The sequence below is a fragment of the Bufo gargarizans genome, chromosome 5, assembly GCF_014858855.1.
Source record: "Bufo gargarizans isolate SCDJY-AF-19 chromosome 5, ASM1485885v1, whole genome shotgun sequence".
In the NCBI taxonomy this organism is placed as follows: domain Eukaryota; kingdom Metazoa; phylum Chordata; class Amphibia; order Anura; family Bufonidae; genus Bufo; species Bufo gargarizans.
In genome coordinates, this window is record NC_058084.1 from 30,393,274 (window position 1) to 30,675,756 (window position 282,483).

At 45.0% G+C, this 282,483-nt stretch overlaps 2 protein-coding genes across 4 annotated transcripts; both read right to left on the reverse strand.

Moving 5' to 3' along the window:
- Positions 1-391: 391 nt before the first annotated feature.
- Positions 392-38,204, reverse strand: TP53INP1 (tumor protein p53 inducible nuclear protein 1). 3 transcript variants are annotated; one of them, XM_044294509.1, is made up of 4 exons: positions 38,069-38,204; positions 12,233-12,494; positions 9,208-9,553; positions 392-2,765 (listed from the first exon to the last, which is right to left on the reverse strand). In XM_044294509.1, the coding sequence occupies exons 2-4, from the start codon at positions 12,342-12,344 to the stop codon at positions 2,513-2,515; spliced, it is 711 nt and encodes a 236-aa protein (XP_044150444.1). In that variant the 5' UTR covers positions 12,345-12,494; positions 38,069-38,204; the 3' UTR covers positions 392-2,512. The 3 variants fall into 3 exon arrangements, with proteins under 3 accessions (XP_044150444.1, XP_044150445.1, XP_044150446.1); XM_044294510.1 differs by having other exon boundaries at positions 38,056-38,204; XM_044294511.1 differs by lacking the exon at positions 38,069-38,204 and adding an exon at positions 18,436-18,517.
- Positions 38,205-65,359: 27,155 nt separating this feature from the next.
- Positions 65,360-209,305, reverse strand: LOC122939290 (neural-cadherin-like). The gene is made up of 34 exons (XM_044295363.1): positions 208,717-209,305; positions 192,944-193,138; positions 192,558-192,783; positions 186,301-186,505; positions 184,393-184,504; positions 183,923-184,172; positions 172,933-173,075; positions 172,667-172,839; positions 170,319-170,487; positions 170,013-170,183; positions 169,752-169,924; positions 169,474-169,641; positions 168,618-168,867; positions 168,141-168,268; positions 167,791-167,977; positions 158,846-158,989; positions 148,800-149,083; positions 147,071-148,688; positions 144,684-144,774; positions 142,483-142,667; positions 140,765-140,991; positions 139,978-140,255; positions 139,096-139,310; positions 136,755-136,882; positions 135,199-135,323; positions 132,101-132,224; positions 111,577-111,757; positions 111,334-111,500; positions 94,915-95,179; positions 82,611-82,788; positions 76,854-77,107; positions 72,527-72,678; positions 70,208-70,267; positions 65,360-65,779 (listed from the first exon to the last, which is right to left on the reverse strand). The coding sequence occupies exons 1-34, from the start codon at positions 209,303-209,305 to the stop codon at positions 65,360-65,362; spliced, it is 8,235 nt and encodes a 2,744-aa protein (XP_044151298.1).
- Between the last annotated feature and the right edge of the window lie 73,178 nt (positions 209,306-282,483).

The window sequence follows — 282,483 nt, forward strand, 5'->3', positions numbered from 1 at the left end:
CAAGAGATACGGTCCGGCAAACCGTTACAAGAAGTGTGACCCATGGTGACGGCAAGGCCACGGCTGTCAGACGTTGCACACTAGTCTGAGTAACTGCACTCCGATAGAAGAAGTCAGCGTGAATCTCATGAAACACTCATACTGGTTTCTACTGGGGTGTGATGCCCTCTTGCACTGGTCATTATACTCCACAAGTTACCATGCAGAATGAAGGTCTCTCATAGAATGGCTTTAAAGCAGGGATGCCCAACCTGCAGCCCTCCAGCTTTTGCAAAACTACAACTCCCAGCACGCCTCGACTCCATACGGCATAGGCATGGTGGGAGTTGTAGTTTTGAAACAGCTGGAGGGCTGCAGGTTGGGCATCCCTGCTTTAAAGAATACTATAAAACTGCGAGCATGTACCAAGTACTGTAAATCAGGTCATAGTCCCTTTAAATTATTCACATAGGTCCTGTTAACACTTAAATAGCATGGCCTTATGTGCACCCATCATAAGACTGGTTCACTTTAAAGGGACGCTGCCATCGACTATTCAACTTATTTTTTTTTGTTTGTTTTTTAAATGGGTGGAAGGTTTTCATATTTTTTTTTTAAAGGGGGTGTCCAGGACTAGATAAAGATAGCTGCCTTGTTCCAAAAACAGCACCACACCCATCAACAGGTTGTGTGTGGTATTACAGCTCACCCCCATTCACAATGGAGCCAGGCTACACCAGCAGGCACAACCCCTGGACAGGAGTGGGGCTGTATTTAACCCTTAGCATAGCAGAGAGTCTCACTTGCCGTTCTCCGTCAGACCAGGGAGGAGTGAGAGAGCACCACACCTCCCCCCATGTTATCCCAGTCATGGATTATACTGATCGATGCATTACTCCTGTTTCCATGTTCATTAAGTCCTAGCAATAGAAGCAGTCATTCTGCCAGCCATTCCACTCCTCCACCTACTAACTACGAGGATTACCGTGCAGATACCCATCTCTGCAAAACTAACATTATTCTGTTCCCTGCAGGACTTTAAGCTCTGTGCTGACTGCTACAGGAGGACAGTATTTTGTATTTAATTTTCAAATGGCACAGTAGTGGCAAAAAATAAAATGTAGCCACATTTTTGTATGACTATTCAGATAAATAAACAAAAAAACAAAAAACACTATCTTATGGAAGTGTCCCTTTAAACAAGTGCATGTACAATATGCTCATGAAGAGTTAATAAGAATAGTGGGGCACAACAAGCCTTGTCTGCCAGCAGTTCCTGGACAATCTGCATCAATATGGGGGCGGGGGGGGGGGGGGAATTTATCACACACCCCTTATGCCAGTTTTATGGTTAAAAACAAAACACAAAAAAAAATTATTTGCAACTTTTTAAATGTCACTGCACGGGGCATGGCGGGAGTGGCATGTGGTGCATGGCGCCAGCACATTTATCATAGTTGTATGCCAGTTTTCTGGCACACATGACTGAAATCTATGTCAGCTAGGAGCAGGCGTAGGTTTCAGTTTGGGTGCATGGACTGACAGAGGATGCACCTAATTTATGACAAGCCCTGTGCCTCATCAGAAATTAAGTGCATCCTCCGGAGGTGCAAGGGGATATCAAAGACTGGCGTAAAACGCAGGCCTTTGATAAATTGCTCTGTTCACCCATCAAAGTCCAGCACATGGGATATCCTCCGCACCTGCTAAATGCCCGTACGAGTTGAGGACAGACATAAAATAAGCAGTCATAAAATAAAGTTAGTAAACAGTCACAAGTAGTAAAAAAAAAGCCAAAGTAATGTCTGTTTTAGAATACCTTACATCTCATTGCTACATATGGATTCCTAAGCAATGCCCAACAAGTAAAAACCCAAAGTTTAGAAATAAAAATGATTTAAAAAAAATGCCATGGTGGTTTCAGAATTAACAGTTTGGTCATCGGTGGAAGCCTGAAAACCATTCTTCGCTGGTATTGGTTACATCTCCATAATGGGAGGTGTAATGCAGCCCTCTTCATTTCCCAGAGAGAAGACAGTACAAGTTTTCATTTTTTTCCCTCTACATATTAAAATGCATATTTTTGGTTTCCTGCCAAGAGGATGGCCGTGGCTCAGACCAGGTTATATAGTCTTCTAGTTGCATAATGATATTTTTGGGAGACCAGAGTTAGTATTTGTGCTCAAGTTGCAGGAGTGGCAGTGTGACATTCAACCCCAAGTATAGCTTGGGCCTTACCATGCCAACGTGATGGTGCCAACGGCAAAAAAATAAAATAAATTCAACCCGATTAGATTTTTTTTTTTGTAGATTGTAACCGTATCCATCTTATTGACATGGTGTTAATTTAATTTGAAATGTAAGACAGGAAAGAAAAAAAGGAAAAAAATAAAAAAATAAAAAAAAGGACGCTGCACTGCGATCTGCGTGTACTCACTAGAGACCCGTGCTCCCACACTACATAACATGGACTCCAGAGGAGGGGAAATCATTTGTGGGCTGGAGGAAAGGAAGGAAACCATCAGGCATTCTCTTAATAATTGTATCGACGCTGGCAAGGCTGGTGAACAATCCTCCCGCTGTGCTTGACCTGGCGCGAGTGGCATCCTCGAATGTGGTTTTGGCGTCTAAGGCTCTTTCGGTTAAGAAGAGATCTCTCCATTTGGTGCTTTGACAATTTGGAGAGTTGAATTGTCTTTGTCAGGTCCAGACAAGCTGCGCGAGCAGAAAGGGTGGCAACGTAACAACGTACATGCTGAGCGACGCTTTTATGACCTGGATCCAACCTGGAAAATATTTAAGAAAAAAAATAAAAATAAAAATATTACATTTAAAAAACTTATGGCAATAACCACCCAAAGCCTGGAAAAAATGCATACTTTATTTTTTTATTGAACTGCTACGTCAAGTGCTTTGCCGAGAACAGTTTTCATGTACAGGTTCTATGTGGGTCAAATGCTGCCCGGGACACCCCCACCCCCCAAAAATTTTATCAGCCATAGTATTACATTAACATTATGTAAACCCCCTCATGCTACCAAAGCCTCTTTGAACCATAGAGGAATGAACACCACAATACCTCATCGTGTTCTGTGGTATCTAGCACCAAGATGTTAACAGGAGCTCATTTAAAGGGTTTCTCGCTAGGATACGCCACCAATGTCCGATTGGTGTCAGAGGTGGGACCCACACCCATTTCTAGAACGGAGCTCACAAAGTGAACGAGTGCAGACTGTGCACGCCACCCTCAGTGGTTTTAATGGATTTACAAGTGGTTTTGGCCAAACACCAAATGCTAAAAGGGGTTCTCCCATCGCAACTTATTTTCTGTCTGATAAGTGACTGATCGGCAGGGGTCAGACTGCTGGGGCCCCACCTATCACGAGAACAGGTCTAGGTTTCCACATTTGAATGGGGTTGTGGACACGCATGCACACTACTGGTCTGTTCAGGTCTATGGAGTTATCAGAGATAGCGGATTACAATTGGTTTGCCATCTCCAGCAGTCTCAGAGTAGAACAGAGTGGAGGACATGCATAGTGGATCAGAAAGGATATATAGATAGAGGATCAGTTGTTATAACGGGAATACTTCTTTAAAAAAGGGTCAACCAGGATTTTACTATTGATGGCTTAGGCCGCATGCACACAGCCGTTGTGCAGCTGTTCTGTGCATTGGGGACCGCAATTCACGGGCAACATCCGTGCAGCGGGCCGGACCCATTGGACTTCAATGGGTCCGTGGTCTGTCCGCACTGCAAAAACATATGACATGTCATATTTATTTGCGGTGTGGAACAATGGAAAGAAACACCACAGAAGCTTCCGGTCTTCCGTGACTCCGTTCCAAGTGAATGGGTCTGCATCCGTGATGCGGGGTGCACACTGCTGGCAGTCGTGGATTGCCGACCCGCCATTTGCGGGCCACAATACGGCCGTGTGCATGAGGCCTTATCCTCAGGGTAAGCCATCAATATCTGACCTGCACCCCCAATCAACTTTTCTGCAGTAGCTCCAGAGCCAGAAGCCATAACTACACCGCTCCATCCACTGTGTACAGGACAGAGCTAGTTACTGCAGCGCAGCTCCCATTAAAAGGGAAGGAATGGCCATCGATAGTAAAATCCTAGAAAACCTCTTTAGGACAAGAGGCCACAACTGCTAAGAGTCAACCTGGAAGATTACAGTATGCTCTGCACAGCGAACAGGCTTCGGCTCATACTTAGACTTCTGGATTACCCTTTTCTCAAAGAAAGTAAATTATATTTAGCGCTTCGATTCGCTTCAACACTTTGTTTTAATGCTGTCTGAGACCTGTCTCCGTACAGCAATAAAATGTATTGTCTCAGTTGAGGCAAAATTCACTTCATCTGAAGTTGTGCGAGACTTCTGTGAATGAAATCAGTTTTCATTTCTGCATCTTTAACCCTTTCATGATCGGGCCCAAAAAGGCCTGAATGTCCAGGCAACTTTTTGTGATTTTGTGCACGTGGTGGTTCAGTGACCGTAGCCTTTTTATTTGTTTGACTACCAAAATAATTTTAGCGATTTTTTTTATTAACTTGACACTGAATGTTTTCTTAAGAGATTTTTTCCCCCCCTTTTTTTAAGTTTAATTTGGAGGAAAACCGCTAATTATTAAAAAAGTATATTTTCTTTAATTATAGATTTCTTAATTAAAACTAACTATTTTAGGATTATCATTTTCATATGTAACATATAGGTTTGAGCAAAAGGGGCGACTATAGTGACGGTTTCTGTTAGTGACTGCATTTAAAAAAAAAAAAAAAAAATATATATATATATATATATATATATATATATATATATATATATATATATATATATATATATATATATATATATATATATATATATATATATATATATATATATATATATATATATATATATATACCGTATATATATACATTTTTTATTTTATTTTTTTACTTCTATTTTAATTCATTTTTGGCACTTATGTCCCCCAGGAAATCATTAACCACCTCCGGACCGCCTAACGCACATGTGCGTTCCGGAGGTGGCAGGCTGGCGCACAGTCACGCATATATGCGTCATCTCGCGAGACGCAAGATTTCCTGTGAACGCGCGCGCTCACAGGAACGGAAGGTAAGCGAGTGGATCTCCAGCATGCCAGCGGCGATCGTTCGCTGGCAGGCTGGAGATCCGAATTTTTTAACCCCTAACAGGTATATTAGACGCTGTTTTCATAACAGCGTCTAATATACCTCCTACCTGGTCCTCTGGTGGTCCCTTTTGTTAGGATCGACCACCAGAGGACTCAGGTAGGTCAGTACAGTCGCACCAACCACCACACTACACTACACCCCCCCCCCCCGTCACTTATTAACCCCTTATAAACCCCTGATCACCCATGATCACCCCATATAAACTCCCTGATCACCCCCCTGTCATTGATCACCGCCCTGTCATTGATCACCCCCCTGTCAGGCTCCGTTCAGACGTCCGTATGATTTTTACGGATCCACGGATACATGGATCGGATCCGCAAAAAGCATACGGACGTCTGAATGGAGCCTTACAGGGGGGTGATCACCCATATACACTCCCTGATCACCCCCTGTCATTGATCACCCCCCTGTCATTGATCACTCCCCTGTAAGGCTCCATTCAGACGTCCGCATGATTTTTACGGATCCATGGATACATGGATCGGATCCGCAAAACACATGCGGACGTCTGAATGGAGCCTTACAGGGGGTGATCAATGACAGGCGGGTGATCACCCATATACACTCCCTGATCACCCCCCTGTCATTGATAACCCCCCTGTAAGGCTCCATTCAGACGTCCGCATGCGTTCTGTGGATCCGATACATGTATCCATGGATCCGTAAAAAATCATGCGGATGTCTGAATGGAGCCTTACAGGGGGGGTGATCAGTGACAGGGGGGTGATCACCCTGATTACCCTGATCACCCCCTGTCATTGATAACCCCCCTGTAAGGCTCCATTCAGACGTCCGCATGTGTCTTGTGGATCCGATCCATGTATCCATGTATCCGTAAAAAATCATGCGGATGTCTGAATGGAGCCCTACAGGGGGGGTGATCAATGACAGGGGGTGATCAGGGAGTCTATATGGGTGATCACCCCCCTGTCATTGATCACCCCCCTGTCATTGATCACCCCCCCCCCCCTGGTAAGGCTCCATTCAGACATTTTTTTTGGCACAAGTTAGCGGAAATTTTTTGTTTGTTTTTGTTTTTTCTTACTAAGTCTCATATTCCACTAACTTGTGTCAAAAAATAAAATCTCACATGGACGCACCATACCCCTCACGGAATCCAAATGCGTAAACATTTTTAGACATTTATATTCCAGACTTCTTCTCACGCTTTAGGGCCCCTAAAATGCCAGGGCAGTATAAATACCCCACATGTGACCCCATTTCGGAAAGAAGACACCCCAAGGTATTCCGTGAGGGGCATATTGAGTCCATGAAAGATTGAAATTTTTGTCCTAAGTTAGTGGAAAGTGAGACTTTGTGAGAAAAAAACAAAAAAAAAAAAAAAAAATCAATATCCGCTAACTTATGCAAAAAAAAAAATAATTCTAGGAACTCGCCATGCCCCTCATTGAATACCTTGGGGTGTCTTCTTTCCAAAGTGGGGTCACATGTGGGGTATTTATACTGCCCTGGCTTTTTAGGGGCCCGAAAGTGTGAGAAGAAGTCTGGAATATAAATGTCTAAAAATGCCCTCCTAGAAGGAATTTGGGCCCCTTTGCGCATCTAGGCTGTAAAAAAGTGTCACACATGTGGTATCGCCGTACTCAGGAGAAGTTGGGGAATGTGTTTTGGGGTGTCATTTTACATATACCCATGCTGGGTGAGAAAAATATCTTGGTCAAATGCCAACTTTGTATAAAAAAAATGGGAAAAGTTGTCTTTTGCCAAGATATTTCTCTCACCCAGCATGGGTATATGTAAAATGACACCCCAAAACACATTGCCCAACTTCTCCTGAGTACGGCGATACCAGATGTGTGACACTTTTTTGCAGCCAAGGTGGGCAAAGGGGCACATATTCCAAAGTGCACCTTTCGGATTTCGCAGGCCATTTTTTACACATTTTGATTGCAAGGTACTTCTCACACATTTGGGCCCCTAAATTGCCAGGGCAGTATAACTACGCCACAAGTGACCCCATTTTGGAAAGAAGACACCCCAAGGTATTCCGTGAGGGGCATGGCGAGTTCCTAGAATTTTTTATTTTTTGTCACAAGTTAGCGGAAAATGATGATTTTTCTTTTTTTTTCTTTTTTCCTTACAAAGTCTCATATTCCACTAACTTGCGACAAAAAATAAAAAATTCTAGGAACTCTCCATGCCCCTCACGGAATACCTTGGGGTGTCTTCTTTTCAAAATGGGGTCACTTGTGGCGTAGTTATACTGCCCTGGCAATTTAGGGGCCCAAATGTGTGAGAAGTACCTTGCAATCAAAATGTGTAAAAAATGGCCTGCAAAATCCGAAAGGTGCACTTTGGAATATGTGCCCCTTTGCCCACCTTGGCAGCAAAAAAGTGTGACACATCTGGTATCGCCGTACTCAGGAGAAGTTGGGGAATGTGTTTTGGGGTGCCATTTTACATATAACCATGCTGGATGAGAGAAATATCTTGGCAAAAGACAACTTTTCCCATTTTTTTATACAAAGTTGGCATTTGACCAAGATATTTTTCTCATCCAGCATGGGTATATGTAAAATGACACCCCAAAACACATTCCCCAACTTCTCCTGAGTACGGCGATACCAGATGTGTGACACTTTTTTGCTGCCAAGGTGGGCAAAGGGGCACATATTCCAAAGTGCACCTTTTGGATTTCACCGGTCATTTTTTACACATTTTGATTGCAAAGTTCTTCTCACACATTTGGGCCCCTAAATTGCCAGGGCAGTATAACTACGCCACAAGTGACCCCATTTTGAAAAGAAGACACCCCAAGGTATTTCGTGATGGGCACTGCGAGTTCCTAGAATTTTTTATTTTTTGTCGCAAGTTAGTGGAATATGAGACTTTGTAAGAAAAAATAAATAAATAAAAATAATCATCATTTTCCGCTAACTTGTGACAAAAAATAAAAAGTTCTATGAACTCACTATGCCCATCAGCGAATACCTTAGGGTGTCTACTTTCCGAAATGGGGTCATTTGTGGGGGTTTTCTACTGTCTGGGCATTGTAGAACCTCAGGAATCATGACAGGTGCTCAGAAAGTCAGAGCTGTTTCAAAAAGCGGAAATTCACATTTTTGTACCATAGTTTGTAAATGCTATAACTTTTACCCAAACCATTTTTTTTTTGCCCAAACATTTTTTTTTTATCAAAGACATGTAGAACAATAAATTTGGCGAAAAATTTATATATGGATGTCGTTTTTTTTGCAAAATTTTACAGCTGAAAGTGAAAAATGTCATTTTTTTGCAAAAAAATCGTTACATTTTGATTAATAACAAAAAAAGTAAAAATGCCAGCAGCAATGAAATACCACCAAATGAAAGCTCTATTAGTGAGAAGAAAAGGAGGTAAAATTCATTTGGGTGGTAAGTTGCATGACCGAGCGATAAACGGTGAAAGTAGTGTAGTGCCGAAGTGTAAAAAGTGCTCTGGTCATGAAGGGGGTTTCACCTAGCGGGGCTGAAGTGGTTAAAAGGCCTTTTGGAGGACACCAACTTTTTTCTTTCTTCTTCCTCCATGGTTTCCACTGTCACTGGGGCATCCACAGTAGGTGTCGGGAAGGGGTTAAAAACATCTCAAATTAGCAATCCGAAGTCAGGTTTGGTACCGAGGAACCAGCCGGTCCCAAACTAGACTTCGGATTCTGAATTTAAAAATGCTTTTAAAGATATAGAAATGAATGCCGAATTCATTCATTGAAGTCTCGTGCGACTTTGGATGAAACGAGTTTTGCCTCAGTGGAGGCAATACAGTTTAATGCTGTACAGCATTAAAACGAAGTGTTAGAATGAAATAGACTGCGGATCCATGACCTGAAGCTCAATTCCCTCAAAATTAAGTTATATTCCTCCAGGTAAGCCCTATGAAGATTGATCGGGCCTGGGGCTACAGTGAAAACATAGATCAAATTCTTTATATTTTTACTCAGTCGATACCAAAGGGGTAATAAAACCAACAGGAAAGCACCCATCTCCAAAGGAGAACCTTTTGTCGATATATATCTTGCCTTAAAGAACTTGAGTTGTGGCTTTCTGAATCCTTTGTGCTTGTCGGCTTACTGCAAAGATTGTGCACAGCATAGACAGACATGCTCGGGTGTTCAATGAGAAGGTTCTCCAATGGGCTCATCCCCACCTCCATAGTGGCCAACTCTCCGGCGGAAAAACATGGCGGGGGAGTGACAAACCAACTCTCCTCCAAAGGACACGGTTCGAAATGGACATAACAAGAGTCAATCGTATCTTCAAACTGTTCAAAGGCACCTGGTGCATAATTCATGAAGGGTTCTTCATTTGCGTAGTCGATTTCTTCAAAGGTAGAGGCTTCTTCTGGTTCTGTAGTGCAGTTATTAACTGCAATGGAAACGGAACAGGGGGGGGGGGGGGGGAGAGAAAGAAACATTACGTTAGGACGTGAACGTAAAAATAATATTCTGAGGATGCTTAATTGAAGGGGTTGTTTAGATCACATGGAACATCCCGTGTTTAGCTAATGCGGTGACTTTGTTATGTTTATTTTTTTGAATTTTCATAATTATTTTTTTTAATTAGCACCTAATGTGCTGGCACCATAACAAGTTTGCCACAAAAATTTCTACACGCAGGGGCATTTTTTTTTTTTTAAATAGAAGGTTGTATAGTATTTATTCATGGGAAGCCCCTTTAAGTTTCAGTAACTCCTGTTGCACTGGAAGCATTTGCAACGGTTGAGGGTACTTCACACTAGCGTTGTTAGAATCCGGCAGGCAGTTGTGTTGCTGGAACTGCCTGCCGGATCCGGAAATCCGTCTGCAAACGGATGTCTTTTTCCGGAAAAAGTAGTCCGGAGTAACAGATCCGGCATTTAAATTTTTTTTCAAATCTAGAAAGAACTGCGCATATCGAAAAACCGGATCCGGCAATTTTCGGAACACTTGGTACTGGATCCGGCATTAATACATTTCAATAGTGTTCCAGGATTTTGTCCGGATGAAATACCGCAGCATGCTGTGGTATTTTGTCCAGTCAAATACCGTACAAGGGATGGAACTGAAGACATCCTGATGCATACAGAACTGATTGCTTTCCATTCAGAATGCATTAGGACAAAACTGATGCGTTTTTTTCCGGTATTGAGCCCCTTTACTGGATTTCAATACAGGAAAAGTTTAACGCTAGGGTGAAAGTACTCTAAAAGAAGCATTAGAGTACTTTCAAGTCTTGCCACATTTGGACTACACTTTTTAGCTGGCAGATTTTTGCATGGAATCCTATTCTAGAGCTAGATGCATGGCTTGTTTACATACATGGATGATCTGAATCCACCGGAGGGGCTCTTTGCCTTGTAGGATGAAGACGAGGCCTGAGCAGGGTACACACCTCCACGTCATCCATATACCCCAATAGGACATACGCATGTGGATTCATTTTTCTTTTTATCATCTCCAAAATTCATGATAACGGTTCAGTTCTTCCATCAACGTACAAGGGCTTATTTTTGTATAGGACGACACGTATTTCTAAAAGGCACCATTTTGGATAACAAAGTGGCTCATTGGCATAAATGTGCTCCACAATGTATAACTGTTAGGCCTCTTGCACACGACCGAATGGCTGTTTCAGCATTTTGTGGTCTGCAAAAAAGGGATCTGCAAAAAATACGCATGACGTCCGTGTGCAATCCGTTTTTTGCAGAACTGAACAGCTGGCCCCTGTTTGATAGGATCCTATCAGTTATGCGGACAATAAAAGGACATGTTCTATCTTTGAACGGAAAAACGGAAATACAGAAACAGAAGGCATACGGAGTACCTTCAGTTTTTTTTTTGCGGATCCATTGAAATGAATGGACCGTATACGTGGTGCATTGTGGATCCGCAATACACCCGGCCGCCACCCCCATAGAGATGCCTATTCTTGTCTGCAATTGCGGACAAGAATAGGACATGCTCTATTTTTTTCCGGAGCGGCGGACCAGAAGCTCCATTCAGTCCCCATAGAGAATGAATGGGTCCGCCCCCGTTCCGCACAATTATGGAACAGGTGCGGATAACACTATGGCATCATGAAAAATACATTTTCTAGCATTATTTTCTCTAACAGATTGGTTCACGTTGTCACAGATGCAGAAAAATAAAAAAAAAAGGTGGTATAATAACTGCTTATAACCATTTGTTTTTAGTCCCACTATGGGACTTCTATAACACATCTAAATACTCCTGTACTGCACTGTATTATGTCTGTCAGTCCTACGGTATTAGGTCCTGCCTCCCGGGAACCTTTGTAAGACCCCTGCTATCTCGCTACGGTGGCACCAATGGGCTTACAGAGGGAGCCCCCTCATGCTGTAAAACCACTTAGGTGCCCTGATCACAGCATTTAAGGGTACTTTCACAGTAGTGTTTTTCTTTTCTGGTGTTCAGTTCCGTCACAGGAGCTCAATACCGGGGAAAAAAAAAAAAAAACTGATCAGATTTATCCTAATGCATTCTGAATGGAGACTGGAGAGCAATCCGTTCAGGATGCATAAGTTCAGTCCCTCTTACGTTTTTTGGCCGGAGAAAATACTGCAGCATGCTGAAGTTCTCTCTCCGGCCAAAATCCTGAACACCGGATACGGCATTCATTTCCATTTAAATGTATTAGTGCCGGATCCGGAATTAAGTGTTCCGGCAAAATGGAAAAATAAATAAATACCGGATCCGTTATTTCTGTGCATTTGTCAGACGGATGCTATCCGTTTGTCAGGATTGCCGGATCCGGCAGGCAGTTCAGGCGATGGAACCGCCTGCCTGAATCCTCTGCCGCAAGTGTGAAAGCACCCTAAGGGGTTCAATGGTCAGGATCAGTTAGCTCCGATTGGACATCCAGTCACCGTACTTTTACAGCAGTCTGCGGGAATTATCACCTGCAAGTGCCAGAAGCATGGCGTGAGAAAGGGTCATTACAGAGGTCAGAAGGTGATCGCGTACTAGTGTGTTAGTACATCTGGTTCACTATACTTACCCTACACACCAGGTCAGACAACCTGAGGGTCTCCCATCACAGTCTTACCTATAAAGTCTACCACAATCCATTCATCATCCTCTTTTTCACCGAGTTCTGGATCCTGAATTAAGACATTGCTGACATCTCTCACAAACATGCTGTTGAGCCTCCGAAACATTACAAGAAATACGCAGGGTCTCCTGCTGCCAGTCCTTCAGTGGGCACAGTGATGGCTCAGGGTTAGCAAGGTGGCACAGGCAGTGATAAAGTGCATATAAAAGGTCTCAGCTCAGAGGTAAACAGGGAACGTCTTAGGGTCGTGCAAAATCTGAAATAGAAAGCAAGAAAATTAGAGACGATTCTTTAAAAATTTGATTCTCTAAAAAGGTTCTAAAGAATGTACTTGGATTCACTACAAATCTCACACCATCACTCCCATCCATGACTCAGAGAGGTGCCATTACATACATTTAAAGGGAATCGGTCACCACAATTGTGGACTATTATTGGCAGTAATTCATGTGTAGTACTGCACATAAGGATTCTAGATCACCTTTTTCCCATTTTATTTCTACTGCCCCTGTTCCTCATTGTCAGTGCTCAAAGCTGCGGAAGTACTCCGTCCATTCTGCTGCACTAACAGAATGGAGAGGCCTCCTGTGCGCATGCACAGCGGTCCCGTCTATGTACCAAGTGCAGGTTTAACCGCAGACAGTGTAGGAAAATAAACATAGAAATCTGGACTCCTTAGCTGTATTACTACAGACACCAGAAAGAGTCCATGGTCGTGATAACAGATTTCCCTTAAAGGGAAGGTCTTGTACTTTTATTAGATTCATTGGAGCCATTTACTGATCTATAAAAACTTCCATGGGAATGGCCATATGAAAGCCACACATCTCCTTCCTTTACATCGTGTGTAGTCAGTACAGATTGTGCGCTTTATGGCAGCTGTAATGAATGGGAGTCAGTTCACAGATCATTCCAGTCTCCAGTACAACGCCCTCCTCCAGAGATCAGGGGGAGATGCTTAAAGACGATGAGTCACCAGAAAACTACATATTGTTTAAATCACATTTTTAAAGAATTTTTGATGCTGTTATTGTTTAATTTTCCATGTCAGTAACATTAGTTAAACAAAAACGATAAAATCCTGCAGTTTTTGCCACTTCTTGGTCTGTACAGATCACTTTACTGCAGTTATCTGCTTATCTGTCATTCTTATCCTGCCTGTAATGATGTCACCTCTGTGTATAGATAAGACAGGATCCACCATTCACAATAGGTGATTGTCAGAGCTTATCTATTCTTTCCTTGTACAATGACCTCTGCACAGGTCACAGATCATGCCCAGAAAACTCTCCCATAGAACTCAATGAGGTCCCCTCCTGACTATTGTGTATGGCTTATGGAGCTGCCCTAAAGCAATTTTCTTAAGGATTTCTAAATGCTGTTAAGGACAGCTCAGACAAGATGGCCGCCCCCATAATCATGTTCAGGTAATAGAATAAAGATATCAGAAAAAAAGGATGTATTACTATCTGGTTTTCTGAGACTTAAATACTGGAGGAGCTCTTTCCTCTGGAAAGGTCATCAGTATCTGATCGGCTGTCCGACACCCAGGACCCCCGCCAATCAGCTGTTTGCGAATGCACTGGTGCTCACAGTTAGGCTCCATTCACACGTCCGCAACCTGTTTTGCGGATACACGGAGCCACGGATCCGCAAAACACGGAAAGCGGCAATGTGCATTCCGCATTTTGCGGACCGCACATTGCCGACACTAATAGAATATGCCTGTTCTTGTCCGCAATTGCGGACAAGAATAGGACATGTTCTTTTTTTTGCGGAAACGGAAGCACAGATGCGGAAGTGCAGATCCGCAAATGTGGATGCGGACAGCACATTCCGGCCCCATTAAAAATGAATGGGTCTGCACCCGTTCCGCAAAATTGCGGAACGGATGCGGATCCATTTTGCGGACGTGTGAATGGACCCTAATGCTGCAGCCTTCTCTCTGTTTTTCCTAAACCACATGACATCATGTTCATCAGTCACCTGGTCTAGGCGCAACTCAGTCCCATAGAAGTGAAAGGGGCCGGGTTGTGATACCAAGCACTGCCACTATACAATGTGCGGCGCTGTACTTTGTGAGCTGCGAGAAGGCCGAAGCAGATCTCATGGGAGCCCTGATGCCTTCTCAGAGCTGATCGGTGGGAGTCCTGGGGGTTGTATCATTTTTTTAATTTTTTTTTTAAGGCCCCCCATATAAATCCAGCTGAAAACGACAATTTCAGTAGCACGGTCTACAGTTGCAAGGACAATTAAGCCATTTGGATTTATGTGGATGTGTACATTGTTTATTAAGGCTATTTTCACACTAGCGGCAGGACAGATCCGACAGGGTGAACAGCCTGTGGGATCCGTCCTGCCGCTATTTCGCTGTGCCACCGCTCCGTCCCCTTTGACTATAATGGGATGGGGGCGGAGCTCCGGTGCAGCACAACTAAAAGTACTGCATGTCCGACTTTAGTCCGGCGGCATCTCACTGCGAACTGAGCCGGATCTCCACCCCATTATAGTCAACGGGGACTGAGCGATGGTCCGGCGGCAAAGCAAAATAGCGGCAGGACGGATCCAACAGGGTGAACAGCCTTTCAGATCAGTCCTTCCGCTAGTGTGAAAGTAGCCTAATATGTCACAATTCTAGTCATTTACTATCAAACTAAACTAATAGCGTACAGACTGTTGTCCTGGTCATGTCTTTAATTAAGCACATTAAGTAAATATCCACATTGAAATAAGTGAACCCTTGAATTTGATAACCTGTAGCTCCCAGTTTAGCAGCACATGCCTCCCGCCAAATGTCTCCTTTAGGGTACTTTCACATTAGCGTTTTTCTTTTCCGGCATAGAGTTCTGTCACAGGGGCTTTATACCGGAAAATAACTGATCAGTTTTATCCCCATGAATTCTGAATGGAGAGCAATCCGTTCAGGATGCATCAGGATGTCTTCAGTTCAGTCATTTTGACTGATCAGGCAAAAAAGAAAACCGTAGCATGCTATGGTTTTACCTCCGGCGGAAAAAACACATAAGACTTGCCTGAATGCCGGATTCGGCATTTTTTTTTCCATAGGAATGTATTAATGCCGGATCCAGCATTAAAAATACCGGATCCGTCCATTCGGTCTGCGCAGACCTTTACAAATGAGAAAAAAAAAAAAAAAAATATTAATTAATAAAAAATACCCGATCCATTTTGCCTGATGACACCCGAAAAACGGATCCGGTATTGCAATGCAATGACATGCGTTTGCATACAGTTTGCCTGATCAGGCATGCAGTTCAGGCAATGTTGAGGAAGAATTTTGAAACATTTCTCTCTGCAAATGTGTTTGAGATCATCCATGTCTGATAGGTCTTGCATGCACAACCCTCTTTAGATCAGGTTTACACCATTGCAGTAGGGTTGAGGTCAGGACAAAAACACAAATCTTCTTTTCACCCATTCTATAGGCGATTTACTTGTGTGCCTTGGGACTTGTTGCACTAACTTGCTAAGATATGCCACCAATGTCAGATCGGTACGGATCCCACCTCTGGGTCCCACACCCATCTTCAGGGCGGTCAACTGGCACTTGGCCATTTTTTTGGAACTCCCACAGAAATGAATGGAGGGTGGCATGTGCAGCTGCCCTCCTTTCACTTCAGATGTCGTGTTCTGGATGAGGAAGGATCTGTAATATATGTTAATCCGAAACAGGTTGATGAAATGAGCCTGATGTTTGGTTTTTAAGCACGTTTCCTAATAAAATATGCACTGCGGGGTGAAGCTGGACAATCTACTTTTATCTGGACCCCCGCCGATCAGATAGATCATCAGCATCTGATCGGCGGGGGTCCAACATCCGGGACCCCCGCCAATCAGCTGTTTGAGAAGGCAGCGGCGCTCCAGCAGTGCCGCGGCCTGCTCGCTGTTTACCGCAGGCCCAGTGACGTCACAACTAGTATCACTGGCCTGGGCTAAGCTCCATTGGATTAGGCAGCTTCCTAAGGGCATATACTACACAGGTCATAGGGCTCATTCAGACAGCCGTATGCTGTCTGCAAAAATGTGAATCAGTTTTTTTTTTGCAGACAGGTCAGCATGTCCACATTATTGCGGACCCATAGACTTCAATGGGGCCATGTCCTGATTTTCACTGACAAGTATAGGACATGTTTTATTTGTTTTGCGGAGCCGTAAAACAGAAGAAAAGGGCCACATAGAAGTTTATGAATCTAAGCTGCAATATACCATAGTATTAGCTTTACCCTTGTCTTTTTTTGCACATTCATAACACCCCCGAGTGGGGTTACCACTCCTGCGCCCGGCTTCTATCTTATGCATTTATTTCCAGGTCCTAGACACTGTGCATTTATAATAATGTTATGTAATTGTTCACGTAATGGGCCTGGTTCACCAGCAGGTGGCAGCAACTATGGTAGAGCTACACTTAGAGAGAATGGAACTCACCATTCCATTCTCCCCTCCTTTCTTGGTCAGAAGTGGGCCAGTCCTGTTTGCTACCAGAAGGAGGTAGGGAGTTCTGGTTGAGACTCCATGTTGGAGCTGCCAGGATTCTAACCTATTCCCTGGCATAATCCACAGTCAGACCACAGAGAGAAGTTGCAGCATCCTGCAGAAGCAGAGATTCAATTTAAGTCTGTTAGTACAGCAGAGCCAAAGAGAAACTGGAGGTAGCAAAGTTGAGATTGTTTGCCTGCCAGAGTTAATGCTATAGCCTGCTGGAACCAAAATAAAGTCTGTAAACAGTTTGCCATTGAACTTCATCACAAGGTCTGGAATCAAATATTTCTTTAAATCCCTCAATTGTTCACCCCATTTGTCTGCTTTAAAACTAACGCCTGGGGTTCAAGCGTATACCAGGTAGGAACACAGCGACATGTGCACAAAACATTAGGGGCATTATAGGCCACCCTAGATCATTCGGCCATTCCGACAACTGGGTACCAACACCATTTTCATAAAGGGACTCTGTCCCGTTGTCGCTTCATTGCAACTGGCGTCACAAAACACTTCTCATCTTAAAGGGACCCCTTGCGGACCGCTTTAGTTGCACATGCAATTTTGTTATGTTTCGAATCATAACTATTATAATGAAGGTTTGAGCGATTTGATAATAATTACTTTTTTTTTTTTATCGCAATTTTCTTTGTTTCTCACATCATGTTATCCTCTTTTATATCACCCGGGCATATTATGTTATATTATGAAAATCATGGATTCTCGGCAATTGTCTGACCTATGACTTTGCCGCCTGTGGAGATTCCCCTCTATACCAGGTTGAGGATCTCCCGTTCTGGTTTTTAGTCCGTTAGTTCCCAATAAAGATTTGCATGTATTATAATCATGGTTTTTGGTGTGCTTTGTGTTTTTATTTTATTATAAATATTCAAACCAGTAGGTTCATTTTAAGACCTAACAAAATCACAGAAATATAGTGGCAGATATGGGGGAACTGCTCAAACCCCAAACACTGTAGCGTTTCTCATTGGGGGAGCAGTCCTACCGCAGCAAACGACCATCCCCAGCAAAAAATGCTTACAATGGAGGATGCCGACGCGGTCCACATGCACCACAAAGGCATCCTACACAAAACGGAGCATTGTGCGGATGAAAATATAATTCTATAAATCACAGAAAAAAAAATAAATAAATAATAAAAAAAAAAATGCACCAAATGGATATGCCACCGACTATACTAGCTGGTCATACAAGCAGATATTAAAAGCTGAGACTTTTGCCAATATATTCCTGTCAGGAACACATCGGAGCCCATCATGCAGTTCCCAATATTTCTGTGATTTTGTTTTATATGTAGTGTATGTGCCTTTACCTGGCATTTAAACATTCCTTTGCACCTGGAGACCTCCATCACACGGTCTGATATGGGTGAGGCTTACAGTCTTGCTTTGTTCACATTGCATCAGTTGTCCTGCTAGGCGGTTGTGTGGAAGCCTGGCTGTGAGCTGGATTTCATCACCTTCAGACCGTGTTCACACCATAGTTGGCGTAGTGGTAGGACCCTTGCCATGCTGAGAGACCGTGACGTGGTGCATGATGGGCTCAGATATGTTCCTGACAGGAATATATTGGCAAAAGTCTCAGCTTTTAATATCTGCTTGTATGACCAGCTAGTATAGTCAGTGACATATCTGTTTGGTGCATTTTTTTTCAGTGATTTATATCACTTTAAGACCTACCAACGACATGCGCAGGGGAAGAAAACACAGTTTGCACAGCCCCAGTCATCACAAGGTCCACACTTTCCAGAACACCTTGTTCCCTTCAGTGCAAAAAAAATAAAAATCAATCAATTGATTATTACTCAGCAGAAAGAATAAATTGGCCGTGGAAAAATCTCCTTCCTGCTCTGTCAACCATGCCAACACTTACCTCATATGTAAAGCTGATGCCAGGATGGTGGATAACAACTTGACACAGGCTATTCACACAAAAAAGGGGTTAAAGAGCCCAGTCACGTGGCAAAGCCAGGAGAGGACCCTGCGATTCCTCAGAGCCTGGGCACAGGCGACTTCCCTTGAACCATCCGTGTGAATAAATACCTCCATGTATATTTGAAAGCAAACAAAGGGGCAGCATGGACCCATAGCTTTGGCAACAGTGTTTGGCTTAAAACGCCCCACAATTTAGGATTGAAATAATGTTGGTGCGGCAGAATATAGGGTGAGAAAATCTGCACCGATTTGGGAACAAAACCGCTGACGCAAAAAACGCCTACGCTGATCTGGTTCTTGCGGTGGCATTGCTGCCAGGACTGCACCAGATACTATTCTGCCTTCAACTCTTGCAGCGAATAGTTAGAAAGACGCAGCATAAAGTGACATTGCGGCGGATTAAAAACCCACAGTGAAAATCATTTTTTGTGGTGCAGGATTTCTCCATAGGGTAGCAATAAAGACCCCTATAGTGTCCCCAGTAGTTATTATGCCCCCTGTAGTAGCCCCAGTATTTATAAGCATCCCCTGCAGTGCCCACTGTAGTTCTAATGCCCTCCTGCAGTAATAAGCACTCCTGTATTATAATGCCCCCTGTAATATGATTCCCCCCCCCCCCAGTGGCATGCCAAGGGGGGGGGCGGTCCGCCCCAGGTGTCAGACTGTCAGCTATACAGGCGGGTGCTGCCATGCCTGTCTGCATGCGGGCACCCGAGTCCAGGGCGGCTCAGGGTTAGGTATACTGTAACCACAATGTGCATTTTATGTACACAGCCTCCCACTAATGCCAGGCCTGCTGCTCCCAGTAAACACCAGTCAATCAGGTAACAGCTCAGCTCTCCCGCCTGACAAGTGCTTGAATGACAGACTAAACAACCAATCAGACGCAGCTGGAGGAGGGGCGTCTTGTACTCCGATGCTACGGTCAGAAACTGCGCATGCGACGGGCAGGGTCCACTATGGAGGAGGATGAGACAGGTGCAGAGCAGGCAGTTGACGGTGCCCCTAGAGTGGGTAAGAACCGCATGACTTCCCTGTGCGACATACTCCACCCGCGACTGCACTTACATGCGCGGTAATGTCGCCAGGCGCAGACCCACTCACAGTGCAGAGAGGGCTAAAAACCGCATACCCCCTGTGCATGCTGCAAACACTGCAAAACGAAATGACTGGTCACTTCTGGTAAAATGCATGTCATGGGGAGAGAACTACTTTTTTTTTTTTTAAGCCCACATTGGTCTCTGTCTACAGTGCTGCAGCGATGATGTGCCGTACCGCCCAGGGTTTGCTAACAGTTCAGAAATTTCTGGAAAGTCCATAAAGACACGACTGCTTTGTGACTGCCACTCTGTCCGTGAAAAAAAAAAAAAACATTCGATGTGTCTGATTTTTTTTAAAAATCCAGAACGTGAAAGCTTCCATTGTAACACAATTTTTTTTAAATGTTTTATATGTCATCATGACCCTTCAAAGGTTTTGATTAATGGGGGTCCAAGTGGTGAGACCCCCAGTGATCCCTAGAACGAGGAGAGAGAAGCACTTGTATATCGTACACTCTCCTCAGTGCAGGAGATAGAATAGAGATGGGCCCATAGACTTTGTATTGAGCCGTCTCTTGCAGCAGGAAGAGAGATCGTCGATGGGTTGGGGTCTCAGCACCAATGGCAGATTGGATTATAATAGGGAAGTTCACGTCGGCAGCCCCGGGCCCAACACCGACCCAAACGCCCATTATTAAGGGAGGGATTACTATGTGGGGACAAATTGCTATATGGGGCTATGGTGGGGCAGTGTGGGGGAAAACTACTATATGGGGCATTGTAGTGGAAAGTACTGTGTGGGGCACATTACTATGGGGGGGGGATTATTGTCAGGGAAATTCTATTATTTTTGGGGACATTATACAGGGATTATTACCTGGAGCACAGTATTGGGCGTTATTACTGGGGGCACTCTAGGGGACATTATAGCTGCTGTGGACACTACAGGGACATTTGGGGAAATTTATCAAACTGGTGTCAAGTAGAACTGGCTTAGTTGCCCATAGCAGCCAATCAGATTCCACCTTTCATTTTTGACAGCTCTTTTGGAAATTCAGTTCTACTTTACACCAGTTTGATAAATTACCCCAATTATGTCTACTGGGGGTCACTATTTTTTCAGCAGTATAGTACCTGGAGCATTGGGGGGCACTACAGGCACAGTATTGGGGGTGGCAGCAGGATGACACTGTGGAGACACCAGGATGGGGAGGTTGATGTTAGAACCGAGAAATCTAACGTGTCTGTGTTACAAACTCTGTAGAGATGAGATGCGGCTGAAAGAATTTGCCATGGCGGTCTAACAGAGAAGAGGAAAGAGAAGGTCTACATGACAGGAGAGGTCCCTGGATGTAAGAGGTATGTGGTGATGTATTCTCCACCTTTTTGGGGATTTTGTAGTTGCTGACAGATTTGCCGCTGTGTATACACCACGTGTAGTAAGAGATTGGAAGGGACGCAAATGAGCCCTTAGCAAGCTCTGCCTCTAATGCCACCAGAAGTGTTCTGTAGATTATAAGGGAAATTAATAGCATTGCGAATACAAAATGCATAGTAAAATGGCGCTGGAGGGGTTAAAAATAAATTTAACTCACCTTAATCCACTTGATCGCGCAGCCGACATCTCAGCTGTGTGCAGTAACAGGACCTGTGGTGACATCACGTGATGACCGGAGTGACATCACCACAGGTCCTGTTACTGCACACAGCTAAGATAAAGACAGAAGGAGATGCCGGCTTCGCGATCAAGTGGATTAAGGTGAGTTAAATTATTATTATTATTTTTTTTTTAACCCCTCCAGCTCTATTTTACTATGCATTCTGTATTCAGAATGCTATTATTTTCCCTTAAAGGGAAAATAATAATGATCGGGTCTCCATCCCGATAGTCTCCTAGAAATCGTGCGTGAAAAAAAAAAATCGCACCGCTTCCGCACTTGCTTGCGATTTTCACGCAACCCCATTCATTTCTATAGGGCCTGCGTTACGTGAAAAAACAAAAACAACCCCCCCCCCAAAAAAAAACGCACAATATAGAGCATGCTGCGACTTTTACGCAATGCACAAGTGATGCGTGAAAATCACCGCTCATGTGAACAGCCCCATAGAAATGAATGGGTCGGGATTCAGTGCGGGTGCAATGCGTTCAACTCACGCATCGCACCCGCACGGAAAACTCGCCCGTGTGAAAGGGGGCTATAAGTCTCCTCACACTGATTAAGGTGCTCTCTCCCTAAGTAGCGTTAGTTCCCCCCTGACTAGTAAGAGATTGACATGAAACATTCCCTCTAAACACTACAGAGGCAAACAAGGACATTTATTTTCAGAGAACTTCTAGCAAGCCTTGAGTTATATTAGGATTGTGGCTGCAGCCAGGTGGAAATAACGGGTTATAAACAGGTTCAAAATAAGTCTCAACCACTGAACAAATAGAGACAAAAATTTAGGAAGAAAACTAAAAGAACATTACATTTAATCAAAAGGTATTGAAAAGAAAAGAAACTAATTGGGCATTAAAATCACTGTAAGGCCTCATGCACACGACCGTATGCGTTTCGCGGTCCACCAAAACGGATGACATCCGTATGCCATCCGTTTTTTTTTAAAACTTTAAAGTAGCCTTGATACGGTCGAGGGTCGCCAAGATAATCACTAACAAGCGTTTGTAGGAATGCTCATTACCGATGACCTGTCTGTGTAAGGCCCCTTCACACGAGCAAGTATTCCGCGCGGGTACAATGCGTGATGTGAACGCATTGCGCCCGCACTGAATCCGGACCCATTCATTTCAATGGGTCTGTGTACATGAGCATTAGTTTTCACGCATCACTTGTGCGCAGCGTGAAAAATCACAGCATGTTCTATATTCTGCGTTTTTCAAGCAACGCAGGCCCCATAGAAGTGAATGGGGCTGCGTGAAAAAAAAAAAAAACGCAAGCAAGCGCGGATGTGATGCGTTTTTCACGGATGGTGGCTAAGAGATGTTGTTTGTATACCTTCAGTTTTTTATCACATGCGTGCAAAACGCATTAAACTGCATTGCACCCGTGCGAGAGATAAAAACTGAACGCAATCGCATACAAAACTGAATGAACTTGCGAAATCGCACATTTTTCACAGAACGCATCACGCTCATCTGCAAGGGGCCTAAAAGTGCCACCAATTATCCAACGAACGAGCCAAGCCAATCACATCTTTTATGCAGGCACAAAAATCATTGTTTGCCTGCAGCAGATCGTGCTGTCTAATCACAGTCTGCTGCCGCCAAATAATGATTTTGTAAGGGGGATGAGCGATGGCAGCAGCAATCCCTCGTCCTCATACTGTGGAGGTGATCACTGCATGTAAAGGCAGCAGTCTCCTTTACTGACTAGCAGCCGACTGTCAGAAAGAAACACTTCCTTCCAGACAATCATAATGGCGCATTTACACATATCGAGGAGCAGCCGATTGTCAGGAGGGAAGCTTTCCTTCCTGACAGTCGGCTGCTCGTTCAGTGAAGGAGACCTCTGCCTTTACATGCAGTGATCACCTCCACAGTGGGAGGACGAGGTATCGCTGCCGCCATCGCTCGTCTCCATACAAAACAATTACTCCTGGGCAGCAGTGTGTTTAGACAGGACGATCTGCTGCCTGGGAACAAAGATTGAGGCGTTTCACGTTTCATTCGTTTGTCGGGTGATCTGCAGCACGTTTAGGCCTCTTTCACACTACCGTTTTTTTTTTTTTCCGTTTTGCGGTCCGTTTTTTGCGTTCCGTATACGGAACCATTCATTTCAATGGTTCCGCAAAAAAACGGAATGTGTTCCGTATGCATTCCGTTTCCGTATTTCCGTTCCGTTGAAAAGATAGAACATGTCCTATATTTGGCCGCAAATCACGGTCCGTGGCTCCATTCAAGTCAATGGGTCCGCAAAAAAAACGGAACACATACGGAAATGCATCCGTATCCGTTCCGTTTTTTGCGGAACCATCTATTGAAAATGTTATGCCCAGCCCAATTTTTTCTATGCAATTACTGTATACTGTATATGCCATACGGAAAAACGGAACGCAAACGGAACCACAACGGAAGCAAAAAACGGAACAACGGATCCGTGAAAAACGGAACGCAAAACACTGAATTCAACATACTGTAGTGTGAAAGAGGCCTTAGGGTCCATTTACACGTCTGAAAAAAAGGGTCCGCATCCGTTCCGCAAATTTGCGGACCAATTTATTTTCAATGGGGCCGGAATGTGCTGTCCGCATCCACATTTGAGGATTCGCAAAAAAATTTAATATATAGTACATGTCCTATTCTCGTTCGCAATTGTGGACAAGAAAAGGCCTTTTCCATGAGAGTGCCAGCGATGTGGGGTCCGCAAAATGTGGAATGTACATCGCCGGGGTCTGTGTTTTGCGGATCCGCAAAACACATACGGATGTGTGAATGGACCCTTAGATGGGCAGATTGGGAATGAGCGCTCTCAATAATCAGCCCAGTTATCAGGTTGTGTAAAACTGCCTTAAAGGGAGTCTTTCACCTAAAATGACCATTATACACCCCAAACATGATGATATCCATTACATTCCCCATTTTATAATCTTACCTTTCATATTGCTGTCCGTCGCCTATTCGCTCTTAAAAACGCTTTTATTCCATATGCTAATCGGGTTCTGAAGGTGCCCAGGGGCGGCGTTTATGCGGCCGGTACCCAGGCTCCACGGCGCTGTTCAAATCAAACCCCTCCCCTTTCACCCCTCTGGCCCGCCCTCGGTTCTTCAGATACCATCCTCCAGTCAATGACCAATCCGGCGCCTGCGCCTGCGCACTCCATTACTCACTAGGGCAGAGGCAGCAGAGCGTTTAATGCGCATGCGCCGGCCCGTACATCCCGATATTTTGGCAGTTTACTTCCGCCGGCTAGATCGGGATGTACGGGCCGGCGCATGCGCATTAAACGCTCTGCTGCCTCTGCCCTAGTGAGTAATGGAGTGCGCAGGCGCCGGATTGGTCATTGACTGGAGGATGGTATCTGAAGAACCGAGGGCGGGCCAGAGGGGTGAAAGGGGAGGGGTTTGATTTGAACAGCGCCGTGGAGCCTGGGCACCGGCCGCATAAACGCCGCCCCTGGGCACCTTCAGAACCCGATTAGCATATGGAATAAAAGCGTTTTTAAGAGCGAATAGGCGACGGACAGCAATATGAAAGGTAAGATTATAAAATGGGGAATGTAATTGATATCATCATGTTTGTGGTGTATAATGGTCATTTTAGGTGAAAGACTCCCTTTAAAGAGGACCTTGCACCGATTATTACAATGTGAACTAAGTATACAGACATGGAGAGCGGCGCCCGGGGATCTCACTGCACTTAATATCCCCGGGCGCCGCTCCGTTCTCCCGCTATGCCCTCCAGTATCTCCACTCACTAAGTTATAGTAGGCAGAGATTTCAGTAACTAAGTTATAGTAGGCGGAGTCTGCCCTTGTTCTGCTCTAGCGCTGGCCAATCGCAGCGCAGAGCTCACAGCCTGGAGAAAATAACCTTCCAGGCTGTGAGCTCTGCGCTGCGATTGGCCAGCGCTAGAGCAGAACAAGGGCAGACTCCGCCCACCATAACTTTGTGACCGGAGGGCATAGCGTGAGAACGGAGCAGCGCCCGGGGATAATAGTAAGTGCAGTGAGATCCCCGGGCGCCGCTCTCCATGTCTGTAGGCTTAGTTCATAGTGTAATGATCGGTGAAAGGTCCTCGTTAAGGCTCATCTGTAAGTGTAATAAAGCCCTTAGGCTAGTTTCACACTAGCGGCAAGGAACTCCAGCAGGCTGTTCCGGCGGGTGAACAGCCTGTCGGATCCGTGGTGCCGCAAGTGCATGAGTGCCCCCGGACTACAGCTCCGGCCCCGAGAGGCGGCCGGAATAAAACTACGACATGTCCCTTGCGCTAGTGTAAAAGTACCCTTAGCCCTCTTTCACACGGGCGTTGCGGGAAAATGTGCGGGTGAGTTGCGGGAAAAACTTCACAGAAGTTCGGGCTTGGGATCGGTGTTGTGTAGATTGTATTATTTTCCCTTATAACATGGTTATAAGGGAAAATAATAGCATTCTGAATACAGAATGCATAGTAAAATAGCGCTGGAGGGGTTAATTTTTTTTAATTTAACTCACCTTAATCCACTTGATCGCGCAGCCGGCATCTCCTTCTGTCTTCATCTTAGCTGTGTGCAGTAACAGGACCTGTGGTGACGTCACTCCGGTCATCACATGATCTTTTACCATGATGATGGACCATGCGACTGCACACAGCTAAGGCCTCTTTCACACTTGCGTTGTTAGGATCCGGCGTGCACTTCCGTTGCCGGAAGTGCTCACCAGATCCGTAACACCGCAAGTGAACTGAAAGCATTTGAAGACTGATCCGTCTTCAAAATGCGTTCAGTGTTACTATGGCAGCCAGGATGCTATTAAAGTCCTGGTTGCCATAGTAGTAGTGGGGAGCGGGGGAGCAGTATACTTACCACCCGTGCGGCTCCCGGGGCGCTCCAGAATGACGTCAGAGCGCCCCATGCGCATGGATCACATGAGCGTGGGGCGCCCTGACGTCACTCTGAAGCTCCCCGGGAGCCGCACGGACGGTAAGTATACTGCTCCCCTGCTCCCCACTACACTTTACCATGGCAAACAGGACTTTAGCATCCCGGCAGCCATGGTAACCATTCAGAAAAAGCTAAACGTCGGATCCAGTAATGCGTCGAAACGACGTTTAGCTTAAGGTCGGATCCGGATTAATGCCTTTCAATGGGCATTAATTCCGGATCCGGCCTTGCGGCAAGTGTTCAGGAATTTTGGCCGGAGCAAAAAGCGCAGCATTCTGCAGTATTTTCTCCGGCCAAAAAACGTTCCGGTCCTGAACGGATTTCTCTCTATTCAGAATGCATTGGGATAATCCTGATCAGGATTTTTCCGGCATAGAGCCCCGACGACGGACCTCTATGCCGGAAAAGAAATACGCAAGTGTGAAAGAGCCCCAAGATGAAGAAGACAGAAGGAGATGCCGGCTGCGCGATCAAGTGGACCAAGGCGAGTTAAAATATAATTTTTTAACCCCTCCAGCCTTATTTTACTATGCATTCCTTATTAAGAATGCTATTATTTTCCCTTATAACCATGTTATAAGGGAAAATAATAATAATGATCGGGTCTCCATCCCGATCGTCTCCTAGCAACCGTGCGCAAAATTTGCACCGCATCTGCACTTGCTAGCGATTTTCACGCAACCCCATTCACTTCTATGGGGCCTGCGTTACGTGAAAAACGCAGAATATAGAACATGCTGCGATTTTCACGTAACGCACAAGTGATGCGTGAAAATCACCGCTCATGTGAACAGCCCCATAGAAATGAATGGGTCGGGATTCAGTGCAGGGGCAATGCGTTCAACTCACGCATCACATCCGCGCGGGAAAACTCGCCCGTGTGAAAGGGACCTTAGAGTTTATTTTTTTCTTAAAAACCACCGTCTACCAGAGAGACAGAGTGCAGTGATAACATCTGTCTCCAGTGGTATCTCTACTACTTCGGGTAGTTTGGGTGCCGATTGAAGATTACTTCCTCAGCTTTTCTATTCATTATCGGCAGCACATCCGATTACAGGGAGGTGTGCTGCCGATAATCAGACAAGCATTTGCTCATCAGCTGCTCGGTATATTTGTATCCGCACAAATCTGAATATACTAGACCGGTATCGGTGTTCTTATTTAGACTCCTTTCTAGGCTCTAAACCCATGCAAAGGTCAAGATCCGGGGCGAATCCGCAATACATGCATTTGGTGGGAACGCAGAGAAATCCAAGACAAAATTCTGTTGAGTAGCTGGTGTTGTGGTATTAAAGGGGAATCTTTTGACTATGCTAAACTGCTGCCAGCACTACACAGGGAGAGCAGTATAAACATCAGGAGTAGGGTGCATTCACACAACCGTATGCATTTTGCGGTCCGCAAAATGTAGATCTGCAAAAAAATAAATACAATGTCCGTGTCGCATACATTTTTTTGGGGCACATCCATTGTAATAATGCCTATTGTTGTCTGCAAAATGGACAAGAATAGGACAATCTTTTTTCCGGGACTACGGCTGTGGGCAGCACACAAATGCGGAGTGTTGTCCGCATTTTTTGCCGCCCCATTGAAATGAATGGGTCAGCATCCAATCCGCAAAAAATGCGGATTAGGTGCGGACCAAAAATATGTTCGTGGGAATGGGGCCATAGTGTGAATATGAACCTTTATACTGCCTCGTTATGCTCCTGCAAGTGCACTGGGGGCGGGGTGACATTGAGCTGAGCCCCGCCATCTTCTGAGTGACAGCTGTAGCGCTCTCCTAGGATGGATGCTTCAGCTGTCACCTCGCTCAGATCTATGCAGAGGGCGTGGCACAGTGAAGCTCCGCCTCCTGGACACTTGCAGAATAAAACTTCATAGTTATATCATAAAAGCTACACAAAAGGTTAGGTTTGTCCTGCTCTCCTCAGCCCCTACCTAGTGCTGGCAGCAGTTTAGCGTGGTCAAAACTGCTGACAGACTCGATAAAGGATATTAAAAGACTGCTTAACAGCATTGCAACCATACCCCTTGCACTGGCATCTCTGAAAACCTCATAAGGGCTCATGCACACGGCCGTAAGTGTTCTGTGGATTGCAAACACGGATCCTGGCTGAGTGCAAGACACCATTTTTATTTTTTTACTTCTGAAAAGAAGTCCTATCCTTGTCCGCAATCCTTGAGATGAATGGGTCCACGCGGATCAGATGCGTACCAAGACTACGGCCGTGTGCATGAGCCCTAAGGGGATATCAATCAGCGAGCAGTACGTGTGCTTACAGATAGGACTTCATTGACTCTCTGCACACCTTCTGCACTGCCCCCAGGACTCCATGTATTGCACCGGCATAGACCGCACGCCGTAATTAAATTTAAGAAGGGAAATCGCAGCAAAGCTGTTTAACAGTCCTGCTATCACATTCAGTCCTTTAAGGCTAGGTCTACACGACGACATTTGTCGCGCGACAATTTTTATAATGGCAGTCTATGGTGTCGCACTGCAACATGCTGCGACTGCGACGCGACAGTCGCAGAAAATCCATTCAAGATGGATTTTTCTGTGACTGTCGCAACATGTCGCATGTTGCAGTGCGACACCATAGACTACCATTATAAAAATTGTCGCGCGACATTGGTGCAACAAAATGTCGCGCGACAACTGTTGTGCCCCCTTTGTCGCTCGACAAATGTCGTCGTGTAGACCTAGCCTAATACCCAAAAATGTGGCGCACGGCAAACTGGGGTCCACGTCAGGAGAAAAGCAACCGTCTGCCCAGGACAATAAGCTGTTCACATACTGCTCAAGTACATGCGAGGAAAAGCAATCAAGCTACAAAAACAAAAAAACAAACCACACATCTTACGTGTAATGTATAACCTCAACCTCAACAGAAAAATAAGGTTAAATCTCATTTCTGTTCCCAATATCCATTGGCAGGATCCATGAGAATACAGTGACGATGAATGTTCTCCTCCGCGCCCCGTCCTGATAGATACAAGTCTTGCCGGCTCAAAGACCAAAGGCCCAATTATATTGCCCGATTTTTGGGCCAACTATCAGGGACAAGCCTTCATATGGACGCCCCCGTTCCTGATAATTGGCTCGTATAATCGAGCAGCCGTTTGTGCGATGCGCTTTCCATACTAGTTATTCCCGGCCCTGCCAACACATGCAATTCACTTGGGGAGCTCTGTTCTGGGGGTAGGTGCAGGTCCCAGAAACACCACAAGGAATCCTGAAGCAGTTTTTTTTTTTTTTTTAAGTACACAATTTTTTTTGTGTGGAAACCCCCTAATGTGACCTTACATAAGAGCCTCGTGAATTTCCATACCATATCCGCACCTAAATCTGCAGTTTCCAACAGCAGTTTTGGGTGCAGATTAGACGCGCTTTTGCCACAGATCTCATCTTTCCATCGAAAAGGGTTAAATCCGCAGCTAAAACCGCAAACTTAATTAGTTGTGTGCAAAGGACTTTTGTCTCCGCTTCAAAAATCTTCCTCTGAGCGTAAACCTAATGGACCCTATTATAGTCTATGGGGGTCTGTAGGCTTCGTTATGCACCAAATCCATCCTTCCTGTTCCTATAACGGAGCAGAAGTACGGAAAGGCTGAACGCAGATGTGAACTCAGCCGTAACATGCTGCAGATTTGGAAATCCACCCGGCGGGTCAATAGCCGCACTGAAAAAAACCTGCAAAGTGTAACATGAGAATTGTACAATTTTTATACACTTTGCTGGTATTGTACTAGGCTGCGTTTTTTCCGCATGGGAATCCCCGATGGAAAAACCGCTTGTTCCGCAATGTGAGCAGGTGACCTAAGACTACCTGCACACGTTGCCTCTTACACCCGTTTTTCTGGGCAGATTTGTGCGCTCAAACACTGCAGCGCGATACAGTACCAGCAAGGTGAATGACATTTTACAAATCTCGTACACTCTGCATATCGTTTCCGTGCCAAAATTGACCTGTCGTGTGGATTTTTGAAATTGGCAGCACGTCAATTGTTTGTGCGGATTTTCAGCGCGGTTTTCACCCTTTGTCCACGTGGACTTGTAGAAACTCAGAAATCTGCACTCCTCGCCTAGATCCTGTATTACACCTGGCGATAATCACCAACGAGGGTTTGCATGAATGTTTGTTAGTAGGGATGAGAGAACTTCTGTTTTAGAAGTTCAGGTCCCGGTTCCCGCAGAATTGTTTTATGGATCCTGTGACCACGGACCATAACGCAAAATATATATATATATATATATATATATATATATATATATATATATATATATATATATATATATATATATATATATAAATAAAATAAAATTGGACTGCACTCCGGACGGTTCCTTTAGTGAAACAAGTGGTGTTTTATTCACACATGTGATAGCAGCAAAGGAGCGACGTTTCGGCTCAACATGAGCCTTTCTCAAGCATTGATACAAGTGTACAAACCAACATATATTAGTGAACCAATCAAATCATTAGAAATATCAACATAATTGATACTTAATAAAAAACTGTACAGTTTTACATATAAGTTAAAAACGGAAACATCCCAGTGATCATGAATAAAGTGAAGCTGGCTATTTCATGATGATACATAAAAAGCCATAAATCATGCCAGCTATTCCTAATACATTCATTATATTTAATGATCCTTTAATTGTCCACATGTGCCTCGGGGATATAATGATGAACTTATACCTGGGGGAGTGATGCGGCCCACATATACCATCACGTTGTTGAACGCGTCTCTCGGGAGCCAGTGCGCATGTCACGATCGCATACTTCTCATAAATCAGCGTCCTCGCAACTTCACCTTGTTTCAGTGATGTCGCTCTCAAATTACATAGCAGACGCACATTGCTGACTCATATTGAGTCGCGTCCGCTGTCTATAGAGAAAGGGGCGCATGCGCACTCCCATAATTGAGGCTCGGAGTCTCCATTTCTGTGGAGGGAGTTTGGCCAGTGTATATTCTCTGCTGAGTTAGCACCTACAGAATTACTGCATTTAATATCAAGTCACAGTGGATGATTTCCACTCATAGCAACCAAGGGGAGCGTCCCCACTTTTCCAAGATGGGAAACTATCCCCTAATCGCGGCCCCCAATGCTGTAAGCACGCCAGCATCGCGGGTCGCATACAGGTTGCGACTCGTGACCAAGAGGGTTCTCCTCATTATATGCTAGAACTATAAACTGTAAGCAGTCAGAATAGCCAATCCACATATTATCCTACCTTATATGCGATCGAGACAAGAGCACCCCCCCCCCCCCCCCCGAGAAAAGAACGCAACAATTTACATAATCAAGTAAAAAGATAATAAGTAAATATTGTGGGCTCCTCATCCACCATCCAGGCTCATCATTGATCTTCCATTTCTTTCCCCGAAATTCCAGTGAATCTGTAACAATACACAAAATTAGTGATGCAAGTGACACTCAAAAAAAACATTAACTTTGTTTTACTGATTTTTTGTTATTTTTTATATTCTTTCATAATTTACATTTTTTATACATTTTTTTTTTTTTTTAATCAATGAACATATCCTCAACAGGAGAATACTCGACACAAAATCATCACCAGCATATACCTTAGGCAAACTTTTCCCCTCACAGCCCGCCTCCATATCTATAATCAATATTCAAACCATTAGGCTGTAAAGTATTGAGAGTTTGAATCCAATTCTTTCTTTTTAAGTAATGATATACGATCCCCTCCCCTACGAGGCATTTGTATCTGATCAATAATCCAGCATCTCAAGTCTTTTTCACTATGTTGTTTAAGTAAAAAGTGCCTTGGTACTGGAAGATCCATCCGGCCCTTTCTAATAGTGAACCTATGATTGTTGAGCCTGGTCTTCAGGTCGGTCGAGGTTTCCCCTACATACAAGAGATGACAGGGACAGGAGAGAACATACACTACAAATGTAGAATCACAGGATAGATGGAATTTGATGGGGTATGTTGTACCAGTATTGGGATGTGTGAAAGACCTGGATCTACTGATAAACCGACAATTGACACAATGCAGGCACAGGAAGCATCCCGTGCCTGATGGTGCCAATGTGGTCTGTCTGGTGATAATTTTAGGTCCCACATCAGCTCTGACAAGTTGGTCTCTGATATTTTTGCACCTTCTATATGCACAGAGGGGAGGTGTCTTAAACCCTGGCACTGTTTTTTTGCAACCACTTAATATGGGCCAATGTCGTTTCAAGATCTTAACATCATTGCTATACTCGAGGCGTGGCGATGGGGTCCAACGTGGCCCCCACGTATGCCAAATCCTCAAATTGGCGCATATAGATATTGGCGTACGTGGGGGCCACGTTGGACCCCATCGCCACGCCTCGTTTTTGGACATAATAGGTGTCTTGAAAAAGAAAATAATTGAACTCAAGAACAATCGTGAGGAGTCTAATGATGAAGAGGCAGGCGTCAGTGTAGACATGTCTAGCATACTCTGTACAGCAGAGATCCCTTTTTGATGTTCAATTGAAGTATATAGAGATGCTACGTCAAAGGTTGACCCACCGGGGCGCCCCATAGTTTCAGGGACAGATTCAGTGTTTGGACACGTTGCAATCTTTTTAGATAAAGTTCTGCGTGATTTTTCTACCGGCAGGCAATCATATATCAGGGATACATCTGACTTTTTGATCAAGTTGAGGGAGACCAACTTGATGGAAACTGACTCCGTCACCTTGGTCTCCTTTGACGTAGTATCTCTATATACTTCAATATTCTTGAGTTCAATTATTTTCTTTTTCCAAGACACCTATTATGTCCAAAAACAAGGCGTGGCGATGGGGTCCAACGTGGCCCCCACGTACGCCAATATCTATATGCGCCGATTTGAGGATTTGGCGTACGTGGGGGCCACGTTGGACCCCATCGCCACGCCTCGAGTATAGCAATGATGTTAATAAGATCTTGAAACGACATTGGCCCATATTAAGTGGTTGCAAAAAAACAGTGCCAGAGTTTAAGACGCCTCCCCTCTGTGCATATAGAAGGTGCAAAAATATCAGAGACCAACTTGTCAGAGCTGATGTGGGACCTAAAATTATCACCAGACAGACCACATTGGCACCATCAGGCACGGGATGCTTCCCGTGCCTGCATTGTGTCAATTGTCGGTTTATCAGTAGATCCAGGTCTTTCACACATCCCAATACTGGTACAACATACCCCATCAAATTCCATCTATCCTGGGATTCTACATTTGTAGTGTATGTTCTCTCCTGTCCCTGTCATCTCTTGTATGTAGGGGAAACCTCGACCGACCTGAAGACTAGGCTCAACAATCATAGGTTCACTATTAGAAAGGGCCGGATGGATCTTCCAGTACCAAGGCACTTTTTACTTAAACAACATAGTGAAAAAGACTTGAGATGCTGGATTATTGATCAGATACAAATGCCTCGTAGGGGAGGGGATCGTATATCATTACTTAAAAAGAAAGAATTGGATTCAAACTCTCAATACTTTACAGCCTAATGGTTTGAATATTGATTATAGATATGGAGGCGGGCTGTGAGGGGAAAAGTTTGCCTAAGGTATATGCTGGTGATGATTTTGTGTCGAGTATTCTCCTGTTGAGGATATGTTCATTGATTAAAAAAAAAAAAAAAGTATAAAAAATGTAAATTATGAAAAAGAATATAAAAAATAATAACAAAAAAATCAGTAAAACAAAGTTAATGTTTTTTTTGAGTGTCACTTGCATCACTAATTTTGTGTATTGTTACAGATTCACTGGAATTTCGGGGAAAGAAATAGAAGATCAATGATGAGCCTGGATGGTGGATGAGGAGCCCACAATATTTACTTATTATTTTTTTACTTGATTATGGATTATGTAAATTGTTGCGTTCTTTTCTCAGGGGGGGGGGGGTGCTCTTGTCTCGATCGCATATAAGGTAGGATAATATGTGGATTGGCTATTCTGACTGCTTACAGTTTATAGTTCTAGCATATAATGAGGAGAACCCTCTTGGTCACGAGTCGCAACCTGTATGCGACCCGCGATGCTGGTGGTACTGGCGTGCTTACAGCATTGGGGCCGCGATTAGGGGATAGTTTCCCATCTTGGAAAAGTGGGGACGCTCCCCTTGGTTGCTATGAGTGGAAATCATCCACTGTGACTTGATATTAAATGCAGTAATTCTGTAGGTGCTAACTCAGCAGAGAATATACACTGGCCAAACTCCCTTCACAGAAATGGAGACTCCGAGCCTCAATTATGGGAGTGCGCATGCGCCCCTTTCTCTATAGACAGCGGACGCGACTCAATATGAGTCAGCAATGTGCGTCTGCTATGTAATTTGAGAGCGACAATCACTGAAACAAGGTGAAGTTGCGAAGACGCTGATTTATGAGAAGTATGCGATCGTGACATGCGCACTGGCTCCCGAGAGACGCGTTCAACAACGTGATGGTATATGTGGGCCGCATCACTCCCCCAGGTATAAGTTCATCATTATATCCCCGAGGCACATGTGCACAATTAAAGGATCATTAAATATAATGAATGTATTAGGAATAGCTGGCATGATTTATGGATTTTTATGTATTATCATGAAATAGCCAGCTTCACTTTATTCATGATCACTGGGATGTTTCCGTTTTTAACTTAGGCCTCTTTCACACTTGCGTTGTCCAGATCCGGCGTGTACTCCACTTGCCGGAATTACACGCCGGATCCGGAAAAACGCAAGTGTACTGAAAGCATTTGAAGACGGATCAGTCTTCAAAATGCTTTCAGTGTTACTATGGCACCCAGGACGCTATTAAAGTCCTGGTTGCCATAGTAGTAGTGGGGAGCGGTATACTTACAGTCCGTGCGGCTCCCGGGGCGCTCCAGAATGACGTCAGAGCGCCCCATGCGCATGGATCATGTGATCCATGCGATCACGTCATCCATGCGCCTGGGGCGCCCTGACGTCACTCTGGAGCGCCCCGGGAGCCGCACGGATGGTAAGTATGCTGCTCCCCCGCTCCCCACTACAGTTTACCATGGCTGCCAGGACTTTAGCGTCCCGGCAGCCATGGTAACCATTGAGAAAAAGCTAAACGTCGCATCCGGCAATGCGCCGAAACGACGTTTAGCTTAAGGCCGGATCCGGATCAATGCCTTTCAATGGGCATTCATTCCGGATCCGGCCTTGCGGCAAGTGTTCCGGATTTTTGGCCGGAGCAAAAAGCGCAGCATGCTGCGCTATTTGCTGCGGCCAAAAAACGTTCCGTTCCGGAACGGAAGACATCCTGATGCATCCTGAAGGACGGACTGTCCATTCAGAATGCATTAGAATAATCCTGATCAGTATTCTTCCGGCATAGAGTTCCGTCGTCGGGGCTCTATGCCGGAAGACTATAACGCAGGTGTGAAAGGGCCCTTATATGCAAAACTGTACACTGTTTTTTATTAAGTATCAATTATGTTGATATTTCTAATGATTTGATTGGTTCACTAATATATGTTGGTTTGTACACTTGTATCAATGCTTGAGAAAGGCTCATGTTGAGCCGAAACGTCGCTCCTTTGCTGCTATCACATGTGTGAATAAAACACCACTTGTTTTACTAAAGGAACCGTCCGGAGTGCAGTCCAATTTTTTCTATGATTTTCAAGTGGGTAAGATCCAGTTACCGTACTTGGACTTTGCACCCACCTGCAATTGCTTCAAAGGTGGTGCTGCCAGTAGTTTTTTTTTTCTAATAATATATATATAAAAAATGGCGGCACTGACTGCAAAAATGGAAAAAGTAGGTGCACGTTCCAGGGGAATCGACCTCTTACCCCAATCAATGAATCCAGAAAAAGGACGGCACTCCGGTCTTGAAGAAGTAAAATTTAGTCTTTAATCAACCTTGCGGTTTTTGTCACCATAGAGTTCTATAATAAGTGTCACCTCGGGCTTAAAGGGGTTATCAGAAACAAAAAAAAAACAAAAAAAATGTCCCCTCACAATGAATATACTTAGGTAGCCAGGCAAGTATATTCATTGTGAGGGGCCAGGGCATATAGGGGACATTTTTTTTTAGTTTCTGATAACCCCTTTAAGCCCGAGGTGACACTTATTATAGAACTCTATGGTGACAAAAACCACTGTATGGAATCCGTTAAAGGGGTTTGACAAAAAAATAAAATTATATATATATATATATATATATATATATATATATATATATATATATATACATACACACACATTTCAAAGAAGAGGCAGCACTCCGGAGTATCAATAAAACGACCCACTTTATTTCCCCTGTGTGACTGTGTCACTGTAAATCTGATGGGCAGCAATATATAACTGAGCTAAGCAAGTTTTAGGCAAAAAAAATTTTTAAATAATATTTCCTCATTTCCCTGGTTCTCTTCTGGCCCTTTGTTTACATGCAATAACAACAATCTCTGCCCCTGCTTTGCTAAGGGAGTGAATACAAGAGCTGCCCTGAGTGACATGTCTGCCTGCTGGGAGACTCTGCAGCATGGTGTATGTGTAGAACTACAAGTCCCAGCTGTATAATGACACAGCATATACACGGGATCTTCCCCCTACCTATTCTTGCACAGAACTCCTCTAGTCTGTCAGCCGCTGTGCCCAGCATTTGTCTCCTCACTGCCTGCAGCTACTCAGTAAAGCCTTCAGCCCAGAGTCTGTGCTCCTGAAGGGGGTTGATCTTTCCTGAAGTATCCAGTGGGAGGGAGACACAGGGCAGAGAGCAGCAGCAGATGGTGAGGGAGGAGAGGGGCGTGGCCAGCACAGTGACGTGTACAGACACATATCTGATCTCTCAGGCTTTGTGCACCAAACATCATCAGAGCAGGGAGAGAAGATGACATCACAGGTCATGTGACCCTCAGTGAAATCTGAGAAACCAGCCACTGGAGATAAAGTAAGTGCATTGTAAAGTCCTTACATTTGCCTAGTTAGAAACATACAAAAAATAAAATAAAAAATAAAAAAACAGACAACCCTTTAATGTATATGTGACATTCGAAACGCATCAGTGCCTACAGACGTGGACCTCGTGTAAAGCTGTTACTATAAAACAAGTTCTCCTTATTCTACTAGGTGCGGCTGGACTTTTGTAAGTGATCTTTGAAAATTCCTCACCATTTTGAATAATAAAAATAAATAAATTATATGGTTGCGATATTTTTGGTAACTTCTTGTTCCAGGAACAAAGCCAAAGGAACATATCGACCTTGTGCCAAGACGACAAGTGCTTCCAGAAGTGTCTTTTCTGGGCCAATAGGTGAAGCAATGTAACCAGTGTAACCCCTGACTCCCAGTCCCAGCAGATCGCCACCTACAGGAGCTCCTCGCCAAGTACATGCAGCCTGATACACCCCTGCAGTGGAAGCTAGAAGAACAGATGGGAGCTGTGAGGTCGGTGTCACCTACAACAGGGGGACAAACTGGGGCAGGCGAGGACGTCACTACAGAGAAGGCATGACGTCACCGGCCATAGGCGGGGAGTAGTAGTGAGGGGGCGGAGTCCTGGGATAAACCACTCAGTCCCACGACGTCATGAATGTCACACAAAGGAAAGGAGCAGCGAAGAAAACAACGGCCGCGACCGCAGCGTCCTCCAAACAAACGCTAGCGTTCTAAAACACAAACGGCATCTCCGCCCGTCACCGTCTGTCAGAGCAGCGGTCCGGCGGCTGACGGGGAAAAAACCAAACTTTCCGCTCACACAAAGGAGCAAGAAGTCGCGACCCTACCGTTATGACTTACTCTCTCGCCGTTACCGCGTCCAGTGACGTCACTGAGGTAGTTAGAAGAGCCTGCTGTCAGCGCCACAGGTTGTGCCGGGAGCAGTCACGGCAGGAGCTCGCGTTCTTCGCCGTTGGCTTCTCGCCTCCCAACTGAAGCTTTTGTTGTTGTACTACTCAGTTTGCAAACAGCTGATCGGCTCGTGACGTCAGCGAGGGCCCGCCGGCCAATCAGAGGCCGTGGGCGGGCTGTCGTTAACGCACGTGACTCGGCTTTATACACAAGCGGAGCCGTCAATCACCGCGAGGCCGAGAGGGCAAGTCCGGGCAGAGGATGGCGTGAGAGGAAGCTGCGTTATCCGTGCGTTATCGGCTCGAAAACGCTGCGTAAAAGACGCAGGCTCTTAAAGGAGAAGGAAACTTATGTTGTCGGCAAAGCTCATTACCCGAGAGTGGCTTGGGCCCCTTATACGCTTATTACAACAACGTATTCCCTTGGGCAGGGATCAGCAACCTCCAGCTGTTCTGAAACTACAACTCCCAGAATCCTCATTTAATTTCTATGGGAGTTACAAGAATAGCCGAGTAAGTGTGCATGATGGGAGTTGTAGTTTCACAGCAGCTGATCCCTGCCCTAGGGGATACATGTCTGATTGGTGGGGGTTTAACACAGTGGCCCCAGAGAGTTGAATGCTCAATTCTAAAGGGAAACAAGGGCCCTTTCTCGTGAGCAGTGGGGCCCCAGTAGTTGGAGCCCAACCCAATCAGACATGGATAGGGGATAGGTTGTAATGGACTCTGTCCCCCCACAGTAAACGCTCCCAGCTGCCCCGTACACCCCATCACATACCGACCGCGTGGTCTCTTTATTCTTTTTCAAAGCTATATGCAGATTATTAGCGTAAGACTATGAAAATGAACAACAAGACCAAAAGGTAGGTGTGTAATGCGGAGTATGGCCCCCGCAGGGCACCGGCCTGCACCAGGTGGTGGCCTAGTAACGTGTAAGGCTTAGCGGAGCCTGTGATAAATTCGGCAGGTCTTTAGGGCTGTTTCACACGAGTGTGTGCAGCGCGGCATTCGCGCTCCGTGTGTGATTGCCAGTTCTGGACACTGCTCGACTTGCAGGACCGCACAGCATTAGGGCTCGTTCACACAAACGTATTTTGCGTTCCGTATACTGGCCGTTTCCTGCGTTCCGTATATGGAACCATTCATTTTAATGGGTCAGCAAAAGATGCGGACAGCACTCTGTGTGCTGTCCGCATCCGTTGCTCCGTTCCGTCGCCCCGCAAAAATGATGAGTCCCGTCCTCTTCATGTCCGTTTTGCGGACAAGAATAGGCATTTCTATAATGGGCCTCCTGTTCCGTTCCACAAATTGCGGATGCTATATGGGCGGCATTTGTTTGAACGAGCCCTTATACTGATTTATAATGCTTTGTGTCTCTGCATGACCTTACCGATACAGAATCATACTGACATAAAGCTGTCACTACGAGGGCTCATGCACAAGTGTGTGCCCATGCTGCTGACCCATTGACTTGAATAGGTCCGCAGTACTCGAGATACGGAGAGGAGGCACTACAAAGCTCTTCCATGGGATTTTGGTCCGTGCCTCCGCAATGCAAAAAAATAGAATGTGTTTCTTGGGGATCGCGGACCCATTTAAGTCAATGGGTCCATAAACTATAGTTACTGCTGCAGCCAATCACTGGCCTCAGCGGCTTACGGCAGAAGACTCCCAAGGCCTCTTTCACACGGGCGTTGCAGGAAAATGATTTTTAGGCGCAAGTGCAAAGCGTTTTAATACGTTTTGCACGCTCGTGAGAAAAATCTGCATGTTTGGGACCCAGAGGAGAAGTTCGGGTTTGGGTTCGGTGTTGTGTAGATTTTATTATTTTCCCTTATAACATGGTTATAAGGACAAATAATAGCATTCTTAATACAAAATGCTAAGTAAATTAGGGATGGGGGTTAAAAAATAAAAAAATTCAACTCACCTCATCCACTTGTTTGCGCAGCTGGCATGTCTTCTTTCTTCTTCTTTGAGGACTGGGAGGAAAAGGACCTCTGGTGACGTCACGGTGCTCATCACATGGTCCATCATAAAAACTGAACATCGGAACGCCATCTCAGTCAAAACTGACTGCAATTGCGTGCCTACTCGCGCGGGTTTCCCGCAATGCACATGCGACGCATCCGGAGCAAATCCGGGACGCCCGTGTGAAAGCGGCCTAAGAGTATGTTCACACATAGAATTGCAACTGGTAAATCCGCATTGTATCACGTTACCAGCAAAGTGGATGAGATTATTATTATTATTTTTTTTAACTCAGCTTCCGTCAGCAGATTGCTTTACAGCAAGGGTTGTCCAGTTGGTACCTATCAGACTCAGCACACGGGCTGTGTTAGGCCTCATGCCCACCAGTGTAAGGGCTCCGTGACTGTATTGCGGACCACAAACGGCGAGTCCGCAATATACAGGCACTGGCTGTGTGCACTCCGTGCTGTGGATGCCGACCCATTGACTTGAATGGATACGGCCAAAGATAGGACATGTCTTATCTTTTGCGCAGGCACAGAAACGCTATGAAGCGCTTCCACAGCCCACAGCACGGGCACTGAGCCCTTACGTTTTCTGGCATGAGCCCTTTTTGAAAGTGGTATCCTGGTATTTTCAAATCATCCCCTATCCACAGAATGGGGGATAACCATTAGACTGGTTGGAGGTATTACCGCTAGGACCCCCACTGATCACGAGAATGGGGGCCCCTGAAGTGAATGGAGCAGCAGGTCGGGCTACTGCTCCATACATCTCTATAGCAGAGCGACTTCCTCCACTATCTCCAGCAGTCCTACGGAGAATGAATCGGCGCGGCAGTGCGCATGTGTCACCTATCGCTCCATTCATTTAGGTTCTCATGAATGGTGGGGGTCCCAGCGGTAGAACCCCCACCAGTCGAATAGCTTGAAATTACCAGAATCCCCCTTTCATTTCTCAAATCCTCTGTTATTCCTCATGCAAATTTTTTAATAAGCCAACTACTGGGTGATATACGGTAATTCCCACCATCAATGGGGCATGTCCTAATTCACTGCCCAATCCGTGTTGGCAGTGCGGACTATAAAAGGGAAAAAGCCTATTGATAGGAGAATGGCCATGCTCATTTATTCATACTTTACCATGAGGAATAACAGAGGAACACCACAATGCAGAGTCCTAAGCCCTCTTTAGAGTGTCTTTCTCTGTCAGGGTGCTAAGCATTCTTTTTAGTTTAGTTATTTCTTCTTACTTAAAATCTCCAGTCCACACAACGACATCAGAGGTTAATCTGCAGAACTCGGGGCTGTTTGTCCAGTTGGGGCTTTCTATTTAACCGGGCGGGTGAGGGAGCAGTGCCCGCCCAATCAGCAGCTCGGACCCGGGAGTCACTGACAGCCGGGCCCCTGCTGTATACGCCGGCATCTGTGAAAACACTGATGCCGATGTATTAACCCCTTGTATGACGCTTTGACCGCGGAATACAGAGGGTACAGGTGCCCTCCACATCTCCATCGGGTCCCCGCGCTGCAGTGGCTGGGACCCGATGGCAGAGAAGGCCAACCCGATACCTTCCTTAGGCATTGGGGCTTGCCTCCTACGGAAGCCTGTGAGATCCAGCCCTTAGGCCGTGTCTAGCAGGCAGGCTCACAGCATACAAGCTGACATGCAATGCATTACAATGCAGGTTGTATTGTGATACATTGCAGAGGGGATCAGAAGTTAAAGGGATTCTGTCATAACATTTTAGGCCTATAACCTAAACATATGGCCAGGTCCGTACTAATAACCTGAATCCGAAACGGTCCTTATTAAATCTGCCTGTGGCTCTATTAGCACATACAACTGGTTTTTATAACCTGTCATTCACCTACCTAAGGTGCCCAAGGGGACGTCGCTTCATACAGGGTGCCTGGCTGCACCCATCTCCATCTGGTGCCCAGCGCCGCCTTTCTCACCCAGCCCCGCCTCCGCAATCGTCCAATCCCTCTGCCAGATCCCGCGCGTGCGCACTAGGCATAACCTGAGGGACCGGACGATTGCAGAGGCGGGGCTGAGGTGAGGAAGGCGGGGCTTTCAAATCTAAACTGTCTGTATGCTTAGTTTAGATTTTTTATTGTAATGCTCTTTAAGCATTGTTTTGTTGCAGCAGACACATTCTGTATACTGCTGCAGCCAATCACAGGCCTCAGCGGCACACGGCAGAAGACTCCTAAGGGTGCTGGCACACAGTGCAGTTGTGAGGCAGTTTTTTTATGTAGCCAGCTGCAATTAACTAATTTAGAACTTGTTTAATTAGGTGTTAAAGTGGCAAAATTCTAAAACTGCGCTATGACTGGCTGCAGCTGTATGCTGAATACAGTATACCAGTGCAGTCTGATGGCAGAGCAGCGGCACTGAATAGGAGCGGGCGCAGGAAAGGTAATTTTTAATATATTTTTTTTATTATTTTACCATGCTCCCATCACTTTAGTAAAATATGAATCCGACAACCCCTTTAACCTATATAACTAAAGAAGCTGATGTGTTTTTTTTTCCTGACCGGACTACTGTTTACAAACCCAGGAGAGGGTTAATATCCAGCGTTCGGGGGCCACTGCAGTTGGTTGCGTTCTTGCAGCATAAGCCAAATAATAGCAGGTGCTGTTTCACGAATGCAGACCCATTCACTTGAGCGCCATCAGCGCTGGCCACACAGACAGTGCCCTTGCCAATGCGCGGCACACGTTCGTGTGCATAAGCCCTTAAAGGGATTGTCTTACTTGAATAAAATGTTAAGGGATCATACAAAAATTCTACCATGACAGTATCTATGGTGTGTCCATATACCGCTGTGTAACTGCTGCAGCCAATCATTGGCCTCAGTAGTAGACAGCATGAGGCCAGTGATTGGCTGCAGCGGTATGCAGGCTTGTCATTACTGCAGTCCTGTAAACAAAGCCTGGCTGGCAGGATCGGCACTAGAATGGAGGGGGGGGGGGGGGTGAACCTGTATTACTTGTTTTGTTATTTTAACCCCTTCCCCGCTGTTTATCAGTTTTTATTTTTAACTCGGACGACCCCATTAAAGGAGTTAAAAATTGATGACCAGTCCTCAGGATAGCAAATCACTGACGAGCTGGTGTTGGGTATACGTTCCACCATCAAAATTATATCACTGTAGTACGGAACGCTATAGAGATTAGATAGAACTAATACTTTATTGCTTTACAAAAAATAGAGGAAAGAAAACCTACAAACTATATATAAAATTCTAGGTGACCAATTCAAACCACAATTCCTGAAACGGGTCAAGATGACACATAAAAACCGCAATGGGCGGTGCCGCTCAAGTGTGGATAGGGTCACTAGAAGATCCACTTCTGGTGCGCTACTAATGGCTGCACCACTAAGCCAGCCGGCCGTAGTGAGCTAACACAGCCAAAAGTGGGTACCGTGGCACGGACAAGGGGCTCTGCTCAAGAACCCCAGCTTGGTAGGCCCTGGACTAAATTTAACAAACTAATCCATTGATAAACATCTACCCATAGGGTCCGACCTGGTCAGGAACCACCTGTTCAAGCTGTGAACCAGCCCTCTGAAGTATGTGAGCAGCTGCACTCAAGCTCTTTTTTGCTCACACCCAGCCAGTTTAGTGTCCCTTGATTCGTGCTCGTAGGGCCGGCACTCAGACATCTGGTTCACAGCTTGAACAGGTGGTTCCTGACCAGGTCGGACCCTATGGGTAGATGTTTATCAATGGATTAGTTTGTTAAATTTAGTCCAGGGCCTACCAAGCTGGGGTTCTTGAGCAGAGCCCCTTGTCCGTGCCACGGTACCCACTTTTGGCTGTGTTAGCTCACTACGGCCGGCTGGCTTAGTGGTGCAGCCATTAGTAGCGCACCAGAAGTGGATCTTCTAGTGACCCTATCCACACTTGAGCGGCACCGCCCATTGCGGTTTTTATGTGTCATCTTGACCCGTTTCAGGAATTGTGGTTTGAATTGGTCACCTAGAATTTTATATATAGTTTGTAGGTTTTCTTTCCTCTATTTTTTGTAAAGCAATAAAGTATTAGTTCTATCTAATCTCTATAGCGTTCCGTACTACAGTGATAAAACCAGTCCTCAGGATAGATCAGGGAGGCCCAACCTGCGGCCCTCCAGCTGTAGCAAAACTACAATTCCCAGCATTCCTGGACAGCCTACAACTATTAGGGCATGCTGGGAGTTAGTTTTGAAACAACGGGAGGGCTGCAGGTTGAGCATCCCTGGGATAGATCATCAATATCGTATCAGTTCCCAGCCGATCAGCTGATGAAAGGAAGCGCTAACCCGAGAGCTCCTGCGACGTCACGTGCAGCGCAGTCCCATTCAGGTATGTTCAGATGGCTAAAATACATGTGAGAAGCTCATCTGCCTCTGAGAAATGTGTGCATTTGGCAGCAGAAACGTCTCAAGCTATTTCAGCCTTTCTCCATTGACTCCAATGGGTAACGCAGCTAAAATATGCCTGAAAGAAGAAATATGGCACATCTCAGGCCTGAAAATGGCTGCAAAAACACATTGGGAAGCTGTTGGTTGGGTTTTTGCTGCACATTACCCTGCGTAAATCTGCCATTTTGCATCATGGAATACGCAGCATACAGTGCCTTGATAAAGTATTTATACCCCTTGAACGTTTCCACATTTTTTCACGTTACATCCACAAACCTAAATATGATTTATTGGCTCTGGATAGGTCATCAGAATCTGATCAGCGGGGATCCGAAACCCGGGACCCCCACTAATCAGCTGTTTGAAATCGGTGCTCGCAGTAGCGCCACAGACTTCTCTATGCTTATCAAGCACCGTACATTGTATAGCGGCTGTACTTTGTATCACCTCCGCCCCATTAACATCAATGGGGCTGAGCTGCTCCTAGGCCATGTGACAGATGAATGTGACGTCACATGGCCTAGGAAAAGCTGGAGAAGGCCGGTGCCTTCTCAGACAGCTGATCCGCGGGGGTCCCAGGTGATGGGATAGGTCATCAGTGCAAAAGTCTCGGAAAACCCGTTGAGGAGCACAAGACAATTGCACTGTCAGTGCTATACTGACAGTCACCAGCAGGCTGCGCCAGAGAGGCACAGCCTTCTAAGATTCACGGCAGGCAGACAGGCCTGAGCCTTCATTAGACTTCAGTAGAAAAAGAAAATGGGTCAGCACTTCACCTTTGTGTTGCACGCTGCACGGGAGAGGAGCAACCTCTAATATATCAGAAATGAAGAAATCCCAGCTGCTGTGTCTTTGTGAATAAGCCTCTTTTTATTTTCTCAAAGTAGAATGTCCTACAACCAGGTTGTAGGACATTCTACTTTGAGAAAATAAAAGAGGCTTATTCACAAAGACACAGCAGCTGGGATTTCTTCATTTCTGATTCATTAGACTTCAGACTGCCATGCACAGGCATTGGCACCCTGCGATGTTATTTGCAGGGGTTCCAATGGGAGAGAGAGGGAGTCTTGTCCCTTTGTAGACCATTTGAATACCGCAGTCACTATACACCATGTTATCTAAGGTAGGGATGTTCAACATGTGGTCCTCCTGCTGTTGCAAAACTACAACTCCCAGCATGCCCTAATAGCTACGTATAAGCTGTCCAGGTATGCTGGGATTTGTAGTTTTGCAACAGCTGGAGGGCCGCAGGTTGGGCATCCCAGATCGGCCGGGCCATTAAAGCAGACCTGTGCAGCGATTAGACAGGGCCACTAAATGGTGTTAACAGTACGGGGTCCGGACATTGCTAAAAAAAATTGTACGTGGAGCAGGATGAGACATTTCGTTTAAACCTTGCAGCTGGAACATTAGGGACATACATATCTGGTGCACTGTGAAGGTCTTGAGAGACATTGTAGATCACGACCAGCAAGAGGGCCCTTATAACAGAGCCAGCCTGCAACAGACAAGGAGGCAGAATAAGGCATCGGAGCAATTACCGGGAAATAATGTTTGTACAAATGCACGTTCCCAATAATTGCCCTGTCTAATTGTGCTGGTTATCACCTGCAAAACGAGCAATTTATCTTTCATGCAGCACCAAAAATCCTAACTTGTCAGCAGGACTGGAGTCAATAGATGTGGACGTGGGGTGAACTATCGTCATAACCTTTGTTCAGCTTTTATTCACTTAGCATCTCTCCGTATGAAAGTCTATCGACTTGTAGCGTATATCTTAGAACGGGGCTTGTTATACAGTGGATATAAAAAGTCTACACACCCCTGTAAAAAAATGAGACAAAGATAAATAATTTCAGAACATTTTCCACCGTTAATGTGACCTATAAACTGTACAACTCAATTGAAAAACAACCTGAAATCTTTTAGGTAGAGTGAAGAAAAAATATAAAAATAAAAAAATATGGTTGCATAAGTGTTCACACCCTTAAACTAATACTTTGTTGAAGCACCTTTTGATTTTATTACAGCACTCAGTCTTTTTGGGTATTGGTCTATCAGCATGGCACATTTTGACTTGGCAAGATTTGCCCACTCTTCTTTGCAAAAACACTCCAAATCTGTCAGATTGCGAGGGCATCCCCTGTGTACAGCCCTCTTCAGATCACCCCACAGATTTTCAATCGGATTCAGGTCTGGGGTCTGGCTGGGCCATTCCAAAACTTTAATCTTCTTCTGGTGAAGCCATTCCTTTGTTGATAAGGCTATACAGTACAGACCAAAAGTTTGGACACCCCTTCTCATTCAAAGAGTTTTCTTTATTTTCATGACTATGAAAATTGTAGATTCACACTGAAGGCATCAAAACTATGAATTAACACATGTGGAATTAAATACATAACAAAAAAGTGTGAAGCAACTGAAAATATGTCATATTCTAGGTTCTTCAAAGTAGCCACCTTTTGCTTTGATTACTGCTTTGCACACTCTTGGCATTCTCTTGATGAGCTTCAAGAGGTAGTCACCTGAAATGGTCTTCCAACAGTCTTGAAGGAGTTCCCAGAGATGCTTTGCACTTGTTGGTCCTTTTGCCTTCACTCTGCGGTCCAGCTCACCCCAAACCATCTCGATTGGGTTCAGGTCCGGTGACTGTGGAGGCCAGGTCATCTGGCGCAACACCCCATCACTCTCCTTCATAGTTAAATAGCCCTTACTTTCAAAGTTTTCCCAATTTTTCGGCTGACTGACTGACCTTAATTTCTTAAAGTAATGATGGCCACTTGTTTTTCTTTACTTAGCTGCTTTTTTCTTGTCATAATACAAATTCTAACAGTCTATTCAGTAGGACTATCAGCTGTGTATCCACCTGACTTCTCCTCAGCGCAACTGATGGTCCCATTTATAAGGCAAGAAATCCCACTTATTAACCTCCTCTGGACCGCGTAACGCACGGATGCGTCCTGGAGGCGGTCGATTCATTCCTCCTGGACGCATCCGTGCGTCATCTCGCGAGACACGAGATTTCGGTCTGAGCCGGCCCGCGCATGCGCATCGCGGGCCGGCAAAAGTTCAAGCACAATTTCGTCACCAGCCTGCCAGCCAATGATCGTTGCTGGCAGGCTGGCGATTTTTAAAAATCTCAAATCAGAAGCCATCTAACACATTATATTTGTAAATATAATGTGTTAAATGGCTTCCCTGCTCCTCTGCTGGTCCTTTTCATCAGTTGGTCTCAGCAGAGGAGCAGGCATCACAGTGAGTAGCACCAAACACCACACACTTAGCCCCAGATCACCCCCTGCACCCCAATTAACCCCTTGATCACCCCTTCTTGCCCCTGTCAATCACTAGTGAAAGGGAAAAAAGTGATAAGTGTAAACTGTCACTTTTTTTTTTCACTGGTATTGACTGTTAGGTTTTAGGGATAGTTTAGGCCCCTTGGTTAGGTAGTTTAGCGATCGTTTAGCGCCCAGCCCACCGCACCGCAGTCACTTATTCGCTTATATCAGCATTTGTACTTTTATAGTATCTGTAAGTGATCAAAACTGATCACAGTCAGATCTATAATATTATTAGTGTCACCTTAGTTCGCCCTCCACCCAAAACGCAGTGTTTGCCCGATCAGGCCTGATCGGTCGCCCACACGTGCGTTCACCCACGCCACGTGCACAATCACTTAACAAGCGCTGTGGCGATAAAAAAAATCAGTTTTGATATTTTTTTATCAACCACAGCGGCCTCCGGTACTTCGCTAGCCTCCCATTTGTAAGACAGGCTTGCTTTTTTTCTTGGGTAGTCTCAGGGAATACCCCTAAATTTAGTAGTCCAAATGTCAAACAGGGGGTATTCTTCTGAAGAGGCCTACAGGCTTCTGACCCAGTCGGATGAGGAATGGGAACCCTCATCTGATGAATCTAGCGGGTCAGAATATGCGCAGGATCCGCTTTAAGGGCAGCAGAGTGGGGCTGGCGCTGTCGGATTACGTGGTGAGGCATACACTAGCAGCGCAGCCCATCCTGGACCTAGAGGGGCAGTTGAAGTCGGTACGGTGGCACGTGCAGTAGTTACCCCGTCGCAGTCACCGCACAGACAGGCCCCTAGAATCCCTGAGGTGCTGGCAAACCCTGATTGGCAGTCCCCAACTTCAGCCGCACCTGTAGTTCCCCCTTTGACTGCCCAGTCTGGAGTTCGGGTTGAGACAGCTCAGATCGGTTCGGGGTCTAACCAAAAAGCATGAATTGCGGTCATATTGGTCCACGAACCCAATTCATCACATGCCCATGTTCTCTGCTGCTATGTCCAGGACACGATTGGAGACCATCCTGTGTTTCCTGCACTTTAGCGACAACACCACCTCCCGTCCCAGAGGCCACCCATCTTTTGACCGGCTCCACAAAATTCGGCCCCTCAGACCACTTCAACCAGAAATTTGCAGATTTGTATACCCCAGAGCAAAACATCTGCGTAGACGAGTCCCTAATACATTTTACCGGGCGCCTTGGCTTCAAACAATACATCCCAAGCAAGCGCGCCCGGTATGGGGTCAAATTGTATAAGCTCTGTGAAAGGGCCACAGGCTATACCCACAAATTTCGGATCTATGAGGGAAAAGATCAGACCCTGGAGCCGGTCGGTTGCCCTGACTACCTGGGGAGCAGTGGGAAGACAGTCTGGGACTTGGTGTCACCCTTATTTGGCAAGGGGTACCATCTTTATGTGGACAATTTCTACACAAGTGTGGCCCTCTTCAGGCATTTGTTTCTAGAACAGATTGGCTGCTGTGGCACCGTGCGAACTAGTCGCGCGGGCTTCCCCCAACGGCTCGTTACCACCCGTCTTGCAAGGGGGGAGAGGGCTGCCTTGTGTAACCAAGAAATGCTTGCGGTGAAATGGAGAGACAAGCGTGACGTTTACATGCTCTCCTCCATTCACGCAGACACGACAATCCAAATTGAGCGAGCAACCAGTGTCATTGAAAAGCCCCTCTCAGTCCACGACTATAACCTTCACATGGGAGGGGTGGACTTCAATGACCAGATGTTGGCTCCGTATTTAGTTTCCCGACGCAGGTATAAGAAGGTGTCTGTATATTTGATTCAATTGGCTGCATATAATAGTTTTGTTCTCTACAGTAAGGCTGGGAGAACAGGATTCTTCCTCAAATTTCAGGAAGAGATCATCGAGAACCTCCTGTATCCAGGAGGTTCCGTGGCCCCATCCACCAGTGTAGTTAGCCGTCTACACGAGCGACATTTCCCCAATGTCGTTCCTGGTACCTCAACCCAACCGTCACCCCGAAAAAGATGTCGTGTCTGTAGCAGGAGTGGAATAAGGCGTGACACCCGCTATTTCTGTCCTGACTGCCCTGACCACCCTGCCCTATGCTTAGGGGAGTGTTTCCGGAAGTACCACACACAGGTACACTTAGCATAGGGATCACATCTCACCAGGACTGGCACACAGGGCTATTAGGGCCCATTCACACACAGCTGCTGAAAACCTCTCCTTTCACCTGGGACAAAGTGCATAATGTACTTCGCCACATCTTTGGGCGATTTGCACTTTGCACATTGTCCCATGGGGAAGGAGAGGTTTGTCCTATAAAGGTAAAAAAAAAAAACACCAGTAAGCAAAAAAGTTAACGTTCAGTTCCAAAAGTTAAATAAAGTTTATATGTTCTGTTCAAAGGTTATTCTAAAGTTAATAAATTGATTGCGTTGCGGCCTGGTTTTTTATTTTTTGTTTTGTTTTTTTTAACCTTCCAGGTGGACCAACAGATCGACTAGCTGCAGCACTGATGTGCATTCTGACAGAAGCATTGCGCTGCTGTCAGATTACACACAAGTCAGTGTATGCGGCGCTGCAAGCCGAGATTTCTCCTCTGCAGTAAAAGATACGTTTGCCGAGGCATATGAGCTGAGGAGGCGGCGGTGTTCATATGCTTTGGCAAACACTTTGTATATATATATATATATATAAAAAAAAAAAAATCCCGGCAATGATTTATTCATCCACATCGATTGATGTGAATGGAGAAATCGGGTTTGCCAGGGCATACGAGCTAAGTGGGTATGGATGTTGGGCGGAGCTCCTATGTCCTGGCAGACACCTTTCCCCTCCTTTTTTTTTTTTTTGGGCAGAGATTTTTTCATCCACATTGATCGATGCGAATGAAGAGATCTGTGCCGTTAATTTTTTCTTTCAGCCCAGAGGCTGAATGGAAAAAAAAAAATCTCGTTACCCGTATGCTCAATATAAGGAGAATAGCAGAAACTCCTAATGCTGGCCATACATGTAATGATTGCGGAGACCCTCAAATGCCAGGGCAGTACAAACACCCCACAAATAACACCATTTTGGAAAGAAGACACCCCAAGGTATTCGCTGAGGGGCATATTGAGTCCATGAAAGATTGAAAACAAAAAAACTAAAATCAATTTCCGCTAACTTATGCCGAAATTTTTTTTTTCTATGAACTCGCCAGGAGTTCCTAGAATTTTTTATTTTTTTGTCACAGGTTAGCGGAAAATGATGATTTTTTTTTTTTTAAGTCTCATATTCCACTAACTTGTGACAAAAAATAAAAAATTCTAGGAACTCGTCATGCCCCTCACGGAATACCTTGGAGTGTCTTCTTTCCAAAATGGGGTCACTTGTGGGGTAGTTATACTGCCCTGGCATTTTAGGGGCCAAAATGCGTGCAAAGTAGTTTGCAATCAAAATCTGTAAAAAATAGCCTGTGAAATCCGAAAGGTGCTCTTTGGAATGTGTGCCCCTTTGCCCACCTAAGCTGCAAAAAAGTGTCACACATCTGGTATCGCCGTACTCAGGAGAAGTTGGGGAATGTGTTTTGGGGTGTCATTTTACATATACCCATGCTGGGTGAGAGAAATATCTCGGCAAAAGACAACTTTTCCCATTTTTTTATACAAAGTTGGCACTTGACCAAGATATTTACACCCCAAAACACATTCCCCAACTTCTCCTGAGTATGGCAATACCACATGTGTGACACTTTTTTGCAGCCTAGGTGGGCAAAGGAGCCTACTTTCCAAAGAGCACCTTTCGGATTTCACAGGCCATTTTTAACAGATTTTGATTTCAAACTACTTCTCACGCATTTGGGCCCCTAAAAAGCTAGGGCAGTATAACTACCCCACAAGTGACCCCATTTTGGAAAGAAGACACCCCAAGGTATTTCATGATGGGCATAGTGAGTTCATGGAAGTTTTTATTTTTTGTCACAAGTTAGTGGAATATGAGACTTTGTAAGGAAAAAAAATAATAAATCATCATTTTCCGCTAACTTGTGACAAAAAATAAAAAGTTCTATAAGCTCACTATGCCCATCAGCGAATACCTTAGGGTGTCTACTTTCCGAAATGGGGTCATTTGTGGGGTTTTTCTACTGTTTGGGCATTGTAGAACCTCAGGAAACATGACAGGTGCTCAGAAAGTCAGAGCTGCTTCAAAAAGCGGAAATTCACATTTTTGTACCATAGTTTGTAAATGCTATAACTTTTACCCAAACCATTTTTTTTTATCCAAACATTTTTTTTATCAAAGACATGTAGAACAATAAATTTAGCGAAAAATTTATATATGGATGTCGTTTTTTTTTGAAAAATTTTACAACTGAAAGTGAAAAATGTCATTTTTTTGCAAAAATTTAGTTAAATTTCGATTAATAACAAAAAAAGTTAAAATGTCAGCAGCAATAAAATACCACCAAATGAAAGCTCTATTAGTGAGAAGAAAAGGAGGTAAAATTCATTTGGGTGGTAAGTTGCATGACCGAGCAATAAACAGTGAAAGTAGTGTCGTGCAGAAGTGTAAAAAGTGGCCTGGTTATTAAGGGTGTTTTAGCTAGGAGGGCTGAGGTGGTTAAACCTGACAGGGCACACCTGTGAAGTGAAAACCATTTCAGGTGACTACCTCTTGAAGCTCATCAAGAGAATGCCAAGAGTGTGCAAAGCAGTAATAAAAGCAAAAGGTGGCTATTTTGAAGAACCTAGAATGACATATTTTCAGTTGTTTCACACTTTTTTGTTATGTATATAATTCCACATGTGTTAATTCATAGTTTTGATGCCTTCAGTGTGAATCTACAATTTTCATAGTCATGAAAATAAAGAAAACTCTTTGAATGAGAAGGTGTGTCCAAACTTTTGGTCTGTACTGTATGCTTTGGGTCGTTGTCATGCTGAAAGATAAAGTTCCTCTTCATGTCCAGCTTTCTAGCAGAAGCCTGAAGGTTTTGTGCCAATATTGACTGGTATTTGGAACTGTTCATAATTCCCTCTAGCTTAACTAAGGCCCCAGTTCCAGCTGAAGAAAAACAGCCCCTTGGCATGATGCTGCCACCACCATGCTTCACTGTGGGGATGGTGTTCTTTTGGTGATGTGCAGGTTTGTTTTTGCGCCAAACATACCTTTAGGAATTATGGCCAAAAAGTTCAACCTTGGTTTCAGCAGACCATAACACCTTTTCCCACATGCTTTTGGGAGACTTCAGATGTGTTTTTGCAAAATGTAGCCTGGTTTGGATGTTTTTCTTCGTAAGAAAAGGCTTTCGTCTTCCCACTCTACCCCATAGCCCAGACATATGAAGAATACGGGAGATTGTTGTCACATGTACCACACAGCCAGTACTTGCCAGATATTCCTGCAGCTCCTTTAATGTTGCTGTAGGCCTCTTGGTAGCCTCCCAGACCAGTTTTCTTCTCGTCTTTTCATTAATTTTGGAGGGACGTCCAGTTCTTGGTAATGTCACTGTTGTGCCATATTTTCTCCACTTGATGATGACTGTGTTCCATGGTATATCTAATGCCTTGGAAATACTTTTGTACCCTTCTCCTGACTGATGCCTTTTAACAATGAGATCTCATGCTTTGGAAGCTCTCTGCGGACCATGGCTTTTGCTGTCGGATGCGACTAAGAAAATTTCAGGAAAGACCAACTAGAGCAGCTGAACTTTATTTGGGGTTAATTAGAGGCACTTTAAATGATGGCAGGTGTATGCTGACTCCTATTTAACAGGATTTTGAATGTGATTGCTTAATTCTGAACACAGCTACATCCCCAGCTATAAGAGGGTGTGCACACTTATGCAACCACATTATTTTTTATTTATTTTTTTGTTTTCTTCCCTCCACCTAAAATATTTCAGTTTGTTTTTCAATTGAGTGGTACAGTTTATAGGTCACGTTAAAGGTGGAAAAAGTTCTGAAATTATTTATCTTTGTCTCATTTTTTTACATCACAGAAACCTGACAGGGGTGTGTAGACTTTTTATATCCACTGTAGGTCTTTCAAAGGCCCAGGTAACAGGACCCACATATGACCATATGTTTGGCCCACATCCAATCCGCATTTTTTGCGGATCAGATGCGGACCCATTCAATTTAACGGTACCGCGAAAGGCGCCGACAGCATAGCTGTCCACATCCGCACATCCGTTCTGCAGCCGTGCAACAAAAGATAGAAAATGTTCTACTCTTGTGCATTTTGCAGAAGGATAGGACATTACTATTGAAGTGAAAAAGAAAATGTTGGCACGCACTCCGCCAGGATCTGCGATTTGCAGTTCGCAAAACACATACGGTCGTGTGCATGAGGCCTTGGAGCACCAATATATACCTCCTGTGCTGCTTACTCCTAGGGTAAATATACCACAGGTTAAAAAAGTAGGCCCTGAACTACCAAATATAATACCCAGAGGCATCATTTGAAGCTCCTGATCCCTCACACACCATGTGCCATTTATAATACTGATTTCTATTGGGGTAGTTGAGGGGTCTTTGGGAACCCCCTAGACCCCCAGGTATATTAGATGTTATATCTAACCACTGTAGACCAACATGGATCTTGCCATTAACCCCTTCACCACCTTAGACTAAAGGATATTAGACATTATCCCCTAATCCACTCGGGATGTTATCAGGAATACCGTCCTTACTATTGTCGTCCATCCATCCTGTTATGCCCCTGCTATCCAGAAAGCTAATTGGCTGTTGTTAGACACAGAAGTTAACCCGAGCTTAATCTTCGACGTCAGTGCAGAGGGAAATGAAAATATTCCATTGTATTACCAGGCGACGAGCCAACAGCTTGTGACATCTGGGTCACGCGTTGCCATTTGTTTACTTTTTCAAATAGAGTTCAATACTTAAAGGGGGTGGAGCCAGCCACCACCTAGTTTCCTACAAGGACTGAACCAGGATTATTAAAGGGGTTGTCCTCACTTTTGCAAATAGAATTTATAATGTAGAGAAAGTTAATACAAGCCATTTACTAATGTATTGTGATTGTCCTTTTACCTCCAATGCTGGCTGGATTCATTTTTCCATCTTATTATACACTCATGGTTTCCATGGTTACGACCACCCTGGACTCCAGCAGCAGTGGTCATGCTTGCACACTATAGGAAACCGTGCTAGCCTGTGCGCACTCTTGTGGTCCTGGCCACCGGTAAGGCCGGTGTTTTTTCCTATAGTGTGCAAACACGTCCACCGCTACTGTATTGCAGGGTGGTCATAACCATGTAAACAAGAAAAGTATAATTCAATGGAAAAATTATTCAAGCCAGCAAAGGCGGCATTATGGACAATCACAATACTTTCGTAAGTGCCTTGTATTCATTTTCTCTACATGATAAATGCTATTTGCTGAAGCGAGACAACTCCTTTAACTATGGCTGCGCCATGCATACGTTAATAAGACATTTCAGATGAGTGATACACATGCAACTACCGCACTGTAATCAGCTGTCCCTGCAGGGGACTGTGTAGTAAATACATTATACATAATCCCTTACATCCTGGCCCTCGGCACCAGTGAATGTGGCTTCTATGATCACTGGACCTGAGAGTGGGAATGCAACATACGGGAAGGTGTCTCTTAGACCTCATGCATATGGCCAGTCTACAGTCTCTGCACGCCACGTGTCGCCATATGATACTTGTTTTGGAGGTATAGTATGGCCTCAGACTTTTATACGTACAGTATTAGTTTCATACAACGCAGTGGTCAACATGAGCTGTAATGTGGTGGTATGTGCAGAAAGCCCCTGAGGAGCCGGAGCAAAGGATAGTAGTGGTAGTATCTCTGGCTGTTACAATCAATCACAGTGGCTTTCCTTATACTATTGCTTTCCAGGGCCGTGCAGTGAAATGAGGGGGCACTCTTTCCTCCCGCCATGCACACCTTCCTGATGGTAGTTGGGGTGCCTGTGATGTTAAGTCTCTGTATGAGTGCAATGGCCAGCGTATGGTGTAGGAGTCAGGAAACCAGGCCAGTGGTAGAAGAATAAATGTCTATCTTCACTCAAGTGCAAAATAGGAACTGTAGTACATCCAAATATAGCAACACACAGTCCAATTATTCCCATATAGCATTGTATGAATTTAGGCAAGGATGAGAGGTATGTGTCACGGCTGCGGATGGGGAAACCCTCAGCCGTGCGGTATCAGCAGATGGAGTCGCTGCAAGGCCAGGACAGCAGAATTAGGGAGCAGGTCACCTCCTAAAGCTTCCCTGATCTGACCCTAACTCCTAGCGGCATGAGCCGACCTTGAAGGTAGGAGGACTCATGCTCCGGAACCTCGGGTCCCTACTAACCCTCCGCAGGTCCCTAAGCTAGGAGCTGGGTAGACTACCTGTTCCTCCTAGACACAGAGAAACAGGAGTCTAAAGTGGCCAATCTACATAGAAAAGGGAAACATAAACAGACATATTGCATTGACAGGTAAGTGAGACTAGTACCACACTTACCTGCCACAGACACAACCTGGAACCCACGTGCAAGTGCTGTTATCCACAACCAAGAACACAGCACACAACAGACATCACACGGGAACCCAGTAAACCATATGCTGCAATAACACATAAACCATAAACTAACACCAGACACAAAGTTTATGACCACCAGGGTGGCCCCCACTGGCAGATGGTAAAGTAACCAGGAGGATGCCTCCAGCAAGCATGGCTGAAGCACCCTCTCTGACTACTGCCTTCCACTGAGGCTATATAGGGCCAAGTGTCAGACACACCCAGTGCACACACACACTAGGAAGGAAGTTAACCCTTCCAACACCAGGGAAGGGAAAACATCAACTTAAAGGGGAAGTGCACACAACACATATAACACCCCGTGCACACTGATAAAAGGCACACCTATAAGGAGAGGTTGCCAGGTGCAACCGCATGCCTACTGCAGCAAGCTGCCTAACACCGCTCAGGCTGCACTGCTGCCACATACCCAATGTTGCCAGTGGCAACCACAGGTGAGGCAACATACAATAGCCCTCACCTGTGATTGACAACAACACCAAGACCGCAGGCAACTGCATGCGGCCACAAGAGTCACGACCATGACCAAGGGTCGTGACACTATGGCACTCTTTCCTTTCTATTTTGCCAAAGTGCCTCTCAGTAGAAACTATGGCTGGCAACAATACCTTGGCAATTTTGACTGTAGTGTCCACCGAGGTATACAGGGTTTTAAAGTCATGTCTGGCCAGGATGTGTCCAGGTTTGAAGGTTATTTTAACAATGTCCCTCACTGCAGCAAAGTTTGAATGGCTGTAGTCACAGTTTACCTTACTGACTCCTATGCTTGCCCATGTAGATTCTAATTTCACCTCTTTCTCTCCTCTTTCTGTAGATCTGTCTCTGTCACGGGTAATGGGGAGGGTATAACACACAGAAGGAATAGACCGGAGTCTAGGTTTTAAAGCTAAGGGAGAGGGATTGTGACCTCCTAGGAATCCCTAGACCTCTCCCTGACTGCTGCCAGTATGAGTAGACCCTGAAGGTGGAAATACTCATACACCGGAACCTTAGTCCTAAAGACCCTGGAAGGCAGTAGGAGTGGTGGCAGCTAATGAGACTACTGGTTCCTCCCCAGATGAAGGAACCAGCATCTCCCTGAGGCCTAGACAACAACACACACAAGCGAACAACAAAATGCACTTAGCTTCAAGAAGAATTCAGGAGCAGGATATCCAAAAGAACAACACTCTAGCTCAACCAACTCCAGCAGGAAATATCAACCGCATGGTAAGCAGTGAGAGTCAGGATTAAATAGAGCCTCAGTAATGACTACAAGCTGCACCTGCCAAGAGTTGTGGTCATGACCGAACAACAACACTGCAAGGAGAAAACAGAGAGACTGTCAGATAACCTCACGTGACAGTCTCTCCGATCTTCTCACCTCTGTCATTGGAGGGACCGTGACAGTCTCAGTAGCTTTCGTGGGCCTGAGAAGGGAGAACACATGGACTATGCCTCCTCTATCTCTGAACTCTCTTTCTCCAGCTAGAGGTGGAGCCATCTCCAGCTAGAGGTGGAGCCAGCCACCACCTAATTTCCTACAAGGGCTAAACCAGGATTGTTAACTCTGGCTGTGCCTTCCATATATGTCTATGCTGGATACACATAACATGACAAAGCATGGCATAACATTAAAGAACAAACCATTTGCAGATACCCCATGCTCTGGGATACTGCATATATATGAGCACTGTAGCAGAGTTTCTTATTAGTATTGGACCCCAGCGATTTCCTCCACAGTATGGGGAGCAGTGATCACTAATGCCATCACTCCTCCCCATACTGAAAGCAGATCGTGATTACACTTTTCAAGGGTCCTGACATTACCATATAAATAGCTGGCAGGGTAGGGCATACTAATGACATGTGATATTGCTTATTATTTTTTCTACGCGCTGCTCCGTTTCCCCACTGTGCCCCCCATTCTGGTTTCCCGCCCTGTATGTAGATCCATACCATAAGTAGGGGGAGGAGGAGACGACTGTTTCTATAGAGGCATCTCCTTCTCCCTGGATGTGAGCCGGTCAATCACAGCAGAGAGCGTCACACCCAGGGAGAAGGAGACGCCCCTTGAGAAAAGCTGCCGACCCCTTCTCCCTGTACCAATAGTATGGATTTACATACAGGGCGGGAAACCAGAACAGGGGGAACAGCGGAGGAACGGAGCAGCGCATAAAAAAAATAAGCAATATCACATGTCATCAGTATGCCCTACCCTGCCAGCTACTTAAATGGTAATGTCAGGACCAGTGAAAGGTGGTCCTCTTTAAGCATGCTTAAAAATCCAGATTTCCCAATGAACGATTGCTTGCTCGTTCATCTGGTAATCGGCGGCAGTATTGCACTGCTACATCCCCACTAATGAGCATTCCTACAAACACTTATCCATCATAGTAACATAGTATATAAGGCGGAAAAAGGACATCTGTCCGTCCAGTTCAGCCTGTCATCCTGCAAGTTGATCCAGAGAAAGTAAAAAAATAAACTGTGAGGTAGAAGCCAATTTTCCTCACTTTAGGGAAAAAAAATCCTTCCCGACTCCATTCAGGCAATCAGATAACTCCCTGGATCAACGACCCCTCTCTAGTAGCTATAGCCTGTAATATTATTACACTTCAGAAATACATCCAGGCCCCTCTTGAATTCCTTTATTGTACTCACCATCACCACCTCCTCAGGCAGAGAGTTCCATAGTCTCACTGCTCTTACCGTAAAGAATCCTCTTCTATGTTTGTGTACAAACCTTCTTTCCTCCAGACGCAGAGGATGTCCCCTCGTCACAGTCACCGTCCTGGGAATACATAGATGATGGGATAGATCTCTGTACTGACCCCTGATATATTTATACATAGAAATTAGATCTCCCCTCAGTCGTCTTTTTTCTAAAGTGAATAGCCCTAATTTTGATAATCTTTCAGGGTACTGTAGTCCACCCATTCCAGCTATTACTTTAGTTGCCCTCCTCTGAACCCTCTCCAGCTCTGCTATGTCTGCCTTGTTCATGTAATGACCCAGAGTGCCATTACCACCTCCTTTTGTACCCCCACTATCTTTATTGGTGTGATCCTGTGTCATCTCTTATATTTATTGCCATTTCCTGTAATGTGTGTATGCATTTCCTTATCAACTACTGTTTTACATGTAATGTGCCTGGCTCGCCAGCAGGTGGCAGCAAATCTGTGCAGAGATAGTTTCTCTGGAGAGGAACCTTCTAGTTCCATTCCAGCCCTCTTTAGAGAGGGAGGAGTTAGAGTAAGTCAGTCTAGCCTACCCCCTCCTAGGGAAAGGTTGTGTGTTGGCTAGCAGAGCACTGCCTGCTCTGCTAGGCCCACAGGCCCAGCCTGTGAAGTCCTACATGGTTGCATGTCCCCTCCTGGGCTTGCATTGCCTCTTAAGCTAACAGCTTGATGCCAGGAAGAACGTCCTAGGATTAAAGATAAAGTAAAAGATATACTACAGAAAGCTAAGTTCCAGCAGAAGAGAGTTTCCTATTTAACCCAGCCAAGCATAGCAGTGCTGAAAAAAGCTACCGCATAGCAGCGCTGAGATTGTTGCAGAAGTGTTTGCCTGCCAGATAAGCCAATACCCGGTGATGACCAAGATAAAGTTTGGAAACTGGATTACCATTTATGTCAAGTAAAGCTGTGTTCAACGTTACTACAAAGTCCGGACTCCGTTTATTCTACTTATTCATCACCCAAGTTCAATGACCCCTTTTTGCACTTGCTTCTGACTACACCACATCTGGAAAACAAGGATATCCAGGTAGGAGCACTGTGACACATGCCTATAACATCTACAGAGACACTGTAGGCTGCTCTACACCCCTCTGGCATTCCTACCCTGGGTTCCACCAATACCATCTACAAAGGGGACTACAAGTCCTTGTTGCTTAATTGCAACTGGCGTCACGACTACTTGCTTTAACAGAGGGACATCTAATCGTAGATACCTCTTGAGGGGCAAGGGATCCCCCAGACGCTGGCAGTGGGCCACTGCATTCACAGGAGCCCAGAACTGTACACAGTACTCCATGTGTGGTCTGACTAGTGATTTGTAAAGTGGTAGGACTTTGTTCTCATCACGGACATCTATGCCCCTTTTGATGCAACCCATTATCTTATTGGCCTTGGCAGCAGCTAATACCCAAAGGCCAGGGTTATACAGCCCTTATTGACCACCAATATACCTTTTTACAGCGGGCACCAAAAGGCCTTAGGCTGGGCTGCTGCATTTTTATGTCGGCCCAGTCTAAGCGCTGCACGGGGGCACAACTGTAGCATAACAGTCTCAATCCTACTTTTACAGCCTGAACTGGCAAGAGCGCTGATCTGGGCTGTCTATACTCTTACATGCCGCGGGCAATAGCGCCTGTGGCATTTAGGCAGTTACAGGGGGAGAGGACTTCCTCTGTCTCCCATCAGCACCCCACAAATGAGTTTGCGGGATGCCAATGTCAGTGCGGGCAGGCCAGGGCCTAGTTTTCCAGCAGTGTTTCCCTCTCTGGTGCAGCCTGCTGGTGAATGTCAGTATAGCACTGACAATAAAATAAATTGCACTACAGGAATTGTGCAAAACATACCAATAATAAGTCTTAAAAAATAGAGTTTATTTATAACAAATGTTAAAAGTAATATTCACAGTACATAATTGTAAATTGGTGGGGACAAACACACAGTTACACACCACCTCAAATACGGACTCTCCAACTATGACCAAATGCAACAGTAATAGCGACCTCAAAAGATGTTAGTAACAAATCCCAATACAGGGTATGGCTTCCTGAGGAAGCGATCACACGCGAAACGTGCGTCGAGGAGCGTCATCACCCTCTTATTACCTCTCTTCACATCGGTATGTTGCCATTTATGTCACATTAGTAGTTAGTGAGTATACATGTTTGCAACTTTGCTGCTCTTTATATGCATTGGTCACTTTTTGGCACATCCTCATAATCATATGCACTTTATACAGACTCAACCGCCATACCCTGTATTGGGATTTGTTACTAACATCTTTTGAGGTCGCTATTACTGTTGCATTTTGTCATAGTTGGAGAGTTCGTATTTTATATTACTTTTAACATTTGTTATAAATAAACTTTATATTTTATGACTTATTATTGGTATGCTTTGCACTCGTTTCTGTGGTTTATCGAAGTATTTGGAGTGTGCCGTTTATTTGAGACCGCATGGTGATTTAACTACAGGAATTGTGCAAAATATTTTAAAAGTGATCAAAAGATACATCCAAGTTAAAGAAAAAAAAATACTTTTTTTTCAAAAATCTCCACATATTTGGTATTGCCACGTCCGTAACGACCCACACTACACAATTATCATGTCGTTTATCCTGTACAGTGAACACCGTAAAAAAGCAACACAAATGCCAGAATTGCTGCTTTTTGCTTTTTCACCACCAACAAAACGGAATAAAAAGCGATCAAAACTTATTATGTAACCCAATACTAATGAAGACTGCAAGTCGTCCTGCAAAAATCAAGCCCTCACAGAGCTCCGTAGAAAGAAATCTAAAAAAGTTATGAGTCTTTGGATGCGGGGGTTTTATTGTGCAAAAGTAGTAAAAAGAAAAATATAAACGATGTATTTGGTGTCACTGTAATTGTACTGACCCAGAGAATTAGTTTCTAGTGTTATTTATGCCGAAAAAGGAACGTCTCAAAATATATAACCTGAAAACTCAGTGGCAGTATTGGTGTTTTTTTCCCAACCTGCTCACATAAAGAGTTAATAAAAGTTAATCAGTAAACTATGTCTACCTCAAAATGGCACCATTAAAAACTACAACTTGTCCCGCAAAAAACAAGCCCTTATATGGCTACAATGACGGAAAACTTACAAGGAATAGAATATAGTGTTCTTGCCTTAGTGTAGTAAAATCATGATGTCCCAGCATATGCTGCCCTCTGGTGTTCAAATTAATAATTGCACCAAATAGATTTCATAACAAGTTGTGGATTATTATGTTAATGAAAAGGGGCATTTTTGAGCACCTCAAAATCATACTGCTTAGGAAAAGGAATTTTTTTTTATTGGGGAGTCAACTGTGTCAATTTCATTTTTACCCTCATAATTCAAGAAAGCTGACATGTGACTTGAAGATCCTCGATGACAATGCAAAATCTGTAGCCGCCCTAACATCAGGGTCTTCTTTTGTGGCAGAGAGGTTTTTGGGCCCCCTCAGACTACTGGGCCCAGTAGTGACTGCAACCTCTGCACCCCCTATAGTTACACCCCTGCAAGAAGAGGAGTAGCTTAAACGGCATCTGTCAGCAGATTTGCACCTACTGTATGACACTGTCTGACCTGTTACATGTGCGCTTGGCAGCTGAAGGCATCTGTGTTGGACCCATGTTCATATGTGCCCGCATTGCTGAGAAAAATGATATATACAAATGAGCCTCAAGGAGCAACGGGGGCGTTATTATTACACCTAGAGGCTCTGCCCTCTCTGAAACTGCCGCACCCTCTCCAATTTGACAGGACCAGGCAGGTGTGATTACATTTACACTGCCTGGTCCTGTCTATCATAGTTCAGAGGGCAGAGCCTCTAGGTGTAATGGTAACGCCCTTGTTGCTCCTAGAGGCTCATTTGTATATATTAAAACATCATTTTGTGTCACGTCACACAAAATAGGTCAAAGAACTAGACCTTCTAGAAGAGTATGCCGGTCAGTACCTACACAGTGTCAGAGCATATCAGCTACTTAGGTTGGGCCTTCATCCTGTAGAAGTGTAACTCTGGGAATACCTGCCCCCAAAGATGCACTTACCTGAATGGGTGAGATGTCTGTTCTGGTTGGGACAACATGATAACTGAGCAGCGCTGTCATGATTCACTGTGTACAAGAAATACTGAAGGTTATTTGCAACGCAATCTGCGACTTTTCCCCGGTTACGCCAGGGTAAAAAAAAACTGGTCTAAATTTAGGCTAGCAAGGAGGCTGGCTTACATTTAGACCGGCTGTGGATGCGTTAAAGTCATGTAGAGGCCGGAGCCTCCTAATAACTTCGGCCCATCCACCGCCAGCACAGGGGTTATTAAGACCAGCACCTAAAACTCCGGTGTTAATAAATGACCCCCTAAGTTTTAATTTTTAGTTGCTGCTATGACCCAACCCACAGGGCATACATCCCATGTAGGCAGCTGCTATGACATCGGAGCCAAATCAAGTTACAGTAGCTTCCTTCTCTTATTCTGAGCAAGGTGGACCTGCAGAAGACTTCAGGAGGTTCGGGCTTTTTAATATTGCTGTAGGTCATCAATATCAGATCAGTGGGAGTTCGACACCCACACCGATCAGCTGTCTGGGAAGACGGCGCGCGCAGTGTGCACGTGCCGTCTCCCTTCCTGCTGTGCTGCTGCTGTCCGACAGACATATAGCAGCAGACAAGAAGACAGAAGGGAGACGACACTGCATGCGCTGTCTCCTCAAACAGCTGATCGCCGGGTGTCGGACCCCCGCCGATCTGATATTGATGACCTATCTTGAGGATAGGCCATCAATATTTAAAAGCCCGGACAACTCCTTTTCACTTGTTCACAGGGCCCACGACGTTGGCTTTGACTGCACTTGATGGCACATGTGGCTGGCACTGCATTCGGGAGATTTCTGGGCTTTTTATTTTAAAGGCAAAAAAATAAAAGAAAAAAATAAAGAAAAATTTGCCCCATCGTACTGCAGAATGCATGTGTCTGTTTCCATGTCTCTATTTTCCAGAATGGACATTGACAGCGTCATCACGTGTGACCCATCTGAAGCCACCATAACAAAAAGTAGAAGAAAAAAGAAAGAAAGGCGGCACTCACCGAATCTTCATCGAGTCGTAGCTCTATTCGGGTTAAGACATAGTGGGTGCGGGTCACAATTTGCAGAGGAAAAAGGCAACAGCCGTTTTGTGCAACAATTGGCTTGACAAAGCGCAATTGTTGCGCGAAACGGCTGTTGCCTTTTTCCTCTGCAAATTGTGACCCGCACCCACTGTGGTTTAACCCGAATAAAGCTAGGACTTGATGAAGATTCGGTATCTGCCGCCTTTCTTTCTTTTTTCTTCTACTTTTTATGATGCCATTGATCTTTCGTTTTGGCTGAGCACCACTCAATTATTTGCATGGTTGCTGAGAGAACGTTACTTGCACCGTACCGCATGCAGTAGTGTCGGCTGTGTTTTCTCCTTTTTATTGTGAAGCCACCATAATGTGGTCATGTTGACCACCACAGTTGTAGATGAAAAGTGTAGGATAAGTGATTATCAAGAGAAAAGGTGGACTACACTCTACTTCAGGGAAAGTGGGATTTTAAAATCTTATGTCAGCCATACTCGGCCAGACATGGGTCAATAAAGACTAGCTGTAGAAGTGTAGCCTATCCTCTACTTTCTTCATCAAAGAGATTGCCCAGTTTAGAAAACCTCTTCTCATATACCCTATTAGAGAATACAAAATTAATAGAGTGGGGTCCTTTTCAGGATCCCTATTCCTTGGCCAGAGTGGAGAGAAGCCACGAAGGGTTTCTCTTGGTCTGGAGGATCTGTCCTGTACTACACAGACAACCCATTCATTTGAATGGGCACTGTGTAATGCTTAATATCCCGTGCAGTGGCGCTGCACAAATGGAACACTTGACTGGTTTTACCACTGAGAACAGCTGATCATTGGCGGCCTCATCAGGGGACCCTTCTAAAGACCCTTTCACATAGGCCATAAATCTCAGGAATTATCGGGAACCAGCGTTCCTAGGAGCACTGGTTCAAGATAATTGCCATGTGAAAATTTGCCAAAACTGGGGTCCGATAATATGGACAGTGGATAAATAATATTTGTGGGATAGCCCCTTTAATTACTATATGATGTCTTCCACCTATGAACACAATATAATAACGTCACAGATGGTCCAGGTCTTAGTTCCTCTACTACATTTATTGTATGTTCCATATGAAAAAAAAACCACGATGTTATCAATGAATGAAGCTTGAGGCTCTACAAAATAAGTCTACATCTAGCTAAACATGAATCTTTGACGGATCGTAAAGATCACCAAGTCTGTCAAACTTTGGTCCCCATTCACTGAGATAACCAAAACTCAAGTCTTCATCGGTACTAGAAGAATCTAATGAACTCAGGCTCCCAAATCTTGAGTTATTTCCTTCTGCACAGTACATATGGAGAGTATCAGGAGGGTGGCACGTCCAGTCATTGTCTGCCGCCCAAACAATATGAGCCACGTGCTCGTGGAGGTCAGTGACACTGCTGTCACTACTGGGTGTCTCTTCAGAAAGGAAGGGTCTTCGTGGTTTATCAGCATTGAGGAGATGGTCTGGCTCATGATAAAGCTTTGCTGTTCTTTGTTCACTTAAGGTAGAACAGAGCACATGGGCATTTGCTTGTGTTGGCTTTTTTAGTTTCTGGAGGTCATAGCCGTTCTGAAAAGAGAAACCGCTCAGTTATATCATACATATTGCAGTTTGTAAAAGAATGTGTACATTTAGTAGACTGCCTTAAAGAGGACCTTTCATCATTACTGACAGGCCTATTTTAATAACTTTATGCATTCACCATGTAAAATAACAATTCTAGAACATCTATTCTTATGGCTGTATGTTGTGCTATTCCTTTATTATTTCTACTAGAAGTTATGGCTGAATTGCTAGCAGTCTGCAGTAAGGGTACAGGGGGAGGTGACCAGTTGGGGGCGTGTACCTGCACAGTCTCACTTTATCCAGTCAGTGCTGCCATTTTCAGACTAGAGGTACACCCCCCCCCAACTGGTCACCTCCCCTCTGTACCTTTACTGCAGACTGCTCGCAATTCATTCCTAACTTCTAGTAGAAATAATAAAGGAACAGCACAACATACAGACATAAGAAGTGATGCTCCAGAATTGTTATTACATGGAGAATGCATGGAGATATTAAAACAGAAAAGTCAGGAGCGGTGACAGGTCCTCTTTAATGTCAGACTGGGGTGACTGAGGTCCACCAGTAAAATGCATTCTGTGGGCCCACTGTAAAACTACATGCAAATATTAAATGCACACGCAGAGGAGGCAGAAACAAGAGACTAACAGTTCAGGGACAAGAAGTGTATATTTTTAATCAGAAGTATCAGCCCTGCCAGGCATCACTGCTGGTTTAGTAGGGTCGATACTGCTGACAGATGTCCTTTAAAGGGGTTTTCTGAGAGCTTTTTTTACTGATGAACTGTCCTCTGACCTATCCAGAGTATAGGTCAGCAGTATCTGATTGGTGGGGATCCAACACCTGGAACCCTTGCAGATCAGCTGTTTGTGCCACGGCCATTTTCAGCTTTGCCTAAGCCAGTGGCATCACCTTCATCGGTCACATGGCCTAGGCGCAGCTCAGCCCTATTGAACTGAATGGGGTTGAGCTGCGATTCCAAGCACAGTCGCTATACAATGTATGGTGCTGCTGTGCATGGGGAGCTGGTCAGTGGGGGTCCTGGGTGTCAGACCCCTTCCGATCCGATACTGAAAAACTATCCAGAGGATAGGTCATCAATTCAAAAAACTCTCGGAAAACCCCTATAAGTGGGTCTATTATGTTAAAGCCACATAGTCAGGTTAATGCATTCAGTTTTGAAAACCAAAATCTAGTTCTTGTAGTTGTATCTGTTCTTTATACGTTTTCTGTCTTTATGATCCATTCCTAGTTTTGGCTTCCAAAACTGCAAGTAGAAACCTGACCGCGTGGCGGTACCTTTATGCTGCCATAGAGCTTTCTGTACATCATACATGGAGGTGTGTGCTTTCCTGATTATTTTATGATATAAGATCCTTATACAGTGGCTCCTGCCCATCGCTGCCTTGCTGTGTCTATTAGGAACATTACTCATTGAACTACTACTACTACTTCTCCCATTTTTGCCTTCACTACCACTCCCCTAATCTTCTTGCTCTGTGTGCCTGCCTTCTCTCTCCTTGCCTGCGCAGTTAGGTTCCTAGCTTGCTTAAAGGGGTTGTCTCACTTCAGCAAATAGTATGCAAAGGGAGTTAATACAGGCCACTTACTAATGTATTGTGATTCTCCATATTGCCTCCATTGCTTGCTGGATTTATTTTTTCACCACTTTATAAACTGCTCATTTCCATGGTTATGACCACCCTGCAATCCAGCAGTGGTGGTCGTGCTTGCGCACTATAGGAAAAAGCACCAGCCTATGTGCGCTTCCATGCTCCTGGCCACCAGAGAGGCGGTTTTTTTTTCTATAGTGTGCAAGCACGACCACCACTGCTGGATTGCAGGGTGGTCATAACCATGGAAATTAGCAGTTTATAATGTGGTGAAAAAATAAATCCAGCAAGCAATGGAGGCAATATGGAGAATGACAATACACTGTACATTAGTAAGTGCCCTGTATTACAGGGGTTGTCCGGGTTCAGATATTTTTACCCAGGCAGCCCCTTTGATGTTAGCATCGGAGCATGCGCTCCCTTTCCCTGCGCTGCATCGCGCAGGGCAAGGGCTTTTTTATTTACAATAATACACTGCTGTGCGGAGGCTTCCACCCAGCAGTGTATTCGGTGATGTCACCGGCTCTGATGAGTCAGCTTTAGCGCTGCCCTAGCCGTTTTACAGGCTATGGCAGCGCTAAAGCCCACCCATCAATACCAGTGACATCGCTGGGATCACTGCTGGGCGGAAGCCTCCGCCAGGCAGCCCTAAGGAGAGCCCGGTTCGTCACCGGAACTCCTGAAAATGCCTTTGCCCTGCACGATGCAGCGCAGGGCAAAGAAGAGCTTTGGAGCATGAAATGCTCCGATACTCTTGTCAGCTCTGAACCCGGACAACCCCTTTAACTTCCCACATGATAAATTCTATTTGCTGAAGTTAGAGATCCCCTGTAATCCCTGCTAAGGTGTTTATCCCTGTTGTCTCCCCGTGTACCGACCTGTGCAACGTTGTGATTCTCTGCTGTCAGCCCTGACCTTGGAGTCGTGTCACGGATTCGCACGAACGCGGCCTGCCCTGACTTTGGCCTTTTTCTGACTACAAGTATTGCCTTATCCCTTGATGCTTTATCCCGGTGTTTCTGATCCCTGTGGGTCAGCTGCCAACTACTCTGGGACTTCTCCAAGAGGTAGCGGCCTGGTGGTTCCCCTGCAGCAAAGAATGGGACGAAATAAGTGAATGGGACGGCTTAGGTGTAATTACACCGGCTCATCACTGCGGTTGCGACAGCGATCAGGTAAACAATGAAGAGAAGGCATTGCTTGCACGGAGCCTAGCCTTCTCTTAAAACACCCGATCGGCGGGGGTGCCGGGGATCGGACCCCCACTGATCTGATATTGATGACCTATCCTCATGTCATCCCATGAGCAAGCCCCGTTATCATGAAATACAATGGGTCTACGCCAGTCTCTGCTAGCAGTTATTTATCATGTCCCCTGAGTTAGCTCCACACACGCTTGCACGCACGCTTATATTCATAGCTGCTGTGTGCTCACCTGCTCGCTAGATCATGTCACTCAGGACTGGCTCACAGTCAAGCGACGGAGTCACAGCAAAAGCATGAAAAATGGCTGCCTGCAGAGAGCGGCAAGCTTGAATTTTCAGCAGGGTTTTTAGGAAAAGTGCTCCCCTGAAATATAAAATAAAGCCATTTTGAGATAGAATATAATGTAGATGTCTAGTGGAATATAAAAAGAGTGCAAAATTGAGGCGGCTCACCTGTATAAGGTGCTCAGTGTCTAACTGACTCACCCTATCAGAAAAAACGTAATATTAATAAATGTATAGACAGGCACTCTATTACTGGAAACACTCGGAGAGGTAGTGTCGGATGACGAGAACCTTCAATATATAAAATATAGTAGCAAAGACAAAAAATGAAAGAGTCAGTTTCAGACTCTGAAACGCGTCTGGTGAACTATCAATGTACCCACGTGTTCTAATGTGGAAGGAATATGGTTTAAATTACCCAGTCTGAAGAACTTTACCTGCCGGCACTTGCTTTTACTGGTCCACACAGCCCGCCAGCTGGCACGCGAGCACTCTACCATCACGTGGGACGCCAACTCTGCTACCACCACGTGAGACGCCAACAGCGAGGCTCGGACTTACAGAGACAGCAGGCTGTTAGAACGGCGGGACAGGTAATCGCGGTCAGGATACAAAATGCCACGTGGGATGCCACTGTAGGCATATATCAGTACCTGACTGCCAATTTAACCCTTAAATGAACTGGGTATATTTAAATTTTGCACTTGGATGAACTGGGCCTATGGTCAACGGTCTCTGGAATAACGCAGTGCGATTCATTCTATGAGACACACACATACTATAGTGTGAACTGCGCTGTTATCGGAAGATAGGCTAACAGGAGATTATCCGATCCATTACATCCCTATTCTGGATATTTATGAACTACCAGGAGTGATTGGCTCCGCCACACTATGGTATTAAGTGTTGCCAAACTAAAAGGAGCAACTTAGCAAACTACATTGCTGCAACATAGTTTTATAAATACCATCTGTAATTGCGACTGCAATTAGGTGGATGTACCGTATTCTCCTATCAACAGAGGTTGGATCCTTCATATGCGTTTTTGTATACTTTACACCAAAAATGTGATATGATCATTGATTATTTTTATCCTATGTGGCTATTTACAGATCATTTGTTATTTATCTAAAGAATGTTTTTTTTCTTGTTTTAATATTTTTGTGCGCACTTTAGAGGTTCCTGTTTGACATTTTATTCTTCATTTTTTGTCTTTCCTACTATATTCTATATATTAAAGGTTCTCTTTATCCGACACCACCTCTCCGAGTGTTTCCAGTAATAGAGTGCCTGTCTATACATTTAGGAATATAAAAAGAGTCTCTACTTACAATGACCTTCGTGCCTTTGTTGTTTATTGCCCCTCTAAGTCTGTCCGCTTTCTTCCAGCGCTGCAACATAAAACAGTACAATTGTTGAGTCTTACAACTGATACATCTTAAAAGGGTTTTCCGGGATTTTATAACTGATGACCTATCCTCTGTATAGGTAATCGGTTTCTGATTGGTGGGGGTCCGACACCCGGGACCCCTGCCGATCAGCTGTTTGAGAAGGCACCGTTGCTCCTGTGAGTGCTGCAGCCTTTTCCCTGCTCAACAAGCTGTGCTTGGTATCGCAACTCTTCCCTATTCACTTCTATGGGGCTGAGCTGCTCTTAGGCCACGTGACCGATGAACGTGTCGTCACCGGCCTAGGAAAAGCTGGAGAAGGCTGCAGCGCTACTGCCTTCTCGAACAGCTGATCGGTAAAGGTCCCAAGTGTCGGACCACCACCAAGCAGATATCGATGTCCTATCCAGAGGATATGTCATCAGTATTTAAATATCGGAAAATCCCTTTAAGTATACACTTCTTCTTGTAGAGACATTTATAGAATTCCTTATCGAAGTCAGTGAATCGAAATGGCCCCTTAATCTTTGACGCTGGAGGCGCTTAGTGGGTGTAGATGCACTCTGTGACTTCTTTTTGTAAGGGTATCTTATAGTTACCTTTAGGCCTCATGCACACGACAGAGCCAGATGTATAGAGTCTGTATGAAGACACACAGATTTCTTGTGTACAATGGCGTCATAGGAAATCTACTAAGACCATCTTTTTACGCCGGTCTTAGATTCCCCCCGCGCTGCCTTACCAGACAGATAATTTATGACGAGGCACAAACAAAACATAGGTGACAAAACACAATCCTTCTAATGGTACAGACACAGTCATCTTTTTATGCAGTTTTTGAAGCCAAAATCAGGTGTGGATCATTAAAGGAGATATAGTTTATTAAGGGCAAATATTACTTCTTCTCTTTTATGATCCTCTCCTGGTTTTAGCCTGAAAACTGCACAAAAAAACCTGAGTTTGTGGCCCTATGGGAAATGTTGAACTTTACAAAGCAAACAAGTTAAAGGGGTTTTTCAAGACTTTATACTCTCCCATCATCTATTTATCCCCAGGACTGTGACTGTGACGAGGGGACATCCTCTGCGTCTGGAGGAAAGAAGGTTTGTACACAAACATAGAAGAGGATTCTTTACGGTAAGAGCAGTGAGACTATGGAACTCTCTGCCTGAGGAGGTGGTGATGGTGAGTACAATAAAGGAATCCAAGAGGGGCCTGGATGTATTTCTGGAGCGTAATAATATTACAGGCTATAGCTACTAGAGAGGGGTCGTTGATCCAGGGAGTTATTCTGATTGCCTGATTGGAGTCGGGAAGGAATTTTTTCCCCCTAAAGTGAGGATAATTGGCTTGTACCTCAGTTTTTTTTTTGCCTTCCTCTGGATCAACTTGCAGGATAACAGGCCGAACTGGATGGACAGATGTCTTTTTTTGGCCTTATGTACTATGTAACTATCTGATTGGCGGGGATCCGACACCCCGGAACCCCAGCTAACCAAGCACAGCGCTGTACATTGCATAGCGGCTGTGCTTGGTATCACAGCTCGAATGGGGCTGATCTGCGTTTAGGTCATGTAACCATTGAACGTGACATCAAATGGCCTAAGCTAAGCTGCAAGAAGGCCATGGCACTACTGCGAGCGCTGGTGCATTCTCAAACTGCTGATCGGCGGGTTTCTCTGGTGTTGAACCCCCACCACTCAGATGCTGATGACCTATCCTCTGGATAAGTCATCAGTATAAAAGTCTTGGAAAACACTTTTAAAGGGAACCTGTCACCGGGATTTTGTGTATAGAGCTGAGGACATGGGTTGCTAAATGGCCGCTAGCACATCCGCAATACCCAGTCCCCATAGCTCTGTGCGCTTTTATTGTGTTAAAAAAACGATTTGATACATATGCAAATTACCCTGAGATGAGTCCTGTCCCTGACTCATCTCACATACAGGACTCATCTCAGGTTAATTTGCATATGTATCAAATAGTTTTTTTTACACAATAAAAGCGCACAGAGCTATGGGGACTGGGTATTGCGGATGTGCTAGTGGCCATCTAGCAGCCCATGTCCTCAGCTCTATACACAAAATCCCGGTGACAGGTTCCTTTTAAGGGCAGTGAAGCTCCACATACATGTACAGCCGCTCTACAACAACATCATCAGAATTTGTATAATTGTTCTATTGATCTTCCAAATATATATGACGATGGGGGAGACTTTACTGCTGCTCTAATGGGACTGCATAGTTGTACTTTGGTCTGTACCTGGTCATGTTCTCCACCATCTTTGTTATAATTTAAGACAGTTCTTCGCATGCCCTTCCAGCTTTCGTGCTCATGAGGCATATGGTAAACTCCTCCTTTCCGAAACTTAGACCGTCCCCACTGACTCCATACTGTATACGAGACCAACAACGCTGCAACGAGAAGATAATTTTTTATTGAGAACTCAACAGTATGACTTTATATCAAATGATATTGGGAGATTTTTACAATTTTATGGGGGGTACTGTTTCTCATTAAAGAGACACAGCGGTGTAGGGAGACTCATTTTTCAGGCAATGCTCCATGGGAGAAAAAATATATACAAATTAGCCCATGCCAGCCAAACCATAGATGTGTACCTCTAGTGCGGCTGGTAGGAGCTCATTTCCAGACTCCTAATCAAGAACGAATGGTAACTTGAGTTTCACTGCCCTTGGGGTACATGTTCTATAATCTCCACTGTGCTCTACAATAAAGGGGCTGTAGTGCTCGCCAGGATGCCACCCACATTAGTCTCCCCTATAGATGGGTCTTTAAAATGCATTGAAGTCTATGGCCCGTTTTTATCTCTCCCAAATAAAGTCATGAGAGTAGGGGCGTAGCTAAAGGCTCATGGGCCCTGGTGCAGGAGTTCAGCTTGGGCCCCCCGTCCCTCAGTGCTTTGTGGCCAGAAGGCAGGGAAACACATAGCCTTCGTGCTGCCTGAGGCAAAAATTTAAATGGCACCCCCCCCCATGCCAAATTATTGACCTAACGTCTTCCTTCCAGCCAGAGGTGCAACTTGACCAACATGCACTTTCTATAGTACTGGTGTCTTCATATGTGGCACAAGGGTCTTTGGATCCCTTCAGGCTCCTGGGCCTGGTAGCGACTGCACCCCCTATAGCTGCACCCCTGCATGAAAGACTGACCAGGGCCAGAGGATCGTGACACTGTTATGTGACCACCGGCACAGTGTTCTTGCAGTTGGTGGAGATTACATATCTCTGTGGTATGTCAGAATTTTATTTTTATAAAAATAAAGTGTATTCATTGAAATATTATTCTATTTTATAATATTCTTTGTTTTTCAGTTTCTCTCGACGTTACAAAACCCCATTCACACAGCGTAGAAGACAAATTGGAATGGAAAACTCAAAACGCCATTTGTGATAAATTTGCACATTTTAATGAAAATTGCGATATGACTTTTATTGTGGATTATTCTGCACATAAAGTTATATTGCCATTTTATAGGCGATGGCATATTGCTAGGATATACAGGGAGTGCAGAATTATTAGGCAAATGAGTATTTTGACCACATCATCCTCTTTATGCATGTTGTCTTACTCCAAGCTGTATAGGCTCGAAAGCCTACTACCAATTAAGCATATTAGGTGATGTGCATCTCTGTAATGAGAAGGGGTGTGGTCTAATGACATCAACACCCTATATCAGGTGTGCATAATTACTAGGCAACTTCCTTTCCTTTGGCAAAATGGGTCAAAAGAAGGACTTGACAGGCTCAGAAAAGTCAAAAATAGTGAGATATCTTGCAGAGGGATGCAGCACTCTTAAAATTGCAAAGCTTCTGAAGCGTGATCATCGAACAATCAAGCGTTTCATTCAAAATAGTCAACAGGGTCGCAAGAAGCGCGTGGAAAAACCAAGGCGCAAAATAACTGCCCATGAACTGAGAAAAGTCAAGCGTGCAGCTGCCAAGATGCCACTTGCCACCAGTTTGGCCATATTTCAGAGCTGCAACATCACTGGAGTGCCCAAAAGCACAAGGTGTGCAATACTCAGAGACATGGCCAAGGTAAGAAAGGCTGAAAGACGACCACCACTGAACAAGACACACAAGCTGAAACGTCAAGACTGGGCCAAGAAATATCTCAAGACTGATTTTTCTAAGGTTTTATGGACTGATGAAATGAGAGTGAGTCTTGATGGGCCAGATGGATGGGCCCGTGGCTGGATTGGTAAAGGGCAGAGAGCTCCAGTCCAACTCAGACGCCAGCAAGGTGGAGGTGGAGTACTGGTTTGGGCTGGTATCATCAAAGATGAGCTTGTGGGGCCTTTTCGGGTTGAGGATGGAGTCAAGCTCAACTCCCAGTCCTACTGCCAGTTTCTGGAAGACACCTTCTTCAAGCAGTGGTACAGGAAGAAGTCTGCATCCTTCAAGAAAAACATGATTTTCATGCAGGACAATGCTCCATCACACGCGTCCAAGTACTCCACAGCGTGGCTGGCAAGAAAGGGTATAAAAGAAGAAAATCTAATGACATGGCCTCCTGGTTCACCTGATCTGAACCCCATTGAGAACCTGTGGTCCATCATCAAATGTGAGATTTACAAGGAGGGAAAACAGTACACCTCTCTGAACAGTGTCTGGGAGGCTGTGGTTGCTGCTGCACGCAATGTTGATGGTGAACAGATCAAAACACTGACAGAATCCATGGATGGCAGGCTTTTGAGTGTCCTTGCAAAGAAAGGTGGCTATATTGGTCACTGATTTGTTTTTGTTTTGTTTTTGAATGTCAGAAATGTATATTTGTGAATGTTGAGATGTTATATTGGTTTCACTGGTAAAAATTAATAATTGAAATGGGTATATATTTGTTTTTTGTTAAGTTGCCTAATAATTATGCACAGTAATAGTCACCTGCACACACAGATATCCCCCTAAAATAGCTAAAACTAAAAACAAACTAAAAACTACTTCCAAAAATATTCAGCTTTGATATTAATGAGTTTTTTGGGTTCATTGAGAACATGGTTGTTGTTCAATAATAAAATTAATCCTCAAAAATACAACTTGCCTAATAATTCTGCACTCCCTGTATCATCGATTTATGATTGGTGGGCGTCCAACCTCTCAGTCCGATCCTGAGAATAAAGTGGCGGCTACACTGATTTGGTGCTGTTGCCCTTCACTGTTTTTCCTTGCACAGCTGCACTTCCGGTCACCCGAACGTGCGCTGAACTACAGTCATTGAAATAGAGCTCTGCTGCTCCAGTGAGGGGTCAGTGCTGCGGCCCCTTCATTACTAGTGAGATGGCATAGCGATGGCACACCTTAGAAATTTGCAATCAGTTGATGAGATGGGTACATCCTTTTTAGACGAGCGAGTTCTACGTATTGGACTCGCAGCTTGTCCACGGCAGTACCCGTCCTGACCTTCCAGCACTGACTGGGTCGCATAGCATTATATTGATTTATGATGCTATGTAACCCTTACAGTTCAGGAGTGTATTGGATAAAACTGACATAATGTTGTCAATGTTATCCAATACATTCCAGAACTGTAAGGGTTTCATAGCATCATAAATCAATATAATGCTATGCGACCCCGTCAGTACTGGGAGGTCAGGACAGGTGCTGACGCATATTTACGCTGCGAGTCCGATACATGGAACTCGTTCGTCTGATTGGTTGTACCCATCTCATCAACTGACTGCAAATTTCTAAGCTGTGCCATGGCTATGCCATCTCACTAGTCTAAAAGGAGCCTAATTCACAACATCAGAACATGGACATGGAGGTCAGAATAACATTACCTGCTCTGATGAATTTTGATATCTGATGTAGATGGCTGGGTCACAATTTGGATAAATCCCATGCTTGTGTCAGTAATTTAGTCAGCGGGTTCATGCATGGTCATTCTGCCCCAGCCATCCGTACCTGTGGAGAAATCCATACTCTCCTTGACCCCTGCTTGATTCCAAATCCCTGGCTCCTGGGCCATCTTCACTTTAGGTTCCCATTGGTCAACTTCCTGCACGGGTGGGGTCACGTGTGCAACTGCAGACAATCACTGGCCTTAGCAGTTATGTGTCCCCAACAGATGGGGACCCAAAGTCCAGTGAAGACACCCAAAGATCCAGAACTGAGAGGCAGGGATCAGGTGAGTGCTACCCTTTCCTGTGTCCAGCTTCTCCCTTGCTGCTTTGCCGTTGCATGGCCCTGACAATCAAAACAGCCATGGACATGGAGAAAGAGATGGAACTTGGGTGCAACAAGAGCAAGGGTGACACCCTCATTGCACCAAAGGCCTAATCTGCATATTGAGAAAAAGTACCATAACTCAGGAATAGAGCCTTGGATGAACAAAAGAAAATCAGGAGAACCACGGCTACGTAGGTGTCTATCCAAACAGCTGGATAGGGAGGTTGCTACTAGGGTTCTATACTTTTTATAGCAAATTTGGTCTTATTTTGCCCTGCATTAGGCATAATACAGTATATCAGCTTTCCAGAAGTGTTCCTTTAAACTGTACGTAAAAAAGTTGAATAAATGTAAATAAATTCAAGTAGAAGATCTCTTTAATGAAACAATGGGCTCACCTATGAAGATGAGAAGACACATACTGATGGCTAGGATGGATCCTGAGGTCAGACCAATGGCTCTTCCTGTCCTGGTCAAGCTGCTCTCACAGCTCCTTCCCTTGTAGCCATCTTTGCACAGGCAGAGATATTTATTTGGGGATTGCACTACACAAGTGCCTCTGTTTCGGCAGCTCCGTCTTGTGCAGGGTGATGGGTGGCACTGCTTCTGTCCGGTCACATTGTTCATCACTTCAACCTTGTCCGCTGGGCATCTGAGTAACAAGACTTCATAAAATCATATTACATAAAGTGGTCTAAGTAAATGTTGCTTCGAGAAATCCTCAAACCATACACAAGGTTTTTAGGTCTTGGGATGGCGCAAAGCTAAATCTAATTTTGAAGATAAGAAGAAAAAAAATGTTTTCTGCCCCTGGATATGACAGTATAGGTCTCACTTTAGAAGTGACATTGTATGGTGTTGGTCCATGACTATGGCTATAAGACCAAGGTCTTGTCCAATGTTCCCTTTCACCTAGGTTTTCATGGACACAACCCCTGTCTATCCTATTAGGGTATATGAACATCATGAAGAAGTCTTCCCCTTTGGACCCCATCCTATCAGAAACAACAGTGTGGATTTTATAGGCAGAAAGGCTGCTGATTTTCCATCTGGATTTACCGGCGGATAATCGGCAACAAAGTAGGAGAGGCTGCTTCATATCTCATCAGTATTCATCATTGACATGTGCCGATTTTAAAATTCAAAGCATATCAATTCTTTCTGTGGATTTCAACAACTTCAATTTAACCGGGTGAAATCTGCTGTGAATCTGCAGATTTTACCACGGAATTTGTGAAATTCACATGGGATTTTTTGTGATACGTATTTTGGGGATTCGCTCTGGTAGGCAGCTTAGCGGACGCAGTATAGAGGCAATCACAAAGTCTTTAACTTTGAAGGCACAGAAGGCACAACAAAATAACACTTCGCAGTGTTGGTGTATGTTCACACCATGGACAGTCCACAGAACACAAACGTTCACCTTGTTAGCGGTTTTTCATCAGCCATCCCCAGAGGGTTTAGGGGGCCTGTTTTCCAGCAATGCGGCTCTCAGACCTTTAGCATGGCACACCTCATGCAGATCCCAAAACCACAGAGTCTTCAGAGCCTTACTGTGAAATGGAGCATAATCCACATCCAGCTGAGACTGCTGGCTGGGTTTTTAAATCCCAAACCAAAACCCGGACTGGAACGTGGGGAGCAGCCACCCACCCTGCACTTTGGCTGCTCCCAGTAAGAGCCAGCCCGGATCGGCTTTACAGCCACACTAAATAACCAATAGTGTCAGTCAGCACTAGCTGCCGCTGACACTTAAAATTACCGGCTCTTACCTCACCGAGGCCAGGAACCTCGGTGACACATACCTTCCGTCAATGATGGTCCTTTGCGCCTTCCTACAGTATAGACATACCCTTAGGCCCCTTTCACACAAGCGAGTTTTCCGTGCGGGTGCAATGCGTGAAGTGAACGCATAGCACCTGCAATGAATCCTGACCCACTCATTTCAATGGGTCTGTGCACATGAGAGTTTTTTTCATGCATCAGTTCTGCGTTGAGTGAAAAACGCAGCATGTTCTATATTTAGCGTTTTTCACGCAGCCCTGGACCCATAGAAGTGAATGGGGCTTCAGTGAAAAACGCATTGCATCTGCAAGCAAGTCCGGATGCAATGCGTTTTTCACTGATGGTTGCTAAGAGATGTTGTTTGTAAACTTTCGGTTTTTTTGATCACATGCGTGAAAAACGCATCAAAATGCATTGCACTCGTGCAGAAAAAACAACTGAACGCAATCGCAGACAAAACTGACTTAACTTGCTTGCAAAGTGGTGTGAGTTTCACTGAACGCACTCTGAATGCATCCGTGAAAAACGCTCATATGCACAGACACATTGAAATGAATGGGTCAAGATTCAGTGCGGGTGCTAGGCGTTCACGTCACGCATTGCACCAGTGCGGAAAACTCGCTCATGTGAAAGGGGCCTATGGGTATGTCTATACGTACCACAAAAAAAAAAATTGCATGTGAATTTCACAAATTCCGTGGCAAAATCTGCATGAATATGTGGCCTTAATGTTCATATACACTGCGTCAAAGAACAGATAATAATTGGGAAGGAAGCGATCCTTCCTGATACCTGCCTGCTCGTCAGTGGAGGTGAAGAGCTGCATCTACATTCCGCAATTACTTCCTCTGTTTGGGGATGAGTGATCGCTACTGCTATCGCTTGTCCTCATACAAATTCATTGTTTCTGGGAAGCAGATCAAATCCTTGTTCACACTACACGATCTGCTGACCAGAAACGATGAGTGAGGTGTCCGCATAATCAATGAATTTACCAGATGAACAAGCGTTTCTCCCATTCATTGGGTGATCTGTGGCACCTTTACACGGGCCAGTTATCTAGAATGAGCATTTGTACAAACGTTTCTTCCAGAGAATCGGACATTATAAACCCACCTTTATACAGTAGAAATATGTGGCCTTAAACCTTTTCCCCAGTGATAATATCTGACTGGCGGGGATTGGAGAAGCCATACCCAAAGCAATGAGCTGATTACCGGATCGGCTTAAGTGTAAAAAAAATCTCCCTTCTTCCTAAAACTCCCATCTCAGCAAACATAGGATAAGAGGGTAAGCATAACACTATACAATGGTATTTTAACTAACTGATTTTACAGGTTTTTTTTGGGGAGTTTAATATCCTCAGGGTAGGTCATCAATATTTGATTGTGGGGAATTGACTCCAGACACCCCCACCAGTCAGCTGTTTGAAGAGGTCCCTGTGCTATGGTGAGCCCTGCGGCCTCTTCCTAGGCCAGTGATGTCACTTTTATTGGTCACATGAACCTCATGCTTCTTAAAACTCCCTTACCAGACCTATCCTCTACAGTTAATAGCATGCCACCTTCTCCAATCTCGCAGGTCCACTGCCTGGGGATAACAGTTGATTCTGCCCTGTCTTTCAAGTCACAAATCCAAACCCTCACCTCCACCTGCTGCTTTCAACTTCAGAACATCTCTCGTATTCACCCCTAAGTCAACTAAAATGCTAGTGCATGCCCTAATCATCTCCCGCCTGGACTACTGCAACTTCCTCCTTTGTGGTATACCATCTAGCACTTTCACAACTCTCCAATCTATCCTCAACTTAATCCACCTCTCCCCTTGTTTCTCCTCTGCCTCTCCCAATCACTTCACTGGCTCCCCATTGCCCAGTGAATTCAGTTCAAGGTACTAAGAATTAAATATAAGGCCGTCCACAACCTGTCTCCTCCTTACATCTCTGACTTGCTTTCCTAATACCTTCCCACATGTAATCTACAATCCTAACAGGACCTCATTCTTTGCTCTTTTGCTCTCCTCTTGTCTACTCCTCACTCAATTGTCTACAGGATTTCTGATGTGCATCTCCTATTTTCCACCAACATCAAAACATTCAAAAGTAACTTGAAAACGCACCTCTTCAGACAAGCCTACTGTCACGGTACCTTCTGTGACAGAGGTTAAAAGATCGGAGAGGCTGACTGCATGTGAGGTTAACTGGCAGTCTCTTGATTCTCAGTGTTGTGGTTTGGTAATGACCACACCTCTTGTCAGGTGCAGCCCGAGGTCATTACTGCATTCCCTACTTAGTTTGGTCTCACACTTCATACCATGCGGTTGATATTCTCTGCTTGGATTTGGAAGAGTTGGTGTGCGGACCTTACCTGTGTTCCTGCTCATCCATTTTCTATAAGATAAGTTGTACTGCTCTTTGTATTTGGTTTTCCCCCTGTGCTTGTTGTTACTAGGCCTCAGGGAGATGCTGGTTCGTTCACCTGGGAAGGAACCAGTAGTTCCATTCCCTGCCACTACCTAGGGCATTTCAGGGCTCCTAGGGTCTATGTTCTGGCGTATGTATTTTCCCACCTTCAGGGTCTATACATACTGACAGGAGTTAGGGCCAGGTTTAGGGGCTATCCAGGAGGTGACCTTTTCCCTCTCCCTAGCCTTGAGGCCTAGTTCTGTGTCCCTTCCCTCCCCTGTATTCGTGACACCTACCACCTGCAATGAGCATGCTGCCACCGCACAGCCAGATCAGCAGCTTCTACCCAACTTAAGACACCTACTGTGTCTTTCCCCTTTCCTTTTTAGATTGTAAGCTCTCACGTGCAGGGTCCTTCGCTGTACCAGTCTGTTCATAAGACATGCCTTTTCTACTTGTGTTTTTATATTATATATGTGTAACACCTCTTAGATGTTCAGCACCATGGAATTAATGGTGATTTTAAAATAATAATAATAACCTGGCCTAGTGCAGCTCAGTTCCTTTCATTGATCGGGCCTGGACTACAATATTAAGCAAGGCAACTATACATGTGCTGTGAGGAGCCCGCATCATACACTGATGCATTGCTGATTGGCGGAGGCCCTGAAGGATAGGTCATCAATATCGAACTCCTCAAAAAACAAAAACATTTAACATACTTTGCTGATACCTAACTTCAAGATCTTGGGGCCCTAGTCTTTGTGTACATATTCTGCCAACGGGACCTCCAGTTATAGCTTTCTGGGACCACAAGGAAAGCTATAACTGGAGGTCCACCTCCATTGGTGCGCTAAGGGTACTTTCACCCTGGTATTGAGTTCCGTCACAGGGGCTCTATACCGGAAAATAACTGATCAGGCATATCCCCCATGCATTCTGAATGGAGAGTAATCCGTTCAGGATCCATCAGGATGTTTTCAGTTCAGTCATTTTGTCTGATCAGGCAAAAGAGAAAACCGCAGCATACTACAGTTTTATCTCCGGCGAAAAAAAACTAAAGACTTGCCTGAATGCCGGATCCGGCATTTTTCCCCTCAGGAATGTATTCATTCAAAATACCGGAATGCCGGATCCGTCCTTCTGGCCTGCGCATGCGCAGAACGGTAAAAATGTTAAAAAAAATACAAGACGGATCCGTCTGTCCGCATGACAAGCGGAGAGACGGATCCGTTCTTGCAATGCATTTGTGAGACTGATCTGCATCCGGATCCGTCTCACAAATGCTTGCAGTCACATCCAAATCGGCAGGTAGATCCGGCGGGCAGTTCTGACGATGAAACTGCCCGCCGGATCACACTGCCGCAAGTGTGAAAGTAGCCTAAGCCCCACTGTTGGCTTAGCAGTGCAACCCGGGCACTTCTGCTAGTGGTCAACAGTGGGGCAGGGTTGACAACCGTCGAAAAATTTGGCATAGGTGACTTTTATATGTGTCTGTGAAAAAAAAATAGATGTGTCCATCTTTTTTTTTGAGGCTGGTGGTACTTGACTACAATATTTCGGTTGCAATTATCAGCATTTTACAACTTACAGTAAATGCCGGTAATGAGTTCTTATCAGTATATTGAACTTTAGACATGTATTACTTCCTTCATTATAGTTTTCCAATTTGTTTGTAAAAATGTTGTCTGTCTGTTATTTTGGGATAAGTTGTTCAGAAAAAAGAAAAAATCTAGTTGGCAACCCTGCAGTGGGGGACCCCCCTGACCACTGCGTAGCTGAATGGGCTGCACAGGCAGTATGCCCGCCCCTGGTTTTAGTCAGCTTTTTTTAGTGAACCACTTGTGGCCAGCAGGAAGCCCTTAGATTTATGTGGTAAAGTCCACCCCCGTCTTGCAGTAATGCTGTGCTTCTCTTATATAGCGTCTGGAGGATCTCCCCTGTAGTTATGACACATACCACATACCTGCATTCATACTTTCTCCATAAGTCTATGCAGTTGAGATGAGGTTGACATGGTTGGTTCCTGCAAACCTCCGAGTGACACCCATTGTTCACCCCCTCAGAACTGACCGTACTGGGCTCATTTCCCTCTCCACCTATTGGCAGCAAGTGGCCATTAATCCGCACATCACGCAGGCATCCTGGTGGCAAATGTGGGAATGAAACAGATTAATTCTCCATAATTAATGGATAGATATTAGATAGACAGATAATGTATAAAATAATTGATAGATATAGACTGAACGCAGAGATGATAGATAGATAGGAGAGAGATAGATATTAGATAGATAGATAGATAGGATAGAAAGATATGAGATAGATAGATATACAGACAGACAGATAGCTATAGAGATAGATACAGTCATGTGAAAAAATTAGGACACCCTTTGAAAGCATGTGGTTTTTTGTAACATTTTTAATAAAAGGTTATTTCATCTCCGTTTCAACAATACAGAGAGATTAAAGTAATCCGACTAAACAAAGAAAACTGAAGAAAAGTCTTTTCAAGATCTTCTGTAAATGTCATTCTACAAAAATGCCTATTCTAACTGAGGAAAAAGATAGGACACCCTCACATGTATTCCCTCTTAAATTGGCTCAGATCTCACACAGGTATATCACACCAGGTGCACATAATTAGTAGATCGTTACTCTGCATGTTGAATGAGGCTTGCCCTATTTAAACCTCAGACATTTAGTTTGGTGTGCTCCTGACTGTTGAAGTGAGAGTGAGCACCATGGTGAGAGCAAAAGAGCTGTCAGAGGACTTCAGAAAAAAGATTGTAGCAGCCTATGAGTCTGGGAAGGGATTTAAAAAGATCTCAAAAGATTTTGAAATCAGCCATTCCACTGTCCGGAAGATAGTCTACAAGTGGAGGGCTTTCAAAACAACTGCCAACATGCCCAGGACTGGTCGCCCCAGCAAGTTCACCCCAAGAGCAGACCGCAAGATGCTAAAAGAGGTCTCCAAAAACCCTAAAGTGTCATCTCGAGAACTACAGCAGGCTCTGCCTACTGTTGATGTAGAAGTACATGCCTCTACAATCAGAAAGAGACTGTACAAGTTTAACTTGCATGGGAGGTGTGCAAGGAGGAAACCTTTGCTTTCCAAGAGAAACATCGAGGCCAGACTGACATTTGCCAGAGATAAAGTTGACAAAGACCAGGACTTCTGGAATAATGTTCTTTGGACAGATGAGTCCAAAATTGAATTATTTGGACACAACAGCAGAGGACATGTTTGGCGTAAACCAAACACAGCATTCCAAGAAAAGAACCTCATACCAACTGTGAAGCATGGAGGTGGAAGTGTCATGGTTTGGGGCTGCTTTGCTGCAGCAGGACCTGGTCAGATCACCATCATAGAATCCACGATGAATTCTACTGTGTATCAGAAGGTGCTTGAAGAACATGTGAGACCATCAGTTAAAAAATTAAAGCTGAAGCGGAACTGGACCATGCAACATGACAATGACCCAAAACATACTAGTAAATCAACCAAAGATTGGCTGAAAAAGAAGAAATGGAGAGTCCTGGAATGGCCAAGTCAAAGTCCAGATTTGAATCCCATTGAGATGCTGTGGGGTGACTTGAAAAGGGCTGTACGTGCAAGAAACCCCTCAAACATCTCACAGCTGAAAAAGTTCTGCATTGAGGAGTGGGGTAAAATTTCCTCAGACCGATGTCGAAGACTGGTAGATGGCTACAAGAACCGTCTCACTGCAGTTATTTCAGCCAAAGGAGGTAACACTCGCTATTAGGGGCAAGGGTGTCCTATCTTTTTCCTCAGTTAGAATAGGCATTTTTGTAGAATGACATTTACAGAAGATCTTGAAAAGACTTTTCTTCAGTTTTCTTTGTTTAGTCGGATTACTTTAATCTCTCTGTATTGTTGAAACGGAGATGAAATAACCTTTTATTAAAAATGTTACAAAAAACCACATGCTTTCAAAGGGTGTCCAAATTTTTTCACATGACTGTAGATATAAGATAGATAGATAGGAGATAGATAGACAGACAGATAGATAGATATGAGATAGATTAATAGACAGACAGACAGATATATAGATAGATAGATAGATAGATATAGAGATAGATAGATATAGAGATAGATAGATAGATAGATAGATATATTAGATAGATATGAGATAGATAGAGATAGATAGATAATAGATAGATAGATATTAGATAGATAGATAGATAGATATAGAGATAGATAGATAATAGATAGATAATAGATAGATAGATAGATAGATAGATATTAGATAGATAGATAGATAGATATAGAGATAGATAGATAGACAGACAGACAGATAGATATGAGATAGATATGGACTGAACACAGCATTGCCTCTAGTCTCTGGCACAGAAAATTTACATTACTGGCTTGTTATAAGAAATTACTAGAATTATACATAAATCCTGCAGATTTACAGAAATTTAAACCAACACTTAGAAGATGTTTATCTTGCACCAAATCTACTCCCTCTGCCACCCTCTAAAATCACACTAGCATCTTTGCAGGATCCGGCAGGGTTCATCAAAAACGCTTCCATTACTGATAATACAACCATCTGCATCCGTTATGAACGGATCCGGTTGTATTATCTTTAACATAGCCAAGACGGATCCGTCGTGAACACCACTGAAAGTCAATGGGGGACGGATCCGTTTTCTAATGTGTCAGATTTAGAAAACGGATCCCTCCCCATTGACTTGCATTGTGGGTCATGATGGATTTGCTCCACATCCCAGGATGGAAAGCAAACCACAGCATGCTGCAGTTTGCTCTCCGGTGTGACAACGGAACGGAATGCATTTTGGAGCGCTCCGTTCTGTTCAGTTACGTTTTGTCCCTATTGACAATGAATGGGGACAAAACGGAAGCGTTTTTTTCCGGTATCGAGACCCTATGATGGATCTCAATAACGGATAATATTAACGCTAGTGTGAAAGTAGCCAAAACCATACATCAACACCATGTACTGATGTAATACTGATTTTCTTGCACCATATATACACAGTGCACACATTTCACATTATAATTTCTGTATACTTTTGTGCTTAGCTACAGGCAGTAATATGGAAACCATTTACACTCACATAAGGACCTTAGGGGTATAACTAGGTCTAAGCATGGGCCTATCCACAGACTGAGTCTTAAAATGCGGTGATACAAAAATTATTTTTTTGTTAAAAGGGTGTATTATGTAAGGCCTCTTTCACACTTGCGTTGTCCGGATCCGGCGTGTACTCCACTTGCCGGAATTACACGCCGGATCCGGAAAAACGCAAGTGAACTGAAAGCATTTGAAGACGGATCCGTCTTCAAAATGCGTTCAGTGTTACTATGGCAGCCAGGACGCTATAAGGCCTCATGCACACGACCGTTGTGTGCATCCGTGGCCGTTGTGCCGTTTTCCGTTTTTTTTCACGGACCCATTGACTTTCAATGGGTCCGTGGAAAAATCGGAAAATGCACCGTTTTGCAGCCGAGGCCGTGATCCGTGTATCCTGTCCGTCAAAAAAATATGACCTGTCCTATTTTTTTGACGGACAACGGTTCACGGACCCATTCAAGTCAATGGGTCCGTGAAAGAACACGGATGCACACAAGATTGGCATCCGTGTCCGTGATCCGTGGCCGTAGGTTGCTTTCATACAGACGGATCCGAAGATCCGTCTGCATAAAAGCTTTTTCTGATCTAAGTTTTCACTTCGTGAAAACTCATTTCCGACAGTATATTCTAACACAGAAGCGTTCCCATGGTGATGGGGACGCTTCTAGTTAGAATACACTGCAAACTTGGTACAAGACTGCCCCCTGCTGCCTGGCACCACCCGATCTCTTACAGGGGGATATGATAGCACAATTAACCTCTTCAGGTGCGGCACCTAAAGGGGTTAATTGTACTATCATATTCTCCTGTAAGAGATCAGGGCTGCCAGGCAGCAGGGGGCAGACCCCCCCCCTCCCCAGTTTGAATATCGTTGGTGGCACAGTGTGTGCCCATCGCCCCCCCCCTTCCTCCCTCTATAGTTAAAAATCGTTGGTGGCACAGTGTGTGCCCATCGCCCCCCCTTCCTCCCTCTATAGTTAAAAATCGTTGGTGGCACAGTGTGTGCCCATCGCCCCCCCCTTCCTCCCTCTATAGTTAAAAATCGTTGGTGGCACAGTGTGTGCCCATCGCCCCCCCCTTCCTCCCTCTATAGTTAAAAATCGTTGGTGGCACAGTGTGCGCCAACCATCGCCCCCTCCATCTCCCCCCCCCCCATCATTGGTGGCAGCGGAGTTCCGATCGGAGTCCCAGTTTAATCGCTGGGGCTCCGATCGGTAACCATGGCAACCAGGAAGCTACTGCAGCCCTGGTTGCCATGGTTACTTAGCAATAGTACAATAGTAGACGATTCATACTTACCTGCTTGCTGCTGCGATGTCTGTGACCGGCCGGGAGCTCCTCCTACTGGTAAGTGACAGTTCTTTAGCAATGCACCGCACAGACCTTTCACTTACCAGTAGGTGGAGCTCCCGGCCGGTCACATACATCGCAGCAGCAGGCAGGTAAGTATGAATCTTCTACAATTGTACTATTGCTAAGTAACCATGGCAACCAGGGATGCAGTAGCTTCCTGGTTGCCATGGTTACCGATCGGAGCCCCAGCGATTAAACTGGGACTCCGATCGGAACTCCGCTGCCACCAATGATGGGGGGGGGGAGATGGGAGGCCGCACACTGCCACCAATGGTTGTTACTACTATAGAGAGAGGGGGGCTGATGGTGGGCGCACACTGTGCCACCAACGATTTTTAACTATAGAGGGAGGAAGGGGGGGGCGATGGGCACACACTGTGCCACCAACGATTTTTAACTATAGAGGAAGGAAGGGGGGGGCGATGGTGGGCGCACACTGTGCCACCAACGATATTCAAACTGGGGAGGGGGGGTCTGCCCCCTGCTGCCTGGCAGCCCTGATCTCTTACAGGAGAATATGATAGTACAATTAACCCCTTTAGGTGCCGCACCTGAAGAGGTTAATTGTGCTATCATATCCCCCTGTAAGAGATCGGGTGGTGCCAGGCAGCAGGGGGCAGTCTTGTACCAAGTTTGCAGTGTATTCTAACCTGAAGCGTCCCCATCACCATGGGAACGCCTCTGTGTTAGAATATACTGTCGGAAATGAGTTTCACGATGTAGCTCATATCCGACAGTATATTCTAACGTAGAGGCGTTCCCATGGTGATGGGGACGCTTCAAGTTATGTTCGGGTGTCCGCCTGGCCGTGCGGAGGCAAGCGGATCCGTCCAGACTTATAATGTAAGTCAATGGGGACGGATCCGTTTGAAGATGACACACTGTGGCTCAATTTTCAAACGGATCCGTCCCCCATTGACTTTCAATGTAAAGTCTGGACGGATCCGTCTGAGGCTACTTTCACACTTAGAAATGTTTTAACAATATAATGCAGACTGATCCGCTCTGAACGGAGCCACCGTCTGCATTATGAACACAAGTGTGAAAGTAAAGGGACTCCTGACTTTACATTGAAAGTCAATGGGGACGGATCCGTTTGCAATTGCACCATATTGTGTCAACGTCAAACGGATCCGTCCCCATTGACTTGCATTGTAATTCAGGACGGATCCGTTTGGCTCCGCACGGCCAGGCGGACACCAAAACGACTTTTTTTTCTTGTCCGTGGATCCTCCAAAAATCAAGGAAGACCCACGAACGAAAAAACGGTCACGGATCACGGACCCACGGACCCCGTTTTTGCGGACCGTGAAAAAAAACTGTCGTGTGCATGAGGCCTTAAAGTCATGGTTGCCATAGTAGTAGTGGGGAGCGGGGGAGCAGTATACTTACAGTCCGTGCGGCTCCCGGGGCGCTCCAGAATGACGTCAGAGCGCCCCATGCGCATGGATGATGTGCCATGCGATCACATCATCCATGCGCCTGGGGGGCCCTGACGTCACTCTGAAGCGCCCCGGGAGCCGCACGGACGTTAAGTATACTGCTCCCCCGCTCCCCACTACACTTTACCATGGCTGCCAGGACTTTAGCGTCCCGGCAGCCATGGTAACCATTCAGAAAAAGCTAAACGTCGGATCCGGCAATGCGCCGAAACGACGTTTAGCTTAAGGCCGGATCCGGATCAATGCCTTTCAATGGGCATTAATTCCGGATCCGGCCTTGCGGCAAGTCTTCAGGATTTTTGGCCGGAGCAAAAAGCGCAGCATGCTGCGTTATTTTCTCCGGCCAAAAAAACGTTCCGGTCCGGAACTGAAGACATCCTGATGCATCCTGAACGGATTTCTCTCCATTCAGAATGCATTAGGATAAAACTGATCAGGATTCTTCCGGCATAGAGCCCCGACGACGGAACTCTATACCGGAAGAAAAGAACGCAGGTGTGAAAGAGCCCTTAAAGTGGTAAAACATAAAAATTATATAAACTTAGCATCACCATAATCATTTTGATCTCTGCTATTTTGGGAAGTCCCGTAGAAATAAATGTAGAGCGCACTGAGCAAGCGCGGCCACCACTCCATTCACTTCTATGGGACTGCCGGAGATAGCCGAGCCAGCGCTTGGATATTTTCGGCAACCTGATAAAAAAGAATAAACTACTCTCCCCTCACTTTGGGTGTCCCGTTTAGGAGTTAGCAAGTAGAACCTACACCTATCTGACATGGGTGGCATCTCCAAGCAATATGCTACCAATGTCTAAGATGAGACAACCCCTTTAAAGGGGTTATTCAAGTTCTATATAGCACCCGATGACACGTGGTTCGGATCAGTCTTAGTCAGGGAGAGCTGCAGCAGAAGGGACAGATAGTGTAGGGACAGGAATTGTTTACTGTTGAAAGGTGTTAGAGACCCAAAAGTCCTTTTAAGGACAATTGTTTTATCTGGCTGCAGTATATGTTATGAGCGCAACCTGCGCTAAATTGCGTGGCCGCTGCTGACAGTGACACAACCTCTGCTACATCTGTTGTGTTACATTAGCGCATCCTAAATATCTGTGATATTTAGCGCAATTGTTTGGCCACTGGTGACAGCGACATTACCTGCGCTACATATTCTGTATAACGTTTGCGCATCCTAAATATCTGTGACATTCAGTCTAATTTTTTCGCTGCTGGTGACAACGACATTACCTGCGCTACATCTCCTGTATGTTTGCACATCCTAAATATCTGTGACATGCAGTCTAATTTTTTTGTGCATATACTTACAAAACCTGTGCTACTGTACGTGTGACATACTTGCAAGCATATATACCATTTAATATGCTCAAGGCGAGCAGTAACGGATGGGGAAGTAGCCGTGGGCGCGGTAAAACTGTGCCTGCTGCCAGAGCACAAGAAACACACTCATCCACGATACCTAGCTTCATGTCCCAGTTTGCAGGGCGGCGCAGGACACCACTCTCAAAGTCACACCAGTGCGACCAGGTAGTCGGTTGGATTGCAGCAGATAATGCTTCCAGTCGGTTAAGCACCACCCTCTCTTCCACAAAGTCCAGTCTCAGTAGCCAAGAGTCTGGTCAACAGAATCCTCACCCTGATCCTCCTTCCTCCCACCATGGAGAGTCTTGGCAAACAAGTGATCCCACACTCGTATATTCCGAGGAGCTCTTTTCAGCGTTATTCTTTGATTTGGGCCTCTCGCCAAGCCCACTTGAAGAGGGACATGAGGAGATCTTGTGCACTGATTCCAAAACTCTTGAGCATCCACAGTCAGAAGAAGATGACGGTGGGGAACGGCAATTAGTGTTTCACAATGTGGATGATGATGATGAGACACAGTTGCCAATAAGTCAATGGCAATTAGTGTCTCAAGAGGTTGATGATGAGGATGAGACACAGTTGTCAATAAGTGAGGTTCTTGTTAGGTCAACAAGTCAGGAGGATGACCAGAGTGAGGAAGTGGAAGAGGAGGTGGTGGACGATAAAATCACTGACCCAACCTGGGAAGGTGGCAAGCCGAGCAAGGACAGCAGTACAGAGGGGGAGGGATCCGCAGAACCGCAACAGACTGGAAGAGGCAGTGGGGTGGCAAAAGGGAGATGGTGGGCCACACCAAACAGGCCTACAACTGTTCCCCAGAGCACCCCCCAGAGCGGCAATCTCCCTTGCCAAGGGGTAGGTGTTTCGCAGTCTGGCGTTTTTTTTTTAGGAAAGTGCGGACGATAAAAGAATTGTCATTTGCGCCCTGTGCCGTACCAAAATGAGCAGGGGCGTGAACACTAGCAACCTCACCACCACCAGCATGATCCGCGATATGGCATCAAAGCACCCTAATAGGTGGGCCGAACGCCTGGGTCCACAATGACGGTCTGCGTGTTACACCACTGCCTCCTCTTCCCTTGTGTTACGTGCTGGCCAATCCCCTGTCCAAGACACAGGCCCGGATGCACCTGGACCTTTGCAAGCAACATCAGCTAGCACATCCACTTCTGTGTCCCAGCGCAGCGTACAGATGTCCATACCCCAGGCCTTTGAAAGAAAGCGCAAATACCCAGCCACCCACCCACAGGCCATAGCACTAAATGCGCACCTTAGCAAATTGCTGGCCCTGGAAATGTTGGCATTTAAGCTTGTGGACACTGAGGCTTTCCCGCAGCCTGATGGTGGCGGCCGTCCCTCGTTACTTAGTACCCAGCCGCCACTATTTTCCTGGTGTGCCGTCCCCGCTTTACACCAGTATGTGTCCCGTAACATCATCCGTGCCCTGACCAACGCAGTTATTTGGAAGTTCCACTTAACAACTGACACATGGACAAGTGCTTTTGGCCAGGGACGCTACATTTCCCTGACGGCACACTGGATAAACGTTATGGAGGCCGGGAGCGAGTCGTACCCTGGGATGGCACAGGTGCAACCGTCTTCAAGGATTGCGGGCCCTACTTCCATCAGGATTTCTGCCACCACCTACATTAGTGGCTGCGACACCCCCCCCCCTTCTCCTCCTCCACCTCCTCCTCCACTTCCACCTCTGAATTCTCATCTTGCAGCACCAGTCAGCCATCAGTCAGTAGCTGGAAGCAGTGTAGCACTGCAGTGGGGAAGCGGCAACAGGTCGAGCCAAAACTAATTTGCCTAGCTGATAAACAGCACACCACCGCAGAGCTGTGGCAGGGTATAAGGGACCAGACTGAGCTGTGGCTCTCGCCACTCAACCTACAACCAGGCATGGCTGTGTCTGATGATGGCTGTAACTTGGTGGGGGCTTTGGAGCTCGGCAAGCTCAGACACATCCCATGTCTAGCCCACTTCTTCAACTTAGTGGTTCAGCTGTTTCTCAAAACCTACCCCAATTTGCCTGAGCTACTGGTGAAGGTGCGCCGCTTGTTCGCCCATTTCCGAAAGTCATCTACAGCTGCCGCCAGTCTGCCAACGCTGCAGCAGCGCTTGCAATTGCCAGCTCACAGACTGTTGTGCAACGTAAGCACGAGCTTGAACTCTACGTTCCACATGTTAACCAGGCTTTGTGAGCACCAGAGGGCAGTATTGGAATACCAGCTGCAGCATGGTTGTCGAATTTCTAGTCAGCTTCAGCTCTTCACAAGCGACGAGTGGGCATGGATGTCTGATCTCTGTGAGGTTTTACGCAACTTTGAGGAATCAACATAGATGTTGAGCGGCGATAACGCTATTATCAGTTCAACCATCCCACTTCTGTGTCTACTCAAACGCTCGCTGCTCACAATGAAGGTGGACGCTTTGCATGTGGAAGAGGTGGAAATGGGGGAAGATAGTACACAGGGTGATAGCTAGACCACCCTCTGTCCGTCTTCTCAGCGTGAATTGGATGATGATGAGGAGGAGGAGGAGGAGCAGCAGACGGTTGCCTCTGCTACAGAGGGTAGTACCCATAGCAGGTTTATTCCATCTGTTCAGCGTGGATGGGCCAAAGAGGATGAGGAGATTGAGAGTGATCCTCCTGATGAGGACAGCAAAGTCTTGTCTGTTGGAACTCTGGGACACATGGCTGACTTTATGTTAGGCTGCCTTTCCCGTGACCCTCGCGTTATACGCATTTTGGCCAATACTGATTACTGGTTGTTCACCCTTCTCGACATCCGCTACAAAGAGAACTTCTCATCTCTCATTCCTGTGGTGGAGACTATCAAAATGGTGCAATACCAGAAGGTCCTTGTGGAAAAATTGCTCCAAAAATTTCCAGCTGACAACGCTGGCTACAGAGTACGTAGTTCCTTGGGCAACCGAGGAGAGGAGTCGAGGGGAACACACAGCAGTTCCAACAGAGGCAGGGCAACACTCTCCAAGGCCTGGGACAGTTTCATGACACCTCGCCAGCACCCTCACCCTGATGCGCGGCCTAGTGTCACAAGGAGGGACAAGTTTTGGAAGATGGTGAAGGAGTACATAGCAGACCGTGTCAGCGTCCTAAGTGATCCCTCTGTGCCTTACAACTATTGGGTGTCCAAGCTGGATACGTGGCACGAACTGGCGCTCTACGCCTTGGAGGTGCTGGCCTGCCCTCGCCACCAGCGTTTTGTCAGAGCGGATATTTAGTGCTGCTGGGGGCATAATAACTGATAAGTGCATTCGACTGTCTACTGAAAATGCTGACAGGTTGACTCTTATCAAAATGAACAAGGCCTGGATTGCCCCTGACTTCTCTACTCCACCAGAGGGAAGCGGCTGAACATAAAGGCACTTTAAATGTGGCTTTTATGGTGTATTGAATACACTGTATTCCAATGCACCCCTTCCACCACAAAAAAGGTATATGGTTCAATCTTCCTTTTCTCGTCCTCCTCCTCCTCCATCATATCAACATGTTTATTAGACTGCCCTCGCTCCTAATGTTTTGGAGGGTCAGCTCAGCAGCAGACCCTCACCCCTAATGTTTTAGAGGGTCACCAGCACGCCCTCGCCCATAATATTTTAGATGGTCAGCTCAGCAGCAGACCCTCACCCCTAATTTTTTAGAGGGTCAGCTCAGCAGCAGGCCCTCATCCCTAATGTTTTAAATGGTCAGCTCAGCAGCAGACTCTCACCCCTAATGTTTTAGATGGTCACCAGCAGGCCCTTGCTCCTAATGTTTTTAAGGGTCACTAGCAGTCCATCAATCATAATTTTTCAAGTGTGTGTATGATGCCCTCCTTTATGTGTAATAAAGGGTGTATTGGAGTGCCAGTTCCTTGTAATTTTTGGCAGCCCTTTCACTTAATTTCTGACCTTTCCCTGTGAACCAGACACCCTCCCCTCTTCAGAGCAGGGGTGTCTGGTTTAATGTTCTCCCATTGACTTCCATTGTGCTCGGGTGCTTGGTAGAGCACCCGAGCATCCCGAGGTTTTCGACCCGAGCACCCGAACACCCGAGCACTTTGGTGCTTGATCAACACTAGTGCAGACTCGTTACAGTTACACTATAGTTGTCAGAGCTCTGACTTGTAACGAGCTATGCTCCTGCGCGGGGATCACATGACTGAGATAGATTATTATCCCCTGGTATTAAACAATATATGTTCCTAATGAATGACAGCAAGCAAAGATCTTGCTAAACATGAGGAATGGCTACAAAAATGATATTGTAAAAACTTTACATGCCATTACACCTAGAGACTCTGCTCTCTCTGCAACTGCCGCTCCCTCTGCACGTTGACAGGGTCAGGCAGTGATAATATTTTCACTGCCTGGCCCTGTCAATCAAAGTGCAGAGGGAGCGGCAGTTGCAGAGAGAGCAGAGTCTCCAGGTGTAGCGCCAATGCCCCCGTTGCTTCTAGAGGCTCATTTGCATATATTAAAACGTAATTTTTCTCAGCAATGCAGGCACATATGAACATGGGACCAACTCAGATGCTTTCGGCTGCCAAGTGCACATGTAACAGGTCAGCCAGTGTCATAGCTACAAATCTGCCGACAGAAGCCCTTTAGGTTGGTGGGAAAAATGTGTAGCCGTCAGTAAGTCTACATGCACACGTTTTTTTCACTGATGCCTTTCTGAGAAACGGATGTTAAAAATGGGCCCATTCAATTGTATGGGGACAGTCTGTCAGTGAAAAACGGACAAGATAGAGCATGTTCTATTTTTTGACGTCCGTTTTTCACTGACAGTCAAAAAATGTGCCGTGTGAATAACCCCACAGACTACCATTGGTCTTAAAACGGACGTGTGATGGCCGTTAACAAAATGCACATCACATGTCTGTTTTTCCCTGTAGTGTGCATGTAGCCGAAGTGTATGGAATTGGGCAGAGCTCACACTACAATTCTCCGTGCGGACACTCACCTTGGAAATCATTCTCGGTTTGCTGTGGTAAGCTGTTTCCTAGCAAAACATTTGATGGATCAACATCAAACACCTTGTTTTTCCCGACAGTTGATGTCACTTCTCGGATTCCGCCACCTCTTTCAATGCTCAAGGTGAATGTGTTTCCATCACGCTCCAGGCTCACAAATGTCCATTGTCCATGATCTATCCGGATGTCAGGCAATCGGATCACAAGGTTTCGCTCTCCAAAGTTAAAGCGAATAGCAAAATGTCCTTCAGCAACCTGCAGGATAGAGGAAACTTAGATTTTCTAAGGGTATGGCAGTCATACCAGCTGCAGCAAGATCAGATGAACTAATTAGGACTGCATGGTTTGTTCAGTCTTCAAATCTATTTGCTACGCCATAACTGCCAAACCGCACGGCCATTAACAATAAAGACAGAATAAACAAGGCAGTCCTAATCAGTTAATTTGATGCCACTGCGACCCTTATGACTGCGTGGTACTTAGCTGCAAGGCAACTGTGTCGTAACCGCAGCATGGCCATGCCATATAGCCATACCCCCAATGTTGATCCTAGGTAAAGCAGCTGCAGTCAGTTCACTGAAACATGTGTATATTATATATATATATATATATATATAGTGACACAGTGAGGGGTTGTGTCTGGCAAGGCAGGTACAGGTCCTTCTAAAAAAATTAGCATATTGTGATAAAGTTCATTATTTTCTGTAATGTACTGATAAACACTAGACTTTCATATATTTTAGATTCATTACACACCAACTGAAGTAGTTCAAGCCTTTTATTGTTTTAATATTGATGATTTTGGCATACAGCTCATGAAAACCCAAAATTCCTATCTCAAAAAATTAGCATATCATGAAAAGGTTCTCTAAACGAGCTATTAACCTAATCATCTGAATCAACTAATTAACTCTAAACACCTGCAAAAGATTCCTGAGGCTTTTAAAAACTCCCAGCCTGGTTCATTACTCAAAACCGCAATCATGGGTAAGACTGCCGACCTGACTGCTGTCCAGAAGGCCATCATTGACACCCTCAAGCAAGAAGGTAAGACACAGAAAGAAATTTCTGAACGAATAGGCTGTTCCCAGAGTGCTGTATCAAGGCACCTCAGTGGGAAGTCTGTGGGAAGGAAAAAGTGTGGCAGAAAACGCTGCACAACGAGAAGAGGTGACCGGACCCTGAGGAAGATTGTGGAGAAGGACCGATTCCAGACCTTGGGGGACCTGCGGAAGCAGTGGACTGAGTCTGGAGCAGAAACATCCAGAGCCACCGTGTACAGGCGTGTGCAGGAAATGGGCTACAGGTGCCGCATTCCCCAGGTCAAGCCACTTTTGAACCAGAAACAGCGGCAGAAGCGCCTGACCTGGGCTACAGAGAAGCAGCACTGGACTGTTGCATGTCATTCGGAAATCAAGGTGCCAGAGTCTGGAGGAAGACTGGGGAGAGGGAAATGCCAAAATGCCTGAAGTCCAGTGTCAAGTACCCACAGTCAGTGATGGTCTGGGGTGCCATGTCAGCTGCTGGTGTTGGTCCACTGTGTTTTATCAAGGGCAGGGTCAATGCAGCTAGCTATCAGGAGATTTTGGAGCACTTCATGCTTCCATCTGCTGAAAAGCTTTATGGAGATGAAGATTTCATTTTTCAGCACGACCTGGCACCTGCTCACAGTGCCAAAACCACTGGTAAATGGTTTACTGACCATGGTATTACTGTGCTCAATTGGCCTGCCAACTCTCCTGACCTGAACCCCATAGAGAATCTGTGGGATATTGGGAAGAGAAAGTTGAGAGACGCAAGACCCAACACTCTGGATGAGCTTAAGGCCGCTATCGAAGCATCCTGGGCCTCCATAACTCCTCAGCAGTGCCACAGGCTGATTGCCTCCATGCCACGCCGCATTGAAGCAGTCATTTCTGCAAAAGGATTCCCGACCAAGTATTGAGTGCATAACTGAACATAATTATTTGAAGGTTGACTTTTTTTGTATTAAAAACACTTTTCTTTTATTGGTCGGTTGAAATATGCTAATTTTTTGAGATAGGAAATTTGGGTTTTCATGAGCTGTATGCCAAAATCATCAATATTAAAACAATAAAAGGCTTGAACTACTTCAGTTGGTGTGTAATGAATCTAAAATATATGAAAGTCTAATGTTTATCAGTACATTACAGAAAATAATGAACTTTATCACAATATGCTAATTTTTTGAGAAGGACCTGTATTTTCCTCCCAGCATGTACGGCTGGGCTGGTTTCCAGCCAGGTGAGGTCAAATACCGGACCGGAGTTTAAGTGCCAGTCAGGGTTTTGGTAGCACCTGGCTGTCCTTAAATAGGCAGCTGGGCTCAGCAGAGATGTCTCTGTTTTTGGGATCTGAGGCTTTGTGCCATGCTGGAGGGCTGAGATCCGCATGCTGGGGAAACAGGCCCCCTAAAGCCTGCTGTGGACTACTGGAGGCAGAATTGCCAGCAAGGTGACTTGTGTTATATGAACTTTCCATTGTGTTTGAATTAACACCAAGACTGCAAATTTACGTGCTGTTTTGTGCAATTGCCTGAAGTGTGAATAAACTCTGACGTTTTGAATCAATAACTTGTATTTTGCCTCTGTACTGCGCCCACTTACCCTATCTACCAGAGCGAAACCCCACAATATATATATATATATATATATAGATCCGGAAAAAGGACGGCACACCGGTCTTGAAAAAGTAAAAGTGGTTTTAATCAACCTTGCGGTACAACGTTTCGGCTCCAATACTGAGCCTTTCTCAAGCTTGAGAAAGGCTCAGTATTGGAGCCGAAACGTTGTACCGCAAGGTTGATTAAAACCACTTTTACTTTTTCAAGACCGGTGTGCCGTCCTTTTTCCGGATCCATTGATTGGGGTAAGGAGTCGATTCCCCTGGAACGTGCACCCTATTTTTCCCGTGGAGTAGTCAGTGCCGCCATTTTTCATATCTATATATATATATATATATACACACATATAAACTACCGGAAAATAAAAAAAGAACACCTGAAAAACTTTAAAGGGTTTCTGTCATGGGGAAAATCGTTATGAAGCTGACTGACATTAGCGATGTGCTAATGTCAGCAGTACATAACAGTATGTTGGTTAAAGGGATTCTGTCAGCAAGATTTTTGATATAGAGCTGTTCATATCACCCTATCAGTCTCCATTATCTAATAAAAAATTTACTAGTTTTACCCCCACCTGTCCTTTCATTTTTGATAAAAATCGGTTTTTATTAATATGCTAATTACCTTACTAACGTGCCCAAGGGGCTGTCCCTCCGGCCGTTTGTGCCCAGCTGCGTTCCTGATCTCGTAGCCCAGCGCCACCCCACTGCTAATTATGCACTACTCTCATCGCCGATGGTGCGCTGGTGCATGCGCGCTTCGTTCGCTGAGGCTGCTGCCAGGACACCGCGCGGGCGCTGACCAGTGGATTCAAGGCGCATGCACAAGATTACGGCGCACCATCGGCGATGAGAGTAGTGCATAATTAGCAGTGGGGCGGCGCTGGGCTACGAGATAAGGGGCGCAGCTGGGCATAAACGGCCGGAGGGACAGCTCCTTGGGCACATTAGTAAGGTAATTAGCATATTAATAAAACTGATTTTTATCAAAAATGAAAGGACAGGTGGGGGTAATACTAGTATATTTTTTATTAGATAATGTAGACTGATAGGATGATATGAACAGCTCTATATCAAAAATCTTGCTGACAGAATCCCTTTAAGTCCCTGCCTACTGCCGTTCTCTTTAAAAAAATACTTTTATAATATGCTAATGAAGCGACTAGGTGCTATGAGGGCTACATCAGTGGGGGTTTAAGCCTGCGAGAACCCAGTATTATGACTCCACCTCTTGCAAAAGTGTCTACAGCCTGCTGAGTCCCACGGCTATGCTGGATAGTCTATTAGCTGATATGTTCTGGAGGGCTCTGCCACCCCCTCTCCAGCACTGGATCGGCCAGGTGTCTCCTGGCAACACCCTAGAAATGGTGGACCTGGTGGAGCGCTACAAAGCTATTAAGACTGTTACAGGGGATTCTTTTGGGAGGGGGCAGTCAAACCCTGCAAATCTCCATTCCAGACCCGGCGACTTGTACCAACCAAACCCACCCGGGGTGTACCCTCTACGGACCTGGCACCGATAGTCTGCTGGTGGTGTCAGGAGCCTGGCCATGTAAGAGCTGACTGTCCCCATCAGGTGGAATCCATGGATACTAAGCTGTGTGCAGAAGGTACCCCAAAAACTCTAAACCAACTGTGCCAGGTGGAGGTAGGAGACACTCCAGCGAAGGCTCTGCTGGACTCAGGGAGCCTGGTGTCCCTAGTAAGGGCTCCCCTGGTATGGTCAGCGGAGTATATTGGCCAGAAAGTCAGGGTCATGTGCATCCATGGAGACTTAAAAGACTATCCCATCGCTCTGGTGTCTCTAACCGCAGGGGCTGGCAGATGGACTCACGAAGTGGCAGTTGCCCCAAATTTACACTATGAACTTATAATAGGGAAAGACTTCCCGGCACTGTCGCCTGATACCCATGAGACAGGGGTAACCAGTGGCGTAACTACCGGGGAAGCAGGGGAAGCAGCTGCTTCGGGGCCCGGGCTGCCAAGGGGGCCCGGCGCCCCAAGCAGCGTGTGTGACAGTTTATTTTCAAGTTAGATAAATATCGTGTTCAGGGCCCCTCTTCACAGCCGCTAGAGTGATCTAATTTTACTGTCTGCTAAAAGTCTCCTGGTCTGGGATTCGAACCCACAAACTCCAATCTATAAGTGAATCAGTGGCAAAGCATTTACCCTCACAGCCATAAAGGCTGCATTACAACTGACTGTAAAAATAAAAAAATACATCTATACACATGACAGCTGCCCAAACACACCTAGCACTGCTATATCTGTATATGACAGCTGTCCCTGCACATTCAGCTCTGCTACATCTCTATATATGAACAGCTGCCATGTGTATAGATGTACACTTAGCCAGCTATAACAGTAGAAGTCTCATATTTTTTCACTCAGCCTCAAGGCAGCTCTTATGGTCTAGTGGATAGCTGCTCTGCCTCTGAAGCAGAAGGTCCTGGGTTCGAATCCCAGCAGACTCTTTTCTGAAATACAAGCACTGACTCCATATAAGGGCATACAGGGCGGGACAGAATACAAGGCGGGACACAGGAAGAGGCTGCATCGCATCGCTGACATGGAGGTAAGTAGAAGTGTTTATTATTTTTTTTTTAATACCCGACTGTTACTGCCATGGGGGAGCGGAAGGCACCTGATACTGGCACATGGGGGGAGGGGGGTTGGCACCTGATACTGGCACCTGGGGGGGGGGGGGGGGGGGTTGGCACTTGATACTGGCACATGGGGGGGGGCACCTGATACTGGCACATAGGGAGGGGGGAGGGAGAGAGGCACTTGATATTGGCACTTTTTAGTGGGGGGGGGGAGATGGCACTATGATACTGGGACATGGGGAGGAGAGAGGCACTTGATACTGGCACATGGGGGGTGGGAAGGAGAGAGGCACTTGATACTGGCACATGGGGGGAGATGGCACTATGATACTGGGACATGTGGGGGGGGAGAGGCACTTGATACTGGCACATGATAGGGGCACTTACTGGCACATTATTGGGGGGCATTATGGGGGACACTAGGCCGGCAGCCTATCAGAGGCCGGACACTGAGCGGCATCTACTGGGGCACTATATATGGGGCATTTTATACTGGTACATTTTGGGGGGGCACTAGCAGGAAGGGGGGAGAGGAGCACTATGGGGGAAGTTACTGGGGGCACTATATAGGGGTATTTTATACTGGCACATTTTTTGGGGCACTATGGGGACATTAGCTCAACTGGGGGCATTACAAGGGGGTATTTTTTGCACTGTCACATTATAAGGAGAATTATTACTACTGGGGGGGGGGGGCATTATGGTGGGTTTTATTACTGCCCCATGGTATGACCCCCTAGTAGCGGCACCAGCCTCTCCCTGCTCTGTCACCCCTCTGCCCCTTCTCCAAATCCTTATTATAAAATCTTTCTCATTAGGATAAAACACAACATCAGCTCCGCCGAGCCCCCGGCCAAAGTGTGGAAGTGGTGTCCGAGATCCCCAAGGACCAAGCCATGTAACTGTAAGTGTTCATGTGGAGTATGTTTATGTTATGCACATATAGCCTACACTGTGCCCCACAATATACAGTATACCGCTACACTGTGCCCCACAATGTACAGTATACCTCTATACTGTGCCCCACAATGTATAGTATACCTCTACACTGTGCCACACAATATACAGTATACCTCTATACTGTGCCTCACAATGTACAGTATACCGCTACACTGTGCCCCACAATATACAGTATACCGCTACACTGTGCCACACAATATACAGTATACCGCTACACTGTGCCTCACAATATACCTCAACACTGTGCCACACAATATACAGTATACCGCTACACTGTGCCTCACAATATACCTCTACACTGTGCCACACAATATACAGTATACCGCTACACTGTGCCACACAATATACAGTATACCTCTATACTGTGCCACACAATATACAGTATACCGCTACACTGTGCCACACGATATAGAGTATACCTCTATACTGTGCCACACAATATACAGTATACCGCTACACTGTGCCACACAATATACAGTATACCGCTACACTGTGCCACACAATATATAGTATACCTCTACACTGTGCCACACAATATACAGTATACCGCTACACTGTGCCAAAGGAGTGGGGTTTACACAGGAGGAGGGAGGTGCGAAGCGCGCTGAGGGGGTCCCTTACAAATATTTGCTGTGGGGCCCAGTCACTTCTAGTTACGCCCCTGGGGGTAACCCTAGCAGAGTGTCCCAGCTCAGGGGGGAGACTAGAACCCTGGGAACCTGAGACCGAAGGGACAGTGGTAGGGGTGACCGACACTTCGGTGGAAGAGGGGGAGACAACCCTGCTAAGGGTGATGGTGGGAGACGTAGAGGACTTGCGGCCGGGTCCTGAATTGGCAGACCTCAATGTCTCTGGGGATAATTTTAGTACTGCCAAACATCGGGACCCAACCCTATCCCGCGCCTGGGAAAATGTGTTAATAGTAGATGGTGAACCACAACAACCTGGGGCAGAGTTAGTGTTTCCCCGTTTTGTGGTTCATCAGGATATGTTGTATCTGGTAAACCAACTACAGGGTGAGCCTATTGAACAGTTGGTGGTCCCCAAGGCTTATCGCAAGTTTGTGTCAGATCTAGCCCATCAACACGTTCTCGGGGGTCACCTGGGGCTGCAGAAAACTAAGGATCATAATCTACAGCGGTTTTACTGGCCCAGCATATTCAAACAAGTGGAAGAGTTTTGTAAGTCTTGCCCGACCTGCCAGATAACTAGCCCCCAGCCACATTTCCGTAGTCCCCTAGTACCTCTCCCGATTATCAAAGTACTGTTTGACCGAATAGCTATGGAGCTCATAGGCCCAGTACGGAAGTCCGCCAGAAGGCATCTGTAGTGTCCCACTAGGTAGGGGTGGGCACTACACAAGGGTCAATTGGTGTGCGCGTTACTCCTACTCACAAGGAACAGAAATGTCATATTTAATTCTGCATTTAATGTATGTTCTGATATGTTTTTACATGCAATGTACCCCTGTATGATGCAACAGCAGGCCTAGATGGGTGTAGTTAGACATCCCAGACACTAGAGGGAGATAGGGAGCCCCTAGTATAAATGTCCAGGCCCAGACAGGGAGAGTTAGTGCAGAGTCAGGAGTCTGAGAAGACAGAGGTTAAAAAGCCTGCTCCTGACATGCAGCTGGATAGCCCTGGCTGCTAGTGATGTCCAGGAGGCTAGTGAGAAGCTCCAGCCTGCCTGAGAACAAGAGAGCCTTAGTTAGCTCTGAAGATACCCCAGTTGCAGGATCCAACCTCCTGGGAGAAAACCTGCAGTTATCCACCTTATAGGAGAAGGCGATCCAGGGTAAGCTAAGTGACCCTGATGGGCAGATCACACTAACAAGTGCAGCAAGAATCTAATACCTGAGGAAGATAGTGACCAAGGATTTAAGCCACCCTTTAGGCATCCGGGCCTTGGGAGATAAAGCCAGAGCAGGAGTTCTAGAAAGGACACTGTACATTGATTCTGAGGAAAGGTACAACCTGCTGCTGAGTGCTTGTGAAGTTACCCTCTGCGTATCTTGCATGAATATTGCCTGCCATTTTGTGAATAAGCCTACTTGTGGAACTGTGATTGTAAGACTGTGCTACTACCTGCTGTACAAAGTTGGATTGTTCAGTAAAGTTACGTTTGGTTCACTATATACTTGTGTACCTCCATCATTCCAACCACCAACCGGCGTGCCACCGTCCAAAGGCACTGGCGTCACGAATACCACAGGGACCTTGCCCCAGGCACGCAAAATACCTGTAACATCCAGGGCACCTCATCCACCATCAGGCCTGGTCCCTATCTACAGAGCGTGCCCCAGAGGAACCGTGTCTACCTCTCCTTCACTGCCACGCGCCTGCCCAGGGTTCTTCAAATATAGTGAGTACCCTCGATTGCCCATAACCGTGACCTCACTTCGTCATACCCTGCAGGTCTGGCGTGTTGCATAAATTGGCGTCACGAACAGGATCCGAATATTCCTGCGCCATTGCGGATTTAAAAACTGTCTGCTGAAAATTGTCTTAAAGTGACATGCCCCAATTGTTTTATTGAAAATTGCTGGGCCAAAGTGAACTGTAATAATTGCGGTGTGAAAATAGCATTGTGTGGACTGTTTTCTACTTATTTAAGCCACCGCTTGCTGTCAATGAATAGACAGCTATTTTGCTCAAAGATGGCCGCTTAGCTTGATTGAAATTGTTTGCTGCGTCATCTTCATCCTAAATTGGCTGTAAAAATTGGCGCCTTCTGCTAAAAGTGCGGGAAGGCTGTATGCTGGCGCCACCGCCCTGTCTGTACATTTGCATGTCTGCTGTGATGGACTCCGCCTCCCCCATACTGGAGTACCTGGGGGGCGGCCTCCCAGTGCAATGGGAGGATCTGTCTGAACTTGTTGGCGCCACCCTGTCGCTCTCCAGAGAAGGATCGAGCATGTTGAGGAGTGAGGACTTTCCTGCTGATATGTCCGCGCCTGATTTGTTAACCATGAATGTGACTGGTGTAGAGCAAGAGGATGCTCCACCGGCCTACTCTCCGGGACCGGAGAGACCCGCCTGCCCGCCACCGAGGACGCAACCGGAGACCTACTACGGCTCCTGGAGAGACTTCTTCCAGCCCTCGTTCAAGTGGTCAGCGTTGATGGCAGAGATTCGGGAGGCCGCAATAAAGAAGACAACTAAAACCAAGATATACTATGAAGAACTGGCAAAGACCGTTCATGAGTGCCACACCGACACACAACCCCGCCTGGAAAGGAGAATGGGGTTGGTTGTGGCCTTTGACAAGGACCGAGGCTTCGGTTTTATAAAAGACTACCTGACTGGAAGAGACTTATATGTCAATAGGAGGTCCGTCAAGCGGACCTACCTCCCAGAACGTTTACATAACCTCCGCGAGGGAGAGGAGGTTGAATTTACCCCTGCTGAGGGCCTGCGAGGCCCCTACGCCACTGCCGTGTCTCGTCCTAAAAAGAGGACGGAGGACTGGGACCTTGATGAGGACTACTCTGGCTGCGAGCACGAACCTGTGTGCTCTCCGGAGGACAACCCTGGCTGCGAGCGCGAACCTGTGTGCTCTCCAGGACCGGCCCATCATGCCTTCCAGGAACGGGGCTCTTTCATTGGCCCAAATGTATTCTGGCAGCCAACAGTGGTGGAAAAGAGGGTTAGCCCATGGCCCTCACCTGAGTTGCCTCGCAGGGAGAAAACTGTCCGTGAGCTTCAGGATGTCGAGAGATTCCGAGCTACCCTGGAAAATATCCGCAGAGGGAGGAAAGCGGATGCCTCACCTGAGCCTGCAGCGGCTGCGCAGGACGAACCACCCACCTTCCAAGTGCCGACGGCGACAGCGGAGATCAGCGATCCCGACTCCGAAAGCCTGGACAACCAGATTGTGCGGCTGGAGTTAAAGCTACGGGAGCTACGCCAGATTGCCTCCGCCAGGATCCGGACTCCACCTGACCTACAAGAAAGAGGACGTAAGGACTCGGACGTCTCCGGGTCTAAGGTGAGAGTACCTGTCCCTGCCAGTCGTCCCTCCTTAGTACCGGCACCTGCGGTGGGATCCTCATACGCTGTGCACCGGCGCACAGAGCCAGTTGTTCCAGAACCCACCGGACCGCTTGCATCAGCGGTACCCAGGCCAGTGCAGCAGCCCACGATTGTTATGCCTGCTCCGGTGAGGTCAGCGACTTTGATAACCCCTAGGCCTATGGGGCCTATACCTATTAGGGGTCCATTTATGCTACAGTTGCCCCCCAATACTGTGTTGTGGGCACATCCATCTGTTGAATCTCAATACAGGCCCAATATACAAATGGAGCCAGGGAGCACCACTGAAATGCAAGGTGGATATGACTTGCTCCTGTGAAATGGCCTGCTAGGCCCTTGATGTTTGCTTTATTTACCAAGGGATCCTAAAGAAGATTTAACCCTTTCAGGACAGGAGTCCTTCGTTGTTTTGGCCCTCTGTTGCTGCTGCCAGTTACCCACGGCTCAGTGGAGGCGGCAAGCCACTGAAATACCACGTGCAGTAAGGCCATCTTGTTTACAGGACCTCTTGCCTGCTTTCTCAGAGTGAAAACCCAGTTGTGCCTGTTTTCATGTTGCACCTTTAACCCTCTCACCCCCTTTTCAGGTTGATTGAGGGTATTACAGCGTTTACTTTGATGTGTATGCCATTTAAATAATGTGGACTATTTTATGTGCTGCTGTTTTATTATGCAACTTGAATTCCAAGAATGGGGCCCAGGGATAGACTCAAATGCACATGAGCCTCTGAGATTTTGTTACTATTTTAAAGTATTGTGCCCAGAGATGGACTCCACTTCGTGCGAGCCTCTGTGATTCTATCTGCCTCTCTAGTTTCTTCTGCGATTACTTTACGTGGCTGTGGATTAAACAAAAAGAAAAGAACCTGGGTACGGACTTATTTTATATGCTTTGAGCCTCCAAGAATTGTTATTTAATTGTTTTTACATTTTCTATGGACAATTTGCACTTAAAGGAATTATTATGGACTATCCTGGTATTTATTGTTACGCTGTACCAGGTCAGCGCCCCTGTTCCCATTGTGTTATCCTGAGAGAAGAGAACGACACCCCTTTTCACCATTACTTGCTCCTAATCCAGTGGAACTGCCTGATGTATACGTATAATGTATTCTTGCAAATGTAGATGTGTTTTCCTGCTTTGCTTTATTTTCCCTATTACAGGTGCAGTATCCAGCTGTGCAGGGACCCTCCATGTTGCGCCGAGGACGGGCAACGTTGTAGCGTGGGGGTATGTAGTGTCCCACTAGGTAGGGGTGGGCACTACACAAGGGTCAATTGGTGTGCGCGTTACTCCTACTCACAAGGAACAGAAATGTCATATTTAATTCTGCATTTAATGTATGTTCTGATATGTTTTTACATGCAATGTACCCCTGTATGATGCAACAGCAGGCCTAGATGGGTGTAGTTAGACATCCCAGACACTAGAGGGAGATAGGGAGCCCCTAGTATAAATGTCCAGGCCCAGACAGGGAGAGTTAGTGCAGAGTCAGGAGTCTGAGAAGACAGAGGTTAAAAAGCCTGCTCCTGACATGCAGCTGGATAGCCCTGGCTGCTAGTGATGTCCAGGAGGCTAGTGAGAAGCTCCAGCCTGGCTGAGAACAAGAGAGCCTTAGTTAGCTCTGAAGATACCCCAGTTGCAGGATCCAACCTCCTGGGAGAAAACCCGCAGTTATCCACCTTATAGGAGAAGGCGATCCAGGGTAAGCTAAGTAACCCTGATGGGCAGATCACACTAACAAGTGCAGCAAGAATCTAATACCTGAGGAAGATAGTGACCAAGGATTTAAGCCACCCTTTTAGGCATCCGGGCCTTGGGAGATAAAGCCAGAGCAGGAGTTCTAGAAAGGACACTGTACATTGATTCTGAGGAAAGGTACAACCTGCTGCTGAGTGCTTGTGAAGTTACCCTCTGCGTATCTTGCATGAATATTGCCTGCCATTTTGTGAATAAGCCTACTTGTGGAACTGTGATTGAAAGACTGTGCTACTACCTGCTGTACAAAGTTGGATTGTTCAGTAAAGTTACGTTTGGTTCACTATATACTTGTGTACCTCCATCATTCCAACCACCAACCGGCGTGCCACCGTCCAAAGGCACTGGCGTCACGAATACCACAGGGACCTTGCCCCAGGCACACAAAATACCTGTAACATCCAGGGCACCTCATCCACCATCAGGCCTGGTCCCTATCTACAGAGCGTGCCCCAGAGGAACCGTGTCTACCTCTCCTTCACTGCCACGCGCCTGCCCAGGGTTCTTCAAATATAGTGAGTACCCTCGATTACCCATAACCGTGACCTCACTTCGTCATACCCTGCAGGTCTGGCGTGTTGCACATCAACACATCTTAGTCATTCTAGGCCAAACTCATAGCTAAGGAGTTAATGGAGATGTTTTCCAGAGTAGGACTGCCTAGAGAGGTTCTGACCGACCAAGAGACCTCTTTTATGTCCAAGGTGATCAGGGAACTCTGTAAGTTACTGCACATAAAACAATTACGGATGTCTGTTTACCATTTATAAACGGACGGTCTGGTAGAACTGTTTAACCAAACATTAAAAAATATGTTGAAAAAGGTAGTGTCTTTAGATGGGAAGGACTGGGACCTGCTTCTGCCCTATCTCATGTTTGCAGGGCGAGAGATACCCCAGGCCTCTACTGGGTTCTTGCTCTTCGAACTGCTATATGGCAGACACCCTCGCAGTCTCTTGGACGTGGCCAAAGAGGCATGGGAACAACAACCCACGCCACATAAAAGTGTAATTGAGTACGTTACCCAGATCGGATAGAGACAGTGTTACCTCTTGTTAGGAAGCATATGGAGGCAGCTCAACGAGCCCAGAGTCGGGTCTATAATCGGCATGCTCGGGTCTGGATCTTTATCCCGGGTTTTGGGCCTGGTGCCGACCTCTAGACAGTAAGTTCCTGGCTAGGTGGCAGGGGCCCTACGAGATGCTCGAGAAAATTGGAGATGTAAACTACAAGGTACACCAGCCAGGGCGGCGAAAGCCGGAGCAGGTTTACCATGTGAATTTACTCAAACCGTGGAAAGATAGGAAAACCTGTACAGAAGACAACCCGCGGTTTTCTAGGAGAAGATGTACCGGCCCCTCTATCTGATGCAAGAGAGGCAGCTACCACAGTAAAAATTGCTGACAGCCTCGCCTCTAAACAGACTCAGGAGGCCAGGGAGTTCGTTAGTCGGAACACGGATGTGTTCCCGGACCACCCTGGACGCACTTCCATAATCCAGCATGACATTGTCACTGAGTCTTACCGGGTACCCGAGGCTCGGCGACAAGCCATATCGGAGGAGGTGCAGCTAATATTGCAGCTATATGTCATTGAGGAGTCAAAAAGTGAGTGGGCCAGTCCTATAGTATTGATACCCAAGCCAGATGGGGCGTTGCGATTTTGTAACGACTTTCGAAAACTTAACAAGGCTTCCAAATTCGATGCGTATCCCATGCCCCGGGTGGATGAGCTCATCGAGAGGTTAGGACAAGCCCGGTATTTTTCTGTTTTGGTAAAAAATGGCGAATCGCGCAGTTTTTCTTTTTCTTTTTACTCTTCTATAGATTTTTTTAATATTTTAATAGTTTGGACTTTTTGAATGTGGCGATATGTGATATGTTTATTTATTGTTTATTGTGATTTATACTTGGTGTGTTTTTTTTTAAAGTTTATTACTATTGTTTATTAATAGTAATAAATATTTCCCCCCTTAGGGGCTAGAACCTGGGATCTTTTAAACCCTTGTCCTATTCACCCTAATAGAGCTCTATTAGGGTGAATAGGACTTCACACTCTCCCTGCTGCCCTGTGCATAGTACACACAGCATTAGGGAGCTGACTATGGCAGCCAGGGCTTCAGTAGCGACCTAGATGCCATGGTAACAGATCGGAGCCCCAGGATTACACTGCTGGGGCTCCGATCAGAAGCTGCCACTGCCACCAATGAGGGGGAGGGGACCCTGTGGCCACTGCCACCAATGAGAAGGGAAGGGGACCCTGTGGCCACTGCCACCAATGATTTTAATACTGGGGGGGTTGGGGGGGTGCACTGCGCCACCAATGATAATTAACCCTTAATACAGGAGGCGGGTACTGGCAGCAGAACAGCGGCGAGTGTGTGTCTGTCCCTCGGTGTGTGTGTCTGTCCCTGTGCGTGTGTGTGTTTGTCCCTGTGTATGTGTGTTTGTCCCTGTGTGTTTGTGTTTGTCCCTATGTGTCTCTCCCTATGTGTGTCATCATCACCATGTCCACAGTGTTCCTATGTCTTGACGCAGCTGCATCAGGACGTTCTGTGCGGGGCAAAAAGAAAAAGATGGAAGAGGAGTATGATATGCAGTATGATACGCAGTGTGATGCGCAGCCTAGTATCGAAAAAATGGAAATCCCGGTATCGTATCGATACCGGGACAAAAGTATCGATACCCGCAACAACCCTAGTCTCTTCCTGTGTGTGTGCGTCTGTCCCTGTGTGTGTTTGTGTCTGTCCCTGTGTGTGTTTGTCCCTGTGTGTGCGTGTTTGTCCCTGTGTGTGTGTGTTTGTCCCTATGTGTCTCTCCCTATGTGTGTCATCATCACCATGTCCACAGTGTTCCTATGTCTTGACGCAGCTGCATCAGGACGTTCTGTGTGGGGCAAGAAGAAAAAGATGCAAGAGGAGGCAGCGATTGGACAGCGCTACATCAGGGAGAAGGAGCGCCCAGAAGAGAAGCTGATGTCTCCTGCCCATTGCGCCGATAGTAGTTATTAGCATACGGAGCAGGAGACGGAAACGGGGGCACAGCGGGTGAACGGAGCGGCGCCCAGGAATTATAGTAAGTGCTGGGAGATCCCTGGGCACCGCTCTATGGAGCCTGGTAACTTAAAGTCTGGACCCATTTAAAGTCCTGCTATCAATGGTGGCGCAGTGCGCCCGCCCCTCTCTCCTCATTGGTGGCAACGGTGGCACAGGGGGAGGGAGAGACTGCTTCCTTCTCCCCTGTGCTGCTAAGGGAACATGAGCGCGCTCATGTTCTGTGATACTGGTCGCAGATACCGGGACAAAAGTATCGATACCCGCAACAACCCTAGTCTCTTCCTGTGTGTGTGTGTCTCTCCATGTGTGTGTGTGTCTGTCCCTGTGTGTGTGTTTGTCCCTGTGTGTGCCTGTCTGTCGCTGTGTGTCTCTCCCTGCGTGTGTCACCATCACCATGTCCACAATGTTCCTATGCCTTGACGCAGCTGCATCAGGACGTTCTGTGCGGGGCAAGAAGAAAAAGATGGAAGAGGAGGCAGAGCTGCCAGCATGGAGTACGTGGGAGATACACAGGGAGGCACACTAAGGATGTAGGTAACACTACCACATGATCAACACTAGTGTTATCTGTGATTTTACATAGGACTGCAGGTAACACTACCACATTATCAGGACTAGTGTTATCAGTGGTTTTACATAGGACTGCAGGTAGCACTACTGCATTTTCTGTACTCAGATAGCCATCACTGTGTTATCTGTGTTGTTACATAGGACTGCAGGGGACATCTACTATATCACTGTGTAAGAGGGCCCCCTGAGACTTTATCGCCCAAGGGCCCACATGAGCCTGGAGCCGGTGCGGCGCAATATGTGTGTGGGGCTGTGTGTGGGTGTGGCTTGAGGGTGGGAGGGGACACAGGGGCACCATAATATCCTAATGCCCGGGCCCCATAAGTTGTCAGTCCGCTCCTGCCTGACGTCGCACAGCGTCAGGTCATAGTGCGTGCCTACGTGCAGTACATCCTGACGCTGTGTGCAGTCAAGACACAGTACACAGCAGGACCAAGAAGAAGACCAGGGAAGGTGAGTACAGCCATCGCAGCGCTGCCCTTACCTCCCCACACCTCCAGCATGCTGATGACTGCTTCCATAAACTATAAGACCCACTGCCACTTTTTCCCCACTTTTGATAAAAAGTGCGTCTTGAAATGTGAAAAATATGGTATATAATTCACAAAAAAGAGGCAGCACTCCAGATATGGTGAAGGGTGGTGGACCCGCTTTTATTCACCCCAACTACGACGTTTCAGCCCAACATGATGAGGCTTTTCTCAAGATATATACTGTATATTGGGATACTTATGAATGGCAGAAGAGGAGTGGTTGGCCACAGATTCCAACTCCGGCACTCACCTCCAACCGCAAGAAAGAAGATCTGTCTTTTGATACCAGATGGAGAATCGTAGACGAAGATGTCCGTGTACGAAGCAGAAGTTGTATGTGAGTAGTGTGGGGGCTGAGAAGATGATGTATCACAAAATGGACCCAACTTCCTCTTTCAAAACTCCATTCCTGCAGAGCTGACATACACAGGAAAAGCATACAATCAGGAATACATTAGTATATAATGTAGATTAATGTCCACAATTTCCTTACCTGTGTCACAGTGCTCCCCAGCAAATCCTGGATTACAGTCACACTTAGCAGAGTTCCATTCGCTTATGCAGAATCCATGACCTCCACAAGGGGGCGATCCAGTAACCCTGCAATGATCATCTATTGCAGAGCAGCCTGCAGCACTATTTTCTGAATCCACAGGCTGCTCCAAGTCATAGACCTTAGGAACAACATACAACATAATTGTTTAGACTGCAAATCCGATCATCAAGGCTTCTTTTTAAGATGAAATATAGTATATTTTCTAATATTTGTAAATAAGAGAACCCTGAAAAATCTATCTTCTTCACAGTATCTCCTCTACAGACCTGTGTGAGCGCTCATTTTTTGCGGGGCAATCTGTAGTTTTTATCCTGGAGTGTGCATGACTTTTTGATAGCTTTTTATTACTTTTTTGGGGAGGTGAAGCAACCCAAAAAAATGGAGAATCAGTGAATTTTTTTATTTTTAGTATGGTCATTTTGGGATGTGGTGGTGTGTATGCAGTGTCGGACTGGGGTGCCTAGGGCGTGGAAGACTAGGGGGTCAACCTTGATCAGTACCCCTGTAGGCCAGTCGGAGCCTGTATGTATGATGTTTATTTTTTATTATTCTAATGATGGGAAAGGGGGATCTTTTAATTTTTATAGTTTATTTGTTTTATAGGAACTACAGCTGTAAAAAGCTTGGTTTTTTCAGCGAGACCATAACTTTTACATACAACCACATGCGGGAGTCCTTCAGGCTCAGGGAGCTTAATGGTCCATGGGAAAGCTGCTTTAGGGTACTTTCACACTTGCGTTGTTGGATTCCAGCAGGCAGTTCCGTCGACTGAACAACCTGCCGGATCCGCAAATCCGTATGCATATGGTTACCATTTGTAGACGGATCCGGATTTTCACATTGCGCAGACTAAAAACCAGATCCGTTTTTCCGGAACACTTGGTGCCGGATCCGGCATTAATGCATTTCAATGGAAAATAATGCCGGATCCAGAATTCCAGCAAGTGTTCCGGAATTTTGGACGGAGAAAATACCTTAGCATGCTGTGGTATTTTCTCTGGCCAAATACCGCAAGAGGGACTGAACTGAAGACATCCTGATGCATACTGAACGGATTGCTCTCCATTCAGAATGCATTAGGATAAAACTGATCAGTTTTTTTTACAGTATTGAGCCCCTAGGACGGAACTCAATACCAGAAAACTTTAACGCTAGTGTGAAAGTACCCTTAGATGTCATGATCACAATTGACCATGGCATCGGAGAGGTATAAAGTCTTGAATAAGTCTGCAAGTAAGTTTGTGTCATTAGACCTATAGCCAGGCCTAGATCGACAATATAGCTCCACACACTGTATATGCTGTACAAGAATGGAGGTATCTTTCATCCCCTGCCAGGCTGTACAGGCCTACTGTAATTTATTAGTATCTGGTTACAGGTCTTATATACTTTATTATGTTATATTAAATTGTATTCTAAGACAGCTGCATTATAATCATGAAGATAAATCCACTCGTACCAAACCAATGACGTCTCTTCTAATGGCCCACAAATTCATCTGATGTTCCGATATCATGTATGTCACTAGCAATTGCGGATTATAATGGGGGCATTTGGGTTGGCATCCCCGGGTCTGACATCTCTGCGGGGCTGAAGGCCAACCCAAACGCCCACATTGAAGTACTATATACATTAAGCAGCACTAAGCACTGCAGTGTCCCCATAAGCTGCACGGTGGCCGCCACACAGCTTCTATTCACAGCTAGTGCAGGGTCTCCTTTGCAGTCCCCGCTTCTTGCCATGCTGCTGTGTCCTAGATAGTAGAAGAAGAGGTCAGAGAACAGCGAGGCAACAATGAGGATGGGCCAGCTTTGGGCAGCGCAGACTGCAGGTACCATGAATTATCTGTACCTAGAGAGTTATCACTGATAGTAATAACTGTCTGAGTACAGATAATGTAGTAGATGTTCCCTGCAGTCCTATGTAATACCCCACATAGCACAATAATTCACTGTGTTATGTGGGATGTTAGGACTGCAGATAACATCTACTACATTATCTGTATTCAGAGAGTTATCACTGTGTTATTTGTGGTGTTACAGAGGACTGCGGGTGACATTTAATACATTATTGATACTCAGAGAGTTATCACTGTGTTATCTGTGGTGTTACATAGGACTGCAGGTGACATCTACTACATTATCTGTACTCAGAGACTCTGAGTACAAATAATGTCGTAGATGTCACCTGCAGTCCTATATGTAACACCTCAGATGACACAGTGATAACTTTCAGTGTACAGATAAATGGTACCTGCAGTCCTATGTAACACTACAAATAACATAAGGTAAAAGGTAGAGATTAGAGAATTTCCCAAAAATTCGATTTGGTCGGTTTGCCGAATTTTCCGAAAAGATTCGATTCGATACGAATTTATTTCTGGCGAATTGCATTAAAAAACAACTCAGAGGAACGGTCAAATAAATGATGATGTCAACCAGGCCAAAAAGGCAAAATAGTGGTCCAGTGACAGAGTGGTGAGCTGGCAGCAGCATGAGGAGACCACAGAGTGGTGAAGTGGCAGCAGCATGAGGAGACCACAGAGTGGTGAAGTGGCAGCAGCATGAGGAGACCACAAAGTGTCTGTCATGGACGTGACATACGGACGTTCCTGCAACAGGTGGCAGGAGATCTCTGAGACTGGCAATGCGTGGTTTGATCTAACATGTTTTCCTTTTGGATCAAATGACGTCTGTGTTGTTTCTGGTGTTTGCCACACCTTATTTCTCCAGGTGTGGCTATTGTGGTCATTTAACCTTCTCTATTTATTGTTGTTTCTGCCACTATGCTATGCGGTTTATAGCTTCTGTTGGACTTGTGGTTAGCTTGTGTTTGGTTCTCGGCTGAGTTCCTGGTGCTACCATAGCGTAATTGAAGATAAGTGTTTCCTTTGGCTTTTGTATTTTTTTAAATATATTTGTGTGTGTTGCCTTTCCCTGTTGTTTGTAATTTGGCCTGAGGGAGACTCCTTCCATTTTGAGGAACAGGTAGACTCAGTCCTGACATTAGTTTCAGGGTCCTATAGGGTGAGATAGGATTCTAGGTATCTGGTGTATGAACTTGCCTACCTTTGGGGCCTGTTCATACTGGTAGTCTGTCAGGACTGGAGTTATCCCCTTTCCCTCCTATGCTCGGTGTGGTGTTTTCCTCCCACACACGAGCGTGACAGTGGCCCAGTGACATAGTGTTGAGGTGGCAGCAGCATGAGGAGACCACAGAGTAGTGATGTGGCAGCAGCATGAGGAGACCACAAAGTGGCCCAGTGACATATGTTGAGGTAGCAGCAGCATGAGGAGACCACAGAGTAGTGATGTGGCAGCAGCAGCATGAGGAGACCACAGAGTGGCCCAGTGACATAGTGGGGAGGTGGCAGCAGCATGAGGAGACCACAGCAGAGTGGTGATGTGGCAGCAGCATGAGGAGACCACAGAGTGGTGATGTGAAAGCATCATGAGGAGTCCACAGAGTGGTGAAGTGGCAGCAGCATGAGGAGACCACAGTGTGGCCCAGTGACATAGTGAGGAGGTGGTAGAAGCATGAGGAGACCACAGAGTAGTGATATGACAGCAGCAGCATGAGTAGAGCACAGAGTGGTGATGGGGCAGCTGCATGAGAAGTCCACAGAGTAGTGATGTGGCAGCAGCATGAGGAGACCACAGAGTGGGGAAGTGGCAGCACTATGAGAAGATGACAATGTGGCCCAGTGACATAGTGTTGAAGTGGCAGCAGCATGAGGAGACCACAGATTGGCCCAGTGACTTAGTGTTGAGGTAGCAGCAGCATGAGGAGACCACAGTGTGGTGAGGTGGCAGCAGCATGAGGAGACCACAGAGTGACAGAGTGGGGAGGCGGGGGGCAATTACCAGTTGAAGATGGTGGCTGGCAGTAGGAGCACCTGGCAGCAGGTGTGGCATCAGGCGGGTGGCAGCATCAGAATAGTAGCTGAAGCAGGTAGCCAGAAGAAACAGGCCTCTTTTGTCGAAGTGTTGGTGTGACACCATGGATGATCTAGATTGATGCATCAGGCACTGGTATTTGAAAATCCTATTTGAAAACTCGCCTGTCCACCCAAAATGTAGAGAAACTGACCTTTGTGAAGATGAATGAGGCATGGATCATGCCTCATTCATCTTCACAAAGGTCAGTTTCTCTACATTTTGGGTGGACAGGCGAGTTTTCCTTGGGGTAACTATGGACCCCACTGCACTGCACACCCGCTCTGATGCCACACTGCTGGCCGTGCAGGAAACCTTGTCTAGGGCAAACTTGCCCATTTGTGACCACAAATCAAGTTTGGCTGCCCAGTACTCCAGGGGATCTTCGATGTGGGGTGGCAGGGTACACTCCAAGTATACCACAACCTGCTGGTTCAGGTGCTGCTCTATGTCTACCTGCTGCGGCTGGTGAGTAGTTTCTTCAGTACTCTAGACTTAAGTTGCTGTTGATGGAGCTGGTACTGCTCCTGCCACCCCCAGCAGCCATGGCAGTGGAACGTGAGCACAGAGGGCCCCCCCAATCAGACCTGCGTGAGGATGGGTGATGGCGCACATAGGCAACAACCAACTAACTACATAAAATGTGTCGATAGTAATTCATTTTGTCCTCCCTCTCAGCGGGTGTAAAAAAGGCCCCCATATTCGACCGGTAGCGAGGGTCTTCCGCTCTTCCGCTGCGTCCCCAAGTTCCCCAGAACCTATTCGACGTCCCAGGTGAGACGTTGCCATGCTGTGCTGCGGCTGTTGTGCCTGGAACCCAAGAGCCACACCGGTCCTGCACTGCTTTCATCTCTGCGGTCACAGGCCGATCAGTGGCTAACCCCACTCAATTTGACAGTTGGTAAAGTGGTGTGCGACAATGGTGCCAATCAGCTGAGCGCGCTGAAACAGGACAAAATGACACACGTGCCGTGCATAGCACACGTCCTGATTCGTCGCAAAATACCCCGGGCTCCAGGACACCTTGCGGCAGGCCAGGAAAACTTCTGGCCATTTTAAAAGATTTTATATCGGCCATGGCTCACCTTGCGGACGTTCAACGGCGACACCACTTGCCCGTCAGACGTCTGATTTGTGACAGTCCGACGCGCTGGAACTCCACCTTGTATATGCTTGATAGGCTGCTCCAGCAGCAACGTGCCGTTAACAACTACCTGTACGAACTCTGTAGCAGGACAGGTTCTGGGGAGCTTGGTTTCTTTTCACCACGCCAGTGGCTGCTCATGCGCGATGCATGCAGACTTCTGTGGCCATTTGATGAGATCACCAAACTGGTCAGTCGCAGCCAGGGCACCATTAGTGACATCGTACCTTACGCCTTCTTTCTGGAGTGTGCATTGCGTCATGTCATTGATCAAGCCGCCGAGGAGCAGGAGCAGATAGATAAGAAAGTCGCAATGCTGAATGAATTCCCAGGGGGGGGGCTACTCCATCTGAGACAAGTGAGCAGGAGTCTGAAGAGGAGTCAGAGGAGGATGGTGGCTGGGGGGAGGAGGAGGAGCAAGAGCAGGCTTTGAGGGGGACTTTAATCTTTTTGGGGATCCCTGGTGTTGTCCGTGGCTGGCGGGAGGAGACCGAGGACGACATTCTCCTGGGAGATGAGCAGGATCCAGGGCGCTCCACCGCTTCCAATATAGTGCAAATGGGGGCCTTCATGCTCCAGTGTTTGAAGAGAGACCCCCATATAAAAAGCTTAAAGGGCAAGGTGGCAAAGTACTTAGACCCTCGGTACAAACACAAAATGGCGGACATGTTACCAGCATCACAGAGGGCTGGCAGAATGTAGCATTTCCAGGCCTTGCTGTGAGAGATGCTGCATTCTTCTGTTGCGGGTGCTGGCACAGGAATTTCCACCCATAGCAAAACAGGTGCGGGTACCAATCCTAACGCGCCTGCAAGAAGAGGGCGGTTTGAAGATGTGTTGGTCACTTTGGATATGAGATCATTCTTTCAGCCAACCCATCGACAGCCGTCCTCCAGATCCAGCCTCAGGGAACGCCTAGACCGGCTACATCGGGTTAACGGCCGATGTGGACGCTTTGAGAAGCGAAGAACCCCTGGACTACTGGGTGTGCAGGCTTGACCTGTGGCCAGAGCCGGCACAATTTGCCATGGAACTATTGGCTCGCCCCTCGTCGTGTGTCCTGTCCGAAAGGACGTTCAGCGCAGCAGGGGGATAGTGACCGATGAGTGAGGCATGGATCTTGGAGGAATTCAACACCTGTGACGACAATGTGTAATTGAATTTCCTCATGCCAGCCCACACATATCCGTCACCACCCAGAACAAAGAATGGTCCTTGTCTTATGTATATACAGTGGCATAAAAGGCCTTTCTGTCAGGTGAGTGCCTCATTTTCGGGGCCTGTACTGGCCTAATGTACCTCCAGCCACATCATCACAAGTTCTTTTCTGTTAGGTGAATGCCTCTATTTTTGGGGCCTGTACTCCAGTGGCCTACAGTAAAATTTTTACCCAGTGACCGCCTAATGTACCTTCAGCCATATCATCACAAGTTCTTTTCTGTCAGGTGAAGGCCTAATTTTTGGGGCCTGTACTGGCAGACAGTAAATTTTTTTAGCCAGTTACCACCTAATGTACCTCCAGCCACATAATCACAAGTTCTTTTCTGTCAGATGAATGCCTAATTTTTGGGGCCTGTACTCCCGTGGCCTAAAATAAGAATTTTCTATGCTCCAGCAGGGCACATTTTTGAGAGGTTCCCTTTAAGATGCATAAAAATGGCTCCCGATTAAAATACATATTTTTTGTGGGAATTTTTGCCAATGATCCCCTCTGGTATGTCACTGTGCATGTTGTGGGAGCAATTGTGCACTTCTAGTAAGTATTTGGTGGCTGCAAATATGACCTGAAGGTTTTTCAGGTTCCCCTGCCATTAAAGTCTATGGGGCCCACCGCAAAAGTGCGGTTCACAAACATTTGATGTTCGTCCATCACTAGTCACCTGTTCCCTGGCCAGCCAGATTTAGCAGCATCTGTTCCAGGACATGAATCAGTGGAATGATGTTGTTCATCCCGTAGTCCTGGTGACTGACAAATACAGTGGCCTCCTCAAAGGGCCCGAGCAAACGGCAGGTGTCACGCATGAGCTGCCACTGGCTAACATCGAAGTTACACAGGGTAGTACCTCTGTCCGTCTGTATCATCAAGAAATCGTTTATGGCCTTTCTCTGTTCATATAATCGGTCCAACATATGGAGGGTGGAATTCCAACGGGTGGAAATGCCACATATCAGCCTATATTGGGGGACGCCGTTCTGCCACTGCAGCTCAAGGAGGGTGTACGAGTGGCTGAAGTGCATGCAAAGTTTCCTGGCCATTTTCAGGATGTTTTGCAGATGGGGTGAAGACTTCAGGAACCGCTTTAGGCCTCCTGCACATGACCGTATGGCTTTTTCAGTATTTTGCAGTCCGTTTTTCACGGATCCGTTGTTCCGTTTTTTGTTTCCGTTGTGTTCCCATTTCTGTTCCGTTTTTCCGTTTTTCCGTATGGCATATACAGTATACAGTAATTACATAGATAAAATTGGGCTGAGCATAACATTTTCAATAGATGGTTCCGCAAAAAACGAAACGGGTGTATGGACCCATTGACTTGAATAGAGCCACTGAACGTGATTTGCGGTCAATAATAGGACATGTTCTAACTTTAAATGGAACGGAAATACGGAAATGGAATGCATACGGAGTACATTCCGTTTTTTTTGCGGAACCATTGAAATGAATGGTTCCGTATACGGACCGTATACGAACGCAAAAAACGGCCAGTAAACGGCGGGAAAAAATGGTTGTGTGCAGGAGGCCTTACAACCAGATTAATCACGTGCCCCATGCAGGGCGCATGGCTCAGCCCTCCTTGACGCAGCGCCGACACCGTGTTCTTCCCGTTGTCGGTGACCATGGTTCCGATTTTTTTATTTTTTTTTTTCTCTTCCCCCTCTGCTAGATGGTTAGGATTGTTTCGTTGAATACGAGGGGTTTAAGGGAGAGAGTGAAGAGGTATGCTATCTTTGAGTGGATGAAGGGGTTTCTGCCAGCCGTCATCTGCCTACAAGAGACACATTTGGATAAGGAATCTTTAAGATGGTTGCAGAAGAGATGGATAGGGGAAAGTTACCATTCTGTATACACTACTTATTCAAGAGGGGTCTCAATTTTGATCCACAATAAAATAAAATTTGAATGTCTGATGTGTGAGGCCGATGACTGTGGCAGATACCTCTTTCTATATTGTAATATAGATGGGGTTAAAATGGTAATTGCAAATATCTATATTCCTCCACCGTATACGCCAGAGATTTTATATCAACTGTATGAATTCATGCTGGATAGACAGGAAGCTATAATGATTGCGATTGGAGACTATAATGCGGTAATGGATCCACTCAGGGATAGAGCCCCTAGCAGAGGGGGAAGAACACAGAAAGTAGATTTTTACAAACTAGCCCATGAATTCAACTGGATTGACGTTTGGCGTCTCCAGAACCCGGATGAAAATATGTATTCCTGTTACTCCAAAACACACCAAACCTGGTCTAGAATAGATATGGCCCTGGGAAATAAAAATCTGATGTCCTATGATAGGATTAAAATAAAGTATTTCCCCATGGCTCTATCAGATCATAATGCCGTGGTAATGGAACTAGATCTGAATAAAAAGAAGGCCTTATTACCGTTTAAGTTTAACTCCCATTGGTTACCAATGATCCCAGACAAAGAAAGTATAATGGAAGAATTAAAAATTTTTTTTAGGGAGAATAACTACTCCGCAAGTAAGTTAATTGTTTGGGATACGGCTAAAGCATATTTAAGAGGATTGCTTTGTAAAAAAGTGAATCATTTAAAAAAAATTACCAGGGAAAAGGGGATTGCTTTGGAAAAAAAAGTTCAGGAATTAGCAACAACATGTATGAGATATCCCACTGACGATAATAAGAAAATATGGGAGGAAGAACAGGAAAAGTTAAAGGCATATCATATGGAGAGAAGTAGGAAAGAATTAAGGTTTCAAGGGATCCGGCTGGCCACAGAGGGAGAAAAAGTTGGTAAAATCTTGGCAAATATAGCAAGAAATCAAAGAGAGAAAGCCTGGATAGGGGTGATTAAAGATAAAAAGGGTGAGACAATTAACACATCAGAAGGAGTTAAAGAAGTGTTTGTAAAATATTTCCAGGAGGTATACAAGTCCAGGGTACGATACTCAAAACAAGAATTAGATTTGTATTTAGATCAGATCCCTCTTAGGGAGATATCCCAGGCCCAAAAGACATTTCTTGAAAAAGAAATATCAATCGCAGAAATAAATAAGGTCCTGGGGCAAGTAAAATCTGAAAAGGCACCAGGAAGTGACGGGCTCCCTTTTGAAATCTATAAAACCTTCTCCCAGGTGTTAGTACCTGAACTAAAAACAACATTGGACGAGGCTAAAAAAATTGGGGACTTACCAGACTCTATGAAAGAGGCAATTATAACATTAATTCCAAAAAAGGGTAAAGAACAACTAGACCCGGGATCATATAGGCCAATATCACTTTTAAATACCGATGTTAAAATTTTGGCAAAAGTTTTGGCCGATAGACTTTCAAGGGTGGTTAAGGGTATAATAAACCTAGATCAAACAGGTTTTATACCGGGCAGAACGATATACTCAAATATAAGAAGGTTGTATTTAAATATCGAAGCTAATAGAACAGAAGCGGGGGAGAAAGCCGTATTATCACTGGATGCCCAAAAGGCATTCGACTGTATTGAATGGGAATATCTATGGGCAGTTCTAAAAAGGGTCGGTATAGGGGAAGGGTTTATAAGATGGATACAGCTAATATATCAGGATCCGCGGGCCAGAGTGATGGTGGATGGGAGCTTGTCCCTGCCCCTTGCCCTATATCGGGGCACTAGGCAGGGATGCCCTCTCTCTCCACTGCTATTCGCCATTGCGATCGAACCTATGGCAAGTATAATAAGAAACGATAGGGAAATTAAAGGCTTTCATTATGATGGAGGGGAAGAAAAATTGTTAATGTACGCGGATGATATTCTACTATTTATGCACAGTACTGGAGACCAGTTTAATAGAGTTATAGATATAATAGATAAGTTTGGTTGTTTTTCTGGATTAAATATTAATTGGGGGAAATCACATATGTTGATGTTGGGAGATGCACAACCACAGGGGTTCTTAAAGGTGCAGGTGTTGGGAAAACAAGAAAACTTTAAATATTTAGGGATACAAATTTCCGGAAACATAGGAGATTATGAAAAATTAAATGTACTTCCCCTAATAAAAGAACTTAGGGCCAAAATACATGTCTGGCGTAGATTACCAATTTCAATACAGGGCCGGGTAAACTTAATAAAAATGTTTTTTCTCCCCAAAATACTATATGTCCTTCAAAATGCCCCAGTCAGGTTGCCGCAGGATACCTTTAGATTGCTTGATAGGTTAATGGGAGATTTCCTTTGGAAAGGTAAGATTCCCAGAATAAAGAAAGAGATACTTCAGCTCCCAGTGAGAGAAGGTGGACTCGCAGTTCCGAATTGGTTTTTTTATTATATAATTACACAATATGGTCAAATAAAGAGTAGTTTGGATGGGTTAGTGGGTAGTCAGGTAGTAAATAGACTGGGATGGAAAGAAGAATGGAACTTTTTAGAGGTGTTGGAATCGGGTACACTGGGAGGAAAAAACACAGGAAATAGAGTTTTAAATTTAATGGAATATATATGGGTAGAGATTAAAAAAACACTAGAGATTAAAGGGTTTCTGCAATACACACCTATATGGAAAAATATTAATCTTAAGGAACTGCAGGGGATTAAAATGTACATCGACTGGGAGAAAAATGGGATGAAATACTTAAACCAGATATTCGAACAGGGTAAATTGAAAGACTTTAATACAATGGTTAGAGAGTTTGGTATACCGCATAAGGACATATATAAATACTTTCAGTTTAGGAATGCATTGAGGTCAGTTATGCAAGAGGATAAATATAAGATGGAAAGATCTGAGATATTACACAAATTTACTAACTTGGGTGAAAGAAGAGGAATAACGGCAAAAAGATATAAGATACTGATGGGGGGAAAAAAAGAAACGGGTTACAATATTAGCTAGGAAAAAATGGGAGAATGAACTGGAATTTTTTACGGAAGAAAAATGGAACGATGCATTAAAGAACTATTCTCGAGTCTCAAATAGGGGTTCACACAAAATTTCACAATTTTTTGTGGTTCATAGGTTGCATAGGTCCCCATGGATACTAAAAAGAATGGGCGTTAGATCCTCGGATGATTGTGTAAAATGTGGGGGGGAGAGAGCTGACTTAATGCATTGCTTCTGGAGATGTCCCAGATTGTTTAGATACTGGACAGAAATAACAGATACTATATATCGAATTTTGCAGGTTCAAATATCAGAGGATCCGATGTCGTGTATTCTGGGGGCAACTGAACATCTGGGTTTGAATAGAGATATAAGTATGGTCCTTAGTAAGGTTTTATTTCAAGCTAGACTCTTAATACTCAAGAAATGGGTAGGGGTTGACCCTCCAACAGTTCGGCAGTGGAGAAAAGCAGTGGATGATCTGATTAAAGAAGAACGGGTGATGGAGGGCCATAGTAGAAAAAGAAAAACTATGGATGAAATATGGAAGAGCTGGTTACTTTAGGGCTGGATAGATATTTTTTTTTTTTTTATTTTTTTTTCGTACTACACGTCTCCCCCTCCCCCCCCTAAGGGAGGTGGGGGGGTGGGAAATTGGAGAGTAAAAATATTTGGGTATGTATGGAATAAGAATGGAGTGTTTTTTCTTTCCTTTTTTCTTCATCTTTCTCCGATGGTTGTAAATAAAAAGTTGTAATCTCTATTTAATATATAGATGATTATTTTTGAGACGATGGTAACAAAAGGTTATTGGTAAAGGGGAAGAGGGAGGGTGGAAGAAGGGGAAAGGAAAAATAAATATAGCCATATACTGTTGTTATATATAGTACTTTGTACTGTTTGTATAAATAGCGATGCGCTTGGGAGGGGGGGGGGGTTGGGGGGGTGGTATGGGTAAAAAGTTAATTTGAATGATTATTGTAACGACCCGTTGGACGGTCAGATACTGTATATTTAATGTGCTTTGTATATTAATAAAGAAATATAAAAAAAAAAAAAAAAAGAATAGAGCCACTGAACGTGATTTGCGGTCAATAATAGGACATGTTCTAACTTTAAATGGAACGGAAATACGGAAATGGAATGCATACGGAGTACATTCCGTTTTTTTTGCGGAACCATTGAAATGAATGGTTCCGTATACGGACCGTATACGAACGCAAAAAACGGCCAGTAAACGGCGGGAAAAAATGGTTGTGTGCAGGAGGCCTTACAACCAGATTAATCACGTGCCCCATGCAGGGCGCATGGCTCAGCCCTCCTTGACGCAGCGCCGACACCGTGTTCTTCCCGTTGTCGGTGACCATGGTTCCGATTTTGAGTTGTCGAGAAGAAAGCCAGGATTCGATTTCTTGATGAAGGAAGCGGAGCAGTTCATCCCCTGTGTGACTCCGTTCGTCCAGGCAAACTAGGTGCAGAACAGCGTGACACCGCTGTGCCCTGCACACGTGGTATGCTGGAGGGGCACTGAGAATTGTCCCTGCAGTGGAGGCTCAGGACACAGTGAAGTATGAGGAGGCAGAGGCGACATTGTCGCAAGACTAATAGCGTGAGAACATGGAGGCGGAAGCGGCGTCACCTGGCCAAGTTGCTTGTGTGGCTGGGCAGGAACCACATTTATCCAGTGGGCTGTAAAAGACAGTGCACTTTGGCAGACACCGACAGGCTCAAGGATTGGCCCACCTTCTGTTCTACAGATGTGTGCAGGGCTGGTACTGCCTTTTTGGCAAAGAAATAATGGCTTGGGACTCTCCACCTCGGCTCGGCACAAGCCATTAGTTCTCTGAAAGGTGCAGAGTCCACCACTTGGAAAGGGAGAGACTGCAGTACCAGCAACTTGGCCAGGAGCACGTTCAGCTTCTGCGCCGTTGGAAGTGCATGCATACTGTTGTCTCTTTGCAATCGCTTCGGTAATCGATTGCTGACAGAATGACTGACGAGGAGCAGGAGCATCAGGACCAGCAGATGATGGGAAGGCCAGCAGGTGATGGGAAAGACAGCTCCCTTCGGCTGAGGTGGTGGAGCCTTGACTGCATGAAATTGGGTGCGTGCCACTGGGTGAAGCAGGCTGGACCACCACATCGGAGCCACGGTTCTCCCAGCCCCTTTATGGTGATGCTGCACGTGTTGACGCAGGACCATGGTGCCAACATTGGCCCCCTGGCCACACTTTACCTTCTGCCCACAGATTCTGCAAATGGCCATGTTCACCTCCTCTGGCGGCCTAACAAAATATTGCCACATTGCCAAGTATGGCATTTTCCCCCCAACACTCCGTGCTGACTGCCTGCTACCGCTGCCTCCGTGAACCCCTGCACAGCTACTTTCCGGGCCGGTAGGCTCCTGCGAAGTGGGTGGTCTACCTCGGGAACATTTGGCTCCCGACCTCCCAGTGCTGCCACCCTGATGACTCACTGCCACGCTGCCACCCTGCTGGCTCAGCCGCTGCCTCACGAGCAAGCTGCCACCCTCTTCTCCTGAGGATGATGAAGCCCCTTCTTCACCCGGCTCCCAAGTGTGATCGGCTACATCATCATCATCCGCTACTGTCTGCACGTCACTGATGTCCCCTTCAATGGTCTCAGGGCCAGTAGTCTGACCGCTCGCAACACCTGCTCCCACTCATCATCACTACTTGCCCGTTTACCGGAGGAAGCGCCGAATGTCTCCTCCAGATCTTGCCTGGGCAGTAACTGCTGACTGTTCTCTAATAGCTCGCCCTCGATAAAAAGTGGAGCCAAGCCTACGGCATATAATACTTCTTGCGCTGAGGGAACTGAAAATGACAGAGGAAGGTTCAGGACAGGTGGGGGCACAGAGCCTGCTCCCAGGCTATGCCAACTTAAGCGTTGTGTCTGATGTCACTTGCAACGAAGTCGAAGACCGAGTCAATCATTCAAGCTCTGCTGGGTTGCTGGTCAAGACACGACCGCTAGATGACACAGGGAGCTCAGGCCTCTCGCTGCAACTCCTGCTGCCACCCCCCTTCTTCTGCTGCCTGCGACAGAAACATTTTGCCCACTGCCCGCTCCCTTTGAAGGGCCTGTCACCTGTCTGTCTGACATACTGTCTAATAAAAGAATTAAATTTAAATAATACCCCCCTAAAAAGTCTGTAATACAATGTTACTTCACCGCTGAATGGCAATTTTGACATATATATTTTTTTCTCATTAATAAACTCCCCCCCCAAAAAAATTATTATCACAATTAACCGCAGAAGGTCAATTAAGACGTATTTTTTTTCCTATAAGTACACCCCAAAAAAAAGAAATATAACAATCACAATTCCCCGCAGAACGGCTCATAGTACATGTATTTCCTTTTCTACACCACGTAAATAGCTGTAGTACAATGTAACTTCACCGCTAAATGCCAATTATGACATATATTTTTTCCTTTTTTTTCCCTATTTCTACAACCCAAAAAAAGAAATACCGGTATAACAATCAGAATTCACTGCAGAACTGCTAATGGGACGTACGTATATTTCTTTTTCTACACCATGTAAATGGCTGTAGTTTAACGTTATGTCACCGCTGAATGGCAATTAAGATTTTTTTTTTCTCTGATTAATAAACTCCCCCCCCTCACAAATAATCACAATTCACAGCAGAATTAAGACGTATTCTTTTTCCTATTTCTACACCCCCAAATAAGAAATATAACAATCACAATTCACCGCAGAATGGCTAGTGGGACGTACGTATATTTTCTTTTAATACACCACGTAAATGGCTGTAGTACAATGTATTTTCACCGCCAAACCGCACTTATGATATATATTTTTTCCTTTTTTTTTTCTATTAATACACCTCAAAAAAAGTAAAACAATGTTAAATCAACGCAGGATGGCTAATAGGACGTACGTATCTATCCTAGTAATACACCCCGTAAATGGCTGTAGTACAATGTAACTTCACCGCTGAACGGCAATTATGACGTATATTTTTCCCTTTTTTTCCTATTAATAAACCAACCCTCCCAAATAGTAAAACAATGTAAAATCAATGCAGACAGCTAATAGGACATACGCATCTTTCCTATTAATACACCCCGCAAATGGCTGTATCACAGAACTTGCACCCCAATCACAAGCAAGGTTTGCAATTCGGATTTTCAATTAGTGCAGCAAGGTGTAATACGATTGTTCCTATTGCCCAGGCTGTACGCTCTCCTATTGCACCCTGTTTTCCTTTTATAGCGTGAATGATGCCTCTCTATGCTTTCCTACACCTTGAATAATCTTTCCCTGAACTTGTAATTCATTTTTTTCAGCACAGTAAAGTCTTTCCTAGCACTGTCCCTAGCGCCTGCTGACATCTCTCCCTGCACTAAGCACACTGGAAAATGACAGAATCCAAGATGGGTGAGGCTATTTATAGGGCTGTGACATCACAGGGCTGGCTGCTGATTGGCTGCATGCATGGCATTGTGGGTGATCCCTCATTCCCAGAGTTCTTTGCTCCATGTCCTAACACATGCAGCAGCCATTTTAGTAAAAAATGTGATTCGTTACCACGAAGCGTGAGGAAATTTGGAATCGGTGCAAATAGAATTTTTCCTGAAATTCGGATCAAATTCCACTTCGTCAACTTCGCTTCGCTCTTCTCTAGTAAAAGGGTTCTCTGAGATTTACATATTGATGGTCTATCCTCTGGATAGGTCATCAATATGAGATTGGTGGGGTCCGACTCCTGGAACCCTCGCTGAACAGTTGTTTGAGGAGACCACCGTGCTCCAGTGAGCGCCGCGGCCTCTTTGCTCCTTACTAAGCACAGCACTGTCCTATTGATAGCACTGTGCTTGATATTGCAGCTCAGCTCTATTCACTTGGATCCGACTAAGCTGAACCTTGACCACAGGACTGATGAATGTGATGTCATATAGCCTAAGAAGAGGCAGCGGCGCAAACGGAGCACCGCAACCTGTTCATACAGAAACAAATAACTATTGGCGACACACAGAGAAGGGGATGTCAGGGTAAAATAGAGGGAGGGGGCCCGAGTTGGGTAGACAGCCCCGGGTCTATCATGCACTTAATCCTCCCCTTGTCACTAGCCAATTTCACTGATCATAGCGCTGAAGATTTTATTATTTGCATGCATGTGCAGCCTGTACTACATGAGAGAAGCTGGCTCCTCGGGGGAAGAGATTTGTGAGACAAATGAGTCTCATCTAAGTCATGTTCTGGTGTCTGTGAGTGTGTGTCATGCAGGAAGAAGAGGACAGTGTGCTACAGAGAACCAGGAGAAGTAGTCACTGCAGGACAATGTAGTCTGCATGCAGGACCTTTTGTTCGGCCAAAAGCCTATATTTATTCTGTCAGAACTATTGAGTATGAATAAAGTCCATAATTATAAGGCCTATATAAGTGTATGGACATGAGCCTAAGGGACAACCATTTTGTCTTATTTTAAGGCAGAGTGAATTCAGGATTTTTTTTTTTACTCTGAAATTGCTAACCTAAGGTTTACGATATATACCAAAGTGTTTACCTAAGTCTGTTTTGTGAGAAGGAGATGTCCCAAGGTCTAATGAAATGTGATGGCCTAGATAAGACAATGTATTTGAATTCTGATGATTTTAGTAAATAGAAAGACTCTAATCTTTCTTTGTGATTTTTATATTAATCAATATAGGAGTAGATTGATTTTATATAATCAATTTTAATAGGTGTGCTGAATATATAGTATATATATATAAGAGTATAGTCCTCATAGATATATTCAATTGTAAGATTAGAAATGAGGTATAAACTCCTCTGTCATGTTTAGAATCTGTCTCAGTGGAACACACAAATTAATTATTTCTTTCCTGGAATGGAAAAATGTGGACACAGGTGATCATGAACAAACCCTGTCTCCTCCACGAACAATAAATTGAGATAGCCCTATTTATCTTGATTTAATCAAGTTTGGTCAAAAGACTTAAGGATACACAAGTTAGTTGACCAAGTATAAAACTCATTGTCTCTTCAAGATCTTCTCAAGGTTTCGTCTGAAACCTTAGATTACATTTTATTACTAGTATATGAATAAGAGAAATAAATGAATGCTTCGATTTTTGTATGGAATACTAGTGCCATCTAGTGTTAGGGTAACAAAGATCTAGGGTATATTTTTCCCTAGAGGGAGGTTCTATTAATTATAAAGTGAGGTCACTAGTTAATGATAAAACTTGGCCAAGCCCTTTCTAAGAGAGGATAAAAAGATGGTATGGGCTGACAGAAGGGGTCGATCTCGCTCTCTCTCTGGACATCATCTTGACCATCTTGCCAGTCATTGGAGGCAGCCATCTTAGAACCATTGAAACTGATTTCTGCTAGCTGACATTTTGGTATAGTATAACCTTACCTATATTTTATAGGATAATTAATTAATATAATACATATCTATAGATATATTCAATTAACCATACTTTGTGTATAGTATCTGTTTTGGAATAAGATTGGGGTGTACCTGCAGCATCATCCTGAAGATTAATCCAATACAGGGAGATTAAAAATATACTAGTGAAAACACTGTATTATCTCCAAGGAACTGAATTCAGTTCTAGACCAGTATGGTTGATAATATATATATATTTATATAGATAAAAGATAAACCAGATTTGGGTTTAATCGGACATTTGTCGGCTGAGAGAAATCAAGTATTAAATTGACTTTTAAAATAAGTGAGGGGTATTATTATAAGAAGGCATAATTGTGTATATATATATATGTTCTCAATTATTTTTGTCTTTACCACTATTTTGCATATCATTGAGTGAATTTTATTACGCCAATTTTATTATATATATTATTTTGCACTATAAATTGTATTAATAAATTACATATATATTTTGTCTGTAACTGGGTTTTGTCTTCAATTCAACGCAGATCACGAGCTTGTTTTAGCTTGATATTTATGATAATAAGTTAGAATCTCCTTTATTGCCGATTTTAATTTATTCACATAAATCATATAGACTGTCAATCGGAGACAGCATAAATATTCCGACATTAAATTGGAGGTCCTACCGAGATCTGCTTGTAATAGAAACAAAATTTTGGGGTGCAAAATATATATTTGATAAAGTTATTGTGGTACTTGTAGTGCAACAAGTAAAAAAAAAAATGTCTGATAACAATGGCGAGGCTAGCCAAGGCATGCAGGCTGCTGCTGCAGTGGTAAAGACTGATATGCATGATAGAAAGACTCAAGAATTAATTGAATATATTGTGTTGGGTCATATGCATGACAGGTTGGATATTAAGAGAGAGTTAAAGGATTGGAGGTTTGAATTGGAAAAGAGAGCTGTAGAATATGCAGATGATATCTGGTCTGATAAATCCCGATTTGCTGATTATCTCTGTCACATTTCCCAAGCTAAACATAAGAAAGATAAGGATTCATTAATCCTTCAATCTTGGCCTGAATTTGTATATTTAGTTATTGAAATAGCAAAGCAATTAGAAAAAGCAAAATATAAAAATGTTGAACAGGCATATGAAATTGATAAATTTCAAAAAGATTTATCTGAAATGGAAAATAAGGCGGCCATGGTTTCTGGTGAATTAGCACAATGGTCTGCTAAATTATCAGAATATAATGACAGAGAACAGAAAAACACACAAGAAAGAGAGGAAAGAGAAGTAAAGCTGTCTAGAGGGGGTCTATCAAGATGGAAGCCATGGTGAGATGTGCTATGATGGACCACCCAGCTTTCCTAGGAGCAGAAGTGAGATTTCTACTAGGACTTGGTAAGAGATACAGAAAATGATATTTCATTTTATTAAGACTAATTTGATAGTGTGGGTGAAATTATACCATCTAGATTGGCGAATAAATACATAATTAAATTAATTGATTATCTCCATATTGAGATGTAGTTTTAGGATATTGTGAGGCTTCATTCTACCTGCAGAAGAATCAAGACTCATAATCTAGCAAAGCAGTAAATAATTGCTTAGATATATATATATTGATAGAACATTCTTCGCCAAGCTAAGTGATGGTTTCCCACAGGAAAGACTTATTTCGAGTCCTTTCCATTTAAGATATGGTCTAGCAAAGATCCTATATCCCTGTCATTTGTCTTAATAGTCTTACCAAAGTCATATGTGTGAAAATAGTCCAGGATGGGGCGGAAGGATACAGTTATCTCTTCTAAGTTATATCCTTGATTGGATTTGCCCATGCCTGAAGTCATGTGATGTGTAGTTGGTTAGAGGGGGGTGGAATGTATTTAGCATTCCATATTGATGTCTAGGATTAGACATGCCTGTCCTGATATCATAAGGTTTTCTCTGAACAGAGGTAATATATATATATAACTTATGTTCCTACTTTGATATCCTAACCTAATAATAGCTTGGTTATAATGTGACAAGTTATTTCCACTCACATGTATTGTTAAGCTTGTAATGCTTTATATTAATGCTATATATATTCATTTGCATGTATCATTGTGTTTATTTACTTATATATGTTTATAACCTTGTAACCAATAAATCTGCATATTTTTATAAACCTGTGTATTATTGTATAATGCAGAACTACATGTTTTATCATTTACGTCATCTCACGTCAAAAGAACTTATTTATCTGAGGAAATAGTCGGCCTCAGATGTGAATTGTATCAATTAGGTTGTCTACAATTCACCAGGTCATGATTTTAAGAATTTATGACAAATTTTATAAATTTAATTTTTTTTATGATTAATAATTTTTATGACCATAATTAATAATTCTTAATTGAATTATTACCACCCGACAATTCCGAAAAGCGATGGATCCCCTTTGGATCCCATTGTAGTAAATAGGGCCCAAGGATCCACAGCTGTATCCAGCTATGCTGGATACAGTGTACCTCACTAGTCTGTTCCTCTGCCGGAAAAGACTGCCAGAGTTCACAACGCATGAACTTAGCCTGAGAAGGATCTCCAGATGATAAATCGCTGAGACCCTCAGCAACCTGTAATCAGATGTTATCTGTGATGCAACCTAGCAATGAGTGTTTAATTCTTGCAAGCGTCACCACAAGGAAAGAAGCTGCTCTTTCTTGGCGCTCTGCACTCTGGTCAATAGATGAGGATCTAGAACAGGGGACTCCAGTCTATTAATTAAGAATCTGCAAATGTATTTTCTAAATCTGACAACCCCTTTCATTCTACAGGTATGCAACAAATTATAATGTGCATGTAATATATAAATATGTCAATTCCTACAGCCTTAAATGCAAAAGAAAACACAAAGAAGAGTCTGCTGGTCTAGTTCAGACTGGACTACTTCATCCTACCTTGCTATCAACCTGCAGATTCCTGATACAGCCAGTAAAGCCTTTGAAATGTAAGGAAGGATGAATACCATCTGGAAAAAGCTTTACTCCACCAAGTTGTAGGGGCTGATAAACATTTAGGAACCTAGGAAGACCAGAAGGAGAAAGAGCTTTCAGCATGTTCAAAGGTATACTCAGCATAATTTTATCATTGAATACCTGGAATATAAAACTTAAATGAGTTATCCAACTATCCGACTAGCATCTGATCAGTGGGGGTCAGACACCCAGGACCCTGGCCAATCAGCTGTTTGTGAAGGCCCTGTGCTCCAGTGAGTGCTGCGACCTTCTTGCTATTTACCCTAGGCCAGTGTTGACTCACGACCATCAATCACGTGGACTAGGCGCGGTTTAGCCCCTTCCACTTGAATATGGCAGAGCTGTGCCCAGGCCATGTGACCAATGCTTGTAATGTCACTGGCCTAGGGTAAGCAGATAATCAAATGCTGATGACCTATCATACTTGTTTAAAATTTTGCTGGATCAGTCATATGACAGTACCCTAGACCGAGGGGTATCTGCAATGTTTGGTTTGTAACGTAATATTATGTAATTCTAATGTAATGCACTGCATATACTCACCATGAGACATGCATGGTCAGAGTTAACTATCCTGGTCCAGTCCTCCCTGGAGCTTAGAGTGTGGGCTGGCTCTACCCCCTAATTCCAGAAGATTCCAGTCAGTCTAGCTGTAGAGAGGGAGGAGGTAAGGAGTAGTCTCCATGAGCTCCTCCAGACTCCAGCTTCATGGCCCTAGAGCCTTCAGCACTTCCACATGCTCCAGGAGATGAAAGAGGGGAAGATCTGAAGGAGGATTTACTTGGCTACAACATGAGTCAGCAAGGTAACCCAGTTTAAAGTGTTCCAAACCCTGCTGCTGCAAAGAGGAAACAAGTTAAGCCACCCTATGAACCCCAGACTAGTGGACACTACAGAAGCTATTGCTAGACTGTAGTTGCTAGCCAGAGATCCCAATAACAGGCACTTTAGCAAAAGAAGGAGTAACCACAGGTCCATTGCTGCAAAAAAACTGCCTAGCTCATGCTTGGATATCTGGGAGGAGTTTGCACTGTGTATGGATAATTGCTGAATGTGTAATGCACCAGAGAGCCATTACCACTCTGCACCCCGCTACTATCTCCTATGGTTAACTTCATGCCATCATATGGATTTATTTCCAGGTCCTGTATAATGTGCATATCTATTTCTATGCAACTGTTATGTACATGTAATGTACCTGGTTTACCAGAAGGTGTCAGCAAGCATGGCAGAGCTACACTTAGAGAGAATGGAACCCTTCTTTCCATTCTGATTCTCCCTCTAAGGAGGGGAGGGTCTTAGATAGTTAGGAGTCAGTCTAGCTTACCCCCTGCTAGTGGAAGGAAGCAAGGGCTGGGTACTTCGCCGTCGGAAGTGCCCACGCCAAGCCCGATCTAAGCCAGCTAGAGCACCTTCAGCTCTGCTGGATATGGAGGCCACAGCTTGAAGCCTCCAAAGCCAGGAAGAAAGTTCCCTGGACTAATCTAGAGTCAGACTACAGAGAGAAGTTACAGCAGACAGCTAAAGCAAAGTTATACAGAAAGCTTGTCAGCAAAGCAGAGCCAGAGAGCAACAGATGTAGCAGTGTTGAGTTTGTTCGCCTGCCAGAGTTAAAGGGTTTCTGTCACTAGAATTTTCACTATTAAACTGGCTGACATTAGAGATGTGCTAATGTCAGCTGCACCTAACTATGCTATTCTTTTGATTATTCATGTCCAGTTACTGAAGAATTCTTACTTTTATAATATGTAAATTAGCCTCTAGGAGGCTAATTTCATAATCCCCTTCATCAAAAACCCCCCTTTTATTGCTTCAGGGCCAACGCCTGGGGTCCAGCGTATACAGGCAGGAGCACCGTGACCGGTGCAAAACATTAAGGGACATTGTAGGCCACCCTACACCATTATGGGATTACTGCACCTGGATACCATCTACGACTTCACTAAAAAGGGGCCCTTGTTCCTTCATTGCAACTGGCATCACAAAACAAGTACTAGTTCTCTTAAAAGGCCCTGGGGGGAGGCGCCCGCTGCAGATGTACTACACTACAGCTTCTATTGTGCACACAGTAAAGAAAGAATTTTGTTAAGTTCAATATGGTCTGGTCTCTTAACACCACATGCTGGCCATTGCATTCCCATCACATGCCCTGCCTAGCACTCACTTAGACATTTACCCCATTGGCAACCCCAACTGCCATCAGAATTGGAGCCCACAGCTACAGGAAGTGCCCAGAGTGAACACAAGGTGGTTCTCCTTCACTGCACTGACCCCAGGAAGTGATGGTCTGAGGGAGTACACGGTCACACATCATCATCAGGGGCACTACAACTCACATCCCCTGCCCCGGCTCCGCAGGGGCTCACTGCATAGACGCCTCCGTCGTCCGACCCCATTATAATGGGGTGCATTGCATTTTGTTGTTATAACAGGAAGAATAGTGGTACATGCAGCACTCTTCTTTTTGTCAAATCTGATGGGATTTGCAGTAGAGGCTCTAGAGCAAATATGAACAGAACCTTAAAGAGGACCTTTCACTAGTTTAAAAACTAAAATCTAACTATATCTGTGGGCAGAGCGGCGCCCAGGGGTCCCCCTGCATTTACTAGTATGTCTGGGCGCCGCTCCGTTCGCCCGGTATAGGCTCCAGTGTCTGCAGCTCCCTCTGTTGTACTGGGCAGAGTTTTTGTATTAGGGTTGTCCCTTGCTGCAGCGCTGGCCAATCGCAACGCACAGCTCATAGCCTGGGAGTCCCAGGCTATGAGCGGTGCGCTGCGATTGGCCAGCGCTGCAGCAAGGGACACGCCTAATACAAAAACTCCGCCCAGTACAACAGAGGGAGCTTCAGACACTGGAGCCTATACCGGGCGAACGGAGCGGCGCCCAGACATACTAGTAAGTGCAGGGGGACCCCTGGGCGCCGCTCTGTCCACTGATATAGTTAGTTTTTAGTTTTTAAACTCGTGAAAGGTCCTTTTTAAATACTCGTATAATACTCAGCTTGGTTTTCTTATAACTACCTCTTTTTTCCAGGTGTCTCTCCAGAAACTTCACACCATGAGCGATCTCCATGTATTCCATGAGATGCACCAGGACCATTCACCAAAGATTCTTCTGAACAGTGATCGAGGATCATCTTCACTTTCTAACACATAAAAAGCAGATCTAATGAATGTTTCAATTACATTTTAAAAGATCATCAGCTATATTCATATTAATCAAATATATATTAATATGTAATACATATTAGTCAAATACAGGCATGCCAAATCTAAAGTACAATTCCAGTGGAAAATAAAAATGTTGCAGTGCTCTTAGATACTCATGTATATTACATTTATGAATTCTCTCCCTTCAAAGTTCAGTTGCATTTGCTGAAGATCTCAGCTTTTTCCTACTTTACTAACAAGAAGTTGTTATTGTCTGCCATGTTACAGATATGGGGGTCTGCAGTCACAGATCTCTACAAGCCTGATAGCTCTCATTACACTTGTCAATCTTCTCCCTGCCTCCTAAATTAGTGCTGAGGCGGCTGTAATCACAGATCTTTATTAACGAGCAGGTTTTTTCTACGAACACAGAAACAGCTTCAAATTTGCGAAGACATTCACATTATTTGCTATCCCCCTCTCTCTTCATGTCTATATAATTAATTCTCTTCATCTATGTCCTGTAGCTGACATTGGCAGGGAGGAAGTAAAGGGCTGCAGTAATACAATCTACTTCTCTAGAAAACAATGGCTGTCTGCAATTAAATTAAGCTACCGACATGGGAATTGTGAAAAATCGGAAACTGTTGGCAAGTATGCCTGAGGTATGCTTTAACATAAAAGCTCACAATGATGTAGAGCAGCTAATAAAGGCTTTTCACACAGTTTTGTCACAAAATGACAATTTAACAGTATTTTTTTTGTTCATTATCTGGCTTAAATTCGATCAATCAATTAACCTATCCTCTTATTGACTACTAGTAGTTATTGGGCTGTAATGTGAGCAAATAGTTTTGAATTTGGCCAGTGAAGTAAATCTCCCAATTCCTGAATTCTACCAAATACTGCCCCTGGGGCAGATTTACTAGTAATATTGCACTTTGCACTGCCTAAGAATACAAATCACAGTCTTAATATTAAACAAATTTACTGTTCTGGCACATGGACCTTCCTAAATTTGGAGTATTGTAAATCTTGCACCAGATTTTCGCTACAATTTCATGCCAGAAATTTGTCAATGCACCAAAAAAAGTCTCAGTACACCTATGCCACCTATAAGTTAGCACAGTTTGACTCTAAAAATTTTTTTGGTGCACACAGCTGCATTTAAACCACGCCCTTTCACTGTAAAGCCACACCCATTCCATTGAGCCCACGCCCCCTTGTTGGACAGGGTCTAAAATGCTTAGAAAAGAGCGTAAGACAGAAATTGTGATGCAAAGCATGCATGCTAGTTTTTTGGCACAAAATGTGCCAAAAACCTGGCATATTTTTGCATCGATTCGATTGTAAGTAGTGTTTCATGTATAAAATTATAAAAGGCAAGCACTGTATATAAAAGTGGGAGAATTTAGATTTTTTCATACCTTTCCATTGCTCAGGATCTTTAAGTTATGCCACTGACGATCTGACACATCAGGCCTCTTGTTGAACTTCAGGAGGAGAGATCCAGAGCCATGATTAACAGCCAAGCAAGGGGATCCATTTTGAAGCTCTATATGAAATAAATAGATGATTGCTTATATTGTCTCGGGACAAAGTATAAGAACTGTCCATTATATATTTCCAGCATCCGATCATACAGTTATGTTTGGAGATCTGTATCAATTAGCAACAATTTCTAGTATTTGAAGTGCCTGTGCGACCCAACCCCCCAAATACAAGGAGAACTTACAAAAACACTGCCACAAAGTTACCTTCAAATGGGGTTGTCTTCTGCTGGATCAGTGAGGCCCATTACTGTGCCAGAGACAGGCCTACTGGGGGGGGGGGGGGATCTCCTGGTATCTTGGTTCGCCAGTGTCTAGGGAATGTTGTATAGTCACCATAGACATGAGATTGTTGTCAGCAGACCTCGCAACTTGTGACAGGAGCCGATAACTTGTTTCAGGTCTATGATCAGTTTTAGACTGGCAGTATAGATGTGCATGTATGAATAAACAAACTTTTCCATACAAACATTTTTTAGGTCACAAAGACCCCCAGTTGCATCTCCTAAAATAAAAATTACTCTTAAAACAGGTATCTGAGCTTTCCTTTTTAGAGAAGTCTTTTTATATTTTGTTTACCTGAGAGTTTTTGTACTAATAGAATTCAAGAAATTTTCCAGTGGAAAAAATTGTCGGAATGGGTTAAAAAAAATGAACATTACTTACTTTACCGTTCCCTTGCCGCTGCCGTTCTTACTCTGCTTTGGTCCCTGCTGCTCTGCACTTCCTCTTCCTGGGCTTGACACACAGGGAAAGGCTTGGACTACCCTCTCAGCCAATCACTGGCTGAGGTAGGTAATGACTGCAGTCAGTGATTGGCTGAGTGGGTAGTCCAAGACATTTCCTGTATGTTAGGCCAAGAAGTGGGACCAAGAAGAGAAGACTAGAGCAGCTTCAGAACAGCAGTGGAGGGGAATCAGTGAGTTGAGTAATGATTATTTTTATTCTTAACCCATTCACTCCTCTTTTTTGTTAAAAAAAAGTATTGTTAAAGTGGTTATCCCATGATTAATGTATAAAATGAATATCATAACCTGATACATAACCACCTCCTTTTAACAAAGAGACCAGCCCTGTACCTCACATGGATCAAGAGATCTCTCCATTCTTTGCTCCAATTGTTATGGTAGATTTATTTCAAGATGGCAGTTTAGGGGGCGTGTACTTTCTCAAAGGGCATGTCCTGTCTGCTGCAGCTAATGGCAGTGGAAGGATGGAACTGAGCACGTGCTTCCATCTCAGTGAGCAGAACCAAAAAATTAGAAAAAGAGGTGGCGCTATACAGATAGATTTTATTGAATAACTCAGTGGCTATATTAATTTTTAATTACATGCAATTACATAAGTATTCCGATCCAGGCGCTGGTTTGAAAACTGTAGAATATTATTCACGGAACAAACCCTTTAAGGGGGTTTGCATTTCTACAATCTGTTAAAAAGGTTTCAGTGAAGATAAGCTGATCACGGGTCTTCTCGGTGCCAGAACCCCCAGCAATCAGTTATAATGTATAGAACAGTGGTGGCGAACCAATGGCACGGGTGCCAGAGGCGGCACTCAGAGCCCTCTCTGTGGGTACCCACACCTGGAAAAAGTCTATAGTGTACCCATATGCCTTAGACTTTTCCTGCCATTCATCAGCGCAGGACGCACTATGAACAGCACAAGCAGTCCATTGAACGTAGGCAGGCTATTATAGCTAAATGATAAAGTACATGGAAGATATACTATTGGACTGTAGTATTCAGGTTAAATTGTTGTGTTGGCACTTTGCGATAAATGAGTTTTGGGTTGCAGTTTGGGCGCTCGGTCTCTAAAAGGTTTACCATCCCTGATGTAGAAGAACTCAGCAGCATCAGTTCAATGTCCCTGCAGCGCCACTGCAGGGGGAATGAGGAATTACACAGTTCTCGTTTAAATTAAAGAGCTACTTATGTAATGCATAAAAAAGCCAGATCCTCCAGAGCTAGAGATGTGCTTTGTAGCTGCTGTGGCTAATAGATGAGGCCACTTAGCTTTCTATATATTACGGGTGGTATATACATCTACTGTTCTGTATTCACCAACTCTTCTTCTCCTACATCAGTAAGCACTTCTGCATCGAGAACTACACTCTATAGACCTCCTGAAATCGCTGCATCCAAGTAATAAAATAAGTCACGAGGCAAGTGATGATTCAAATATCTCAAAAGGCTGATGATCATGTATTAACATTCTCACCTACAGCAATGAAATCTTCTGACTCCCCGTGGTTCTTGGATGCCATAGGACCATTGTAGAGAAGAAGTCCATCAGTTTCTTCAGTGATGAAATCCAGGGATATATGACTTTCAAAGCAGAGGGTTATTGGAGGGAACCAGGCAAAGCCTTGTCCTGTAAATGAGTGTTTGGTTTGCTGACATTCGGGTCCAAAGTAAGCAGGGGAACATTGACACCTGACAAACGAAAAACAAAAACAAAACAGGAGTGTAACCTAAGCAGACTTCATGATTTTCCTATTCAATCTTAGTTTTGGAAACCCTTGGAGCTTGTCATTTGATTAAGCTATATAGTATATACGAGTCACCCCTTCCCTACCAAGAGGCTAACAGACTTGGATATGAAGAGAAATGACAGAGAGACTACTCCTTTGGTCATCACTTGCTTTGATTCAAAGTTCTCCTCAATGTGGCAAAAAATGAAAAGACCTCAGTCCCATCCACCAGGACGCTGATCATCATACAATGAAAAACATACATGCAACAATAGGAATTATTTTACATTTCTTGTATGTATCAATGTACGTGAATTTTATTATGTTTCTTAAGCTGAAAAAGTGCCATGATTGAAGAATTTTACCAATGAGTCAACCACCAGATTTGTTCCTGCTGTTCAGGAGCATGCAAACAATTATCCAAGAGTAGGATGGAAAGGTCATATGGCCAGTTCCTCTCTTGCTTGCTTACAAGCAGTGTCTGTGGAGAAGAGAGTCCGGCAAAGGTTTGCACTGTCCATGTAGATACCTCAGCAGAGCCTTCTCACTCCACAGGGCCGCGAAAGAGACTATAATAAGTGCAAAACGATGCAGCAATGACAGACCTGTTTCCCTTGATAATACATTACCTATATCCGAGCTCTGTGTCCACACAGGTCCCCCCATTAAGACAGGGACTGGTTGTATATGAGGAGCAGGAAAGGTGCATAAGTTCTCGAGAAGCACAGGAACAGCGGACCCGGGTTGCAATGGTCACTGACCCCAAGCAGACACTATCAGTTCTCGTCATTGTTGGGAGATGTTTATATATGTTTCTAATGACACAGCCAGTCTTGTGGCTGCATTGGGCATTCCTGCACTCATCTTCTCCGATGTGAGCCACTTGGACGCCCATTGCAGATTCTAACTGTGGAGAATATGGACTCTGTTAAACCAATCTATATACATGGAATGTATTTTTAAGGTGTATTTACACGTGACGGAGCAGTCAATTATCGGGAAGGGACCATTCCTTCCTGATAACTACCTTCTTGCAGGAGGAGGAAAGAGGTGCATTTACATTGGCGATCCCCTCCACTGTATCGGGAGGAGCAATAGCTACTGCCATCGTTCCTCGTCATACAGATTCATTGTTACTGGGCAGCAGATTCCTGTTTACATGGCATGATCTGCTGCCTAAAAACAATGATTTAGGTGTTTACATATATGATTTCACACAATGGTTCGCTCTTTCATTGGGTGATCTGCGGCACCTTTTACAGGGGCCAATTATAGGAAACGAGCTTTCATACTAGCATTCATTCCCGATAATCGGCCCAATAATTTCCCCTAGTAAATCCTCCTATAGTTATGGAATAAAGGGCGTTGTAATCTAATATAACAGTCATGAACTAAAATACAAAGTTTACATCAGACCTTGTCACGATGCAAAGCCACCATGGCATTCAGCTTCCCAGGTTCGTAATAGGGGGGTCTGGAAATCCAAACATCTGTAGAGTTGGATGGATCCGGAACGTTCAGTACACTGAAGAGCTGGACATCATCTTCTGCAGAGGAAATTATTTTGGATAAAAGTTTCTTCAGCTGCTCGTATTTACTGATCATCCCTTGTGTTTGGGCTATGAACTGTTCTGCACTGATACCTGGATTAAGAGGAACGAATGATATTAAATTGTCTCTCATCTATGACTGTCTATCTATCTATCCATCCATTTTACATAAAGATAACTTAAAATGATAATCAATATTATCTTTTTTTTTTTATGACCACTAGTTGTCTGATGCATGTGTCCAAATATTGGCTACAGCTATCTCCTCCAACCTCTCCATAAACATTATTTCCATTCAGGGAGAGAAGCAAACTCCTGACTGACACCTCTCCTGGTCATAATGGATTGGGCATATTGAAATCTAGCATACCCCATTCTTGTTTCCTCTGATATCTGCCTTCAGAGGATAGAAGGAAGACCTCCATACATGTTAGATTGCTATTGGATCTCATGGACATGAATGTGTGCAAACAGGTTTAAAGGCTATGTACACCTTTGGGGGCAATTTTTTTTATTATTGCATTTGACTTATTTTGAGATAAAAAATAATTTTTTCAATTGGTCTTTATTAAAAATGTGGATCCTTTTTGTGTACATAACTGAGATGCTGTAGTAGCAGCCTGTGGATTTTCTGTCTTTTCCGTCACCTGGGGAGCAGACAGGCTCCTTATTTCTGCTCTCTGACAATATAAAAACTCATTATAGCTCAGTTCTTATCTTACTGATAATAATATGGCTTAACTACGTGTTTATGACCTCTTAGTAGTTTAGAGATACGGTTCATTAGATGATGGCACAAAGTGAAAGTAAAAGTATCAGTCACACAGACAGAAAAATAGTGTACACTTTGTGACAGAATGGCTCAATATTTTTTAATAAATGGTAATTGAAAATATGATTTTAGCCAAAAATGAGTAGAATGCAATCATAAACAAAACCTGCCTCCAAAGGTATACATAGCCTTTAACTGTATTTATACTATCAATAGGTAGATGTTGTAGATGTTGTTGTAAAGTTAGCCAGCCAGAAGGTGTTACAAGGAAGAGAAAAATGTCTTACATGTCTAGCAGGTTGTACCAAATGTATTATTATATGTTTTTTCTTGTCTAAGTTACTTCTCCTTTGTTGTAATGTATTAGTTTGTAACGTTTAATCTCTGCCTAAAATAATCTAGAGAACAAACCTGCTTATGATTATCACCCTTAAATCAGTTTTAAGTGGCCGTAGCGATTTCCTACCACAAAGCACAGATATATGTAGACATCTATATGGTGCCTAGGTGCATCAGTTTTTTTTCCCCCTGGACCCATATACTTGAAAGAATGAGTCATAGATTGAAAATGAACAAGAATGGTGCATGTTGTGGGTTTCTCTGCTTGGACCAATGGTCCATGCAGAAAAACTGATGTGTGAATTGCACCATTTATTTTAATGGGTCCATGTCTGTGCGGGTCCATGTGCTATGTGAGTGCAGCCTGGATAGCACATGGATGGAAGAGACTGTTGTCTGAATCAGGCCTTAAGGTGATCATGGGTACTCCCATTTACATGATGTCTGTGTTATAGGACTACAAGTGAACTTACCTTTTATTCTTATAGCAATAGCATTGTTGGCATCTTCTTCAGTTATGGCAATGAGTGCTACCTTGACAATGGAGACCACGTCCGGCCAAACTCCATCTGTCACTCTTACCCTGACTTTATAAACACCTGGAATGGCCCCTACTCGTATGGTCAGCAAACCAGAAGAATCATGGACAGAAAAGATCCTGTCAGATTAAAAGTGAAAAACTTTAACATTAAGAGAACATCATTTCCCAGCCATAGAAAATATGAGAAAATACTGAATGGAAGGTAAGGGGGCCATCCAGGTACAGATAATGATAACCTATATTAAGGATATGTCATTATTGTCACATTGGTGGGGGTCCAAGTCCCGGCATCCCCGCCAATCAGCCGTTATAGGGAGCCATCACGCTCAACGGAGCCCCGGCATCTCTCCAAGCACAACACGGTACATAGTATAGTGGCTGTGCTTGGTATTGCAGCTCAACCCCTTTCACTTCAATGGGGCTGAGCTGCAACTAGGCCATGCGACCGATGTACTGTGACATCCCATGGCCTAGGAAGAGGCCCTGGTGCTAATGGAGTGTCAGACTCTTCTAACAGCTGATCGGCGGGGTTCCCAGATGTCAAACCCCCATAAAATGATATTGATGACCTATCCTGAGCATAACCCCTTTATCCCTTTCATGATGCTGCGATTTTCATTTTTTTCATTTTTCGTTCTCTGCCTTCCCAGAGCCATAACTTTTTTATTTTTCTATTCACATTATAGTATGAGGACTTTTTTTTTTGTGGGACAAGTTGTACTTTCTAATGCCACTAATATTGCATAGAATGTAGTGTGAAGTGGGAAAAAAATTCCAAATGAGGTGGAACTGAAAAAAAAAGCAATTCCGCCACAGTTTTTTTTTTTTTTACGGTGTTCATTATGCAGTAAAACTGACTTGTGCTCTTTATTCTCCAGGTCAGTATGAATCCGGCGATACCACATATGTATAGTTTTCAGTGGCGCACCTCTAATAGAGTCAAACCATGCAGCTGCTATGGGGCCTGTGGAGGAAGGGGGCCCGGCCCTGCAGAAAAGCCCTGCCCCCAATTACACTTAGATAACTAGCTGTGAAAACCTAGCTAGCTGTGCAGAAGGACATGTGATGATGTCATCATCATGTGACCAGGACAGGGAGATGAAGCTCAGCCATGGAGAGGAAAATGTAGTGAAACTACATGGGGATTACTATACACCAAGGTCTACAGTTAGTGTAATCTTTGGTGACCGGAATACTCAATTATTCAATATAACAAACAACCGAGAGAGTATATATGATTCCTTAAATATAAAATATATGTTTATTGGTAATTTTTAAAAAAGTTTACAAAACACTATCATGAACAACATATAATACGAGTTTCCAAAGTTATAATGCCACATCTATAACGCCCAATTACTTGTGCAGTTAAACCACATGTATTATGGATCAGTATGGAAAGGACACACAATATGCGTGACTAATGAACTTCAGGATATAATGATCCTTGCTGAATTAGACCGCGCCTGTGTCCAAATATCTATCAGATTGAAAGTAAAGTGACTAATGCATATAGATAGACAGCATGTAGGGTTTGTCTATACCTGCCCCCAATTACACTTAGATAACTAGCTGTGAAAACCTAGCTAGCTGTGCAGAAGGACATGTGATGATGTCATCAGCATGTGATTAGGGCAGCCATACAGAGTAGAGTAGTTTTACAGCTGAAGGACCTGTGATGATGTCATCATCATGTGACCAGGGCAGGGAGATGAAGCTCAGCCATGGAGAGGAAAATGTAGTGAAACTACATGGGGAGGATCTTTTGTGTGTGTCTGGAGGACAGGTGAGTGGTGTCCTGGGATAGCCCATAACATCCTAATACTGGGAGTTGTAGTTTAGTCCTACTGTATTCCCCTCCATGTAATGTTCACTGACGCCCTACAACAACAGTCTTGGCATGCTGGGAGTTGTAGTTCTATCTTCTTATACCCTCTCCCTGTAATGTCATCTTGTGTTCCATAATACAAAGTTTTATGCGCATCAACTTCGGATGTTTCATTCAAAGTCAATTTGCTCATCCCTAATCACCCTACTAGTGACACCAATTGTTTGGGAACAGAACCAAAATCTGTAAAGTGTGGCCTCCATTGGCAGGTCCTTTTTTAGATTATTTTTGCAATTTGTAATTACCTTGATTTAGTTTCCAGATAATACATTTTGTGCTCCCAGTCATCAAGGTCTGGTGCTGGAACCTTTCCAAGGATGACTGTTGGTAGTATTCCTGTTATAAAAGACAACATACAATAAACTCTGATCATAATATCTGAGACTGGTTAATTTTAACTCCTTAATGTCAATCATCTGAAAAAAGAGTGAAATAATATTGTTGTGTTGGCCATTTTTGCAAAAGTGACAAAGTAAGGTGTGTGGCTATTACTGCTTCGCTAGTGGTGGAACAAGCAGATCATTTCTGCCCGTCACCAGGATTACATCACTGTTAACTTGCCCCCATTGTTGGATAGGAGTGCATGGAAGGTTGTTACCACTTTTCCTGGTAGAGCCAACCTTGTCAAAATGGTCTTAGTGCTACAATTCCTGTATGTTTTACATAACAGCCCTGTTTGGATCCTTATGTGTTATGTTTTTAAAAAAAAAAAAAATACAGAGTTAATTCCGTAATTTATCTGGAACAGACAGCCCCTAAGAATTTGGTTGAAAACCTTGCAGAAAGGTAAAGATAATGAAGGACTAGGAGTACCTAACCTATTGCTGTACATTCTGTCTGCTCAGGCCCAACAGCTTGAAAGTTGGTGTAGCCTAGAGCCCTTGGGATTGGTGGGCAGGTAAGTGTCCTATTTAGCTGGAGGCAGACTCCCCGCATATGGAGGCCCCCAGCGAATATTCTTACTATATACATTTTTTAAGGTTTGGCAAAAAAATTTAAGAACTGACTAATATAACGGGTTGCACAGCCCTTAAGTCCCGCTGGAATAACCCCAAACTGTCTGAAGTGCCCATGTTGGAGGGTTTTTATTTATGGAAAAGGAAGGGCAACTATTGGTTAACCCAACTGTTCTCTGTGGAGCCTAGCAAAAGGTTTGACCAGTTAAGGGTGGAGTTTGAGCACCTAAACTCCTTATTTTATCAGTAGTTACAACTTTGGAGGTTCAGGGTCATTCGTTAGATCTAGCTTCACACAAGTCTCTAAATATATGTCAGTTATATCCCTTTTCTATCAGTATTTGCTCTCTTTTAAAAATCAGCAGTTCCCATGAATGGTTCAGGCAAAATGGACATATGATGTTGGTACCCTAACAGATGAGCAATGGTCTGAGGTTTTGTCGGTTACCCCTTCTTTATCACTTTGTGAACCTCAACTTTTTGGGATACACAGAGGTTATGAGACTCCAGTGTTCCTTGATTATATTGGAGTCAGGAATAGTTTTAACTGTTCCCAATGTGCTTTCAAGGGGGATTTGCATCAGTATTCATCGTCTATTATATTAGATGAGAAAACTAATAGCAAAATATTGGATTCAACTGGTAGTGCCTACTAGGGAATATAGTGATTAGACTGGAAAAAGGGGTCTATAAAAACACGTAGAACGGAGGTGGATTTTGAGTCTGTCTGGGGGCCGTAGATAGATACCCCTGGTCTATCTTCACATTAGCTGTATAGAAACATAGAAACATAGAAACATAGAATGTGTCGGCAGATAAGAACCATTTGGCCCATCTAGTCTGCCCAATATGCTAAATACAGAGAAACCCTCTGAGTGTTATTTTGTAGGTGTTGTACATGTTTATCTGTTGATACGAAGGTCTATAGATATACTGTCTGCCCCGTAGAGTAGTGTTTGAATGTATCTAACTATTATTCTGGGCACTATTTTTGCTAATTTATGACTGTTGGGAAAGTACTAATGGAGGAAGGGGGTTCCGCCTTTTTGGGAATATTGTTTTTCTCCACTGTCTTGTTAACTGGTGTGTACTTAACTGTTCTGCCGGTAGTATATTCCTGCCGGGGGTTGATTGGTTTGCTATTGTTTGTTTATTGTTGTATACCTATGTATAAATTTAAATAAAAAATTTGATTAAAAGAAGAATAGGGCTATAAGCAGAAAACTGGTCACTGGTTTGTCAGAAGCAGGGCTGAAATAAGGCTGGTGGAGGCCACTAATAAAAAAATATATGGGATGTAAACCCCACATCCTACTCCAGCCACATATACAGTAAGACAGGTGGCTGCACATGAATGTGGCCCTATTTACTAAAATCTGTTGGAGTCATAGAGACAGCTGAATAGCATTTCTGAACAACCATCAGACAGGATTGATGGTGCAGACACCCTTAATCTTTAACGGAGGAAACCCCAATGTAAGTGCCCTATGTGTTCTGCCTTTAATCTAACCCTGGTCAGAAACCAATTCAAAGGTGACAGCCAATGTGACTACACTTCCTATTGTCACTTTTGCAACAATCGCTACCGTAACAAAGTAGAAAAATAGTAATATTTCTTTGCGGAAAACTAAATAGCCAAACATTTGCTATCATGGAGTAGTCTGATGTCATATTACCCTTGTAGGCGTAGACAGTGCAATCCATGTGTCCAGAGGAATGAGGATGATCGTTTCGGTCTCCAATTACGATGGTTAAGGTATTCGTAGATGTCAAGGGAGGACTTCCACTATCAGTTATTAAGATTGGTAAATAAAAAAATTGTTGCAACTCTCTGTCAAAGCTGTGCAGGGCAGTGATCATGGCACTTCCATTGTGGAAGTCTGTTAGTGTGAAGTCATTGTTGCCTTGAGGATCAGTTAGTAAGTAGAAGGCAAAAGGAGGACCATTTTCTGTTGTGTCATTGTCTGCAGCATATAACAGAGTTGACGTCTTGTTTATTTGCACGACATGTGGATATTCTGTATTTTCCCAAATCATGGGTCTATATTGGGTTTCAAATCCAGGAGCATTGTCATTGATATCTTCAAGGCTAAAGAAGATGGTTGCACTTCCAGTAAGGGATGGTTCTCCCATGTCAGTGGCCAATACCACCAGCCGGTGATGGGGGGATATTTCCCTATCTAATGTCTTGGAGACCACAATATAACCATCACCAACAAGTGAGAACTGACTGTGGGGATCTGAAGAGTTCAAAATGCGGTAGGAAAACATTCCATTTAAGCCCGAATCTAGATCCATGGCTGATATCTGAACCACTGTTGTGCCAACTGGAACATCTTCTAGCATTGGTCCAATGTCATAAAAATGTGGGTAGAACACAGGGGCATGGTCATTTGAATCTTCAACATGAATAATACAGTAGGCTATATTAAAGAAGTCCATGTCTTCTACTTTGATTGTCAGATTAAATGATCTCTCGTGGGGTTTTTCATAGTCCATTCTTTTCCTAAGACGAATGATACCCCGTTTATGGATTTTATCTGTCTCTATAAAAAACTTGCGGTCATCATCTCCTCCAATAATACTGAACAACATCATTGCATTTTCTCCTTCATCGTTGTCCCAGGCTTGTAGAACAGTCACTTCGCTGTTTATACCACAACTTTCCGGAACGAAGGCCGTGTAAACCTTCTGGGTAAAAACTGGTGCATGGTCATTCACATCTGATACCAGAATGGTGGCAGTGCCTGTCCCGGTAAGTCCTCCTCCATCCTTTGCTTCTACCACAATCAGATATCTGTCCTCCTTTTCTCTATCCAAAGATCCAAGTACAGTATATATAAAGCCGGTAGATGGATGAATTGAAAACAAATTGAGGTTTATTTCATTCTTGACATTTTGGACTATTCTGTAGGTCAAAATGGAATTATTTTCAGACTTTGGATCATCCAAGTCTAATGCTGTCATCTCCATGATTGTAGTATCTGCTGGGGAGTTCTCTGGGATGTAGTCCGTGAAGCAGCCATCATACATGCAGAGGAACATTGGTGGATTGTCATTTACATCTTTGATATCAATAATCACATCAGCGAAACCTGTCAGTCCTTCGCCATTCTCATCCGTAGCAAGAACAAGAAAGTGCCAAGTAAAGCATTCCTCTCGGTCTAGCTTCTGGTGCACGTATATTTTTCCACTGAACTGGTCAATGACAAACTCACTGTTGGCCCCCTGTCCATGTAAAGTATATCGGAGAGCACTTTGATCTGCTTCTTGATCAGGATCAGTAGCTGAAACCTGCACAGAATTAAAAAGAGGGTACACATATAGAGTTTCCCAACAAAGTTTAGGTATAAAGATACCATTGACCCAATTTCCTCCCTAAAATCTGTATAACTTTATCCTTACTTGCAGCACAAGCAGTGGGAGATCGGTCAGTTCCTCCAGAATGCTGTCATGATATTCACTCTGTGTAAAGATAGGAGGCTCGTCATTTAGGTTGAGCACACTGATAACTACAGAGGTATGATTCTCCCACTTTCCATCGGATGCCACCAGACTGAGCTCAAACTGTGTATCCTGCTCGTAGTTCAGTCTCTGGGTAATAAATATGCTTCCAGTCTCTGGCGCAACATCAAATATCCCTTTGGTATTTCCACTGGTGATTTGGTATCTTAGTTTGGCATTGGCACCTACATTGAAAGCACATTATTTTAACCAAAGATCTTTTCAAAAATCCACATTACATAACAGTGTTTATAATCTTGATTCTCACAAAAATAAAAAATCAGTGACAGAGAACTTGAGGGGGACCTTCAGATAATTGATGGTTAGTAGGAGATGGATGCAGAGGACGTTGGGGAACATACCTGGGTCATCGGGTCTTAAGTCCCGATTTGATTACACTGAGAAGGTTGGGAGCAGTACATTGGCTGTACTCAAGGATATTGCAAAGCATGTCAACAGCATGACAAATGTATCGGGATGTCCTCGTGCTTTTTGTTTCTGGCCTCTGCATATTATATCATTACATATCATGTATATTTAGTGATTTTATTTTACTCTGGTTTTTTTGTGATTCCAAAAAAATCTAAGTAACGCCACCGCTGTACATATTTATGAGGTGGAGTGCAACCTTGTGTGCAACCTACATATTTTTGGGTGTTTTTCCTGCATTTTGTGAATATTATTTTTCTCCCTATAACCGTGCTGAGTGGGTGTAACATACTTACCTGCTGCATGGTTCTGCCTCCTTCGTTCCACTGCTGCATTCACAGTGCCCCAGTCCCCTCTTGTAAACTTTGCATGGATGGGGTCACATGTCTGGCAATGAAGAGCTACACCAGTGATTTCTACCCCGAGCAGCATATCACTTTGTCACATGCCACAGGGTCGGCGTCAGCACCCGGCAAAGCAGGGCAAGTGCCGGGGCCCACTGCTCTTGGGGGGGCCCACTCAGGTCTAGTCCCAGATTGCTGAACAGTGGGGAATCCCAAAGAGTCGTGACTCTTCCTGGCTTAGGAGTCCCTGCTCTGACTCCATATATGAAATCAGTGCTATGACCATGAAGGGGGTATCCCCAAGCATTTTCAGTATGTTTGGGGACACTCTGTGTATTTAAGTCTAATTACCCTCTCTTTCAAAAATGTTCCTGCTGGGATTTGAACTCACAACCTTCTACATTAAAGGCAAGAACCTTAACCACTGAGCTATTGAGTTCAATGCTAAGGGTACTTTCACACTAGCGTTTTTCTTTTCCGGCATAGAGTTCCGTCACGAGGGCTCTATACCGGAAAATAACTGATCAGGCATATCCCCATGCATTCTGAATGGAGAGTAATCCGTTCAGGATGCATCAGGATGTCTTCAGTTCAGTCAGTTTGACTGATCAGGCAAAAGAGAAAACCGTAGCATGCTATGGTTTTATCTCCGGCGAAAAAAAACTGAAGACTTGCCTGAATGCCGATCTGGCATTTTTTCCTATAGGAATGTATTAGTGCTGGATCAGAAGTCTATTTTTTTTATTTATTTTTTATTTTTAGTAATTGTAAAAAAAATTATGGAACAAAATAAATGTGTAATTATTACAAAAAAAAAAAATATTTAAAATCATACCTCTAATATATATATATGAATGCATAATATGTGGGAAACTACTACTGAGGTTTTTAGCCATAATATAGTTATAGCAGATTAACATGAAGCTCTATAGCCCAGTGGTTTGAGTCTGAATTCCAGCAGAATCATTTAAAAAATAGAGGCAAAATAAAACCTAAATAGACCAACCTTTTTAATTTGTGTAACTATTATTTTTTGTTGGGAAAGGTGGGAATAGTATGGGTGTTTTCACATGCGACGATGCCCATTCTTTTTTTTGTTTATTTTTACTTTGGGGAAAGTGGGGTGATTTTACTTTTTTTACGTTTTTTTATATTTTCAAAACTTTTTTTTAAATTACTTTTCATCAGATTGCAACTTATACAGAAAAATAGAAAGTAAGATAGTTGTACCTGCGCTACCAGAGTTTAACTTTCCTTTCTCTGTGAACAGTTAGTACACAGAGCCGCTGCTGAATACCTGGGGGATGACGGCGGCCTCGATCCAAATTAATATATATATATAATTAAAATGAAGTTAAGGTACCAGCGCTGGGATAAAGGAAATAGGGCACAGTAAAGTAACTACTACCTGTTCCGGTAGGTGTTTGTTCGAAGATGCTGTAATGCAGATTAAATCTCCAGACCAACAATATTGCGGGACGGGTAGCAGTACTTCTTGCTCTACTTCAAACAAGCGTGCACCGCTACGGCCGGTAGCTGGCGCGCGCACGAGGGAGCGTGTTAGTGAGAGGATCTGGAGCGTGGAGTGTGACGTCACACCTGTCCTACGGATACTTCTGAGGACCAAAAAGCCAAACCTACGCGTTTCGAAGCCTACGGGCTTCTTAGTCAGGGATGGTTGCTGTAATCAGTCCTGTGGAGTAAATAGGTATCCGGTTCCCATGGTTACTGCTATCCATTTCACTCCTGTTGAACCCAATCTGCATTTTCAAGAGGAATATAAGGTACATTCCGATAGTTCGTGGGTTTGATGGAGGTTTATATAGAAGCTTTGTAGTCTTCCTTGTCCGTCAGAGGTGTGTTTTATTTAAAAAGCTAATAATTCCAGTTCTTGGTTTAGGCCCCTTGGGGCTAGGCTATTTAATCTAAAAATCCATTTGCTTTCACACCGTGACATCTGCTGGATGAAATCTCCGCCTCTTGCATTTGGTTTCACCTTTTCAATGCCCCCAAATATGGAGCCAGAAAAGGTGCCCCCATGGTATTGGGCGTAGTGACGGGACAGAGGATGACCGTCATATTTTTTATTTATATTATTTAGATGTTCTCTCAATCTGGTTTTTAGTTCCTGTTTTGTTCTACCCACGTATAACTTATGACAGGTGCATTTAATAAAGTATATTACTCCTCTGGTGTTGCAAGAAATGTATTGGTTGATTTTGTAGGTATGATGGATGTCACCTATCTCTACTATAGGGTATTTGATTAGACCAAATTTGATATTTTTACATTTCTTGCATAATTTACAGGGACATTTTTTTTGGGGTCCTATGTGGGTAGATATATTGTTTTTCATATGGCGGGCTGATTTGCAAGAGGGTGCTATCATGGTGGCTAGATTGGATGCCTTCTTGAATACAAAACTGGAATATGTCGGAATTTTCTCCCCTATCATTTTGTCTTGATGTAGCATTTCCCAGTGTTTCTTAACAATCCTTTTCAGGATAAATGCCCCTTCACTGTATGTTGCAATAATGTGGATTTTGATGAGAGTATTAGTTTGGTTTGTTTCCTCAGTGGTTTGTTTATTCTGCCTAGCATCCTGCAGGAGTACATTACGGTCAATCTCTCTGACTTGTCTTACAATAGGTTCCAGATCTTTACTCTTATATCCCTTTTCCATCAGTTTCTTGTTTAGCTCCCTAGTTTCTTCTTCAAAATGAGTGATCTCATCAAAATCCACAACATACAGTGAAGGGGCATTTATCCTGAAAAGGATTGTTAAGAAACACTGGGAAATGCTACGTCAAGACAAAATGATAGGGGAGAAAATTCTGACATATCCCAGTTTTGTATTCAAGAAGGCATCCAATCTAGCCACCATGATAGCTCCCTCTTGCAAATCAGCCCGCCATATGAAAAACAATATATCTACCCACATAGGACAAAAAGATTTTTTCCCCTGTAAATTATGCAAGAACTGTAAAAATATCAAATTTGGTCTAATCAAATACCCTATAGTAGAGATAGGTGACATCCATCATACCTACAAAATCAACCAATACATTTCTTGCAACACCAGAGGAGTAATATACTTTATTAAATGCCATGGTCATAAGTAAGAGAGAACATCTAAATAATATAAATAAAAAATATGACGGTCATCCTCTGTCCTGTCACTACGCCCAATAGCATGGGGGCACCTTTTCTGGCTCCATATTTGGGGGCATTGAAAAGGTGAAACCAAATGCAAGAGGCGGAGATTTCATCCAGCAGATGTCACGGTGTGAAAGCAAATGGATTTTTAGATTAAATAGCCTAGCCCCAAGGGGCCTAAACCAGGAACTGGAATTATTTGCTTTTTAAATAAAACACACCTCTGACAGACAAGGAAGACTACAAAGCTTCTATATAAACCTCCATCAAACCCACGAACTATCGGAATGTACCTTATATTCCTCTTGAAAATGCAGATTGGGTTCAACAGGAGTGAAATGGATAGCAGTAACCATGGGAACCGGATACCTATTTACTCCACGGGACTGATTACATCAACCATCCCTGACGAAGAAGCCCGTAGGCTTCGAAACGCATAGGTTTGGCTTTTTGGTTCTCAGAAGTATCCGTAGGACAGGTGTGACGTCACACTCCACGCTCCGGATCCTCTCACCAATACGCTCCTTCGTGCGCGCGCCAGCTACCGGCCGGAGCGGCGCGCGCTTGTTTAAAGTAGAGCAAGAAGTACTGCTACCCGTCCCGCAATATTGTTGGTCTGGAGATTTAATCTGCATTACAGCATCTTCGAACAAACACCTACAGGTAATAGTTACTTTACTGTGCCCTATTTCCTTTATACAGAAAAATGGAAATCTCTCCATTATTCTGTATAGAAGTCACTATATCACAGTTTAGTACTGCCACCAAGTTGCCTGAACTGGGATATACTAATAATGAGCCTGGAAGCCTGGTACAGGCTGTGGCTCATTTTTAGGACAGGGTGCTTTCCCTGATCTCCGCTGGGGGAAGGCGCGTCTGAGCAGGAAGCCCACACTTCAGTTTTTTAACACTCTCAGATGCCGTGGTGACATTTGACAAATGCCGCAAGGGGGCCCACTGAGATTTATTACCCAAGGGCCCACATGAACTTGGAGCCGGCCCTGCGCTTGGGGGAAACATCAGCGCTGCAGCTAGTCATTTGAAACAAAAAGCAGTGATGGACTGAAGAAGCTGGAAACCAAGCAGTGAGGAGCAAGTAGCTATGCTTCTCTCCGCAGGTTTGGCTGGAAGGGGAGCCAAAATGTGGTAAAAAGCTAGAGAACCCCTTTAATAATCATTGTATAATGGAAAATATTGCAACTTTCCATATGGCTGTCCTGCCTGGTAATGTATATGAAATTACTGTCAGACAGTATTATCTCTGTGATATAGCAATTATGACACAATTTTTCAGGAACTGATATAGCTGGCACGCTTCCATGTGGCATGCACTACTGTTTGGCAGTGCTAAGACAGATATTAATTAACAAGTTTTATTATAAGTGTACTTAAAGGGTTTGTCCCATGAAAAATATTCTACAGTTTTCAAACCAGCATCCGGGTCTGAATACTTTTGTAATTGCATGTAATTAAAATTTTTATATAGCTACTGAGTTATTTAGTAAAATGTATCTGTATAGTGCCACTTAATTTCTTATTTCTTTGACCGGCTCACTGAGATGGCCGCACATGCTCAGATTCATCCTTCAACTGCCTCCTGAGCTGTGATAGGGAGAGCACGGACACGCCCCCTTAGCTGCAGCAGAATAGACACTCCCCTTGAGCTGTCAGCTTGATATAAATCTAGCAGAGCAATGAATATGGAGATCTCTGGATCCATGTGAGGTACAGGGCTGGTTCTAGCTTTGTTAGAAAGAGATTTCCATGTACTATATGAGGTCTGATTTTAATTTTTTACATTATTCACAGGATAACCCCTTTAAGGTAGCAGAAAAAAGTTGTTTCTTAAAGGGCATCTGTCAGCAGATTTGTACCTATGACACTGTCTGAACTGCTACATGTGCGCCTGGCAGCTGAAGGCATCTGTGTTGGTCCCATGTTCATACGTGCCCACATTGCTGAGAAAAATGATGTTTTAATATACAGTACAGACCAAAAGTTTGGACACACTTTCTCATTCAAAGAGTTTTCTTTATTTTCATGACTATGAAGGCATCAAAACTATGAATTAACACATGTGGAATTATATACATAACAAAAAAGTGTGAAACAACTGAAAATATGTCATATTCTAGGTTCTTCAAAGTAGCCACCTTTTTGCTTTGATTACTGCTTTGCACACTCTTGGCATTCTCTTGATAAGCTTCAAGAGTATATAACCTACACAGAAATGCCAGACCGCTTGTACTGATTAAATACTTTATTACAAAAAAAATCACAATTAATGTCACAAAGGGAATGTATACATGATTAAAAGAATTGGTACAGGAGATAAAACCGACGACATCACTGGAGGAAACATACAGTGGACGCAAGTCCCATTAATCCTAACATGGCTATTTGTTAAAGTGCATGTATAATGTACGATTAAACATAGGACATAGGACAATTACCCATACTGTGTTTCCTCCAGGATGGCGCCAACCTGGAGGAAACACAGTATGGGTAATTGTCCTATGTCCTATGTTTAATCGTACATTATACATGCACTTTAACAAATAGCCATGTTAGGATTAATGGGACTTGCGTCCACTGTATGTTTCCTCCAGTGATGTCGTCGGTTTTATCTCCTGTACCAATTCTTTTAATCATGTATACATTCCCTTTGTGACATTAATTGTGATTTTTTGTAATAAAGTATTTAATCAGTACAAGCGGTCTGGCATTTCTGTGTAGGTTATATATTTAAGAGTAGTATTGCCATAGGCTTCCATTACTTGAAAGTAATCATCCCGTGGTTGGGGTATTTATTGGATGAGCTTCAAGAGGTAGTCACCTGAAATGGTCTTCCAACAGTCTTGAAGGAGTTCCCAGAGATGCTTAGCACTTGTTGGCCCTTTTGCCTTCACTCTGCGGTCCAGCTCACCCCAAACCATCTTGATTGGGTTCAGGTCCGGTGACTGTGGAGGCCAGGTCATCTGGCGCAGCACCCCATCACTCTCCTTCATGGTCAAATAGCCCTTACACAGCCTGGAGGTGTGTTTGGGGTCATTGTCCTGTTGAAAAATAAATCGCAAACTGGATGGAATAGCATGCCGCTGTAAGATGCTGTGGTAGCCATGCTGGTTAATTATGCCTTCAATTTTGAATAAATCCCCAACAGTGTCACCAGCAAAGCACCCCCACACCATCACACCTCCTCCTCCATGCTTCATGGTGGGAACCAGGCATGTAGAATCCATCCGTTCACCTTTTCTGCGTCGCACAAAGACACAGTGGTTGGAACTAAAGATCTCAAATTTGGACTCATCAGACCAAAGCACAGATTTCCACTGGTCTAATGTCCATTCTTTGTGTTCTTTAGCCCAAACAAGTCTCTTCTGCTTGTTGCCTGTTCTTAGCAGTGGTTTCCCAGCAGATATTTTACCATAAAGGCCTGATTCACACAGTCTCCTCTTAACAGTTGTCCTAGAGATGTGTCTGCTGCTAGAACTCTGTGTGGCATTGACCTGGTCTCTAATCTGAGCTGCTGTTAACCTGCGATTTCTGAGGCTGGTGACTCGGATGAACTTATCCTCCGCAGCAGAGGTGACTCTTGGTCTTCCTTTCCTGGGGCGGTCCACATGTGAGCCAGTTTCTTTGTAGCGCTTGATGGTTTTTGTGACTGCACTTGGGGACACTTTCAAAGTTTTCCCAATTTTTTGGACTGACTGACCTTCATTTCTTAAAGTAATGATGGCCACTCGTTTCTCTTTACTTAGCTGCTTTTTTCTTGCCATAACACAAATTCTAACAGTCTATTCAGTAGGACTATCAGATGTGTATCCACCTGACTTCTCCACAACACAACTGATGGTCCCAACCCCATTTATAAGGCAAGAAATCCCACTTATTAAACCTGACAGGGCACACCTTTGAAGTGAAAACCATTTCAGGTGACTACCTCTTGAAGCTCATCAAGAGAATGCCAAGAGTGTGCAAAGCAGTAATCAAAGCAACAGGTGGCTACTTTGAAGAACCTAGAATATGACATTTTCAGTTGTTTCACACTTTTTTGTTATGTATATAATTCCACATGTGTTAATTCATAGTTTTGATGCCTTCAGTGTGAATCTACAATTTTCATAGTCATGAAAATAAAGAAAACTCTTTGAATGAGAAGGTGTGTCCAAACTTTTGGTCTGTACTGTATGCAAATGAGCCTATAGGAGCAACGGGGGCGTTACCAATTACCATGACACCTAGAGACTCTGCTCTCTCTACAACTGCCTCACACGCTGCACTTTGATTGACAGGAAGTGTAAATGTGATTATGCCCGGCCCTGTCAATCAAAGTGCAGGGGGTGCAGCAGTTGCAGAGAGAGCAGAGCCTCTAGGTGTAATGGCAACACCCCCAATGCTCCTAGAGACTCATTTGCACATATTAAAATTAATTTTTTCTCAGCAATGAGGGCACATATGAACATGGGACCAACACAGATGCTTTCAGCTGCCAAGTGCAAACATGGGAATAACACAGATGCCTTCAGCTGCCAAGTGCAGCCAGTCTCATAGGTACAAAGCTGCTGATAGATGCCCTAAGGTAGAACATATTCTTAGAGATGTGGTCAAGGGTATCTAGGTGAGGTCTTCACTACAGCAGGTCATAGTTTAAAAAAAATGAATGTAGACAAGTTTAAATATGTATGTATTATATATAAAGTAGGGATGCTATTGAACATACTTAAAGTTACATGGACATACGTGTGGATGAGAATCACTTCATGTCGCAACTAATAAAAACACAATAACAAAAAAATAAAAAAAATAAGGCAAATGATCTAAAAACAAAAAAGGCAAATTATATAAATAATTAAGAAGTTATCAAAATACATAGTTAGTTAGCACATCCTGTAAAATGAAGTAAATGCTCAGGTGCGCAAAGCCATGGCCGAAACTAAACTACAAAAGTAAAAGCAAACACAATTCTACAGCACTTTGCAAACATAGTCTATATGAACTAACGCTCTATTCACCATATAAAATGAATATGAAGTACTTAAAGGGAACCTGTCATCAACGTTATGCTGACCTCACTGAGGGTAGCATACATTAGTGACAGAAATGCTGATGTCAGCGGTGTGTCACTCATGAGCTAATAGTAAGAGGTTGCCGAAAACCAGCATCATAATCATTACAGCCCAGGCATTGAAAAGAGTCAAATCTACCTGAGAAGAGTCATGGTTATTCCTAATCTCTTGCTCTCTCACCCATTTGCTGATTGGAAGTTCTCTCCTAGAGAGAAAGGGAGAAAACTAGGTAGAAGACTGTCAGCCATCAGCAGGTGGGCAGAGAGCAGGAATCCATGAATAACCAGGACTCTTCTCAGGTGGCCATGACTCTTTTCCAGGCCCAGTCTGCAATGATTGTGATGCTGGTTCTCGGCAACCACTGACTTTTAACTTTCAAAACAGACCGCTGAAATCAGCTCACCTGTCGGTACTTTATGCTGCCGTTAGTATGGGCAGCATAAAGCTGATGACAGGTTCCCTTTAACAAATATATTTTGATCACAATTATTTGTGCCCATCTAGCACAGCAATATGACCTTTTTCTGTACGGGAACCTACAGGGAAAACAGGCTCCACGTGTATGCTGAATCTGCGGAGTATGCTACCTCTCTCTGTGCCAGCAGATCTCAAGTGAATTCAGGGAGAGCAGATTACAGCTATATATTGCATTAATAAAAAGTAAAAAAAGATGGGTTAGTGAGTGCATGGCCAAAATGGAGGCAGTCACACCTCCAAATGCTCTGTTTTTAAATACACTCTCCCTGAATTAATTAGAGGCTGGTTGGCACAGAGAGCGGTATCATATAGCGTAGGTTCTCATCAGAAAGAGTTCACCTTGCATAATTATGATCAAGCTATATTTGCTAAGTAGCTCACATTTATGTATATAGAGACTACAGCATTAGTTCATATATTCTATGTTTGCAGAGTGCTGTTGCATTGTGTTTGCTTCTAATTAAGAACTTACCTTCATCCTTATCAGTAGCCCTTACAGTCAGCACAACATAACCCACTTCTTTATCTTCTTCCACACTGGTCTCATATTTCTGCTGTGGGAACACTGGAGCATTGTCATTCACATCATTTATAAATATTCTGACGTAGGCTGTGTCTAAGGAAAAGACAGATCGCAAGTTATTTTCACAGCTCATTGAAACATACTTCCATTTTGGCAGCCCCTGTTACTTCCCTTTCTCTTTGTTCAGATAAGTTTAACCTCGGCGTGTATCGTATTCAAATTCGATACTTGGAGGTGTACAGGTGGTGCAGATGCCCTGCAGTTTCATGGAGTCTTCTCTTGAAGAATGCCATGTCAGAGCTGCTAGTGCTGATGTCACAGGCAATGGGGGTGTCAATGAACGAGTACTAGGCATGCTTATGGAGAATATTCTGCAACTCTACAAGCCTTCTGTACTACCCATATAAGTCCAGCTATGGCATTTGTTTGCATGCACCACACGGCAGGATTCAACCTATCCTTCTAAACAAAGGGAAATCATAGGAAAGTAGAAGGGACATGGTTGCAATGCTGTTAAATGGATCTATCATGCCATTCAGTCCGTTTAATAGCCAAAATCTTGCAAATCTCATAGACCCATATTTTACTCACAATAGATCACAAAAAAAAATAAAAAATTTAGAACTTTATGGCAGAAACACATCTCAAAAAAGTTGGGACAAAAAAAAACACTGGAGGAACAATTTGCTACTAATTCACATGACTGGGTACGAAAAGAGGATGTTAGAAAGGCAGAGTCTCTCAGAAGCAAAGTTGGGCAGAGGTTCACTAATATGTGAAACACTGTCTAAAAATTGGGAAACAATTTCAGAAAAATGTTCCTCAACGTAAAAATTGCGAAGACTTTGAATATCTCACCATCTGCAGTAACATAATATGATAAAATGAATAAGAGAATCTGGAGAAATCCATGTGCACAAGGCCGACAGTCAATATTGGATGCTCTTGATCTATGGGCCCTCAGGTGGCACTGCATTAACACAGGCATTAAAGCATTCTGTACTGGAAATCACTGCATGGGCTCAGGAACACTTCCAGAAATCATTGTCCATGAACACAGTTTGCTGTGAAATCCACACATGCAAGTTAAAGCTGTAACTTTAAATGCAAAGAAAAAGCCATATGTCCACATGATCCGCTGTATTCTCTGCGAAAAGCATATTCAAAAGGAACTAAGGCTGGGTACTGTCACGAGGGTGTCAAGAGCCACGTCTGACTCCGTTATACCCGGGGTCAGGAAGTCGCAGCGGGTGGCTGCGCGCTCTATGTCTAAAGATCACGTTGTTTCTTAGTGATTGTTTTCTGTGTTTGCCTTGCAATCCTTTTTGTCTCACTCAGGGATCTGTAGCTTCTCCTTCTCAGCTGTTTCTTGTCTGCCACTCCCAACCTCCTTATATTCTCCTCTCACACTTCTCTAGTTGCCAGTTATAGAGCTTCCTGCCTGGACATCTATACTGACCCACTGGAGCTGTGAATCCTGGTTGTTGTTCCAGAGTGCTTCCCTCCGGATCCCTGTTGGGCTTTTTGTTGTCTCCTGTTGTCGCCCACCTGGGATTATATGTTTAGTCTGTATTGTCTGTCCTCCCCTTGGTGTTTTCCTTTAGAGCTAGTGGTGCGGACTAGTGTTCCCACCGCCCTGTTCACTATCTAGGGCTCATCTTAGGGAAAGCCAGGGTTTTAGGCAAGTGATCGGCGTACGGGTGAGGAACCCGTCTAGGGACGTCAGGGCAGCCAGGTGCCAGCCGCAGGGTGAGTCAGGGGTCACCACCTTCCCTCTCACTTGGGCAGGGCCTTCCTCTTTCCCTCCCTCTGTGTCACGTATGTGATAGTCACGCCGATCGTGATATTATAATTGGCCCTTATTTTTTGAGAAAATTTTTTTTTTTTTTTTTTTTCTCTACTTAGAATCCAATATGGATCCTATTGCTGCTTTGGCAAAACAGCTTCAAGGCCTGTCTTTGGAGGTGGCAGGATTGAAGGCGTCTGTCCTCCAACAACAGCAGCAAATGCAGCAGACCGCAAGTCCAGCGGTTGCTATGGGTAACCAGGTTGTTACAGAACCCAAGGTTGTTCTTCCTGACAGATTTTCTGGGGGAAGGGACAAATTTGTGACGATCCGTGAGGCCTGCAAATTATATTTTAAGCTGCGCCCTTACTCTTCAGGTAATGAAGAACAGCGGGTGGGGATTGTTATTTCCCTGCTTCAGGGGGACCCGCAATCCTGGGCGTTCTCGTTACCCCCTGGTTCCCAGGCTCTCCGGTCAGTGGAGGGATTTTTTGGGGCTTTGGGTCTCATATATGATGACCCTGACCGAGTCGCCCTGGCTGAGTCGAAGTTACGGAGACTCCTACAGGGAGATCGGCCAGCAGAGGAATATTGCTCAGAGTTCCGTAGGTGGGCTACGGATACCCAGTGGAACGACCCGGCTCTCAGGAGTCAGTTCTGCTCTGGGTTATCTGAAAGGGTTATGCGCTGGCGCTGTATGAGACCCCCCTTTCCCTTGATGCTGTTATGTCCCTCTCTATCAGAATAGATAGACGTCTTAGGGAGAGATCGAAAATTCCTGAGCAATCGGTAACCTCTCCCAAGCAGCAGTTAGTCTGTACTGACTTAGAGGAGCCTATGCAGCTAGGAGGAACTTCTCGTCAGGTCCGTCCTCCGGAGGTTCGCCGTAGGTGGGGGGCTTGTTTTTTCTGTGGGGGGAGGGGTCATTTCATTAATGTCTGTCCCTCCTTTCTCAAAAACAAAAGACCGTCGGAAAACTACTAACCCCAGGCTGTGCGGAGGATGTCAGCCGGGGGGTATACGTTTCCTCCATACGAACATCTCAATTTGTGTTGCCAGCGGTTATTGTTTTTGGTGTGAAGACGGAGTCTATTTCTTTTTTTCTAGACAGTGGAGCAGGGGTAAATTTGATAGATGCCCATTTTGCCCGCACTATGGGTTTGTCTCTCTGTACGCTGCAGAGACCTATTCCCATATTCGCTATTGATTCTGCTCCTCTGTCTCAGAGAAACCTCACTCACATTGTCCATAACTTACACCTTCGGGTAGGGGACCACCATAATGAGTATCTTTCATGTTACGTTCTGGAGGGCCTTCCCTCTCCTGTGGTATTGGGTCTTCCCTGGTTGGTAGCGCACAATCCAGTGGTGGATTGGCAGGCCAGGGAGATATTGGAGTGGAGTGAGCATTGCAGAGAGAATTGCTTAAATAACAATTGCTTAGTCACCTCCATAGCTTCCCTACCTACATTTATTTTGGACTTTGAGGACTTTTTTCTGAAAAGGGTTGTCAGAAGCTACCACCTCATCGTCCTTATGATTGCCCGGTTAACCTGATTCCCGGTGCAAAATTACCCAAGTCCAGGTTGTATAATCTTTCGGGTCCCGAGAGACAAGCCATGAAAGATTATATCTCCGAGAGCCTGGCTAAGGGACACATCAGACCCTCTTCTTCACCCGTGGCTGCAGGGTTTTTCTTTGTTAAAAAGAAAGATGGGGGCCTGCGTCCTTGCCTAGATTTCCGTGAGCTAAACCGGATAACCATCCGAGACCCATACCCTCTTCCTCTCATTCCTGACCTTTTTAATCAGATTGCGGGTGCTAGGTGGTTCTCCAAACTTGATCTTAGGGGGGCCTACAATCTGATTCGTATCAAGGAAGGGGATGAGTGGAAGACAGCTTTTAACACCCCTGAGGGGCATTATGAAAATGTAGTCATGCCTTTCGGTCTGACCAATGCCCCTGCCGTCTTCCAACATTTCGTTAATGATATTTTTTGTCATCTCATCGGCAGGTTTGTAGTCATATACCTAGATGATATCTTAATTTATTCGGCTGATCTGAAAACACATGAAGTACATGTCAGGCAAGTACTGCAGGTCCTACGGACGAATAAATTATATGCGAAAATTGAAAAATGTGTCTTCGCCGTTCAGGAAATACAGTTCCTGGGATATCTATTATCCGCTTCAGGTTTCCGTATGGATCCTAGGAAGGTCCAGGCAATTTTAGATTGGGATCTTCCTGAGAACCTTAAAGCTCTACAACGGTTTTTGGGTTTCGCAAATTTCTATAGAAAGTTCATTAAAAATTATTCAGTGGTCGTTAAACCCCTTACTGACATGACTAGGAAGGGGACTGATTTTCTAAATGGTCTGACGCCGCTAAAATTGCATTTTCCTCTCTAAAAGAGAGATTTACCTCGGCACCTGTTCTAATTCAACCTGATGTCTCCCAGCCTTTTATTGTTGAAGTAGATGCGTCAGAGGTGGGAGTGGGGTCTGTATTGTCTCAGGGTCCGTCTCCTGGCAAATGGCGTCCTTGCGCTTTCTTTTCCAAAAAGTTATCTACAGCAGAAAAGAACTATGATATTGGAAATAGGGAACTGTTGGCGATTAAACTGGCGTTTGAAGAATGGCGTCACTTCTTAGAGGGAGCAATCCACCCCGTCACGGTGATTACGGATCACAAAAACCTTCTGTACCTAGAATCGGCTAAGCGTCTCACCCCTAGACAAGCTAGGTGGTCGCTATTCTTTACCAGATTTAACTTTGTAATCACCTATCGTCCTGGGGCAAAAAATACCAAGGCAGACGCATTATCTCGTAGTTTCCCTGGAGGGGGTAATGTTAGTGATCCGGTACCTATTTTACAAAGAGGAGTGGTTGTCTCTGCTGTACACTCTGTTCTAGAGGGAAAGGTGTTAGAGGCCCAGGGGGACGCCCCGGCCTCTTGCCCCTCAGAGAAATTGTTTGTACCGTTAAACCTGCGTCTTGAACTATTAAAGGAACATCATAATTCGGCACTTGCTGGGCACCCGGGTAGTAAAGCAACCTTGGAGCTATTGTCTCGTCGTTTTTGGTGGCCAAGGTTGCGTCAGGATGTAATGGATTTCGTGTCTACTTGTTCTACTTGTGCACGCGCGAAAGTCTCTCATACACGTCCAGCAGGGTCTTTATTGCCACTTTTCATCCCCAATAGGCCATGGACACATCTATCAATGGATTTCATCACTGACTTACCTTTGTCTGCGGGTAAAACAGTTATCTTGGTAGTAGTAGACAGGTTTAGCAAAATGGTACACTTTATTGCGCTACCCGCACTTCCTAATGCTAAGACTCTTGCTCAGGTGTTTATCAGTGAAATCGTGAAGCTTCACGGGGTCCCTTCCGATGTGGTTTCGGATCGGGGAACCCAGTTTATTTCTAAGTTTTGGAAAGCTTTTTGTTCCCGTTTGGGGGTACACTTGTCCTTTTCCTCAGCTTTCCATCCTCAGTCGAATGGACAGACTGAGCGTACCAACCAAAACCTAGAAACATATTTAAGGTGTTTTGTGTCTGAAAACCAAGAGGTGTGGTCATCATATTTACCGTTAGCCGAGTTTGCCATAAATAATCGCTGTCAGGAATCCACTGGCAAGTCACCATTTCTTGGTGCATACGGTTTTCATCCCCAATTTTGTACTTTCAAAGAGGGGGGTCTTCTGGGGTTCCCGAAGAGGAACGGTTTTCTTCATCTCTTTCATCGGTATGGCAGAAGGTGCAAGCTAACTTGAAAAATATGAGTGGTAAATATAAATGCATGGCCGATAAGAAACGGTCGCCAGGTCCGGACCTAGGAGTGAATGACTATGTGTGGTTGTCTACTAGGAATATTAAGTTGAAGGTTCCCTCTTGGAAACTGGGTCCTAGGTTCATTGGTCCTTATAAAATAGTAGCCGTCATTAACCCTGTGGCTTTTCGCCTGGAGCTACCTCAGACTTTTAAGATCCATAACGTCTTCCATAAGTCGTTACTCAAGAAGTATGTTCCACCTCTAGAACCATCACCGCTGCCACCTCCTCCTGTTATTGTGGATGGTAATCTGGAGTTTCAAATATCCAGAATTGTTGATTCTCGTCGGGTCCGCCGCTCTCTTCAGTATCTGGTGCATTGGAGGGGTTACGGTCCCGAGGAAAGAATGTGGGTTCCAGCGTCAGAGGTAAACGTCAACAGGTTAATTCAGGCTTTCCATGCCTCTCATCCTGAGAGACCTGGTCCTGAGTGTCCGGAGGCCCCTCGTGAAAGGGGGGGTACTGTCACGAGGGTGTCAAGAGCCACGTCTGACTACGTTATACCCGGGGTCAGGAAGTCGCAGCGGGTGGCTGCGCGCTCTATGTCTAAAGATCACGTTGTTTCTTAGTGATTGTTTTCTGTGTTTGCCTTACAATCCTTTTTGTCTCACTCAGGGATCCGTAGCTTCTCCTCCTCAGCTGTTTCTTGTCTGCCACTCCCAACCTCCTTATATTCTCCTCTCACACTTCTCTAGTTGCCAGTTATAGAGCTTCCTGCCTGGACATCTATACTGACCCACTGGAGCTGTGAATCCTGGTTGTTGTTCCAGAGTGCTTCCCTCCGGATCCCTGTTGGGCTTTTTGTTGTCTCCTGTTGTCGCCCACCTGGGATTATATGTTTAGTCTGTATTGTCTGTCCTCCCCTTGGTGTTTTCCTTTAGAGCTAGTGGTGCGGACTAGTGTTCCCACCGCCCTGTTCACTATCTAGGGCTCATCTTAGGGAAAGCCAGGGTTTTAGGCACGTGATCGGCGTACGGGTGAGGAACCCGTCTAGGGACATCAGGGCAGCCAGGTGCCAGCCGCAAGGTGAGTCAGGGGTCACCACCTTCCCTCTCACTTGGGCAGGGCCTTCCTCTTTCCCTCCCTCTGTGTCACGTATGTGATAGTCACGCCGATCGTGATAGGTTCACTCCTGAGCGTATTCGATAAGCGCTGTTTACAAGCGTTTTTATCAGGCGTTTTTGTATTTTGGAAATGCGCGTCGTACGCGTGTTCTTCCTATTGACCACAGAGGCGTACAGTGAAAAACAGAGGTGTTACGCGCGACAATACGCCCCAAAGAAGTTCCTGTACTTCTTGTGGCGTAGGGCGTTTTACAGCGCGTTCGTACGTGCTGTAAAACGCTCAGGTGAGAACCATGCCCATAGGGAAACATTGGTTTTTGCCTGTGGAGCACTGTAAAGCGCTCAGGTGTGAACCTAGCCTTAAGGCAAAATGGAAAACAAAACTGTTCTGTGATCAGATTAATCAAAATTGGAAACTACAGGCACCGTGACCTGCGGACTCAAGAGGAGAGGGATCATCTAGCTTATCAGCACACAGTTCAAAAGCCTGCATCTCTGATGGTATGTGGTTGTATTAGTGCCTATGCCATGGGCAGCTGACACATCTGGAACAGCCCTGTCAATGCTGAACAGTATACAGAGGTTTTAGAACAGCATATGCTCCCATTCAGACACTGTCTCTTTCACAAAATGCCTTGTATATTTCAACAAGACAATGCTCAGCCATATACTGCATTCCTCACAACGGCATGGTTTTGCAGAAGAGTCCGGGTGCCGAACTGTTCTGTCTGCAATCCAGACCTTTTACCAATAGAAAACATTTGGCGCATCAGGAAACAATAAATCCAGCGAAGAAGACCCAGGACTGTTGAGCAGCTAGAATGCTACAATAGACTGGGACACCATTCCTCTCCCAATTGGACTCCTCACTGCCCAGATTTTTACCGACTGCTGTTAAAAGAAGATGTTACACAATGGTAGACATGGCCCTGTCCCAACTTTTTTGACATGCGTTGCTGCTATCGAGTTCTAAATAAGTTAATCTTTTTCATGAAATGGTAAAATATCTCACTTTCAACATCTGATATGTATTCTATGATCTATTGTTAGTAAAATATGGGTCTGTGAGATCATTCTGTTTTACATTTATATACATTTTACACAGCGTCCCAACTTTTTTTTAAATTGGGGTTGTACTTTCTCACATAACACTGTATTCTGGAAATATGGAGTATTCCTTGCTCATTGTGCAGCGACCCAGAGGGGAGGCGAAGATGTGAGGAGTGGTAGTGGCTATGATGGTGGTAATAGTACTCACAGTTCACCGTGGCAGTCCTCACCCTGGCTTTCTCTGGGCCGTGCACAGTAAATGGAGGGCACAGCCTTTCTCTCAGGGCACACTCTGGACCCTTATGGGACTCCTGCCTGGTGTTGAATGGGGTGACCTTGATATTAGGTAAATGACTGCAAGGCAGGAGGTGATATGCAATGGCTGGCGGAAGAATTGTTAAGTCAATGACCAGGCCCGTTTGGGTGACACAGATCTCTTTACTGAGGATGTTGAGAGTTGCAGTACAAATAGCAGTGATTGGTACAGTCCTGAGGTACCATAGAGCTTACTTCTCCCTACTGACTGTGTATGGGCAGCGACAATAATGGTAGTAGTGCTACAGTCTCACTCCAAATACACTTTGCAATCTTTCCAGGTAACCACAGGCATGCATTGCTCTTCTCATTAACTCATTCTGCAATTCCTGGGCTGAGGGTTGCAGATCTTAGATGTAGATGGCCAGTCCATCTCAAAGTGTGGTGGGCAATTGCCATAGGGAATTAACCTTTTCCACTGAATACAATCCACAGCCTGCTTGGTCCTAGATCTTCTAAATGTCTATTCTATTTCCCTCATGGGGATGCCTCAAGTAGCTCTCTGGCAGCTTTGCAGTCTCAGGAGTAGTGTCCCCCTGGAGGAGTCCTCTTTCTGGGCCTACTTCTTAGGAGCTTGCACATGTAGGTCTTGTCTGTTTCTCTGCTCAGCTAAGACTCTCTTACTAACCAAGGGGCAGACCAAGTCCATCATCCTGACAATCTAACCAGGTCTGCCAGTTAGTTAACCCTTCGTGTCCATATATTGCTATTAGGTATACATAGTGCACAAACAAACAAGTGCAATTACAGAAAATCACAATATTTAACTCTGTAACATTAAATTAACCCTTTTAGCAATAATTAACAGTTTGCAGTGGTCCTTAGTTACAAAGAGCAGCTGTCCTTACCTGTGTTGGCATGTCCTTGCATTCCTGGCAGTGCTGACTCTGTGGAGTCCTGAGCTTGAACTTGAATGAGATACAAAGCTTGTTCCTCGCGGTCAAACAAAGTTGCTGTGTATATAACTCCCATCTCAGGGTTAATTGAGAAATGTTGGTAGTCGCCATTGATATCTTTCAGTATTACATATTGAACCTGTACATAAAAAAAGATAATTTAACCAATCAATGGAAATACAACTTGAACTACTTGAACCTTTAGATGTCTTCCTCACATTAAACAAATGATTAAAAAAGAGAGTCTAGGCATAGTATTTGACCCTCTTGTTTACTGTAAGTCCTATATATTGTAAGTAAACCTTTCCACGAAGTCCAGTGTCTTGATCTGTAGCTCTAACTTCTACTATTGATGAACCAATCTCTGATCCTTCTGGTAAGGTCACTTCATAAGTAGAAGCAGTGAAGAATGGGACATTGTCATTGACATCTGTAAAGGACACATAGGAAAGAAACAAGAATCAATAGCAAGCTGCCAAGTTCATGATTTAAACACCAGGTTTAAGTGAGCAGAAGCCAAGATGACAGGATGTGAAATAGCTCCTGACTTTTATCCATACCTTTGTATTACATCTGATGTCAACACTAGTATCACTTCTGGGGTATGTTGAACCCACCACTATACAGATCAAGTTTGTCTATGTTGTGCCATATGGGCCATTTTGTGGTTAGGTCTCATTTTTGTGTCAGAATCTAGCCCACTCTTTCATCCTGTCCTGCCATTGGCCAGTCCAACCCTGTTTTTTTATATATTTATCTGACACCTCAGAACCACTCACCAGTCACATTGATGTAAACAGTTGTGAAAGAAGCTAAAGGAACATTAGCCACGTTCTGAGCTCTAATCTTCAAGGTAAAGAACTTGGTCCCTTCAAAATCCAGTGGTTCAGAAACAAGTATGGAGGCTGAGCCATCAGCTCTGTTAGGCTTCAGGTAGAAGCGGATGGGATTATTTGTCTCTGGTACTAGGCCTTCCACCATGTTATACGTTATTTGATGATCGTCAAGAAGAGATGTAGCTTTCAGAGTCTACAATAAAATCACACAAGATTACTTGTACTCCATCCAAGTCCGAACCAGGCTCATTACAAAGGCCGCAAGGGCCATCTGATACTTTAGAAATGCAATATATGTGCAGATCAAATAATTTTCCACTCTCAAAAAGCCATTTTCAATTAGGGCATTTTTGGTTATCAGAGGAGAGTTTTACATTCGAAACCTATATTAACTAGCAGTAGCGGAAAACATCTCTCATTCTGGAGGACCTAACCTGTCCATGCATTGCACAGACAGACCATTAATTTCAACTGCAGTATTGTATAATGCTTCATTACTCGTATGGTGATGCTACATGGGGGTTCCTGCAGCAGGACACCAAGTGATCAGTCTTTTTTTTTCGGACCCGTGTAACAAAAAGGCATTGTGGTGTGTATGTAGGTGAATGAGGGTCACTAGCACTATACCAAGCCTTGAATAAAGCTTTTCATATAATGTTGAGTTTTGAAGTGTTCCTCCTTTTTCATATTGACACAAGTTTGCACACTGGTGCAGATAAAAATATCAGTTGGATAACTACATACTATACCACCATACCATCACTACATATCACTAAATATCAGTAGGATGACTACATACCACAATCTTGGAATAGCGAGTAATATTTTCAGGGATGGAAATCCAGTAGCTTCCCTGTTCCCATTGAGGTGTCTGGTTGAGAACATTAATGATGGTTACAGAAAGCCCCACACTAGAGCTTCGGTTGCCTCCATCTGTTGCAATAATGTTTTGAGTGATCTGAGAAATCTACGCAAAATCAGATGGTAAACAGCAACTCCATTCACTTGGACTCCCCCCCTCCATAATAGTTATTCCATATCCTTGATATAACTAGAATACCCCTTTAATGTAATTACCTGGGATATTGGATAGTTGACATAAACCCATCCAGTGCTGGGGTTGACCTGGAAATAGTCTGGCTGCTGAGCTAACATTGTGTATGTAATGGCAGCATTGACTCCCTGGTCATCATCAACAGCAAGAACACGAAGAAAACTTGTACCAACAGGTGTATCTTCATGAAGGAAAACTAGAAAGGAAAAAAGAAGAGAAGGTGTGGATACGTTATGACTGGTAAGATCTATGTCATCAGCCATTGAAGTGTAGAGGTCACTCACATTGGTAATGACTGTTTTCAAATTTGGGGTCATTATCGTTGACATCAGCCACAAAGATAGTAATGTGGCAAACACCAATCAAGGGCTCTTGAGCCTGGTCTGTGGCAGTCACTGAGATGGTATACTCCCTTTGATTCTCTTGGTCAAAGCTCTGAGAGCTAGTGATCACACCTACATACACAAAGAAGGTAGGTTAACATAAATTGCATCAATTCTGTAATTTTTTTTTGCTAAACTCCTTGCATTATTAATTATAGGTTGAGTTTGGCCTAAAGGCCAGTATAACCTGAGGTTGGAATACTTTACCTGTATGAGCATCAATAGTAAATGCCAGGATGGCACCTTCTCTATGCATTAATCCATACTTCACTTCTCCATTCACGCCAATATCCGCATCATGAGCTTCTACTTGTAGGACAAAAGTACCAGAAGGCTGGTTCTCCGGAACCCATGAATTCTGACTATACTGAAAACACTATGGATAAAAAAGTGTTAGAATACGAAGTCCCCTAGGATTTTGGATGTCTTATATCTGAGAAGGAGGAAGACGCATATCTTATAGTATTGGAGACCATGATTGGCCATACACATTAGATAGCTGCTGGCCAAATGCCTGCTCGGCTGAAGCCTATCTATCCTGACCCTCTCAATACACATGGACTACCGGCCAAGACTGCATGTGTTCTGAATAGGGAGAGGAAGCTTTTGACCAGGCACCTCTGGTGTCCAGAACAAAAGGTTCAATTATGTTGAAATCCAACAACCCGATCCTTAGAAATGCAAGCATTTTCCAACAGGGAAGAGTTAGAAGGCTCATATACTCAATGCATCGTCAGCAGGTTATGCCAACATAAATGTAATGTGTATAGTCAGCTTAGGTCAGCAGCTAGCCTTACTCTACAGATAAAAGTTGGTTGAACGTGCCCATTTTAATAGACTTAGCCAATGACATTATGTACATGTGGCCTCCGAATTGTCCCAGGACAGGATATGTGAGGGTCAAAAAGGGAGTGGATTTAAAAGGCACAATGTTTGGTTCCTACAGGAGATAAACTGCTGCCAGAAGGGCCTACCAGGGCTTATTCCCATCTCCCATAGAAGTAAATATGCATGCTTGGCACAGCTGAGAGTATATATTTATTGGAGTGGATCAAATGAAACAGCTGCATATTAATGAAGCCACTGTTTTGTTAAGCATATACACCGCATTCCAAATTATTATGCAAATAGGAAACCCATGCAAACTCCATTCAGATATTGTCCTTGGTTGAATTTGAACCCAGGACCCCAGTGTTCCAAGGCACCAGTGCTAACCACTGAGCCACCATGACAAGCTATTTCAATCAAAACATCTTAGCACAAGTTACATGTTAACATAGGATCCCTTCTTTGATCTCACCTTCACAATTCTTGCACCCATTGAATGTGAGAGTTTTTGGAGAGTTTCTGGTTGAATTTCTTGGCAGCATGTCAGAAAAGCCTCTCAGAGCTGCTCTTTAGATATGAACTGCTTCCTACCCTCATAGATCTTTTGCTTGAGGATACTCTAAAAGTTCTCAATAGGGTTGAGATCAGGGGAGGATGGTGGCCACACTATGAGTTTCTATCCTTTTATGCCCATAGCAGCCAATGACTTAGAGGTATTCTTTGCAGGATGAGATGGTGCATTGTCATGCATGAAGATTAATTTGCTACCGAAGGCATGATTCTTCTTTTTGTACCATGGAAGAAAGTGGTCAGTCAGAAATTCTATATACGAGGTAATTTTCATACCTTCAGGGAACCTAAAGGGGCCTATCAGCTCTCTCCCCATGATTCTCGCCAAAAACATGACTCGCCACCTTCTTACTGACGCTGCAGCCTTGTTGGGACATGGTGGCCATCCACCAACCATCAACTACTCTATCCATCTGAACCATCCAGCGTTGCATGGCACTCATCAGTAAACAAGACTGTTTTAAAATAAGTCTTCATGTAAGTCTGGGTGCATTTCAACAGTTTCTGCTTGTGAGCACTGGTTAGGGGTGGCTAAATAGTAGATTAATGCACAGCTGCAAGCCTCTGGAGGATCCTATACCTTGAGGTTTGCGAGACCCCAGAGGCACCAGCAGCTTTACAAAATGTTTGCTCCTTTGTAATGGCATTTTAGTAGCTGCTCTCCTAATCTGATGAATTTCTCTGGCAGAAACCTTCCTCATTATGCCTTTATCTGCACAAACCCATCTGTGCTCTGAATCAGCCGCAAATCTCTTTACAGTACGATAATCACGCTTAAGTTTTCGTGAGATATCTAATGTTTTCATACCTAGTCCAAAACATTGCACTATTTGAAGCTTTTCGTCAGCAAAGAGATCCTTTTTTCTTTCCCATATTGCTTGAACCCTGTGGCCTGCCTAATAATGTTGAACGCCCTTTTTAAGTAGTTTTCTTTTAATTGGGTTCACCTTGCAAACTAATTATTACAGGTGTTTGAGATTGATTTCAGTGATCCAAAAAGCCCTGAGACACAATACCATGCATGAGTTTAATTGAAAAACTAAAAATTACATCTTTATGACCAATTTGCATAATAATTTGGAACGCGGGGTAGACAGTCATAGAAGACACAAGTGAGAAGTTTCAATGACAATGCACATCGAGCATGCTTAACTCACCTCTCTGAAGGTTGGCTTGTTGTTATTGAAATAATTTATCTGTACAATGACTTGAGTGAAGCTGCTCAAACTTGAAGGTCCACCAGATGAGTTATCGTCAACTGCGGAAATGTTCAATATAAACTGAGTTTTCAGCAACCTTGGCAGTGGGGTTCTACGAAGTTTTAAGATACCTTCAGGACACATTGAATAAAGGGTCATAAGACTTATTCCTTAGAGTAAAGCAATATGTATCTTCATTATTTGCCTGCAGTCGAATTTATTACCTTTCTGGCTGTCCAATTCAAAGTTTCCTTCTTCATTTCCATCAACAATAAAGTATGATACGCTGTCTCCATCAGGATCTTTAGCATGAACCATGGCCACCAAGGTGTTTGGTCCGGCATCTTCTGACAGGAAAGTGTTATATCTAGAAATGATCGCACAGATGTTTAGGCTCTGACCCATAGTGGAGCATGTGAATCCCCCGGTGGGGCCCTCAGTCCCCCACCCCTTGCATAATAGATTGACATGGCACAGTAGATTGACTGCACTAGATACGAATAGGCAGCTTACAGCATCTCAACCAGCCTATGTGTTCATATAAAAACTGGGTAAATTATTTAACAAACGACCCTATTTATTATTATTGATGCATTAGCCTTCTAGGCACAGAGGCAGGCCAGACAGTATCCTCTTCCCCAGGGACACGCTTTCTCAAAGTCTCTGCAGGGACCCTATAATCAATCACGAATGTCTTGCTGCTGCTTGCCACTGTGTGCACAGGTAGCATTTGCCTATAGTTGTACTTTGGACCCCCAGAATGAATTTTGCTGGTGGGCCCTAGGCACCTCAGTCCGACACCACAGACATTGATCACCTAGATCATCCTAGATTTAGAATTAATAAACAAAGGATTTGGAAAAATTAAGTGCTATGCATTGCTTTGTGGCATTTTTTTTATAGACTTTTTTGTAATTATGGTCTGAAAAGCACATTTGCAATTGTTTTTTATAAAAAAATACTCAGTTTGTCTTCTGTAGCCTGCATGTGTTCTCCTACACTGCAGGCTGCTCATTCCCATTCAGTTTGAAATCAGATGGCTTGGTCTCTAGCCCCTCCTGTGTCTTCCTGACCAACTTTGATTTGACCATATTTCATCTTAGATGGTCGCTAAGATAGTGGATTTCACACTAAATGGTATTGAGCGGTCTGCAATGTATAATAAAAACTGTAGTAAAAAAAGTTGCCCCCAAAGGTATCTATAGCCTTTAAGTCAATTGTACAAAAGTCACCAATTAATGGAGACCTACCAAAGGAAAAAATATGCTGCTGTGTATATTTAAAATGTGAAAAACATTATTTTATAATTTAATAACTTCGATGCTAAGGTATGAACAGAAGCTGTCAAAGTTGAAGGCTTAAAGCTGAGGCTGTGCTACTGATACATACATGCAGTGAGTTTTTGAAGTTAGTTGTGCCTCTGCATTGTGATAGTTTGTGCCTAACTTATCAAATGTCACAAGTTGTTTGATAAATAATATTATACTCTCCTGATGCTGTGGCTAAGGGTCCATTCACACGTCCGTTTTTTCTTTCCTGATCTGTTCCGTTTTTTGCGGAACAGATCAGGACCAGATCAGGACCCATTCATTTTCAATGGGTCCTGGAAAAAATCGGACAGCACAATGTGTGCTGTCCGTTTCCGTTGTTCCGTTCCGCATGTCCGTTTAAATATAAAACATGTCCTATTATGTTCCTGAAAAATCGGATCCTGGTACAATGCAAAGTCAATGGATCCGCAAAAAACGGAAGACATTCGGATGTCATTCCGTATGTCTTCCGTTTTTTGCGGAATCCGTTCCTGGAAACTCATAGCAAATTTTTATTTTTATTTATTTATTTTTTTTTTCATTTTTTTTTCAAAGAAATCCAAACAACTTTATTTGATTATTGAATGTATACATGTTTCCGTTTTTTGCGGATCCGCAAAAAACGGATGACATACGGATGACATACGGAAACATTTTCAGGAACAACGGATCCGCAAAAAACGGACTGAAATTCGGATTATAGAAAAATACTGATGTGTGAATGTAGCCTAAAAGTAAGTCTTCTTGAATTCATTTCTTTGAATTCTGTTATCTGATAGCTCATGTCTAGCTCTTATCTATGATCTCCTGACCTCATATCATAAACACTCATTATAGCTCAATTATTATACAAACGGATAAGAATATGGCTGAAGTAAGTGTTTATGAGCTCAGGAGATCAGAGATAGGAGCTACACATCAGATGATCCCAAGAAAACAGAAAGTGACAGCTTGCAAACAGACTGATTTTTAACCCCTGTGTCTCAGAAATGTGCAAGCACGATCTTAGACTATTATCTGCTATATTACATGAGTAGTACTGCAGATAAGGAGGAGTCCAGATTGCTAATTTTTATTTTCCTACTACCTCATTGTTGGGACTGCCGTGCATGCGCACAAGAGTCCTGTACATTATGTTAGCTCAGCAGTCTGACTGTGCTTTTCAGTGCAGCTTTGACAGCTGACAGAAGAGGAACGGGAGTCACTTACTACTCATGTATTACTGCAGATAATAGCCCAGAACCGGCGGTGATCTGAACAAAGTGCCTGCTCAAATCGTTGAGCAGGCACCTCGGCTAAATGCGCGGGCGGGTCCCGTGACCCCCCATGTCGCGATCGCAACAAACCGCAGGTCAATTCAGACCTGCGGTTTGATGCGCTTTCTGCAGTTTCTGATCCCCGTGGTCCTTGACCGTGGGGATCAGAAACTTGAATATGCCTAAAATATATATGTTTCACCCCCCCCTGCACCCCTGAATGATTTTATGGCGGCGGGAGGTGCAGGGGGGAGGGTTGAAGGTGGTGCGGCAGGCGGGATCGCGATCCCCCGCCCGCCTCCCCTTGAATAATCGTTGGTGGCCAGTGGGTATACCAGGGTGTCAGCACATTGCTGACACCCTGGTATAAACGGCTGACATCTGTGATGCGATGTCATCCGTACGGACCGCGGTATGGAAGAGCAGAGGTTAACAGTTGGGAGCTCCCTCCCTCTCCCATCGGGGGGCTGCTGTGCTTTTGCAGCCCCCGGACAGGATAGGGTGACAGAGGGAGGGAGCCCCCCTCCTTACCCTTCCCCGTCTGCGCAGTTGTGGCCATAACTGAGCAGATGGGGAAGGTTCCCATGGCAACAGGACGCCTTCTCAGGGTTAGATCTGCTCAGACAAAGTGTAATTAAAATACAGTACAAAACACTATATAGTGTACTGTACTGTATTATACAGACATCAGACCCACTGGATCTTCAAGAACCAAGTGGGTCTGGGTCAAAAAAAAAGTAAAAAAAGTACAAAAAAAAAAGTAAAAATCAAAAAACACATTTATCACTGATTAAAAATGAAAAAACTAAAATTCCCTACACATGTTTGGTATCGCCGTGTCCGTAACGACCTGATCTATAAAACGGTAATGTTACTTTACCCAAACGGTGAACGCCATAAAAAAATAAACTATGATGAAATTGAAATTTTGCCCACCTTACTTCCCAAAAAAGTAAATAAAAGTGATCAAAAAGTTTCATGTACGCCAAATATGTAACAATCAAACCGTCATCTCATCCCGCAAAAATTATACCCTACCCAAGATAATCGCCCAAAAACTGAAAAAACTATGGCTCTTAGACTATGGAAACACTAAAACATGATTTGTTTTGTTTCAAAAATGAAATCATTGTGTAAAACTTACATAAATAAAAAAGAAGTATACATATTAGGTATCGCCGTGTCTGTATCGACCGGCTATATAAAAATATTACATCATCTAACCCCTCAGGTGACCACCGTAAAAAACTAAAAATAAAAACGGTGTAAAAAAATCAATTTTTTGTCATCTTACGTCACAAAAAGTGCAATAGCAAGCGATCAAAAGTCATATTCACCGCAAAATAGTGCCAATCAAACCATCATCTTATCCCGCAAAAAATGAGACCCTATTTAAGATAATCTCCCAAAAACTGAAAAAACTATGGCTCTTAGACTATGGAGACACTAAAACATTTTTTTTGTTTTAAAAATGAAATCATTGTGTAAAACTTACATAAATAAAAAAAATTGTATACATATTAGGTATCGCCGCGTCCGTGACAACCTGCTCTATAAAATTATCACATGATCTAACCTGTCAGATGAATGTTGTAAATAACAAAAAAAAAAAAAAACGGTGCCAAAAAAGCTATTTCTTGTTACCTTGCCGCACAAAAAGTGTAATATAGAGCAACCAAAAATCATATGTACCCTAAACTAGTACCAACAAAACTGCCACCCTATCCCGTAGTTTCTAAAATGGGGTCACTTTTTTGGAGTTTCTACTCTAGGGGTGCATCAGGGGGGCTTCAAATGGGACATGGTGTCAAAAAAAAACAGTCCAGCAAAATCTGCCTTTTAAAAACCGTATGGCATTCCTTTCCTTCTGCGCCCTGCCGTGTGCCCGTACAGCAGTTTACGACCACATATCAGGTGTCTCTGTAAACTACAGAATCAGGGCCATAAAAAATGAGTTTTGTTTGGCTGTTAACTAGGGGTGCACCGAAATTTCGGCGGCCGAGAATGCACCTAATCTGTTTCTGCTGATATTTTTACATATCGGCCGGAAATAGCGGGGAGGGACTGGGAGGAGGAGCCGGGGGCCGGTGCGTTCACTGTGCTCCGGCCCCAAGCTCCAGTAGTTATAAAATGTTGTACAATTAATAAGCATTCTATTCATTTGGCCCCCCTCTGCAGTATTACATTCAATACAGCCACATCCTACTCACAGGGCTGTGCTGGCCGGCCGGGCAGACGAGCGGTAGCGTCACGACTGACGTCACATGCCTGCGCCGCCTCCTTCATTCAGAAAGTAGGCCGGGCACATGACGTCAGTTGTGACGCTGCAGCTCCTCTGCCCGGCCGGCCAGCATTAAGATGACAGCCCTGTGAGTATGATGTGGCTGTATTGAATGTAATACTGCAGAGGGGGCCTCATGAATAGAATGCTTATTAATTGTACAACATTTTATAACTACTGGAGCTGGGGGCCGGAGCACAGTGAACGCACCGGCCCCCAGCTCCTCCTCCCAGTCCCTCCCCGCTATTTTGAAATATTTTCAATTAATCTATTAATTGTACAATGGGGGGCTGTGGATGGCACTGTTATGGGGTGGGGGTCTGTGGATGGCACTGTTATGGGGTGGGTGGGGGTCTGTGGATGGCACTGTTATGGGGTGGGTGGGGGTCTGTGGATGGCACTGTTATGAGGTGGGGGTGGTCTGTGGATGGCACTGTTATGAGGTGGGGGGGGGGTCTGTGGATGGCACTGTTATGAGGTGGGGGGGGTCTGTGGATGGCACTGTTATGAGGTGGGGGGGGGGGGGGTCTGTGGATGGCACTGTTATGAGGTGGGGGGGTCTGTGGATGGCACTGTTATGGGGTGGGTGGGGGTCTGTGGATGGCACTGTTATGAGGTAGGGGGGTCTGTGGATGGCACTGTTATGGGGTGGGGGGTCTTTTAAAAGTATTTGGGCAAAAAGCCATTTTCGGTTTCGGTTTCGGTTTCGGTCAAGGGGTATCCTGAATTTTCGGTTTCGGTTTCGGACCAGAATTTTCATTTCGGTGCACCCCTACTGTTAACCCTTGCTTTGTAACTGGAAAAAAAATATTAAAATGGAAAATCTGCCAAAAAAGTGAAATTTTGAAATTGAATCTCTATTTTACTTTAAATCTTGTGCAACAACTAAAGGGTTAACAACGTTTGTAAAATCAGTTTTGAATACCTTGAGGGGTGTAGTTTCTTAGATGTGGTCACTTTTATGGAGTTTCTACTCTAGGGGTGCATCAGGGGAGCTTCAAATGGGACATAGTGTAAATAAACCAGTCCAGCAAATCTGCCTTCCAAAAACCAAACGGCGCACCTTTCACTCTACGCCCCGCTGTGTGGCTGTACAGTAGTTTACGGCCACATATGGGGTGTTTCTGTAAACGGCAGAGTCAGGGCAATAAAGATACAGTCTTGTTTGGCTGTTAACCCTTGATTTGTTAGTGGAAAAAATGGGTTAAAATGGAAAATTAGGCAAAAAAATGAATTTCATCCCCATTTGCCAATAACTCTTGTGCAACACCTAAAGGGTTAACGAAGTTTGTAAAATCAGTTTTGAATACCTTAAGGGGTGTAGTTTATAGAATGGGGTCATTTTTGGGTGGTTTCTATTATGTAAGCCTCGCAAAGTGACTTCAGACCTGTGGTCCCTAAAAATTGGGTTTTTGTAAATTTCAGAAAAATTGCAAGATTTGCTTCTAAACTTCTAAGCCTTGTAAATTAAAATATCATTCCCCAAATAATTCAAACATGAAGTAGACATATGGGGAATGTAAAGTCATCACAATTTTTTGGGCTATTGCTATGTATTACAGAAGTAGAGAAACTGAAACTTTGAAATTTGCTAATTTTTCCAAATTTTGGGTAAATTAGGTATTTTTTTGCACTTCATTTTACCAGTGTCATGAAGTACAATATGTTACGAAAAAATAATCTCAGAATAGCCTGGATAAGTCAAAGCGTTTTAAAGTTATCAGCACTTAAAGTGACACTGGTCAGATTTTAAAAAAATGGCCTGGTCCTTAAGGTGAAATAAGGCTGTGTCCCTAAGGGGTTAAACTTCAACATTCTTGTAAAAGCATATCTGGTGAGAGATCTACCTTTGTTTCAGGAATATTGTGTTATGCAGTGCTGTTTAACCACTTCAGCCCCGCTAGGTGAAACCCCCTTCATGACCAGAGCACTTTTTACACTTCGGCACTACACTCCTTTCACCGTTTATCGCTCGGTCATGCAACTTACCACCCAAATGAATTTTACCTCCTTTTCTTCTCACTAATGGAGCTTTCATTTGGTGGTATTTTATTGCTGCTGACATTTTTACTTTTTTTGTTATTAATCAAAATGTAACGATTTTTTTTGCAAAAAAATGACATTTTTCACTTTCAGCTGTAAAATTTTGCAAAAAAAACGAAATCCATATATAAATTTTTCGCCAAATTTATTGTTCTACATGTCTTTGATAAAAAAAAAATGTTTGGGCAAAAAAAAAATGGTTTGGGTAAAAGTTATAGCATTTACAAACTATGGTACAAAAATGTGAATTTCCGCTTTTTGAAACAGCTCTGACTTTCTGAGCACCTGTCATGATTCCTGAGGTTCTACAATGCCCAAACAGTAGAAAACCCCTACAAATGACCCCATTTCGGAAAGTAGACACCCTAAGGTATTCGCTGATGGGCATAGTGAGTTCATAGAACTTTTTATTTTTTGTCACAAGTTAGCGGAAAATGATGATGATTTTTTATTTTTTATTTTTTCTTACAAAGTCTCATATTCCACTAACTTGCGACAAAAAATAAAAAATTCTAGGAACTCGCCATGCCCCTCACGGAATACCTTGGGGTGTCTTCTTTCCAAAATGGGGTCACTTGTGGAGTAGTTATACTGCCCTGGCAATTTAGGGGCCCAAATGTGTGAGAAGAACTTTGCAATCAAAATGTGTAAAAAATGACCGGTGAAATCCAAAAGGTGCACTTTGGAATATGTGCCCCTTTGCCCACCTTGGCAGCAAAAAAGTGTCACACATCTGGTATCTCCGTACTCAGGAGAAGTTGGGGAATGTGTTTTGGGGTGTCATTTTACATATACCCATGCTGGGTGAGAAAAATATCTTGGTCAAATGCCAACTTTGTATAAAAAAATGGGAAAAGTTGTCTTTTGCCAAGATATTTCTCTCATCCAGCATGGGTATATGTAAAATGACACCCCAAAACACATTCCCCAACTTCTCCTGAGTACGGCGATACCAGATGTGTGACACTTTTTTGCTGCCAAGGTGGGCAAAGGGGCACATATTCCAAAGTGCACCTTTCAGATTTTGCAGGCCATTTTTTACACATTTTGATTGCAAGGTACTTCTCACACATTTGGGCCCCTAAATTGCCAGGGCAGTATAACTACGCCACAAGTGACCCCATTTTGGAAAGAAGACACCCCAAGGTATTCCGTGAGGGGCATGGCGAGTTCCTAGATTTTTTTATTTTTTGTCACAAGTTAGCGGAAAATGATGATTTTTTTTTCTTTCTCTTTTTTCCTTACAAAGTCTCATATTCCACTAACTTGCGACAAAAAATAAAAAATTCTAGGAACTCGCCATGCCCCTCACAGAATACCTTGGGGTGTCTTCTTTCCAAAATGGGGTCACTTGTGGCGTAGTTATACTGCCCTGGCAATTTAGGGGCCCAAATGTGTGAGAAGTACCTTGCAATCAAAATCTGTAAGAAATGGCCGGTGAAATCCGAAAGGTGCACTTTGGAATATGTGCCCCTTTGCCCACCTTGGCTGCAAAAAAGTGTCACACATCTGGTATCGCCGTACTCAGGAGAAGTTGGGGAATGTGTTTTGGGGTGCCATTTTACATATAACCATGCTGGGTGAGAGAAATATCTTGGCAAAAGACAACTTTTCCTATTTTTTTATACAAAGTTGGCATTTGACCAAGATATTTTTCTCACCCAGCATGGGTATATGTAAAATGACACCCCAAAACACATTCCCCAACTTCTCCTGAGTACGGCGATACCAGATGTGTGACACTTTTTTGCAGCCTAGATGCGCAAAGGGGCCCAAATTCCTTTTAGGAGGGCATTTTTAGACATTTGGATCCCAGACTTCTTCTCACACTTTCGGGCCCCTAAAAAGCCAGGGCAGTATAAATACCCCACATGTGACCCCACTTTGGAAAGAAGACACCCCAAGGTATTCAATGAGGGGCCTGGCGAGTTCCTAGAAATTTTTTATTTTTTGCATAAGTTAGCGGAAATTGATTTTTTTGGTTTTTTTCTCACAAAGTCTCACTTTCCGCTAACTTAGGACAAAAATTTCAATCTTTCATGGACTCAATATGCCCCTCACGGAATACCTTGGGGTGTCTTCTTTCCGAAATGGGGTCACATGTGGGGTATTTATACTGCCCTGGCTTTTTAGGGGCCCTAAAGCGTGAGAAGAAGTCTGGAATATAAATGTCTAAAAATGTTTACGCATTTGGATTCCGTGAGGGGTATGGTGAGTTCATGGGAGATTTTATTTTTTGACACAAGTTAGTAGAATATGAGACTTAGTAAGAAAAAACAAAAACAAAAACAAACAAAAAATTTCCGCTAACTTGTGCCAAAAAAAATGTCTGAATGGAGCCTTACAGGGGGGGGGTGATCAATGACAGGGGGGGGTGATCAATGACAGGGGGGTGATCAATGACAGGGGGGTGATCAATGACAGGGGGGTAATCACCCATATAGACTCCCGGATCACCCCCCTGTCATTGATCACGCCCCTGGTAAGGCTCCATTCAGACGTCCGTATAATTTTTACGGATCCATGGATCGGATCCGCAAAACACATGCGGACGTCTGAATGGAGCCTTACAGGGGGGTTATCAATGACAGGGGGTGATCAGGGTGATCACCCCCCTGTCACTGATCACCCCCCCTGTAAGGCTCCATTCAGACATCCGCATGATTTTTTACGGATCCATGGATACATGGATCGGATCCACAAAAGACATGCGGACGTCTGAATGGAGCCTTACAGGGGGGTTATCAATGACAGGGGGTGATCAGGGTGATCACCCCCCTGTCACTGATCACCCCCCCTGTAAGGCTCCATTCAGACATCCGCATGATTTTTTACGGATCCATGGATACATGGATCGGATCCACAAAAGACATGCGGACGTCTGAATGGAGCCTTACAGGGGGGTGATCAGGGAGTGTATATGGGTGATCACCCGCCTGTCATTGATCACCCCCTGTAAGGCTCCATTCAGACGTCCGCATGTGTTTTGCGGATCCGATCCATGTATCCATGGATCCGTAAAAATCATGCGGACGTCTGAATGGAACCTTACAGGGGGGTGATCAATGACAGGGGGGTGATTAATGACAGGGGGTGATCAGGGAGTGTATATGGGTGATCACCCGCCTGTCATTGATCACCCCCCTGTAAGGGTCCATTTAGACGTCCGTATGCGTTTTGCGGATCCGATCCATGTATCCGTGGATCCGTAAAAATCATACGGACGTCTGAACGGAGCCTGACAGGGGGGTGATCAATGACAGGGCGGTGATCAATGACAGGGGGTGATCAGGGAGTTTATATGGGGTGATCATGGGTGATCAGGGGTTTATAAGGGGTTAATAAGTGACGGGGGGGGGGTGTAGTGTAGTGTGGTGTTTGGTGCGACTGTACTGACCTACCTGAGTCCTCTGGTGGTCGATCCTAACAAAAGGGACCACCAGAGGACCAGGTAGGAGGTATATTAGACGCTGTTATGAAAACAGCGTCTAATATACCTGTTAGGGGTTAAAAAATTCGGATCTCCAGCCTGCCAGCGAACGATCGCCGCTGGCATGCTGGAGATCCACTCGCTTACCTTCCGTTCCTGTGAGCGCGCGCACCTGTGTGCGCGCGTTCACAGGAAATCTCGCGTATCGCGAGATGACGCATATATGCGTGACTGTGCGCCAGCCTGCCACCTCCGGAACGCACATGTGCGTTAGGCGGTCCGGAGGTGGTTAACTAGTTGTAATTATTACTCAGGGAGTTGTTACTACTGTTGTCTAGACATGTAATCTTATGTACAAGCAGCCATTTTACCATGTGCTTCAGTGTTAATGCAAATGTTATAGTACATGCTATCTATACTTTATACTTATATTTGCTATTTGTATTCTTGTAGTTTTACCAATCAAACAATCCTGTTTTACCAATAAACAAGTTAGACTACAAAGAACAGTCCTCTTATTTGGAAGACAGGAATGGTTTATGCTGAATGTCAGACTGCACACTGTGTGAACATGTATGAAGACAGAACAGAGGGGGGTTCCTAGTGAGAGAACCATTTTATGATGCCCTAATAGATCATAATAGACTTCTTGGCCCTATCCTCTTAGTGTATGTTCACACGTGGCAGATCCATGGCATATTTTCGTATGTCAAATACACAGTATTGTACAGTGGCTGACTAATGTGATCTTCTAACATCTGTCTATGTATCAAAATATTAGTTTGATTGGACTTGTATCCCGTATCTACGGGTTAATGCCTAATCCTTTTTGGTAGCAATAATTTTGACAGTCTTTGCATTATATTGATAGTGTTAATGGTATAAGATTCTTACACAGTTTGGGAGAAAACTGGGACTTCATCATTGATATTCAACATCTGTAGACGCACAGACGCTGTTCCTGTACGAGGAGGGTTTCCTTTGTCTATCGCGATCACTACAAATTCATACATGTGGTTGGCTTTCTCGTAGTCTAGTCTCTGGCTGGACAGGATGACTCCTTGAGATGTGATGGAGAAGTCAGAGCTCTGGGTGAAGTAAGAAATCTCTGCATTGCTCCCGGAGTCACAGTCCTGTGCTGTAACTAATATACAAAGATCACGAAAGCCATTACAGACTTACATTACATACAAATACACAATAAACCATTGCAACAATAATGCTATAATAGAAAATTACTATTTTAAGTTAATTAAAGGATAATCCATAGGATTAGAGGGTTTCATGGATTAGTGGGAGTTGTTGAATAGTGGCTGTATGAAGTCAAAGTCAAGGTCTAGGAAGCAGAGAGTAAAACACTGCACCTTCTAAGATGGATGTGCCCACAGGGATATTTTCTAAAATGCTGTCCTGGCTGTAAATTGACTTATGGAACTCAGGGGAACAGTCGTTATCATCCGTGATGTGAATCATGACCTGGTTATTCAAAAAAGACAAAACTGAGACAAGCTTAATGGAGTAATGAGACTCTACAATCACTGTAGAGAAAAACTTACTTACTCAACTAGTGCAAACAGTCGTAACAACCCCTTTTTACAAGCCCATTCGCTGGTTACCTTACTTTAGGTCAGTGTGTTTTTTTATGTATCATTTTTTAGCCAAAGCAAAAAAGCATCCACTTCGGATTTAAAGGAGTTTCCCTAGGAGTTTTATTACTGATGACCTATCCTCTAGATAGGTCATCAGTGTCTGATGGTGGGGGTCCAACACCCGGGACTCCCGTCAATCAGCTGGCACCCATGCCCGCAGTAGGTCTCTGGATGACCTATCTAGAGGATAGATCATCAGTGTAAAGCATCCAGAAAACCCCTTTAACTAAAAATGCAGAAAACTGCGCTGAACTGTTTGGGCTCTATTCACACAGTCTCCACTGGCAGTACTGACAGACTGTTTGTAAAGGCACCCATACACATTAGAGTACTGTTGTCTGAATTTGACATTTTCTGTAGCACCATTAATGTGTACATGGAGCTGAAGACTCTCCTTGACAGAACATGTCAAAGTAAAAAAGGATCGGGCAAATTACATTTTTTTGCTCGATCATATTGCTCTGCTGGGAAATAAGTTGCCGTCACAGATGTCTGGCAGCAGCTTTAAGGTCCATTCACACGACCGTGTTTCTGGGTCTGCAAAATGCGGAAAGAACACGGCTGGTATCCGTGTTTTGCGGACTGTAAAACTCATAAGCCTCATTCACACGTCAGTGTTTCATGGACGTGTACTGTACGTTTTCGGACAGCACACGTCCCCATTCGTTTTAATGTGTGTATTCAGACATCAGTGTTCTAGCACGGATGCATGCTCTATTTTCGTATATCCGTGTTCACGGATTCATCACGTTCATTATAGTCTATGGGTCCGTTAAAATCATGGATCATTAAGAAGAGATGCTTTTAAAATTATTTTTCAGCTGTTTAGTGTCAGTGAAACACGGATGCAACACGGACAGCAAAAAACTGACTTCATGGACCCAACACGGATCCTTCACGGACAGCTTCACGGATGCATCACTGACCACCTGCTCATGGATTTGAGCACAGACACAGACGTGTGAATGAGGCTTTACGGTCGTGTGAATGTACCCTTATTCTCTCCTCATAGAACACATACACTCTCTGAGAACTGAGTATGCATGTGCACAGGGGAGGAGACAACACCCCCAGGTGGGGTACTCATAGTTGTGCATTTTGAAAGAAGTAAAGAGATTGAGAGATAGAGATACATGTATTGCATCCCTGTGGCTGAAGCAGAGAGAGAAGGTGCATCCCTGTGGCTGAAGCAGAGAGAGAAGGTGCATTTTTTGGAAGACTGACAAAGAGAGGAGACAACCAGGCCTTTCTGCCACATTTGCAGCCCCTAGAACTGCAAGAACCATAGAAATTTCAACCTATGTAAGATCCGGTCCATGCATGATAAAGACGTTGACTGCTGTACTCCATTGCAAGTAAAGAACGGTCCCACCTTTGCATGGACCAACACCTGCATTGCCACAGTATTGCATTGTCCCTTTGCAGATTTTCCATGGAGACCTTGCCTTGCACCCCAATACCAACCAACACCAAGGGCACCCTGAACCACTTCCAGGCAGGAGGCTCGCCCAAAACCAGGGTGTGCCCTGACAGAACAAGGGAGCGCTCTCCTTCACTGTGAACCGGCCCAAGGGAGTGTCGGGGAGGAACAAAGCCACCATAACTACAACCACCCGCTGGTACCTCGGTGACACTGCTGAGTCCGCTCTCTGTCTCCAGAGCTTTCACCAGCAAGTCATAAATACGATGTTCACTCTCGTAGTCCACAGCGCGAGTCAGGCTCAGCTCCCCGCTCTCTTGGTTAATGCTGAACAGACCACTGGGATTCATTAGGATGGTGTAGGTGATAGATTTGCCTTGAAAGGACACCGCTTCCACCACTGCCGTTCTACAAGAAAGAAAAAAAAAGATTTAGCATTATAGCAATTAATTTTTCATTTAAAAATCTTTACCGTGGTTTTACTGGTTTTAATTTATTCTCAGTTTTCCATTGTTTTTAAAAGGGTTTTTTAAGACGTTTATACTGATGACTTATCCTCAGGATAGGTCATCAGTATATGATCGATGGAGGTCTAATACCTGGGACCCCCGTCGATCAGCTGTTAGAGAAGGCACCGGCGCTATTGTGAGCGCCGCGGCCTTATTGCTGCATATCAAGCACAGCGCCGTACATTGCACCTAAAGCCATATAATTGGTTGAGTGTTTGTGGCATATGGGGATCTTTATGAGAAAAGGGGCCAACAAAAGCAACCATATGGGGAGAACCTTGTTTAAAAGGACTTTCCGAAATTTTTTAACTGTGCTTGGTATCGCAGCTTAGCCCCATTAACTTGGCCTAGGAAAAGCTGTGTGAAGGCAGCAGCGCTACTGCGAGCATTAGTGCCTTCTAAAACAGCTGATTGGCGGGGGTCCCGGGTGTCAAACTCCCACCGATGAGATACTGATAGCGTATCCTGAGAATAGGTCATCCATATTTAAGTCTTGGAAAATCCCTTTAATACATCTGATAGTTTTGCTCATTTTTGAAAGGTAAAGCTATGTGCATAAAATTTATTCAGGGAAGGTGTCGCTCACATAAACTGCATGACAGGAGGAGAAACTTGGCTTTCTAGACTAAATAAATGACCATAAAGGTTAAAGATATTGGTACACTGTGGGGTTGGCGGCATGTGCACATTTTATCAAGCAATAGGTTGACACATACAGTACTGACCGCTATCCTGTTGTACTCTATCGTGTGTGTATGCTCTGCCAATCAAAATTTATAGGCATCAGCAGAAGTGCACCCCCTGCTGGCGACCATAATGCTATACTGTCAATTGTCTGGGAAACAATGCAGAAAATAATCATAATCCTGGATGGCAGGACCATAGCGCAGCAATTTAATCTTCTATACTGTTACATCTGAAATGTATATTCATGACTAGTTCTGCATTACCTGTCGATTCTGTCTCTCTAAGCAAAAGAGAAAACAACAGATTCTTCTATCCTAGTTGGTAAAACTGTGCAATATAATGGGGACCCATTTTAAAGAGGAACCTCTCCTGCATTTCCCGTGTACCGGTAATAAAAATTTTGGAGCCTCTTTTCTTATGACTATGTTGTGCCATTCCTTTATTATTCCAGCTAGAAGTTATGAATGATGGGCCACTTAACCCCTTATGGACCGGGCTCATTTTCACCTTAAGGACCAGGCCATTTTTTGGAAATCTGACCAGTGTCACTTTATGTGTGAATAACTTTAAAACGCTTTTACTTATCCAGGCCATTCTGAGATTGTTTTTTCGTCACATATTGTACTGGAGTAAACAAAAAACATTTTTATTTATAAAAAAAATACCAAATTTTTAAAAAATTAGCAAATTTCCAAGTTTCAATTTCTCTACCTCTATAATACATAGTAATACCTCCAAAAATAGTCATTACTTTACATTCCCCATATATCTACTTTATGTTTGGATCATTTTGGGAATGCCATTTTATTTTTTGGGAACCTTACAAGGCTTAGAAGTTTAGAAGCAAATCTTGAAATTTTTCTGAAATTTTCCAAAACCCACTTTTTAAGGACCAGTTCAGGTCTGAAGTCACTTTGTGAGGTTTACATAATTTAAACCACCTAAAAATGACCCCATTTTGGAAACTACATTTTAAAAACTTTGTTAACCCTTTAGGTGTTCCACAAGAGTTATTGGCAAATGGAGATGAAATTTCAGAATTTCAATTTTTGGGCAAATTTTCCATTTTAATCCATTTTTTCCTGTAACAAAGCAAGGGTTAACAGCCAAACAAGACTGTATCTTTATTGCCCTGACTCTGCCGTTTACAGAAACACCCCATATGTGGCCGTAAACTACTGTACGGCCACACAGCTGGGCGTAGAGTGAAAGGTGCGCCGTTTGGTTTTTGGAAGGCAGATTTTGCTGGACTGGTTTATTTACACCATGTCCCATTTGAAGCTCCCCCTGATGCACCTCTATATTTATTGCCCTGATTCTGTAGTTTATAGAAATACCCCATATCTGGTCGTAAACTACTATACGGGCACACGGCAGGGCGCAGAAGGAAAGGAACACCATATGGTTTCTGAAAGGCAGATTTTGCTGGATTGGTTTTTAGACACCATGTCCCATTTGAAGCCGCCTGATGCACCTCTAGAATAGAAACCTCAAATAAGTAACCCCATTTTGGAAACTACGGGATAAGGTGGCAGTTTTGTTGGTACTATTTTAGGGTACATATGATTTTTGGTTGCTCTATATTACACTTTTTGTGAGGCAAGGTAACAAAAAATAGAAATTCTGAAATTTCATCTCCATTTGCCATTAACTCTTGTGGAACACTTAAAGGGTTAACAAAGTTTGTAAAATCAGTTTTGAATACCTTGAGGGGTGTAGTTTCTTAAATGGGGTAACTTTTTGGAGTTTCTACTCTAGGGGTGCATCAGGGGGGGTTTCAAATGGAACATGGTGTCAAAAAACCAGTCCAGCAAAAACTGCCTTCCAAAAACCATATGGCATTCCTTTCCTTCTGCGCCCTGCCGTGTGGCCATACAGCAGTTTACAACCACATATGGGGAATTTAAGTAAACTACAGAATCAGGGCAATAAATATTGAGTTTTGTTTGGCTGTTAACCCTTGCTTTGTTATGGGAAAAATGGATTAAAATGGAAAATTTGCCCAAAATTTTGTCACCGTTTTTATTTTTTGTTATTTACAACGTTCATCTGACAGGTTAGATCATGTGCTATTTTTATAGAGCAGGTTCTTACGGACGCAGTGATACCTAATATGTATACCTTTTTTTTTTTTTATTTAGGTTTTACACAATAATATTTTTGAAACAAATAAAATCATGTTTTAGTGTCTCCATAGTCTGAGAGCCATAGTTTTTTTCAGTTTTTAGGCAATTGTCTCAGGTTGGGTATTATTTTTGCGGGATGAGATGACGGTTAGAGTGGCACTATTTTGGGGGGCATACGACTTTCTGATCGCCTGCTATTACACTTTATGTGATGTAAGGTGACAAAAAATAACTTTTTTGACACCGTTTTTATTTTTTTTTTAAATTGCGGTCTTCACCTCAGGTTTAAGGTCATGTGGTATTTTTATAGAGCAGGTTCTTACGGATGCGGCGATACCTAATATGTCTACTTTTAATTTTTTTTTTACGTTTAACATAAAAAAGCATTTTTGAAGCAAAAAAATTCATGTTTTAGTCTGAGAGCCATAGTTGTTTTATTTTTTGAGCCATTGTCTTATGTAGGGGCTATTTTTTTGTGGGATGAGGTGATGGTTAGATTGGTACTAATTTGGCGTACATACATCTTTTTTAATCACTTTTATTACCTTTTTTGGGAAGTAAGGTGGGCAAAATTTTAATTTTATCATAGTTTTTGTTTTTATGGCATTCACTGTGCAGGAAAAGTAACATGACCGTTTTATATATCAGATCGTTACGGACGCGGTGATATCAAACATGTGTAGGGAATTTTATTTTTAAAATTTTTAATCAGTGATAAATATGTTTTTTTATTTTTACATTTTTTTCTCCCACTTTTTAACATTTTTTTTTTACCCAGACCCACTTGGTTCTTGAAGATCCAGTGGGTCTGATGTCTGTATAATACAATACAGTACACTACATAGTGTACTGTACTATATTTTCACTTTACTTAGTCTGATCAGACTTCTGCCTTTAGCAGAAGTCTGATCAGCACCATGGACAGACGGAAGCCTGTGAAGGCGTCCGGTTGCCATGGTAACCATTACTCGCTGCCACAACAGAGCAGCGGATGATGGGGATGGAGGGGGGCCCCCTCCCTCTGTGATCCCGTCAAGAATCGGGGGCTGAAAAGGCACAGCAGCCCCCTATGGGAGAGGGAGGGAGCTCCCTCCCTGTTAACCCCTTCCATACAGTGGTCCCTACAGACCGCAGCATGGAAGGGGTTAAACGGCTGACATCTGTGTGATGATGTCAGCAGTTTCAAGCAGAGTGTCAGCAATGTGCTGACACTCTGCCTGCTAACCGCTCGGCCATCCTGAAAATGAGAGGGAGGGCGGGCGGATGATTGCGTGACTGCCCGCCCGCTTTGCCGCCCGCACTGCCGGCCGCCTGCCCGTTAAACGTAAAAAAAGGGCATTTTGAAGTTTCTGATCCCGCGGGGATCAGAAACTTCCGAAACCGCTGCAAACCGCAGGTCTGAATTGACCTGCGGTTTGCAGCGATCGCCGATACAGGGGGTCGCAGGACCCCCCTCAGCATTGACCCAGGGTGCCTGCTGACTGATTTAGCGGCGGTAATCGGAAGTATACAGGACGTACCTGTACGCCCTGTGTCCTTAAGTACCAGGACATCAGGGCGTACAGGTACGCCCTGTGTCCATAAGAGGTTAAATAAAGCTTGTAGGAGTAGCCCTAAGCCACATTTGTGCCAGTGACACAGTGGATCCACATCCACTTACGCAACAATTACAATACAGTATGTATTACATTTAGCGATGAGCGAAGTTTTGCCGAATTTTACCCAAAAATTTGCTTCCTGACAAATTACTTTGCCACTAAGCACACTTCTTCGTAGTGGGTGCAATGACAGGGAACGCCGTCATTGAACCCCTCAGATGCCACGTTTATTGTTAATCGTGGCATCTGAGTTTAATATTAAAGTGGATAATAAAAAAAGTCAATAAAATCATACTTACTTCATCCGTTTCAGCGAGGCCGCCATCTTGATTAAAGATTCAGCGCGAAATCTCGCGTTGCCCGTGATGACGTCACCAAGTTACCCAACATGGTGACGTCGTACGTCACCGCGCACGGGATTTTGTGCAGGATATTTAATCAAGATGGCAGCGGACGGCTCTTTGAGCTCAAATTGATGAGGTAAGTATAAAAATTTTTTTTAACCCATTTCAGGGAAAATCAATTGATTATCACGAAACACGAGGAAATTCGGCTTTGCAGCTAATCGAATTTTCGCTGAAATTCGAATTGAAGTCCACTTCGTGGTCTTTAACTCGCTCAACACTAATTACATTATGACCTTACTTGCTCTGGTCTCATGTCCACCTTGGTTTTATTCAATAGGATAAGGCTATACTATTTAAAGTGGTTTTCTGGGATTTATGAATATCTAATTGTGGGGGTCTGATTACCGGCACCCCCGCTGATCAGCTCAGGCTGTGGCCTCTTCCTAGCCTAGGGACATCACGTTCATCGATCACATGGCTTAGTTGCAACTCAGTCCCATGCATTTCTTGAGAATAGGTCATCAATATAGGAGTCCCACAAAACCCCTTTAAACTACAGACTGTTGAATCAAAACTAGCTATTAGGAAGGGTTACAGCAACCTGAATTGCGCAAGCATACTTGCAGTGTGTCGAGTTGATTCTATCTGCCATTTGTACACCACAATATAGAACTAGGGTGGTAATTTCTTAGGACCGGCGTTTTAGACTCCGGTCTTAATAACCCCTTGCCCTGGCGTTGGATCCACCAAAGTTATGTAGAGGCGCCAGTCTCTACATAACTTTGTTGCATCCACCGCCAGTCTAAATGTAAGCCAGCTTCCTCGATAGCTTAAATTTAGACCATTTTCTACACCAAAAACAGGCGTCCTCTCTGCCCATGCCACGCCCACTTTTTTAGACCTGGCGTGAGTGGGAAAAAGACTCAGATTGCGGCGCAAAGGTCCTTTGTACCACAATATGTGCCAGATACACTCCAGAAAACTGGCGTATATCTGATAGTAAATTACCCCCTAGATTTATATTCTAAAAGAGCTGCTGGATTTCTTCTCTCCTCCAATTCTATGAGTCTGGGTTTTACCCCACCCCCAACATGGACCCCTATTGTGAGCAATGTCCATGAAGCTGACTGGCTTGGGCTATCTGTTTTCCTTTACATAACACACACATTCACAAAACTGAGGTTTCTACTTACTTCTCCCCAACGGCTGTGTTTTCTAGGACATACAGACTGTAAGTCATATTGGTAAACTGCGGTGGTCGTAATCCAACCAGGATGGAGATAGACGCGTATGGGCTCTTTTTTCCGTGTTTATCGGTGGCCTGAACTGTGAGAGCATATTCCATGTTCCACATTAATGATAAACCAGTTGTACTGATAACTCCAGTATCTTTATCCACCTCGAAGCGCTGGTCACCACCTGCAGAGAATCCAAAAAGTCAGAAATACAGTTTTAATAACTCAATATAGGATGACTTATATATACATGTTTTTTTTCTATTTTAATTGGATGTAGGTCTGCATGGGAGCTATAGACACACCATAGACACATACTTCTTGAGTATAAAGCTTGATGTTACCTTCCATGAGATGGTAAGATATGCCACCCCCAGAGCTCTCGTCATTGTAGTAATGGGCCAACAGCTGGTACACAAAAGTGCCTTTTGGTGCTTCAAGGTTCACACAAGCCAGGTACGGGAATGGGTACATGGTCCACTCCAGACTCTCCTCTCGGGGAACAACAATGGTTATGTGGCACAAATACCAGTCATCATCTGCAAACAGATGAATCAACACACATGAATTTCAAGAACAACTTTTTTCATGAAGTAATTGTCCCTGTATTACTTGTATTCTGTATCACAAGGTTAATTGTAAGCATTTAAAGGGGTTATCTGCGCTACAGATATTGATGACCTATCATCGTAGCAGGGTCAAAACTACCACCTTAGCAGCCGTAGGGCCTCGTTTGCCAGTAATGATTACTGTGTGCGCGTGTACTCTCAGGCGAGTGTACTGCCCTGGAGCAAGGACACTTTGGACTATGAATGTTTGTGGACATTTGCCCCTAATGCTTCTATGCAAAGCCATCAACTCACTACTTTAGTGCACTTGGAAGGGTTAACTTACACTATGATTTATGCAGTTGTTTACACTTCTACTGTTTCGTTGTTGAACTACATTTTATATGTTTATTGTAATACATCCAATTCATTTGCACTGTTATTGCACTATATCTGCACTGTCCTGTGGAAAGGACAGCCAGCTAATACTGAGAGATTTTAGGATTATTTATCTATGCACTGTGAAATCTTGCACAATTACTATAAGGGACTATACAAAGTTTTGGAGGGGGAAAAAACAGAAACACTGACCTTTTGGCTGTCAATTTTAGCTCTGTTGATTATGTCTGGAAAAACTGCTTAGTCATTCCCATAGACTTGTTTTGAAACTCTAAAGAAGTCTATGACAAACTGAAATTGCAACATGGTTGCTGTTTAGACTGTGCTTCTCCGTCCTAGTTCTCCATTCTAGAAGGTTCTAGTTCAGTTCGAAACTGTATATAAGGAGAGCAGTCAGAGCCCCTAGTTGTATGAAGACAGGAACTTTGCTAGACTGCACGAGTGACCAGAAGAAGATGCTGAGATGGGAATACTCCGACACAGACTCTGAGTCACCATCCCTTTGACCAGACGGCAGTGGGATGACTGAGTCACAGACCCTGGGCCACCAACCCTTTGGCCAGGGTACCAGCCTTGTGAGATAGAGGAACAGCTAGCTAAGGCCTTTCCTCAGTGCAGAACATTCTTCTGCCAGGGAGGAGACTGGAGAAGCCATCTCAGTGCCTTGCCTGTATTGTTTTGGAGTTCATCCAGTAAAGAAGCACACTGGTTTATTACAAACCCTGACTCTCTGGACTTATTTCCCATTGGGGTGCACCACGCTTTACCATCTCCTCCAAAGAGCAGCAACACGTGGTGACACCTCAATGGGGGACCCATCTAGACTGTGGTCTGAAATTTGGGCCCGACTACTGTATCTGTCATCCATTAGGACTCTGGCCTCATTCCCCAACCTGTGTTCTTCCTGGCAGGTGCAATGCAGTGACATAATTGCACCTGCTGAGCTAAATAGGAGAGGCCTGTTCGCTCTCCTGCTCAACTCAGCTTGTGCAATGATGTCAGTGCATTGCGCCTTCTGTTGGGAAGAGCACAATGTGCTCCGTTTATCAGGGGAACTGAGCTGGGTAAGAATTGCTATTTTAATTTTATTAACACCATAGGAGTTTCCCTACTGTAAGGGGGTCACTAAAGCAGCAACAGCACTACTGTAAGGGGGGTTACTAAGAGGGCATAACTACTGTGTGGGGGACTAAGGTGGCCCAGGCAGTATGCTGGAAAGTAGAGTCTTGATTTTTCCTCCTGTCCTGTGCATTTTTATTTTTTACATGACTGGGTGCAACTTCCACTGGCCGGCCGTGAGGAGGGCTCAGGCAGCCCCCTGGGAAATTTCCCTGTAAAGTCTATGGCCAATCTGCCTCTGACTGGGTGTGTGGGAGATTGTATGGCTAGCATGGGCGGTTTTGACTAGCCGTGGGAGGGGGCAAGCCTTTTCTAGTTATGCCCCTGATCGTTAAGATAGGTCTTCAATATCACATCGTTGGGGGTCTGACAACTAGCAACCCCACCGATCAGCTGTTTCACTCAGCCGCAGTACCAGAAACTATACAGAAGCAGAAGTCTGTGTCAACTGTGTAATTTCTGCTGCTGGCGTACTGAGCTGCAGTACCCTGACATGACCACTACATATTGTATACAGCCTTTTGCTTCCAGCTCCCATCTCTATATAGCAGGGGTGGCCAGGTGTTGGACCTCCGCCGATCTAATATTGATGACCTATCCTGAGGATAGGTCATCAATAGTACAAGCCTGGAGAACCCCTTTAAAGCCATTTACGTAGGGAAATCATATTGAACATGGTATCTGATCTGCAGGTAGTATGTTATAGAGCAGGAGGAGCTGAGCAGATAATTATATAGGGGGAGATTTATCAAAACTGGTGCAATGGAAAACTGGCTTAGTTGCACTTAGCAACCAATCAAATTCCAACTTTCATTTTCCTAAGGCGCTCTGAAAAATGAAAGGTGGGATCTGATTGATTCCTATGGGCAACTAGGCTAGATTTTCTTTACACCGGTTTTGATAAATACCCCCCCCCCCCCAATCCTAGTGTTGTGGGCAAATATCCAGTATAAGGACTAGAGTTGAGCGAACACCTGGATGTTCGGGTTCGAGAAGTTCGGCCGAACATCCCGGAAATGTTCGGGTTCGGGATCCGAACCCGATCCGAACTTCGTCCCGAACCCGAACCCCATTGAAGTCAATGGGGACCCGAACTTTTCGGCACTAAAAAGGCTGTAAAACAGCCCAGGAAAGAGCTAGAGGGCTGCAAAAGGCAGCAACATGTAGGTAAATCCCCTGCAAACAAATGTGGATAGGGAAATGAATTAAAATAAAATTAAATAAATAAAAATTAACCAAAATCAATTGGAGAGAGGTTCCATAGCAGAGAATCTGGCTTCCCGTCACCCACCACTGGAACAGTCCATTCTCAGATATTTAGGCCCCGGCACCCAGGCAGAGGAGAGAGGTCCCGTAACAGAGAATCTGTCTTCATGTCAGCAGAGAATTAGTCTGCATGTCATAGCAGAGAATGAGGCTTCACGTCAGCCACCACTGCAACAGTCCATTGGCATATATTTAGGCCCAGCACCCAGGCAGAGGAGGGAGGTCCCGTAACAGAGAATCTGTCTTCATGTCAGCAGAGAATTAGTCTGCATGTCATAGCAGAGAATGAGGCTTCACGTCAGCCACCACTGCAACAGTCCATTGGCATATATTTAGGCCCAGCACACACACAGGCAGAGGAGAGAGGTCCCGTAACAGAGAATCTGGCTTCATGTCAGCAGAGAATCAGTCTGCATGTCATAGCAGAGAATGAGGCTTCACGTCAGCCACCACTGCAACAGTCCATTGGCATATATTTAGGCCCAGCACACACACAGGCAGAGGAGAGAGGTCCCGTAACAGAGGATCTGGCTTCATGTCAGCAGAGAATCAGTCTGCATGTCATAGCAGAGAATCAGGCTTCACGTCAGCCACCACTGCAACAGTCCATTGTCATAAATTTAGGCCCAGCACCCAGGCAGAGGAGAGAGGTCCCGTAACAGACAATCTGGCTTCATGTCAGCAGAGAATTAGTCTGCATGTCATAGCAGAGAATGAGGCTTCACGTCAGCCACCACTGCAACAGTCCATTGGCATATATTTAGGCCTAGCACACAGGCAGAGGAGAGAGGTCCCGTAACAGAGAATCTGTCTTCATGTCAGCAGAGAATCAGTCTGCATGTCATAGCAGAGAATGAGGCTTCACGTCACCCACCACTGCAACAGTCCATTGGCATATATTTAGGCCTAGCACACAGGCAGAGCAGAGAGGTCCCGTAACAGACAATCTGGCTTCATGACAGCAGAGAATCAGTCTGCATGTCATAGCAGAGAATGAGGCTTCACGTCACCCACCACTGCAACAGTCCATTGGCATATATTTAGGCCTAGCACACAGGCAGAGCAGAGAGGTCCCGTAACAGACGATCTGGCTTCATGTCAGCAGAGAATCAGTCTGCATGTCATAGCAGAGAATCAGGCTTCACGTCAGCCACCACTGCAACAGTCCATTGGCATAAATTTAGGCCCAGCACCCAGGCAGAGGAGGGAGGTCCCGTAACAGAGAATCTGTCTTCATGTCAGCAGAGAATTAGTCTGCATGTCATAGCAGAGAATGAGGCTTCACGTCAGCCACCACTGCAACAGTCCATTGGCATATATTTAGGCCCAGCACACACACAGGCAGAGGAGAGAGGTCCCGTAACAGACAATCTGGCTTCATGTCAGCAGAGAATTAGTCTGCATGTCATAGCAGAGAATGAGGCTTCACGTCAGCCACCACTGCAACAGTCCATTGGCATATATTTAGGCCCAGCACACAGGCAGAGCAGAGAGGTCCCGTAACAGAGAATCTGTCTTCATGTCAGCAGAGAATTAGTCTGCATGTCATAGCAGAGAATCAGGCTTCACGTCACCCACCACTGCAACAGTCCATTGGCATATATTTAGGCCCAGCACCCAGGCAGAGGAGGGAGGTCCCGTAACAGACAATCTGGCTTCATGTCAGCAGAGAATTAGTCTGCATGTCATAGCAGAGAATCAGGCTTCATGTCAGCCACCACTGCAACAGTCCATTGGCATATATTTAGGCCTAGCACACAGGCAGAGGAGAGGTTCATTCAACTTTGGGTAGCATCGCAATATAATGGTAAAATGAAAATAAAAATAGGATTGAATGAGGAAGTGCCCTGGAGTCCAATAATATATGGTTATGGGGAGGTAGTTAATGTCTAATCTGGACAAGGGACGGACAGGTCCTGTGGGATCCATGCCTGGTTCATTTTTATGAACGTCAGCTTGTCCACATTGGCTGTAGACAGGCGGCTGCGTTTGTCTGTAATGACGCCCCCTGCCGTGCTGAATACACGTTCAGACAAAACGCTGGCTGCCGGGCAGGCCAGCACCTCCAAGGCATAAAAGGCTAGCTCTGGCCACGTGGACAATTTAGAGACCCAGAAGTTGAATGGGGCCGAACCATCAGTCAGTACGTGGAGGGGTGTGCACACGTACTGTTCCACCATGTTAGTGAAATGTTGCCTCCTGCTAACACGTTGCGTATCAGGTGGTGGTGCAGTTAGCTGTGGCGTGTTGACAAAAGTTTTCCACATCTCTGCCATGCTAACCCTGCCCTCAGAGGAGCTGGCCGTGACACAGCTGCCTTGGCGACCTCTTGCTCCTCCTCTGCCTTGGCCTTGGGCTTCCACTTGTTCCCCTGTGACATTTGGGAATGCTCTCAGTAGCGCGTCTACCAACGTGCGCTTGTACTCGCGCATCTTCCTATCACGCTCCAGTGCAGGAAGTAAGGTGGGCACATTGTCTTTGTAGCGTGGATCCAGCAGGGTGGCAACCCAGTAGTCCGCACAGGTTAAAATGTGGGCAACTCTGCTGTCGTTGCGCAGGCACTGCAGCATGTAGTCGCTCATGTGTGCCAGGCTGCCCAGGGATAAGGACAAGCTGTCCTCTGTGGGAGGCGTATCGTCATCGTCCTGCCTTTCCCCCCAGCCACGCACCAGTGATGGACCCGAGCTGCGTTGGGTGCCACCCCGCTGTGACCATGCTTCATCCTCATCCTCCTCCACCTCCTCCTCATCCTCGTCCTCCTCGTCCTCCAGTAGTGGGCCCTGGCTGGCCACATTTGTACCTGGCCTCTGCTGTTGCCAAAAACCTCCCTCTGAGTCACTTCGAAGAGACTGGCCTGAAAGTGCTAAAAATGACCCCTCTTCCTCCTCCTCCTCCTCCTCCTCCTGGGCCACCTCCTCTTCCATCATCGCCCTAAGTGTTTTCTCAAGGAGACATAGAAGTGGTATTGTAACGCTGATAACGGTGTCATCGCCACTGGCCATGTTGGTGGAGTACTCGAAACAGCGCAACAGGGCACACAGGTCTCGCATGGAGGCCCAGTCATTGGTGGTGAAGTGGTGCTGTTCTGTAGTGCGACTGACCCGTGCGTGCTGCAGCTGAAACTCCACTATGGCCTGCTGCTGCTCGCACAGTCTGTCCAGCATGTGCAAGGTGGAGTTCCACCTGGTGGGCACGTCGCATATGAGGCGGTGAGCGGGAAGGCCGAAGTTACGCTGTAGCGCAGACAGGCGAGCAGCAGCAGGATGTGAACGCCGGAAGCGCGAACAGACGGCCCGCACTTTATGCAGCAGCTCTGACATGTCGGGGTAGTTGTGAATGAACTTCTGCACCACCAAATTCAGCACATGCGCCAAGCAAGGGATGTGCGTCAAATTGGCTAGTCCCAGAGCTGCAACGAGATTTCGCCCATTATCACACACCACCAGGCCGGGCTTGAGGCTCACCGGCAGCAACCACTCGTCGGTCTGTTGTTCTATACCCCGCCACAACTCCTGTGCGGTGTGGGGCCTGTCCCCCAAACATATGAGTTTCAGAATGGCCTGCTGACGTTTACCCCGGGCTGTGCTGAAGTTGGTGGTGAAGGTGTGTGGCTGACTGGATGAGCAGGTGGAAGAAGAGGAGGAGGAAGCCGAGAAGGAGGAGGTGGCAACAGGAGGCAAAGAATGTTGCCCTGCGATCCTTGGCGGCGGAAGGACGTGCGCCAAACAGCTCTCCGCCTGGGGCCCAGCTGCCACTACATTTACCCAGTGTGCAGTTAGGGAGATATAGCGTCCCTGGCCGTGCTTACTGGTCCACGTATCTGTGGTTAGGTGGACCTTGCCACAGATGGCGTTGCGCAGTGCACACTTGATTTTATCGGATACTTGGTTGTGCAGGGAAGGCACGGCTCTCTTGGAGAAGTAGTGCCGGCTGGGAACAACATACTGTGGGACAGCAAGCGACATGAGCTGTTTGAAGCTGTCTGTGTCCACCAGCCTAAATGACAGCATTTCATAGGCCAGTAGTTTAGAAATGCTGGCATTCAGGGCCAGGGATCGAGGGTGGCTAGGTGGGAATTTACGCTTTCTATCAAATGTTTGTGAGATGGAGAGCTGAACGCTGGCGTGTGACATGGTTGAGACGCTTGGTGACGGAGGTGGTGGTGGTGGTGTTGGTGGTACATCCCCTGTTTGCTGGGCGGCAGGTGCCAACGTTCCTCCAGAGGCGGAGGAAGAGGCCGAGGCGGCAGCAGCAGAATAGGCCGAGGCGGCAGCAGCAGAAGAGGTAGCAGGGGGAGCCTGAGTGACTTCCTTGGTTTTAAGGTGTTTACTCCACTGCAGTTCATGCTTTGCATGCAGGTGCCTGGTCATGCAGGTTGTGCTCAGGTTCAGAACGTTAATGCCTCGCTTCAGGCTCTGATGGCACAGCGTGCAAACCACTCGGGTCTTGTCGTCAGCACATTGTTTGAAGAAGTGCCATGCCAGGGAACTCCTTGAAGCTGCCTTTGGGGTGCTCGGTCCCAGATGGCGGCGGTCAGTAGCAGGCGGAGTCTCTTGGCGGCGGGTGTTCTGCTTTTGCCCACTGCTCCCTCTTTTGCTACGCTGTTGGCTCGGTCTCACCACTGCCTCTTCCTCCGAACTGTGAAAGTCAGTGGCACGACCTTCATTCCATGTGGGGTCTAGGACCTCATCGTCCCCTGCATCGTCTTCCACCCAGTCTTGATCCCTGACCTCCTGTTCAGTCTGCACACTGCAGAAAGACGCAGCAGTTGGCACCTGTGTTTCGTCATCATCAGAGACATGCTGAGGTGGTATTCCCATGTCCTCATCATCAGGAAACATAAGTGGTTGTGCGTCAGTGCATTCTATGTCTTTCACCGCTGGGGAAGGGCTAGGTGGATGCCCTTGGGAAACCCTGCCAGCGGAGTCTTCAAACAGCATAAGAGACTGCTGCATAACTTGAGGCTGAGACAGTTTCCCTGGTATGCATGGGGGTGATGTGACAGACTGATGGGGTTGGTTTTCAGGCGCCATCTGTGCGCTTTCTGCAGAAGACTGGGTGGGAGATAATGTGAACGTGCTGGATCCACTGTCGGCCACCCAATTGACTAATGCCTGTACCTGCTCAGGCCTTACCATCCTTAGAACGGCATTGGGCCCCACCATATATCGCTGTAAATTCTGGCGGCTACTGGGACCTGAGGTAGTTGGTACACTAGGACGTGTGGATGTGGCAGAACGGCCACGTCCTCTCCCAGCACCAGAGGGTCCACTAACACCACCACGACCATGTCCACGTCCGCGTCCCTTACTAGATGTTTTTCTCATTGTTATGGTTCACCACAACAACAAATATATTATTTGGCCCAATGTATTGTATTCAAATTCAGCGGGATATAAATTTGAGGCCTAGTATTTAGGCGCTGGGTGACCGGTATGGATTTAGTGACAGAATTAGACTTGGAAATGCACAGAAGCGTGTGTGTGAAGTTATTCTGAATGACCCTATGTGCACCTTCAATATGATCTACCCTTTTAGGGATAGATTTCAAATAGCTCTGATATAGCAGAAACGACTAAATTATGAAATTGCTAAATTGGGAATTGTATTTCAACCCAGAACAAAAAATGTGCTTTGACGGACACTAAATAACTTTCCCAGCCACAACAGGACAGCGGTAACGAGAGATTTAGCGGGATATAAATTTGAGGCCTAGTATTTAGGCGCTGGGTGACAGGTATGGGTTTAGTGACAGAATTAGACTTGAAAATACACAGTAGCGGGTGTGTGTGAAGTTATTCTGAATGACCCAATGTGCACCTTGAATATTATATACCCTTTTAGGGATAGATTTCAAATAGCTCTGATATAGCAGAAACCACTAAATTATGAAATTGCTAAATTGGGAATTGTACTTCAACCCAGAACAAAAAATGTGCTTTGACGGACACTAAATATCTTTCCAAGCAACAACAGTACAGCGGTAACGAGAGATTTAGCAGGATATAAATTTGAGGCCTAGTATTTAGGCGCTGGGTGACAGGTATGGGTTTAGTGACAGAATTAGACTTGGAAATACACAGTAGCGGGTGTGTGTGAAGTTATTCTGAATGACCCAATGTGCACCTTGAATATTATATACCCTTTTAGGGATAGATTTCAAATAGCTCTGATATAGCAGAAACCACTAAATTATGAAATTGCTAAATTGGGAATTGTACTTCAACCCAGAACAAAAAATGTGCTTTGACGGACACTAAATAACTTTCCCAGCTACAACAGGACAGCGGTAACGAGAGATTTAGCGGGATATAAATTTGAGGCCTAGTATTTAGGCGCTGGGTGACAGGTATGGGTTTAGTGACAGAATTAGACTTGGAAATACACAGTAGCGGGTGTGTGTGAAGTTATTCTGAATGACCCTATGTGCACCTTCAATATGATCTACCCTTTTAGGGATAGATTTCAAATAGCTCTGATATAGCAGAAACCACTAAATTATGAAATTGCTAAATTGGGAATTGTATTTCAACCCAGAAGAAAAAATGTGCTTTGACGGACACTAAATAACTTTCCCAGCTACAACAGGACAGCGGTAACGAGAGATTTAGCAGGATATAAATTTGAGGCCTAGTATTTAGGCGCTGGGTGACAGGTATGGGTTTAGTGACAGAATTAGACTTGAAAATACACAGTAGCGGGTGTGTGTGAAGTTATTCTGAATGACCCAATGTGCACCTTGAATATTATATACCCTTTTAGGGATAGATTTCAAATAGCTCTGATATAGCAGAAACCACTAAATTATGAAATTGCTAAATTGGGAATTGTACTTCAACCCAGAACAAAAAATGTGCTTTGACGGACACTAAATAACTTTCCCAGCTACAACAGGACAGCGGTAACGAGAGATTTAGCAGGATATAAATTTGAGGCCTAGTATTTAGGCGCTGGGTGACAGGTATGGGTTTAGTGACAGAATTAGACTTGGAAATACACAGTAGCGGGTGTGTGTGAAGTTATTCTGAATGACCCAATGTGCACCTTGAATATTATATACCCTTTTAGGGATAGATTTCAAATAGCTCTGATATAGCAGAAACCACTAAATTATGAAATTGCTAAATTGGGAATTGTACTTCAACCCAGAACAAAAAATGTGCTTTGACGGACACTAAATAACTTTCCCAGCTACAACAGGACAGCGGTAACGAGAGATTTAGCGGGATATAAATTTGAGGCCTAGTATTTAGGCGCTGGGTGACCGGTATGGATTTAGTGACAGAATTAGACTGGGATATGGCCAAAAAATAACCACACTATTGCTGGTTAAATGCACTTGGTGACGGGCGCAGCTTGCCCCTGATGTAGTATATGGCCAAAAATGAACAGACTATTGCTGGTTAAATGCACTTGGTGTCACAGCTTGACCAACCACACTACTGAGGGTTAAATGCACTTGGTGACGGGCGCAGCTTGCCCCTGATGTAGTATATGGCCAAAAAATAAACAGACTATTGCTGGTTAAATGCACTTGGTGTGACAGCTTCACCCTGATGTAGGCTTTAGCCAGAAAACAACCACACCATTGAGGGTTAAATGCACTTGGTGACAGGCGCAGCTTGCCCCTGATTTTGTATATGGCCAAAAATGAACAGACTATTGCTGGTTAAATGCACTTGGTGTGACAGCTTCACCCTGATGTAGGCTTTAGCCAAAAAACAACCACACCATTGAGGGTTAAATGCACTTGGTGACAGGCGCAGCTTGCCCCTGATTTTGTATATGGCCAAAAAATGAACAGACTATTGCTGGTTAAATGCACTTGGTGTGACAGCTTCACCCTGATGTAGGCTTTAGCCAAAAAACAACCACACCATTGAGGGTTAAATGCACTTGGTGACAGGCGCAGCTTGCCCCTGATTTTGTATATGGCCAAAAAATGAACAGACTATTGCTGGTTAAATGCACTTGGTGTGACAGCTTCACCCTGATGTAGGCTTTAGCCAAAAAACAACCACACCATTGAGGGTTAAATGCACTTGGTGACAGGCGCAGCTTGCCCCTGATTTTGTATATGGCCAAAAAATGAACAGACTATTGCTGGTTAAATGCACTTGGTGTGACAGCTTCACCCTGATGTAGGCTTTAGCCAAAAAACAACCACACCATTGAGGGTTAAATGCACTTGGTCGCAGCTTGTGCTGGCGCACCACAAGACACAAAATGGCCGCCGATCACCCCAGAAAAATGTGACTGACAAACGGTCTGGGCAGCCTAAAAACAGTGAGCAATTGAGGATCAGCAGCTCAATGATCCACAGCTGCAGATCGATCAGTTAATCAAGTCCTTTGGAGGAGTTAATCTGCCTAATCTCGCCCTACTGTCGCAGCCGCAACCTCTCCCTACGCTAATCAGAGCAGAGTGACGGGCGGCGCTATGTGACTCCAGCTTAAATAGAGGCTGGGTCACATGGTGCTCTGGCCAATCACAGCCATGCCAATAGTAGGCATGGCTGTGATGGCCTCTTGGGGCAAGTAGTATGACGCTTGTTGATTGGCTGCTTTGCAGCCTTTCAAAAAGCGCCAAGAAAGCGTCACAAAAGCGCGAAGAAAGCGACGAACACCGAACCCGAACCCGGACTTTTACGAAAATGTCCGGGTTCGGGTCCGTGTCACGGACACCCCAAAATTCGGTACGAACCCGAACTATACAGTTCGAGTTCGCTCATCCCTAATAAGGACGCATGCACACAACCATTGTCATGCCTTCAGCAAGTTTATTGTTAATTTATGCATAACTTTCATACATAGTTATTATGTTTTCTGTATAATTATCTGTCTGTGGATTGTGTAACAGCACCATCTAGTGGCCGTTTTACATACAATCGCAGCTATTTCACACTACAAGTTTGGTCTACTTCAGCTTCCATATCTTAATGACATCATCATCCCTGCACATAGCAGGCATTTTCTTCATTCACAGTCATCACTGCATGAGGATAGCACATGGCTTGTATGTCACATAGCCACATTACAGCCTGTTTTGCATCTGTTTTCTTATGTATTTTGCATATCCTATTCCTGTACTTTATAGCAGCTTATAGTTAGCAGCTAGGGACCATGCTTGTTATGCAGATAGTTAGCATGCTCTAGATATGCATCTGTGTTTGTATAAGCATTACTATATGTCAGACCCCATTAGTAAGCGCATTGTTTTTTCTGTTCCCCAGTTTTACCACTGATTTACATCCTTGCAATAAAGATAAAGTCGAATGTTACTCCATTGTCAATTAATTGCCTGGATAAGGTTTAGCTGTCTGTCAAGCTATGTACCTTCACACATAAGGAGGACAGAACAACCATATATTTATTTATTTTTAAAAGGAAAGCACATGGATGACATCTATGTGTAGCCCACATCCATATCTCTGTCTCCAAAATTATACAACGTGCCCTATTCTTGTCCATATTGTGGACAAGAATAGTCATATCTAGTGATGGGAGTGAGAAAAATGCAGACTGCACACGGAAGGTCTCTGAATTTTGCAGATCTGTGGTTTATGGACCGCAATACTGACATGGTCATGTGCATGAGACCTTACTTGCAAAATATTTACCGTATATACTCGAGTATAAGACGAGTTTTTGGGCACAAATTTTTGTGCTCAAAAAGCCTCCTCGTCTTATACTCGAGTCTACTATCTTACTTTGTCTTTGCTCCGGTAATGCAGGCAGTGCGGGGGGCGGCGCTCACTCACTGACGTCACGCGCCTGCGCCGCCTAGTGGGAGCAGGCGCGTGACGTCAGTGAGTGAGCGCCGCTCCCCGCACTGCCTGCGGCTGCTATTACCGGAGTAAAGACAAAGTAAGATATCCAAAGTTAAAGAATACTGATGAATACTACTTTATAAATATACTGCTGTGAGCGTCGGGGAGGGGGATCTGTGGATGGCACTGTAGGGGGATCTGTGGATGGCAGTGCCATCCACAGATCCCCCTACAGTGCCATCCACAGATCCCCCCTCCCCTAAACAGTGCCATCCTGGCACTGTTTAGGGGAGGGGGATCTGTGGATGGCACTGTTTAGGGGGGAATCTGTGGATGGCACTGTTTAGGGGGGAGATCTGTGGATGGCTCCCTGTATTTAATGCAGAGTGTGTGTGTATATAATGCACACACTCTGCATTAAATACAGGGAGTCAGAGTCAGACTCCCATCAATCTGAGTCACCCTCTTGCAGATGTGTGTATATAATGTAGAGTGTGTGCATTATATACACATACACTCTGCATTATAGCTGCATTTCCCACCCTAGTCTTATACTCGAGTCACTAATTTTTCCCATTTTTGGGGGTAAAATTAGGGGCCTCGGCTTATACTCGGGTCGGCTTATACTCGAGTATATACGGTATTTAATTTCCTGCTCATTCTATGATTATGAGTCCGGTGGGTGGTCTTATTCTGACAGCCTTCTCTGTATGAGTTTGCATCAGGCTGCGCCCTCTCTCCATGGTTTCATTCCACAGGACATTGCTTGTTGCAATGTTTTGTAGTGGGGCTTTGTCGCCCAGCTAATGCCGGATGGACAGGGTCTAAGGATTGTTGAGTTCATTGATCGAATACCTGGAAATTCATTTTATTTATTTTTTTGTCATATGATTCTGAACCATTTCATTAATTTATTTTCTTTTAATTACCTGTACATATGTTACCCTTATTAAACATTGCAGAGTATTTACCCACAATTAGTTGTTTTGTTAGATAGATATGTTATGTATTGCGGTTGTGATATCATGCTCTATGATATACAGCCTGCAGATTGTCCTGCACAATGCAACAGGTTCCCTTTAAACTTAAGGCCGAATGCACACGGCCGTGTTTCATGGCGTGAGCGGTCCGTGGCAACACGGGCTGAATTCCTGCTGAGAGCAGGAGCGCACGGCGTCATTGGTTGCTATGACGTTGTGCGCTTCCTGCTGCCGCCGCAGTACAGTAGTACACTGGTATAGATAGTGTATTACTGTACTGCGGTGGCAGCAGCAAGCGCACAGCGTCATAGCAACCAATGACGCCGTGCGCTCCTGCTCTCAGCAGGAATCCAGCCCGTGTTACCACGGACCGCTCACGGCCGTGTGCATTCGGCCTAAAAGAATCCATTTTAATTGGTTCATATTATGAAATAAGTCAATACCAGTGCCCTGTGGGGTTTACTCCTCGTGAAGTGCTTTATTAATGGTTTCTCAAATCAGATACCCTTGAACTACATTTTCAGACCTTCCCTAAAGGCAGATCCCCTGTCGATACCCTGCCATCAGAGCTCCGGCTGCATTTATACATCAGATACCATCAGATGCAGGGGTAAAAAGTCACATCAAACACGACTCAAGAGAAATATTTGAACATAGTAAGAACATTTCATGAATTTTTAAAGTCCTTTAGAGAACATAAATAATATGATTATTTCATTATCATTTCTAAGTCTTCTATACATTGCAGACGACACTAAACTGTGTAAAGTAATTAACACGAACGAGCACAGTATAATATATATATATATATAGTAGTCGTCTGCAGTATATATGGAGGTTCCTATTGTTACTATGAATATTTCAGGACCCCACATGTTCTGTATGTGGCAACCATATATTTGTTAAAAGAAAGGTGAAATCTGACTGGCACAACTGTCGCAAATGTATGAAAGCGGTCTATAAGAAAAACTGCCTATGTTATCCACAGCCACCAATCACAGCGCAGCTTTCATTATTCAAGAGCAGAATACAAAATGAAAGCTGTGCTAAAATTGGTTGCTATGGGCAACCAATATTAGGCAGTTTCAGAAATCTCATCAATTATATTTGATACCAAGTGTATTTTGATCCAAATGATATAAGCCTTCCTTATTTGGGTGACAACCAGTGGCATTGCTAGCAACTGGCACCAAGGTCCTGTGACCTGGCTGTTTAGCCCAATGCCCTGGGTCTCATCATGCCTCTCCACCATGCCACAAGGTGCACCAGGCATCTACAAACACCCCTGGATAACATGGACTGGCGCTGGTGTCCTATGTCCTGATGGATCTATTTCAAAAAGATTTTCCATTTTCTGAGAGAGACAGGACCAACGTGTCTCAATTCTTTCTTAAAGGGGTATTGCCAACTCAGAAATTTATGGCAAATTTACATGGTATGCCATGAATGTCTGCGGGTCCACCTCTGGGCCATGCACCTGGTGAGGTCACCGCATCCACTCGGAGAATAAGGTTGTCCGGGCTACAGACAGGGCTGCCATCAGGAATTTCAGGGCCCCCTACAGGCAGTGTGCCCCCCAAACTCCTCGCCAGCCCTTCTCACATTCATAGTCATAACAGCCATAACTTTTTTTTTTGTTGCAATACACAAAAGTAAGATTTTAATTTCTATCAACCTTTTTATGGGTTAAAAGGAACCTGTTGGCCTGATTTTGAACCATTATCTACAGTTAAACCTGAGTAGTACTGCAGATATGGGGGGGGGGGGGATTTATCAAACTGGTGTAAAGTAGTACTGTCTTAGTTGCCCATAGCAACCAATCAGATTCTACCTTTCATTTTCCAAAGGAGCTGTGAAAAATGAAAGGTGGAATCTGATTGGTTGCTATGGACAACGAGGTCAGTTCTACTTTACACCAGTTTGATAAATCTCCCCCATGGAGTCCAGATTATCATAATTTTTTTCCTACTACTCCCCATTCTCCCACTGTCAGTTTGGAAACTGAATATAGTGGTGACACAATGCCTGTTCCTTACCTTGCTCCAGATTATGCACTTTCACTTGTATCTCAGTCTGTCCACCTTGCAATTTATGGCTTAGATACAACCGTCCAGATCCGCTTTCTATCCTTACCGGGGGGTTGGAGGGCCAACTGATTTCAAACCATTTACCCCGGTACCTCCTGTCTAGAATGGTAAAGATGGTTTCCCCAAGGGCTCCTCCTGCTGGAACTCGTACTGTGTAGGATGAAGATATGGCTCGCGGGTAAATAGAGCGAACAGGTCTATATTTGGAGGTGAGAGGAGGTAGCACAGGAGTAACTGGAAAGCTGGAGAGAACATGAATTGGTTTTGGCACAAGAGATGTCGGGTAAGGAGTGGAAATAGTTGGAGGCAAAGCTGGCAACACTGCAGTAAGATGCCCACCATTCCCTGGCCTTTGAGATGCATGGACGTTTAGAGAATAGACATCTACATTTAGAGCAGATTTTGGTACTTTAGAGGAGACACCTTCCATGTCTACATTTCTCTTCTTGCAGCCTCTCCTGGTATTGAGAGGAACCCCTCTTGTGGCATCAACAACATCTATTCCATTGGTCTTCCAAGCCTGTTCTTGATACCCCATGCTTTCTACTTCTTTCAAAGAGCAGATCCGCACCCCTGAGTCTAATCCAGTTACTCTACCAGCATTTTGTGTCAAAAATCTTGGCAGTTGAGCATTTATAGCCTGGCAGTCAATGACAAGAAGCACCAGGAGGGTATGAATGCATGTAATGCAGGTATCTAAAGGTCTTTTGCTGCAGCTCACAGATCCTGAGCCTAGGAGCATCTTAGATCACACAGTACTGAGCATGAAGCCAGTAGGAGAAATCTGTCTAGGGGAGTTTGTTGAGCTCCAGCCTCTGGCAGATGCAATGTGAGAGCTCTGAGCTCCTGTCCAGTTGCTCCATAGACCCTGGACACTCCCCACCGAGCAGGGAGTGACAATGGATGGTGAATCCAGACAGCTTTACCCCTATGACATGGCATCCCAATCACTGCTGTCAATAATGGTAATTCATCAAGAATGACCACAAGTATGTGAAAGTGCTTGTCAGTGACAGCCTCATTTACAGAGAGAATGTTCTCTATCCAGTGTGACTAAACCATGGACAGACAATAGTCCATATATTTGCATGCCTTCTGAATTACGGACAATCTGGAAGAAGATGTGTGGAGACATCTTTTTCAGGCAATGTTACATGGAAAAAAAAATGAATGCTAATTAAATCAAAGCAGCCAAACCAGAAACGTCCATCTGTGGACAGCTGTTTCGGATTTTTTGCCCCTCATCAGGGTACTGGTAGGCTGGGTGAGATGTCCTAGATGCAGGATAAGTCTCCATACACCACTGAGTCTCTTCAATGAAGGGTAGTAACCCCCCCCCTCCATTAAGCAGCATCTAAGTTCATATTACATTCTGTCTTCTGTTCTGTCAGTGGAAAAGAAAAAACGGGAAAAAGAAAATCTGCTTTAATCCCCATTTTTATGAAAGGGTTATTTCCTGCATCAATTGTGCTCAGTTTGTGTAGTTCCATCAGGTTTTAGATATTTCTGACAGGAGTAAGGCTGGGGCTACATGGAGATCTTGGTCACTACACTCCTCTGCAGCAAATTGCTGCAACCGTGACCCTAGGATCGCAAAAAAATCCAAAACTAAAGGATTTTTTTTTACCATTCTGGGGTTGTGGTAACTTGCGAGTTGCGCTGTGACCCCATTCAGTTCAGTGGCTGCACCTCTACCCATGATGTTAGGTAGAGCATTGGGCGTCATGACCATGATCGCTATGTTGCCCCAGCCAAAATGCCCTGCCTTTTGTACTTTTCCTCCTGTTAAAAATAACTGAAACCTGTTAAAACTGACCTAAAACTGATGCAAACTGAGCACAACTGATGCTCAAAAGGGATGAGTTTTATTCTGTTCTTCTATTCCTCTGGCAGAACAGAAATACGGATAACACAACGCTGATGTGAAGTCAGCCATAGGCATCTCATTCAGTTAAAGGGGTTGTCTCACTTCAGCAAGTGGCATTTATCATGTAGAGAAAGTTAATACAAGGCACTTACTAATGTATTGTCCATATTGATCCTTGATTGCCGGCTTGATTCATTTTTACATCACATTATACACTGCTCGTTTCCATAGTTACGACCACCCTGCAATGCAGCAGTGGTGGACATGCTTGCACACTATAGGAAAAGGCACCAGTCTTTCTGGTGGCCGGGACCACAAGACTGTGCATAGGCGGGTGTTTTTTTCTATAGTATGCAAGTACGACCACCACTGCTGGATTTCAGGGTGGTCGTAACTCGTAACCCCTGGATACAAGCAGTGTATAATGTGATTGAAAAATGAATCAAGCCAGCAAAGGAAGATATATGGACAATCACAATACATTAGTAAGTGCTTTCTCTACATGATAAATGCGACAACCACTTTAAGGCATTGTTCACATTTGTCTTGGAGGCTCCATTTGTGGCCCCTGTTTCAGAAACGGTCAAAAGGACCAGACAAAAAAATCCCACATGCATCCGGTAAAAGTGGGGGTGTGTTGAGTTCACTTATTTGTCAAATCCGACACTTCAGATAAGGTTTCTATTCCTGGGCAGCACCAACCAGTGGGGGAATGAGGCATTACACTCGTCGTATTAAAATCAATGGGCTGGTTGTGTGTAGCACCAACATGTTGGGTTCCACCCAGTAAAGGTGCTCATAAACACTTGTCGAAAGTTGTCTGGTATTAGTGGCTCTAGTCAAGAAGAATGATGGAGTCAGGAGGAGCCGCGGTTGGCCGACAGTGGCCACCTTTAGAGATGATTTTTGTAGCCCCTGTCCACTCTGACTAATAGATAAAATCCCTGAAAAGAGACGTTCCATTTGATGAAAGTTATCTGGTTTTGGTGGCACTGGTTAAGAAGAGCCTGAATGATGACGAGTCAGGAGGAACAGTGGTCGGCCAAAAGAGGACTTAAAGGGGTATTCCAGTTGCTTGAAATTATCCACTATCCACAGGATAGAGGATAACTATTAGATCAGTGGGGTTCCTACCACTGAGACCTCACCGATCATAAGAACAAGGGCACCATACCCCCTGCAGTTCCCCTGAAATGAACAGGGTTCCGGAGATAGTGGAGTGCTTTACTCGGCTATCTCAGGAACTCCAATAAAATTGAATTGAGTGGCTGCACTCATTCCCACAATCTAATAGTTATCCCCTATTCTGTGGATAGTGGATAACTTCAAGCAACCATAATACCCCTTTAAAAGGTTTTTCAGAGATTTTTCTTACAGATGACCTATTCTCAGGATAGGTCATCAGTATCTGATCGGTGCTGGTCTGACACCTGAGACCCTCGCCGATCAGCTGTTTTGAGAAGGCAGAGGTGCCCCTGTGAGCGCCGATGCCTTCTCGCAGCTTACCAAGCACAGTGCCGTACATTGTATAGTGGCTGGGCTTGGTATCGTGCTCAGCTCTATTCACTTGAAGGCCACATGATCAATAAACAAGTTTTCACTTGGCCTAGGAAAAACAGAGAGAAGGCTGTGACACTCACAGGAGCACCAGTGCTTTCTCAAACAGCTGACCGGCGGGGGTCCCGAGTGTCAGACCCCCATTGATCAAATACTGATGACCTATCCAGAGGATAGGTCATCAGTAAAAAAAATCTCGAAAAACCCCTTTAAGTATATGTGTAATGTCCCAGAGTGCCATTACCACTCCTTTTGGCACCTTGCTACAGTTTCCTATGTGCTAATCCATATTACCTAATGTACCTTATGTCATCTTATAATAATGTGCATATTTTTTCCTATAACTGTTATATTTTATGTCATCTGCCTGGTCTACCAGCAGGTGGCAGCAAACAATGGCAGAAAAAGTTTAATATATTTGCATTAACGTGTTACCGTTTCAGCAACGTTCAAGAAATGTGCCAATTGTATGCCGCAATATGTTTTATTATGCACTTATGGTGCAACTTATGTACTTATGTTATTAGCCATGTGGTTAGCACCTTACTTCATTGCTCGCAATGGACTGCCTCTGAGTGCGTCTGGTATGTTCGAAGCACGTCCTATCTTTAATTGCTCACAGTTGTTTGCCTCTGAGTACAAGTAGAACTAATTGTCTTAAACCAAGTGGTATTGTGCTAAGTAAGAAAGTACATGTAGAACTAATGGTCTTAAGCCAAGTGGTTATGTTCCAAACAAACTTAACACCCCTTTCACACGAGCGTGACTTCCACGTGGGTGCAATGCGTGATGTGAATGCATTGTGCCGGCACGGAATCCGGAACCATTAATTTCAATGGGGCTGTGTACATGTGCTTTAAGTTTTACGCATCACTTGTGCGTTGCGTGAAAATTGCAGCATGTTCTACTGTATATTCTGGAATTTTCACACAACGCTGGTCCCATAGAAATTAATGGAGCAGCGTGAAAATCGCATGGTTGCTGAGATGTTTGTATACATTACGTTTTTTATCACGCTCAGTGCAAAACGCATTAAATCGCATTGCACCCGCGCGTTAAAAACTGAACAACTGAACGCGCAGTTATCACTGAACGCATCCGCAAAACATCAGGACCTAATCTGGACACGCTCGTCTGCAAGGGGCCTTAAGGGTGATCAGCTGCTATTGTGTATCTGGAGTTGTAGGAGAAATTGTTCCTCCTCCTGAATTATGGGAGTATTTGGAGTTTGACTCATCTTCCTAGTATGTCCTAAGGCCTTACATTGCCTCCATCCAAGCTGAGCCGAAGCTTGATGTACTCTAAAGCCAGAACAAGAAGTTCCTAGCATATAAGTAAGATACAGACTACAGCTAACCTAAGTTCCAGCAGAAGAGGAGAGTTCCTGTCTTATCCAGCCTAGCATAGCAGAGCTGATAGCGATACCGCATATCAGAGCTCAGATTGTTGCAGAAGTGTTTGCCTGCCAAAGTAAAGCTAATACCTGCTGATGACCAAGATACCATTTGGGAACTGTTTGGATTACCGTTTATGCCAAGTAAAAGCAATTGTTCAACGTTACTACAAGTCTGGACTCCGTTTATTCCACCTGCTACACCATCCAAGTTCAACTACCCTTTTTGCACTGCATCGGACTACACTACATCTGGGATCCACCGATATACAGGTAGGAGCACAGTGCATACAACACCTACAGAGACATAACACCACTCTGGCAATCCTACCCTGGGTACCAACAATACCATCTACAAAGGGGACTCCATGTTCTCGTTCCTTAACTACAACTGGCGTCACGTTTACTTGCTTTAATAGAGGGACATATTTCGTAGAAACCTCTGGAGGGGCAAGGGATCCCACAGACGCCAGAAATAGGCCGTTGCATGTGGCCACCTTTAGAGATTATATTTGTAACCTCTCTCCTCCCTAATAGATAAAGGCCCTAAAAAGAAAAGTCTCGGGGTATTTCAAAATGGGTTTCTTAAGCAGACTTCCCTTAAAGAATGCTCCAGGGTGATGTATTGTGCTGCTACGCAGTTAAAATCTATGTAGTTTATTTCATTGAACCATTCATATATTCTATATTTGGTCATATGCTTTCATCTAGTGGCCGTTTTTGGTATTGCACTTGTTTTTCTTGTCTTTGATATATGTCATTCATTTCATTGCTCCGCCCCTTCTTCTGTGTACCTCCCTTCCTGTTTCTCCATACTGATCCAGGCATTGAACAGGTACACATGTATTCTCATGTAATCTTGCAAAATCATCATCTTTTGACCGCACAATACCAGAATCCATCTGTTCTGCTGTTATCTGGCTTACAGAATAAAGCAACTTACACGGATAAACTCAGTGTTGGTGAGTTCAAGCTATCTGATAAGGATTGTCCGCAGTGATTATATCTGCTTATACAGGCCAGGCATAGAGGTCTCACTAGAGATAAATCGCTATTACAACAATCGGAGTCAGAATACTCAAAAGATGCATAGAATTTCTACAGCCTGCTGTGTATATATGTGTGCCTAATCTGCAATCAAGCTCATTGCCATCTGCCATCTTGTGAAAGCACATGGTCGCACAGGCTTACTGCACTTCAAGTGAATGTTGAAAACTGTTTCTCTACATTGCACTGTGTTACCTCACCTGTCTAAGCTGCCGTTCATCTTCTTAAAGAGACAGTACAATTTTTTCGCAAAACTGTAAAAAATGTATAGACAAGGCTCTGAACACTCTTTTATGGCAGAACCCATGCAGATACATCATGCCTCTGAACCGGCAGACGTACAGGGAGCAGATTCTGCAGATATTACCGAACAGAGTGTAAGACCCAAACGTACAATAAAACCAACACAGAAACTCAGAGAAAACTATCAAGCCACTAGAGAAGAGTTCTCCAGTAATCTGTCAGACCTCTGGAACAGAACCTCACACCGCATGTCAGTTTTGTCACACTCTAATGCTCAACCAGTTTAAATAAGAGACTCGATAAATCACCTATTTACTGTGTATGTACGCTACCAGCAGCTGTCTGCAAAATACTCAGCCTTCTTGCAGGACTCTAATATAGAGGATTCTTCAGCAGAACTGACTAGGACTGATGCACTGGATCAACAAAGGGATCTTGCAGTGCAAAATGTGCTAAGTTTAAGGTAGAACTCTGCATTACTCAACTGCAGGAGACCAGATCTCACAGATCCACCACAACCATGCGCACTGCACTTTCTTCCAGATCCTCTCGTTCCAGAAGATCAATATTAAGTGACAAGTTAATAGAGTCCCGCGCTGATGCCGAATCAAAAAAGGCACAAAGCTCCTTTACCAGAAAGCAAGCAGAGATGGAAGCTCAAAGGCAGACTCAACAAGCAGAGATAGAAGCTCAAAGGGCAGCTCAACAAGCAGAGATGGAAGCTCAAAGGGCAGCTTAACAAGCAGAGATGGAAGCTCAAAGGGCAGCTCAACAAGCCAACATGGAAGCTCAAATGGCAGCTCATCAAGCCAAGATGGAAGCTCAAAGCAAAGCTCTCCAAGCAGAGGCAGATTCACAAATAAAGATTCTGCAAATGGAAGGGGAGGAAGTAGCTTCCCTAGCAAGGCTGAAAGTCCTTGAACAAGCAATGGGACAAAGTACTAATTCAGACTGCCTTATCCCAGTAGAACTGGAAGATCCAGCTGAATGCACCAGTGAATACGTTCTAAAGCATAACATCTGCAAAGATTACTGTATCGTGTGGGGGGCTGTATCGTGTATTGTTTGGGGTGTTGTATACTGTGAGGTGTTGTATACTGTGGGGTGCTGTATACTGTGGGCTGCTATACTGCTCTACTATATACTGTGGGGTTCTATACTGCATACTGTGTGGTGCTGTATACTATAGGGTGCTATACTGCATACTGTGGGGGGCTGGGGTGCACTGTAACACTAGGGTGAGCCGAGCCCCGGTCTCCTTCCTGCAGAGCGGTGCCCACTTCCAGCCTGAGCCCAGCTGCCCAGAGCACTGACCCTGAGCCGCTGGAGTCTTCAGAACTGGAAGTATTTACAGTCATTCACTGTACTCTACCAGATGTGTGGATTTTTTGTGTGTGTGTTGTGGTGGAGGGCGTGATTGCCTGCTAAGGTGTGGGAAGGCGGGATCCAGGGGGCCCAAGTACATTTTTGCCCAGGGTCCAATCAATATTAAAGACGGCCCTGCTGGAGATCAACCTTCAAGGCTACTATTGCTGATCTCAACCTTACTGCTAAGGAAGAACTTGATTTGCTCATAAAGTGGCTGGGACCAGAATCTGCAGGTCGTGTTAAAAGACTGTACATGCTGATCACCCAGATGCAGGTCTTGTTGCTGCATGGGCAAGACTTTAGCAAGCCTATGGTAACTCTGAAGCCATAGAAAGCGCTCTACATTCTATTTAAGTTAACCTCATGGATACTCTGTGGCCATGTATCACTGCAGGTTAGCAGGTGTGTTTTCAATGGTGAATTATTTGGTGTCCTTATAGGTCCTAGGTATAGGAGTTTCTATTGTAAATAGATGAGATGTATTCCTATATGCCTATGCGACAGACATCCATCATTCATTCACACATCTCACACGCTGGGAGACCAGGCAGTTTGCCTCCGAACATTTGCACAATATGTATTGAGCTGGAAAATGATTGCGACCCTACTGGTTGTGGATCTTGCCCTATACTGCAACCTGTCTAAAAATTGTAGATTGTCACTACCCCACCCCACATGTTTCGCCACGATGCGGCTTCGTCTGGGGAGTTGGGGGTAATAACCACCTCTTAAATAGAATGTAGAGCGAGCGACAGCGGCCCAAAAAATGCATAAATTAACTGACTTAGGCCGAAACTGCAACCTGATATTTTTAAATTGCCTTGTAGTATTGGTTTCTCTGGGTATTTTTGTTTTAAAAGTAAATAATAAAGGTTAAAGTTTTAACATATAGATAGGACCCCTAAAAGGAGTTTTTGGTCAGGTGACTGTGGTTTGATTTTTGTTCCAGAGTCCCCACCCTGAATGTAGAGTTAGTACGCATGTTGTGCAAAAGTATGTATGAAGCCCTGTATGCCATTGTGTCACATTAAATTTTTTGCGCAAACATTTGTGCCTTTTCGTGATTTTATACCCAAAGTTGGTGGGATACTGGGCGTGGTTAGCTAGGCAAATAGGTGTATGCCAGATTTACATATTAAATGTGACTTTTTAAAACAGATGGAAAATAGCTCCATTTCAGTCCAGTAGGGGATAGAGAAAAATAATTGGAGTACGATCTGTACAAATTTTAAAATGTTGGTGCAAGTTATGGAAACGCAGACTCATGATAACTCTCCTCCCCATTTTTTAGTATGGAACGGCCTTTTATTTCTAGGACACACGGTGAGGGTCAATGATAATTCACCGCCAGATAGAATATACCAGGGGTGGCCAACCTGCGGCTCTCCAGCTGTTGCAAAACTACAACTCCCAGCATGCCCAGATGTGGCGTGCCGGAACCGCAGGGGCTACACGTGAGGTGCACGGTGGGCCGATGAGGGGCCAATAATTATACAGCTCATCGGTTTACTCACGGTTAGCAGAAAGCCTCCCTGGGCCAGCAGCACAGTGATGAGGAAGACAGCACGAAATCCTCCGGGGCATACTCTGTGATAGGGAAGCACCAGCCTAGATGGAGGTCGAGGTGCCCTTGATGGCAGTGGTGTTTAGGGTGCTTGTGGCGGCTGGGTCCCTTGGTGGTATTTGTCGTGACGCCAGTACCGTTTATGGTGGTACAACCAGTTGTAGTAATATTGAATGCAGTAGACAGTGGTAGGATACAACTCACAACTTTTACTGTGGCTGGTTTTAGTTGAGGCATATGCATCCAAACAGAATACAGTATCTTGTTCTTTAGAGGAATTCTGTTGATCCACTGTTAATAGGTTTGGCTGGGTTTTGACTCAGGCTGTGGTTCTGTAGAGGTATTTCTGGTATACTTAGTCCTATTATTTCTGTATCTTCCAAGCCCTTGAACAGGTAGCTAATCTGTCTTCTAATATGTATGGTGAGGCTGCCTGTAGCTAGAGTGTCCTCAACCGGCAAACGGTTCCGCCCCCTCCCCACGTCATAGTCTACCTTATAGAAATGCCCCGTCCTTCTTCCTGTCTGCGGCCAGAAAACTCGCGCAGGCGCAGTACCGCCTGTGGCCTGCGCCTGCGCGATCATCAACCTCCTGAGGGCAACAGCCTCAAAAGTCTCACTGGGCATGCGCCGAGCCCAGTGATGTGACCTGAGCGCTGTTGCCCTCAGGACGTTGATGATAGCGCAGGCCGCAGGCGGTACTGCGCCTGCGCGAGTTTTCTGGCCGCAGACAGGAAGAAGGACGGGGCATTTCTATAAGGTAGACTATGACGTGGGAAGGGGGCGGAACCGTTTGCCGGGCTGTGGGAGGTTATTTGAGGATCAGGAGGCGTTCTTGGGCACTGCAGGGGGGGGCGTCACTGGGCACCGGAGAGTGAAAAAAAACGCCCCTCTGGGCACCTTGGACCCTAATTAGCATAACATAGAATCGCTTTTATATCAAAACTACAAAACGAAATAAAGTAAAAAGAAGACTCCTGGAAATAAGGTACTTTAGTCAACATAGCGATGGTGACAGCTTAAAATGGTAAACAGTCAACATAGCAGGTGACAGATTCCCTTTAATACTCACTTTGGCCTAAAAATAAGGTAGTTCCCGATAACATTAATGTTCTTGTATAATTCCGCTGTACAATATACGTAATAACCGGTTCCACAATTTGTGCCCATTACTGGGAATTCAATATAGGATATTAAAAGTAAATTAAATTACTCAGTTACTAAAATAAGCTCATTATATCCAATGTACAGAGGAATTCAGGCAGATCATGTCTAGCAAATAGGATTATGAATGTCAAAATGGCAGGGATGATGACAGCAGCAGGCACATTAGTGGAGAAATGGAAGTATTGGCCATGAAGACGCGACCTGATGATAAGTGCTATGTTAGTGACTACGACTTACACTCCCAACCACACGAGCACTGAATATGGAGCCGTCTCAGGGAAGGAACCTGCATTTTTTTTTAAAAACAAGCAGAATAACAGAACTCTCCATAGATCAGAAGTTGTGGCCCTGCAAGTGCGGAAATAAGACCATGGGACTCAACTATGCACAATAACATAGGAATTGGGGCATCCTAAAGCTAAAGGGGTTTTCCAGTTTGCATCAACATCCTGTAAAATAATGACTTATGAACACGGCTGTTATTTTGTAATGTATTGGGGTTGAAGTTGTGGCAGAGCAAGAAGAATTGCATCATGGGTTTGGTTGGATACAGCAAGTTCTACATATAGGATGGATACAAACCAGAGGGATTGGTTTACATGGTGAAAATGGGTCAGCAGTATGAAAATGTAAAAAAAGAAAAAAGCATGGGGAAGATGTACATGAGGTAAACAACTACATGAGCATATACAGTATGTTAGGAAACATAGTAATCCCAGAAAACCCTCTTAAGGGGAATATATCGTATTACATCTAGAGCAGCAAAAGGTTTAATAAGGAGATCCCTGGTGGTATAGGGCAACAAGGGGATTCATAGGGGCATTCCTGTTGGTATGAGGCAGTAAGGTGTTTAAAAGTTTTTTTTGAGATTATCTGCAATGTACTGTCCACCCAGGGCCGATCGGGTCCCAGGTAGAGTTGAGCGAACACCTGAATGTTCGGGTTCGAGAAGTTCGGCCGAACTTCCCGGAAATGTTCGGGTTCGGGATCCGAACTCGATTCGAACTTCCTCCCGAACCCGAACCCCATTGAAGTCAATGGGGACCCGAACTTTTCGGTACTAAAAAGGCTGTAAAACAGCCCAGGAAAGGGCTAGAGGGCTGCAAAAGGCAGCAACATGTAGGTAAATCCCCTGCAAACAAATGTGGATAGGGAAATGAATTAAAATAAATTAAATAAATAAAAATTAACCAAAATCAATTGGAGAGAGGTCCCATAGCAGAGAATCTGGCTTCACGTCACCCACCACTGGAACAGTCCATTCTCAGATATTTAGGCCCCGGCACCCAGGCAGAGGAGAGAGGTCCCGTAACAGACAATCTGGCTTCATGTCAGCAGAGAATCAGTCTTCATGTCATAGCAGAGAATCAGGCTTCACGTCAGCCACCACTGCAACAGTCCATTGTCATAAATTTAGGCCCAGCACCCAGGCAGAGGAGAGAGGTCCCGTAACAGACAATCTGGCTTCATGTCAGCAGAGAATTAGTCTGCATGTCATAGCAGAGAATCAGGCTTCACGTCAGCCACCAATGCAACAGTCCATTGTCAGATATTTAGGCCCAGCACCCAGGCAGAGGAGAGAGGTCCCGTAACAGACAATCTGGCTTCATGTCAGCAGAGAATCAGTCTTCATATCATAGCAGAGAATCAGACTTCACGTCACCCACCACTGTAAGAGTCCATTTTCATAAATTTAGGCCCAGCACCCAGGCAGAGGAGAGAGGTCCCGTAACAGACAATCTGGCTTCATGTCAGCAGAGAATCAGTCTTCATATCATAGCAGAGAATCAGACTTCACGTCACCCACCACTGTAAGAGTCCATCTTCATAAATTTAGGCCCAGCACCCAGGCAGAGGAGAGAGGTCCCGTAACAGACAATCTGGCTTCATGTCAGCAGAGAATCAGTCTTCATGTCATAGCAGAGAATCAGGCTTCACGTCAGCCACCACTGCAACAGTCCATTTTCATAAATTTAGGCCCAGCACCCAGGCAGAGGAGAGAGGTCCCGTAACAGACAATCTGGCTTCATGTCAGCAGAGAATCAGTCTTCATATCATAGCAGAGAATCAGGCTTCACGTCACCCACCACTGTAAGAGTCCATTTTCATAAATTTAGGCCCAGCACCCAGGCAGAGGAGAGAGGTCCCGTAACAGACAATCTGGCTTCATGTCAGCAGAGAATCAGTCTTCATGTCATAGCAGAGAATCAGGCTTCACGTCAGCCACCACTGCAACAGTCCATTGTCATAAATTTAGGCCAAGCACCCAGGCAGAGGAGAGAGGTCCCGTAACAGACAATCTGGCTTCATGTCAGCAGAGAATCAGTCTTCATGTCATAGCAGAGAATCAGGCTTCACGTCAGCCACCACTGCAACAGTCCATTGTCATAAATTTAGGCCCAGCACCCAGGCAGAGGAGAGAGGTCCCGTAACAGACAATCTGGCTTCATGTCAGCAGAGAATCAGTCTTCATATCATAGCAGAGAATCAGGCTTCACGTCACCCACCACTGTAAGAGTCCATTTTCATAAATTTAGGCCCAGCACCCAGGCAGAGGAGAGAGGTCCCGTAACAGACAATCTGGCTTCATGTCAGCAGAGAATCAGTCTTCATGTCATAGCAGAGAATCAGGCTTCACGTCAGCCACCAGTGCAACAGTCCATTGGCATATATTTAGGCCCAGCACCCAGGCAGAGGAGAGAGGTCCCGTAACAGACAATCTGGCTTCATGTCAGCAGAGAATCAGTCTTCATGTCATAGCAGAGAATCAGGCTTCACGTCAGCCACCAGTGCAACAGTCCATTGGCATATATTTAGGCCCAGCACACACACAGGCAGAGGAGAGAGGTCCCGTAACAGAGAATCTGGCTTCATGTCAGCAGAGAATCAGTCTTCATGTCATAGCAGAGAATCAGGCTTCACGTCACCCACCACTGTAACAGTCCATTTTCATAAATTTAGGCCCAGCACCCAGGCAGAGGAGAGAGGTCCCGTAACAGAGGATCTGGCTTCATGTCAGCAGAGAATCAGTCTGCATGTCATAGCAGAGAATCAGGCTTCACGTCAGCCACCACTGTAAGAGTCCATTTTCATAAATTTAGGCCCAGCACCCAGGCAGAGGAGAGAGGTCCCGTAGCAGACAATCTGGCTTCATGTCAGCAGAGAATCAGTCTTCATATCATAGCAGAGAATCAGGCTTCACGTCAGCCACCACTGTAAGAGTCAATTTTCATAAATTTAGGCCCAGCACCCAGGCAGAGGAGAGAGGTCCCGTAACAGAGAATCTGGCTTCATGTCAGCAGAGAATCAGTCTTCATGTCATAGCAGAGAATCAGGCTTCACGTCAGCCACCACTGCAACAGTCCATTGTCATAAATTTAGGCCCAGCACCCAGGCAGAGGAGAGAGGTCCCGTAACAGACAATCTGGCTTCATGTCAGCAGAGAATCAGTCTTCATGTCATAGCAGAGAATCAGGCTTCACGTCAGCCACCAGTGCAACAGTCCATTGGCATATATTTAGGCCCAGCACCCAGGCAGAGGAGAGAGGTCCCGTAACAGACAATCTGGCTTCATGTCAGCAGAGAATTAGTCTGCATGTCATAGCAGAGAATCAGGCTTCACGTCAGCCACCAATGCAACAGTCCATTGTCAGATATTTAGGCCCAGCACCCAGGCAGAGGAGAGAGGTCCCGTAACAGACAATCTGGCTTCATGTCAGCAGAGAATCAGTCTTCATATCATAGCAGAGAATCAGGCTTCACGTCACCCACCACTGTAAGAGTCCATTTTCATAAATTTAGGCCCAGCACCCAGGCAGAGGAGAGAGGTCCCGTAACAGACAATCTGGCTTCATGTCAGCAGAGAATCAGTCTTCATATCATAGCAGAGAATCAGGCTTCACGTCACCCACCACTGTAAGAGTCCATTTTCATAAATTTAGGCCCAGCACCCAGGCAGAGGAGAGAGGTCCCGTAACAGACAATCTGGCTTCATGTCAGCAGAGAATCAGTCTTCATGTCATAGCAGAGAATCAGGCTTCACGTCAGCCACCAGTGCAACAGTCCATTGGCATATATTTAGGCCCAGCACCCAGGCAGAGGAGAGAGGTCCCGTAACAGACAATCTGGCTTCATGTCAGCAGAGAATCAGTCTGCATGTCATAGCAGAGAATCAGGCTTCACGTCAGCCACCAATGCAACAGTCCATTGGCATATATTTAGGCCCAGCACCCAGGCAGAGGAGAGAGGTCCCGTAACAGACAATCTGGCTTCATGTCAGCAGAGAATTAGTCTGCATGTCATAGCAGAGAATCAGGCTTCACGTCAGCCACCACTGCAACAGTCCATTGTCAGATATTTAGGCCCAGCACACAGGCAGAGGAGAGAGGTCCCGTAACAGAGGATCTGGCTTCATGTCAGCAGAGAATCAGTCTGCATGTAATAGCAGAAAATCAGGCTTCACGTCAGCCACCACTGCAACAGTCCATTGTCAGATATTTAGGCCCAGCACCCAGGCAGAGGAGAGAGGTCCCGTAACAGAGGATCTGGCTTCATGTCAGCAGAGAATCAGTCTGCATGTCATAGCAGAAAATCAGGCTTCACGTCAGCCACCACTGCAACAGTCCATTGTCAGATATTTAGGCCCAGCACCCAGGCGGAGGAGAGAGGTCCCGTAACAGAGAATCTGTCTTCATGTCAGCAGAGAATTAGTCTGCATGTCATAGCAGAGAATCAGGCTTCATGTCACCCAACATTGGAACAGTCCATTGGCATATATTTAGGCCCCGGCACCCAGACAGAGGAGAGGTTCATTCAACTTTGGGTAGCCTCGCAATATAATGGTAAAATGAAAATAAAAATAGGATTGAATGAGGAAGTGCCCTGGAGTACAATAATATATGGTTAAGGGGAGGTAGTTAATGTCTAATCTGGACATGGGACGGACAGGTCCTGTGGGATCCATGCCTGGTTCATTTTTATGAACGTCAGCTTGTCCACATTGGCTGTAGACAGGCGGCTGCGTTTGTCTGTAATGACGCCCCCTGCCGTGCTGAATACACGTTCAGACAAAACGCTGGCCGCCGGGCAGGCCAGCATCTCCAAGGCATAAAAGGCTAGCTCTGGCAACGTGGACAATTTAGAGACCCAGAAGTTGAATGGGGCCGAACCATCAGTCAGTACGTGGAGGGGTGTGCACAAGTACTGTTCCACCATGTTAGTGAAATGTTGCCTCCTGCTAACACGTTGCGTATCAGGTTGTGGTGCAGTTAGCTGTGGCGTGTTGACAAAAGTTTTCCACATCTCTGCCATGCTAACCCTGCCCTCAGAGGAGCTGGCCGTGACACAGCTGCCTTGGCGACCTCTTGCTCCTCCTCTGCCTTGGCCTTGGGCTTCCACTTGTTCCCCTGACATTTGGGAATGCTCTCAGTAGCGCGTCTACCAACGTGCGCTTGTACTCGCGCATCTTCCTATCACGCTCCAGTGCAGGAAGTAAGGTGGGCACATTGTCTTTGTAGCGTGGATCCAGCAGGATGGCAACCCAGTAGTCCGCACAGGTTAAAATGTGGGCAACTCTGCTGTCGTTGCGCAGGCACTGCAGCATGTAGTCGCTCATGTGTGCCAGGCTGCCCAGGGGTAAGGACAAGCTGTCCTCTGTGGGAGGCGTATCGTCATCGTCCTGCCTTTCCCCCCAGCCACGCACCAGTGATGGGCCCGAGCTGCGTTGGGTGCCACCCCGCTGTGACCATGCTTCATCCTCATCCTCCTCCACCTCCTCCTCATCCTCGTCCTCCTCGTCCTCCAGTAGTGGGCCCTGGCTGGCCACATTTGTACCTGGCCTCTGCTGTTGCAAAAAACCTCCCTCTGAGTCACTTCGAAGAGACTGGCCTGAAAGTGCTAAAAATGACCCCTCTTCCTCCTCCTCCTGGGCCACCTCCTCTTCCATCATCGCCCTAAGTGTTTTCTCAAGGAGACATAGAAGTGGTATTGTAACGCTGATAACGGCGTCATCGCCACTGGCCATGTTGGTGGAGTACTCGAAACAGCGCAACAGGGCACACAGGTCTCGCATGGAGGCCCAGTCATTGGTGGTGAAGTGGTGCTGTTCCGCAGTGCGACTGACCCGTGCGTGCTGCAGCTGAAACTCCACTATGGCCTGCTGCTGCTCGCACAGTCTGTCCAGCATGTGCAAGGTGGAGTTTCACCTGGTGGGCACGTCGCATATGAGGCGGTGAGCGGGAAGGCCGAAGTTACGCTGTAGCGCAGACAGACGAGCAGCGGCAGGATGTGAACGCCGGAAGCGTGAACAGACGGCCCGCACTTTATGCAGCAGCTCTGACATGTCGGGGTAGTTGTGAATTAACTTCTGCACCACCAAATTCAGCACATGCGCCAGGCAAGGGATGTGCGTCAAACTGGCTAGTCCCAGAGCTGCAATGAGATTTCGCCCATTATCGCACACCACCAGGCCGGGCTTGAGGCTCACCGGCAGCAACCACTCGTCGGTCTGTTGTTCTATACCCCGCCACAACTCCTGTGCGGTGTGGGGCCTGTCCGCCAAACATATGAGTTTCAGAATGGCCTGCTGACGTTTACCCCGGGCTGTGCTGAAGTTGGTGGTGAAGGTGTGTGGCTGACTGGATGAGCAGGTGGAAGAAGAGGAGGAGGAAGTCGAGAAGGAGGAGGTGGCAACAGGAGGCAAAGAATGTTGCCCTGCGATCCTTGGCGGCGGAAGGACGTGCGCCAAACAGCTCTCCGCCTGGGGCCCAGCTGCCACTACATTTACCTAGTGTGCAGTTAGGGAGATATAGCTTCCCTGGGAGTTAGGGAGATATAGCGTCCCGTTTACCCCGGGCTGTGCTGAAGTTGGTGGTGAAGGTGTGTGGCTGACTGGATGAGCAGGTGGAAGAAGAGGAGGAGGAAGTCGAGAAGGAGGAGGTGGCAACAGGAGGCAAAGAATGTTGCCCTGCGATCCTTGGCGGCGGAAGGACGTGCGCCAAACAGCTCTCCGCCTGGGGCCCAGCTGCCACTACATTTACCTAGTGTGCAGTTAGGGAGATATAGCGTCCCTGGCCGTGCTTACTGGTCCACGTATCTGTGGTTAGGTGGACCTTGCTACAGATGGCGTTGCGCAGTGCACACTTGATTTTATCGGATACTTGGTTGTGCAAGGAAGGCACGGCTCTCTTGGAGAAGTAGTGGCGCCTGGGAACAACATACTGTGGGACAGCAAGCGACATGAGCTGTCTGAAGCTGTCTGTGTCCACCAGCCTAAATGACAGCATTTCATAGGCCAGTAGTTTAGAAATGCTGGCATTCAGGGCCAGGGATCGAGGGTGGCTAGGTGGGAATTTACACTTTCTCTCAAATGTTTGTGAGATGGAGAGCTGAACGCTGCCGTGTGACATGGTTGAGACGCTTGGTGACGGAGGTGGTGGTGGTGTTGGTGGTACATCCCCTGTTTGCTGGGCGGCAGGTGCCAACGTTCCTCCAGAGGCGGAGGAAGAGGACGAGGCGGCAGCAGCAGAAGAGGCCGAGGCGGCAGCAGCAGAAGAGGCCGAGGCGGCAGCAGCAGAAGAGGCCGAGGCGGCAGCAGCAGAAGAGGTAGCAGGGGGAGCCTGAGCGACTTCCTTGTTTTTAAGGCGTTTACTCCACTGCAGTTCATGCTTTGCATGCAGGTGCCTGGTCATGCAGGTTGTGCTCAGGTTCAGAACGTTAATGCCTCGCTTCAGGCTCTGATGGCACAGCGTGCAAACCACTCGGGTCTTGTCGTCAGCACATTGTTTGAAGAAGTGCCATGCCAGGGAACTCCTTGAAGCTGCCTTTGGGGTGCTCGGTCCCAGATGGCGGCGGTCAGTAGCAGTCTCTTGGCGGCGGGTGTTCTGCTTTTGCCCACTGCTCCCTCTTTTGCTACGCTGTTGGCTCGGTCTCACCACTGCCTCTTCCTCCGAACTGTGAAAGTCAGTGGCACGACCTTCATTCCATGTGGGGTCTAGGACCTCATCGTCCCCTGCATCGTCTTCCACCCAGTCTTGATCCCTGACCTCCTGTTCAGTCTGCACACTGCAGAAAGACGCAGCAGTTGGCACCTGTGTTTCGTCATCATCAGAGACATGCTGAGGTGGTATTCCCATGTCCTCATCATCAGGAAACATAAGTGGTTGTGCGTCAGTGCAGTCTATGTCTTCCACCGCTGGGGAAGGGCTAGGTGGATGCCCTTGGGAAACCCTGCCAGCAGAGTCTTCAAACAGCATAAGAGACTGCTGCATAACTTGAGGCTCAGACAGTTTCCCTGATATGCATGGGGGTGATGTGACAGACTGATGGGGTTGGTTTTCAGGCGCCATCTGTGCGCTTTCTGCAGAAGACTGGGTGGGAGATAATGTGAACGTGCTGGATCCACTGTCGGCCACCCAATTGACTAATGCCTGTACCTGCTCAGGCCTTACCATCCTTAGAACGGCATTGGGCCCCACCATATATCGCTGTAAATTCTGGCGGCTACTGGGACCTGAGGTAGTTGGTACACTAGGACGTGTGGATGTGGCAGAACGGCCACGTCCTCTCCCAGCACCAGAGGGTCCACTAACACCACCACGACCATGTCCACGTCCGCGTCCCTTAACCCCTTAGGGACCCATGACGTATCGGTACGGCATGTTTCCCGAATCCTTAAGGACCCATGACGTACCGGTACGTCATGGCTTTAATTCGCGATTCCGGCGCCGCGGGGGTTAATCGGAACGGGATGCCGGCTGAAATCATTCAGCCGGCATCCCGTAACAACGCAGGGGGGGGTCATTTGACCCCCCCGTATAGACGATCGCAGAAAACCGCAGGTCCATTCAGACCTGCAGTTTTCTGCGTTTCCGGTCCATTCGGGTGTGCTGTGACCCGATGAACCGGAAAAAGACTGCGATCGGTGGCGTAATTTTACACCACCAATCGCAGTCCGAGGATTTGAGGAGGCGGTGCTGGCCCTGGTGCTGAACACTGCTGTCCAGGGTGCTGATTGGTGCAGGGGAGAGAGGCGCGAGATTCAAACTTCCTGCGCTCCTCTCTCCCCTCCTCTTCCTGTCCAGCACCCTGACCGTGCAGCATCGTCCAGCACCAGCTCCTGTGTCCCCCTAATCGGCATCCATCACCCTCCTGCACCCATCGCCACTCAGGTAGGTTAGGGTCAGTGAGGGAGAGGCACCATTAGGAAGGGAAAGAAGGGAAAAGTTAGTTAGGAAAAAAAAAAAAAAAAAGAACTTTTACACAAAACTTTTTTGATCCATCTATCAGACCCCAGAGCCCCCCCTGCCACTTGCCCCCCCCTACCAGCCCCCCACCACCACCAGCCCCCCCCACCCCCCCCCACCCATCCCCCCACCAGCCCTCCCCCAGCCCCCCCCCTCACCACTAGCCCCCTTACCACCACTTTTTTTTTATTTTTCTGCGTTCGCTGACTGGTCGGCACTTTAGCGTCCGTCCACTGTTAGCGCATCGCCTGCCCCACCGCTGATCAGCGTTGTACCGCTGATCAGCAACTTTGAACTTTTTTTTTTTTTTTTCCTAACACTTGCCCCTTTATTTTCCTTTTTTTAGTACGCGAACACCCGTTGCCCCCACACACACGCACATATAATAAAGGTTTCCACACACGCACACCTACACGCACACACACCCATGGCCCGCCGGGTGTGCTCGGCCGAGGAGGCATATGCCCAGATTGCCTCCGACTCCGAGAGCCCCAGTGAGGATGAGGATGACCCCACATTCCTTCTGTCATCCGCATCCTCCTCATCATCATCGGATGACGATGAGCCACCAAGGCGGCGGAGACGCCGCCAGGCAGAGCCAGGGGCCACACATGCTAGGGATCCTGTGGCCCACCCTAGTACGAGCCGCCCTGGGGTTCGTACTGGTTTCCCGGCCCACCAAATAAGTTCACCGGAGCCCCCTGCCGATGAACTTAGCTGGTGTCCCCCAGTGGACTTTGAGCCTGAGATTCCGGATTTCGCTGGCAATCCTGGAATCCAGATTCCCACAGTGGGGTTTACTGAAATAGACTTTTTTAGTTTTTTTTTCAGTAACCCACTGGTGAATTTGATGGTGGAGCAGACGAATCTGTACGCCCAACAGTTCGTCGCTCAAAACCCAGGCTCATTTTTGGCTAGACCCGGTGGCTGGACGCCGGTCAGTGCAGCCGAAATGAGGACATTTTGGGGCCTCGTGCTGCATATGGGTCTAGTCCAAAAACCCAGTGTCAGGCAATACTGGAGTGGGGACGTCCTATACCAGACCCCACTGTACAGTATGGTCATGACACGTCCCCGGTTTGAGGCCATCCGGAAATGTCTGCATTATTCCGATAATGCAGCATGTCCACCCCGAGGTGATCCTGCCTATGACCGGCTGTATAAGATACGGCCGGTCATCGATCACTTTGGGGCCACATTTCAGCAGGCCTACGTACCTGGAAGGGAGGTCGCGGTTGATGAGTCTCTCGTTGCGTTCAAGGGGAGACTCAGTTTCCGCCAATACATTCCCACAAAGCGGGCGAGGTATGGCGTGAAGCTATACAAAATTTGTGAGAGTACCTCAGGGTACACTTACAAATTTCGTGTGTACGAGGGGCGAGATTCCCGTATTCAACCCCCAGAATGTCCCCCCACTCTGGGTGTTAGCGGGAAACTCGTGTGGGACCTTATGCACCCACTGCTGGATAAGGGTTACCACTTGTACGTGGATAACTTTTATACCAGCATTCCCTTGTTCAGGTCCCTTGCCGCCAGATCCACGTTCGCTTGTGGGACCGTGCGGAAAAATCAGCGCGGCCTCCCTGCCCACCCCCTCCAGGTACCTATCCCCAGGGGTGAGACCCGTGCACTTACCAGTGGAAACCTGTTGCTGGTCAGGTATAAGGACAAGAGGGATGTCCTTATGCTGTCCACAATCCACGGTAACAGCACCACCCCAGTCCCTGTGCGAGGTACCGCGGCAACGGTCCTCAAGCCCGATTGTATCGTCGACTACAATCGGTATATGGGAGGAGTTGATCTCTCTGATCAAGTCCTCACGCCATATAATGCCATGCGCAAAACCCGGGCATGGTACAAAAAAGTTACGGTCTACATGGTGCAGGTTGCCATGTACAACTCTTTTGTACTATCCCGAAGCGCTGGCAGCACAGGGACATTCCTCCAATTCTATGAGGCAGTCCTCAAAGACCTGATCTTTTCGGACCGGGAAAGAGCAGGCCGGAGTACCTCGGGAACTGGAGGCGCCCGGATCGTCCCTGGCCAACACTTTCCAGGTGTGGTCCCCCATACTGGAAAGAAGGGACGAACCCAAAAAAAGTGCAGAGTGTGTCACAAGAGGGGGATACGGAAGGACACCACAACTCAATGTGACACGTGCCCGATCATCCGGGCCTCTGCGTTATCGATTGCTTCAGGGAGTATCACACTTCCATGGAGTACTAAATTTTTATAATCCCCAACAGTCCACTAGAGAACATAAAACACTATGGCTCTTAGACTTTGGAGACACAGAAACAATTTTTTTTCCCCAAAAAAATATTAGTTTTAGAGCAGGCATCCTCAAACTGCGGCCCTCCAGATGTTGTAAAACTATAACTCCCAGCATGCCCAGACAACCTACAGCCATCAGCAGGGCATGGTGGGAATTGTAGTTTTACAACATCTGGAGGGCCGCAGTTTTTAGGATGCCTGCTTAGTGTCTCCAAAGTCTGAGAGCCATACATATTGGGCATCGTCGCGTGCGTAAAAGTCGTCGCTATAAAAATAACATTTGACCAAACGCCTCGAATGAACGGTGTTAAAAATATAAAACAAAAACGGTGCCAAAACACCCATTTTTGGGCAAAATTTCAATTTGAATCCCTTTTGCCGGTAATAAAGCAAGGGTTAACAGCCAAACAAAACTCAATATTTATGGCCCTGATTCTGTAGTTTGCAGAAACACCCCATATGTGGTCGTAAATGGCTATATAGCCGCACGGCAGGGCATAGAACGAAGGGAACTCCATACGGTTTCTGGAAGGCAGATTTTGATGGACAGTTTTTTTTTTGACACCATGTCCCATTAGAAGCCCCCCCTGATGTAGCCTAGACTAGACACTCCAAAAAAGTGACCCCATCTAAGAAACTACACCCCTCAAGGTATTCAAAAGTTACTTTACAAACTATGTTAACCCTTTAGGTGTTCCACAAAACTAAATAGCGAATGTAGAAACATTTTTAGAATTTCATTTTTTTGTTACATTGCCTCAAAAAAGAGTAATATAGAGCAACCAAAAATCATATTTACCCCTAAAATAGTACCAAAACAACAACCACCTTATCCTGTAGTTTCCTAGATGGGGTCACTTTTATGGAGTTTCTACTCTAGGGGTGCATCAGGGGGCTTGAAAGGGTACATGGTGTAAATAAACCAGTCCAGCAAAATCTGCCTTCCAAAAACCATATGACGTTCCCCTCCTTCTATGTCCTGCCGTTTGGCCAAACAGTAGTTTACGACCACATATGGGGTGTTTCTGCAAACTACAGAATCAGGGCAACCCATTTTGAGTTTTGTTTGGCAGTTAACCCTTGTTTTACTCCTGGAAAAAATTGATTATATTGGAAAATTTTCCAAAAAATAGAAATTTCTAAATTGTTTCTCCATCTGCCATTAACTCTTGTGGAACACCTAAAGGGTTAACAAAGTTTGTAAACCCAGTTTTGAATACCTTGAGGGGTGTACTTTCTTAGATGGAGTCACTTTTTTGAAATTTCTATTCTAGGGGTGCAACAGGGGGCTTCAAATGGGACATGGTATAAACAAAACCTGTCCTGCAAAATCTGCCTTCCAAAACCCATATGGTGTTCCCCTCCTTCTATGTCCTCCCGTTTGGCCAAACAGTAGTTTACGACCACATATGGGGTGTTTCTGCAAACTACAGAATCAGGGCAACCCATTTTGAGTTTTGTTTGGCAGTTAACCCTTGTTTTACTCCTGGAAAAAATTGATTATATTGGAAAATTTTCCAAAAAATTGAAATTTCTAAATTGTTTCTCCATCTGCCATTAACTCTTGTGGAACACCTAAAGGGTTAACAAAGTTTGTAAACCCAGTTTTGAATACCTTGAGGGGTGTACTTTCTTAGATGGAGTCACTTTTTTGAAATTTCTATTCTAGGGGTGCAACAGGGGGCTTCAAATGGGACATGGTATAAACAAAACCAGTCCTGCAAAATCTGCCTTCCAAAACCCATATGGTGTTCCCCTCCTTCTATGTCCTGCCGTTTGGCCAAACAGTAGTTTACGACCACATATGGGGTGTTGAGCCAGAACAGTACAGCGGTAACGACAGATTTAGCGGGAAATAAATTTGAGGCCTAGTATTTAGGCGCTGGGTGACCGGTATGGATTTAGCGACAGAATTAGACTTGGAAATGCACAGTAGCGTGTGTGTGAAGTTATTCTGAATTACCCTATATGCAGCTTGAATATTATATACCCTTTTAGGGATAGATTTCAAATAGCTCTGATATAGCAGAAACCACTAAATTATGAAATTGCTAAATTGGGAATTGTATTTCAACCCAGAACAAAAAATGTGCTTTAACGGACACTAAATAACTTGCCCAGCCAGAACAGTACAGCGGTAACGACAGATTTAGCGGGATATAAATTTGAGGCCTAGTATTTAGGCGCTGGGTGACCGGTATGGATTTACTGACAGAATTAGACTGGGATATGGCCAAAAAATAACCACACTATTGCTGGTTAAATGCACTTGGTGTGACAGCTTGACCAACCACACTACTGAGGGTTAAATGCACTTGGTGACAGGCGCAGCTTGCCCCTGATGTAGTATATGGCCAAAAAATGAACAGACTATTGCTGGTTAAATGCACTTGGTGTGACAGCTTCACCCTGATGTAGGCTTTAGCCAAAAAACAACCACACCATTGAGGGTTAAATGCACTTGGTGACAGGCGCAGCTTGCCCCTGATGTAGTATATGGCCAAAAAATAAACAGACTATTGCTGGTTAAATGCACTTGGTATGACAGCTTCACCCTGATGTAGGCTTTAGCCAAAAAACAACCACACCATTGAGGGTTAAATGCACTTGGTCGCAGCTTGTGCTGGCGCACCACAAGACACAAAATGGCCGCCGATCACCCCAGAAAAAAGTGACTGACAAACGGTCTGGGCAGCCTAAAAACAGTGAGCAATTGAATTTCAGCAGCTCAATGATGCACAGCTGCAGATCGATCGATTAATCAAGTCCTTTGGAGGAGCTAATCTGCCTAATCTCGCCCTACTGTCGCAGCCGCAACCTCTCCCTACGCTAATCAGAGCACAGTGACGGGCGGCGCTATGTGACTCCAGCTTAAATAGAGGCTGGGTCACATGGTGCTCTGGCCAATCACAGCCATGCCAATAGTAGGCATGGCTGTGACGGCCTCTTGGGGCAAGTAGTATGACGCTTGTTGATTGGCTGCTTTGCAGCCTTTCAAAAAGCGCCAAGAAAGCGTCACAAAAGCGCCAAGAAAGCGACGAGCACCGAACCCGAACACGGACTTTTACGAAAATGTCCGGGTTCGGGTCCGTGTCACGGACACCCCAAAATTCGGTACGAACCCGAACTATACAGTTCGAGTTCGCTCATCCCTAGTCCCAGGTCTATAAAAATGTCGAGTGGTATGATGCAGCCCTAATAGTCTCTGTGTGTCACGGTGCTCCTACCTGTATACAGCCGATCCCCAGTGTTAGGCTACAAAGCAATAAAGGGGAGAGTAAAAGTAGGAGATGGAGAATAAGTCGAGTCCAGACCTTTATAAAGTTCAACAGCTTTACTTGCATCAACTTGTATCCAGACAATAGTCAGGATTCCTCTTGGTCCCAGCAGGTTTTGGCATAAACTCGCAGGCAAACTTGAGTACTATGCTTTCTCTTTCTGCTGTGCTAAACCCGTCTCTATTCTGGCACCTGGTCTGTTCTCTATCTGTGGAGCGGGGTGCCTTTAGCTGTTGACCCCCTTGTGGCACTCTGTAGATTAATATGCATGGAGTCAAGATGCTCTATGAGCTGCTTTCCTCTGGAGAGACTCTGGATGCAGCAGGGGGCCTCCCCTAGCTGCTACATCATGGCATATCTGGCTCTGACAGTGCCCTGGCTTAGACTGACTATACTCTTCCTGCTGTCCCTCCCTTGGTAGGAAATGGGACTATCCCACTTCTGACCAAAAGGGGGAGAATGGAATAGTAAGTCCCATTCTGTCTAAAGATATCTCTGCCATGCATCCGCTGCCACCTGCTGGTGAACCAGGCATATACATGTAATACAAGAAATAACAGTTTCATAGCAATATTAGGAATGAACAATGTAGGAGGACCTGGAATCAATACACAGATGACATTATTGATAGGTTTTCAAAGATAGTAGTGGGGTGTAGGAATGGTAATACCACTCTGGGGTATTACATATCCTCTGGATAGTCATCAGTATCTGATCGGTGGGGGTCCGACTCCAGGGACCCCCATCGATCAGCTGTTTGAGAAGGCACCTGTGGGGCTGAGTAGAAGAGCGCACTGGCCGAAGAAAATTTTTTGGCCTGTCTTTGACCCGTACTCTCTCTCAGTCCAGCAGCCACGAAGACTTTACTGCAATGTGGCTGTTGGGGACAGCGGGATGCACTCCATGCTTCAGGGGAACATCGCTAGGGAAGTATTCATGTTTATTTTATTTACGCCACAGGGCCAGATCTAATGTAAGGATTGTGGCACTAAAGGGGCAAAACCACTGTGTGGGGGCACAAGGGGGTCAAAAGTACTGTGAAGGGAGCACTAAGGGAACATGCTACTGTGAGGCGGCATTAAGGAGTCACAACTACTGTGTGGGGTCTCTAAAAGGCATAACTACTGAGTGATTGGGGAGTTGTATAGCAAGCGTGGGTGGTCTTGACCAGCCATGAGACATCGGGTTGCTGGAGGGGGAAAGCCCATTCAAATATTTGCTATATGGCCCAGCCTTTTCTAGTTCCGCCCTTGCCTGCACAGTATTTTTGCATATGTTTTTGTAACAACCAGCGCAGAAGAAGTGGCGCAGAGGATGGGAGTGGTAATGGCTCTGGCTGTAAAGGGTGTATTAGATTTTCTGGCAGATGATATGCCTAAAAATCATGGTGCTGGCGGCAGATCACACTGTGTAATACAATCTGATGCCAGCACACTGCTGCCCTGCATGGGGACGAGCGATGGCATAGTGATCACTCCTCTCCATGCCACAGAAGACATCGCTGCATGTAAAAGCAGTGGTGTCCTCCGCTAGCTATCTGACGATTCCCTCCCGACAATCGTCTGTGGAATCGGGGTATCTAATACACACTTAACAGTCAATCACAGTGGCTATCCTCTCATTGATGCTCCCTAGGGCCAGGGCTGTGATAGTAGGGTGCACCCTTTCTTCCCTTAGGGCACACCCTGATGTTGGGACTTCTGTCTGACGGTAGTTGGGGTGCCCTTTATGTTGTAGGTTTAGTACGGGTGCAAGATAGGAGATGTAGGTGCAATGACCGACGTATGGTTCTGGAGTCAGTCAGGCCAGAGGTAGAAAACAAACATCTCTCTTTACTAAAGTGCCGAATGGTAGTTGTAGTACATCCAACTATATCAAAACACAGTTCCACACAATTCACAGTGCAAAATCTGCATTTTCCAACTTAGGGATACAGAATTAAGATAGGACTGGCCAGGTCATGTCCCAGTGTGAAGGCTGTACCAGCAATGTCCTTCTCACAGCAGTAAAGTCTAGCAGCTTTGATCAGCAAATGCCTTTCTGGCGGACTCCAATCCTTGATCGGGACTGATGTGAATGGTGACAATCTCTGTACAGTGCTGCAGAATAGGTTGCCGGTATATAAGGGGAAATAAGTTTGCATTGATGAAAGAAGATAAGAAGGATATTGTGGATTGTTTGTGGTGTTCTTTGGTTATATAGGGTACAGCAGAATAACATGTCCAATATCTTAACACCACTGGACTAAAATGATTGTCAGAAATCAATCTCCTCATTGACCGCTGCTGCTCCTGTCTGGTCACTTAGTATCAACCAGACAGTGTTTAATTTGCAGGTCGTACTCCATAATGAAGGATCCGTGATGAACGTGCCAGTCGTGTCTTACAAGTGATTTACAGGTAGAGTTCAGCAAAAACTCTGGCACCTAAATATGTAGCAGTGCTGAAGTTGTCATGTAATTCTATGCGGCATGGTTTATGCATTGTAGATGTGTTAGGATTACCTGCAGCCCTACATCAAATCAGAGATTACGAGGTCTGCTCTGTTACACTATATGACTGATGTCTTTGGTGAGAGGCATAAAAACCGGTGCAAAATAAAAGTCAATTAGTTACCCACTTACAGTGGATAATAAAAGACTACACCCCCCCCTGTTAAAATGTCAGGTTTCTGTGATATAAAAAAATTAGACAAAGATAAATCATTTTAGAACTTTTTTCCACCTTTAATGTGACCTATAAACTGTACAACTCAATTAAAAAAACGAATCTTTTAGGTAGAATGAAGAAAAAAATATAAGATATATAAAATATGGTTGCATAAGTGTGCACCCCCTTAAACTAATACTTTGTTGAAGCACCTTTTGATTTTACTACAGCATTCAGTCTTTTTGGGTATGAGTCATCAGCATGGCACATTTTGACTTGGCAAGATTTGCCCACTGTCATGTTACATGATATTATTTTTATTATGTACTGTCTCTTTAATGCCTATCTAGTTTGTCTCTTGTGGCATTCCTTAGTTTGCATGCTGCTCAGTCTCCTCCCCCTCTTTGCTGTATCAGCCATTTTAATGCTGTAATTCATCTGACCTGTGTCTATTCTCTATACCTGCATGGAAGAATCGTTCTTTTACCTGTTGTAACTTGCATTCTACGGATCATACGACGAATAAACATCGCCAGATCTTCTTTCATGTGAGTTGGGACTGAGTAAGCTATCTGGAAAGGTGATTTGGGATGAATAATCTCTTCAGTAGAGTTGAGCGAACACCTGGATGTTCGGGTTCGAGAAGTTCGGCCGAACATCCCGGAAATGTTCGGGTTCGGGATCCGAACCCGATCCGAACTTCGTCCCGAACCCGAACCCCATTGAAGTCAATGGGGACCCTAACTTTTCGGCACTAAAAAGGCTGTAAAACAGCCCAGGAAAGAGCTAGAGGGCTGCAAAAGGCAGCAACATGTAGGTAAATCCCCTGCAAACAAATGTGGATAGGGAAATGAATTAAAATAAAAATTAAATAAATAAAAATTAACCAAAATCAATTGGAGAGAGGTTCCATAGCAGAGAATCTGGCTTCCCGTCACCCACCACTGGAACAATTCTAGTAAGAAGCAGGGCGGCAATACCAGAGGGTTAGACGGATCGTTAGTGATAGGGATATGTGTCAAACAAGATTAGACGATATGACCAATAAATTTAGAGAGCGAGGCTACCCCCCTGATCTATTGAAAATACAGCGTAATAAAGCTGAGATTACACCACCAGATAGAACTAAGAAAGAAACAAGGATCCCCTTAGTGATTAAATACCATCCCTGGTCCCAGCGCCTTAGGACTATTGTTAATCAACATTGGCACATATTATCTAAGTCCTATCCACGGATAGGAGAGTTCCAGAGGCCACCCATGATATGCTATAAACGGGCAGAAAATATTAGGGATAAAATAGTCCGGGCGGATGTGGGAAGTAATAAAATAGAAAGAGGACAGAGTACTTTATCTACACCTAGACGGGGCACTTTTCCTTGTTTAAACTGTGTCAATTGTTCCAGCGTTATAAAGGGTTCATGTTTCTCCCACCCTCACTCAGGTGAAAATATTCCAATAAGGGGCACGTTCACTTGTGATAGTAGATTTGTGGTTTACATTCTTAAATGTCCATGTGGATTACTATATGTGGGGGAAACCTCAATGAGAATGAAGGACAGACTAAGTAAACACAAATCTACTATCCGTAAACAGAATTTATTACTCCCAATACCCCTTCATTTTTATGATAAAAAACACAACATCTCGCAGTTGAGGTATCAGATTATTGAAGGTGTATCATTACCCCGTCGAGGGGGTGACAGAAATAAATTGTTATTGAAAAGGGAGGCTTACTGGATCCATCGTCTTCAGACAATGGAGCCCAGGGGCCTCAATCGTGAGTACAATGTGTCCTGCTTCCTATAAGGCATTCGGCCTTATGCAATCTGATAAATATATTTCTTTTTTTCTTCAGCGTGATTAATCACTGCAAGAATGGACTATGTGACTGAAAATCTTCGCCAGTATAGAGTGGATATGTTTTTTGCGAATTTTCAATTGCGAATTTTCAGTTGCGAATTTTCAATTGCGAATTTTCAATTTTCAATTGCGAATTTTCAGTTGCGAATTTTCAATTGCGAATTTTTCAATGCGAATTTTTCATTGCGATTATTTGATATGCAAATTTTATTTAATGAGGGAGGCGGAGCTTCTTTGATGATGTCAGTTCCTTTGTGTTTCATTTATGTATAAATAGCTGGAGTGTAAGATGTTTTATGCAGTCTGATGAAAGCACATCTGTGCTGAAACGCGTCACTATGCCATTTTGAATATGTGACTGAATAAATCTACATTGTGATCTACATCAGCGAAGTGCCGGTCCTTTCCTTTGAAACCACCACTGGAACAGTCCATTCTCAGATATTTAGGCCCCGGCACCCAGGCAGAGGAGAGAGGTCCCGTAACAGAGAATCTGTCTTCATGTCAGCAGAGAATTAGTCTGCATGTCATAGCAGAGAATGAGGCTTCACGTCAGCCACCACTGCAACAGTCCATTGGCATATATTTAGGCCCAGCACCCAGGCAGAGGAGGGAGGTCCCGTAACAGAGAATCTGTCTTCATGTCAGCAGAGAATTAGTCTGCATGTCATAGCAGAGAATGAGGCTTCACGTCAGCCACCACTGCAACAGTCCATTGGCATATATTTAGGCCCAGCACACACACAGGCAGAGGAGAGAGGTCCCGTAACAGAGAATCTGGCTTCATGTCAGCAGAGAATCAGTCTGCATGTCATAGCAGAGAATGAGGCTTCACGTCAGCCACCACTGCAACAGTCCATTGGCATATATTTAGGCCCAGCACACACACAGGCAGAGGAGAGAGGTCCCGTAACAGAGAATCTGGCTTCATGTCAGCAGAGAATCAGTCTGCATGTCATAGCAGAGAATGAGGCTTCACGTCAGCCACCACTGCAACAGTCCATTGGCATATATTTAGGCCTAGCACACAGGCAGAGCAGAGAGGTCCCGTAACAGACAATCTGGCTTCATGACAGCAGAGAATCAGTCTGCATGTCATAGCAGAGAATCAGGCTTCACGTCAGCCACCACTGCAACAGTCCATTGGCATATATTTAGGCCTAGCACACAGGCAGAGCAGAGAGGTCCCGTAACAGACAATCTGGCTTCATGACAGCAGAGAATCAGTCTGCATGTCATAGCAGAGAATCAGGCTTCACGTCAGCCACCACTGCAACAGTCCATTGTCATAAATTTAGGCCCAGCACCCAGGCAGAGGAGAGAGGTCCCGTAACAGACAATCTGGCTTCATGTCAGCAGAGAATTAGTCTGCATGTCATAGCAGAGAATCAGGCTTCATGTCAGCCACCACTGCAACAGTCCATTGGCATATATTTAGGCCTAGCACACAGGCAGAGGAGAGGTTCATTCAACTTTGGGTAGCCTCGCAATATAATGGTAAAATGAAAATAAAAATAGGATTGAATGAGGAAGTGCCCTGGAGTCCAATAATATATGGTTATGGGGAGGTAGTTAATGTCTAATCTGGACAAGGGACGGACAGGTCCTGTGGGATCCATGCCTGGTTCATTTTTATGAACGTCAGCTTGTCCACATTGGCTGTAGACAGGCGGCTGCGTTTGTCTGTAATGACGCCCCCTGCCGTGCTGAATACACGTTCAGACAAAACGCTGGCTGCCGGGCAGGCCAGCACCTCCAAGGCATAAAAGGCTAGCTCTGGCCACGTGGACAATTTAGAGACCCAGAAGTTGAATGGGGCCGAACCATCAGTCAGTACGTGGAGGGGTGTGCACACGTACTGTTCCACCATGTTAGTGAAATGTTGCCTCCTGCTAACACGTTGCGTATCAGGTGGTGGTGCAGTTAGCTGTGGCGTGTTGACAAAAGTTTTCCACATCTCTGCCATGCTAACCCTGCCCTCAGAGGAGCTGGCCGTGACACAGCTGCCTTGGCGACCTCTTGCTCCTCCTCTGCCTTGGCCTTGGGCTTCCTTTTGTTCCCCTGTGACATTTGGGAATGCTCTCAGTAGCGCGTCTACCAACGTGCGCTTGTACTCGCGCATCTTCCTATCACGCTCCAGTGCAGGAAGTAAGGTGGGCACATTGTCTTTGTAGCGTGGATCCAGCAGGGTGGCAACCCAGTAGTCCGCACAGGTTAAAATGTGGGCAACTCTGCTGTCGTTGCGCAGGCACTGCAGCATGTAGTCGCTCATGTGTGCCAGGCTGCCCAGGGGTAAGGACAAGCTGTCCTCTGTGGGAGGCGTATCGTCATCGTCCTGCCTTTCCCCCCAGCCACGCACCAGTGATGGACCCGAGCTGCGTTGGGTGCCACCCCGCTGTGACCATGCTTCATCCTCATCCTCCTCCACCTCCTCCTCATCCTCCTCGTCCTCCAGTAGTGGGCCCTGGCTGGCCACATTTGTACCTGGCCTCTGCTGTTGCCAAAAACCTCCCTCTGAGTCACTTCGAAGAGACTGGCCTGAAAATGCTAAAAATGACCCCTCTTCCTCCTCCTCCTCCTCCTCCTCCTCCTGGGCCACCTCCTCTTCCATCATCGCCCTAAGTGTTTTCTCAAGGAGACATAGAAGTGGTATTGTAACGCTGATAACGGTGTCATCGCCACTGGCCATGTTGGTGGAGTACTCGAAACAGCGCAACAGGGCACACAGGTCTCGCATGGAGGCCCAGTCATTGGTGGTGAAGTGGTGCTGTTCTGTAGTGCGACTGACCCGTGCGTGCTGCAGCTGAAACTCCACTATGGCCTGCTGCTGCTCGCACAGTCTGTCCAGCATGTGCAAGGTGGAGTTCCACCTGGTGGGCACGTCGCATATGAGGCGGTGAGCGGGAAGGCCGAAGTTACGCTGTAGCGCAGACAGGCGAGCAGCAGCAGGATGTGAACGCCGGAAGCGCGAACAGACGGCCCGCACTTTATGCAGCAGCTCTGACATGTCGGGGTAGTTGTGAATGAACTTCTGCACCACCAAATTCAGCACATGCGCCAAGCAAGGGATGTGCGTCAAATTGGCTAGTCCCAGAGCTGCAACGAGATTTCGCCCATTATCACACACCACCAGGCCGGGCTTGAGGCTCACCGGCAGCAACCACTCGTCGGTCTGTTGTTCAATACCCCGCCACAACTCCTGTGCGGTGTGGGGCCTGTCCCCCAAACATATGAGTTTCAGAATGGCCTGCTGACGTTTACCCCGGGCTGTGCTGAAGTTGGTGGTGAAGGTGTGTGGCTGACTGGATGAGCAGGTGGAAGAAGAGGAGGAGGAAGCCGAGAAGGAGGAGGTGGCAACAGGAGGCAAAGAATGTTGCCCTGCGATCCTTGGCGGCGGAAGGACGTGCGCCAAACAGCTCTCCGCCTGGGGCCCAGCTGCCACTACATTTACCCAGTGTGCAGTTAGGGAGATATAGCGTCCCTGGCCGTGCTTACTGGTCCACGTATCTGTGGTTAGGTGGACCTTGCTACAGATGGCGTTGCGCAGTGCACACTTGATTTTATGGGATACTTGGTTGTGCAGGGAAGGCACGGCTCTCTTGGAGAAGTAGTGCCGGCTGGGAACAACATACTGTGGGACAGCAAGCGACATGAGCTGTTTGAAGCTGTCTGTGTCCACCAGCCTAAATGACAGCATTTCATAGGCCAGTAGTTTAGAAATGCTGGCATTCAGGGCCAGGGATCGAGGGTGGCTAGGTGGGAATTTACGCTTTCTATCAAATGTTTGTGAGATGGAGAGCTGAACGCTGGCGTGTGACATGGTTGAGACGCTTGGTGACGGAGGTGGTGGTGGTGGTGTTGGTGGTACATCCCCTGTTTGCTGGGCGGCAGGTGCCAACGTTCCTCCAGAGGCGGAGGAAGAGGCCGAGGCGGCAGCAGCAGAATAGGCCGAGGCGGCAGCAGCAGAAGAGGTAGCAGGGGGAGCCTGAGTGACTTCCTTGGTTTTAAGGTGTTTACTCCACTGCAGTTCATGCTTTGCATGCAGGTGCCTGGTCATGCAGGTTGTGCTCAGGTTCAGAACGTTAATGCCTCGCTTCAGGCTCTGATGGCACAGCGTGCAAACCACTCGGGTCTTGTCGTCAGCACATTGTTTGAAGAAGTGCCATGCCAGGGAACTCCTTGAAGCTGCCTTTGGGGTGCTCGGTCCCAGATGGCGGCGGTCAGTAGCAGGCGGAGTCTCTTGGCGGCGGGTGTTCTGCTTTTGCCCACTGCTCCCTCTTTTGCTACGCTGTTGGCTCGGTCTCACCACTGCCTCTTCCTCCGAACTGTGAAAGTCAGTGGCACGACCTTCATTCCATGTGGGGTCTAGGACCTCATCGTCCCCTGCATCGTCTTCCACCCAGTCTTGATCCCTGACCTCCTGTTCAGTCTGCACACTGCAGAAAGACGCAGCAGTTGGCACCTGTGTTTCATCATCATCAGAGACATGCTGAGGTGGTATTCCCATGTCCTCATCATCAGGAAACATAAGTGGTTGTGCGTCAGTGCATTCTATGTCTTTCACCGCTGGGGAAGGGCTAGGTGGATGCCCTTGGGAAACCCTGCCAGCGGAGTCTTCAAACAGCATAAGAGACTGCTGCATAACTTGAGGCTGAGACAGTTTCCCTGGTATGCATGGGGGTGATGTGACAGACTGATGGGGTTGGTTTTCAGGCGCCATCTGTGCGCTTTCTGCAGAAGACTGGGTGGGAGATAATGTGAACGTGCTGGATCCACTGTCGGCCACCCAATTGACTAATGCCTGTACCTGCTCAGGCCTTACCATCCTTAGAACGGCATTGGGCCCCACCATATATCGCTGTAAATTCTGGCGGCTACTGGGACCTGAGGTAGTTGGTACACTAGGACGTGTGGATGTGGCAGAACGGCCACGTCCTCTCCCAGCACCAGAGGGTCCACTAACACCACCACGACCATGTCCACGTCCGCGTCCCTTACTAGATGTTTTTCTCATTGTTATGGTTCACCACAACAACAAATATATTATTTGGCCCAATGTATTGTATTCAAATTCAGCGGGATATAAATTTGAGGCCTAGTATTTAGGCGCTGGGTGACCGGTATGGATTTAGTGACAGAATTAGACTTGGAAATGCACAGAAGCGTGTGTGTGAAGTTATTCTGAATGACCCTATGTGCACCTTCAATATGATCTACCCTTTTAGGGATAGATTTCAAATAGCTCTGATATAGCAGAAACGACTAAATTATGAAATTGCTAAATTGGGAATTGTATTTCAACCCAGAACAAGAAATGTGCTTGAACGGACACTAAATAACTCGCCCAGCTACAGCACTAACGAGAGATTTAGCAGGATATAAATTTGAGGCCTAGTATTTAGGCGCTGGGTGACAGGTATGGGTTTAGTGACAGAATTAGACTTGGAAATACACAGTAGCGGGTGTGTGTGAAGTTATTCTGAATGACCCAATGTGCACCTTGAATATTATATACCCTTTTAGGGATAGATTTCAAATAGCTCTGATATAGCAGAAACCACTAAATTATGAAATTGCTAAATTGGGAATTGTATTTCAACCCAGAACAAGAAATGTGCTTGAACGGACACTAAATAACTCGCCCAGCTACAGCACTAACGAGAGATTTAGCTGGATATAAATTTGAGGCCTAGTATTTAGGCGCTGGGTGACAGGTATGGGTTTAGTGACAGAATTAGACTTGGAAATACACAGTAGCGGGTGTGTGTGAAGTTATTCTGAATGACCCAATGTGCACCTTGAATATTATATACCCTTTTAGGGATAGATTTCAAATAGCTCTGATATAGCAGAAACCACTAAATTATGAAATTGCTAAATTGGGAATTGTATTTCAACCCAGAACAAGAAATGTGCTTGAACGGACACTAAATAACTCGCCCAGCTACAGCACTAACGAGAGATTTAGCAGGATATAAATTTGAGGCCTAGTATTTAGGCGCTGGGTGACAGGTATGGGTTTAGTGACAGAATTAGACTTGGAAATACACAGTAGCGTGTGTGTGTGAAGTTATTCTGAATGACCCAATGTGCACCTTGAATATTATATACCCTTTTAGGGATAGATTTCAAATAGCTCTGATATAGCAGAAACCACTAAATTATGAAATTGCTAAATTGGGAATTGTATTTCAACCCAGAACAAGAAATGTGCTTGAACGGACACTAAATAACTCGCCCAGCTACAGCACTAACGAGAGATTTAGCAGGATATAAATTTGAGGCCTAGTATTTAGGCGCTGGGTGACAGGTATGGGTTTAGTGACAGAATTAGACTTGGAAATACACAGTAGCGGGTGTGTGTGAAGTTATTCTGAATGACCCAATGTGCACCTTGAATATTATATACCCTTTTAGGGATAGATTTCAAATAGCTCTGATATAGCAGAAACCACTAAATTATGAAATTGCTAAATTGGGAATTGTATTTCAACCCAGAACAAGAAATGTGCTTGAACGGACACTAAATAACTCGCCCAGCTACAGCACTAACGAGAGATTTAGCAGGATATAAATTTGAGGCCTAGTATTTAGGCGCTGGGTGACAGGTATGGGTTTAGTGACAGAATTAGACTTGGAAATACACAGTAGCGGGTGTGTGTGAAGTTATTTTGAATGACCCAATGTGCACCTTGAATATTATATACCCTTTTAGGGATAGATTTCAAATAGCTCTGATATAGCAGAAACCACTAAATTATGAAATTGCTAAATTGGGAATTGTATTTCAACCCAGAACAAGAAATGTGCTTGAACGGACACTAAATAACTCGCCCAGCTACAGCACTAACGAGAGATTTAGCAGGATATAAATTTGAGGCCTAGTATTTAGGCGCTGGGTGACAGGTATGGGTTTAGTGACAGAATTAGACTTGGAAATACACAGTAGCGGGTGTGTGTGAAGTTATTCTGAATGACCCAATGTGCACCTTGAATATTATATACCCTTTTAGGGATAGATTTCAAATAGCTCTGATATAGCAGAAACCACTAAATTATGAAATTGCTAAATTGGGAATTGTATTTCAACCCAGAACAAGAAATGTGCTTGAACGGACACTAAATAACTCGCCCAGCTACAGCACTAACGAGAGATTTAGCAGGATATAAATTTGAGGCCTAGTATTTAGGCGCTGGGTGACAGGTATGGGTTTAGTGACAGAATTAGACTTGGAAATACACAGTAGCGGGTGTGTGTGAAGTTATTCTGAATGACCCAATGTGCACCTTGAATATTATATACCCTTTTAGGGATAGATTTCAAATAGCTCTGATATAGCAGAAACCACTAAATTATGAAATTGCTAAATTGGGAATTGTATTTCAACCCAGAACAAGAAATGTGCTTGAACGGACACTAAATAACTCGCCCAGCTACAGCACTAACGAGAGATTTAGCAGGATATAAATTTGAGGCCTAGTATTTAGGCGCTGGGTGACAGGTATGGGTTTAGTGACAGAATTAGACTTGGAAATACACAGTAGCGGGTGTGTGTGAAGTTATTCTGAATGACCCAATGTGCACCTTGAATATTATATACCCTTTTAGGGATAGATTTCAAATAGCTCTGATATAGCAGAAACCACTAAATTATGAAATTGCTAAATTGGGAATTGTATTTCAACCCAGAACAAGAAATGTGCTTGAACGGACACTAAATAACTCGCCCAGCTACAGCACTAACGAGAGATTTAGCTGGATATAAATTTGAGGCCTAGTATTTAGGCGCTGGGTGACAGGTATGGGTTTAGTGACAGAATTAGACTTGGAAATACACAGTAGCGGGTGTGTGTGAAGTTATTCTGAATGACCCAATGTGCACCTTGAATATTATATACCCTTTTAGGGATAGATTTCAAATAGCTCTGATATAGCAGAAACCACTAAATTATGAAATTGCTAAATTGGGAATTGTATTTCAACCCAGAACAAGAAATGTGCTTGAACGGACACTAAATAACTCGCCCAGCTACAGCACTAACGAGAGATTTAGCAGGATATAAATTTGAGGCCTAGTATTTAGGCGCTGGGTGACAGGTATGGGTTTAGTGACAGAATTAGACTTGGAAATACACAGTAGCGTGTGTGTGTGAAGTTATTCTGAATGACCCAATGTGCACCTTGAATATTATATACCCTTTTAGGGATAGATTTCAAATAGCTCTGATATAGCAGAAACCACTAAATTATGAAATTGCTAAATTGGGAATTGTATTTCAACCCAGAACAAGAAATGTGCTTGAACGGACACTAAATAACTCGCCCAGCTACAGCACTAACGAGAGATTTAGCAGGATATAAATTTGAGGCCTAGTATTTAGGCGCTGGGTGACAGGTATGGGTTTAGTGACAGAATTAGACTTGGAAATACACAGTAGCGGGTGTGTGTGAAGTTATTCTGAATGACCCAATGTGCACCTTGAATATTATATACCCTTTTAGGGATAGATTTCAAATAGCTCTGATATAGCAGAAACCACTAAATTATGAAATTGCTAAATTGGGAATTGTATTTCAACCCAGAACAAGAAATGTGCTTGAACGGACACTAAATAACTCGCCCAGCTACAGCACTAACGAGAGATTTAGCAGGATATAAATTTGAGGCCTAGTATTTAGGCGCTGGGTGACAGGTATGGGTTTAGTGACAGAATTAGACTTGGAAATACACAGTAGCGGGTGTGTGTGAAGTTATTCTGAATGACCCAATTTGCACCTTGAATATTATATACCCTTTTAGGGATAGATTTCAAATAGCTCTGATATAGCAGAAACCACTAAATTATGAAATTGCTAAATTGGGAATTGTATTTCAACCCAGAACAAGAAATGTGCTTGAACGGACACTAAATAACTCGCCCAGCTACAGCACTAACGAGAGATTTAGCAGGATATAAATTTGAGGCCTAGTATTTAGGCGCTGGGTGACAGGTATGGGTTTAGTGACAGAATTAGACTTGGAAATACACAGTAGCGGGTGTGTGTGAAGTTATTCTGAATGACCCAATGTGCACCTTGAATATTATATACCCTTTTAGGGATAGATTTCAAATAGCTCTGATATAGCAGAAACCACTAAATTATGAAATTGCTAAATTGGGAATTGTATTTCAACCCAGAACAAGAAATGTGCTTGAACGGACACTAAATAACTCGCCCAGCTACAGCACTAACGAGAGATTTAGCAGGATATAAATTTGAGGCCTAGTATTTAGGCGCTGGGTGACAGGTATGGGTTTAGTGACAGAATTAGACTTGGAAATACACAGTAGCGGGTGTGTGTGAAGTTATTCTGAATGACCCAATGTGCACCTTGAATATTATATACCCTTTTAGGGATAGATTTCAAATAGCTCTGATATAGCAGAAACCACTAAATTATGAAATTGCTAAATTGGGAATTGTATTTCAACCCAGAACAAGAAATGTGCTTGAACGGACACTAAATAACTCGCCCAGCTACAGCACTAACGAGAGATTTAGCAGGATATAAATTTGAGGCCTAGTATTTAGGCGCTGGGTGACAGGTATGGGTTTAGTGACAGAATTAGACTTGGAAATACACAGTAGCGGGTGTGTGTGAAGTTATTCTGAATGACCCAATGTGCACCTTGAATATTATATACCCTTTTAGGGATAGATTTCAAATAGCTCTGATATAGCAGAAACCACTAAATTATGAAATTGCTAAATTGGGAATTGTATTTCAACCCAGAACAAGAAATGTGCTTGAACGGACACTAAATAACTCGCCCAGCTACAGCACTAACGAGAGATTTAGCTGGATATAAATTTGAGGCCTAGTATTTAGGCGCTGGGTGACAGGTATGGGTTTAGTGACAGAATTAGACTTGGAAATACACAGTAGCGGGTGTGTGTGAAGTTATTCTGAATGACCCAATGTGCACCTTGAATATTATATACCCTTTTAGGGATAGATTTCAAATAGCTCTGATATAGCAGAAACCACTAAATTATGAAATTGCTAAATTGGGAATTGTATTTCAACCCAGAACAAGAAATGTGCTTGAACGGACACTAAATAACTCGCCCAGCTACAGCACTAACGAGAGATTTAGCAGGATATAAATTTGAGGCCTAGTATTTAGGCGCTGGGTGACAGGTATGGGTTTAGTGACAGAATTAGACTTGGAAATACACAGTAGCGTGTGTGTGTGAAGTTATTCTGAATGACCCAATGTGCACCTTGAATATTATATACCCTTTTAGGGATAGATTTCAAATAGCTCTGATATAGCAGAAACCACTAAATTATGAAATTGCTAAATTGGGAATTGTATTTCAACCCAGAACAAGAAATGTGCTTGAACGGACACTAAATAACTCGCCCAGCTACAGCACTAACGAGAGATTTAGCAGGATATAAATTTGAGGCCTAGTATTTAGGCGCTGGGTGACAGGTATGGGTTTAGTGACAGAATTAGACTTGGAAATACACAGTAGCGGGTGTGTGTGAAGTTATTCTGAATGACCCAATGTGCACCTTGAATATTATATACCCTTTTAGGGATAGATTTCAAATAGCTCTGATATAGCAGAAACCACTAAATTATGAAATTGCTAAATTGGGAATTGTATTTCAACCCAGAACAAGAAATGTGCTTGAACGGACACTAAATAACTCGCCCAGCTACAGCACTAAGGACAGATTTAGCTGGATATAAATTTGAGGCCTAGTATTTAGGCGCTGGGTGACAGGTATGGGTTTAGTGACAGAATTAGACTTGGAAATGCACAGTAGCGGGTGTGTGAAGTTATTCTGAATGACCCTATGTGCACCTTGAATATTATATACCCTTTTAGGGATAGATTTCAAATAGCTCTGATACAGCAGAAACCACTAAATTTTTAAATTGCTAAATTGGGAATTGTATTTCAACCCAGAACAAAAAATGTGCTTTGACGGACACTAAATAACTTTCCCAGCCACAACAGGACAGCGGTAACGAGAGATTTAGCGGGATATAAATTTGAGGCCTAGTATTTAGGCGCTGGGTGACCGGTATGGATTTAGTGACAGAATTAGACTGGGATATGGCCAAAAAATAACCACACTATTGCTGGTTAAATGCACTTGGTGATGGGCGCAGCTTGCCCCTGATGTAGTATATGGCCAAAAAATGAACAGACTATTGCTGGTTAAATGCACTTGGTGTCACAGCTTGACCAACCACACTACTGAGGGTTAAATGCACTTGGTGACGGGCGCAGCTTGCCCCTGATTTAGTATATGGCCAAAAAATGAACAGACTATTGCTGGTTAAATGCACTTGGTGTGATAGCTTGACCAACCACACTACTGAGGGTTAAATGCACTTGGTGTGACAGCTTCACCCTGATGTAGGCTTTAGCCAAAAAACAACCACACCATTGAGGGTTAAATGCACTTGGTCGCAGCTTGTGCTGGCGCACCACAAGACACAAAATGGCCGCCGATCACCCCAGAAAAATGTGACTGACAAACGGTCTGGGCAGCCTAAAAACAGTGAGCAATTGAGGATCAGCAGCTCAATGATCCACAGCTGCAGATCGATCAGTTAATCAAGTCCTTTGGAGGAGTTAATCTGCCTAATCTCGCCCTACTGTCGCAGCCGCAACCTCTCCCTACGCTAATCAGAGCAGAGTGACGGGCGGCGCTATGTGACTCCAGCTTAAATAGAGGCTGGGTCACATGGTGCTCTGGCCAATCACAGCCATGCCAATAGTAGGCATGGCTGTGATGGCCTCTTGGGGCAAGTAGTATGACGCTTGTTGATTGGCTGCTTAGCAGCCTTTCAAAAAGCGCCAAGAAAGCGTCACAAAAGCGCGAAGAAAGCGACGAACACCGAACCCGGACTTTTACGAAAATGTCCGGGTTCGGGTCCGTGTCACGGACACCCCAAAATTCGGTACGAACCCGAACTATACAGTTCGAGTTCGCTCATCCCTACTCTTCAGGGCAATGAGCTCCATGCGCTACTGAAAACCACATTCATAGCCTTTGCAGCCGATTCAGAATAGTAAAAGAACGTATCCAGCAGCCTGCACAGAGATAACTGCGTCACAGGACAGATCATAGTGAAGTGTAACTGTGTGTATTGCACGAGAATTCTGCATACAACCCCAGCACAGCTTGTTACAGCTCCTCACAGTATACAGACTCTTCACTGCTACAGTCAAGCCTGTGTACTGCAGGCCATCATGAGTGGAAAGGGCTCAGTGTGTGATGAAACACCACAGCATGCTTCACACAGAGAAAGTCAGGATGAGGACCCAGAGTTCACTGCATCGACCAAACGCTCTGTGAAACCCACTTGGAAGGTTAAAGAGAACTATGAATCCATGAGAACTGAACTAGCAACCAGTTTGAAGCAGATTTGGGATAAAATCCTCACCCACATTGATGTGATTTCATGTCCCAGCCATGAGGTACTGCAACTAGAGGGCGCCATAAAGCATCTCTCTGCTTCATACGAACTGTACCAGACTACAAGCAACAAATATAAAACTATTCTGCAAAGCATCAACACTGAGGAGTCCTTAGAGCAACTTAACAATGCCCAGCTTCTTAATGAGGAAAGAGAAAGCTTTATCCAGCGAACTAAAGCAAAGGCAGAAGCTAAATTAATGCTGCCACGGGACACTGTATCTCACAAATCTGTATCCACCAGACGTTCTAAAGGTTCCTCTAGATCCCGAAGTTCAAAGCACTCAACGCTTAGTGAACAGCTAATGAATGCCCGCGCCGAAGCAGAGGCTATCAAGGTACGGGCCGCATATGCAAAAAAAAGAGCAGATATGGAGACCGAGGTTGCAGTAATGGAAGCCGAGGCAGCGCATCAAAAGGCAGCAATAGAAGCTCAAACGGCACGTCAAAGGGCAGCAATTGAAGCTTTAAAGGAACAGAGCAACTACGAGGCAGCTGCAGCAAAACTAAAGGTTTTGGAACAAGCTATCGGTGCAGATGAAAATGCTAGCGAAAGGGTCAGCGTCAAGGCAGATGTAGCAGATCCTTTTGAACGCACTAAGAACTATGTTCTAAACCACAGCAGTGAACACTCAATTACCTCCACGTTTCACGGCAACGCAAGGACTTCACCACATCATCAGGTAAAAGCCGTTCCAGCCACTTCCTACATGCAAACCCACCCCAGTGCAGCTCCCGACTGTCATGCTGATCCCGCATATGTCACAAAACGGCACACTAAGCCGCAAGCAAGTCGCCAGCCTCCTGCTAACAGTACTGTTCCAGACCTTCACCCAACAATTCAGCTGAATGCCCTTGCTGCACCATATCTTCCCACGTCTCTTTGCAACGATACCATAAACAATGCGATCCACAACAATCAACCAGCAACCTCCTATGTAAAGTCAGAGGCAACCGATACAACAGAGGTAGTAAAGTACTTACTTCGACATGAGCTCGCCAAGTCAGGCCTAGTAAACTTCGACGACCATCCTGAAAATTATAGAAGCTGGAAAGCCGCTTTCAAAACTACATTAGGCGGTATCGGTTTTACTGCCGATCGTGAGCTGGATCTGCTGATCGGGTTGCTTGGCCCACAGTCAACAGAACGTGTCAAGAGCCTCAGGTCAGTTTACATCGACAATCCAACTGCAGGTCTCACCGCAGCATGGGAGCGTCTAGAACAGACTTACGGTAGTCCTGAAGCCATAGAGAATGCATTGCTCAAACGATTGGAAAATTTCCCAAGGATATCTGGTAAGGACAATATAGAGTTCCAGAGACTCAGCGACCTTCTTCTCGAAGTCCAGCTTGCCAAAACTGACCCTAAGCTACCTGGCCTCAGTTACCTGGACACTGCTCGAGGAGTTAACCCTATCATTTGCAAGCTTCCGCATGGCCTACAAGAAAAGTGGATCCAAGTTGGGTCATCATACAAACGGGAAAACAAGGTTTCCTTTCCCCCGTTCTCCTACTTCTGCAATTTCGTCAGGAACATTGCTGACACCAAGAACGATCCTAGTTTTGCATTCAACGAGTTCAATACTCCCTCACCTAAAGGTGACAACCTACATACTAGCTACAGGAACCGCAGAGGTCCCGTGTCCGTTAGGAAGACAGACATTATTCCCACTCCCGCCCCAAACAAGAGCGGCAAGATCGAAAACCCAAACCGATTATGTCCCATCCACAAGAAGCCTCATCCCCTCAAAAAATGTATCGGTTTCAGAAAGAAGCCCCTACAAGAACGAAAGGAACTCCTAAAGACTTTTGGGGTATGTTATAGATGCTGTGCTTCCACCGATTACTTTGCCAAGGAATGTAAAACTCCTATCAAGTGCATAGAGTGCGGTTCCGAGGACCATGTGCAAGCACTCCATCCCCTTGAGTCCAATCCTTCACAACATGCAGACCTTCCTCCTGGGCAGAACCACAGCGGGAAGAGTACAGATCACGTACCTAATTCCACCATGGTATTTTCTTCGTGCACTGAAGTCTGTGGGGAAGACCACTGTGACAAATCTTGCGCTAAAATATGCCTAGTGAATATTCATCACAAGGATCAGCCAGAAAAGACTTTAAGGGTGTATGCTATCTTAGACGATCAAAGCAATCGATCGCTTGCACGATCCGAACTGTTCGATCTATTTTGCACAAAAGGAGAGGTTCACCCTTACACCTTAGGCACTTGTAGTGGAACTACAGAGGTTTTTGGAAGAAGGGCTCATGGATTTATTGTGTCCTCCCTAGAAAATAACCTACAATTACCCTTACCTACACTTGTAGAGTGTAACCAGATACCAGCCAACAAAGAAATACCTACACCAGAAGTTGCCTTCTACCACCCTTATCTAAAGTCAATAGCCAGTGAAATCCCACCACTTGACAAAGATGCTAAAATCCTTCTTCTGCTGGGAAGAGATATTCTAAGGATCCACAAGGTACACCGGCAGGTCAGCGGACCTCCAGAGGCCCCATTCGCCCAGTACCTGGACTTAGGCTGGGTCATCATAGGCAACGTCTGTATAGGCAAAATGAAAAGGCCTACTAACATTTCTTCATTCAAGACAAATGTATTGCCAAATGGTCGTAATACTCACTTTGAGCCATGCCCACATCACTACTGGGTGAAGGAGAAGGTAACTAGCTGCAAGTTGCAACATCGCAACACAAACCTTTCCCCCACCTACGATGACAGCTTTGGTTCTACAGTTTTCAATGTAAGCAGTGAAGACGACAAGTTGGCTCCTTCGGCAGAAGACAAAGAATTCCTTAAAGTAATGGACAATGAGTTCTTTCAGGAAGATTCCAATAGCTGGGTAGCACCCCTACCTTTTCGCCTCCCGAGAGAGAAGCTACCAAACAATCTACATCAAGCAGTCAAAAGATTCTCCTCCTTAAAGCGTACCTTAAGCAGGAAGCCAGAGATGGAAAGACATTTTGTGGACTTCATACAGAATATCTTTGACAGGGGTCATGCCGAACCCGCACCCCCATTGAAAGAAGGAGAAGAATGCTGGTACCTCCCTTCCTTCGGTGTGTATCACCCACGAAAGCCAGACCAAATCAGAGTTGTCTTTGACTCCAGTGCCCAACATGAAGGCTTCTCACTTAACAACATGCTCCTCACAGGGCCTAACTTGAACAACAACCTCATTGGAGTCCTAATTCGCTTTCGTCAAGAACCTGTAGCGGTGATGGCCGACATTCAACAAATGTTCCACTGCTTCATCGTCAAGGAAGATAACAGGAATTACCTCAGGTTTCTATGGCACAAGGACAACGACATCAACAAAGAGGTAATTGATTACCGAATGAGGGTACATGTCTTTGGGAACAGCCCTTCCCCAGCTGTAGCAATCTATGGACTAAAAAAGACAGCTCAGCTTGGAGAAGCTGAGTATGGATCCGATGCTCGTCAATTTGTTGAAAGGAACTTTTACGTAGATGACGGGCTCAAATCCTTTCCTACTGCTAAAGAAGCAATTAATCTTCTTACCAGAACAAAAGAGATGCTAGCTGTAGCAAACTTGAGACTTCACAAAATTATATCTAACAGCCAAGAGCTAATGAATGCATTTCATCCTGAGGACTATGCTGCCAGTGTGAAAGACCTTGACCTTGGGTCAGACGCACCCCCTATGCAGAGAAGTCTAGGTCTGCTGTGGAACATCAAAGTAGACACATTCGCCTTCCAGGTGTCAACCTGTGACAAACCCTTCACCAAGAGAGGAGTCTTGTCCGTAGTGAACAGCATCTACGACCCACTGGGATTTATAGCCCCAGTCACCATCCAAGGTAAGATATTATTAAGACAGCTTACTACTGATAACATAGATTGGGACACTCCGTTACCTATTGAGAAACAACGAAGATGGGAGAAATGGAGAGGTTCTCTGAAGACATTAGAACAGCTCCAAATTCCACGTTGCTATGCCCCAGTCTCCATCTCAGCCGCTGTCCAGAGGGAAATCCATATTTTCTCTGATGCATCAGTTGAAGCTATAGCTGCAGTGGCCTATTTGAAGACCTCAGGAGTTAATGGAGACATACACTGCAACTTTGTTCTAGGCAAGACAAAGCTAACACCAAAACCCGCACATACCATACCCAGACTTGAACTTTGTGCAGCTGTGCTAGCAGTGGAAATAGCTGAAGTCATAAAGAGTGAAATGGACATTAACATTGATTCCTTCACATTTTACACAGACAGCAAGATAGTGCTTGGTTACATTTACAACCAAACTAAACAATTTTACGTGTACGTCAGCAATAGAGTAGAACGTATCAGAAGGTTCTCCTTGCCAAAGCAATGGCATCATATTCCCACTGACCTTAATCCTGCCGATTGTGGGACAAGAGCTATATCTCCAGTAGCTCTCCTCGACTGCTTGTGGCTGTCGCCTCCAAGATTTCTTTCTGAAAACTCCTACTCAATTCCCACGGACACTACCTATGAACTGGTACATCCTGACGATGATAAAGAAATCAGGTCTATGTACACCACACTGTGTACCTCTGCGAGTTCAGAACAAAAACTAAAGTCGCATCGTTTTGAACGTTTCTCAACCTGGTCATCAGCTGTTAGGACCGTTGCTTATTTGATACACATTGCCCATTGTTTTAAATGGAGCTCAACTTCAGAATGTCATGGCTGGCATATCTGTACCAACCTCCCTACTGCAACGGAAACTGAAAAGGCAGAAAGGGTAATCATTCGCTGTGTACAACAAGAAGTGTACAGGGAAGAGTTGCACAGATTCAAAGGTGGAATACCTCTATCAAAGGGTAGTTCACTATTTAATCTGAACCCTGTAGTCGATGACAATCAGTTGCTACGAGTTGGAGGCCGAATAGAGAAATCTGACCTGTGCAGCAAGGAACAAAACCCCGTCATCATACCAGGTCAGCACCACATTGCCACTCTTCTAATACGGCACCATCACGAACTAATACAGCACCAAGGCCGACAATTTACAGAAGGTGCTATCAGGTCAGCTGGCTTGTGGATTGTTGGAATGAAGAGATGTGTTTCTTCCCTGCTTTTTAAATGCGTCAAGTGTCGCAAGTTAAGAGGTAGACACCAACTACAACAAATGGCAAGCCTGCCATTTGATCGCCTGAGTACAGACCCACCTTTCACCTACGTTGGAGTTGATGTATTTGGTCCATGGACTGTGGTAACTCGTAGGACTCGCGGTGGAGCAGCCAATAGCAAGAGGTGGGCCGTGTTGTTTACCTGTCTCAGCGTACGAGCTGTACATATCGAGGTGATCGAGTCAATGGATTCGTCTTGTTTCATCAACGCTTTACGAAGATTCTTCTCCATCCGAGGACCTGTCAAACAACTAAGATCCGACTGTGGTACCAACTTCGTTGGAGCCTGTAAAGAACTTCAACTAGACAATTTCTTAGCAAACAATGGATGTACTTGGCTGTTTAATTCACCACATTCTTCGCATATGGGAGGATCCTGGGAGCGAATGATTGGAATCGCTCGAAGAATTCTCGATTCCATGTTGCAGGACCACAAGTCTTCACTATTGACTCATGAGACTTTGAGTACCTTTCTCTCAGAAGTATCCGCCATCATTAATGCAAGGCCTCTAGTACCAGTATCTTCCGATCCTGATGCTCCAATGATCCTTACCCCAGCCACACTCCTTACTCAGAAGGTTGGAACTACCGTGATATCTTCTGCCGAGATTGACCCGAAGGATATCTATAGGCGTCAATGGAAACGGGTGCAACACCTAACCAATGTGTTTTGGCACCGCTGGAGAATGGAGTACCTGCATACCCTTCAAAGCCGTTCCAAATGGCAAACACCCAAGCCTAACCTCAAAGTAGGAGACCTTGTTCTTCTGAAAGATAGAGAAGTCTGTCGCAATGAGTGGCCTATGGGTCTTGTAACAGGCGTAATGCCCAGCGATGACGGAAAGGTTCGAAAGGTTGAAGTTAAGATAACTAAAGGAGGTTCTGCTCGGACTTTCTCACGACCAATCACGGAATTGGTGCTTCTTCTCCCAAGTGAGTGACTTAGGCAGGAGTACCGGCTATACCTGTTATGGCGGGGAGAATATCACTATCACTATTGACTGTGCTACTGTTGAAGTCCCACCATTACAAACGATAGACCGCAGGACTCAAGCCATCTGTTTTTTGGACGTCATGTTTCATTGTTCATTTACTGCATACCTTCTTGTGTTTGCGGGTATCTCGTATCTATGGTTTACACACCAGTTTTACCTTTAACGTTTCTTCCCCTACAGGTTCAAGTTGGACTTATCTTTATATATGTAATAGACTTTGAAATCTAAAGATTTCAGGCAGGGAGTGTCATGTTACATGATATTATTTTTATTATGTACTGTCTCTTTAATGCCTATCTAGTTTGTCTCTTGTGGCATTCCTTAGTTTGCATGCTGCTCAGTCTCCTCCCCCTCTTTGCTGTATCAGCCATTTTAATGCTGTAATTCATCTGACCTGTGTCTATTCTCTATACCTGCATGGAAGAATCGTTCTTTTACCTGTTGTAACTTGCATTCTACGGATCATACGACGAATAAACATCGCCAGATCTTCTTTCATGTGAGTTGGGACTGAGTAAGCTATCTGGAAAGGTGATTTGGGATGAATAATCTCTTCAGGGCAATGAGCTCCATGCGCTACTGAAAACCACATTCATAGCCTTTGCAGCCGATTCAGAATACCCACTCTTCTTTGCAAAAACACTGCAAATCTGTCAGATTGCGAGGGCATCTCCTGTGCACAGCTCTCTTCAGATCACCCCACAGATTTTCAATCGGATTCAGGTCTGGGCTCTGGCTGGGTGTCACGCTGGACAGGAGACAAGATACACAGAAGACCACCAAACAAGTGTCTAGGCAAGAAGCTGGGGATAAAGGTCACCTCCTGACAAATCCCTACCAGCTCTCCCTAGACTTCTATGCCCATGTTCAGACCCTAATGGTGGGAATAAACGTGTCCCCGTGCCTAGGCTGAAGATTCCCTAAAATTCCTAAGATGGTGAAAGGGGGAAAGAGGCAGCCTGCTCCCTCAGGACCTGGAGAGGGCAGGCGTCTCTCTAACAGCCTAGACAGAAAATCACAAGAAAAACAAAACCAACTTATCTTGTTACTGAGCAGGAACAGCAAATCCTTCCTTTCTCTGAGCAAGACAGAAGCTATAACCCGCACAGGACACTGGGAGTGGGCGTAATTTAAACTCATACCAACGACCCCACCCAGTGCACCTGAAGGGAGGCGGATACAGCTCAACTCCAAAACAAAAACAAAAGGCTACACACGTGCTGCTAACCTGGCAGACCTCCACACATAACCTGAGCAGGGCATGACAGTACCCCCCAGTACCTCCGGACACTCCGGCCCAACTTTATCCGGGTGGCCTCTGTGAAAAGCCCTCACCAGTCGGCTGGCACTAACATCCACAGCTGGAACCCACATGCTCTCCTCAGGGCCGTATCCCCTCCAGTGTACCAGGTACTGAAGGTAACCCCGAAGAACTCTTGAGTCGAGAACCCTAGAGATCTCGAACTCTAAATTTCCATCAACCAGAACAGGGGGAGGAGGCAATGGCGATGGTTCCACCGGTTTAACATATTTCTTCAGTAAAGACCTGTGGAACACATCATAGATCCTCCAAGTCTGCGGAAGATCCAGACGAAACGCTACTGGATATTTTGTAAGGTCCAATAAATCTTGGACCCAGTTTCCAAGATGGTACTCTCAGTTTAAGATTTTTAGTAGATAACCACACCAGATCACCCACACACAGGTCTGGACCAGTCATACATCTCTTGTCGCTTATACCTCTCACTCATCTTCTCCAAATTCACTTGGATCCTCCGCCAGATAGAAGACAAGGCAGAAGAAAATCTCTCTGGCATCCCAGAGGAACTAGTCCCAGAAAAGGTACCTAACTGAGGATGAAAACCGTATGCGCCAAAAAATGGCGACTTACCCGTGGACTCCTGCCTACGTTTATTCAAAGCAAACTCTGCTAGGGATAAGAATGAGGACCAGTCTTCCTGATTCTCAGCCACAAAGCACCTCAAGTAGGTCTCCAGGTTTTGATTAGTACGCTCTGTCTGCCCATTCGACTGCAGATGAAAAGCCGAAGAGAACGAAAGTTAAATGCCAAGCCGAGAGCAGAACGCCCTCCAAAACCTGGAGACAAACTGAGTTCCCCTATCAGAAACCACATCCGAGGGAATGCCATGTTATTTCACGATATTATCAACAAAAATCTGAGCAAGAGTCTTGGCATTGGGCAGACTAGCTAACTAAAACGGTCAACAACCACTAAAATTACAGTTTTCCCGGAGGAACTCGGCAGATCCGTAATAATGTCCATAGACAAGTGCGTCCAAGGACGAGACGAAATAGACAAAAGGAAGAAGTGAACCAGAAGGTCGAGTGTGAGCAACCTTTGACCGTGCACAGGTTTCACAAGCTGCTGCGTAATCCTCAACACTCTTACGTAACCCGGGCCACCAGAACCTCCGGGAAACAAGATCAAAGGTGGACTTACCACCAGGATGTCCAGCAAGGACAGTATCGTGATGTTCCTTGAATACCTTATATCGCAGTCCATCAGGAACAAACAACCTCCCTGGGGGACAGGAATCAGGAGCCCCCTCCTGGGCTCCCAACACCTCCATCTCTAATTCGGGGTACAAAGCGGAGACCACCACCCCATCAGCCAAAATCAGAGCAGGATCCTCTGAATCACATCCCCCAGGAAAACTGCGAGACAATGCATCTGCCTTGACGTTTTTAACCCCCAGGCGAAAAGTAACAACAAAATTGTACCTGGTAAAGAACAGTAACCATCTAGCCTGTCTAGGATTCAGACGCTTGGCAGATTGCAGGTAAGCCAAATTCTTATGATCAGTGTATACCGTAACGGGATGAGACGCCCCCTCCAACCAGAGACGCCATTCCTCAAAGGCCAATTTGATGGCCAGCAATTCCCTATCTCCTACATCATAATTCCTCTCGGCGACCGAGAGCTTTCTTGGTAAAAAAGCACATGGAACCCATTTGCCAGGAGATGAACCCTGCAACAGCACTGCTCCAACCCCCACTTCTGATGCATCAACCTCCACCACGAATGGCTGAGACACATCGGGCTGCACCAGAATGGGAGCAGACGCAAAACATTCCTTAATAGCCGAAAAGGCCTGCAATGCCTCCTCAGACCAGACAGAGACGTCGACGCCCTTCTTAGTCATATCGGTCAGAGGTTTTACAATGGTAGAATAATTCAAGATAAATTTTCTATAATAATTAGTAAACCCCAAAAACTGCATCAAAGCTTTCTGATTCTCCGGTCGGTCCCATATTAGAACCGCCCGGACCTTTTCGGGGTCCATACGAAAACCAGAGTCAGAAAGCAGATATCCCATAAACGGAAGCTCCTGCACAGAAAACACACATTTCTCCAATTTGGCATATAATTTACTCTCCCGAAGGATCAACAAAACCTGTCTCACATGATCCTGATGGGTCTTCAGATTAGGAGAGTAAATTACAATGTCATCCAAGTAAACTACCACGAACCTCCCTACAAAATGATGGAAAATGTCATTGACAAATCGCTGAAATACCGCTGGCACGTTAGTTAACCCAAAAGGCATAACCAGATTCTCAAAATGACCCTCGTGCGTGTTGAAGGCCGTTTTCCACTCATCCTCTTCCTTGATTCTGATCAGATTGTAGGCCCCTCTTAAATCCAACTTGGAGAACACCTTGGCTCCAACAATTTGATCAAAAAGATCGGAGATCAAAGGAAGGGGATACGGATCACGGACCGTAATACGGTTCAATTCCCGGAACTCCAAACAAGATCTCAGCGATCCATCCTTTTTCTTTACAAAGAAGAAACCAACTGCAACCGGAGACTTATATGGCCTAATATGACCTTTTGCCAAACTCTCGGCAATATACTTCCGCATGACCTCTCTTTCAGGTTGAGAAAGATTGTAAAGCCGAGACTTTGGCAACTTAGCCCCTGGGATGAGATTAACTGGACAATCATAGACACAATGAGGGGGCAATTCCTGAGCCCCACCCTCCGAAAATACATCCGCAAAATCTGAGAGATACTGAGGTAAAGCCGTAGTAGACACACCAGAGATAGATGTGCCAAGACAATTGTCCGAACAAAATTCACTCCAACCAATGATCTGTCTTGCTTGCCAATCTATAATTGGGTTATGTTTTGTCAACCACGGTAAACCTAAGACTATAGGAGCGGGCAAGTCCTTCATCACAAAACAAGACATGATCTCAACATGTGAATCACCCACCCTTAACTGAATACCATGAGCAATATGAGTGAGACTCCTTTGAGAAAGAGGGGAAGAATCAATTGCGAAAACCGGAATCTCTCTTTCTAAAGTGTAAGTACTTAGACCCAGATTTTGAAGAAAAAGAAAATCAATAAGGTTTACCCCAGTACCACAATCAATGAATACTTCAACAATAAATGTTCTTGAGTCTAGTGCCACCATAGCTGGAAGGAGAAAACGAGTATTACAGGGAGCTTGCATACCTGCTTGCTCGACCACCCCATTCACACTACCAAGAGTCAGGGATGTTTTTTTTTTTCTTTAAGTAAACCTCTTTCTTTCTCATCAACATGTGGTTTAACAAAAGGACAAGCAAAAATAAAATGACCACTTTTTCCACAGTAATAACATAGTTTATGCAACCTCCTAAAGTTCCTACTACCAGAACGGATAGACACCTGACCCAGCTGCATGGGTTCCTCCCCTACCCCAGAGTTACATGTCATATCACCCTGGTGAGCAGGTGAGACGAAACCACTCACAGAAGGGATCCCTTGCGCGGAGGGAACTTTACACCTCTCTCTAATACGTCTATCTAACCGTACTGCCAAAGACATAGCATTCTCCAATGTATCCGGGTACTCATGAAAATCAAGGGCATCTTTCAATCTCTCAGATAACCCCTGACAAAACTGACTACGTAACGCGGGGTCATTCCACTCTGACTCAGTAGCCCATCTCCTAAACTCAACGCAGTAAGCCTCTGCAGTATGTTCACCTTGTAATAAATTACGCAATTTAGATTCCGCCATCGAGACCCGATCTGGGTCATCATAAATTAATCCCAAGGCTTTAAAAAATTCCTCCACCGTCCGGAGGGCCAGAGAACCGGACGGCAGAGAAAAGGCCCAGGATTGCATGTCCCCTTTAAGCAGGGATATGATTATCCCTATCCTCTGACTCTCATCACCAGACGAAGATAGACGCAGCTGAAAATACAGCTTGCATGACTCTCTAAAGCGGATAAAGTCATCCACACCCCTTGCAAATCTATCAGGGAGAGCGACTTTAGGCTCCCCATAAATTTGACTTCCTCCTATTGCACCTGATGCCAGAGCATTCTGACACCGTGTGACCGAATTACGCAGATCAGCAACCTGTAGGGATAATCCTTGCATGCGATCAACTAGCGCATCAATTGACTCCATCTCAAAACAGCTGAGAAATGGCAGTCTAAGTATTGGCGGGTTATAATGTCACGCTGGACAGGATACAAGATACACAGAAGACCACCAAACAAGTGTCTAGGCAAGAAGCTGGGGATAAAGGTCACCTCCTGACAAATCCCTACCAGCTCTCCCTAGACTTCTATGCCCACGTTCAGACCCTAATGGTGGGAATAAATGTGTCCCCGTGCCTAGGCTGAAGATTCCCTAAAATGGTGAAAGGGGGAAAGAGGCAGCCTGCTCCCTCAGGACCTGGAGGGGGCAGGCGTCTCTCTAACAGCCTAGACAGAAAATCACAAGAAAAACAAAACCAACTTATCTTGTTACTGAGCAGGAACAGCAAATCCTTCCTTCCTTCCTCTGAGCAAGACAGAAGCTATAACCCGCACAGGACACTGGGAGTCGGCGTAATTTAAACTTATACCAACAACCCCACCAAGTGCACCTGAAGGGAGGTGGATACAGCTCAACTCCAAAACAAAAGGCTACACACGTGCTGCTAACCTGGCAGACCTCCGCACATAACCTGAGCAGGCCATGACACTGGGCCATTCCAAAACTTTAATCTTATTCTGGTGAAGCCATTCCTTTGTTGATTTGGATGTATGCTTTGGGTCGTTGTCATGCTGAAAGATGAAGTTCCTCTTCATGTTCAGCTTTCTAGCAGAAGCCTGAAGGTTTTGTGCCAATATTGACTGGTATTTGGAACTGTTTATAATTCCCTCTAGCTTAAGTAAGGCCCCAGTTCCAGCTGAAGAAAAACAGCCCCAAAGCATGATGCTGCTACCACCATGCTTCACTGTGGGGATGGTGTTCTTTTGGTGATGTGCAGTGTTGTTTTTGCGCCAAACATATCTTTTGGAATTATGGCCAAAAAGTTCAACCTTGGTTTTATCAGACCATAACACCTTTTCCCACATGCTTTTGGGAGACTTCAGATGTGTTTTTGCAAAATGTAGCCTGGCTTGGAAGTTTTTCTTTGTGAGAAAAGGCTTTCGTCTTGCCACTCTACCCCATAGCCCAGACATATGAAGAATACGGGAGATTGTTGTCACATGTACCACACAGCCAGTACTTGCCAGATATTCCTGCAGCTCCTTTAATGTTGCTGTAGGCCTCTTAGTAGCCTCCCAGACCAGTTTTCTTCTTGTCTTTTCATCAATCTTGGAGGGACGTTCGGTTCTTGGTAATGTCACTGTCATATTTTCTCCACTTGATGACTGTCTTCACTGTGTTCCATGGTATATCTAATGCCTTGGAAATTCTTTTGTACCCTTCTCCTGACTGATAGCTTTTAACAATGAGATCCCTCTCATGCTTTGGAAGCTCTCTGCGGACCATGGCTTTTGCTGTAGGATGCGACTTAAGAAAATTTCAGGAAAGACCAACTAGAGCAGCTGAACTTTATTTGGGGTTAATCAGAGGCACTTTAAATGATGGCAGGTGTATGCTGACTCCTATTTAACATGATTTTGAATGTGATTGCTTAATTCTGAACACAGCTACATGCCCAGTTATAAGCAACCACATTATTTTTTATTTTTTTTGTTTTCTTCCCTCCACCTAAAAGATTTAGTTTGTTTTTCAATTGAGTGGTACAGTTCGTAGGTCACATTAAAGGTGGAAAAAGTTCTGAAATGATTTATCTTTGTCTCATTTTTTTACACCACAGAAACCTAACATTTTAACAGGGGTGTGTAGACTTTTTATATTCCCTGTAGCTTCCACCTCTCATTTTACAGGGACATCTCAAACCGTAAGCAGTGGCCTGATTGATTACTATGGGCAACTGCTCCACTTATTCTTTGCAGTGTTCTTAAGGGCTCATGCACACGACCGTTGGATGTTTTGCGGTCCCCAAATTGCGGATCCGCTAAACACGAATACCATGTGTATTCTGTTTTTGCTCCACCAGTTATGAACCAGAGGGGAGAAAAGCTGCCCTTTAATTACGTGGTACCAGATTAATGGTAGAAAGTATTTTATAGTGACCAATGCTATAATGAAAAGTATTGGAAACCTTCATCTGATTGAGTATGGTTATCCGCATAACATCAGATGTTTGCCGTCTGTCCACTAGGTGGCAGTATCTCTCTGCGAACAATGAAAAACTACAATGTAAAATAAAACTGTTGCCAGGACTGCTGTAAGACCGCCATAGACAACAGACACTGCTGGCCTGACATCAGTGTGTCCTGACTCCCCTGTAAAATACAAATGTGGCTTGAAAATATTTGCATATTATTTCAGTAGAAGAGGAGAGATAAGTGGCTGCCAGAAACCTCTGGTGCTGCTAGTACCTACTATATTTAGGGCTCATGCACACAAACCAATTTTTTGTCTGCATCCGATCTGCATTTTTTGTAGGTCGGATACGGACCCATTCACTTCAGTTGGGCCACAAAAGATGCGGATGACACTGTCTGCATCCGTATGTCCGGTCCATGGCACCCGCAAAAAATAGAACATGTCCTATTCTTGTCTGTATTATGGACAAGGGTAGAACTGTTCTATAGCAGGCAGGGTGTTCTGTTCTGCAAAATGCGGAACGCACAGGACTGGTATCCGTGTTTTGTGGATCCTCAATTGGCAGATCGCAAAACAGGCTACAGTCGTATGCATGAGGCCGAACTCACATTTTCCTGAATAGCTCATTTTCAAAACCACACAAAAAGTAGTAAAATAGTGTGAGACTCACGTAGGAAAACAAGACAAAGTGTGAGATGTTCAGAGCAACTGTTCTGATAGATCATCTGGATTGATTTCCAGGCTTCTTCAAATCTAATTTTTAGGGCTCATGCACATGACTATATGTATTTTGCGGTCCGCAAAAAAAACGGATGACATCCGTGTGACATCCATGTTACATACTTTTTTTGCGGATCCATTGTAACAATGCCTGTCCTTGTCCGCAAAATGGACAAGAATAGGACATGTTCTATTTTTTTGTAGAACGGACTTGCAGACATACGGACATGAAATGCACACACGTTTTTTGCGTCCCCATTGAAATGAATGGTTCTGCATAAGGGCCGCAAAAAAAAAAAAAACCTGGAACAGACGGACAAAAAATACGCATGAGCCCTTATATACAGAGAGTGTTCAGGAAAACTAGCGTCAGGCAGCTGCTGTCAGGGCAAGTAAAATCATGGAAAGCGTCTACTGAGACATAGAGCATAGGCATCATGGAACATACACTGAGCCGGTTTCCCTTTACACTTCCTCACTGATATAAGATGACTTTCTGAAAGCTGAGAGAGAGAAGAGGAGCCAATTTCCTCATGACCCCATTATCTTATTTCTTCATCTATAGATGCATAATTACACTGAGCAAAAATATAAACACAACACTTTCGGTTTTGCTCCCATTTTGCATGAGCGGAACTCAAAGATCTGAAACATTTTCTACATACACAAAAGACCCATTACTCTCAAATATTGTTCACAAATCTGTCTAAATCTGTGTTAGTGAGCACTTCTCCTTTGGCGAGATAATCCATCCCACCTCACAGGTGTGGCATATCAATGTGCTGATTGGACAGCATGAATATTGCACAGGTGTGCTTTAGACTGCCCACAATAAAAGACCACTCTGAAATGTGCAGTTTGATCACACAGCACAATGCCACAGATGTCTCAACGTTTTAGGGAGCGTGCAATTGACATGCTGACTGCAGGAATGTCTACCAGAGCTGTTGCCCGTGCAATGAATGTTCATTTCTCTACCATAAGCCATCTCCAAAGGCGTTTCAGAGAATTTGGCAGTACATCCAACCAGCCTCACAACCGCACACCACGTGTAACCACACCAGCTTAGGCTACTTTCACACCTGCGTTCGATCGGATCCGTTCTGAACGGATCCGCTCATATTAATGCAGACGGTGGCTCCGTTCAGAACGGATTTGTCTGCATTAAACTTAGAAAATTTTTGTAAGTGTGAAAGTAGCCTGAGCGGATCCGTTCAGACTTTACATTGAAAGTCAATGGGGGACGGATCCGCTTGAAGATTGAGCCATATGGTGTCATCTTTAAGCGGATCTGTCCCCATTGACTTACATTGTAAGTCGGAACGGATCCGCTCGCCTCCGCACGGCCAGGCGGACACCCGAACGCTGCAAGCAGCGTTCAGGTGTCCGCCTGCTGAGCGGAGCGGAGGCTGAGCGCTGGCAGGCGGATGCATTCTCAGTGGATCCGCCTCCACTGAGAATGCATTAGGGCCAGACGGCTGCGTTCAGGGCCGCTCGTGAGCCCCTTCAAACGGAGCTCACGAGCGGACACCTGAACGCAGGTGTGAAAGGAGCCTTAGGACCTCCACATCCACCATGTTCACCTCCATGATCGTCTGAGACCAGCCACCCGGACAGCTGCAGCAACAATTGGTTTGCATAACCAAAGTATTTCTGCACAAACTGTCAGAAACCGTCTCAGGGAAGCTCATCTGCATGTTCGTCGTCCTCATCGGGGTCTGGAACTGACTGCAGTTCGTCATCGTAACCGACTTGAGTGGGCAAATGCTCAAATTCGATGGCATCTAGAAAATTGGAGAGGCTTTCTGTTCACGGATGAGTCCCGGTTTTTACTGTTCAGGGCAGATGGCGGACAGCCGATGCAGAGCATCCAAACATGCTCAGTGGGTGACATGTCCGGTGAATATGCTGGCCATGCAAGAACTGGGATGTTTTCAGCTTCCAGGAATTGTGTACAGATCCTTGCAATATGGGGCCGTGCATTATCATGGTGCAGCATGAGGTGATGGTCGTGAATGAATGGCACAACAATGGGCCTCAGGATCTCGTCACAGTATCTCTGTGCATTCAAAATGCCATGAATAAAATGCACCTGTGTTCATTGTCCATAACATACACCTGCCTATTTCATAACCCCACTGCCACCATGGGCCACTCGATCCACAACGTTGACGTCAGCAAACCGCTCACCCACACGACCCCACACACGCTGTCTGCCATCTGCCCTGAACAGTGAAAACCAGGACTCATCTGTGAACAGAATGCCTCTCCAACATGCCAGACGCCATTGAATATGAGCATTTGCCCACTCAAGTCGGATACAACGATGAACTGCAGTCAGTTCCAGACCCCGATGAGGACGACGAACATGCAGATGAGCTTGCCTGAGACAGTTTCTGTCACGGCTGGCGGTGGGGGAAACCCCCAGCCGTGCGGTGCCAGGAGATGGTAGGGTTACCCCTTGGCCGGGACCACAGAGTTAGGGAACAGGTCACCTCCTATTGCGTCCCTAACGCTGACCCTGTCTCCTATCTGTATGAGCCGACCTTGGTGGTAGGAGGACTCATACGCCGGAACCTTAAAGTCCCTACGAGCCCTCAAGTCGGCCCTGTACTAGGGGACAGAGTGAGACGACCTGCTCCTCCTAGGCACGGGGGAGCAGGAGTCTCAACGGCCAAGCAATACAGGGGAATACAATAACAGAACTTATGGCAGTGACAGGCAAATGGGACCAACACATCACTCACCTGCCACAGACAACAAACCCTGGATCCCATGTGCAGGTGCTGCGGTTCAGACACCAACGAACACAGCACACACCAGACATCCCACAGGAACCCAGGACCACAAGCTGCACTAACATAAAACCCCACACACACCTGGAACACCATGAAACATAAGATTTACTGACAAAGGTATTATGACCAGAAGGATGGTCCTCACCAGGCAGATGGCGGAGACAGGAGGCTGCTCCAGCCAGCATGGCTGAGAGCAACCTACTGAAGCCTGCAAGAGACTCAGGCTATATAGGCCAAAAGGCCCCACCCACCAGTCAACCACACCCAGTGACATCACACACACTGGGAAGGAAGTTAACCCTTCCAGCACACAGAAGGGAAAACACACATATAAGGGGAAGTGCACATAATACATAACCCACACCAACCCACTCACCTGTTACCGCCAGCAACGTCATGCGTGGCCACCATGTTCTGGGGAACAGCCCGCAGGCCGAAACCCTGCCACCACATGCATACAACAACAGACGTTGCCGCGGACAACCACAGGTGAAGGGAGGTGTCTACGTGCATACAACACATAACCTCGTGCACCACAAAACGACAAAGGGAGTGCACATAAAACACGTTGCCAAGGGCAACCGCACGCATGCCTATTGTCCGCGGCAACCGCACCTGAGGCAAACAACTAAGTGTCCCCAGCTGCGGTTGACAACACCAAACCGCGGGCAACCGCATGCGGCTCCCAAGGAGTCACGACCATGACCAAGGGTCGTGACAGTTTGTGCAGAAATTCTTTGGTTATGCAAACCAATTGTTGCTGCAGCTGTCCGGGTGGCTGGTCTCAGACGATCATGGAGGTGAACATGGTGGATGTGGAGGTCCTGGGCTGGTGTAGGTACACGTGGTCTGCGGTTGTGAGACTGGTTGGATGTACTGCCAAATTTTCTGAAACGCCTTTGGAGACGGCTTATGGTAGAGAAATGAGCATTCATTGCACGGGCAACAGCTCTGGTAGACATTCATGTAGTCAGCATGTCAATTGAACGCTCCTTCAAATGTAGTGACATCTGTGTCATTGTGCTGTGTGATCAAACTGCACATTTCAGAGTGGCCTTTTATTGTGGACAGTCTAAGGCTCACCTGTGCAATATTCATGCTGTCTAATCAGCACCTTGATATGCCACACCTGTGAGGTGGGATGGATTATCTCGGCAAAGAAGTGCTCACTAACACAGATTTAGACAGATTTGTGAACAATATTTAAGTAATGGGTCTTTTGTGTATGTAGAAAATGTTTCAGATCTTTGAGTTCAGCTCATGCAAAATGGGAGCAAAACCGAAAGTGTTGTGTTTATATTTTTGCTCAGTGTAATTATGCATCTATAGATGAAGAAATAAGATAATGAGGTCATGAGGAAATGGGCTCCTCTTCTCTCTCTCAGCTTTCAGAAAGTCATCTTATATCAGTGAGGATGTGTAAAGGGAAACCGGTTTGGTTGCCATGGGGAACTAAGCCAGTTATTTTTCATTTACACAGGCTTGATAAATCTCCCCCAATATATTTATCACAGTTACAAAAAACACAGGTCTATTAAGTTCATTCTTTCTCATATCCTTTCTCATCTTTTATCAATTATACATTATTGTTAGATTAACTATAACCCTAAATGCTGTTTGCTATTAGGTTAGCATTTAGTTATTTTATAAATGCTGGCCTAGTATCTGCCATTGCTAACTCTTTGGGTAGGACATGACATAATGAGACTACTCTAACTGTAAAGAATCCTTTCCTGTACTGATGTCTAAATCACCTTTCCTCTACACGTAATGAATGTCTCCTGGTCCTTTGTAAAATCCTTGGAGTTAAAAAATTCGGTACCAGTTCTTTGTACTGACCACCTCTGTATTTATACATGTAAGGGCTCATTCAGACTGCCGTATGTTGCTTTCTGCATCTGATCCGCAATTTTGCGAATTAGATGCGGACCCATTTACTTCTGTGGGGCCCCAAAAGATGTGGACTGCACACTGTGTGCTATCCACATCTTTTCTTTCGTTCCACAGCCCCGCAAAACAAATAAAACATGTGCTATACTTGTCAGTGAAAACCAGGACATGGAATTCGGAATGCAGTCCGTTTTTTTGCGAACATGCTGAACTGTCTGCAAAAAAACGGATCTGCATTTTTGCGGATAGCAAAAATCATACGGCCTTCTGAATGAGCCCTAAATGATATTGTAACGCCCCAGAGTGGCATTACCACTTCTGCACCTCACTACTGTCTCTAATGGTCTAATATCATGTCATCTGTGTATTTATTCCAAGTCCTTTATAATGTGTATTTCCTATTTTGCAATGGTTATGTTTAAATGCATTATGTCTGGTTCACCAGCAGGTGGCAGCAAGTATGGCAGAGCTACACTTAGAGAGAGTGGAGCTTTCCATTCCATTCTAACACCCCCCTCTGTGGTGTGGTGGGCATTTTCCACTTGCCGCAGGAAGGGTGGAGACCAGCTCCCAGTTCTTGTCAGTCTAGCTTATCCCCTGTACAATCGGACACAGTACAATCCTTGTCCGTAATGCGGACAATAATAGGACATGACTATTTTTTTGCAGAACGGAAATACGGACATACGGAAACAGAATGCACACGGAGTAACTTCCGTTTTTTTGCGGACCCATTGAAGTGAATAGTTCCGCATACGGTCGGCAAAAAAATGGAATGGACACGGAAAGAAAATACATTCATGTGCAAGAGGCCTAAGAGAAACCTTCCATTCCATTTGATAGTTTTGAAATCCGTCTCTGAACCGTTTCCATCTCTCCTATATCCTTCATAGTATATGGAGCCAAAATTGAATCCCATGTTTAAGTAGGGTTGCCACCCGGCTGGTATCTCACCGGCAAGGCCGGTATTTTAGTTGCCCTGCCGTTGCCAGTATTTTTTTTCTGTTAAGTGCAGATATTTTCCTACAAGGCCTGTTACTAATGGGCGCTTCCATTGCAGAGCACTCATTAGTGCAGCCTTTACCCCCCCCCCCCCCCCACCACTTAACATAGTAACATAATACCTAAGGCCGAAAAAAGACATTTGTCCGTCCAGTTCGGCCTGTCATCCTGCAAGTTGAACCAGAGGAAGGCAAAAAAAAAAAACTGTGAGGTAGAAGCCAATTTTTCCCAATTTTCCTTCCCGACTCCAATCAGGCAATCAGAATAACTCCCTGGATCAAGGACCCCCCTCTAGTAGCTATAGCCTGTAATATTATTACACTCCAGAAATACATCCAGGCCCCTCTTGGACTCTTTTAGTGAACTCACCATCACCACCTCCTCAGGCAGAGAGTTCCATATTCTCACTGCTCTTACCGTAAAGAATCCTCTTCTATGTTTGTGTACAAACCTTCTTTCCTCCAGACGCAGAGGATGTCCCCTCGTCACAGTCCTGGGGATAAATAGCTGATGGGAGAGATCTCTGTACTGACCCCTGATATATTTATACATATTAATTAGATCTCCTCTCAGTCATCTTTTTTCTAAAGTGAATAACCCTAATTTTGATAATCTTTCAGGGTACTGTAGTTGCCCCATTCCAGTTATTACTTTAGTTGCCCTCCTCTGGACCCTCTCCAGCTCTGCTATGTCTGCCTTATTCACAGGAGCCCAGAACTGTACACAGTACTCGATGTGTGGTCTGACTAGCGATTTGTAAAGTGGTAGGACTATGTTCTTATCACGGGCATCTATGCCCCTTTTGATGCAACCAATTATCTTATTGGCCTTGGCAGCAGCTGCCTGACACTGTTTTTTTGCAGCTTAGTTTACTGTTCACTATAATTCCTAGGTCGTTTTCCATGTCAGTGTTACCGAGTGTTTTACCATTTAGTATGTACGGGTGATTTGCATTATTCCGTCCCATGTGCATAACCTTACATTTGTCAGTGTTAAACCTCATCTGACACTTCTCAGCCCAAGCCTCCAATCGATCCAGATCCCTCTGTAGCAGTATACTGTCCTCTTCCGTGTTAAAGGGGTTGTCCGTGTTCAGAGCGGAACCCGGACATACCCTTATTTTCACCCAGGCAGCCCCCTTGAGGCTAGTATATCATGCTCCGATGCGCTTCCTTGCCATGCACTAAATCGTGCAGGGCAAGGTCTCTTTTGTTTTCAATAACACACTGCCGGGCGGAAACTTCCGCCTAGCAGCGTGTTCGGTGACGTCACTGGCTCTGATGGGCGGGCTTTAGGGCTGCCCTAGCCGTTTCGCTGGCTAGGGCAGCACTAAATCCCACCCATCAGTGGCGGTGACGTCACCGGGCTTCCTGCCACCCCAATGGAGAGCCCCGATACGTCACCGGATCTCCGAAAAATGCCTTTTCCCTGCGTGATTTAGCGCAGGGCAAAGGAAAGCATCGGAGCATGAACTGCTCTGATGCTCAAGTCAGAGGAGCTGCCGGGGTGAAAATGGAGGTATGTCCAGGTTCAGCTCTGAACCCGGACAACCCCTTTAATTACACAGTTTAGTGTCATCTGCAAAAATGTATATTTTACTGTGCAAGTGCACGGATATTTGCATAATGTTTTTGAACTGTTTTCTCAACATGTTTACAGGTTATGCAATGTTCAAGCACTTATGCCCATTGTGTGTATTCTTTTCCAGGTGCCGCAATGTGAATTTATGCACTTTTCTTGTGAAACTGCATTTACTTTTGCACTTACCCAGATCAGTAGCACCTTTCTTTTGTGTCACTTTGCTTTACAGCTCTGTTTTTTTTATACGGACTGCCTCTTTGGACGCTTAATACTAATGACCTACTCCTGGTGTCATGTATCCTAGGTACCCAGGTAGGACAAGTGGTAAGTCCCAGGCAGGTCCAGCAACTACAAGGGTAACCCCGCTGCTTCGGGAATGGCTAGGGGAATAATATACCCTCCTTCCTGTTTGTTATATGTGCCAGGATTGGTAATGGGACTACTAAACCCCCATCCTGTGTTGTCTTCCAGGAGTTCCATGGGATTATTATACCCTCCTCCTGTGATATTGCCAGAAGCGTTTGGAGAAGCGTATATCTCCCCCTTTTGTGCCTTTGTCTAAGGTATGGCGCCTCCACCTTAGAGCCATTTAGCTACCCATAGTCACTATAGTGATCGTGCTATAAGCCTTAATTTCCGACTTTGGTGCAGGGAAGAGAAGACAGGATAGAGCCACCCTTCTATTTGCGGGCATTTCATTACATAATGGTGGGATTACAGAGTAAAGACACCCCCATTCTTTCTTTGGTATTAGGATCCAAAATACTTCAAAGTTGGGTATACCGAGAGGGCAACTGTTAATAAGACACGCTACTCATGCGGGCAGAAACCTTAGGGTAGCCGTTATATGTTTGTATTTGTATGTTTTTATGTGTACTTCATGCAGCACTTTGTATTTAATTGGGTACCCCAGAGCTCATTTCTTTTAACCTAAGCACAAGCCGAGGGTGGCTTGACTCAAAGTAAGGGGGAATGTAACACTCCAGAGTTGTGTTACTACACGCCTCTACCCTGCTACTATCGTCTAAGAGTCTTTATACTGTCATCAGATATAATTTACATTATGTCTTCCACAAATGTGCATACAAAACCATGTTAAAAACAATTGTTCATGTAATTTGCCTGGTAGGTACAAGCTACAGTTTAGTGAATCCGAGATGGAATGGTTTATTCCAGCTCAGCTCCCTTTCTGTGGAGAAGTGGGCTGGTCCCACATCCTGCAACATGGGTGGAGAAGGAAGTTAAAGTGAGTGTACCAGCCACCCCTGTTGGGGAAGGCAGTGTGATAGTGTCTAGGAGAACCCCTTCTTAGGAAGGACCTGGTCTGGGCTGAGACTTGGCCATATAGCCAGCTTAAGCACCTTCAGTTCAGCTAGATGAGAAAAGCAGAAACTACAGACAACCTCCAGAGTTCCAGGAAGAAAGCTTCCCCTGAGAATCCATCTGTGAGATAAGTTCAGTGCCTAGGAGAAGCCAATTCCTCCTCAGCTAGTCTGTCCCCACAAAGCAGAAGGTACCAGATAAGTGCAGAAGCTAATCCTGCCACAATTACAGAGCTACCAAGCAGACGTTTTATCCTGCAACTCCACATTTAAAGCAGAAGTACTCATTACTGCCAGTGATTGCCAAAACCTGTTGAGACAGGAGACCTGCTGAGACCAAGAGACCTGCTGAGACCAAGATACAGCTTGGATGCAATTTATTTCATGTAAAGAAACATTTGAAATTCATCTAAAGGTCTGGACATAATATCTTTTGCAAAATACCTCTATTACTCCTCTCACTACACTCAAATTTATTGCAAGTGTGCCAGGAGCCAGGAGTCCAGTTGTACCCAGGTAGGAGACACCGTGACACAACTACCACAAAGCTATAGAGACATTATAGGCCACTACACCACTCTGGCATTAATAATCTGGGACGTGCGTTATAACACCTTGGAGGGGCCCTGGGATAGTACCCTTTGCACGGTGCAATTGGCATCACGACAAGTAGAGAACATATTATCCACCTGACCCTGCCACTGCATTAAAGTAGCGTCAGCACACCGGAACCTGGCCACTGGATAAGTAGCGTCTCAAACAGGATAGGATTCTGTGTTTACCATTGCTACAAGGCCTAGGAACTGTGTAAAAACCCTGAAAATTAGAAAATTGACTTTATTGCTTTTATTGCGGTGCAAAAAGGCGCTAAACTGTGCGCACCAGCACTCCAAGGGTTAATTCGTCATATTGCTGTAATGTCGCAGCTTCTTCATGACCCTTAAGAAGCGGGAAAACACAGGACCGCCCTCCCAGGAGCGCGAAAATGCCAACTACGCCCCCCTAGAAGCAGAAAACTGATATCCTGCTCACCGATAACTTTGCAATGTGAGCCAAGGTAGTGAAGACCCCTCCCCTCAGGCTCCACCTTCACTTCCTGCAACCAGCCTGACCAAGGAGCAAAGGAAGATGGCGCTCCCCAAGTCAAAGTGGAGCGAGATGACTATTTAGGGCGACCGGTATATAAAAAAATTCCCACCGAAGATCCGGGTCTCCCAACTTGTGAGCAAGAAAGGCCCGTCGGTGTTTGGCGTGATACCAGAGGGCACAGATTCCTCTTCGGACGGCCGCCACCCCTGACTCAAAAATGGCCGCCGCTCTTGAACCTGCTCCTGTGGAAGCCGACATCAGCCCAGCAGTCCAGGTCCCGGAGGCGCCTCTGTCCCAGATGACGTCATCTACCCCCGCGACCGATGTCTTAATACAGCAACAAGCCACGACTCCCGCAGAGTCAACGGAGGCCACTCCAGAGGCCACCACCAATCACCAGCAGGAGGCACCGGAAACGGCCACCCGGCCACGACATCAGGTAGTAGTTATCCCGCTCCCTGAGGCCCCGATCCAGCCACAGCTGCCCCTGCACCATGCCCGGTGGTCCCCAACACCTCTGCTAGGCCCAAGGAGGCCCTGCACGCCCACTGGCGTGGCGGAGTCGGCTGGAGTTTCCATTTCGCCTCCCAGGAAAGACAACCCCAGGCTAAGTAACCTCAACCCAGAGGTTCCCCTTGAGATAACCTGCCATGCCCAGAGTCAATGGGAGTAGAAAACGGCAGTGGAGAAATGGGTCAAACAAGTCCTGGATGACCCCTGACCCAGCGATCTCAAACTCGCCCGGCTCATCAGGACTGTCCTGTGGTTTTCAGTGAAAAGAGGAGTAGGATTCCTTTAGGACAGCCACAGTAGGGAAGAATTATTTGTGGAACGCCGCTCCGTTAAATGGGATTACTTGCCCCAGGCCCGCCACAACCTTTGTCGGGGATCAAGTGGAGTACACCCCGATGCGGTCTGTGCAAGGCTTATTTGCGGCTGGAGTGACCCTCCTGGCCAAACCTCTGTCCCCTGCCATAACCCCGAAGTCTGGCAGGGAGAACCAGGGTCTGATGGACGAGTCAGACGTTTCCAAGCATGTTCAGACAGCCAACTACGGTTCAGGGAACAAGCTCAGCCCGAACCAGAACCCCTAATCCCTGACCTGGCTGCACTCCCAACACTAAAGGTGGGCCAGATCAACAGTTCTGTGTTGACTTTCAACCCCAGGGTTCAACCATACATACTACCCTGGAAGCTCCCACAGGCACCCCCAGCTTGCCTTTCAGAACTCCTTCAACCAGAAGTTTTGTATGCCTCTGCACCGGCAAGGGATACCGGCTTGCAGCAGCCACAGCAGCATTCACCAGGCTAACTGCTCAGCCACTACCAAAAGATACCACCACAGGGCGCTGGCGCACTACCACAGCCGCAAGGCTCAGTTACCAGAGGCAGGAGCGCCCTCTAATGAGCTTTAGTAGCTCAAGCAGTGAAGAGGAGATGGAGGTCCTCATTTAAAGGACCTCACACTTAATGTTTTATGCCTTAATAAAAGAACTGCCTGGGAGCCACAGTGTAGACTGGTCCTGAAAACTGAGACTGTTGGCCAGTTTGTTTTGCTCCATTGCTATTTATTGCAGCCTTAGGTGATGGACAGTTTTTGCAGGACCCCCCCCCCCCCCCCCCTCCCCATCTACCTTAACTCTTTACATCCCAGTTTGCATCAAAGTTTGCTCATTGTTTTATCCCCTTTCTCAGGTTGTTTGAGAGCCTCATGGAACTATGGTTCTCATCATGTTGCTATTTTATGTGTTTTATATAACATTTTATACCGTTCCTTGGATTACAATTAAATCCCACTTATAGATTACAAGTGACTTTTGTTTGTTTCCAGAGGATTCCAACTTTGAAGCACTTCAAGAAAAAGGACTAGTCATTTTTGAGCATATAATGATAATATTGATTGTACTGATATTTGCATAATGTTTTTGCACTGTTTTCCCAACATGTTTACAGGTTATGCAACGTTCAAGCACTTATGCCCATTGTGTATATTCTTTTCCAGGTGCCGCAATGTGAATTTATGCACTTTTCTTGTGAAACTGCACTTACTTTTGCACTTACCCAGATCAGTAGCACCTTTCTTTTGTGTCACTTTGCTTTACAGCTCTGTTCTTTTTATACGGACTGCCTCTTTAGACGCTTAATACTAATGGCCTACTCCTGGTGTAATGTATCCTAGGTACCCAGGTAGGACAAGTGGTAAGTCCCAGGCAGGTCCAGCAACTACAAGGGTAACCCCGCTGCTTCTGGAATGGCTAGGGGAATAATATACCCCTCCTTCCTGTTTGTTATATGTGCCAGGATTGGTAATGGGACTACTAAACCCCCATCCTGTGTTGTCTTCCAGGAGTTCCATGGGATTATTATACCCTCCTCCTGTTATATTGCCAGAAGCGTTTGGAGAAGTGTATATCTCCCCCTTCTGTGCCTTTGGTGCCTCCACCTTAGAGCCATTTAGCTACCCATGCTATAAGCCTTAATTTCCAACTTTGGTGCATGGAAGGGAATGCAGGATAAAACCACCCTTCTATTTGTGGGCATTTCATGACATAATAGTGGGATTACAGATTCTTTGGTATTAGGATTAAAAATATTTCAAAGTCAGTCAGTAATGATTGCTTAGTGCAGACCATTGGTTCACTGGGTATACCAAGAGGGCAACTGTTAATAAGACACCCTACTCATGTGGGCAGGAACCTTAGGGTAGCCGTTATATGTTTGTATTTGTATGTTTTTATGTGTACTTCATGCAGCACTTTGTATTTAATTGGGTACCCCAGAGCTCATTTCTCACAAACCGAGGTTTGCTTGACTCAAAGTAAGGGCTAATGTAACACTCCAGAGTTGTGTTACTACACGCCTCTACCCTGCTACTATCTTCTACGAGTCTTTATACTGTCATCAGATATAATTTACATTATGTCTTCCACAAATGTGCATACAAAACCATGTTAAAAACAATTGTTCATGTAATTTGCCTGGTTACCAGTAGGTGGCAGCAACACATTGGCAGGTACAAGCTACAGTTTAGTGAATCTGAGCTGGAATGGTTTATTCCAGCTCAGCTCCCCTTCTGTGAAGAAGTGGGCTGGTCCCACATCCTGGAGCATGGGTGGAGAAGGAAGTTAGAGTGAGTATACCAACCACCCCTGTTGGGGAAGGCTGTGTGACCTGATCTCGGCTGAGACTTTGCCATATACCCAGCTTGAGCACCTTCAGCTCAGCTGGATGAGGAAAGGAGAAACTACAGGCAACCTCCAGAGTTCCAGGAAGAAAGCATCCCCTGAGAATCCATCTGTGAGATAAGTCCAGTGCCTAGGAGAAGCCAATTCTTCCTCAGCTAGTCTGTCCCCACAAAGCAGAAGGTACCAGATAAGTGCAGAAGCTAATCCTGCCACAATTACAGAGCTACCAAGCAGACGTTTTATCCTGCAACTCTACATTTAAAGCAGAAGTACTCATTACTGCCAGTGATTGCCAAAACCTGCTGGGACCAAGAGACCTGCTGGGACCAAGATACTGCTTGGATGCAAGTTATTTCAAGTAAAGAAACGTTTGAACTTTATCTAAAGGTCTGGACATAATTTCTTCTGCAAAATTCCTCTATTACTCCTACTATCAATACACTCAAATTTATTGCAACTGAGTCAGGAGTCCAGCCGTACCCAGGTAGGAGACACGTGACACAACTACCACAAAGCTATAGAGACATTATAGGCCATTACACCACTCTGGCATTCCTAATCTGGGACGTGCGTTATAACACCTTGGAAGGGCCTTGGGATAGTACCCTGTGCACGCTGCAATTGGCGTCACGACGAGTACAGGATATATTATCAACCTGACCCTGCCACTACATTAAAGTGGCGTCAGCGTACCCGTACCTGGCCACTGCACAAGCCTTCTACAAGATCATTAATACATATATTGAAGAGAATAGGGCCCAATACTGACCCCTGAGGTACCGTTCTAGTGACAGTCACCCAATCTGAGTGTGTACCGTTAATAACCACCCTCTGTTTTATATAACTGAGCCAGTTACTTTCCCACATACAGACGTTTTCTCCCAGTCCGAGCATTCTCATTTTTTATACTAACCTTTTATGTGGTACAGTGTCAAGTGCTTTGGATAAGTCCAGATATACGACATCCATTGATTCGCCGCTGTCAAGTGTAGAACTTACCTCCTCATAGAAACTGATTAAATTAGTTTGACATGACCGATCCCTTATGAAGCCATGCTGATATGGCAGTATTTGCTTATTTTCATTGAGGTACTCCAAGATAGCATGTCTTAGAAAACCTTCAAACAGTTTACCCACGACAGATGTTAAACTTACCGGGCAATAGTTTCCGGTTCTGTTTTTGTACCTTTTTTTAATATTGGCACCATATTTGCTATGCGCCAATCCTGTGGAACACTGTGTTCAGTATAGAGTCCTTAAATATCAGAAATAAGGGTCCGGCTATGACATTCCTAATTCTCTTAGGATACGGGGGATCTGGTCCTGGCGATTTGTCTATTTTAATATTAAGACGCCGTTGTACTTCTTCCTGGGTCAGACAGGGCACTTTTAATGGGGAATTAACTTTTACATTCTGCATTTCATCTGACAGTTTCTTTTCTTTAGTGAATACATTGGAGAAAAAAATATTTAATAGCTTTGCTTTCTCCTCATCACTCTCTGCAACTCCCCTCTCATTACTCTGTAGAGGGCCGACACCCTCAGATTTATACTTTTTACCATTTATATAGTTTTAGGGTTAGTTTTGCTCTCTTTGGCAATTAATCTCTCGGTCTATAGTTTGAATGCTTTTATTTGTTTTTTTACATATTCAATTTTTTTCCTTATAGTTTTCTGTGCTTCCTCGCGACCCTCTTGTTTTAGTGGTTTAAATGCTTTCTTTTTTTCATTTATTGCTTTCTTTACAGTTCTATTTATCCACTGTTTTTTCTTGTTCCTTAACCTTTTATTCCCATAAGGAATGTACCTCTCACAACTAGATTTTACGATGATTTTAAAAATATCCCATTTTGTGGCTGTATCTTTATTTTTGAGGATTTTGTCCCAGTTAGTTAGGCCTATAGCCTCTCTTAGTTGGCTAAATTTAGTTTTTTTTGTAGTTTGGTATTTTTGTTCCTCCCTGAAGAAACAGTCTTTTGAATGATAATTGAAAGGTATTTACTTTATGGTCACTATTTCCCAGGTGTCCCCCAACCTGCACATCTGTTGTTCTGTCTATTGGTTAATACTAAGTCCAGTATGGCCGTCCCTCTAGTCAGGTCCTGAACCAGTTGGGAAAGGTAATTGTCTTTGTTTATTGCCAAGAACCTGTTTCCTTTCTGAGATATACAAGTTTTAGTTTCCCAGTTTAGTGGACTCTGGTATATTAGGTGGTTTATAATAAACTCCTATTAATAATTTATTATTGTTTTTGCCTCCATGTATTTCTACCCACAGTGACTCCACATGTTCATGTCCCTCACTTATATCTTCGCGGAGTGTGGGCTTTAGACAGGACTTTACATAAAGGCAGACCCCTCCCCCTCTCCGGTTTTGGCAATCCTTTCTAAACAGACTGTACACCTGTACATTAACCGCCCAGTCATAGCTATCATCCAGCCATGTCTCAGTTATTCCCTCTATGTCATAGTCACACATCACTAATTCCAGTTCCCCAGTTTTATTAGTCAGGCTTCTGGCATTAGTATACATACATTTAAGAGGTTTATGTATATTTTTTACCCTACACTTTTCCTTCTGAACTAGTTCCTGCTTCCATTCCTCCCCCAGTCCCGTTACCTCACCCCCGGTCTCTATCTGCACTATCTTCCAATCTTATAATGTAGTTACCCTACCCCCCCCCCAGTCCCTAGTTTAAACACTCCTCCAACCTTCTAGCCATCTTCTCCCCCAACATAGCTGCCCCTTCCCCATTGAGGTGCAGTCCATGCCTACGATAGAGCCTGTAGCTGACAGAGAAGTCGGCCTAGTTCTCCAGGAACCCAAACCCCTCCTTCCTACACCAGCTCTTGAGCCACTTGTTAACCTGCCTCATCTCCCGCTGCCTTTCTTGTGTGGCTCGTGGTACAGGAAGTATTTCAGAAAATACTACCTTTGAGGTCCCTCCCCTAAGTTTTTGACCTAAATCCCTAAAATAATTTTTAAGGACGCTCTACCTACCTCAAACTTTGTCATTGGCACCGATATGGACCATAACCGCTGGATCTTCTCCAGACCCTCCCAGAAATCTGTCAACCCGATCCGCGATGTGTCGAACTCGAGCGCCAGGAAGATAACACACCGTTCAGCGATCCTGGTCTTTGTGACAGATCTCCCTATCTGTACCCCTAATAATTGAGTCTCCCACTACCAGCACCTGTCTGGTCCCCTGCTTACTGGAGCTGACATTCCCCTCATCTGCCAACCGTGCAAACTTGTTGGGGTGTGTCAGATCAGGGCTAGCCTCCCTGGCACTCTTCCCTCTACCCCGCTTTTTTACTGTTACCCAGCTAGCTACCTCACTTTCCTGAGCCTCCTTGCTACCACCCTCCCCCACATCTACCACATAGAGTGCTTGCTCAGTGAGCAGCACATTTTTTTCCAAATTGTCAACGCTTCTCAGGGTTGAAACTCGCCTGGTTAGATACAATCGATGTGCGTTTCCAAACAGGCAATTTGCTCACATTTTGAACAAAGATATGCACCCTCAAACGGCTGTTCCAGAACACATACTAAATGGGGATTACGCAAGAAAAGAGAAAAATACAATATAGTGCAGTGATAAGAATCTAACTTACTGTAGTCCCCTCCTAAAGTCCCTGAATCTGAAGTCACGTAATCTAAAGTCACACACTTAATGCAAACACACACTTAAAAATCAAACAAGCGAACGCTCACAATCTCTCGTTATTTGCCTGCTTGTATAAATACAGATCTCCAACCAGCCTGCTTTTTTTCCCTCTGGATTCAAAAATTGTTAATGTGTTAATAAAAAAAAAAAAGCACTCACCTTCTTCATATGCTCCTGCTGCTGACTGGAGGAGACGTCATCAGGCTGGAGAGTAGGTCCTGTCCTGCACATCCAGTCAGCAGTAAGCATTTACCGCAGCGCAAGCAAATGGAGGAGGTGACTCCTTTTTTTTAGGCAGAAGCAGAGAAGCGGGCACTAATGGGGGGCGTTATTCTTACGGGGGGCACTAATGGGGGCATTATTCTTGCGGGGGGCACTAATGGGGACATAATTCTCACTGGGGGCACTAATAAGAGTATTATTCTTACTGGGGGTATTAATGTGGGCATTATTCTCACTGGGGGCACTAATGTGGGCATTATTATTGTGGGGAGCACTAATAGGGGCATGGTTCTCACTGGGGGCACTAATGGGGGCGATATTCTCACTGGGGGCACTATGGGGGCATTATGCTTACTGGAGGGCACTAATGTGGGCATTACTCTTACTGGGGGCACTAATGGGGGTATTATTCTTACTGGGGGCACTACTGGGGGCATTATTCTTATTGGGGCATTATTTTTACTGGGGGCACTAAATGGGGGCATTATTCTTACTGGGGGTTACTAATGCAGGCATTATTCTTACAGGATGGCACTAATGGGGGGCATTATTTTTACTAATGGGGGAATTATTTTTACTGGGGGGCACTAATGGGGACATTACTCTTACTGGGGGGCACTAATGGGGGTATT

What these genes read in the sequence shown, in the direction of transcription:
- TP53INP1 (XM_044294509.1), bottom strand. Translation starts at nt 12,344, where the DNA reads ATGTTTCGGAGGCTCAACAGCATGTTTGTGAGAGATGTCAGCAATGTC. An exon ending in GATTGTGGTAGACTTTATAG is followed by an intron (nt 9,554 to 12,232) that starts GTAAGACTGTGA and finishes TTTCCATTGCAG; the next exon opens with TTAATAACTGCACTACAGAA. An exon ending in CACAACTCAAGTTCTTTAAG is followed by an intron (nt 2,766 to 9,207) that starts GCAAGATATATA and finishes AATATTTTCCAG; the next exon opens with GTTGGATCCAGGTCATAAAA.
- LOC122939290 (XM_044295363.1), bottom strand. Translation starts at nt 209,305, where the DNA reads ATGGGGTATCAAGAACAGGCTTGGAAGACCAATGGAATAGATGTTGTT. An exon ending in TGAATTGGACAGCCAGAAAG is followed by an intron (nt 172,840 to 172,932) that starts GTAATAAATTCG and finishes TGTGTCCTGAAG; the next exon opens with GTATCTTAAAACTTCGTAGA. An exon ending in AGAAGATTTCATTGCTGTAG is followed by an intron (nt 136,883 to 139,095) that starts GTGAGAATGTTA and finishes TATTTCATATAG; the next exon opens with AGCTTCAAAATGGATCCCCT.